Genomic DNA, 288,358 nt, shown 5'->3' on the forward strand with positions numbered 1-288,358 from the left:
GCGCATTGGTTTGACAGTAGCATAGTTGGGATGGACAGTAGCTAGCGCATTGGTTTGACAGTAGCATAGTTGGGATGGACAGTAGCTAGCGCATTGGTTTGATAGTGGCATAGTTGGGATAGACAGTAGCTAGCCCATTGGTTTGATAGTGGCATAGTTGGGATGGACAGTAGCTAGCGCATTGGTTTGATAGCATAGTTGGGATGGTAAGTAGCTAGCACATTGGTTTGATAGCAGCATAGTTGGGATGGACAGTAGATAGCACATTGGTTTGATAGCAGCATAGTTGGGATGGACAGTAGCTAGCACATTGGTTTGATAGTAGCATAGTTGGGATGGACAGTAGCTAGCACATTGGTTTGATAGAAGCATAGTTGGGATGGACAGTAGCTAGCGCATTGGTTTGATAGTAGCATAGTTGGGATGGACAGTAGCTAGCGCATTGGTTTGATAGTAGCATAGTTGGGATGGACTATAGCTAGCGCATTGGTTTGATAGTAGCATAGTTGGTATGGACAGTAGCTAGCGCATTGGTTTGACAGTAGCATAGTTGGGATGGACAGTATCTAGCGCATTGGTTTGACAGTAGCATAGTTGGGATGGACAGTATCTAGCGCATTGGTTTGACAGTGGCATAGTTGGGAAAGAGAGTAGCTAGCGCATTGGTTTGATAGTGGCATAGTTGGGATGGACAGTAGCTAGCACATTGGTTTGATAGCAGCATAGTTGGGATGGACAGTAGCTAGCACATTGGTTTGATAGTAGCATAGTTGGGATGGACAGTAGCTAGCGCATTGGTTTGATAGTAGCATAGTTGGGATGGACAGTAGCTAGCGCATTGGTTTGATAGTAGCATATTTGGGATGGACAGTAGCTAGTGCATTGGTTCGATAGTAGCATAGTTGGGATGGACAGTAGCTAGCGCATTGGTTTGATAGTAGCCTAGTTGGGATGGACAGTAGCTAGCGCATTGGTTTGATAGCAGCATAGTTGGGATGGACAGTATCTAGCACATTGGTTTGATAGCAGCATAGTTGGGATGGACAGTAGCTAGCACATTGGTTTGATAGTAGCATCGTTGGGATGGACAGTAGCTAGCGCATTGGTTTGATAGTAGCATAGTTGGGATGGACAGTAGCTAGGGCATTGGTTTGATAGTAGCATAGTTGGGATGGACTGTAGCTAGCGCATTGGTTTGATAGTGGCATAGTTGGGATGGACAGTAGCAAGCGCATTGGTTTGATAGTGGCATAGTTGGGATGGACAGTAGCTAGCGCATTGGTTTGATAGTAGCATATTTGGGATGGACAGTAGCTAGCGCATTGGTTCGATAGTAGCATAGTTGGGATGGACAGTAGCTAGCGCATTGGTTTGATAGTAGCCTAGTTGGGATGGACAGCAGCTAGCGCATTGGTTTGATAGCAGCATAGTTGGGATGGACAGTAGCTAGCACATTGGTTTGATAGCAGCATAGTTGGGATGGACAGTAGCTAGCACATTGGTTTGATAGTAGCATCGTTGGGATGGACAGTAGCTAGCTCATTGGTTTGATAGTAGCATAGTTGGGATGGACAGTAGCTAGGGCATTGGTTTGATAGTAGCATAGTTGGGATGGACTGTAGCTAGCGCATTGGTTTGATAGTGGCATAGTTGGGATGGACAGTAGCAAGCGCATTGGTTTGATAGTGGCATAGTTGGGATGGACAGTAGCTAGTGCATTGGTTTGATAGTGGCATAGTTGGGATGGACAGTAGCTAGCGCATTGGTTTGATAGTAGCATAGTTGGGATGGACAGTAGCTAGCACATTGGTTTGATAGCAGCATAGTTGGGATGGACAGTACCTAGCGCATTGGTTTGATAGTAGCATAGTTGGGATGGACAGTAGCTAGCGCATTGGTTTGATAGTAGCATATTTGGGATGGACAGTAGCTAGCGCATTGGTTTGATAGTAGCATAGTTGGGATGGACAGTAGCTAGCGCATTGGTTTTATAGTAGCATAGTTGGAATGGACAGTAGCTAGCGCATTGGTTTGATAGTAGCATAGTTGCAATGGACAGTAGCTAGCGCATTGGTTTGATAGTAGCATAGTTGCAATGGACAGTAGCTAGCGCATTGGTTTGACAGTAGCATAGTTGGGATGGACAGTAGCTAGCACATTGGTTTGATAGTAGCATAGTTGGGATGGACAGTAGCTAGTGCATTGGTTTGATAGTGGCATAGTTGGGATGGACAGTAGCTAGCACATTGGTTTGATAGCAGCATAGTTGGGATGGACAGTAGCTAGCGCATTGGTTTGATGGATGGACAGTAGCTAGCGCATTGGTTTGATAGTAGCATAGTTGGGATGGACAGTAGCTAGCGCATTGGTTTGATAGTAGCATAGTTGGGATGGACAGTAGCTAGCGCATTGGTTTGATAGTGGCATAGTTGGGATGGACAGTAGCTAGCGCATTGGTTTGATAGTGGCATAGTTGGGATGGACAGTAGCTAGTGCATTGGTTTGATAGTAGCATAGTTGGGATGGACAGTAGCTAGCGCATTGGTTTGATAGTAGCCTAGTTGGGATGGACAGTAGCTAGCGCATTGGTTTGATAGCAGCATAGTTGGGATGGACAGTAGCTAGCACATTGGTTTGATAGCAGCATAGTTGGGATGGACAGTAGCTAGCACATTGGTTTGATAGTAGCATAGTTGGGATGGACAGTAGCTAGCGCATTGGTTTGATAGTAGCATAGTTGGGATGGACAGTAGCTAGCGCATTGGTTTGATAGTAGCATAGTTGGGATGGACAGTAGCTAGCGCATTGGTTTGATAGTAGCATAGTTGGGATGGACTGTAGCTAGCGCATTGGTTTGATAGTGGCATAGTTGGGATGGACAGTAGCTAGCGCATTGGTTTGATAGTGGCATAGTTGGGATGGACAGTAGCTAGCACATTGGTTTGATAGCAGCATAGTTGGGATGGACAGTAGCTAGCGCATTGGTTTGATAGTAGCATAGTTGGGATGGACAGTAGCTAGCGCATTGGTTTGATAGTAGCATAGTTGGGATGGACAGTAGCTAGCGCATTGGTTTGATAGTAGCATAGTTGGGATGGACAGTAGCTAGCGCATTGGTTTGATAGTAGCATAGTTGGGATGGACAGTAGCTAGCGCATTGGTTTGACAGTAGCATAGTTGGGATGGACAGTAGCTAGCGCATTGGTTTGACAGTGGCATAGTTGGGATAGACAGTAGCTAGTGCATTGGTTTGATAGTGGCATAGTTGGGATGGACAGTAGCTAGCGCATTGGTTTGATAGTAGCATAGTTGGAATGGACAGTAGCTAGCGCATTGGTTTGACAGTAGCATAGTTGGGATGGACATTAGCTAGCGCATTGGTTTGAAAGTAGCATAGTTGGGATGGACAGTAGCTAGCGCATTGGTTTGACAGTGGCATAGTTGGGATAGACAGTAGCTAGCGCATTGGTTTGATAGTGGCATAGTTGGGATGGACAGTAGCTAGCACATTGGTTTGATAGCAGCATAGTTGGGATGGACAGTAGCTAGCACATTGGTTTGATGGATGGACAGTAGCTAGCGCATTGGTTTGATAGTAGCATAGTTGGGATGGACAGTAGCTAGCGCATTGGTTTGATAGCGGCATAGTTGGGATGGACAGTAGCTAGTGCATTGGTTTGATAGTAGCATAGTTGGGATGGACAGTAGCTAGCGCATTTGTTTGATAGTAGCATAGTTGGGATGGACAGTAGCTAGCACATTGGTTTGATAGCAGCATAGTTGGGATGGACAGTAGCTAGCGCATTGGTTTGATAGTAGCATAGTTGGGATGGACAGTAGCTAGCGCATTGGTTTGATAGTAGCATAGTTGGGATGGACAGTAGCTAGCGCATTGGTTTGATAGTAGCATAGTTGGGATGGACAGTAGCTAGCGCATTGGTTTGATAGTAGCATAGTTGGGATGGACAGTAGCTAGCGCATTGGTTTGATAGTAGCATAGTTGGGATGGACAGTAGCTAGCGCATTGGTTTGATAGTAGCATAGTTGGGATGGACAGTAGCTAGCGCATTGGTTTGACAGTAGCATAGTTGGGATGGACAGTAGCTAGCGCATTGGTTTGATAGTAGCATAGTTGGGATGGACTGTAGCTAGCGCATTGGTTTGACAGTAGCATAGTTGGGATGGACAGTAGCTAGCGCATTGGTTTGACAGTAGCATAGTTGGGATGGACAGTAGCTAGCGCATTGGTTTGATAGTGGCATAGTTGGGATAGACAGTAGCTAGCCCATTGGTTTGATAGTGGCATAGTTGGGATGGACAGTAGCTAGCGCATTGGTTTGATAGCATAGTTGGGATGGTAAGTAGCTAGCACATTGGTTTGATAGCAGCATAGTTGGGATGGACAGTAGATAGCACATTGGTTTGATAGTAGCATAGTTGGGATGGACAGTAGCTAGCGCATTGGTTTGATAGTAGCATAGTTGGGATGGACTATAGCTAGCGCATTGGTTTGATAGTAGCATAGTTGGTATGGACAGTAGCTAGCGCATTGGTTTGACAGTAGCATAGTTGGGATGGACAGTATCTAGCGCATTGGTTTGACAGTAGCATAGTTGGGATGGACAGTATCTAGCGCATTGGTTTGACAGTGGCATAGTTGGGAAAGAGAGTAGCTAGCGCATTGGTTTGATAGTGGCATAGTTGGGATGGACAGTAGCTAGCACATTGGTTTGATAGCAGCATAGTTGGGATGGACAGTAGCTAGCACATTGGTTTGATAGTAGCATAGTTGGGATGGACAGTAGCTAGCGCATTGGTTTGACAGTGGCATAGTTGGGATAGACAGTAGCTAGCGCATTGGTTTGATAGTAGCATAGTTGGGATGGACAGTAGCTAGCGCATTGGTTTGATAGTAGCATAGTTGGGATGGACAGTAGCTAGCGCATTGGTTTGATAGTGGCATAGTTGGGATGGACAGTAGCTAGCGCATTGGTTTGATAGTGGCATAGTTGGGATGGACAGTAGCTAGTGCATTGGTTTGATAGTAGCATAGTTGGGATGGACAGTAGCTAGCGCATTGGTTTGATAGTAGCCTAGTTGGGATGGACAGTAGCTAGCGCATTGGTTTGATAGCAGCATAGTTGGGATGGACAGTAGCTAGCACATTGGTTTGATAGCAGCATAGTTGGGATGGACAGTAGCTAGCACATTGGTTTGATAGTAGCATAGTTGGGATGGACAGTAGCTAGCGCATTGGTTTGATAGTAGCATAGTTGGGATGGACAGTAGCTAGCGCATTGGTTTGATAGTAGCATAGTTGGCATGGACAGTAGCTAGCGCATTGGTTTGATAGTGGCATATTTGGGATGGACAGTAGCTAGCGCATTGGTTTGATAGCGGCATAGTTGGGATGGACAGTAGCTAGCGCATTGGTTTGATAGTAGCATAGTTGGGATGGACAGTAGCTAGCGCATTGGTTTGATAGTAGCATAGTTGGGATGGACAGTAGCTAGCACATTGGTTTGATAGCAGCATAGTTGAGATGGACAGTAGGCAGCGCATTGGTTTGATAGTAGCATAGTGGGGATGGACAGTAGCTAGCGCATTGGTTTGATAGTAGCATAGTTGGGATGGACAGTAGCTAGCGCATTGGTTTGATAGTAGCATAGTTGGGATGGACAGTAGCTAGCGCATTGGTTTGATAGTAGCATAGTTGGGATGGACAGTAGCTAGCGCATTGGTTTGATAGTAGCATAGTTGGGATGGACAGTAGCTAGCGCATTGGTTTGATAGTAGCATAGTTGGGATGGACAGTAGCTAGCGCATTGGTTTGATAGTAGCATAGTTGGGATGGACAGTAGCTAGCGCATTGGTTTGACAGTAGCATAGTTGGGATGGACAGTAGCTAGCGCATTGGTTTGATAGTAGCATAGTTGGGATGGACTGTAGCTAGCGCATTGGTTTGATAGTAGCATAGTTGGAATGGACAGTAGCTAGTGCATTGGTTTGATAGTAGCATAGTTGGGATGGACGGTAGCTAGCGCATTGGTTTGATAGTAGCATAGTTGCAATGGACAGTAGCTAGCGCATTGGTTTGACAGTAGCATAGTTGGGATGGACTGTAGCTAGCGCATTGGTTTGATAGTGGCATAGTTGGGATGGACAGTAGCTAGCGCATTGGTTTGATAGTGGCATAGTTGGGATGGACAGTAGCTAGCACATTGGTTTGATAGCAGCATAGTTGGGATGGACAGTAGCTAGCGCATTGGTTTGATAGTAGCATAGTTGGGATGGACAGTAGCTAGCGCATTGGTTTGATAGTAGCATAGTTGAGATGGACAGTAGCTAGCACATTGGTTTGATAGCAGCATAGTTGGGATGGACAGTAGCTAGCGCATTGGTTTGATAGTAGCATAGTTGGAATGGACAGTAGCTAGCGCATTGGTTTGACAGTAGCATAGTTGGGATGGACATTAGCTAGCGCATTGGTTTGAAAGTAGCATAGTTGGGATGGACAGTAGCTAGCGCATTGGTTTGACAGTGGCATAGTTGGGATAGACAGTAGCTAGCGCATTGGTTTGATAGTGGCATAGTTGGGATGGACAGTAGCTAGCACATTGGTTTGATAGCAGCATAGTTGGGATGGACAGTAGCTAGCACATTGGTTTGATGGATGGACAGTAGCTAGCGCATTGGTTTGATAGTAGCATAGTTGGGATGGACAGTAGCTAGCGCATTGGTTTGATAGCGGCATAGTTGGGATGGACAGTAGCTAGCACATTGGTTTGATAGTAGCATAGTTGGGATGGACAGTAGCTAGCGCATTGGTTTGATAGTAGCATAGTTGGGATGGACAGTAGCTAGCGCATTGGTTTGATAGTAGCATAGTTGGGATGGACAGTAGCTAGCGCATTGGTTTGACAGTAGCATAGTTGGGATGGACAGTAGCTAGCGCATTGGTTTGATAGTAGCATAGTTGGGATGGACTGTAGCTAGCGCATTGGTTTGACAGTAGCATAGTTGGGATGGACAGAAGCTAGCGCATTGGTTTGACAGTAGCATAGTTGGGATGGACAGTAGCTAGCGCATTGGTTTGATAGTGGCATAGTTGGGATAGACAGTAGCTAGCCCTTTGGTTTGATAGTGGCATAGTTGGGATGGACAGTAGCTAGCGCATTGGTTTGATAGCATAGTTGGGATGGTAAGTAGCTAGCACATTGGTTTGATAGCAGCATAGTTGGGATGGACAGTAGATAGCACATTGGTTTGATAGTAGCATAGTTGGGATGGACAGTAGCTAGCGCATTGGTTTGATAGTAGCATAGTTGGGATGGACTATAGCTAGCGCATTGGTTTGATAGTAGCATAGTTGGTATGGACAGTAGCTAGCGCATTGGTTTGACAGTAGCATAGTTGGGATGGACAGTATCTAGCGCATTGGTTTGACAGTAGCATAGTTGGGATGGACAGTATCTAGCGCATTGGTTTGACAGTGGCATAGTTGGGAAAGAGAGTAGCTAGCGCATTGGTTTGATAGTGGCATAGTTGGGATGGACAGTAGCTAGCACATTGGTTTGATAGCAGCATAGTTGGGATGGACAGTAGCTAGCGCATTGGTTTGACAGTGGCATAGTTGGGATAGACAGTAGCTAGCGCATTGGTTTGATAGTAGCATAGTTGGGATGGACAGTAGCTAGCGCATTGGTTTGATAGTAGCATAGTTGGGATGGACAGTAGCTAGCGCATTGGTTTGATAGTGGCATAGTTGGGATGGACAGTAGCTAGCGCATTGGTTTGATAGTGGCATAGTTGGGATGGACAGTAGCTAGTGCATTGGTTTGATAGTAGCATAGTTGGGATGGACAGTAGCTAGCGCATTGGTTTGATAGTAGCCTAGTTGGGATGGACAGTAGCTAGCGCATTGGTTTGATAGCAGCATAGTTGGGATGGACAGTAGCTAGCACATTGGTTTGATAGCAGCATAGTTGGGATGGACAGTAGCTAGCACATTGGTTTGATAGTAGCATAGTTGGGATGGACAGTAGCTAGCGCATTGGTTTGATAGTAGCATAGTTGGGATGGACAGTAGCTAGCGCATTGGTTTGATAGTAGCATAGTTGGCATGGACAGTAGCTAGCGCATTGGTTTGATAGTGGCATATTTGGGATGGACAGTAGCTAGCGCATTGGTTTGATAGCGGCATAGTTGGGATGGACAGTAGCTAGCGCATTGGTTTGATAGTAGCATAGTTGGGATGGACAGTAGCTAGCGCATTGGTTTGATAGTAGCATAGTTGGGATGGACAGTAGCTAGCACATTGGTTTGATAGCAGCATAGTTGAGATTGACAGTAGGCAGCGCATTGGTTTGATAGTAGCATAGTGGGGATGGACAGTAGCTAGCGCATTGGTTTGATAGTAGCATAGTTGGGATGGACAGTAGCTAGCGCATTGGTTTGATAGTAGCATAGTTGGGATGGACAGTAGCTAGCGCATTGGTTTGATAGTAGCATAGTTGGGATGGACAGTAGCTAGCGCATTGGTTTGATAGTAGCATAGTTGGGATGGACAGTAGCTAGCGCATTGGTTTGATAGTAGCATAGTTGGGATGGACAGTAGCTAGCGCATTGGTTTGATAGTAGCATAGTTGGGATGGACAGTAGCTAGCGCATTGGTTTGACAGTAGCATAGTTGGGATGGACAGTAGCTAGCGCATTGGTTTGATAGTAGCATAGTTGGGATGGACTGTAGCTAGCGCATTGGTTTGATAGTAGCATAGTTGGAATGGACAGTAGCTAGTGCATTGGTTTGATAGTAGCATAGTTGGGATGGACGGTAGCTAGCGCATTGGTTTGATAGTAGCATAGTTGCAATGGACAGTAGCTAGCGCATTGGTTTGACAGTAGCATAGTTGGGATGGACAGTAGCTAGCGCATTGGTTTGACAGTAGCATAGTTGGGATGGACAGTAGCTAGCGCATTGGTTTGATAGTGGCATAGTTGGGATAGACAGTAGCTAGCCCATTGGTTTGATAGTGGCATAGTTGGGATGGACAGTAGCTAGCGCATTGGTTTGATAGCATAGTTGGGATGGTAAGTAGCTAGCACATTGGTTTGATAGCAGCATAGTTGGAATGGACAGTAGCTAGCGCATTGGTTTGATAGTAGCATAGTTGGGATGGACTGTAGCTAGCGCATTGGTTTGATAGTAGCATAGTTGCAATGGACAGTAGCTAGCGCATTGGTTTGACAGTAGCATAGTTGGGATGGACAGTAGCTAGCGCATTGGTTTGACAGTAGCATAGTTGGGATGGACAGTAGCTAGCGCATTGGTTTGATAGTGGCATAGTTGGGATAGACAGTAGCTAGCCCATTGGTTTGATAGTGGCATAGTTGGGATGGACAGTAGCTAGCGCATTGGTTTGATAGCAGCATAGTTGGGATGGACAGTAGCTAGCGCATTGGTTTGATAGTAGCATAGTTGGAATGGACAGTAGCTAGCGCATTGGTTTGACAGTAGCATAGTTGGGATGGACATTAGCTAGCGCATTGGTTTGAAAGTAGCATAGTTGGGATGGACAGTAGCTAGCGCATTGGTTTGAAAGTGGCATAGTTGGGATAGACAGTAGCTAGCGCATTGGTTTGATAGTGGCATAGTTGGGATGGACAGTAGCTAGCACATTGGTTTGATAGCAGCATAGTTGGGATGGACAGTAGCTAGCACATTGGTTTGATGGATGGACAGTAGCTAGCGCATTGGTTTGATAGTAGCATAGTTGGGATGGACAGTAGCTAGCGCATTGGTTTGATAGCGGCATAGTTGGGATGGACAGTAGCTAGTGCATTGGTTTGATAGTAGCATAGTTGGGATGGACAGTAGCTAGCGCATTTGTTTGATAGTAGCATAGTTGGGATGGACAGTAGCTAGCACATTGGTTTGATAGCAGCATAGTTGGGATGGACAGTAGCTAGCGCATTGGTTTGATAGTAGCATAGTTGGGATGGACAGTAGCTAGCGCATTGGTTTGATAGTAGCATAGTTGGGATGGACAGTAGCTAGCGCATTGGTTTGATAGTAGCATAGTTGGGATGGACAGTAGCTAGCGCATTGGTTTGACAGTAGCATAGTTGGGATGGACAGTAGCTAGCGCATTGGTTTGATAGTGGCATAGTTGGGATAGACAGTAGCTAGCCCATTGGTTTGATAGTGGCATAGTTGGGATGGACAGTAGCTAGCGCATTGGTTTGATAGCATAGTTGGGATGGTAAGTAGCTAGCACATTGGTTTGATAGCAGCATAGTTGGGATGGACAGTAGATAGCACATTGGTTTGATAGCAGCATAGTTGGGATGGACAGTAGCTAGCACATTGGTTTGATAGTAGCATAGTTGGGATGGACAGTAGCTAGCACATTGGTTTGATAGAAGCATAGTTGGGATGGACAGTAGCTAGCGCATTGGTTTGATAGTAGCATAGTTGGGATGGACAGTAGCTAGCACATTGGTTTGATAGAAGCATAGTTGGGATGGACAGTAGCTAGCGCATTGGTTTGATAGTAGCATAGTTGGGATGGACAGTAGCTAGCGCATTGGTTTGATAGTAGCATAGTTGGGATGGACAGTAGCTAGCGCATTGGTTTGATAGTAGCATAGTTGGGATGGACAGTAGCTAGCGCATTGGTTTGATAGTAGCATAGTTGGGATGGACAGTAGCTAGCGCATTGGTTTGATAGTAGCATAGTTGGGATGGACAGTAGCTAGCGCATTGGTTTGATAGTAGCATAGTTGGGATGGACAGTAGCTAGCGCATTGGTTTGACAGTAGCATAGTTGGGATGGACAGTAGCTAGCGCATTGGTTTGATAGTAGCATAGTTGGGATGGACTGTAGCTAGCGCATTGGTTTGATAGTAGCATAGTTGGAATGGACAGTAGCTAGCGCATTGGTTTGATAGCAGCATAGTTGGGATGGACAGTAGATAGCACATTGGTTTGATAGCAGCATAGTTGGGATGGACAGTAGCTAGCACATTGGTTTGATAGTAGCATAGTTGGGATGGACAGTAGCTAGCACATTGGTTTGATAGAAGCATAGTTGGGATGGACAGTAGCTAGCGCATTGGTTTGATAGTAGCATAGTTGGGATGGACAGTAGCTAGCGCATTGGTTTGATAGTAGCATAGTTGGGATGGACTATAGCTAGCGCATTGGTTTGATAGTAGCATAGTTGGTATGGACAGTAGCTAGCGCATTGGTTTGACAGTAGCATAGTTGGGATGGACAGTATCTAGCGCATTGGTTTGACAGTAGCATAGTTGGGATGGACAGTATCTAGCGCATTGGTTTGACAGTGGCATAGTTGGGAAAGAGAGTAGCTAGCGCATTGGTTTGATAGTGGCATAGTTGGGATGGACAGTAGCTAGCGCATTGGTTTGATAGTAGCATAGTTGGGATGGACAGTAGCTAGCGCATTGGTTTGATAGTAGCATAGTTGGCATGGACAGTAGCTAGCGCATTGGTTTGATAGTGGCATAGTTGGGATGGACAGTAGCTAGCGCATTGGTTTGATAGCGGCATAGTTGGGATGGACAATAGCTAGCGCATTGGTTTGATAGTAGCATAGTTGGGATGGACAGTAGCTAGCGCATTGGTTTGATAGTAGCATAGTGGGGATGGACAGTAGCTAGCGCATTGGTTTGATAGTAGCATAGTTGGGATGGACAGTAGCTAGCGCATTGGTTTGATAGTAGCATAGTTGGGATGGACAGTAGCTAGCGCATTGGTTTGATAGTAGCATAGTTGGGATGGACAGTAGCTAGCGCATTGGTTTGATAGTAGCATAGTTGGGATGGACAGTAGCTAGCGCATTGGTTTGATAGTAGCATAGTTGGGATGGACAGTAGCTAGCGCATTGGTTTGATAGTAGCATAGTTGGGATGGACAGTAGCTAGCGCATTGGTTTGACAGTAGCATAGTTGGGATGGACAGTAGCTAGCGCATTGGTTTGATAGTAGCATAGTTGGGATGGACTGTAGCTAGCGCATTGGTTTGATAGTAGCATAGTTGGAATGGACAGTAGCTAGCGCATTGGTTTGATAGTAGCATAGTTGGGATGGACTGTAGCTAGCGCATTGGTTTGATAGTAGCATAGTTGCAATGGACAGTAGCTAGCGCATTGGTTTGACAGTAGCATAGTTGGGATGGACAGTAGCTAGCGCATTGGTTTGACAGTAGCATAGTTGGGATGGACAGTAGCTAGCGCATTGGTTTGATAGTGGCATAGTTGGGATAGACAGTAGCTAGCCCATTGGTTTGATAGTGGCATAGTTGGGATGGACAGTAGCTAGCGCATTGGTTTGATAGCATAGTTGGGATGGTAAGTAGCTAGCACATTGGTTTGATAGCAGCATAGTTGGGATGGACAGTAGATAGCACATTGGTTTGATAGCAGCATAGTTGGGATGGACAGTAGCTAGCACATTGGTTTGATAGTAGCATAGTTGGGATGGACAGTAGCTAGCACATTGGTTTGATAGAAGCATAGTTGGGATGGACAGTAGCTAGCGCATTGGTTTGATAGTAGCATAGTTGGGATGGACAGTAGCTAGCGCATTGGTTTGATAGTAGCATAGTTGGGATGGACAGTAGCTAGCGCATTGGTTTGATAGTAGCATAGTTGGGATGGACAGTAGCTAGCGCATTGGTTTGATAGTAGCATAGTTGGGATGGACAGTAGCTAGCGCATTGGTTTGATAGTAGCATAGTTGGGATGGACAGTAGCTAGCGCATTGGTTTGATAGTAGCATAGTTGGGATGGACAGTAGCTAGCGCATTGGTTTGACAGTAGCATAGTTGGGATGGACAGTAGCTAGCGCATTGGTTTGATAGTAGCATAGTTGGGATGGACTGTAGCTAGCGCATTGGTTTGATAGTAGCATAGTTGGAATGGACAGTAGCTAGCGCATTGGTTTGATAGTAGCATAGTTGGGATGGACTGTAGCTAGCGCATTGGTTTGATAGTAGCATAGTTGCAATGGACAGTAGCTAGCGCATTGGTTTGACAGTAGCATAGTTGGGATGGACAGTAGCTAGCGCATTGGTTTGACAGTAGCATAGTTGGGATGGACAGTAGCTAGCGCATTGGTTTGATAGTGGCATAGTTGGGATAGACAGTAGCTAGCCCATTGGTTTGATAGTGGCATAGTTGGGATGGACAGTAGCTAGCGCATTGGTTTGATAGCATAGTTGGGATGGTAAGTAGCTAGCACATTGGTTTGATAGCAGCATAGTTGGGATGGACAGTAGATAGCACATTGGTTTGATAGCAGCATAGTTGGGATGGACAGTAGCTAGCACATTGGTTTGATAGTAGCATAGTTGGGATGGACAGTAGCTAGCACATTGGTTTGATAGAAGCATAGTTGGGATGGACAGTAGCTAGCGCATTGGTTTGATAGTAGCATAGTTGGGATGGACAGTAGCTAGCGCATTGGTTTGATAGTAGCATAGTTGGGATGGACTATAGCTAGCGCATTGGTTTGATAGTAGCATAGTTGGTATGGACAGTAGCTAGCGCATTGGTTTGACAGTAGCATAGTTGGGATGGACAGTATCTAGCGCATTGGTTTGACAGTAGCATAGTTGGGATGGACAGTATCTAGCGCATTGGTTTGACAGTGGCATAGTTGGGAAAGAGAGTAGCTAGCGCATTGGTTTGATAGTGGCATAGTTGGGATGGACAGTAGCTAGCACATTGGTTTGATAGCAGCATAGTTGGGATGGACAGTAGCTAGCACATTGGTTTGATAGTAGCATAGTTGGGATGGACAGTAGCTAGCGCATTGGTTTGATAGTAGCATAGTTGGGATGGACAGTAGCTAGCGCATTGGTTTGATAGTAGCATATTTGGGATGGACAGTAGCTAGTGCATTGGTTCGATAGTAGCATAGTTGGGATGGACAGTAGCTAGCGCATTGGTTTGATAGTAGCCTAGTTGGGATGGACAGTAGCTAGCGCATTGGTTTGATAGCAGCATAGTTGGGATGGACAGTATCTAGCACATTGGTTTGATAGCAGCATAGTTGGGATGGACAGTAGCTAGCACATTGGTTTGATAGTAGCATCGTTGGGATGGACAGTAGCTAGCGCATTGGTTTGATAGTAGCATAGTTGGGATGGACAGTAGCTAGGGCATTGGTTTGATAGTAGCATAGTTGGGATGGACTGTAGCTAGCGCATTGGTTTGATAGTGGCATAGTTGGGATGGACAGTAGCAAGCGCATTGGTTTGATAGTGGCATAGTTGGGATGGACAGTAGCTAGCGCATTGGTTTGATAGTAGCATATTTGGGATGGACAGTAGCTAGCGCATTGGTTCGATAGTAGCATAGTTGGGATGGACAGTAGCTAGCGCATTGGTTTGATAGTAGCCTAGTTGGGATGGACAGCAGCTAGCGCATTGGTTTGATAGCAGCATAGTTGGGATGGACAGTAGCTAGCACATTGGTTTGATAGCAGCATAGTTGGGATGGACAGTAGCTAGCACATTGGTTTGATAGTAGCATCGTTGGGATGGACAGTAGCTAGCTCATTGGTTTGATAGTAGCATAGTTGGGATGGACAGTAGCTAGGGCATTGGTTTGATAGTAGCATAGTTGGGATGGACTGTAGCTAGCGCATTGGTTTGATAGTGGCATAGTTGGGATGGACAGTAGCAAGCGCATTGGTTTGATAGCGGCATAGTTGGGATGGACAGTAGCTAGTGCATTGGTTTGATAGTGGCATAGTTGGGATGGACAGTAGCTAGCGCATTGGTTTGATAGTAGCATAGTTGGGATGGACAGTAGCTAGCACATTGGTTTGATAGCAGCATAGTTGGGATGGACAGTACCTAGCGCATTGGTTTGATAGTAGCATAGTTGGGATGGACAGTAGCTAGCGCATTGGTTTGATAGTAGCATATTTGGGATGGACAGTAGCTAGCGCATTGGTTTGATAGTAGCATAGTTGGGATGGACAGTAGCTAGCGCATTGGTTTGATAGTAGCATAGTTGGGATGGACAGTAGCTAGTGCATTGGTTTGATAGTAGCATAGTTGGGATGGACAGTAGCTAGCGCATTGGTTTGATAGTAGCATAGTTGGGATGGACAGTAGCTAGCGCATTGGTTTGACAGTAGCATAGTTGGGATGGACTGTAGCTAGCGCATTGGTTTTATAGTAGCATAGTTGGAATGGACAGTAGCTAGCGCATTGGTTTGATAGTAGCATAGTTGCAATGGACAGTAGCTAGCGCATTGGTTTGATAGTAGCATAGTTGCAATGGACAGTAGCTAGCGCATTGGTTTGACAGTAGCATAGTTGGGATGGACAGTAGCTAGCACATTGGTTTGATAGTAGCATAGTTGGGATGGACAGTAGCTAGTGCATTGGTTTGATAGTGGCATAGTTGGGATGGACAGTAGCTAGCACATTGGTTTGATAGCAGCATAGTTGGGATGGACAGTAGCTAGCGCATTGGTTTGATGGATGGACAGTAGCTAGCGCATTGGTTTGATAGTAGCATAGTTGGGATGGACAGTAGCTAGCGCATTGGTTTGATAGTAGCATAGTTGGGATGGACAGTAGCTAGCGCATTGGTTTGATAGTGGCATAGTTGGGATGGACAGTAGCTAGCGCATTGGTTTGATAGTGGCATAGTTGGGATGGACAGTAGCTAGTGCATTGGTTTGATAGTAGCATAGTTGGGATGGACAGTAGCTAGCGCATTGGTTTGATAGTAGCCTAGTTGGGATGGACAGTAGCTAGCGCATTGGTTTGATAGCAGCATAGTTGGGATGGACAGTAGCTAGCACATTGGTTTGATAGCAGCATAGTTGGGATGGACAGTAGCTAGCACATTGGTTTGATAGTAGCATAGTTGGGATGGACAGTAGCTAGCGCATTGGTTTGATAGTAGCATAGTTGGGATGGACAGTAGCTAGCGCATTGGTTTGATAGTAGCATAGTTGGGATGGACAGTAGCTAGCGCATTGGTTTGATAGTAGCATAGTTGGGATGGACTGTAGCTAGCGCATTGGTTTGATAGTGGCATAGTTGGGATGGACAGTAGCTAGCGCATTGGTTTGATAGTGGCATAGTTGGGATGGACAGTAGCTAGCACATTGGTTTGATAGCAGCATAGTTGGGATGGACAGTAGCTAGCGCATTGGTTTGATAGTAGCATAGTTGGGATGGACAGTAGCTAGCGCATTGGTTTGATAGTAGCATAGTTGGGATGGACAGTAGCTAGCGCATTGGTTTGATAGTAGCATAGTTGGGATGGACAGTAGCTAGCGCATTGGTTTGATAGTAGCATAGTTGGGATGGACAGTAGCTAGCGCATTGGTTTGACAGTAGCATAGTTGGGATGGACAGTAGCTAGCGCATTGGTTTGACAGTGGCATAGTTGGGATAGACAGTAGCTAGTGCATTGGTTTGATAGTGGCATAGTTGGGATGGACAGTAGCTAGCACATTGGTTTGATAGCAGCATAGTTGGGATGGACAGTAGCTAGCGCATTGGTTTGATAGTAGCATAGTTGGAATGGACAGTAGCTAGCGCATTGGTTTGACAGTAGCATAGTTGGGATGGACATTAGCTAGCGCATTGGTTTGAAAGTAGCATAGTTGGGATGGACAGTAGCTAGCGCATTGGTTTGACAGTGGCATAGTTGGGATAGACAGTAGCTAGCGCATTGGTTTGATAGTGGCATAGTTGGGATGGACAGTAGCTAGCACATTGGTTTGATAGCAGCATAGTTGGGATGGACAGTAGCTAGCACATTGGTTTGATGGATGGACAGTAGCTAGCGCATTGGTTTGATAGTAGCATAGTTGGGATGGACAGTAGCTAGCGCATTGGTTTGATAGCGGCATAGTTGGGATGGACAGTAGCTAGTGCATTGGTTTGATAGTAGCATAGTTGGGATGGACAGTAGCTAGCGCATTTGTTTGATAGTAGCATAGTTGGGATGGACAGTAGCTAGCACATTGGTTTGATAGCAGCATAGTTGGGATGGACAGTAGCTAGCGCATTGGTTTGATAGTAGCATAGTTGGGATGGACAGTAGCTAGCGCATTGGTTTGATAGTAGCATAGTTGGGATGGACAGTAGCTAGCGCATTGGTTTGATAGTAGCATAGTTGGGATGGACAGTAGCTAGCGCATTGGTTTGATAGTAGCATAGTTGGGATGGACAGTAGCTAGCGCATTGGTTTGATAGTAGCATAGTTGGGATGGACAGTAGCTAGCGCATTGGTTTGATAGTAGCATAGTTGGGATGGACAGTAGCTAGCGCATTGGTTTGACAGTAGCATAGTTGGGATGGACAGTAGCTAGCGCATTGGTTTGATAGTAGCATAGTTGGGATGGACTGTAGCTAGCGCATTGGTTTGACAGTAGCATAGTTGGGATGGACAGTAGCTAGCGCATTGGTTTGACAGTAGCATAGTTGGGATGGACAGTAGCTAGCGCATTGGTTTGATAGTGGCATAGTTGGGATAGACAGTAGCTAGCCCATTGGTTTGATAGTGGCATAGTTGGGATGGACAGTAGCTAGCGCATTGGTTTGATAGCATAGTTGGGATGGTAAGTAGCTAGCACATTGGTTTGATAGCAGCATAGTTGGGATGGACAGTAGATAGCACATTGGTTTGATAGTAGCATAGTTGGGATGGACAGTAGCTAGCGCATTGGTTTGATAGTAGCATAGTTGGGATGGACTATAGCTAGCGCATTGGTTTGATAGTAGCATAGTTGGTATGGACAGTAGCTAGCGCATTGGTTTGACAGTAGCATAGTTGGGATGGACAGTATCTAGCGCATTGGTTTGACAGTAGCATAGTTGGGATGGACAGTATCTAGCGCATTGGTTTGACAGTGGCATAGTTGGGAAAGAGAGTAGCTAGCGCATTGGTTTGATAGTGGCATAGTTGGGATGGACAGTAGCTAGCACATTGGTTTGATAGCAGCATAGTTGGGATGGACAGTAGCTAGCACATTGGTTTGATAGTAGCATAGTTGGGATGGACAGTAGCTAGCGCATTGGTTTGACAGTGGCATAGTTGGGATAGACAGTAGCTAGCGCATTGGTTTGATAGTAGCATAGTTGGGATGGACAGTAGCTAGCGCATTGGTTTGATAGTAGCATAGTTGGGATGGACAGTAGCTAGCGCATTGGTTTGATAGTGGCATAGTTGGGATGGACAGTAGCTAGCGCATTGGTTTGATAGTGGCATAGTTGGGATGGACAGTAGCTAGTGCATTGGTTTGATAGTAGCATAGTTGGGATGGACAGTAGCTAGCGCATTGGTTTGATAGTAGCCTAGTTGGGATGGACAGTAGCTAGCGCATTGGTTTGATAGCAGCATAGTTGGGATGGACAGTAGCTAGCACATTGGTTTGATAGCAGCATAGTTGGGATGGACAGTAGCTAGCACATTGGTTTGATAGTAGCATAGTTGGGATGGACAGTAGCTAGCGCATTGGTTTGATAGTAGCATAGTTGGGATGGACAGTAGCTAGCGCATTGGTTTGATAGTAGCATAGTTGGCATGGACAGTAGCTAGCGCATTGGTTTGATAGTGGCATATTTGGGATGGACAGTAGCTAGCGCATTGGTTTGATAGCGGCATAGTTGGGATGGACAGTAGCTAGCGCATTGGTTTGATAGTAGCATAGTTGGGATGGACAGTAGCTAGCGCATTGGTTTGATAGTAGCATAGTTGGGATGGACAGTAGCTAGCACATTGGTTTGATAGCAGCATAGTTGAGATGGACAGTAGGCAGCGCATTGGTTTGATAGTAGCATAGTGGGGATGGACAGTAGCTAGCGCATTGGTTTGATAGTAGCATAGTTGGGATGGACAGTAGCTAGCGCATTGGTTTGATAGTAGCATAGTTGGGATGGACAGTAGCTAGCGCATTGGTTTGATAGTAGCATAGTTGGGATGGACAGTAGCTAGCGCATTGGTTTGATAGTAGCATAGTTGGGATGGACAGTAGCTAGCGCATTGGTTTGACAGTAGCATAGTTGGGATGGACAGTAGCTAGCGCATTGGTTTGATAGTAGCATAGTTGGGATGGACTGTAGCTAGCGCATTGGTTTGATAGTAGCATAGTTGGAATGGACAGTAGCTAGCGCATTGGTTTGATAGCAGCATAGTTGGGATGGACAGTAGATAGCACATTGGTTTGATAGCAGCATAGTTGGGATGGACAGTAGCTAGCACATTGGTTTGATAGTAGCATAGTTGGGATGGACAGTAGCTAGCACATTGGTTTGATAGAAGCATAGTTGGGATGGACAGTAGCTAGCGCATTGGTTTGATAGTAGCATAGTTGGGATGGACAGTAGCTAGCGCATTGGTTTGATAGTAGCATAGTTGGGATGGACTATAGCTAGCGCATTGGTTTGATAGTAGCATAGTTGGTATGGACAGTAGCTAGCGCATTGGTTTGACAGTAGCATAGTTGGGATGGACAGTATCTAGCGCATTGGTTTGACAGTAGCATAGTTGGGATGGACAGTATCTAGCGCATTGGTTTGACAGTGGCATAGTTGGGAAAGAGAGTAGCTAGCGCATTGGTTTGATAGTGGCATAGTTGGGATGGACAGTAGCTAGCGCATTGGTTTGATAGTAGCATAGTTGGGATGGACAGTAGCTAGCGCATTGGTTTGATAGTAGCATAGTTGGCATGGACAGTAGCTAGCGCATTGGTTTGATAGTGGCATAGTTGGGATGGACAGTAGCTAGCGCATTGGTTTGATAGCGGCATAGTTGGGATGGACAATAGCTAGCGCATTGGTTTGATAGTAGCATAGTTGGGATGGACAGTAGCTAGCGCATTGGTTTGATAGTAGCATAGTGGGGATGGACAGTAGCTAGCGCATTGGTTTGATAGTAGCATAGTTGGGATGGACAGTAGCTAGCGCATTGGTTTGATAGTAGCATAGTTGGGATGGACAGTAGCTAGCGCATTGGTTTGATAGTAGCATAGTTGGGATGGACAGTAGCTAGCGCATTGGTTTGATAGTAGCATAGTTGGGATGGACAGTAGCTAGCGCATTGGTTTGATAGTAGCATAGTTGGGATGGACAGTAGCTAGCGCATTGGTTTGATAGTAGCATAGTTGGGATGGACAGTAGCTAGCGCATTGGTTTGACAGTAGCATAGTTGGGATGGACAGTAGCTAGCGCATTGGTTTGATAGTAGCATAGTTGGGATGGACTGTAGCTAGCGCATTGGTTTGATAGTAGCATAGTTGGAATGGACAGTAGCTAGCGCATTGGTTTGATAGTAGCATAGTTGGGATGGACTGTAGCTAGCGCATTGGTTTGATAGTAGCATAGTTGCAATGGACAGTAGCTAGCGCATTGGTTTGACAGTAGCATAGTTGGGATGGACAGTAGCTAGCGCATTGGTTTGACAGTAGCATAGTTGGGATGGACAGTAGCTAGCGCATTGGTTTGATAGTGGCATAGTTGGGATAGACAGTAGCTAGCCCATTGGTTTGATAGTGGCATAGTTGGGATGGACAGTAGCTAGCGCATTGGTTTGATAGCATAGTTGGGATGGTAAGTAGCTAGCACATTGGTTTGATAGCAGCATAGTTGGGATGGACAGTAGATAGCACATTGGTTTGATAGCAGCATAGTTGGGATGGACAGTAGCTAGCACATTGGTTTGATAGTAGCATAGTTGGGATGGACAGTAGCTAGCACATTGGTTTGATAGAAGCATAGTTGGGATGGACAGTAGCTAGCGCATTGGTTTGATAGTAGCATAGTTGGGATGGACAGTAGCTAGCGCATTGGTTTGATAGTAGCATAGTTGGGATGGACAGTAGCTAGCGCATTGGTTTGATAGTAGCATAGTTGGGATGGACAGTAGCTAGCGCATTGGTTTGATAGTAGCATAGTTGGGATGGACAGTAGCTAGCGCATTGGTTTGATAGTAGCATAGTTGGGATGGACAGTAGCTAGCGCATTGGTTTGATAGTAGCATAGTTGGGATGGACAGTAGCTAGCGCATTGGTTTGACAGTAGCATAGTTGGGATGGACAGTAGCTAGCGCATTGGTTTGATAGTAGCATAGTTGGGATGGACTGTAGCTAGCGCATTGGTTTGATAGTAGCATAGTTGGAATGGACAGTAGCTAGCGCATTGGTTTGATAGTAGCATAGTTGGGATGGACTGTAGCTAGCGCATTGGTTTGATAGTAGCATAGTTGCAATGGACAGTAGCTAGCGCATTGGTTTGACAGTAGCATAGTTGGGATGGACAGTAGCTAGCGCATTGGTTTGACAGTAGCATAGTTGGGATGGACAGTAGCTAGCGCATTGGTTTGATAGTGGCATAGTTGGGATAGACAGTAGCTAGCCCATTGGTTTGATAGTGGCATAGTTGGGATGGACAGTAGCTAGCGCATTGGTTTGATAGCATAGTTGGGATGGTAAGTAGCTAGCACATTGGTTTGATAGCAGCATAGTTGGGATGGACAGTAGATAGCACATTGGTTTGATAGCAGCATAGTTGGGATGGACAGTAGCTAGCACATTGGTTTGATAGTAGCATAGTTGGGATGGACAGTAGCTAGCACATTGGTTTGATAGAAGCATAGTTGGGATGGACAGTAGCTAGCGCATTGGTTTGATAGTAGCATAGTTGGGATGGACAGTAGCTAGCGCATTGGTTTGATAGTAGCATAGTTGGGATGGACTATAGCTAGCGCATTGGTTTGATAGTAGCATAGTTGGTATGGACAGTAGCTAGCGCATTGGTTTGACAGTAGCATAGTTGGGATGGACAGTATCTAGCGCATTGGTTTGACAGTAGCATAGTTGGGATGGACAGTATCTAGCGCATTGGTTTGACAGTGGCATAGTTGGGAAAGAGAGTAGCTAGCGCATTGGTTTGATAGTGGCATAGTTGGGATGGACAGTAGCTAGCACATTGGTTTGATAGCAGCATAGTTGGGATGGACAGTAGCTAGCACATTGGTTTGATAGTAGCATAGTTGGGATGGACAGTAGCTAGCGCATTGGTTTGATAGTAGCATAGTTGGGATGGACAGTAGCTAGCGCATTGGTTTGATAGTAGCATATTTGGGATGGACAGTAGCTAGTGCATTGGTTCGATAGTAGCATAGTTGGGATGGACAGTAGCTAGCGCATTGGTTTGATAGTAGCCTAGTTGGGATGGACAGTAGCTAGCGCATTGGTTTGATAGCAGCATAGTTGGGATGGACAGTATCTAGCACATTGGTTTGATAGCAGCATAGTTGGGATGGACAGTAGCTAGCACATTGGTTTGATAGTAGCATCGTTGGGATGGACAGTAGCTAGCGCATTGGTTTGATAGTAGCATAGTTGGGATGGACAGTAGCTAGGGCATTGGTTTGATAGTAGCATAGTTGGGATGGACTGTAGCTAGCGCATTGGTTTGATAGTGGCATAGTTGGGATGGACAGTAGCAAGCGCATTGGTTTGATAGTGGCATAGTTGGGATGGACAGTAGCTAGCGCATTGGTTTGATAGTAGCATATTTGGGATGGACAGTAGCTAGCGCATTGGTTCGATAGTAGCATAGTTGGGATGGACAGTAGCTAGCGCATTGGTTTGATAGTAGCCTAGTTGGGATGGACAGCAGCTAGCGCATTGGTTTGATAGCAGCATAGTTGGGATGGACAGTAGCTAGCACATTGGTTTGATAGCAGCATAGTTGGGATGGACAGTAGCTAGCACATTGGTTTGATAGTAGCATCGTTGGGATGGACAGTAGCTAGCTCATTGGTTTGATAGTAGCATAGTTGGGATGGACAGTAGCTAGGGCATTGGTTTGATAGTAGCATAGTTGGGATGGACTGTAGCTAGCGCATTGGTTTGATAGTGGCATAGTTGGGATGGACAGTAGCAAGCGCATTGGTTTGATAGCGGCATAGTTGGGATGGACAGTAGCTAGTGCATTGGTTTGATAGTGGCATAGTTGGGATGGACAGTAGCTAGCGCATTGGTTTGATAGTAGCATAGTTGGGATGGACAGTAGCTAGCACATTGGTTTGATAGCAGCATAGTTGGGATGGACAGTACCTAGCGCATTGGTTTGATAGTAGCATAGTTGGGATGGACAGTAGCTAGCGCATTGGTTTGATAGTAGCATATTTGGGATGGACAGTAGCTAGCGCATTGGTTTGATAGTAGCATAGTTGGGATGGACAGTAGCTAGCGCATTGGTTTGATAGTAGCATAGTTGGGATGGACAGTAGCTAGTGCATTGGTTTGATAGTAGCATAGTTGGGATGGACAGTAGCTAGCGCATTGGTTTGATAGTAGCATAGTTGGGATGGACAGTAGCTAGCGCATTGGTTTGACAGTAGCATAGTTGGGATGGACTGTAGCTAGCGCATTGGTTTTATAGTAGCATAGTTGGAATGGACAGTAGCTAGCGCATTGGTTTGATAGTAGCATAGTTGCAATGGACAGTAGCTAGCGCATTGGTTTGATAGTAGCATAGTTGCAATGGACAGTAGCTAGCGCATTGGTTTGACAGTAGCATAGTTGGGATGGACAGTAGCTAGCACATTGGTTTGATAGTAGCATAGTTGGGATGGACAGTAGCTAGTGCATTGGTTTGATAGTGGCATAGTTGGGATGGACAGTAGCTAGCACATTGGTTTGATAGCAGCATAGTTGGGATGGACAGTAGCTAGCGCATTGGTTTGATGGATGGACAGTAGCTAGCGCATTGGTTTGATAGTAGCATAGTTGGGATGGACAGTAGCTAGCGCATTGGTTTGATAGTAGCATAGTTGGGATGGACAGTAGCTAGCGCATTGGTTTGATAGTGGCATAGTTGGGATGGACAGTAGCTAGCGCATTGGTTTGATAGTGGCATAGTTGGGATGGACAGTAGCTAGTGCATTGGTTTGATAGTAGCATAGTTGGGATGGACAGTAGCTAGCGCATTGGTTTGATAGTAGCCTAGTTGGGATGGACAGTAGCTAGCGCATTGGTTTGATAGCAGCATAGTTGGGATGGACAGTAGCTAGCACATTGGTTTGATAGCAGCATAGTTGGGATGGACAGTAGCTAGCACATTGGTTTGATAGTAGCATAGTTGGGATGGACAGTAGCTAGCGCATTGGTTTGATAGTAGCATAGTTGGGATGGACAGTAGCTAGCGCATTGGTTTGATAGTAGCATAGTTGGGATGGACAGTAGCTAGCGCATTGGTTTGATAGTAGCATAGTTGGGATGGACTGTAGCTAGCGCATTGGTTTGATAGTGGCATAGTTGGGATGGACAGTAGCTAGCGCATTGGTTTGATAGTGGCATAGTTGGGATGGACAGTAGCTAGCACATTGGTTTGATAGCAGCATAGTTGGGATGGACAGTAGCTAGCGCATTGGTTTGATAGTAGCATAGTTGGGATGGACAGTAGCTAGCGCATTGGTTTGATAGTAGCATAGTTGGGATGGACAGTAGCTAGCGCATTGGTTTGATAGTAGCATAGTTGGGATGGACAGTAGCTAGCGCATTGGTTTGATAGTAGCATAGTTGGGATGGACAGTAGCTAGCGCATTGGTTTGACAGTAGCATAGTTGGGATGGACAGTAGCTAGCGCATTGGTTTGACAGTGGCATAGTTGGGATAGACAGTAGCTAGTGCATTGGTTTGATAGTGGCATAGTTGGGATGGACAGTAGCTAGCACATTGGTTTGATAGCAGCATAGTTGGGATGGACAGTAGCTAGCGCATTGGTTTGATAGTAGCATAGTTGGAATGGACAGTAGCTAGCGCATTGGTTTGACAGTAGCATAGTTGGGATGGACATTAGCTAGCGCATTGGTTTGAAAGTAGCATAGTTGGGATGGACAGTAGCTAGCGCATTGGTTTGACAGTGGCATAGTTGGGATAGACAGTAGCTAGCGCATTGGTTTGATAGTGGCATAGTTGGGATGGACAGTAGCTAGCACATTGGTTTGATAGCAGCATAGTTGGGATGGACAGTAGCTAGCACATTGGTTTGATGGATGGACAGTAGCTAGCGCATTGGTTTGATAGTAGCATAGTTGGGATGGACAGTAGCTAGCGCATTGGTTTGATAGCGGCATAGTTGGGATGGACAGTAGCTAGTGCATTGGTTTGATAGTAGCATAGTTGGGATGGACAGTAGCTAGCGCATTTGTTTGATAGTAGCATAGTTGGGATGGACAGTAGCTAGCACATTGGTTTGATAGCAGCATAGTTGGGATGGACAGTAGCTAGCGCATTGGTTTGATAGTAGCATAGTTGGGATGGACAGTAGCTAGCGCATTGGTTTGATAGTAGCATAGTTGGGATGGACAGTAGCTAGCGCATTGGTTTGATAGTAGCATAGTTGGGATGGACAGTAGCTAGCGCATTGGTTTGATAGTAGCATAGTTGGGATGGACAGTAGCTAGCGCATTGGTTTGATAGTAGCATAGTTGGGATGGACAGTAGCTAGCGCATTGGTTTGATAGTAGCATAGTTGGGATGGACAGTAGCTAGCGCATTGGTTTGACAGTAGCATAGTTGGGATGGACAGTAGCTAGCGCATTGGTTTGATAGTAGCATAGTTGGGATGGACTGTAGCTAGCGCATTGGTTTGACAGTAGCATAGTTGGGATGGACAGTAGCTAGCGCATTGGTTTGACAGTAGCATAGTTGGGATGGACAGTAGCTAGCGCATTGGTTTGATAGTGGCATAGTTGGGATAGACAGTAGCTAGCCCATTGGTTTGATAGTGGCATAGTTGGGATGGACAGTAGCTAGCGCATTGGTTTGATAGCATAGTTGGGATGGTAAGTAGCTAGCACATTGGTTTGATAGCAGCATAGTTGGGATGGACAGTAGATAGCACATTGGTTTGATAGTAGCATAGTTGGGATGGACAGTAGCTAGCGCATTGGTTTGATAGTAGCATAGTTGGGATGGACTATAGCTAGCGCATTGGTTTGATAGTAGCATAGTTGGTATGGACAGTAGCTAGCGCATTGGTTTGACAGTAGCATAGTTGGGATGGACAGTATCTAGCGCATTGGTTTGACAGTAGCATAGTTGGGATGGACAGTATCTAGCGCATTGGTTTGACAGTGGCATAGTTGGGAAAGAGAGTAGCTAGCGCATTGGTTTGATAGTGGCATAGTTGGGATGGACAGTAGCTAGCACATTGGTTTGATAGCAGCATAGTTGGGATGGACAGTAGCTAGCACATTGGTTTGATAGTAGCATAGTTGGGATGGACAGTAGCTAGCGCATTGGTTTGACAGTGGCATAGTTGGGATAGACAGTAGCTAGCGCATTGGTTTGATAGTAGCATAGTTGGGATGGACAGTAGCTAGCGCATTGGTTTGATAGTAGCATAGTTGGGATGGACAGTAGCTAGCGCATTGGTTTGATAGTGGCATAGTTGGGATGGACAGTAGCTAGCGCATTGGTTTGATAGTGGCATAGTTGGGATGGACAGTAGCTAGTGCATTGGTTTGATAGTAGCATAGTTGGGATGGACAGTAGCTAGCGCATTGGTTTGATAGTAGCCTAGTTGGGATGGACAGTAGCTAGCGCATTGGTTTGATAGCAGCATAGTTGGGATGGACAGTAGCTAGCACATTGGTTTGATAGCAGCATAGTTGGGATGGACAGTAGCTAGCACATTGGTTTGATAGTAGCATAGTTGGGATGGACAGTAGCTAGCGCATTGGTTTGATAGTAGCATAGTTGGGATGGACAGTAGCTAGCGCATTGGTTTGATAGTAGCATAGTTGGCATGGACAGTAGCTAGCGCATTGGTTTGATAGTGGCATATTTGGGATGGACAGTAGCTAGCGCATTGGTTTGATAGCGGCATAGTTGGGATGGACAGTAGCTAGCGCATTGGTTTGATAGTAGCATAGTTGGGATGGACAGTAGCTAGCGCATTGGTTTGATAGTAGCATAGTTGGGATGGACAGTAGCTAGCACATTGGTTTGATAGCAGCATAGTTGAGATGGACAGTAGGCAGCGCATTGGTTTGATAGTAGCATAGTGGGGATGGACAGTAGCTAGCGCATTGGTTTGATAGTAGCATAGTTGGGATGGACAGTAGCTAGCGCATTGGTTTGATAGTAGCATAGTTGGGATGGACAGTAGCTAGCGCATTGGTTTGATAGTAGCATAGTTGGGATGGACAGTAGCTAGCGCATTGGTTTGATAGTAGCATAGTTGGGATGGACAGTAGCTAGCGCATTGGTTTGATAGTAGCATAGTTGGGATGGACAGTAGCTAGCGCATTGGTTTGATAGTAGCATAGTTGGGATGGACAGTAGCTAGCGCATTGGTTTGACAGTAGCATAGTTGGGATGGACAGTAGCTAGCGCATTGGTTTGATAGTAGCATAGTTGGGATGGACTGTAGCTAGCGCATTGGTTTGATAGTAGCATAGTTGGAATGGACAGTAGCTAGTGCATTGGTTTGATAGTAGCATAGTTGGGATGGACGGTAGCTAGCGCATTGGTTTGATAGTAGCATAGTTGCAATGGACAGTAGCTAGCGCATTGGTTTGACAGTAGCATAGTTGGGATGGACTGTAGCTAGCGCATTGGTTTGATAGTGGCATAGTTGGGATGGACAGTAGCTAGCGCATTGGTTTGATAGTGGCATAGTTGGGATGGACAGTAGCTAGCACATTGGTTTGATAGCAGCATAGTTGGGATGGACAGTAGCTAGCGCATTGGTTTGATAGTAGCATAGTTGGGATGGACAGTAGCTAGCGCATTGGTTTGATAGTAGCATAGTTGGGATGGACAGTAGCTAGCACATTGGTTTGATAGCAGCATAGTTGGGATGGACAGTAGCTAGCGCATTGGTTTGATAGTAGCATAGTTGGAATGGACAGTAGCTAGCGCATTGGTTTGACAGTAGCATAGTTGGGATGGACATTAGCTAGCGCATTGGTTTGAAAGTAGCATAGTTGGGATGGACAGTAGCTAGCGCATTGGTTTGACAGTGGCATAGTTGGGATAGACAGTAGCTAGCGCATTGGTTTGATAGTGGCATAGTTGGGATGGACAGTAGCTAGCACATTGGTTTGATAGCAGCATAGTTGGGATGGACAGTAGCTAGCACATTGGTTTGATGGATGGACAGTAGCTAGCGCATTGGTTTGATAGTAGCATAGTTGGGATGGACAGTAGCTAGCGCATTGGTTTGATAGCGGCATAGTTGGGATGGACAGTAGCTAGTGCATTGGTTTGATAGTAGCATAGTTGGGATGGACAGTAGCTAGCGCATTTGTTTGATAGTAGCATAGTTGGGATGGACAGTAGCTAGCACATTGGTTTGATAGCAGCATAGTTGGGATGGACAGTAGCTAGCGCATTGGTTTGATAGTAGCATAGTTGGGATGGACAGTAGCTAGCGCATTGGTTTGATAGTAGCATAGTTGGGATGGACAGTAGCTAGCGCATTGGTTTGATAGTAGCATAGTTGGGATGGACAGTAGCTAGCGCATTGGTTTGATAGTAGCATAGTTGGGATGGACAGTAGCTAGCGCATTGGTTTGATAGTAGCATAGTTGGGATGGACAGTAGCTAGCGCATTGGTTTGATAGTAGCATAGTTGGGATGGACAGTAGCTAGCGCATTGGTTTGACAGTAGCATAGTTGGGATGGACAGTAGCTAGCGCATTGGTTTGATAGTAGCATAGTTGGGATGGACTGTAGCTAGCGCATTGGTTTGACAGTAGCATAGTTGGGATGGACAGAAGCTAGCGCATTGGTTTGACAGTAGCATAGTTGGGATGGACAGTAGCTAGCGCATTGGTTTGATAGTGGCATAGTTGGGATAGACAGTAGCTAGCCCTTTGGTTTGATAGTGGCATAGTTGGGATGGACAGTAGCTAGCGCATTGGTTTGATAGCATAGTTGGGATGGTAAGTAGCTAGCACATTGGTTTGATAGCAGCATAGTTGGGATGGACAGTAGATAGCACATTGGTTTGATAGTAGCATAGTTGGGATGGACAGTAGCTAGCGCATTGGTTTGATAGTAGCATAGTTGGGATGGACTATAGCTAGCGCATTGGTTTGATAGTAGCATAGTTGGTATGGACAGTAGCTAGCGCATTGGTTTGACAGTAGCATAGTTGGGATGGACAGTATCTAGCGCATTGGTTTGACAGTAGCATAGTTGGGATGGACAGTATCTAGCGCATTGGTTTGACAGTGGCATAGTTGGGAAAGAGAGTAGCTAGCGCATTGGTTTGATAGTGGCATAGTTGGGATGGACAGTAGCTAGCACATTGGTTTGATAGCAGCATAGTTGGGATGGACAGTAGCTAGCGCATTGGTTTGACAGTGGCATAGTTGGGATAGACAGTAGCTAGCGCATTGGTTTGATAGTAGCATAGTTGGGATGGACAGTAGCTAGCGCATTGGTTTGATAGTAGCATAGTTGGGATGGACAGTAGCTAGCGCATTGGTTTGATAGTGGCATAGTTGGGATGGACAGTAGCTAGCGCATTGGTTTGATAGTGGCATAGTTGGGATGGACAGTAGCTAGTGCATTGGTTTGATAGTAGCATAGTTGGGATGGACAGTAGCTAGCGCATTGGTTTGATAGTAGCCTAGTTGGGATGGACAGTAGCTAGCGCATTGGTTTGATAGCAGCATAGTTGGGATGGACAGTAGCTAGCACATTGGTTTGATAGCAGCATAGTTGGGATGGACAGTAGCTAGCACATTGGTTTGATAGTAGCATAGTTGGGATGGACAGTAGCTAGCGCATTGGTTTGATAGTAGCATAGTTGGGATGGACAGTAGCTAGCGCATTGGTTTGATAGTAGCATAGTTGGCATGGACAGTAGCTAGCGCATTGGTTTGATAGTGGCATATTTGGGATGGACAGTAGCTAGCGCATTGGTTTGATAGCGGCATAGTTGGGATGGACAGTAGCTAGCGCATTGGTTTGATAGTAGCATAGTTGGGATGGACAGTAGCTAGCGCATTGGTTTGATAGTAGCATAGTTGGGATGGACAGTAGCTAGCACATTGGTTTGATAGCAGCATAGTTGAGATGGACAGTAGGCAGCGCATTGGTTTGATAGTAGCATAGTGGGGATGGACAGTAGCTAGCGCATTGGTTTGATAGTAGCATAGTTGGGATGGACAGTAGCTAGCGCATTGGTTTGATAGTAGCATAGTTGGGATGGACAGTAGCTAGCGCATTGGTTTGATAGTAGCATAGTTGGGATGGACAGTAGCTAGCGCATTGGTTTGATAGTAGCATAGTTGGGATGGACAGTAGCTAGCGCATTGGTTTGATAGTAGCATAGTTGGGATGGACAGTAGCTAGCGCATTGGTTTGATAGTAGCATAGTTGGGATGGACAGTAGCTAGCGCATTGGTTTGACAGTAGCATAGTTGGGATGGACAGTAGCTAGCGCATTGGTTTGATAGTAGCATAGTTGGGATGGACTGTAGCTAGCGCATTGGTTTGATAGTAGCATAGTTGGAATGGACAGTAGCTAGTGCATTGGTTTGATAGTAGCATAGTTGGGATGGACGGTAGCTAGCGCATTGGTTTGATAGTAGCATAGTTGCAATGGACAGTAGCTAGCGCATTGGTTTGACAGTAGCATAGTTGGGATGGACAGTAGCTAGCGCATTGGTTTGACAGTAGCATAGTTGGGATGGACAGTAGCTAGCGCATTGGTTTGATAGTGGCATAGTTGGGATAGACAGTAGCTAGCCCATTGGTTTGATAGTGGCATAGTTGGGATGGACAGTAGCTAGCGCATTGGTTTGATAGCATAGTTGGGATGGTAAGTAGCTAGCACATTGGTTTGATAGCAGCATAGTTGGAATGGACAGTAGCTAGCGCATTGGTTTGATAGTAGCATAGTTGGGATGGACTGTAGCTAGCGCATTGGTTTGATAGTAGCATAGTTGCAATGGACAGTAGCTAGCGCATTGGTTTGACAGTAGCATAGTTGGGATGGACAGTAGCTAGCGCATTGGTTTGACAGTAGCATAGTTGGGATGGACAGTAGCTAGCGCATTGGTTTGATAGTGGCATAGTTGGGATAGACAGTAGCTAGCCCATTGGTTTGATAGTGGCATAGTTGGGATGGACAGTAGCTAGCGCATTGGTTTGATAGCAGCATAGTTGGGATGGACAGTAGCTAGCGCATTGGTTTGATAGTAGCATAGTTGGAATGGACAGTAGCTAGCGCATTGGTTTGACAGTAGCATAGTTGGGATGGACATTAGCTAGCGCATTGGTTTGAAAGTAGCATAGTTGGGATGGACAGTAGCTAGCGCATTGGTTTGAAAGTGGCATAGTTGGGATAGACAGTAGCTAGCGCATTGGTTTGATAGTGGCATAGTTGGGATGGACAGTAGCTAGCACATTGGTTTGATAGCAGCATAGTTGGGATGGACAGTAGCTAGCACATTGGTTTGATGGATGGACAGTAGCTAGCGCATTGGTTTGATAGTAGCATAGTTGGGATGGACAGTAGCTAGCGCATTGGTTTGATAGCGGCATAGTTGGGATGGACAGTAGCTAGTGCATTGGTTTGATAGTAGCATAGTTGGGATGGACAGTAGCTAGCGCATTTGTTTGATAGTAGCATAGTTGGGATGGACAGTAGCTAGCACATTGGTTTGATAGCAGCATAGTTGGGATGGACAGTAGCTAGCGCATTGGTTTGATAGTAGCATAGTTGGGATGGACAGTAGCTAGCGCATTGGTTTGATAGTAGCATAGTTGGGATGGACAGTAGCTAGCGCATTGGTTTGATAGTAGCATAGTTGGGATGGACAGTAGCTAGCGCATTGGTTTGATAGTAGCATAGTTGGGATGGACAGTAGCTAGCGCATTGGTTTGATAGTAGCATAGTTGGGATGGACAGTAGCTAGCGCATTGGTTTGATAGTAGCATAGTTGGGATGGACAGTAGCTAGCGCATTGGTTTGACAGTAGCATAGTTGGGATGGACAGTAGCTAGCGCATTGGTTTGATAGTAGCATAGTTGGGATGGACTGTAGCTAGCGCATTGGTTTGACAGTAGCATAGTTGGGATGGACAGTAGCTAGCGCATTGGTTTGACAGTAGCATAGTTGGGATGGACAGTAGCTAGCGCATTGGTTTGATAGTGGCATAGTTGGGATAGACAGTAGCTAGCCCATTGGTTTGATAGTGGCATAGTTGGGATGGACAGTAGCTAGCGCATTGGTTTGATAGCATAGATGGGATGGTAAGTAGCTAGCACATTGGTTTGATAGCAGCATAGTTGGGATGGACAGTAGATAGCACATTGGTTTGATAGTAGCATAGTTGGGATGGACAGTAGCTAGCGCATTGGTTTGATAGTAGCATAGTTGGGATGGACTATAGCTAGCGCATTGGTTTGATAGTAGCATAGTTGGTATGGACAGTAGCTAGCGCATTGGTTTGACAGTAGCATAGTTGGGATGGACAGTATCTAGCGCATTGGTTTGACAGTAGCATAGTTGGGATGGACAGTATCTAGCGCATTGGTTTGACAGTGGCATAGTTGGGAAAGAGAGTAGCTAGCGCATTGGTTTGATAGTGGCATAGTTGGGATGGACAGTAGCTAGCACATTGGTTTGATAGCAGCATAGTTGGGATGGACAGTAGCTAGCACATTGGTTTGATAGTAGCATAGTTGGGATGGACAGTAGCTAGCGCATTGGTTTGACAGTGGCATAGTTGGGATAGACAGTAGCTAGCGCATTGGTTTGATAGTAGCATAGTTGGGATGGACAGTAGCTAGCGCATTGGTTTGATAGTAGCATAGTTGGGATGGACAGTAGCTAGCGCATTGGTTTGATAGTGGCATAGTTGGGATGGACAGTAGCTAGCGCATTGGTTTGATAGTGGCATAGTTGGGATGGACAGTAGCTAGTGCATTGGTTTGATAGTAGCATAGTTGGGATGGACAGTAGCTAGCGCATTGGTTTGATAGTAGCCTAGTTGGGATGGACAGTAGCTAGCGCATTGGTTTGATAGCAGCATAGTTGGGATGGACAGTAGCTAGCACATTGGTTTGATAGCAGCATAGTTGGGATGGACAGTAGCTAGCACATTGGTTTGATAGTAGCATAGTTGGGATGGACAGTAGCTAGCGCATTGGTTTGATAGTAGCATAGTTGGGATGGACAGTAGCTAGCGCATTGGTTTGATAGTAGCATAGTTGGCATGGACAGTAGCTAGCGCATTGGTTTGATAGTGGCATATTTGGGATGGACAGTAGCTAGCGCATTGGTTTGATAGCGGCATAGTTGGGATGGACAGTAGCTAGCGCATTGGTTTGATAGTAGCATAGTTGGGATGGACAGTAGCTAGCGCATTGGTTTGATAGTAGCATAGTTGGGATGGACAGTAGCTAGCACATTGGTTTGATAGCAGCATAGTTGAGATGGACAGTAGGCAGCGCATTGGTTTGATAGTAGCATAGTGGGGATGGACAGTAGCTAGCGCATTGGTTTGATAGTAGCATAGTTGGGATGGACAGTAGCTAGCGCATTGGTTTGATAGTAGCATAGTTGGGATGGACAGTAGCTAGCGCATTGGTTTGATAGTAGCATAGTTGGGATGGACAGTAGCTAGCGCATTGGTTTGATAGTAGCATAGTTGGGATGGACAGTAGCTAGCGCATTGGTTTGATAGTAGCATAGTTGGGATGGACAGTAGCTAGCGCATTGGTTTGATAGTAGCATAGTTGGGATGGACAGTAGCTAGCGCATTGGTTTGACAGTAGCATAGTTGGGATGGACAGTAGCTAGCGCATTGGTTTGATAGTAGCATAGTTGGGATGGACTGTAGCTAGCGCATTGGTTTGATAGTAGCATAGTTGGAATGGACAGTAGCTAGTGCATTGGTTTGATAGTAGCATAGTTGGGATGGACGGTAGCTAGCGCATTGGTTTGATAGTAGCATAGTTGCAATGGACAGTAGCTAGCGCATTGGTTTGACAGTAGCATAGTTGGGATGGACAGTAGCTAGCGCATTGGTTTGACAGTAGCATAGTTGGGATGGACAGTAGCTAGCGCATTGGTTTGATAGTGGCATAGTTGGGATAGACAGTAGCTAGCCCATTGGTTTGATAGTGGCATAGTTGGGATGGACAGTAGCTAGCGCATTGGTTTGATAGCATAGTTGGGATGGTAAGTAGCTAGCACATTGGTTTGATAGCAGCATAGTTGGAATGGACAGTAGCTAGCGCATTGGTTTGATAGTAGCATAGTTGGGATGGACTGTAGCTAGCGCATTGGTTTGATAGTAGCATAGTTGCAATGGACAGTAGCTAGCGCATTGGTTTGACAGTAGCATAGTTGGGATGGACAGTAGCTAGCGCATTGGTTTGACAGTAGCATAGTTGGGATGGACAGTAGCTAGCGCATTGGTTTGATAGTGGCATAGTTGGGATAGACAGTAGCTAGCCCATTGGTTTGATAGTGGCATAGTTGGGATGGACAGTAGCTAGCGCATTGGTTTGATAGCATAGTTGGGATGGTAAGTAGCTAGCACATTGGTTTGATAGCAGCATAGTTGGGATGGACAGTAGATAGCACATTGGTTTGATAGCAGCATAGTTGGGATGGACAGTAGCTAGCACATTGGTTTGATAGTAGCATAGTTGGGATGGACAGTAGCTAGTACATTGGTTTGATAGAAGCATAGTTGGGATGGACAGTAGCTAGCGCATTGGTTTGATAGTAGCATAGTTGGGATGGACAGTAGCTAGCGCATTGGTTTGATAGTAGCATAGTTGGGATGGACTATAGCTAGCGCATTGGTTTGATAGTAGCATAGTTGGTATGGACAGTAGCTAGCGCATTGGTTTGACAGTAGCATAGTTGGGATGGACAGTATCTAGCGCATTGGTTTGACAGTAGCATAGTTGGGATGGACAGTATCTAGCGCATTGGTTTGACAGTGGCATAGTTGGGAAAGAGAGTAGCTAGCGCATTGGTTTGATAGTGGCATAGTTGGGATGGACAGTAGCTAGCGCATTGGTTTGATAGTAGCATAGTTGGGATGGACAGTAGCTAGCGCATTGGTTTGATAGTAGCATAGTTGGCATGGACAGTAGCTAGCGCATTGGTTTGATAGTGGCATAGTTGGGATGGACAGTAGCTAGCGCATTGGTTTGATAGCGGCATAGTTGGGATGGACAATAGCTAGCGCATTGGTTTGATAGTAGCATAGTTGGGATGGACAGTAGCTAGCGCATTGGTTTGATAGTAGCATAGTGGGGATGGACAGTAGCTAGCGCATTGGTTTGATAGTAGCATAGTTGGGATGGACAGTAGCTAGCGCATTGGTTTGATAGTAGCATAGTTGGGATGGACAGTAGCTAGCGCATTGGTTTGATAGTAGCATAGTTGGGATGGACAGTAGCTAGCGCATTGGTTTGATAGTAGCATAGTTGGGATGGATTGTAGCTAGCGCATTGGTTTGATAGTAGCATAGTTGGGATGGACAGTAGCTAGCGCATTGGTTTGATAGTAGCATAGTTGGGATGGACAGTAGCTAGCGCATTGGTTTGACAGTAGCATAGTTGGGATGGACAGTAGCTAGCGCATTGGTTTGATAGTAGCATAGTTGGGATGGACTGTAGCTAGCGCATTGGTTTGATAGTAGCATAGTTGGAATGGACAGTAGCTAGCGCATTGGTTTGATAGTAGCATAGTTGGGATGGACTGTAGCTAGCGCATTGGTTTGATAGTAGCATAGTTGCAATGGACAGTAGCTAGCGCATTGGTTTGACAGTAGCATAGTTGGGATGGACAGTAGCTAGCGCATTGGTTTGACAGTAGCATAGTTGGGATGGACAGTAGCTAGCGCATTGGTTTGATAGTGGCATAGTTGGGATAGACAGTAGCTAGCCCATTGGTTTGATAGTGGCATAGTTGGGATGGACAGTAGCTAGCGCATTGGTTTGATAGCATAGTTGGGATGGTAAGTAGCTAGCACATTGGTTTGATAGCAGCATAGTTGGGATGGACAGTAGATAGCACATTGGTTTGATAGCAGCATAGTTGGGATGGACAGTAGCTAGCACATTGGTTTGATAGTAGCATAGTTGGGATGGACAGTAGCTAGCACATTGGTTTGATAGAAGCATAGTTGGGATGGACAGTAGCTAGCGCATTGGTTTGATAGTAGCATAGTTGGGATGGACTATAGCTAGCGCATTGGTTTGATAGTAGCATAGTTGGTATGGACAGTAGCTAGCGCATTGGTTTGACAGTAGCATAGTTGGGATGGACAGTATCTAGCGCATTGGTTTGACAGTAGCATAGTTGGGATGGACAGTATCTAGCGCATTGGTTTGACAGTGGCATAGTTGGGAAAGAGAGTAGCTAGCGCATTGGTTTGATAGTGGCATAGTTGGGATGGACAGTAGCTAGCACATTGGTTTGATAGCAGCATAGTTGGGATGGACAGTAGCTAGCACATTGGTTTGATAGTAGCATAGTTGGGATGGACAGTAGCTAGCGCATTGGTTTGATAGTAGCATAGTTGGGATGGACAGTAGCTAGCGCATTGGTTTGATAGTAGCATATTTGGGATGGACAGTAGCTAGTGCATTGGTTCGATAGTAGCATAGTTGGGATGGACAGTAGCTAGCGCATTGGTTTGATAGTAGCCTAGTTGGGATGGACAGTAGCTAGCGCATTGGTTTGATAGCAGCATAGTTGGGATGGACAGTAGCTAGCACATTGGTTTGATAGCAGCATAGTTGGGATGGACAGTAGCTAGCACATTGGTTTGATAGTAGCATCGTTGGGATGGACAGTAGCTAGCGCATTGGTTTGATAGTAGCATAGTTGGGATGGACAGTAGCTAGGGCATTGGTTTGATAGTAGCATAGTTGGGATGGACTGTAGCTAGCGCATTGGTTTGATAGTGGCATAGTTGGGATGGACAGTAGCAAGCGCATTGGTTTGATAGTGGCATAGTTGGGATGGACAGTAGCTAGCGCATTGGTTTGATAGTAGCATATTTGGGATGGACAGTAGCTAGCGCATTGGTTCGATAGTAGCATAGTTGGGATGGACAGTAGCTAGCGCATTGGTTTGATAGTAGCCTAGTTGGGATGGACAGTAGCTAGCGCATTGGTTTGATAGCAGCATAGTTGGGATGGACAGTAGCTAGCACATTGGTTTGATAGCAGCATAGTTGGGATGGACAGTAGCTAGCACATTGGTTTGATAGTAGCATCGTTGGGATGGACAGTAGCTAGCTCATTGGTTTGATAGTAGCATAGTTGGGATGGACAGTAGCTAGGGCATTGGTTTGATAGTAGCATAGTTGGGATGGACTGTAGCTAGCGCATTGGTTTGATAGTGGCATAGTTGGGATGGACAGTAGCTAGTGCATTGGTTTGATAGTGGCATAGTTGGGATGGACAGTAGCTAGCGCATTGGTTTGATAGTAGCATAGTTGGGATGGACAGTAGCTAGCACATTGGTTTGATAGCAGCATAGTTGGGATGGACAGTACCTAGCGCATTGGTTTGATAGTAGCATAGTTGGGATGGACAGTAGCTAGCGCATTGGTTTGATAGTAGCATATTTGGGATGGACAGTAGCTAGCGCATTGGTTTGATAGTAGCATAGTTGGGATGGACAGTAGCTAGCGCATTGGTTTGATAGTAGCATAGTTGGGATGGACAGTAGCTAGCGCATTGGTTTGATAGTAGCATAGTTGGGATGGACAGTAGCTAGCGCATTGGTTTGATAGTAGCATAGTTGGGATGGACAGTAGCTAGCGCATTGGTTTGACAGTAGCATAGTTGGGATGGACTGTAGCTAGCGCATTGGTTTTATAGTAGCATAGTTGGAATGGACAGTAGCTAGCGCATTGGTTTGATAGTAGCATAGTTGCAATGGACAGTAGCTAGCGCATTGGTTTGATAGTAGCATAGTTGCAATGGACAGTAGCTAGCGCATTGGTTTGACAGTAGCATAGTTGGGATGGACAGTAGCTAGCACATTGGTTTGATAGTAGCATAGTTGGGATGGACAGTAGCTAGTGCATTGGTTTGATAGTGGCATAGTTGGGATGGACAGTAGCTAGCACATTGGTTTGATAGCAGCATAGTTGGGATGGACAGTAGCTAGCGCATTGGTTTGATGGATGGACAGTAGCTAGCGCATTGGTTTGATAGTAGCATAGTTGGGATGGACAGTAGCTAGCGCATTGGTTTGATAGTAGCATAGTTGGGATGGACAGTAGCTAGCGCATTGGTTTGATAGTGGCATAGTTGGGATGGACAGTAGCTAGCGCATTGGTTTGATAGTGGCATAGTTGGGATGGACAGTAGCTAGTGCATTGGTTTGATAGTAGCATAGTTGGGATGGACAGTAGCTAGCGCATTGGTTTGATAGTAGCCTAGTTGGGATGGACAGTAGCTAGCGCATTGGTTTGATAGCAGCATAGTTGGGATGGACAGTAGCTAGCACATTGGTTTGATAGCAGCATAGTTGGGATGGACAGTAGCTAGCACATTGGTTTGATAGTAGCATAGTTGGGATGGACAGTAGCTAGCGCATTGGTTTGATAGTAGCATAGTTGGGATGGACAGTAGCTAGCGCATTGGTTTGATAGTAGCATAGTTGGGATGGACAGTAGCTAGCGCATTGGTTTGATAGTAGCATAGTTGGGATGGACTGTAGCTAGCGCATTGGTTTGATAGTGGCATAGTTGGGATGGACAGTAGCTAGCGCATTGGTTTGATAGTGGCATAGTTGGGATGGACAGTAGCTAGCACATTGGTTTGATAGCAGCATAGTTGGGATGGACAGTAGCTAGCGCATTGGTTTGATAGTAGCATAGTTGGGATGGACAGTAGCTAGCGCATTGGTTTGATAGTAGCATAGTTGGGATGGACAGTAGCTAGCGCATTGGTTTGATAGTAGCATAGTTGGGATGGACAGTAGCTAGCGCATTGGTTTGATAGTAGCATAGTTGGGATGGACAGTAGCTAGCGCATTGGTTTGACAGTAGCATAGTTGGGATGGACAGTAGCTAGCGCATTGGTTTGACAGTGGCATAGTTGGGATAGACAGTAGCTAGTGCATTGGTTTGATAGTGGCATAGTTGGGATGGACAGTAGCTAGCACATTGGTTTGATAGCAGCATAGTTGGGATGGACAGTAGCTAGCGCATTGGTTTGATAGTAGCATAGTTGGAATGGACAGTAGCTAGCGCATTGGTTTGACAGTAGCATAGTTGGGATGGACATTAGCTAGCGCATTGGTTTGAAAGTAGCATAGTTGGGATGGACAGTAGCTAGCGCATTGGTTTGACAGTGGCATAGTTGGGATAGACAGTAGCTAGCGCATTGGTTTGATAGTGGCATAGTTGGGATGGACAGTAGCTAGCACATTGGTTTGATAGCAGCATAGTTGGGATGGACAGTAGCTAGCACATTGGTTTGATGGATGGACAGTAGCTAGCGCATTGGTTTGATAGTAGCATAGTTGGGATGGACAGTAGCTAGCGCATTGGTTTGATAGCGGCATAGTTGGGATGGACAGTAGCTAGTGCATTGGTTTGATAGTAGCATAGTTGGGATGGACAGTAGCTAGCGCATTTGTTTGATAGTAGCATAGTTGGGATGGACAGTAGCTAGCACATTGGTTTGATAGCAGCATAGTTGGGATGGACAGTAGCTAGCGCATTGGTTTGATAGTAGCATAGTTGGGATGGACAGTAGCTAGCGCATTGGTTTGATAGTAGCATAGTTGGGATGGACAGTAGCTAGCGCATTGGTTTGATAGTAGCATAGTTGGGATGGACAGTAGCTAGCGCATTGGTTTGATAGTAGCATAGTTGGGATGGACAGTAGCTAGCGCATTGGTTTGATAGTAGCATAGTTGGGATGGACAGTAGCTAGCGCATTGGTTTGATAGTAGCATAGTTGGGATGGACAGTAGCTAGCGCATTGGTTTGACAGTAGCATAGTTGGGATGGACAGTAGCTAGCGCATTGGTTTGACAGTAGCATAGTTGGGATGGACAGTAGCTAGCGCATTGGTTTGATAGTGGCATAGTTGGGATAGACAGTAGCTAGCCCATTGGTTTGATAGTGGCATAGTTGGGATGGACAGTAGCTAGCGCATTGGTTTGATAGCATAGTTGGGATGGTAAGTAGCTAGCACATTGGTTTGATAGCAGCATAGTTGGGATGGACAGTAGATAGCACATTGGTTTGATAGCAGCATAGTTGGGATGGACAGTAGCTAGCACATTGGTTTGATAGTAGCATAGTTGGGATGGACAGTAGCTAGCACATTGGTTTGATAGAAGCATAGTTGGGATGGACAGTAGCTAGCGCATTGGTTTGATAGTAGCATAGTTGGGATGGACAGTAGCTAGCGCATTGGTTTGATAGTAGCATAGTTGGGATGGACTATAGCTAGCGCATTGGTTTGATAGTAGCATAGTTGGTATGGACAGTAGCTAGCGCATTGGTTTGACAGTAGCATAGTTGGGATGGACAGTATCTAGCGCATTGGTTTGACAGTAGCATAGTTGGGATGGACAGTATCTAGCGCATTGGTTTGACAGTGGCATAGTTGGGAAAGAGAGTAGCTAGCGCATTGGTTTGATAGTGGCATAGTTGGGATGGACAGTAGCTAGCACATTGGTTTGATAGCAGCATAGTTGGGATGGACAGTAGCTAGCACATTGGTTTGATAGTAGCATAGTTGGGATGGACAGTAGCTAGCGCATTGGTTTGATAGTAGCATAGTTGGGATGGACAGTAGCTAGCGCATTGGTTTGATAGTAGCATATTTGGGATGGACAGTAGCTAGTGCATTGGTTCGATAGTAGCATAGTTGGGATGGACAGTAGCTAGCGCATTGGTTTGATAGTAGCCTAGTTGGGATGGACAGTAGCTAGCGCATTGGTTTGATAGCAGCATAGTTGGGATGGACAGTAGCTAGCACATTGGTTTGATAGCAGCATAGTTGGGATGGACAGTAGCTAGCACATTGGTTTGATAGTAGCATCGTTGGGATGGACAGTAGCTAGCGCATTGGTTTGATAGTAGCATAGTTGGGATGGACAGTAGCTAGGGCATTGGTTTGATAGTAGCATAGTTGGGATGGACTGTAGCTAGCGCATTGGTTTGATAGTGGCATAGTTGGGATGGACAGTAGCAAGCGCATTGGTTTGATAGTGGCATAGTTGGGATGGACAGTAGCTAGCGCATTGGTTTGATAGTAGCATATTTGGGATGGACAGTAGCTAGCGCATTGGTTCGATAGTAGCATAGTTGGGATGGACAGTAGCTAGCGCATTGGTTTGATAGTAGCCTAGTTGGGATGGACAGTAGCTAGCGCATTGGTTTGATAGCAGCATAGTTGGGATGGACAGTAGCTAGCACATTGGTTTGATAGCAGCATAGTTGGGATGGACAGTAGCTAGCGCATTGGTTTGATAGTAGCATAGTTGGGATGGACAGTAGCTAGCGCATTGGTTTGATAGTAGCATAGTTGGGATGGACAGTAGCTAGCGCATTGGTTTGACAGTAGCATAGTTGGGATGGACTGTAGCTAGCGCATTGGTTTTATAGTAGCATAGTTGGAATGGACAGTAGCTAGCGCATTGGTTTGATAGTAGCATAGTTGCAATGGACAGTAGCTAGCGCATTGGTTTGATAGTAGCATAGTTGCAATGGACAGTAGCTAGCGCATTGGTTTGATAGTAGCATAGTTGCAATGGACAGTAGCTAGCGCATTGGTTTGACAGTAGCATAGTTGGGATGGACAGTAGCTAGCACATTGGTTTGATAGTAGCATAGTTGGGATGGACAGTAGCTAGTGCATTGGTTTGATAGTGGCATAGTTGGGATGGACAGTAGCTAGCACATTGGTTTGATAGCAGCATAGTTGGGATGGACAGTAGCTAGCGCATTGGTTTGATGGATGGACAGTAGCTAGCGCATTGGTTTGATAGTAGCATAGTTGGGATGGACAGTAGCTAGCGCATTGGTTTGATAGTAGCATAGTTGGGATGGACAGTAGCTAGCGCATTGGTTTGATAGTGGCATAGTTGGGATGGACAGTAGCTAGCGCATTGGTTTGATAGTGGCATAGTTGGGATGGACAGTAGCTAGTGCATTGGTTTGATAGTAGCATAGTTGGGATGGACAGTAGCTAGCGCATTGGTTTGATAGTAGCCTAGTTGGGATGGACAGTAGCTAGCGCATTGGTTTGATAGCAGCATAGTTGGGATGGACAGTAGCTAGCACATTGGTTTGATAGCAGCATAGTTGGGATGGACAGTAGCTAGCACATTGGTTTGATAGTAGCATAGTTGGGATGGACAGTAGCTAGCGCATTGGTTTGATAGTAGCATAGTTGGGATGGACAGTAGCTAGCGCATTGGTTTGATAGTAGCATAGTTGGGATGGACAGTAGCTAGCGCATTGGTTTGATAGTAGCATAGTTGGGATGGACTGTAGCTAGCGCATTGGTTTGATAGTGGCATAGTTGGGATGGACAGTAGCTAGCGCATTGGTTTGATAGTGGCATAGTTGGGATGGACAGTAGCTAGCACATTGGTTTGATAGCAGCATAGTTGGGATGGACAGTAGCTAGCGCATTGGTTTGATAGTAGCATAGTTGGGATGGACAGTAGCTAGCGCATTGGTTTGATAGTAGCATAGTTGGGATGGACAGTAGCTAGCGCATTGGTTTGATAGTAGCATAGTTGGGATGGACAGTAGCTAGCGCATTGGTTTGATAGTAGCATAGTTGGGATGGACAGTAGCTAGCGCATTGGTTTGACAGTAGCATAGTTGGGATGGACAGTAGCTAGCGCATTGGTTTGACAGTGGCATAGTTGGGATAGACAGTAGCTAGTGCATTGGTTTGATAGTGGCATAGTTGGGATGGACAGTAGCTAGCACATTGGTTTGATAGCAGCATAGTTGGGATGGACAGTAGCTAGCGCATTGGTTTGATAGTAGCATAGTTGGAATGGACAGTAGCTAGCGCATTGGTTTGACAGTAGCATAGTTGGGATGGACATTAGCTAGCGCATTGGTTTGAAAGTAGCATAGTTGGGATGGACAGTAGCTAGCGCATTGGTTTGACAGTGGCATAGTTGGGATAGACAGTAGCTAGCGCATTGGTTTGATAGTGGCATAGTTGGGATGGACAGTAGCTAGCACATTGGTTTGATAGCAGCATAGTTGGGATGGACAGTAGCTAGCACATTGGTTTGATGGATGGACAGTAGCTAGCGCATTGGTTTGATAGTAGCATAGTTGGGATGGACAGTAGCTAGCGCATTGGTTTGATAGCGGCATAGTTGGGATGGACAGTAGCTAGTGCATTGGTTTGATAGTAGCATAGTTGGGATGGACAGTAGCTAGCGCATTTGTTTGATAGTAGCATAGTTGGGATGGACAGTAGCTAGCACATTGGTTTGATAGCAGCATAGTTGGGATGGACAGTAGCTAGCGCATTGGTTTGATAGTAGCATAGTTGGGATGGACAGTAGCTAGCGCATTGGTTTGATAGTAGCATAGTTGGGATGGACAGTAGCTAGCGCATTGGTTTGATAGTAGCATAGTTGGGATGGACAGTAGCTAGCGCATTGGTTTGATAGTAGCATAGTTGGGATGGACAGTAGCTAGCGCATTGGTTTGATAGTAGCATAGTTGGGATGGACAGTAGCTAGCGCATTGGTTTGATAGTAGCATAGTTGGGATGGACAGTAGCTAGCGCATTGGTTTGACAGTAGCATAGTTGGGATGGACAGTAGCTAGCGCATTGGTTTGACAGTAGCATAGTTGGGATGGACAGTAGCTAGCGCATTGGTTTGATAGTGGCATAGTTGGGATAGACAGTAGCTAGCCCATTGGTTTGATAGTGGCATAGTTGGGATGGACAGTAGCTAGCGCATTGGTTTGATAGCATAGTTGGGATGGTAAGTAGCTAGCACATTGGTTTGATAGCAGCATAGTTGGGATGGACAGTAGATAGCACATTGGTTTGATAGCAGCATAGTTGGGATGGACAGTAGCTAGCACATTGGTTTGATAGTAGCATAGTTGGGATGGACAGTAGCTAGCACATTGGTTTGATAGAAGCATAGTTGGGATGGACAGTAGCTAGCGCATTGGTTTGATAGTAGCATAGTTGGGATGGACAGTAGCTAGCGCATTGGTTTGATAGTAGCATAGTTGGGATGGACTATAGCTAGCGCATTGGTTTGATAGTAGCATAGTTGGTATGGACAGTAGCTAGCGCATTGGTTTGACAGTAGCATAGTTGGGATGGACAGTATCTAGCGCATTGGTTTGACAGTAGCATAGTTGGGATGGACAGTATCTAGCGCATTGGTTTGACAGTGGCATAGTTGGGAAAGAGAGTAGCTAGCGCATTGGTTTGATAGTGGCATAGTTGGGATGGACAGTAGCTAGCACATTGGTTTGATAGCAGCATAGTTGGGATGGACAGTAGCTAGCACATTGGTTTGATAGTAGCATAGTTGGGATGGACAGTAGCTAGCGCATTGGTTTGATAGTAGCATAGTTGGGATGGACAGTAGCTAGCGCATTGGTTTGATAGTAGCATATTTGGGATGGACAGTAGCTAGTGCATTGGTTCGATAGTAGCATAGTTGGGATGGACAGTAGCTAGCGCATTGGTTTGATAGTAGCCTAGTTGGGATGGACAGTAGCTAGCGCATTGGTTTGATAGCAGCATAGTTGGGATGGACAGTAGCTAGCACATTGGTTTGATAGCAGCATAGTTGGGATGGACAGTAGCTAGCACATTGGTTTGATAGTAGCATCGTTGGGATGGACAGTAGCTAGCGCATTGGTTTGATAGTAGCATAGTTGGGATGGACAGTAGCTAGGGCATTGGTTTGATAGTAGCATAGTTGGGATGGACTGTAGCTAGCGCATTGGTTTGATAGTGGCATAGTTGGGATGGACAGTAGCAAGCGCATTGGTTTGATAGTGGCATAGTTGGGATGGACAGTAGCTAGCGCATTGGTTTGATAGTAGCATATTTGGGATGGACAGTAGCTAGCGCATTGGTTCGATAGTAGCATAGTTGGGATGGACAGTAGCTAGCGCATTGGTTTGATAGTAGCCTAGTTGGGATGGACAGTAGCTAGCGCATTGGTTTGATAGCAGCATAGTTGGGATGGACAGTAGCTAGCACATTGGTTTGATAGCAGCATAGTTGGGATGGACAGTAGCTAGCGCATTGGTTTGATAGTAGCATAGTTGGGATGGACAGTAGCTAGCGCATTGGTTTGATAGTAGCATAGTTGGGATGGACAGTAGCTAGCGCATTGGTTTGACAGTAGCATAGTTGGGATGGACTGTAGCTAGCGCATTGGTTTTATAGTAGCATAGTTGGAATGGACAGTAGCTAGCGCATTGGTTTGATAGTAGCATAGTTGCAATGGACAGTAGCTAGCGCATTGGTTTGATAGTAGCATAGTTGCAATGGACAGTAGCTAAGGCATTGGTTTGATAGTAGCATAGTTGCAATGGACAGTAGCTAGCGCATTGGTTTGACAGTAGCATAGTTGGGATGGACAGTAGCTAGCACATTGGTTTGATAGTAGCATAGTTGGGATGGACAGTAGCTAGTGCATTGGTTTGATAGTGGCATAGTTGGGATGGACAGTAGCTAGCACATTGGTTTGATAGCAGCATAGTTGGGATGGACAGTAGCTAGCGCATTGGTTTGATGGATGGACAGTAGCTAGCGCATTGGTTTGATAGTAGCATAGTTGGGATGGACAGTAGCTAGCGCATTGGTTTGATAGTAGCATAGTTGGGATGGACAGTAGCTAGCGCATTGGTTTGATAGTGGCATAGTTGGGATGGACAGTAGCTAGCGCATTGGTTTGATAGTGGCATAGTTGGGATGGACAGTAGCTAGTGCATTGGTTTGATAGTAGCATAGTTGGGATGGACAGTAGCTAGCGCATTGGTTTGATAGTAGCCTAGTTGGGATGGACAGTAGCTAGCGCATTGGTTTGATAGCAGCATAGTTGGGATGGACAGTAGCTAGCACATTGGTTTGATAGCAGCATAGTTGGGATGGACAGTAGCTAGCACATTGGTTTGATAGTAGCATAGTTGGGATGGACAGTAGCTAGCGCATTGGTTTGATAGTAGCATAGTTGGGATGGACAGTAGCTAGCGCATTGGTTTGATAGTAGCATAGTTGGGATGGACAGTAGCTAGCGCATTGGTTTGATAGTAGCATAGTTGGGATGGACTGTAGCTAGCGCATTGGTTTGATAGTGGCATAGTTGGGATGGACAGTAGCTAGCGCATTGGTTTGATAGTGGCATAGTTGGGATGGACAGTAGCTAGCACATTGGTTTGATAGCAGCATAGTTGGGATGGACAGTAGCTAGCGCATTGGTTTGATAGTAGCATAGTTGGGATGGACAGTAGCTAGCGCATTGGTTTGATAGTAGCATAGTTGGGATGGACAGTAGCTAGCGCATTGGTTTGATAGTAGCATAGTTGGGATGGACAGTAGCTAGCGCATTGGTTTGATAGTAGCATAGTTGGGATGGACAGTAGCTAGCGCATTGGTTTGACAGTAGCATAGTTGGGATGGACAGTAGCTAGCGCATTGGTTTGACAGTGGCATAGTTGGGATAGACAGTAGCTAGTGCATTGGTTTGATAGTGGCATAGTTGGGATGGACAGTAGCTAGCACATTGGTTTGATAGCAGCATAGTTGGGATGGACAGTAGCTAGCGCATTGGTTTGATAGTAGCATAGTTGGAATGGACAGTAGCTAGCGCATTGGTTTGACAGTAGCATAGTTGGGATGGACATTAGCTAGCGCATTGGTTTGAAAGTAGCATAGTTGGGATGGACAGTAGCTAGCGCATTGGTTTGACAGTGGCATAGTTGGGATAGACAGTAGCTAGCGCATTGGTTTGATAGTGGCATAGTTGGGATGGACAGTAGCTAGCACATTGGTTTGATAGCAGCATAGTTGGGATGGACAGTAGCTAGCACATTGGTTTGATGGATGGACAGTAGCTAGCGCATTGGTTTGATAGTAGCATAGTTGGGATGGACAGTAGCTAGCGCATTGGTTTGATAGCGGCATAGTTGGGATGGACAGTAGCTAGTGCATTGGTTTGATAGTAGCATAGTTGGGATGGACAGTAGCTAGCGCATTTGTTTGATAGTAGCATAGTTGGGATGGACAGTAGCTAGCACATTGGTTTGATAGCAGCATAGTTGGGATGGACAGTAGCTAGCGCATTGGTTTGATAGTAGCATAGTTGGGATGGACAGTAGCTAGCGCATTGGTTTGATAGTAGCATAGTTGGGATGGACAGTAGCTAGCGCATTGGTTTGATAGTAGCATAGTTGGGATGGACAGTAGCTAGCGCATTGGTTTGATAGTAGCATAGTTGGGATGGACAGTAGCTAGCGCATTGGTTTGATAGTAGCATAGTTGGGATGGACAGTAGCTAGCGCATTGGTTTGATAGTAGCATAGTTGGGATGGACAGTAGCTAGCGCATTGGTTTGACAGTAGCATAGTTGGGATGGACAGTAGCTAGCGCATTGGTTTGACAGTAGCATAGTTGGGATGGACAGTAGCTAGCGCATTGGTTTGATAGTGGCATAGTTGGGATAGACAGTAGCTAGCCCATTGGTTTGATAGTGGCATAGTTGGGATGGACAGTAGCTAGCGCATTGGTTTGATAGCATAGTTGGGATGGTAAGTAGCTAGCACATTGGTTTGATAGCAGCATAGTTGGGATGGACAGTAGATAGCACATTGGTTTGATAGCAGCATAGTTGGGATGGACAGTAGCTAGCACATTGGTTTGATAGTAGCATAGTTGGGATGGACAGTAGCTAGCACATTGGTTTGATAGAAGCATAGTTGGGATGGACAGTAGCTAGCGCATTGGTTTGATAGTAGCATAGTTGGGATGGACAGTAGCTAGCGCATTGGTTTGATAGTAGCATAGTTGGGATGGACTATAGCTAGCGCATTGGTTTGATAGTAGCATAGTTGGTATGGACAGTAGCTAGCGCATTGGTTTGACAGTAGCATAGTTGGGATGGACAGTATCTAGCGCATTGGTTTGACAGTAGCATAGTTGGGATGGACAGTATCTAGCGCATTGGTTTGACAGTGGCATAGTTGGGAAAGAGAGTAGCTAGCGCATTGGTTTGATAGTGGCATAGTTGGGATGGACAGTAGCTAGCACATTGGTTTGATAGTAGCATAGTTGGTATGGACAGTAGCTAGCGCATTGGTTTGATAGTAGCATAGTTGGGATGGACAGTAGCTAGCGCATTGGTTTGATAGTAGCATATTTGGGATGGACAGTAGCTAGTGCATTGGTTCGATAGTAGCATAGTTGGGATGGACAGTAGCTAGCGCATTGGTTTGATAGTAGCCTAGTTGGGATGGACAGTAGCTAGCGCATTGGTTTGATAGCAGCATAGTTGGGATGGACAGTAGCTAGCACATTGGTTTGATAGCAGCATAGTTGGGATGGACAGTAGCTAGCACATTGGTTTGATAGTAGCATCGTTGGGATGGACAGTAGCTAGCGCATTGGTTTGATAGTAGCATAGTTGGGATGGACAGTAGCTAGGGCATTGGTTTGATAGTAGCATAGTTGGGATGGACTGTAGCTAGCGCATTGGTTTGATAGTGGCATAGTTGGGATGGACAGTAGCAAGCGCATTGGTTTGATAGTGGCATAGTTGGGATGGACAGTAGCTAGCGCATTGGTTTGATAGTAGCATATTTGGGATGGACAGTAGCTAGCGCATTGGTTCGATAGTAGCATAGTTGGGATGGACAGTAGCTAGCGCATTGGTTTGATAGTAGCCTAGTTGGGATGGACAGTAGCTAGCGCATTGGTTTGATAGCAGCATAGTTGGGATGGACAGTAGCTAGCACATTGGTTTGATAGCAGCATAGTTGGGATGGACAGTAGCTAGCACATTGGTTTGATAGTAGCATCGTTGGGATGGACAGTAGCTAGCTCATTGGTTTGATAGTAGCATAGTTGGGATGGACAGTAGCTAGGGCATTGGTTTGATAGTAGCATAGTTGGGATGGACTGTAGCTAGCGCATTGGTTTGATAGTGGCATAGTTGGGATGGACAGTAGCTAGTGCATTGGTTTGATAGTGGCATAGTTGGGATGGACAGTAGCTAGCGCATTGGTTTGATAGTAGCATAGTTGGGATGGACAGTAGCTAGCACATTGGTTTGATAGCAGCATAGTTGGGATGGACAGTACCTAGCGCATTGGTTTGATAGTAGCATAGTTGGGATGGACAGTAGCTAGCGCATTGGTTTGATAGTAGCATATTTGGGATGGACAGTAGCTAGCGCATTGGTTTGATAGTAGCATAGTTGGGATGGACAGTAGCTAGCGCATTGGTTTGATAGTAGCATAGTTGGGATGGACAGTAGCTAGCGCATTGGTTTGATAGTAGCATAGTTGGGATGGACAGTAGCTAGCGCATTGGTTTGATAGTAGCATAGTTGGGATGGACAGTAGCTAGCGCATTGGTTTGACAGTAGCATAGTTGGGATGGACTGTAGCTAGCGCATTGGTTTTATAGTAGCATAGTTGGAATGGACAGTAGCTAGCGCATTGGTTTGATAGTAGCATAGTTGCAATGGACAGTAGCTAGCGCATTGGTTTGATAGTAGCATAGTTGCAATGGACAGTAGCTAGCGCATTGGTTTGACAGTAGCATAGTTGGGATGGACAGTAGCTAGCACATTGGTTTGATAGTAGCATAGTTGGGATGGACAGTAGCTAGTGCATTGGTTTGATAGTGGCATAGTTGGGATGGACAGTAGCTAGCACATTGGTTTGATAGCAGCATAGTTGGGATGGACAGTAGCTAGCGCATTGGTTTGATGGATGGACAGTAGCTAGCGCATTGGTTTGATAGTAGCATAGTTGGGATGGACAGTAGCTAGCGCATTGGTTTGATAGTAGCATAGTTGGGATGGACAGTAGCTAGCGCATTGGTTTGATAGTGGCATAGTTGGGATGGACAGTAGCTAGCGCATTGGTTTGATAGTGGCATAGTTGGGATGGACAGTAGCTAGTGCATTGGTTTGATAGTAGCATAGTTGGGATGGACAGTAGCTAGCGCATTGGTTTGATAGTAGCCTAGTTGGGATGGACAGTAGCTAGCGCATTGGTTTGATAGCAGCATAGTTGGGATGGACAGTAGCTAGCACATTGGTTTGATAGCAGCATAGTTGGGATGGACAGTAGCTAGCACATTGGTTTGATAGTAGCATAGTTGGGATGGACAGTAGCTAGCGCATTGGTTTGATAGTAGCATAGTTGGGATGGACAGTAGCTAGCGCATTGGTTTGATAGTAGCATAGTTGGGATGGACAGTAGCTAGCGCATTGGTTTGATAGTAGCATAGTTGGGATGGACTGTAGCTAGCGCATTGGTTTGATAGTGGCATAGTTGGGATGGACAGTAGCTAGCGCATTGGTTTGATAGTGGCATAGTTGGGATGGACAGTAGCTAGCACATTGGTTTGATAGCAGCATAGTTGGGATGGACAGTAGCTAGCGCATTGGTTTGATAGTAGCATAGTTGGGATGGACAGTAGCTAGCGCATTGGTTTGATAGTAGCATAGTTGGGATGGACAGTAGCTAGCGCATTGGTTTGATAGTAGCATAGTTGGGATGGACAGTAGCTAGCGCATTGGTTTGATAGTAGCATAGTTGGGATGGACAGTAGCTAGCGCATTGGTTTGACAGTAGCATAGTTGGGATGGACAGTAGCTAGCGCATTGGTTTGACAGTGGCATAGTTGGGATAGACAGTAGCTAGTGCATTGGTTTGATAGTGGCATAGTTGGGATGGACAGTAGCTAGCACATTGGTTTGATAGCAGCATAGTTGGGATGGACAGTAGCTAGCGCATTGGTTTGATAGTAGCATAGTTGGAATGGACAGTAGCTAGCGCATTGGTTTGACAGTAGCATAGTTGGGATGGACATTAGCTAGCGCATTGGTTTGAAAGTAGCATAGTTGGGATGGACAGTAGCTAGCGCATTGGTTTGACAGTGGCATAGTTGGGATAGACAGTAGCTAGCGCATTGGTTTGATAGTGGCATAGTTGGGATGGACAGTAGCTAGCACATTGGTTTGATAGCAGCATAGTTGGGATGGACAGTAGCTAGCACATTGGTTTGATGGATGGACAGTAGCTAGCGCATTGGTTTGATAGTAGCATAGTTGGGATGGACAGTAGCTAGCGCATTGGTTTGATAGCGGCATAGTTGGGATGGACAGTAGCTAGTGCATTGGTTTGATAGTAGCATAGTTGGGATGGACAGTAGCTAGCGCATTTGTTTGATAGTAGCATAGTTGGGATGGACAGTAGCTAGCACATTGGTTTGATAGCAGCATAGTTGGGATGGACAGTAGCTAGCGCATTGGTTTGATAGTAGCATAGTTGGGATGGACAGTAGCTAGCGCATTGGTTTGATAGTAGCATAGTTGGGATGGACAGTAGCTAGCGCATTGGTTTGATAGTAGCATAGTTGGGATGGACAGTAGCTAGCGCATTGGTTTGATAGTAGCATAGTTGGGATGGACAGTAGCTAGCGCATTGGTTTGATAGTAGCATAGTTGGGATGGACAGTAGCTAGCGCATTGGTTTGATAGTAGCATAGTTGGGATGGACAGTAGCTAGCGCATTGGTTTGACAGTAGCATAGTTGGGATGGACAGTAGCTAGCGCATTGGTTTGATAGTAGCATAGTTGGGATGGACTGTAGCTAGCGCATTGGTTTGACAGTAGCATAGTTGGGATGGACAGTAGCTAGCGCATTGGTTTGACAGTAGCATAGTTGGGATGGACAGTAGCTAGCGCATTGGTTTGATAGTGGCATAGTTGGGATAGACAGTAGCTAGCCCATTGGTTTGATAGTGGCATAGTTGGGATGGACAGTAGCTAGCGCATTGGTTTGATAGCATAGTTGGGATGGTAAGTAGCTAGCACATTGGTTTGATAGCAGCATAGTTGGGATGGACAGTAGCTAGCACATTGGTTTGATAGTAGCATAGTTGGGATGGACAGTAGCTAGCGCATTGGTTTGATAGTAGCATAGTTGGGATGGACTATAGCTAGCGCATTGGTTTGATAGTAGCATAGTTGGTATGGACAGTAGCTAGCGCATTGGTTTGACAGTAGCATAGTTGGGATGGACAGTATCTAGCGCATTGGTTTGACAGTAGCATAGTTGGGATGGACAGTATCTAGCGCATTGGTTTGACAGTGGCATAGTTGGGAAAGAGAGTAGCTAGCGCATTGGTTTGATAGTGGCATAGTTGGGATGGACAGTAGCTAGCACATTGGTTTGATAGCAGCATAGTTGGGATGGACAGTAGCTAGCACATTGGTTTGATAGTAGCATAGTTGGGATGGACAGTAGCTAGCGCATTGGTTTGACAGTGGCATAGTTGGGATAGACAGTAGCTAGCGCATTGGTTTGATAGTAGCATAGTTGGGATGGAGAGTAGCTAGCGCATTGGTTTGATAGTAGCATAGTTGGGATGGACAGTAGCTAGCGCATTGGTTTGATAGTGGCATAGTTGGGATGGACAGTAGCTAGCGCATTGGTTTGATAGTGGCATAGTTGGGATGGACAGTAGCTAGTGCATTGGTTTGATAGTAGCATAGTTGGGATGGACAGTAGCTAGCGCATTGGTTTGATAGTAGCCTAGTTGGGATGGACAGTAGCTAGCGCATTGGTTTGATAGCAGCATAGTTGGGATGGACAGTAGCTAGCACATTGGTTTGATAGCAGCATAGTTGGGATGGACAGTAGCTATCACATTGGTTTGATAGTAGCATAGTTGGGATGGACAGTAGCTAGCGCATTGGTTTGATAGTAGCATAGTTGGGATGGACAGTAGCTAGCGCATTGGTTTGATAGTAGCATAGTTGGCATGGACAGTAGCTAGCGCATTGGTTTGATAGTGGCATAGTTGGGATGGACAGTAGCTAGCGCATTGGTTTGATAGCGGCATAGTTGGGATGGACAGTAGCTAGCGCATTGGTTTGATAGTAGCATAGTTGGGATGGACAGTAGCTAGCGCATTGGTTTGATAGTAGCATAGTTGGGATGGACAGTAGCTAGCACATTGGTTTGATAGCAGCATAGTTGAGATGGACAGTAGGCAGCGCATTGGTTTGATAGTAGCATAGTGGGGATGGACAGTAGCTAGCGCATTGGTTTGATAGTAGCATAGTTGGGATGGACAGTAGCTAGCGCATTGGTTTGATAGTAGCATAGTTGGGATGGACAGTAGCTAGCGCATTGGTTTGATAGTAGCATAGTTGGGATGGACAGTAGCTAGCGCATTGGTTTGATAGTAGCATAGTTGGGATGGACAGTAGCTAGCGCATTGGTTTGATAGTAGCATAGTTGGGATGGACAGTAGCTAGCGCATTGGTTTGATAGTAGCATAGTTGGGATGGACAGTAGCTAGCGCATTGGTTTGACAGTAGCATAGTTGGGATGGACAGTAGCTAGCGCATTGGTTTGATAGTAGCATAGTTGGGATGGACTGTAGCTAGCGCATTGGTTTGATAGTAGCATAGTTGGAATGGACAGTAGCTAGTGCATTGGTTTGATAGTAGCATAGTTGGGATGGACGGTAGCTAGCGCATTGGTTTGATAGTAGCATAGTTGCAATGGACAGTAGCTAGCGCATTGGTTTGACAGTAGCATAGTTGGGATGGACAGTAGCTAGCGCATTGGTTTGACAGTAGCATAGTTGGGATGGACAGTAGCTAGCGCATTGGTTTGATAGTGGCATAGTTGGGATAGACAGTAGCTAGCCCATTGGATTGATAGTGGCATAGTTGGGATGGACAGTAGCTAGCGCATTGGTTTGATAGCATAGTTGGGATGGTAAGTAGCTAGCACATTGGTTTGATAGCAGCATAGTTGGAATGGACAGTAGCTAGCGCATTGGTTTGATAGTAGCATAGTTGGGATGGACTGTAGCTAGCGCATTGGTTTGATAGTAGCATAGTTGCAATGGACAGTAGCTAGCGCATTGGTTTGACAGTAGCATAGTTGGGATGGACAGTAGCTAGCGCATTGGTTTGACAGTAGCATAGTTGGGATGGACAGTAGCTAGCGCATTGGTTTGATAGTGGCATAGTTGGGATAGACAGTAGCTAGCCCATTGGTTTGATAGTGGCATAGTTGGGATGGACAGTAGCTAGCGCATTGGTTTGATAGCATAGTTGGGATGGTAAGTAGCTAGCACATTGGTTTGATAGCAGCATAGTTGGGATGGACAGTAGATAGCACATTGGTTTGATAGCAGCATAGTTGGGATGGACAGTAGCTAGCACATTGGTTTGATAGTAGCATAGTTGGGATGGACAGTAGCTAGCACATTGGTTTGATAGAAGCATAGTTGGGATGGACAGTAGCTAGCGCATTGGTTTGATAGTAGCATAGTTGGGATGGACAGTAGCTAGCGCATTGGTTTGATAGTAGCATAGTTGGGATGGACTATAGCTAGCGCATTGGTTTGATAGTAGCATAGTTGGTATGGACAGTAGCTAGCGCATTGGTTTGACAGTAGCATAGTTGGGATGGACAGTATCTAGCGCATTGGTTTGACAGTAGCATAGTTGGGATGGACAGTATCTAGCGCATTGGTTTGACAGTGGCATAGTTGGGAAAGAGAGTAGCTAGCGCATTGGTTTGATAGTGGCATAGTTGGGATGGACAGTAGCTAGCGCATTGGTTTGATAGTAGCATAGTTGGGATGGACAGTAGCTAGCGCATTGGTTTGATAGTAGCATAGTTGGCATGGACAGTAGCTAGCGCATTGGTTTGATAGTGGCATAGTTGGGATGGACAGTAGCTAGCGCATTGGTTTGATAGCGGCATAGTTGGGATGGACAATAGCTAGCGCATTGGTTTGATAGTAGCATAGTTGGGATGGACAGTAGCTAGCGCATTGGTTTGATAGTAGCATAGTGGGGATGGACAGTAGCTAGCGCATTGGTTTGATAGTAGCATAGTTGGGATGGACAGTAGCTAGCGCATTGGTTTGATAGTAGCATAGTTGGGATGGACAGTAGCTAGCGCATTGGTTTGATAGTAGCATAGTTGGGATGGACAGTAGCTAGCGCATTGGTTTGATAGTAGCATAGTTGGGATGGACAGTAGCTAGCGCATTGGTTTGATAGTAGCATAGTTGGGATGGACAGTAGCTAGCGCATTGGTTTGATAGTAGCATAGTTGGGATGGACAGTAGCTAGCGCATTGGTTTGACAGTAGCATAGTTGGGATGGACAGTAGCTAGCGCATTGGTTTGATAGTAGCATAGTTGGGATGGACTGTAGCTAGCGCATTGGTTTGATAGTAGCATAGTTGGAATGGACAGTAGCTAGCGCATTGGTTTGATAGTAGCATAGTTGGGATGGACTGTAGCTAGCGCATTGGTTTGATAGTAGCATAGTTGCAATGGACAGTAGCTAGCGCATTGGTTTGACAGTAGCATAGTTGGGATGGACAGTAGCTAGCGCATTGGTTTGACAGTAGCATAGTTGGGATGGACAGTAGCTAGCGCATTGGTTTGATAGTGGCATAGTTGGGATAGACAGTAGCTAGCCCATTGGTTTGATAGTGGCATAGTTGGGATGGACAGTAGCTAGCGCATTGGTTTGATAGCATAGTTGGGATGGTAAGTAGCTAGCACATTGGTTTGATAGCAGCATAGTTGGGATGGACAGTAGATATCACATTGGTTTGATAGCAGCATAGTTGGGATGGACAGTAGCTAGCACATTGGTTTGATAGTAGCATAGTTGGGATGGACAGTAGCTAGCACATTGGTTTGATAGAAGCATAGTTGGGATGGACAGTAGCTAGCGCATTGGTTTGATAGTAGCATAGTTGGGATGGACAGTAGCTAGCGCATTGGTTTGATAGTAGCATAGTTGGGATGGACTATAGCTAGCGCATTGGTTTGATAGTAGCATAGTTGGTATGGACAGTAGCTAGCGCATTGGTTTGACAGTAGCATAGTTGGGATGGACAGTATCTAGCGCATTGGTTTGACAGTAGCATAGTTGGGATGGACAGTATCTAGCGCATTGGTTTGACAGTGGCATAGTTGGGAAAGAGAGTAGCTAGCGCATTGGTTTGATAGTGGCATAGTTGGGATGGACAGTAGCTAGCACATTGGTTTGATAGCAGCATAGTTGGGATGGACAGTAGCTAGCACATTGGTTTGATAGTAGCATAGTTGGGATGGACAGTAGCTAGCGCATTGGTTTGATAGTAGCATAGTTGGGATGGACAGTAGCTAGCGCATTGGTTTGATAGTAGCATATTTGGGATGGACAGTAGCTAGTGCATTGGTTTGATAGTAGCATAGTTGGGATGGACAGTAGCTAGCGCATTGGTTTGATAGTAGCCTAGTTGGGATGGACAGTAGCTAGCGCATTGGTTTGATAGCAGCATAGTTGGGATGGACAGTAGCTAGCACATTGGTTTGATAGCAGCATAGTTGGGATGGACAGTAGCTAGCACATTGGTTTGATAGTAGCATCGTTGGGATGGACAGTAGCTAGCGCATTGGTTTGATAGTAGCATAGTTGGGATGGACAGTAGCTAGGGCATTGGTTTGATAGTAGCATAGTTGGGATGGACTGTAGCTAGCGCATTGGTTTGATAGTGGCATAGTTGGGATGGACAGTAGCAAGCGCATTGGTTTGATAGTGGCATAGTTGGGATGGACAGTAGCTAGCGCATTGGTTTGATAGTAGCATATTTGGGATGGACAGTAGCTAGCGCATTGGTTCGATAGTAGCATAGTTGGGATGGACAGTAGCTAGCGCATTGGTTTGATAGTAGCCTAGTTGGGATGGACAGTAGCTAGCGCATTGGTTTGATAGCAGCATAGTTGGGATGGACAGTAGCTAGCACATTGGTTTGATAGCAGCATAGTTGGGATGGACAGTAGCTAGCACATTGGTTTGATAGTAGCATCGTTGGGATGGACAGTAGCTAGCTCATTGGTTTGATAGTAGCATAGTTGGGATGGACAGTAGCTAGGGCATTGGTTTGATAGTAGCATAGTTGGGATGGACTGTAGCTAGCGCATTGGTTTGATAGTGGCATAGTTGGGATGGACAGTAGCAAGCGCATTGGTTTGATAGTGGCATAGTTGGGATGGACAGTAGCTAGTGCATTGGTTTGATAGTGGCATAGTTGGGATGGACAGTAGCTAGCGCATTGGTTTGATAGTAGCATAGTTGGGATGGACAGTAGCTAGCACATTGGTTTGATAGCAGCATAGTTGGGATGGACAGTACCTAGCGCATTGGTTTGATAGTAGCATAGTTGGGATGGACAGTAGCTAGCGCATTGGTTTGATAGTAGCATATTTGGGATGGACAGTAGCTAGCGCATTGGTTTGATAGTAGCATAGTTGGGATGGACAGTAGCTAGCGCATTGGTTTGATAGTAGCATAGTTGGGATGGACAGTAGCTAGCGCATTGGTTTGATAGTAGCATAGTTGGGATGGACAGTAGCTAGCGCATTGGTTTGATAGTAGCATAGTTGGGATGGACAGTAGCTAGCGCATTGGTTTGACAGTAGCATAGTTGGGATGGACTGTAGCTAGCGCATTGGTTTGATAGTGGCATAGTTGGGATGGACAGTAGCAAGCGCATTGGTTTGATAGTAGCATATTTGGGATGGACAGTAGCTAGCGCATTGGTTTGATAGTAGCATAGTTGGGATGGACAGTAGCTAGCGCATTGGTTTGATAGTAGCATAGTTGGGATGGACAGTAGCTAGGGCATTGGTTTGATAGTATCATAGTTGGGATGGACTGTAGCTAGCGCATTGGTTTGATAGTGGCATAGTTGGGATGGACAGTAGCAAGCGCATTGGTTTGATAGTGGCATAGTTGGGATGGACAGTAGCTAGCGCATTGGTTTGATAGTAGCATATTTGGGATGGACAGTAGCTAGCGCATTGGTTCGATAGTAGCATAGTTGGGATGGACAGTAGCTAGCGCATTGGTTTGATAGTAGCCTAGTTGGGATGGACAGTAGCTAGCGCATTGGTTTGATAGCAGCATAGTTGGGATGGACAGTAGCTAGCACATTGGTTTGATAGCAGCATAGTTGGGATGGACAGTAGCTAGCACATTGGTTTGATAGTAGCATCGTTGGGATGGACAGTAGCTAGCTCATTGGTTTGATAGTAGCATAGTTGGGATGGACAGTAGCTAGGGCATTGGTTTGATAGTAGCATAGTTGGGATGGACTGTAGCTAGCGCATTGGTTTGATAGTGGCATAGTTGGGATGGACAGTAGCAAGCGCATTGGTTTGATAGTGGCATAGTTGGGATGGACAGTAGCTAGTGCATTGGTTTGATAGTGGCATAGTTGGGATGGACAGTAGCTAGCGCATTGGTTTGATAGTAGCATAGTTGGGATGGACAGTAGCTAGCACATTGGTTTGATAGCAGCATAGTTGGGATGGACAGTACCTAGCGCATTGGTTTGATAGTAGCATAGTTGGGATGGACAGTAGCTAGCGCATTGGTTTGATAGTAGCATATTTGGGATGGACAGTAGCTAGCGCATTGGTTTGATAGTAGCATAGTTGGGATGGACAGTAGCTAGCGCATTGGTTTGATAGTAGCATAGTTGGGATGGACAGTAGCTAGCGCATTGGTTTGATAGTAGCATAGTTGGGATGGACAGTAGCTAGCGCATTGGTTTGATAGTAGCATAGTTGGGATGGACAGTAGCTAGCGCATTGGTTTGACAGTAGCATAGTTGGGATGGACTGTAGCTAGCGCATTGGTTTTATAGTAGCATAGTTGGAATGGACAGTAGCTAGCGCATTGGTTTGATAGTAGCATAGTTGCAATGGACAGTAGCTAGCGCATTGGTTTGATAGTAGCATAGTTGCAATGGACAGTAGCTAGCGCATTGGTTTGACAGTAGCATAGTTGGGATGGACAGTAGCTAGCACATTGGTTTGATAGTAGCATAGTTGGGATGGACAGTAGCTAGTGCATTGGTTTGATAGTGGCATAGTTGGGATGGACAGTAGCTAGCACATTGGTTTGATAGCAGCATAGTTGGGATGGACAGTAGCTAGCGCATTGGTTTGATGGATGGACAGTAGCTAGCGCATTGGTTTGATAGTAGCATAGTTGGGATGGACAGTAGCTAGCGCATTGGTTTGATAGTAGCATAGTTGGGATGGACAGTAGCTAGCGCATTGGTTTGATAGTGGCATAGTTGGGATGGACAGTAGCTAGCGCATTGGTTTGATAGTAGCATAGTTGGGATGGACAGTAGCTAGCGCATTGGTTTGATAGTAGCATAGTTGGGATGGACAGTAGCTAGCGCATTGGTTTCATAGTAGCATAGTTGGGATGGACAGTAGCTAGCGCATTGGTTTGACAGTAGCATAGTTGGGATGGACAGTAGCTAGCGCATTGGTTTGATAGTAGCATAGTTGGGATGGACTGTAGCTAGCGCATTGGTTTGATAGTAGCATAGTTGGAATGGACAGTAGCTAGCGCATTGGTTTGATAGTAGCATAGTTGGGATGGACTGTAGCTAGCGCATTGGTTTGATAGTAGCATAGTTGCAATGGACAGTAGCTAGCGCATTAGTTTGACAGTAGCATAGTTGGGATGGACAGTATCTAGCGCATTGGTTTGACAGTAGCATAGTTGGGATGGACAGTAGCTAGCGCATTGGTTTGATAGTGGCATAGTTGGGATAGACAGTAGCTAGCCCATTGGTTTGATAGTAGCATAGTTGGGATGGACTGTAGCTAGGGCATTGGTTTGATAGTAGCATAGTTGGGATGGACTGTAGCTAGCGCATTGGTTTGATAGTGGCATAGTTGGGATGGACAGTAGCAAGCGCATTGGTTTGATAGTGGCATAGTTGGGATGGACAGTAGCTAGTGCATTGGTTTGATAGTGGCATAGTTGGGATGGACAGTAGCTAGCGCATTGGTTTGATAGTAGCATAGTTGGGATGGACAGTAGCTAGCACATTGGTTTGATAGCAGCATAGTTGGGATGGACAGTACCTAGCGCATTGGTTTGATAGTAGCATAGTTGGGATGGACAGTAGCTAGCGCATTGGTTTGATAGTAGCATATTTGGGATGGACAGTAGCTAGCGCATTGGTTTGATAGTAGCATAGTTGGGATGGACAGTAGCTAGCGCATTGGTTTGATAGTAGCATAGTTGGGATGGACAGTAGCTAGCGCATTGGTTTGATAGTAGCATAGTTGGGATGGACAGTAGCTAGCGCATTGGTTTGATAGTAGCATAGTTGGGATGGACAGTAGCTAGCGCATTGGTTTGACAGTAGCATAGTTGGGATGGACTGTAGCTAGCGCATTGGTTTGATAGTGGCATAGTTGGGATGGACAGTAGCAAGCGCATTGGTTTGATAGTAGCATATTTGGGATGGACAGTAGCTAGCGCATTGGTTTGATAGTAGCATAGTTGGGATGGACAGTAGCTAGCGCATTGGTTTGATAGTAGCATAGTTGGGATGGACAGTAGCTAGGGCATTGGTTTGATAGTATCATAGTTGGGATGGACTGTAGCTAGCGCATTGGTTTGATAGTGGCATAGTTGGGATGGACAGTAGCAAGCGCATTGGTTTGATAGTGGCATAGTTGGGATGGACAGTAGCTAGCGCATTGGTTTGATAGTAGCATATTTGGGATGGACAGTAGCTAGCGCATTGGTTCGATAGTAGCATAGTTGGGATGGACAGTAGCTAGCGCATTGGTTTGATAGTAGCCTAGTTGGGATGGACAGTAGCTAGCGCATTGGTTTGATAGCAGCATAGTTGGGATGGACAGTAGCTAGCACATTGGTTTGATAGCAGCATAGTTGGGATGGACAGTAGCTAGCACATTGGTTTGATAGTAGCATCGTTGGGATGGACAGTAGCTAGCTCATTGGTTTGATAGTAGCATAGTTGGGATGGACAGTAGCTAGGGCATTGGTTTGATAGTAGCATAGTTGGGATGGACTGTAGCTAGCGCATTGGTTTGATAGTGGCATAGTTGGGATGGACAGTAGCAAGCGCATTGGTTTGATAGTGGCATAGTTGGGATGGACAGTAGCTAGTGCATTGGTTTGATAGTGGCATAGTTGGGATGGACAGTAGCTAGCGCATTGGTTTGATAGTAGCATAGTTGGGATGGACAGTAGCTAGCACATTGGTTTGATAGCAGCATAGTTGGGATGGACAGTACCTAGCGCATTGGTTTGATAGTAGCATAGTTGGGATGGACAGTAGCTAGCGCATTGGTTTGATAGTAGCATATTTGGGATGGACAGTAGCTAGCGCATTGGTTTGATAGTAGCATAGTTGGGATGGACAGTAGCTAGCGCATTGGTTTGATAGTAGCATAGTTGGGATGGACAGTAGCTAGCGCATTGGTTTGATAGTAGCATAGTTGGGATGGACAGTAGCTAGCGCATTGGTTTGATAGTAGCATAGTTGGGATGGACAGTAGCTAGCGCATTGGTTTGACAGTAGCATAGTTGGGATGGACTGTAGCTAGCGCATTGGTTTTATAGTAGCATAGTTGGAATGGACAGTAGCTAGCGCATTGGTTTGATAGTAGCATAGTTGCAATGGACAGTAGCTAGCGCATTGGTTTGATAGTAGCATAGTTGCAATGGACAGTAGCTAGCGCATTGGTTTGACAGTAGCATAGTTGGGATGGACAGTAGCTAGCACATTGGTTTGATAGTAGCATAGTTGGGATGGACAGTAGCTAGTGCATTGGTTTGATAGTGGCATAGTTGGGATGGACAGTAGCTAGCACATTGGTTTGATAGCAGCATAGTTGGGATGGACAGTAGCTAGCGCATTGGTTTGATGGATGGACAGTAGCTAGCGCATTGGTTTGATAGTAGCATAGTTGGGATGGACAGTAGCTAGCGCATTGGTTTGATAGTAGCATAGTTGGGATGGACAGTAGCTAGCGCATTGGTTTGATAGTGGCATAGTTGGGATGGACAGTAGCTAGCGCATTGGTTTGATAGTAGCATAGTTGGGATGGACAGTAGCTAGCGCATTGGTTTGATAGTAGCATAGTTGGGATGGACAGTAGCTAGCGCATTGGTTTCATAGTAGCATAGTTGGGATGGACAGTAGCTAGCGCATTGGTTTGACAGTAGCATAGTTGGGATGGACAGTAGCTAGCGCATTGGTTTGATAGTAGCATAGTTGGGATGGACTGTAGCTAGCGCATTGGTTTGATAGTAGCATAGTTGGAATGGACAGTAGCTAGCGCATTGGTTTGATAGTAGCATAGTTGGGATGGACTGTAGCTAGCGCATTGGTTTGATAGTAGCATAGTTGCAATGGACAGTAGCTAGCGCATTAGTTTGACAGTAGCATAGTTGGGATGGACAGTATCTAGCGCATTGGTTTGACAGTAGCATAGTTGGGATGGACAGTAGCTAGCGCATTGGTTTGATAGTGGCAAAGTTGGGATGGACAGTAGCTAGCGCATTGGTTTGATAGTAGCATAGTTGGGATGGACTGTAGCTAGCGCATTGGTTTGATAGTAGCATAGTTGGAATGGACAGTAGCTAGCGCATTGGTTTGATAGTAGCATAGTTGGGATGGACTGTAGCTAGCGCATTGGTTTGATAGTAGCATAGTTGCAATGGACAGTAGCTAGCGCATTGGTTTGACAGTAGCATAGTTGGGATGGACAGTAGCTAGCGCATTGGTTTGACAGTAGCATAGTTGGGATGGACAGTAGCTAGCGCATTGGTTTGATAGTGGCATAGTTGGGATAGACAGTAGCTAGCCCATTGGTTTGATAGTGGCATAGTTGGGATGGACAGTAGCTAGCGCATTGGTTTGATAGCATAGTTGGGATGGTAAGTAGCTAGCACATTGGTTTGATAGCAGCATAGTTGGGATGGACAGTAGATAGCACATTGGTTTGATAGCAGCATAGTTGGGATGGACAGTAGCTAGCACATTGGTTTGATAGTAGCATAGTTGGGATGGACAGTAGCTAGCACATTGGTTTGATAGAAGCATAGTTGGGATGGACAGTAGCTAGCGCATTGGTTTGATAGTAGCATAGTTGGGATGGACAGTAGCTAGCGCATTGGTTTGATAGTAGCATAGTTGGGATGGACTATAGCTAGCGCATTGGTTTGATAGTAGCATAGTTGGTATGGACAGTAGCTAGCGCATTGGTTTGACAGTAGCATAGTTGGGATGGACAGTATCTAGCGCATTGGTTTGACAGTAGCATAGTTGGGATGGACAGTATCTAGCGCATTGGTTTGACAGTGGCATAGTTGGGAAAGAGAGTAGCTAGCGCATTGGTTTGATAGTGGCATAGTTGGGATGGACAGTAGCTAGCACATTGGTTTGATAGCAGCATAGTTGGGATGGACAGTAGCTAGCACATTGGTTTGATAGTAGCATAGTTGGGATGGACAGTAGATAGCGCATTGGTTTGACAGTGGCATAGTTGGGATAGACAGTAGCTAGCGCATTGGTTTGATAGTGGCATAGTTGGGATGGACAGTAGCTAGCACATTGGTTTGATAGCAGCATAGTTGGGATGGACAGTAGCTAGCACATTGGTTTGATGGATGGACAGTAGCTAGCGCATTGGTTTGATAGTAGCATAGTTGGGATGGACAGTAGCTAGCGCATTGGTTTGATAGTAGCATATTTGGGATGGACAGTAGCTAGTGCATTGGTTCGATAGTAGCATAGTTGGGATGGACAGTAGCTAGCGCATTGGTTTGATAGTAGCCTAGTTGGGATGGACAGTAGCTAGCGCATTGGTTTGATAGCAGCATAGTTGGGATGGACAGTAGCTAGCACATTGGTTTGATAGCAGCATAGTTGGGATGGACAGTAGCTAGCACATTGGTTTGATAGTAGCATCGTTGGGATGGACAGTAGCTAGCTCATTGGTTTGATAGTAGCATAGTTGGGATGGACAGTAGCTAGGGCATTGGTTTGATAGTAGCATAGTTGGGATGGACTGTAGCTAGCGCATTGGTTTGATAGTGGCATAGTTGGGATGGACAGTAGCAAGCGCATTGGTTTGATAGTGGCATAGTTGGGATGGACAGTAGCTAGCGCATTGGTTTGATAGTAGCATATTTGGGATGGACAGTAGCTAGCGCATTGGTTCGATAGTAGCATAGTTGGGATGGACAGTAGCTAGCGCATTGGTTTGATAGTAGCCTAGTTGGGATGGACAGTAGCTAGCGCATTGGTTTGATAGCAGCATAGTTGGGATGGACAGTAGCTAGCACATTGGTTTGATAGCAGCATAGTTGGGATGGACAGTAGCTAGCACATTGGTTTGATAGTAGCATCGTTGGGATGGACAGTAGCTAGCTCATTGGTTTGATAGTAGCATAGTTGGGATGGACAGTAGCTAGGGCATTGGTTTGATAGTAGCATAGTTGGGATGGACTGTAGCTAGCGCATTGGTTTGATAGTGGCATAGTTGGGATGGACAGTAGCAAGCGCATTGGTTTGATAGTGGCATAGTTGGGATGGACAGTAGCTAGTGCATTGGTTTGATAGTGGCATAGTTGGGATGGACAGTAGCTAGCGCATTGGTTTGATAGTAGCATAGTTGGGATGGACAGTAGCTAGCACATTGGTTTGATAGCAGCATAGTTGGGATGGACAGTACCTAGCGCATTGGTTTGATAGTAGCATAGTTGGGATGGACAGTAGCTAGCGCATTGGTTTGATAGTAGCATATTTGGGATGGACAGTAGCTAGCGCATTGGTTTGATAGTAGCATAGTTGGGATGGACAGTAGCTAGCGCATTGGTTTGATAGTAGCATAGTTGGGATGGACAGTAGCTAGCGCATTGGTTTGATAGTAGCATAGTTGGGATGGACAGTAGCTAGCGCATTGGTTTGATAGTAGCATAGTTGGGATGGACAGTAGCTAGCGCATTGGTTTGACAGTAGCATAGTTGGGATAGACTGTAGCTAGCGCATTGGTTTTATAGTAGCATAGTTGGAATGGACAGTAGCTAGCGCATTGGTTTGATAGTAGCATAGTTGCAATGGACAGTAGCTAGCGCATTGGTTTGATAGTAGCATAGTTGCAATGGACAGTAGCTAGCGCATTGGTTTGACAGTAGCATAGTTGGGATGGACAGTAGCTAGCACATTGGTTTGATAGTAGCATAGTTGGGATGGACAGTAGCTAGTGCATTGGTTTGATAGTGGCATAGTTGGGATGGACAGTAGCTAGCACATTGGTTTGATAGCAGCATAGTTGGGATGGACAGTAGCTAGCGCATTGGTTTGATGGATGGACAGTAGCTAGCGCATTGGTTTGATAGTAGCATAGTTGGGATGGACAGTAGCTAGCGCATTGGTTTGATAGTAGCATAGTTGGGATGGACAGTAGCTAGCGCATTGGTTTGATAGTGGCATAGTTGGGATGGACAGTAGCTAGCGCATTGGTTTGATAGTAGCATAGTTGGGATGGACAGTAGCTAGCGCATTGGTTTGATAGTAGCATAGTTGGGATGGACAGTAGCTAGCGCATTGGTTTGATAGTAGCATAGTTGGGATGGACAGTAGCTAGCGCATTGGTTTGACAGTAGCATAGTTGGGATGGACAGTAGCTAGCGCATTGGTTTGATAGTAGCATAGTTGGGATGGACTGTAGCTAGCGCATTGGTTTGATAGTAGCATAGTTGGAATGGACAGTAGCTAGCGCATTGGTTTGATAGTAGCATAGTTGGGATGGACTGTAGCTAGCGCATTGGTTTGATAGTAGCATAGTTGCAATGGACAGTAGCTAGCGCATTAGTTTGACAGTAGCATAGTTGGGATGGACAGTAGCTAGTGCATTGGTTTGACAGTAGCATAGTTGGGATGGACAGTAGCTAGCGCATTGGTTTGATAGTGGCATAGTTGGGATGGACAGTAGCTAGCGCATTGGTTTGATAGTAGCATAGTTGGGATGGACTGTAGCTAGCGCATTGGTTTGATAGTAGCATAGTTGGAATGGACAGTAGCTAGCGCATTGGTTTGATAGTAGCATAGTTGGGATGGACTGTAGCTAGCGCATTGGTTTGATAGTAGCATAGTTGCAATGGACAGTAGCTAGCGCATTGGTTTGACAGTAGCATAGTTGGGATGGACAGTAGCTAGCGCATTGGTTTGACAGTAGCATAGTTGGGATGGACAGTAGCTAGCGCATTGGTTTGATAGTGGCATAGTTGGGATAGACAGTAGCTAGCCCATTGGTTTGATAGTGGCATAGTTGGGATGGACAGTAGCTAGCGCATTGGTTTGATAGCATAGTTGGGATGGTAAGTAGCTAGCACATTGGTTTGATAGCAGCATAGTTGGGATGGACAGTAGATAGCACATTGGTTTGATAGCAGCATAGTTGGGATGGACAGTAGCTAGCACATTGGTTTGATAGTAGCATAGTTGGGATGGACAGTAGCTAGCACATTGGTTTGATAGAAGCATAGTTGGGATGGACAGTAGCTAGCGCATTGGTTTGATAGTAGCATAGTTGGGATGGACAGTAGCTAGCGCATTGGTTTGATAGTAGCATAGTTGGGATGGACTATAGCTAGCGCATTGGTTTGATAGTAGCATAGTTGGTATGGACAGTAGCTAGCGCATTGGTTTGACAGTAGCATAGTTGGGATGGACAGTATCTAGCGCATTGGTTTGACAGTAGCATAGTTGGGATGGACAGTATCTAGCGCATTGGTTTGACAGTGGCATAGTTGGGAAAGAGAGTAGCTAGCGCATTGGTTTGATAGTGGCATAGTTGGGATGGACAGTAGCTAGCACATTGGTTTGATAGCAGCATAGTTGGGATGGACAGTAGCTAGCACATTGGTTTGATAGTAGCATAGTTGGGATGGACAGTAGATAGCGCATTGGTTTGACAGTGGCATAGTTGGGATAGACAGTAGCTAGCGCATTGGTTTGATAGTGGCATAGTTGGGATGGACAGTAGCTAGCACATTGGTTTGATAGCAGCATAGTTGGGATGGACAGTAGCTAGCACATTGGTTTGATGGATGGACAGTAGCTAGCGCATTGGTTTGATAGTAGCATAGTTGGGATGGACAGTAGCTAGCGCATTGGTTTGATAGTAGCATAGTTGGGATGGACAGTAGCTAGCGCATTGGTTTGATAGTGGCATAGTTGGGATGGACAGTAGCTAGCGCATTGGTTTGATAGTGGCATAGTTGGGATGGACAGTAGCTAGTGCATTGGTTTGATAGTGGCATAGTTGGGATGGACAGTAGCTAGCACATTGGTTTGATAGCAGCATAGTTGGGATGGACAGTAGCTAGCGCATTGGTTTGATGGATGGACAGTAGCTAGCGCATTGGTTTGATAGTAGCATAGTTGGGATGGACAGTAGCTAGCGCATTGGTTTGATAGTAGCATAGTTGGGATGGACAGTAGCTAGCGCATTGGTTTGATAGTGGCATAGTTGGGATGGACAGTAGCTAGCGCATTGGTTTGATAGTAGCATAGTTGGGATGGACAGTAGCTAGCGCATTGGTTTGATAGTAGCATAGTTGGGATGGACAGTAGCTAGCGCATTGGTTTGATAGTAGCATAGTTGGGATGGACAGTAGCTAGCGCATTGGTTTGACAGTAGCATAGTTGGGATGGACAGTAGCTAGCGCATTGGTTTGATAGTAGCATAGTTGGGATGGACTGTAGCTAGCGCATTGGTTTGATAGTAGCATAGTTGGAATGGACAGTAGCTAGCGCATTGGTTTGATAGTAGCATAGTTGGGATGGACTGTAGCTAGCGCATTGGTTTGATAGTAGCATAGTTGCAATGGACAGTAGCTAGCGCATTAGTTTGACAGTAGCATAGTTGGGATGGACAGTAGCTAGCGCATTGGTTTGACAGTAGCATAGTTGGGATGGACAGTAGCTAGCGCATTGGTTTGATAGTGGCATAGTTGGGATGGACAGTAGCTAGCGCATTGGTTTGATAGTAGCATAGTTGGGATGGACTGTAGCTAGCGCATTGGTTTGATAGTAGCATAGTTGGAATGGACAGTAGCTAGCACATTGGTTTGATAGTAGCATAGTTGGGATGGACTGTAGCTAGCGCATTGGTTTGATAGTAGCATAGTTGCAATGGACAGTAGCTAGCGCATTGGTTTGACAGTAGCATAGTTGGGATGGACAGTAGCTAGCGCATTGGTTTGATAGTAGCATAGTTGGGATGGACAGTAGCTAGCGCATTGGTTTGATAGTAGCATAGTTGGGATGGACAGTAGCTAGCGCATTGGTTTGATAGTAGCCTAGTTGGGATGGACAGTAGCTAGCGCATTGGTTTGATAGCAGCATAGTTGGGATGGACAGTAGCTAGCACATTGGTTTGATAGCAGCATAGTTGGGATGGACAGTAGCTAGCACATTGGTTTGATAGTAGCATCGTTGGGATGGACAGTAGCTAGCTCATTGGTTTGATAGTAGCATCGTTGGGATGGACAGTAGCTAGGGCATTGGTTTGATAGTAGCATAGTTGGGATGGACTGTAGCTAGCGCATTGGTTTGATAGTGGCATAGTTGGGATGGACAGTAGCAAGCGCATTGGTTTGATAGTGGCATAGTTGGGATGGACAGTAGCTAGCGCATTGGTTTGATAGTAGCATATTTGGGATGGACAGTAGCTAGCGCATTGGTTCGATAGTAGCATAGTTGGGATGGACAGTAGCTAGCGCATTGGTTTGATAGTAGCCTAGTTGGGATGGACAGTAGCTAGCGCATTGGTTTGATAGCAGCATAGTTGGGATGGACAGTAGCTAGCACATTGGTTTGATAGCAGCATAGTTGGGATGGACAGTAGCTAGCACATTGGTTTGATAGTAGCATCGTTGGGATGGACAGTAGCTAGCTCATTGGTTTGATAGTAGCATAGTTGGGATGGACAGTAGCTAGGGCATTGGTTTGATAGTAGCATAGTTGGGATGGACTGTAGCTAGCGCATTGGTTTGATAGTGGCATAGTTGGGATGGACAGTAGCAAGCGCATTGGTTTGATAGTGGCATAGTTGGGATGGACAGTAGCTAGTGCATTGGTTTGATAGTGGCATAGTTGGGATGGACAGTAGCTAGCGCATTGGTTTGATAGTAGCATAGTTGGGATGGACAGTAGCTAGCACATTGGTTTGATAGCAGCATAGTTGGGATGGACAGTACCTAGCGCATTGGTTTGATAGTAGCATAGTTGGGATGGACAGTAGCTAGCGCATTGGTTTGATAGTAGCATAGTTGGGATGGACAGTAGCTAGCGCATTGGTTTGATAGTAGCATAGTTGGGATGGACAGTAGCTAGCGCATTGGTTTGATAGTAGCATAGTTGGGATGGACAGTAGCTAGCGCATTGGTTTGACAGTAGCATAGTTGGGATAGACTGTAGCTAGCGCATTGGTTTTATAGTAGCATAGTTGGAATGGACAGTAGCTAGCGCATTGGTTTGATAGTAGCATAGTTGCAATGGACAGTAGCTAGCGCATTGGTTTGATAGTAGCATAGTTGCAATGGACAGTAGCTAGCGCATTGGTTTGACAGTAGCATAGTTGGGATGGACAGTAGCTAGCACATTGGTTTGATAGTAGCATAGTTGGGATGGACAGTAGCTAGTGCATTGGTTTGATAGTGGCATAGTTGGGATGGACAGTAGCTAGCACATTGGTTTGATAGCAGCATAGTTGGGATGGACAGTAGCTAGCGCATTGGTTTGATGGATGGACAGTAGCTAGCGCATTGGTTTGATAGTAGCATAGTTGGGATGGACAGTAGCTAGCGCATTGGTTTGATAGTAGCATAGTTGGGATGGACAGTAGCTAGCGCATTGGTTTGATAGTGGCATAGTTGGGATGGACAGTAGCTAGCGCATTGGTTTGATAGTAGCATAGTTGGGATGGACAGTAGCTAGCGCATTGGTTTGATAGTAGCATAGTTGGGATGGACAGTAGCTAGCGCATTGGTTTGATAGTAGCATAGTTGGGATGGACAGTAGCTAGCGCATTGGTTTGACAGTAGCATAGTTGGGATGGACAGTAGCTAGCGCATTGGTTTGATAGTAGCATAGTTGGGATGGACTGTAGCTAGCGCATTGGTTTGATAGTAGCATAGTTGGAATGGACAGTAGCTAGCGCATTGGTTTGATAGTAGCATAGTTGGGATGGACTGTAGCTAGCGCATTGGTTTGATAGTAGCATAGTTGCAATGGACAGTAGCTAGCGCATTAGTTTGACAGTAGCATAGTTGGGATGGACAGTAGCTAGTGCATTGGTTTGACAGTAGCATAGTTGGGATGGACAGTAGCTAGCGCATTGGTTTGATAGTGGCATAGTTGGGATGGACAGTAGCTAGCGCATTGGTTTGATAGTAGCATAGTTGGGATGGACTGTAGCTAGCGCATTGGTTTGATAGTAGCATAGCTGGAATGGACAGTAGCTAGCGCATTGGTTTGATAGTAGCATAGTTGGGATGGACTGTAGCTAGCGCATTGGTTTGATAGTAGCATAGTTGCAATGGACAGTAGCTAGCGCATTGGTTTGACAGTAGCATAGTTGGGATGGACAGTAGCTAGCGCATTGGTTTGACAGTAGCATAGTTGGGATGGACAGTAGCTAGCGCATTGGTTTGATAGTGGCATAGTTGGGATAGACAGTAGCTAGCCCATTGGTTTGATAGTGGCATAGTTGGGATGGACAGTAGCTAGCGCATTGGTTTGATAGCATAGTTGGGATGGTAAGTAGCTAGCACATTGGTTTGATAGCAGCATAGTTGGGATGGACAGTAGATAGCACATTGGTTTGATAGCAGCATAGTTGGGATGGACAGTAGCTAGCACATTGGTTTGATAGTAGCATAGTTGGGATGGACAGTAGCTAGCACATTGGTTTGATAGAAGCATAGTTGGGATGGACAGTAGCTAGCGCATTGGTTTGATAGTAGCATAGTTGGGATGGACAGTAGCTAGCGCATTGGTTTGATAGTAGCATAGTTGGGATGGACTATAGCTAGCGCATTGGTTTGATAGTAGCATAGTTGGTATGGACAGTAGCTAGCGCATTGGTTTGACAGTAGCATAGTTGGGATGGACAGTATCTAGCGCATTGGTTTGACAGTAGCATAGTTGGGATGGACAGTATCTAGCGCATTGGTTTGACAGTGGCATAGTTGGGAAAGAGAGTAGCTAGCGCATTGGTTTGATAGTGGCATAGTTGGGATGGACAGTAGCTAGCACATTGGTTTGATAGCAGCATAGTTGGGATGGACAGTAGCTAGCACATTGGTTTGATAGTAGCATAGTTGGGATGGACAGTAGATAGCGCATTGGTTTGACAGTGGCATAGTTGGGATAGACAGTAGCTAGCGCATTGGTTTGATAGTGGCATAGTTGGGATGGACAGTAGCTAGCACATTGGTTTGATAGCAGCATAGTTGGGATGGACAGTAGCTAGCACATTGGTTTGATGGATGGACAGTAGCTAGCGCATTGGTTTGATAGTAGCATAGTTGGGATGGACAGTAGCTAGCGCATTGGTTTGATAGTAGCATAGTTGGGATGGACAGTAGCTAGCGCATTGGTTTGATAGTGGCATAGTTGGGATGGACAGTAGCTAGCGCATTGGTTTGATAGTGGCATAGTTGGGATGGACAGTAGCTAGTGCATTGGTTTGATAGTGGCATAGTTGGGATGGACAGTAGCTAGCACATTGGTTTGATAGCAGCATAGTTGGGATGGACAGTAGCTAGCGCATTGGTTTGATGGATGGACAGTAGCTAGCGCATTGGTTTGATAGTAGCATAGTTGGGATGGACAGTAGCTAGCGCATTGGTTTGATAGTAGCATAGTTGGGATGGACAGTAGCTAGCGCATTGGTTTGATAGTGGCATAGTTGGGATGGACAGTAGCTAGCGCATTGGTTTGATAGTAGCATAGTTGGGATGGACAGTAGCTAGCGCATTGGTTTGATAGTAGCATAGTTGGGATGGACAGTAGCTAGCGCATTGGTTTGATAGTAGCATAGTTGGGATGGACAGTAGCTAGCGCATTGGTTTGACAGTAGCATAGTTGGGATGGACAGTAGCTAGCGCATTGGTTTGATAGTAGCATAGTTGGGATGGACTGTAGCTAGCGCATTGGTTTGATAGTAGCATAGTTGGAATGGACAGTAGCTAGCGCATTGGTTTGATAGTAGCATAGTTGGGATGGACTGTAGCTAGCGCATTGGTTTGATAGTAGCATAGTTGCAATGGACAGTAGCTAGCGCATTAGTTTGACAGTAGCATAGTTGGGATGGACAGTAGCTAGCGCATTGGTTTGACAGTAGCATAGTTGGGATGGACAGTAGCTAGCGCATTGGTTTGATAGTGGCATAGTTGGGATGGACAGTAGCTAGCGCATTGGTTTGATAGTAGCATAGTTGGGATGGACTGTAGCTAGCGCATTGGTTTGATAGTAGCATAGTTGGAATGGACAGTAGCTAGCACATTGGTTTGATAGTAGCATAGTTGGGATGGACTGTAGCTAGCGCATTGGTTTGATAGTAGCATAGTTGCAATGGACAGTAGCTAGCGCATTGGTTTGACAGTAGCATAGTTGGGATGGACAGTAGCTAGCGCATTGGTTTGACAGTAGCATAGTTGGGATGGACAGTAGCTAGCGCATTGGTTTGATAGTGGCATAGTTGGGATAGACAGTAGCTAGCCCATTGGTTTGATAGTGGCATAGTTGGCATGGACAGTAGCTAGCGCATTGGTTTGATAGCATAGTTGGGATGGTAAGTAGCTAGCACATTGGTTTGATAGCAGCATAGTTGGGATGGACAGTAGATAGCACATTGGTTTGATAGCAGCATAGTTGGGATGGACAGTAGCTAGCACATTGGTTTGATAGTAGCATAGTTGGGATGGACAGTAGCTAGCACATTGGTTTGATAGAAGCATAGTTGGGATGGACAGTAGCTAGCGCATTGGTTTGATAGTAGCATAGTTGGGATGGACAGTAGCTAGCGCATTGGTTTGATAGTAGCATAGTTGGGATGGACTATAGCTAGCGCATTGGTTTGATAGTAGCATAGTTGGTATGGACAGTAGCTAGCGCATTGGTTTGACAGTAGCATAGTTGGGATGGACAGTATCTAGCGCATTGGTTTGACAGTAGCATAGTTGGGATGGACAGTATCTAGCGCATTGGTTTGACAGTGGCATAGTTGGGAAAGAGAGTAGCTAGCGCATTGGTTTGATAGTGGCATAGTTGGGATGGACAGTAGCTAGCACATTGGTTTGATAGCAGCATAGTTGGGATGGACAGTAGCTAGGGCATTGGTTTGATAGTAGCATAGTTGGGATGGACTGTAGCTAGCGCATTGGTTTGATAGTGGCATAGTTGGGATGGACAGTAGCAAGCGCATTGGTTTGATAGTGGCATAGTTGGGATGGACAGTAGCTAGTGCATTGGTTTGATAGTGGCATAGTTGGGATGGACAGTAGCTAGCGCATTGGTTTGATAGTAGCATAGTTGGGATGGACAGTAGCTAGCACATTGGTTTGATAGCAGCATAGTTGGGATGGACAGTACCTAGCGCATTGGTTTGATAGTAGCATAGTTGGGATGGACAGTAGCTAGCGCATTGGTTTGATAGTAGCATATTTGGGATGGACAGTAGCTAGCGCATTGGTTTGATAGTAGCATAGTTGGGATGGACAGTAGCTAGCGCATTGGTTTGATAGTAGCATAGTTGGGATGGACAGTAGCTAGCGCATTGGTTTGATAGTAGCATAGTTGGGATGGACAGTAGCTAGCGCATTGGTTTGATAGTAGCATAGTTGGGATGGACAGTAGCTAGCGCATTGGTTTGACAGTAGCATAGTTGGGATAGACTGTAGCTAGCGCATTGGTTTTATAGTAGCATAGTTGGAATGGACAGTAGCTAGCGCATTGGTTTGATAGTAGCATAGTTGCAATGGACAGTAGCTAGCGCATTGGTTTGATAGTAGCATAGTTGCAATGGACAGTAGCTAGCGCATTGGTTTGACAGTAGCATAGTTGGGATGGACAGTAGCTAGCACATTGGTTTGATAGTAGCATAGTTGGGATGGACAGTAGCTAGTGCATTGGTTTGATAGTGGCATAGTTGGGATGGACAGTAGCTAGCACATTGGTTTGATAGCAGCATAGTTGGGATGGACAGTAGCTAGCGCATTGGTTTGATGGATGGACAGTAGCTAGCGCATTGGTTTGATAGTAGCATAGTTGGGATGGACAGTAGCTAGCGCATTGGTTTGATAGTAGCATAGTTGGGATGGACAGTAGCTAGCGCATTGGTTTGATAGTGGCATAGTTGGGATGGACAGTAGCTAGCGCATTGGTTTGATAGTAGCATAGTTGGGATGGACAGTAGCTAGCGCATTGGTTTGATAGTAGCATAGTTGGGATGGACAGTAGCTAGCGCATTGGTTTGATAGTAGCATAGTTGGGATGGACAGTAGCTAGCGCATTGGTTTGACAGTAGCATAGTTGGGATGGACAGTAGCTAGCGCATTGGTTTGATAGTAGCATAGTTGGGATGGACTGTAGCTAGCGCATTGGTTTGATAGTAGCATAGTTGGAATGGACAGTAGCTAGCGCATTGGTTTGATAGTAGCATAGTTGGGATGGACTGTAGCTAGCGCATTGGTTTGATAGTAGCATAGTTGCAATGGACAGTAGCTAGCGCATTAGTTTGACAGTAGCATAGTTGGGATGGACAGTAGCTAGTGCATTGGTTTGACAGTAGCATAGTTGGGATGGACAGTAGCTAGCGCATTGGTTTGATAGTGGCATAGTTGGGATGGACAGTAGCTAGCGCATTGGTTTGATAGTAGCATAGTTGGGATGGACTGTAGCTAGCGCATTGGTTTGATAGTAGCATAGTTGGAATGGACAGTAGCTAGCGCATTGGTTTGATAGTAGCATAGTTGGGATGGACTGTAGCTAGCGCATTGGTTTGATAGTAGCATAGTTGCAATGGACAGTAGCTAGCGCATTGGTTTGACAGTAGCATAGTTGGGATGGACAGTAGCTAGCGCATTGGTTTGACAGTAGCATAGTTGGGATGGACAGTAGCTAGCGCATTGGTTTGATAGTGGCATAGTTGGGATAGACAGTAGCTAGCCCATTGGTTTGATAGTGGCATAGTTGGGATGGACAGTAGCTAGCGCATTGGTTTGATAGCATAGTTGGGATGGTAAGTAGCTAGCACATTGGTTTGATAGCAGCATAGTTGGGATGGACAGTAGATAGCACATTGGTTTGATAGCAGCATAGTTGGGATGGACAGTAGCTAGCACATTGGTTTGATAGTAGCATAGTTGGGATGGACAGTAGCTAGCACATTGGTTTGATAGAAGCATAGTTGGGATGGACAGTAGCTAGCGCATTGGTTTGATAGTAGCATAGTTGGGATGGACAGTAGCTAGCGCATTGGTTTGATAGTAGCATAGTTGGGATGGACTATAGCTAGCGCATTGGTTTGATAGTAGCATAGTTGGTATGGACAGTAGCTAGCGCATTGGTTTGACAGTAGCATAGTTGGGATGGACAGTATCTAGCGCATTGGTTTGACAGTAGCATAGTTGGGATGGACAGTATCTAGCGCATTGGTTTGACAGTGGCATAGTTGGGAAAGAGAGTAGCTAGCGCATTGGTTTGATAGTGGCATAGTTGGGATGGACAGTAGCTAGCACATTGGTTTGATAGCAGCATAGTTGGGATGGACAGTAGCTAGCACATTGGTTTGATAGTAGCATAGTTGGGATGGACAGTAGATAGCGCATTGGTTTGACAGTGGCATAGTTGGGATAGACAGTAGCTAGCGCATTGGTTTGATAGTGGCATAGTTGGGATGGACAGTAGCTAGCACATTGGTTTGATAGCAGCATAGTTGGGATGGACAGTAGCTAGCACATTGGTTTGATGGATGGACAGTAGCTAGCGCATTGGTTTGATAGTAGCATAGTTGGGATGGACAGTAGCTAGCGCATTGGTTTGATAGTAGCATAGTTGGGATGGACAGTAGCTAGCGCATTGGTTTGATAGTGGCATAGTTGGGATGGACAGTAGCTAGCGCATTGGTTTGATAGTGGCATAGTTGGGATGGACAGTAGCTAGTGCATTGGTTTGATAGTGGCATAGTTGGGATGGACAGTAGCTAGCACATTGGTTTGATAGCAGCATAGTTGGGATGGACAGTAGCTAGCGCATTGGTTTGATGGATGGACAGTAGCTAGCGCATTGGTTTGATAGTAGCATAGTTGGGATGGACAGTAGCTAGCGCATTGGTTTGATAGTAGCATAGTTGGGATGGACAGTAGCTAGCGCATTGGTTTGATAGTGGCATAGTTGGGATGGACAGTAGCTAGCGCATTGGTTTGATAGTAGCATAGTTGGGATGGACAGTAGCTAGCGCATTGGTTTGATAGTAGCATAGTTGGGATGGACAGTAGCTAGCGCATTGGTTTGATAGTAGCATAGTTGGGATGGACTATAGCTAGCGCATTGGTTTGATAGTAGCATAGTTGGTATGGACAGTAGCTAGCGCATTGGTTTGACAGTAGCATAGTTGGGATGGACAGTATCTAGCGCATTGGTTTGACAGTAGCATAGTTGGGATGGACAGTATCTAGCGCATTGGTTTGACAGTGGCATAGTTGGGAAAGAGAGTAGCTAGCGCATTGGTTTGATAGTGGCATAGTTGGGATGGACAGTAGCTAGCACATTGGTTTGATAGCAGCATAGTTGGGATGGACAGTAGCTAGCACATTGGTTTGATAGTAGCATAGTTGGGATGGACAGTAGATAGCGCATTGGTTTGACAGTGGCATAGTTGGGATAGACAGTAGCTAGCGCATTGGTTTGATAGTGGCATAGTTGGGATGGACAGTAGCTAGCACATTGGTTTGATAGCAGCATAGTTGGGATGGACAGTAGCTAGCACATTGGTTTGATGGATGGACAGTAGCTAGCGCATTGGTTTGATAGTAGCATAGTTGGGATGGACAGTAGCTAGCGCATTGGTTTGATAGTAGCATAGTTGGGATGGACAGTAGCTAGCGCATTGGTTTGATAGTGGCATAGTTGGGATGGACAGTAGCTAGCGCATTGGTTTGATAGTGGCATAGTTGGGATGGACAGTAGCTAGTGCATTGGTTTGATAGTGGCATAGTTGGGATGGACAGTAGCTAGCACATTGGTTTGATAGCAGCATAGTTGGGATGGACAGTAGCTAGCGCATTGGTTTGATGGATGGACAGTAGCTAGCGCATTGGTTTGATAGTAGCATAGTTGGGATGGACAGTAGCTAGCGCATTGGTTTGATAGTAGCATAGTTGGGATGGACAGTAGCTAGCGCATTGGTTTGATAGTGGCATAGTTGGGATGGACAGTAGCTAGCGCATTGGTTTGATAGTAGCATAGTTGGGATGGACAGTAGCTAGCGCATTGGTTTGATAGTAGCATAGTTGGGATGGACAGTAGCTAGCGCATTGGTTTGATAGTAGCATAGTTGGGATGGACAGTAGCTAGCGCATTGGTTTGACAGTAGCATAGTTGGGATGGACAGTAGCTAGCGCATTGGTTTGATAGTAGCATAGTTGGGATGGACTGTAGCTAGCGCATTGGTTTGATAGTAGCATAGTTGGAATGGACAGTAGCTAGCGCATTGGTTTGATAGTAGCATAGTTGGGATGGACTGTAGCTAGCGCATTGGTTTGATAGTAGCATAGTTGCAATGGACAGTAGCTAGCGCATTAGTTTGACAGTAGCATAGTTGGGATGGACAGTAGCTAGCGCATTGGTTTGACAGTAGCATAGTTGGGATGGACAGTAGCTAGCGCATTGGTTTGATAGTGGCATAGTTGGGATGGACAGTAGCTAGCGCATTGGTTTGATAGTAGCATAGTTGGGATGGACTGTAGCTAGCGCATTGGTTTGATAGTAGCATAGTTGGAATGGACAGTAGCTAGCACATTGGTTTGATAGTAGCATAGTTGGGATGGACTGTAGCTAGCGCATTGGTTTGATAGTAGCATAGTTGCAATGGACAGTAGCTAGCGCATTGGTTTGACAGTAGCATAGTTGGGATGGACAGTAGCTAGCGCATTGGTTTGACAGTAGCATAGTTGGGATGGACAGTAGCTAGCGCATTGGTTTGATAGTGGCATAGTTGGGATAGACAGTAGCTAGCCCATTGGTTTGATAGTGGCATAGTTGGCATGGACAGTAGCTAGCGCATTGGTTTGATAGCATAGTTGGGATGGTAAGTAGCTAGCACATTGGTTTGATAGCAGCATAGTTGGGATGGACAGTAGATAGCACATTGGTTTGATAGCAGCATAGTTGGGATGGACAGTAGCTAGCACATTGGTTTGATAGTAGCATAGTTGGGATGGACAGTAGCTAGCACATTGGTTTGATAGAAGCATAGTTGGGATGGACAGTAGCTAGCGCATTGGTTTGATAGTAGCATAGTTGGGATGGACAGTAGCTAGCGCATTGGTTTGATAGTAGCATAGTTGGGATGGACTATAGCTAGCGCATTGGTTTGATAGTAGCATAGTTGGTATGGACAGTAGCTAGCGCATTGGTTTGACAGTAGCATAGTTGGGATGGACAGTATCTAGCGCATTGGTTTGACAGTAGCATAGTTGGGATGGACAGTATCTAGCGCATTGGTTTGACAGTGGCATAGTTGGGAAAGAGAGTAGCTAGCGCATTGGTTTGATAGTGGCATAGTTGGGATGGACAGTAGCTAGCACATTGGTTTGATAGCAGCATAGTTGGGATGGACAGTAGCTAGCACATTGGTTTGATAGCAGCATAGTTGGGATGGACAGTAGCTAGCACATTGGTTTGATGGATGGACAGTAGCTAGCGCATTGGTTTGATAGTAGCATAGTTGGGATGGACAGTAGCTAGCGCATTGGTTTGATAGTAGCATAGTTGGGATGGACAGTAGCTAGCGCATTGGTTTGATAGTGGCATAGTTGGGATGGACAGTAGCTAGCGCATTGGTTTGATAGTGGCATAGTTGGGATGGACAGTAGCTAGTGCATTGGTTTGATAGTAGCATAGTTGGGATGGACAGTAGCTAGCGCATTGGTTTGATAGTAGCCTAGTTGGGATGGACAGTAGCTAGCGCATTGGTTTGATAGCAGCATAGTTGGGATGGACAGTAGCTAGCACATTGGTTTGATAGCAGCATAGTTGGGATGGACAGTAGCTAGCGCATTGGTTTGATAGTAGCATAGTTGGGATGGACAGTAGCTAGCACATTGGTTTGATAGCAGCATAGTTGGGATGGACAGTAGCTAGCGCATTGGTTTGATAGTAGCATAGTTGGGATGGACAGTAGCTAGCGCATTGGTTTGATAGTAGCATAGTTGGGATGGACAGTAGCTAGCGCATTGGTTTGATAGTAGCATAGTTGGGATGGACAGTAGCTAGCGCATTGGTTTGATAGTAGCATAGTTGGGATGGACAGTAGCTAGCGCATTGGTTTGACAGTAGCATAGTTGGGATGGACAGTAGCTAGCGCATTGGTTTGATAGTAGCATAGTTGGGATGGACTGTAGCTAGCGCATTGGTTTGATAGTAGCATAGTTGGAATGGACAGTAGCTAGCGCATTGGTTTGATAGTAGCATAGTTGGGATGGACAGTAGCTAGCGCATTGGTTTGACAGTAGCATAGTTGGGATGGACAGTAGCTAGCGCATTGGTTTGATAGTAGCATAGTTGGGATGGACAGTAGCTAGCACATTGGTTTGATGGATGGACAGTAGCTAGCACATTGGTTTGATAGCAGCATAGTTGGGATGGACAGTAGCTAGCACATTGGTTTGATAGTAGCATAGTTGGGATGGACAGTAGCTAGCACATTGGTTTGATAGTAGCATAGTTGGGATGGACAGTAGCTAGCGCATTGGTTTGATAGTGGCATAGTTGGGATGGACAGTAGCTAGTGCATTGGTTTGATAGTAGCATAGTTGGGATGGACAGTAGCTAGCGCATTGGTTTGATAGTAGCCTAGTTGGGATGGACAGTAGCTAGCGCATTGGTTTGATAGTAGCATAGTTGGGATGGACAGTAGCTAGCGCATTGGTTTGACAGTAGCATAGTTGGGATGGACAGTAGCAAGCGCATTGGTTTGATAGTGGCATAGTTGGGATGGACAGTAGCTAGTGCATTGGTTTGATAGTAGCATAGTTGGGATGGACAGTAGCTAGCGCATTGGTTTGATGGATGGACAGTAGCTAGCGCATTGGTTTGATAGTAGCCTAGTTGGGATGGACAGTAGCTAGCACATTGGTTTGATAGTAGCATAGTTGGGATGGACAGTAGCTAGCACATTGGTTTGATAGTAGCATAGTTGGGATGGACAGTAGCTAGCGCATTGGTTTGATAGTAGCATAGTTGGGATGGACAGTAGCTACCGCATTGGTTTGATAGTAGCATAGTTGGGATGGACAGTAGCTAGCGCATTGGTTTGATAGTAGCATAGTTGGGATGGACAGTAGCTAGCGCATTGGTTTGACAGTAGCATAGTTGGGATGGACAGTAGCTAGCACATTGGTTTGATAGTAGCATAGTTGGGATGGACAGTAGCTAGTGCATTGGTTTGATAGTGGCATAGTTGGGATGGACAGTAGCTAGCACATTGGTTTGATAGCAGCATAGTTGGGATGGACAGTAGCTAGCGCATTGGTTTGATGGAAGGACAGTAGCTAGCGCATTGGTTTGATAGTAGCATAGTTGGGATGGACAGTAGCTAGCGCATTGGTTTGATAGTAGCATAGTTGGGATGGACAGTAGCTAGCGCATTGGTTTGATAGTGGCATAGTTGGGATGGACAGTAGCTAGCGCATTGGTTTGATAGTAGCATAGTTGGGATGGACAGGAGCTAGCGCATTGGTTTGATAGTAGCATAGTTGGGATGGACAGTAGCTAGCGCATTGGTTTGATAGTAGCATAGTTGGGATGGACAGTAGCTAGCGCATTGGTTTGACAGTAGCATAGTTGGGATGGACAGTAGCTAGCGCATTGGTTTGATAGTAGCATAGTTGGGATGGACTGTAGCTAGCGCATTGGTTTGATAGTAGCATAGTTGGAATGGACAGTAGCTAGCGCATTGGTTTGATAGTAGCATAGTTGGGATGGACTGTAGCTAGCGCATTGGTTTGATAGTAGCATAGTTGCAATGGACAGTAGCTAGCGCATTAGTTTGACAGTAGCATAGTTGGGATGGACAGTAGCTAGCGCATTGGTTTGACAGTAGCATAGTTGGGATGGACAGTAGCTAGCGCATTGGTTTGATAGTGGCATAGTTGGGATGGACAGTAGCTAGCGCATTGGTTTGATAGTAGCATAGTTGGGATGGACTGTAGCTAGCGCATTGGTTTGATAGTAGCATAGTTGGAATGGACAGTAGCTAGCGCATTGGTTTGATAGTAGCATAGTTGGGATGGACTGTAGCTAGCACATTGGTTTGATAGTAGCATAGTTGGGATGGACAGTAGCTAGCACATTGGTTTGATAGAAGCATAGTTGGGATGGACAGTAGCTAGCGCATTGGTTTGATAGTAGCATAGTTGGGATGGACAGTAGCTAGCGCATTGGTTTGATAGTAGCATAGTTGGGATGGACAGTAGATAGCGCATTGGTTTGATAGTAGCATAGTTGGGATGGACAGTAGCTAGCGCATTGGTTTGATAGTAGCATAGTTGGGATGGACAGTAGCTAGCGCATTGGTTTGATAGTAGCATAGTTGGGATGGACAGTAGCTAGCGCATTGGTTTGATAGTAGCATAGTTGGGATGGACAGTAGCTAGCGCATTGGTTTGACAGTAGCATAGTTGGGATGGACTGTAGCTAGCGCATTGGTTTTATAGTAGCATAGTTGGAATGGACAGTAGCTAGCGCATTGGTTTGATAGTAGCATAGTTGCAATGGACAGTAGCTAGCGCATTGGTTTGATAGTAGCATAGTTGCAATGGACAGTAGCTAGCGCATTGGTTTGACAGTAGCATAGTTGGGATGGAGAGTAGCTAGCACATTGGTTTGATAGTAGCATAGTTGGGATGGACAGTAGCTAGTGCATTGGTTTGATAGTGGCATAGTTGGGATGGACAGTAGCTAGCACATTGGTTTGATAGCAGCATAGTTGGGATGGACAGTAGCTAGCGCATTGGTTTGATGGATGGACAGTAGCTAGCGCATTGGTTTGATAGTAGCATAGTTGGGATGGACAGTAGCTAGCGCATTGGTTTGATAGTAGCATAGTTGGGATGGACAGTAGCTAGCGCATTGGTTTGATAGTGGCATAGTTGGGATGGACAGTAGCTAGCGCATTGGTTTGATAGTGGCATAGTTGGGATGGACAGTAGCTAGTGCATTGGTTTGATAGTAGCATAGTTGGGATGGACAGTAGCTAGCGCATTGGTTTGATAGTAGCCTAGTTGGGATGGACAGTAGCTAGCGCATTGGTTTGATAGCAGCATAGTTGGGATGGACAGTAGCTAGCACATTGGTTTGATAGCAGCATAGTTGGGATGGACAGTAGCTAGCACATTGGTTTGATAGTAGCATAGTTGGGATGGACAGTAGCTAGCGCATTGGTTTGATAGTAGCATAGTTGGGATGGACAGTAGCTAGCGCATTGGTTTGATAGTAGCATAGTTGGGATGGACAGTAGCTAGCGCATTGGTTTGATAGTAGCATAGTTGGGATGGACTGTAGCTAGCGCATTGGTTTGATAGTGGCATAGTTGGGATGGACAGTAGCTAGCGCATTGGTTTGATAGTGGCATAGTTGGGATGGACAGTAGCTAGCACATTGGTTTGATAGCAGCATAGTTGGGATGGACAGTAGCTAGCGCATTGGTTTGATAGTAGCATAGTTGGGATGGACAGTAGCTAGCGCATTGGTTTGATAGTAGCATAGTTGGGATGGACAGTAGCTAGCGCATTGGTTTGATAGTAGCATAGTTGGGATGGACAGTAGCTAGCGCATTGGTTTGATAGTAGCATAGTTGGGATGGACAGTAGCTAGCGCATTGGTTTGACAGTAGCATAGTTGGGATGGACAGTAGCTAGCGCATTGGTTTGACAGTGGCATAGTTGGGATAGACAGTAGCTAGTGCATTGGTTTGATAGTGGCATAGTTGGGATGGACAGTAGCTAGCACATTGGTTTGATAGCAGCATAGTTGGGATGGACAGTAGCTAGCGCATTGGTTTGATAGTAGCATAGTTGGAATGGACAGTAGCTAGCGCATTGGTTTGACAGTAGCATAGTTGGGATGGACATTAGCTAGCGCATTGGTTTGAAAGTAGCATAGTTGGGATGGACAGTAGCTAGCGCATTGGTTTGACAGTGGCATAGTTGGGATAGACAGTAGCTAGCGCATTGGTTTGATAGTGGCATAGTTGGGATGGACAGTAGCTAGCACATTGGTTTGATAGCAGCATAGTTGGGATGGACAGTAGCTAGCACATTGGTTTGATGGATGGACAGTAGCTAGTGCATTGGTTTGATAGTAGCATAGTTGGGATGGACAGTAGCTAGCGCATTGGTTTGATAGTAGCATAGTTGGGATGGACAGTAGCTAGCACATTGGTTTGATGGATGGACAGTAGCTAGTGCATTGGTTTGATAGTAGCATAGTTGGGATGGACAGTAGCTAGCGCATTGGTTTGATAGTAGCATAGTTGGGATGGACAGTAGCTAGCGCATTGGTTTGATAGTGGCATAGTTGGGATGGACAGTAGCTAGCGCATTGGTTTGATAGTGGCATAGTTGGGATGGACAGTAGCTAGTGCATTGGTTTGATAGTAGCATAGTTGGGATGGACAGTAGCTAGCGCATTGGTTTGATAGTAGCCTAGTTGGGATGGACAGTAGCTAGCGCATTGGTTTGATAGCAGCATAGTTGGGATGGACATTAGCTAGCACATTGGTTTGATAGCAGCATAGTTGGGATGGACAGTAGCTAGCACATTGGTTTGATAGTAGCATAGTTGGGATGGACAGTAGCTAGCGCATTGGTTTGATAGTAGCATAGTTGGGATGGACAGTAGCTAGCGCATTGGTTTGATAGTAGCATAGTTGGCATGGACAGTAGCTAGCGCATTGGTTTGATAGTGGCATAGTTGGGATGGACAGTAGCTAGCGCATTGGTTTGATAGCGGCATAGTTGGGATGGACAGTAGCTAGTGCATTGGTTTGATAGTAGCATAGTTGTGATGGACAGTAGCTCGCGCATTGGTTTGATAGTAGCATAGTTGGGATGGACAGTAGCTAGCACATTGGTTTGATAGCAGCATAGTTGGGATGGACAGTAGCTAGCGCATTGGTTTGATAGTAGCATAGTTGGGATGGACAGTAGCTAGCGCATTGGTTTGATAGTAGCATAGTTGGGATGGACAGTAGCTAGCGCATTGGTTTGATAGTAGCATAGTTGGGATGGACAGTAGCTAGCGCATTGGTTTGATAGTAGCATAGTTGGGATGGACAGTAGCTAGCGCATTGGTTTGATAGTAGCATAGTTGGGATGGACAGTAGCTAGCGCATTGGTTTGACAGTAGCATAGTTGGGATGGACAGTAGCTAGCACATTGGTTTGATAGTAGCATAGTTGGGATGGACAGTAGCTAGTGCATTGGTTTGATAGTGGCATAGTTGGGATGGACAGTAGCTAGCACATTGGTTTGATAGCAGCATAGTTGGGATGGACAGTAGCTAGCGCATTGGTTTGATGGATGGACAGTAGCTAGCGCATTGGTTTGATAGTAGCATAGTTGGGATGGACAGTAGCTAGCGCATTGGTTTGATAGTAGCATAGTTGGGATGGACAGTAGCTAGCGCATTGGTTTGATAGTGGCATAGTTGGGATGGACAGTAGCTAGCGCATTGGTTTGATAGTGGCATAGTTGGGATGGACAGTAGCTAGTGCATTGGTTTGATAGTAGCATAGTTGGGATGGACAGTAGCTAGCGCATTGGTTTGATAGTAGCCTAGTTGGGATGGACAGTAGCTAGCGCATTGGTTTGATAGCAGCATAGTTGGGATGGACAGTAGCTAGCACATTGGTTTGATAGCAGCATAGTTGGGATGGACAGTAGCTAGCACATTGGTTTGATAGTAGCATAGTTGGGATGGACAGTAGCTAGCGCATTGGTTTGATAGCAGCATAGTTGGGATGGACAGTAGCTAGCACATTGGTTTGATAGCAGCATAGTTGGGATGGACAGTAGCTAGCACATTGGTTTGATAGTAGCATAGTTGGGATGGACAGTAGCTAGCGCATTGGTTTGATAGTAGCATAGTTGGGATGGACAGTAGCTAGCGCATTGGTTTGATAGTAGCATAGTTGGGATGGACAGTAGCTAGCGCATTGGTTTGATAGTAGCATAGTTGGGATGGACTGTAGCTAGCGCATTGGTTTGATAGTGGCATAGTTGGGATGGACAGTAGCTAGCGCATTGGTTTGATAGTGGCATAGTTGGGATGGACAGTAGCTAGCACATTGGTTTGATAGCAGCATAGTTGGGATGGACAGTAGCTAGCGCATTGGTTTGATAGTAGCATAGTTGGGATGGACAGTAGCTAGCGCATTGGTTTGATAGTAGCATAGTTGGGATGGACAGTAGCTAGCGCATTGGTTTGATAGTAGCATAGTTGGGATGGACAGTAGCTAGCGCATTGGTTTGATAGTAGCATAGTTGGGATGGACAGTAGCTAGCGCATTGGTTTGACAGTAGCATAGTTGGGATGGACAGTAGCTAGCGCATTGGTTTGACAGTGGCATAGTTGGGATAGACAGTAGCTAGTGCATTGGTTTGATAGTGGCATAGTTGGGATGGACAGTAGCTAGCACATTGGTTTGATAGCAGCATAGTTGGGATGGACAGTAGCTAGCGCATTGGTTTGATAGTAGCATAGTTGGAATGGACAGTAGCTAGCGCATTGGTTTGACAGTAGCATAGTTGGGATGGACAGTAGCTAGCGCATTGGTTTGATAGTAGCATAGTTGGGATGGACAGTAGCTAGCGCATTGGTTTGACAGTAGCATAGTTGGGATGGACTGTAGCTAGCGCATTGGTTTTATAGTAGCATAGTTGGAATGGACAGTAGCTAGCGCATTGGTTTGATAGTAGCATAGTTGCAATGGACAGTAGCTAGCGCATTGGTTTGATAGTAGCATAGTTGCAATGGACAGTAGCTAGCGCATTGGTTTGACAGTAGCATAGTTGGGATGGAGAGTAGCTAGCACATTGGTTTGATAGTAGCATAGTTGGGATGGACAGTAGCTAGTGCATTGGTTTGATAGTGGCATAGTTGGGATGGACAGTAGCTAGCACATTGGTTTGATAGCAGCATAGTTGGGATGGACAGTAGCTAGCGCATTGGTTTGATGGATGGACAGTAGCTAGCGCATTGGTTTGATAGTAGCATAGTTGGGATGGACAGTAGCTAGCGCATTGGTTTGATAGTAGCATAGTTGGGATGGACAGTAGCTAGCGCATTGGTTTGATAGTGGCATAGTTGGGATGGACAGTAGCTAGCGCATTGGTTTGATAGTGGCATAGTTGGGATGGACAGTAGCTAGTGCATTGGTTTGATAGTAGCATAGTTGGGATGGACAGTAGCTAGCGCATTGGTTTGATAGTAGCCTAGTTGGGATGGACAGTAGCTAGCGCATTGGTTTGATAGCAGCATAGTTGGGATGGACAGTAGCTAGCACATTGGTTTGATAGCAGCATAGTTGGGATGGACAGTAGCTAGCACATTGGTTTGATAGTAGCATAGTTGGGATGGACAGTAGCTAGCGCATTGGTTTGATAGTAGCATAGTTGGGATGGACAGTAGCTAGCGCATTGGTTTGATAGTAGCATAGTTGGGATGGACAGTAGCTAGCGCATTGGTTTGATAGTAGCATAGTTGGGATGGACTGTAGCTAGCGCATTGGTTTGATAGTGGCATAGTTGGGATGGACAGTAGCTAGCGCATTGGTTTGATAGTGGCATAGTTGGGATGGACAGTAGCTAGCACATTGGTTTGATAGCAGCATAGTTGGGATGGACAGTAGCTAGCGCATTGGTTTGATAGTAGCATAGTTGGGATGGACAGTAGCTAGCGCATTGGTTTGATAGTAGCATAGTTGGGATGGACAGTAGCTAGCGCATTGGTTTGATAGTAGCATAGTTGGGATGGACAGTAGCTAGCGCATTGGTTTGATAGTAGCATAGTTGGGATGGACAGTAGCTAGCGCATTGGTTTGACAGTAGCATAGTTGGGATGGACAGTAGCTAGCGCATTGGTTTGACAGTGGCATAGTTGGGATAGACAGTAGCTAGTGCATTGGTTTGATAGTGGCATAGTTGGGATGGACAGTAGCTAGCACATTGGTTTGATAGCAGCATAGTTGGGATGGACAGTAGCTAGCGCATTGGTTTGATAGTAGCATAGTTGGAATGGACAGTAGCTAGCGCATTGGTTTGACAGTAGCATAGTTGGGATGGACATTAGCTAGCGCATTGGTTTGAAAGTAGCATAGTTGGGATGGACAGTAGCTAGCGCATTGGTTTGACAGTGGCATAGTTGGGATAGACAGTAGCTAGCGCATTGGTTTGATAGTGGCATAGTTGGGATGGACAGTAGCTAGCACATTGGTTTGATAGCAGCATAGTTGGGATGGACAGTAGCTAGCACATTGGTTTGATGGATGGACAGTAGCTAGTGCATTGGTTTGATAGTAGCATAGTTGGGATGGACAGTAGCTAGCGCATTGGTTTGATAGTAGCATAGTTGGGATGGACAGTAGCTAGCACATTGGTTTGATGGATGGACAGTAGCTAGTGCATTGGTTTGATAGTAGCATAGTTGGGATGGACAGTAGCTAGCGCATTGGTTTGATAGTAGCATAGTTGGGATGGACAGTAGCTAGCGCATTGGTTTGATAGTGGCATAGTTGGGATGGACAGTAGCTAGCGCATTGGTTTGATAGTGGCATAGTTGGGATGGACAGTAGCTAGTGCATTGGTTTGATAGTAGCATAGTTGGGATGGACAGTAGCTAGCGCATTGGTTTGATAGTAGCCTAGTTGGGATGGACAGTAGCTAGCGCATTGGTTTGATAGCAGCATAGTTGGGATGGACATTAGCTAGCACATTGGTTTGATAGCAGCATAGTTGGGATGGACAGTAGCTAGCACATTGGTTTGATAGTAGCATAGTTGGGATGGACAGTAGCTAGCGCATTGGTTTGATAGTAGCATAGTTGGGATGGACAGTAGCTAGCGCATTGGTTTGATAGTAGCATAGTTGGCATGGACAGTAGCTAGCGCATTGGTTTGATAGTGGCATAGTTGGGATGGACAGTAGCTAGCGCATTGGTTTGATAGCGGCATAGTTGGGATGGACAGTAGCTAGTGCATTGGTTTGATAGTAGCATAGTTGTGATGGACAGTAGCTCGCGCATTGGTTTGATAGTAGCATAGTTGGGATGGACAGTAGCTAGCACATTGGTTTGATAGCAGCATAGTTGGGATGGACAGTAGCTAGCGCATTGGTTTGATAGTAGCATAGTTGGGATGGACAGTAGCTAGCGCATTGGTTTGATAGTAGCATAGTTGGGATGGACAGTAGCTAGCGCATTGGTTTGATAGTAGCATAGTTGGGATGGACAGTAGCTAGCGCATTGGTTTGATAGTAGCATAGTTGGGATGGACAGTAGCTAGCGCATTGGTTTGATAGTAGCATAGTTGGGATGGACAGTAGCTAGCGCATTGGTTTGACAGTAGCATAGTTGGGATGGACAGTAGCTAGCACATTGGTTTGATAGTAGCATAGTTGGGATGGACAGTAGCTAGTGCATTGGTTTGATAGTGGCATAGTTGGGATGGACAGTAGCTAGCACATTGGTTTGATAGCAGCATAGTTGGGATGGACAGTAGCTAGCGCATTGGTTTGATGGATGGACAGTAGCTAGCGCATTGGTTTGATAGTAGCATAGTTGGGATGGACAGTAGCTAGCGCATTGGTTTGATAGTAGCATAGTTGGGATGGACAGTAGCTAGCGCATTGGTTTGATAGTGGCATAGTTGGGATGGACAGTAGCTAGCGCATTGGTTTGATAGTGGCATAGTTGGGATGGACAGTAGCTAGTGCATTGGTTTGATAGTAGCATAGTTGGGATGGACAGTAGCTAGCGCATTGGTTTGATAGTAGCCTAGTTGGGATGGACAGTAGCTAGCGCATTGGTTTGATAGCAGCATAGTTGGGATGGACAGTAGCTAGCACATTGGTTTGATAGCAGCATAGTTGGGATGGACAGTAGCTAGCACATTGGTTTGATAGTAGCATAGTTGGGATGGACAGTAGCTAGCGCATTGGTTTGATAGCAGCATAGTTGGGATGGACAGTAGCTAGCACATTGGTTTGATAGCAGCATAGTTGGGATGGACAGTAGCTAGCACATTGGTTTGATAGTAGCATAGTTGGGATGGACAGTAGCTAGCGCATTGGTTTGATAGTAGCATAGTTGGGATGGACAGTAGCTAGCGCATTGGTTTGATAGTAGCATAGTTGGGATGGACAGTAGCTAGCGCATTGGTTTGATAGTAGCATAGTTGGGATGGACTGTAGCTAGCGCATTGGTTTGATAGTGGCATAGTTGGGATGGACAGTAGCTAGCGCATTGGTTTGATAGTGGCATAGTTGGGATGGACAGTAGCTAGCACATTGGTTTGATAGCAGCATAGTTGGGATGGACAGTAGCTAGCGCATTGGTTTGATAGTAGCATAGTTGGGATGGACAGTAGCTAGCGCATTGGTTTGATAGTAGCATAGTTGGGATGGACAGTAGCTAGCGCATTGGTTTGATAGTAGCATAGTTGGGATGGACAGTAGCTAGCGCATTGGTTTGATAGTAGCATAGTTGGGATGGACAGTAGCTAGCGCATTGGTTTGACAGTAGCATAGTTGGGATGGACAGTAGCTAGCGCATTGGTTTGACAGTGGCATAGTTGGGATAGACAGTAGCTAGTGCATTGGTTTGATAGTGGCATAGTTGGGATGGACAGTAGCTAGCACATTGGTTTGATAGCAGCATAGTTGGGATGGACAGTAGCTAGCGCATTGGTTTGATAGTAGCATAGTTGGAATGGACAGTAGCTAGCGCATTGGTTTGACAGTAGCATAGTTGGGATGGACATTAGCTAGCGCATTGGTTTGAAAGTAGCATAGTTGGGATGGACAGTAGCTAGCGCATTGGTTTGACAGTGGCATAGTTGGGATAGACAGTAGCTAGCGCATTGGTTTGATAGTGGCATAGTTGGGATGGACAGTAGCTAGCACATTGGTTTGATAGCAGCATAGTTGGGATGGACAGTAGCTAGCACATTGGTTTGATGGATGGACAGTAGCTAGTGCATTGGTTTGATAGTAGCATAGTTGGGATGGACAGTAGCTAGCGCATTGGTTTGATAGTAGCATAGTTGGGATGGACAGTAGCTAGCGCATTGGTTTGATAGTGGCATAGTTGGGATGGACAGTAGCTAGCGCATTGGTTTGATAGTGGCATAGTTGGGATGGACAGTAGCTAGTGCATTGGTTTGATAGTAGCATAGTTGGGATGGACAGTAGCTAGCGCATTGGTTTGATAGTAGCCTAGTTGGGATGGACAGTAGCTAGCGCATTGGTTTGATAGCAGCATAGTTGGGATGGACATTAGCTAGCACATTGGTTTGATAGCAGCATAGTTGGGATGGACAGTAGCTAGCACATTGGTTTGATAGTAGCATAGTTGGGATGGACAGTAGCTAGCGCATTGGTTTGATAGTAGCATAGTTGGGATGGACAGTAGCTAGCGCATTGGTTTGATAGTAGCATAGTTGGCATGGACAGTAGCTAGCGCATTGGTTTGATAGTGGCATAGTTGGGATGGACAGTAGCTAGCGCATTGGTTTGATAGCGGCATAGTTGGGATGGACAGTAGCTAGTGCATTGGTTTGATAGTAGCATAGTTGTGATGGACAGTAGCTCGCGCATTGGTTTGATAGTAGCATAGTTGGGATGGACAGTAGCTAGCACATTGGTTTGATAGCAGCATAGTTGGGATGGACAGTAGCTAGCGCATTGGTTTGATAGTAGCATAGTTGGGATGGACAGTAGCTAGCGCATTGGTTTGATAGTAGCATAGTTGGGATGGACAGTAGCTAGCGCATTGGTTTGATAGTAGCATAGTTGGGATGGACAGTAGCTAGCGCATTGGTTTGATAGTAGCATAGTTGGGATGGACAGTAGCTAGCGCATTGGTTTGATAGTAGCATAGTTGGGATGGACAGTAGCTAGCGCATTGGTTTGACAGTAGCATAGTTGGGATGGACAGTAGCTAGCGCATTGGTTTGAGAGTAGCATAGTTGGGATGGACTGTAGCTAGCGCATTGGTTTGATAGTAGCATAGTTGGAATGGACAGTAGCTAGCGCATTGGTTTGACAGTAGCATACAGATGTGGGAACATAAGAATGTAACTTGACCCGCGGTATTCTAACAGGCGCTTTACGTCATTCCGCACCACCGCTCGCCTGCCCATAGGGGCGCAGTAATACCACTCATTGACCCATTGCTGGCTCGCACATTAGATTAGCCTACCGTTCTCAAACTCCTTGTTGTCTGTCTGGTTGTAATTTAATTATTACGAACAAAGCCTATCTATTTATAGTTTCTATCTCTGTAACTGTCGCCGGGTCTATATCTGTTAACTGTCGGGACAAGTAGAAGTTTAATACATTAGGTTAACTGAGTGTTCTCATATGGAACATGGCATCAGGACGAGTAAGATGGCTAACGGAGATGACCAGAGATGTGTTTGAAATGGTTCACTCACTCCCTCCCTATTACCATGGATGTATTGAGTGCGACTCATAGTGAACTACATGGGGAATGATTTAACAGTTTTGGGACACTACATGGAATATAACTGCGTAAGATATTCATGACTCAAACAAGCAGACGCGCCGATCACAGATGGCAGCAGGTTGAAATATCAGGTAGTATTCAGTTTCCATGTTTAGTTGAATGATAAATCCCATATAAATGGTTGGAATTCTAATGATGTGCAAGTGTGATTTTGTCAACTTTGCTGTCTGCTAATAGCAGGCTGTGAAGCTGCACGATGAGACCGTGATAGCACGTTAGCTCACGACAGCAGCTTCCATAATATTAACGGTAGCTGTCGGTGGCTAAAAAGCAGATAGCTAACTTTACAACGATGATTCCTGTAGCTATTTTGATGCTATAAGTTCAACTTCTGTTTCTCGGGCAGGAACGGAGACGAACTCGCATTAGCAGCAAAGCAGCTAGAGGAATGATCGCGCGGTCTCTTTAGCCCTGAGACCATCAGGCAGGCAGCAGGAGGTCGTTGAAGGCTTTATATATTATTATGATATTATGTCTAATAATACATTCGTTGAAAGTACACAGGCTGATCTACTATACGGAATTGGACCGAGGAGTGTTCTCATATGGAACTAGGCTGCGCGCCCGCCCGCGACAAGAGCTGAATTGTAGTCAGCTTGCCCCGCTGCGCGCAGGACGCGTGCGTCCCCCGCTCCGAGCAGAACGCAGGCGGAATGTCGCTCCCCGTCTGAAACGGCCTTGACTCCTGGAATCCCAAGGTCTTTCATATTGAAATTCTCTTGATGGTCTGGGAAGAGACGTGTTAAGGGAGTGCATCAGTCGTGATCCTTGACAGTAGATACCAGCCTGCGCTGCGCTCAGAACAAAGTTGGATGAATGGATGGACTTTTTGGAATCCTGGAAAATGTTTATTGCGCTCTAAAATCATGAAAGCATAAATGTAAAAATGCAGCAACAGAAGTAGTCTAGATGAATCCGTGTATCGTTCATTCTTTGGTTTTTCTGTTTCAAAACGAAATTGGAAAAAACAAAAAACGAGTGAATTTTCGTTTTTCCGTTTTGGTTTTAAAACGAAAAAAGAGAAAAACCAAACCGAGAAAAACCGAGATGATTTGGTTTGGTTTTTCAAAACGGAAAAACCAAAAATCAGAAAAACTAACTCTGTGTGGTTTGTTTTGGTTTGCGTTCGGTGTACGCTCGGCGCATATACCGGCTGCTGCCGGGTGGGCGTCATCTGCCTGTCATCCATGGACTGACTATGAAACGTGCCTAACCCCCGAGTCGCTCTGGCTCCTTCAGACCGTAACACATCTAGAAATCACCAGGGGGGTGGTTATTCTACCTACGGCTCTGGGAACAAAGGGTGCTGTTCCTAAATAAACTAGGTTGATGCAAACTTTTGGCTTCTTCGATCAGTCCATTTTGAGGCAGCATTCCAGGGTGCTGAACAGATCGACACATGCGTAGCCTACAGCATTCATAATTGGCTACATTGTTGATGGAAAATACTCTTTTACATTCTAAGTGCCTTATATATATTTCATATATTTTCATTTATGAATCACCAGTGACAGGCCTACTTGTGTTCCCCACAAAAGTGCCGTTGCGCACGCAGTAGAATGTCTGACTCTGAAAACATCAACTGACGCAAATAATGTCCAATAAATAATGTCCTTAAATAATTAAGCTGTCGGACGGCGGTACACCTGGACCAAGGTAGACCTTGTAGTGCATATTTTTCGGTGTTGTCCCCACTGGACCCGCCCGCGAGATGGAACAGGTTTGACCATGATTATTCTGCAACCATCCCTTATTTGAATGGACATACAGTATAAGATACAGTAGTTCATCCCCATCAAATGTGTGTAACTACCCCCGGATCATTATATACAATAGTCTGCATTAACCAATAGCCCTAGCTGTGCGTAATTGGATGTGATTGCCATTTGGATAGCTGTTGGATAGTCTGTCATCACACACACGAGCAACGGGGAGTTGGTGCATTGGGTATCAGGCCACCACGGTTGGCCATGTATTCATACTCTATCATATGGGCCATTTTTGTTGCCTATACATGTTGTTTGTTGTGCCATCTTGAATGTGTCCTTTGCTATTATTTCTAGCCTACCTGTCACATTGTCCCGTGCATCTGTGAGCTGTTGATATTTGGTGGGCATGGCTTCGACTCCTGCTCTCCATGCATATCTCAGCGTTTTCCCCATTATGTTTGTTGGGGTCACGGCATCATGTAATGTTATTTCTTTTTTTTTCCATTTAATTTATTTTCCGATTTTTTATCAGGGTTATTGTAGGCCTACATTATTTGCGTCAGTTGATGTTTTCAGAGTCAGACATTCTACTGCGTGCGCAATGGCACTTTTGTGGGGAACACAAGTAGGCCTGTCACTGGTGATTCATAAATGAAAATATATGAAATATATATAAGGCACTTAGAATGTAAAAGAGTATTTTCCATCAACAACGTAGCCAATTATGAATGCTGTAGGCTACGCATGTGTCGATCGGTTCAGCACCCTGGAATGCTGCCTCAAAATGGACTGATCGAAGAAGCCAAAAGTTTGCATCAACCTAGTTTATTTAGGAACAGCACCCTTTGTTCCCAGAGCCGTAGGTAGAATAACCACCCCCCTGGTGATTTCTAGATGTGTTACGGTCTGAAGGAGCCAGAGCGACTCGGGGGTTAGGCACGTTTCATAGTCAGTCCATGGATGACAGGCAGATGACGCCCACCCGGCAGCAGCCGGTATATGCGCCGAGCGTACACCGAACGCAAACCAAAACAAACCACACAGAGTTAGTTTTTCTGATTTTTGGTTTTTCCGTTTTGAAAAACCAAACCAAATCATCTCGGTTTTTCTCGGTTTGGTTTTTCTCTTTTTTCGTTTTAAAACCAAAACGGAAAAACGAAAATTCACTCGTTTTTTGTTTTTTCCAATTTCGTTTTGAAACAGAAAAACCAAAGAACGAACCATACACGGATTTAGATGAGATGGTGGTTTAAATGAATGGCAACACATAAATTCAATGGCCGGTCATGGCAAAGCACCCGCTAACGCAGGCTACCCCCCTCCCACGATCCAGGGCTAGGAACCGGTTCATCCAGTTTATTTGAATATAAAAGAATTTGGGGGGGGGGGGGGGGGGGTTACAATAGTCTAGTCCAGGTTCGCTGGAGGACCTGTATTTTCAGTGTTTGCTGGTAGCGGACTGCATCGATCAATGCAATGACTCTTCAGTTTTACCCTTTTCATCAATAAAACATCATTTTTACAACCATGTCTCATTGATTGGGAAGGCATTTAGAGCTGCCGGTCTATTAGCCTACATTCGGACTCAGAGGATGACTTAGGCTAACTGTTTATTGAGAAACAATTGGCTATATAAAGAAATACCACAATGCATGTAGTCTAGATATATTACATTATGGTTATACACTTTATGGTAGACTGCCCTCTCGCTCGCTAAGCAGGCTACATTGTGGCTTTTTTGTTCATCGCCTATAGGCTACACATTAGAAAAATGTTTTTTTTTATATAGACCTAGAAGGAATCATTTCCTATTTTAATACAATTCAAATTCTGCTTAGAGGGAATTATTTTCAACGGACATTATGACCTGAGCATAATTAATAATTATCTAAGTTAATATAGGCCTATGAGAACGCAACGCTTTTTACGATAGGCTAGGCCTATGCGTCTTGTGATTGTACTGTAGCCTAGGCTACAACTTAAGGCTTGCCCTATTGAATTCATTTTATAGCCTACTAGGCTACTCATTATTATCGAATTATCTAGTTGATATATGAATAAAACAATAAGCCGTTTTAATGGCTATGGGCTACTAGTTGTAGCTATATGATGCGCTCTGCTCTTATACGCACGGTTGAGACGGCAGCTCAAATACACAGCCAACTGGAGATGTCGCGTCTGGGGAGGCTCTGCGTCTCTCCACCATTCCCCAGCGAGTCCAAGCTCCCTCAATGAATAATACTTAGGCCTATTTATAATAGCCTACATAGCGCGAAACTGTGCATATAATAGGCTGTAGCCAGCGCGAAACTGCGCATTCCCTATAGCCCTATAGCCGTTCATTGAACAGCTGGCGGCCGGTATACATAAATAAAAACATACACGATATTTTGTTATTTGAATGATCTTGAATATATATATTCAAGATCATTCAAATAACAACATATTGTGTATGTTTTTTTCATTTATAATTTAACAATAGGGGGTGCAACAGAACACAATTTTAGGGAAAGTCATTGACAGGCGGACTTCAATGTTTTATTAAAATATAGTTATGTGCAAATGAAAACCCACAATCGTCCTATGGACCTTACCCCGATTTTGGAAATCAGATAAAGGCGTTCACAAGACCATTTCAATAATCGCATTATTACAATTATCGGTTGATGTCTCACTGTCAAACCTGCCGCTATGCACAAGATAGTTAATGTCCGGATATGATTGGCAATGAGTGATCTTTACTCATGGCGACTATTTCAATTTTGTATGGATCCACACCTCCGATCAAGCTTATTTTGTCTTTGTATCGTGCTGAAGCCATATAGCCTACTGCGCTCAGACTTGGCTACATTAGCTGGTGCCCTGGCTTCAAATTTACTTCCGGGGTTTACGAGTAGCCTAACAGTTGAATGCGTTCCAGAAACAAAACGCAAAACCCTCACGTTCACCACATCTTTACTAACAAATATATTTACAATACTGTTATTTTGCGCATTTGACTTAACAGACACCACGTCTTGACCCGACGTCAGTTGCCGAGATAGATAGGCTACTGTAGGCCTAGATATATTATAGGTGTTCGTAATAATTAAATTACATCGAGGTGGATAAAACATGTGTTTGAGAACAAGGTAATAATAACAATTAAACGTTATTTGTATAGCCCCTTTCATACAGATACCTTCAGCTCAAAGTGCTTTACAACAGAGCATTTAAATTAAAGAATGTGAAATTTAATGATGCTTCATTCGTAGACTATAGGAGAAAAACACAGAGCCCAGCCTGCTAAATCTACTCAAAGACGCCACCTGGCGGTGGTGCATCACTAAAACGAAATAACACCCGTCTGAAATCCCACGAGATTTCCAACGGGATTTCCCTGCCAAATACCGCGACGTGAAATGCTGCAGCAAGTTACATTCTTATGTTCCCACATCTGTAGTTGGGATGGACAGTAGCTAGCGCATTGGTTTGATAGCAGCATAGTTGGGATGGACAGTAGCTAGCACATTGGTTTGATAGCAGCATAGTTGGGATGGACAGTAGCTAGCACATTGGTTTGATAGTAGCATAGTTGGGATGGACAGTAGCTAGCGCATTGGTTTGATAGCAGCATAGTTGGGATGGACAGTAGCTAGCACATTGGTTTGATAGCAGCATAGTTGGGATGGACAGTAGCTAGCACATTGGTTTGATAGTAGCATAGTTGGGATGGACAGTAGCTAGCGCATTGGTTTGATAGTAGCATAGTTGGGATGGACAGTAGCTAGCGCATTGGTTTGATAGTAGCATAGTTGGGATGGACAGTAGCTAGCGCATTGGTTTGATAGTAGCATAGTTGGGATGGACTGTAGCTAGCGCATTGGTTTGATAGTGGCATAGTTGGGATGGACAGTAGCTAGCGCATTGGTTTGATAGTGGCATAGTTGGGATGGACAGTAGCTAGCACATTGGTTTGATAGCAGCATAGTTGGGATGGACAGTAGCTAGCGCATTGGTTTGATAGTAGCATAGTTGGGATGGACAGTAGCTAGCGCATTGGTTTGATAGTAGCATAGTTGGGATGGACAGTAGCTAGCGCATTGGTTTGATAGTAGCATAGTTGGGATGGACAGTAGCTAGCGCATTGGTTTGATAGTAGCATAGTTGGGATGGACAGTAGCTAGCGCATTGGTTTGACAGTAGCATAGTTGGGATGGACAGTAGCTAGCGCATTGGTTTGACAGTGGCATAGTTGGGATAGACAGTAGCTAGTGCATTGGTTTGATAGTGGCATAGTTGGGATGGACAGTAGCTAGCACATTGGTTTGATAGCAGCATAGTTGGGATGGACAGTAGCTAGCGCATTGGTTTGATAGTAGCATAGTTGGAATGGACAGTAGCTAGCGCATTGGTTTGACAGTAGCATAGTTGGGATGGACATTAGCTAGCGCATTGGTTTGAAAGTAGCATAGTTGGGATGGACAGTAGCTAGCGCATTGGTTTGACAGTGGCATAGTTGGGATAGACAGTAGCTAGCGCATTGGTTTGATAGTGGCATAGTTGGGATGGACAGTAGCTAGCACATTGGTTTGATAGCAGCATAGTTGGGATGGACAGTAGCTAGCACATTGGTTTGATGGATGGACAGTAGCTAGTGCATTGGTTTGATAGTAGCATAGTTGGGATGGACAGTAGCTAGCGCATTGGTTTGATAGTAGCATAGTTGGGATGGACAGTAGCTAGCGCATTGGTTTGATAGTGGCATAGTTGGGATGGACAGTAGCTAGCGCATTGGTTTGATAGTGGCATAGTTGGGATGGACAGTAGCTAGTGCATTGGTTTGATAGTAGCATAGTTGGGATGGACAGTAGCTAGCGCATTGGTTTGATAGTAGCCTAGTTGGGATGGACAGTAGCTAGCGCATTGGTTTGATAGCAGCATAGTTGGGATGGACATTAGCTAGCACATTGGTTTGATAGCAGCATAGTTGGGATGGACAGTAGCTAGCACATTGGTTTGATAGTAGCATAGTTGGGATGGACAGTAGCTAGCGCATTGGTTTGATAGTAGCATAGTTGGGATGGACAGTAGCTAGCGCATTGGTTTGATAGTAGCATAGTTGGCATGGACAGTAGCTAGCGCATTGGTTTGATAGTGGCATAGTTGGGATGGACAGTAGCTAGCGCATTGGTTTGATAGCGGCATAGTTGGGATGGACAGTAGCTAGTGCATTGGTTTGATAGTAGCATAGTTGTGATGGACAGTAGCTCGCGCATTGGTTTGATAGTAGCATAGTTGGGATGGACAGTAGCTAGCACATTGGTTTGATAGCAGCATAGTTGGGATGGACAGTAGCTAGCGCATTGGTTTGATAGTAGCATAGTTGGGATGGACAGTAGCTAGCGCATTGGTTTGATAGTAGCATAGTTGGGATGGACAGTAGCTAGCGCATTGGTTTGATAGTAGCATAGTTGGGATGGACAGTAGCTAGCGCATTGGTTTGATAGTAGCATAGTTGGGATGGACAGTAGCTAGCGCATTGGTTTGATAGTAGCATAGTTGGGATGGACAGTAGCTAGCGCATTGGTTTGACAGTAGCATAGTTGGGATGGACAGTAGCTAGCGCATTGGTTTGAGAGTAGCATAGTTGGGATGGACTGTAGCTAGCGCATTGGTTTGATAGTAGCATAGTTGGAATGGACAGTAGCTAGCGCATTGGTTTGACAGTAGCATAGTTGGGATGGACAGTAGCTAGCGCATTGGTTTGACAGTAGCATAGTTGGGATGGACAGTAGCTAGCGCATTGGTTTGATAGTAGCATAGTTGGAATGGACAGTAGCTAGCGCATTGGTTTGACAGTAGCATAGTTGGGATGGACATTAGCTAGCGCATTGGTTTGAAAGTAGCATAGTTGGGATGGACAGTAGCTAGCGCATTGGTTTGACAGTGGCATAGTTGGGATAGACAGTAGCTAGCGCATTGGTTTGATAGTGGCATAGTTGGGATGGACAGTAGCTAGCACATTGGTTTGATAGCAGCATAGTTGGGATGGACAGTAGCTAGCACATTGGTTTGATGGATGGACAGTAGCTAGTGCATTGGTTTGATAGTAGCATAGTTGGGATGGACAGTAGCTAGCGCATTGGTTTGATAGTAGCATAGTTGGGATGGACAGTAGCTAGCGCATTGGTTTGATAGTGGCATAGTTGGGATGGACAGTAGCTAGCGCATTGGTTTGATAGTGGCATAGTTGGGATGGACAGTAGCTAGTGCATTGGTTTGATAGTAGCATAGTTGGGATGGACAGTAGCTAGCGCATTGGTTTGATAGTAGCCTAGTTGGGATGGACAGTAGCTAGCGCATTGGTTTGATAGCAGCATAGTTGGGATGGACATTAGCTAGCACATTGGTTTGATAGCAGCATAGTTGGGATGGACAGTAGCTAGCACATTGGTTTGATAGTAGCATAGTTGGGATGGACAGTAGCTAGCGCATTGGTTTGATAGTAGCATAGTTGGGATGGACAGTAGCTAGCGCATTGGTTTGATAGTAGCATAGTTGGCATGGACAGTAGCTAGCGCATTGGTTTGATAGTGGCATAGTTGGGATGGACAGTAGCTAGCGCATTGGTTTGATAGCGGCATAGTTGGGATGGACAGTAGCTAGTGCATTGGTTTGATAGTAGCATAGTTGTGATGGACAGTAGCTCGCGCATTGGTTTGATAGTAGCATAGTTGGGATGGACAGTAGCTAGCACATTGGTTTGATAGCAGCATAGTTGGGATGGACAGTAGCTAGCGCATTGGTTTGATAGTAGCATAGTTGGGATGGACAGTAGCTAGCGCATTGGTTTGATAGTAGCATAGTTGGGATGGACAGTAGCTAGCGCATTGGTTTGATAGTAGCATAGTTGGGATGGACAGTAGCTAGCGCATTGGTTTGATAGTAGCATAGTTGGGATGGACAGTAGCTAGCGCATTGGTTTGATAGTAGCATAGTTGGGATGGACAGTAGCTAGCGCATTGGTTTGACAGTAGCATAGTTGGGATGGACAGTAGCTAGCGCATTGGTTTGAGAGTAGCATAGTTGGGATGGACTGTAGCTAGCGCATTGGTTTGATAGTAGCATAGTTGGAATGGACAGTAGCTAGCGCATTGGTTTGACAGTAGCATAGTTGGGATGGACAGTAGCTAGCGCATTGGTTTGACAGTAGCATAGTTGGGATGGACAGTAGCTAGCGCATTGGTTTGATAGTGGCATAGTTGGGATAGACAGTAGCTAGCCCATTGGTTTGATAGTGGCATAGTTGGGATGGACAGTAGCTAGCGCATTGGTTTGATAGCATAGTTGGAATGGTAAGTAGCTAGCACATTGGTTTGATAGCAGCATAGTTGGGATGGACAGTAGATAGCACAATGGTTTGATAGCAGCATAGTTGGGATGGACAGTAGCTAGCACATTGGTTTGATAGTAGCATAGTTGGGATGGACAGTAGCTAGCACATTGGTTTGATAGAAGCATAGTTGGGATGGACAGTAGCTAGCGCATTGGTTTGATAGTAGCATAGTTGGGATGGACAGTAGCTAGCGCATTGGTTTGATAGTAGCATAGTTGGGATGGACTATAGCTAGCGCATTGGTTTGATAGTAGCATAGTTGGTATGGACAGTAGCTAGCGCATTGGTTTGACAGTAGCATAGTTGGGATGGACAGTATCTAGCGCATTGGTTTGACAGTAGCATAGTTGGGATGGACAGTATCTAGCGCATTGGTTTGACAGTGGCATAGTTGGGAAAGAGAGTAGCTAGCGCATTGGTTTGATAGTGGCATAGTTGGGATGGACAGTAGCTAGCACATTGGTTTGATAGCAGCATAGTTGGGATGGACAGTAGCTAGCACATTGGTTTGATAGTAGCATAGTTGGGATGGACAGTAGCTAGCGCATTGGTTTGATAGTAGCATAGTTGGGATGGACAGTAGCTAGCGCATTGGTTTGATAGTAGCATAGTTGGGATGGACAGTAGCTAGCGCATTGGTTTGATAGTAGCATAGTTGGGATGGACTGTAGCTAGCGCATTGGTTTGATAGTGGCATAGTTGGGATGGACAGTAGCTAGCGCATTGGTTTGATAGTGGCATAGTTGGGATGGACAGTAGCTAGTGCATTGGTTTGATAGTAGCATAGTTGGGATGGACAGTAGCTAGCGCATTGGTTTGATAGTAGCATAGTTGGGATGGACAGTAGCTAGCACATTGGTTTGATAGCAGCATAGTTGGGATGGACAGTAGCTAGCGCATTGGTTTGATAGTAGCATAGTTGGGATGGACAGTAGCTAGCGCATTGGTTTGATAGTAGCATAGTTGGGATGGACAGTAGCTAGCGCATTGGTTTGATAGTAGCATAGTTGGGATGGACAGTATCTAGCGCATTGGTTTGACAGTAGCATAGTTGGGATGGACAGTATCTAGCGCATTGGTTTGACAGTGGCATAGTTGGGAAAGAGAGTAGCTAGCGCATTGGTTTGATAGTGGCATAGTTGGGATGGACAGTAGCTAGCACATTGGTTTGATAGCAGCATAGTTGGGATGGACAGTAGCTAGCACATTGGTTTGATAGTAGCATAGTTGGGATGGACAGTAGCTAGCGCATTGGTTTGACAGTGGCATAGTTGGGATAGACAGTAGCTAGCGCATTGGTTTGATAGTGGCATAGTTGGGATGGACAGTAGCTAGCACATTGGTTTGATAGCAGCATAGTTGGGATGGACAGTAGCTAGCACATTGGTTTGATGGATGGACAGTAGCTAGCGCATTGGTTTGATAGTAGCATAGTTGGGATGGACAGTAGCTAGCGCATTGGTTTGATAGTAGCATAGTTGGGATGGACAGTAGCTAGCGCATTGGTTTGATAGTGGCATAGTTGGGATGGACAGTAGCTAGCGCATTGGTTTGATAGTGGCATAGTTGGGATGGACAGTAGCTAGTGCATTGGTTTGATAGTAGCATAGTTGGGATGGACAGTAGCTAGCGCATTGGTTTGATAGTAGCATAGTTGGGATGGACAGTAGCTAGCGCATTGGTTTGATAGTAGCATAGTTGGGATGGACAGTAGCTAGCGCATTGGTTTGATAGTAGCATAGTTGGGATGGACTGTAGCTAGCGCATTGGTTTGATAGTGGCATAGTTGGGATGGACAGTAGCTAGCGCATTGGTTTGATAGTGGCATAGTTGGGATGGACAGTAGCTAGTGCATTGGTTTGATAGTAGCATAGTTGGGATGGACAGTAGCTAGCGCATTGGTTTGATAGTAGCATAGTTGGGATGGACAGTAGCTAGCGCATTGGTTTGATAGCAGCATAGTTGGGATGGACAGTAGCTAGCGCATTGGTTTGATAGTAGCATAGTTGGGATGGACAGTAGCTAGTGCATTGGTTTGATAGTGGCATAGTTGGGATGGACAGTAGCTAGCGCATTGGTTTGATAGCAGCATAGTTGGGATGGACAGTAGCTAGCACATTGGTTTGATGGATGGACAGTAGCTAGCGCATTGGTTTGATAGTAGCATAGTTGGGATGGACAGTAGCTAGCGCATTGGTTTGATAGTAGCATAGTTGGGATGGACAGTAGCTAGCGCATTGGTTTGATAGTGGCATAGTTGGGATGGACAGTAGCTAGCGCATTGGTTTGATAGTGGCATAGTTGGGATGGACAGTAGCTAGTGCATTGGTTTGATAGTAGCATAGTTGGGATGGACAGTAGCTAGCGCATTGGTTTGATAGTAGCCTAGTTGGGATGGACAGTAGCTAGCGCATTGGTTTGATAGCAGCATAGTTGGGATGGACAGTAGCTAGCACATTGGTTTGATAGCAGCATAGTTGGGATGGACAGTAGCTAGCACATTGGTTTGATAGTAGCATAGTTGGGATGGACAGTAGCTAGCGCATTGGTTTGATAGTAGCATAGTTGGGATGGACAGTAGCTAGCGCATTGGTTTGATAGTAGCATAGTTGGGATGGACAGTAGCTAGCGCATTGGTTTGATAGTAGCATAGTTGGGATGGACTGTAGCTAGCGCATTGGTTTGATAGTGGCATAGTTGGGATGGACAGTAGCTAGCGCATTGGTTTGATAGTGGCATAGTTGGGATGGACAGTAGCTAGTGCATTGGTTTGATAGTAGTATAGTTGGGATGGACAGTAGCTAGCGCATTGGTTTGATAGTAGCATAGTTGGGATGGACAGTAGCTAGCACATTGGTTTGATAGCAGCATAGTTGGGATGGACAGTAGCTAGCGCATTGGTTTGATAGTAGCATAGTTGGGATGGACAGTAGCTAGCGCATTGGTTTGATAGTAGCATAGTTGGGATGGACAGTAGCTAGCGCATTGGTTTGATAGTAGCATAGTTGGGATGGACAGTAGCTAGCGCATTGGTTTGATAGTAGCATAGTTGGGATGGACAGTAGCTAGCGCATTGGTTTGACAGTAGCATAGTTGGGATGGACAGTAGCTAGCGCATTGGTTTGACAGTGGCATAGTTGGGTTAGACAGTAGCTAGTGCATTGGTTTGATAGTGGCATAGTTGGGATGGACAGTAGCTAGCACATTGGTTTGATAGCAGCATAGTTGGGATGGACAGTAGCTAGCGCATTGGTTTGATAGTAGCATAGTTGGAATGGACAGTAGCTAGCGCATTGGTTTGACAGTAGCATAGTTGGGATGGACATTAGCTAGCGCATTGGTTTGGAAGTAGCATAGTTGGGATGGACAGTAGCTAGCGCATTGGTTTGACAGTGGCATAGTTGGGATAGACAGTAGCTAGCGCATTGGTTTGATAGTGGCATAGTTGGGATGGACAGTAGCTAGCACATTGGTTTGATAGCAGCATAGTGGGGATGGACAGTAGCTAGCACATTGGTTTGATGGATGGACAGTAGCTAGCGCATTGGTTTGATAGTAGCATAGTTGGGATGGACAGTAGCTAGCGCATTGGTTTGATAGTAGCATAGTTGGGATGGACAGTAGCTAGCGCATTGGTTTGATAGTGGCATAGTTGGGATGGACAGTAGCTAGCGCATTGGTTTGATAGTGGCATAGTTGGGATGGACATTAGCTAGTGCATTGGTTTGATAGTAGCATAGTTGGGATGGACAGTAGCTAGCGCATTGGTTTGATAGTAGCCTAGTTGGGATGGACAGTAGCTAGCGCATTGGTTTGATAGCAGCATAGTTGGGATGGACAGTAGCTAGCACATTGGTTTGATAGCAGCATAGTTGGGATGGACAGTAGCTAGCACATTGGTTTGATAGTAACATAGTTGGGATGGACAGTAGCTAGCGCATTGGTTTGATAGTAGCATAGTTGGGATGGACAGTAGCTAGCGCATTGGTTTGATAGTAGCATAGTTGGCATGGACAGTAGCTAGCGCATTGGTTTGATAGTGGCATAGTTGGGATGGACAGTAGCTAGCGCATTGGTTTGATAGTGGCATAGTTGGGATGGACAGTAGCTAGTGCATTGGTTTGATAGTAGCATAGTTGGGATGGACAGTAGCTAGCGCATTGGTTTGATAGTAGCATAGTTGGGATGGACAGTAGCTAGCACATTGGTTTGATAGCAGCATAGTTGGGATGGACAGTAGCTAGCGCATTGGTTTGATAGTAGCATAGTTGGGATGGACAGTAGCTAGCGCATTGGTTTGATAGTAGCATAGTTGGGATGGACAGTAGCTAGCGCATTGGTTTGATAGTAGCATAGTTGGGATGGACAGTAGCTAGCGCATTGGTTTGATAGTAGCATAGTTGGGATGGACAGTATCTAGCGCATTGGTTTGACAGTAGCATAGTTGGGATGGACAGTATCTAGCGCATTGGTTTGACAGTGGCATAGTTGGGAAAGAGAGTAGCTAGCGCATTGGTTTGATAGTGGCATAGTTGGGATGGACAGTAGCTAGCACATTGGTTTGATAGCAGCATAGTTGGGATGGACAGTAGCTAGCACATTGGTTTGATAGTAGCATAGTTGGGATGGACAGTAGCTAGCGCATTGGTTTGACAGTGGCATAGTTGGGATAGACAGTAGCTAGCGCATTGGTTTGATAGTGGCATAGTTGGGATGGACAGTAGCTAGCACATTGGTTTGATAGCAGCATAGTTGGGATGGACAGTAGCTAGCACATTGGTTTGATGGATGGACAGTAGCTAGCGCATTGGTTTGATAGTAGCATAGTTGGGATGGACAGTAGCTAGCGCATTGGTTTGATAGTAGCATAGTTGGGATGGACAGTAGCTAGCGCATTGGTTTGATAGTGGCATAGTTGGGATGGACAGTAGCTAGCGCATTGGTTTGATAGTGGCATAGTTGGGATGGACAGTAGCTAGTGCATTGGTTTGATAGTAGCATAGTTGGGATGGACAGTAGCTAGCGCATTGGTTTGACAGTAGCATAGTTGGGATGGACATTAGCTAGCGCATTGGTTTGGAAGTAGCATAGTTGGGATGGACAGTAGCTAGCGCATTGGTTTGACAGTGGCATAGTTGGGATAGACAGTAGCTAGCGCATTGGTTTGATAGTGGCATAGTTGGGATGGACAGTAGCTAGCACATTGGTTTGATAGCAGCATAGTGGGGATGGACAGTAGCTAGCACATTGGTTTGATGGATGGACAGTAGCTAGCGCATTGGTTTGATAGTAGCATAGTTGGGATGGACAGTAGCTAGCGCATTGGTTTGATAGTAGCATAGTTGGGATGGACAGTAGCTAGCGCATTGGTTTGATAGTGGCATAGTTGGGATGGACAGTAGCTAGCGCATTGGTTTGATAGTGGCATAGTTGGGATGGACATTAGCTAGTGCATTGGTTTGATAGTAGCATAGTTGGGATGGACAGTAGCTAGCGCATTGGTTTGATAGTAGCCTAGTTGGGATGGACAGTAGCTAGCGCATTGGTTTGATAGCAGCATAGTTGGGATGGACAGTAGCTAGCACATTGGTTTGATAGCAGCATAGTTGGGATGGACAGTAGCTAGCACATTGGTTTGATAGTAACATAGTTGGGATGGACAGTAGCTAGCGCATTGGTTTGATAGTAGCATAGTTGGGATGGACAGTAGCTAGCGCATTGGTTTGATAGTAGCATAGTTGGCATGGACAGTAGCTAGCGCATTGGTTTGATAGTGGCATAGTTGGGATGGACAGTAGCTAGCGCATTGGTTTGATAGTGGCATAGTTGGGATGGACAGTAGCTAGTGCATTGGTTTGATAGTAGCATAGTTGGGATGGACAGTAGCTAGCGCATTGGTTTGATAGTAGCATAGTTGGGATGGACAGTAGCTAGCACATTGGTTTGATAGCAGCATAGTTGGGATGGACAGTAGCTAGCGCATTGGTTTGATAGTAGCATAGTTGGGATGGACAGTAGCTAGCGCATTGGTTTGATAGTAGCATAGTTGGGATGGACAGTAGCTAGCGCATTGGTTTGATAGTAGCATAGTTGGGATGGACAGTAGCTAGCGCATTGGTTTGATAGTAGCATAGTTGGGATGGACAGTATCTAGCGCATTGGTTTGACAGTAGCATAGTTGGGATGGACAGTATCTAGCGCATTGGTTTGACAGTGGCATAGTTGGGAAAGAGAGTAGCTAGCGCATTGGTTTGATAGTGGCATAGTTGGGATGGACAGTAGCTAGCACATTGGTTTGATAGCAGCATAGTTGGGATGGACAGTAGCTAGCACATTGGTTTGATAGTAGCATAGTTGGGATGGACAGTAGCTAGCGCATTGGTTTGACAGTGGCATAGTTGGGATAGACAGTAGCTAGCGCATTGGTTTGATAGTGGCATAGTTGGGATGGACAGTAGCTAGCACATTGGTTTGATAGCAGCATAGTTGGGATGGACAGTAGCTAGCACATTGGTTTGATGGATGGACAGTAGCTAGCGCATTGGTTTGATAGTAGCATAGTTGGGATGGACAGTAGCTAGCGCATTGGTTTGATAGTAGCATAGTTGGGATGGACAGTAGCTAGCGCATTGGTTTGATAGTGGCATAGTTGGGATGGACAGTAGCTAGCGCATTGGTTTGATAGTGGCATAGTTGGGATGGACAGTAGCTAGTGCATTGGTTTGATAGTAGCATAGTTGGGATGGACAGTAGCTAGCGCATTGGTTTGATAGTAGCATAGTTGGGATGGACAGTAGCTAGCGCATTGGTTTGATAGTAGCATAGTTGGGATGGACAGTAGCTAGCGCATTGGTTTGATAGTAGCATAGTTGGGATGGACTGTAGCTAGCGCATTGGTTTGATAGTGGCATAGTTGGGATGGACAGTAGCTAGCGCATTGGTTTGATAGTGGCATAGTTGGGATGGACAGTAGCTAGTGCATTGGTTTGATAGTAGCATAGTTGGGATGGACAGTAGCTAGCGCATTGGTTTGATAGTAGCATAGTTGGGATGGACAGTAGCTAGCGCATTGGTTTGATAGCAGCATAGTTGGGATGGACAGTAGCTAGCGCATTGGTTTGATAGTAGCATAGTTGGGATGGACAGTAGCTAGTGCATTGGTTTGATAGTGGCATAGTTGGGATGGACAGTAGCTAGCGCATTGGTTTGATAGCAGCATAGTTGGGATGGACAGTAGCTAGCACATTGGTTTGATGGATGGACAGTAGCTAGCGCATTGGTTTGATAGTAGCATAGTTGGGATGGACAGTAGCTAGCGCATTGGTTTGATAGTAGCATAGTTGGGATGGACAGTAGCTAGCGCATTGGTTTGATAGTGGCATAGTTGGGATGGACAGTAGCTAGCGCATTGGTTTGATAGTGGCATAGTTGGGATGGACAGTAGCTAGTGCATTGGTTTGATAGTAGCATAGTTGGGATGGACAGTAGCTAGCGCATTGGTTTGATAGTAGCCTAGTTGGGATGGACAGTAGCTAGCGCATTGGTTTGATAGCAGCATAGTTGGGATGGACAGTAGCTAGCACATTGGTTTGATAGCAGCATAGTTGGGATGGACAGTAGCTAGCACATTGGTTTGATAGTAGCATAGTTGGGATGGACAGTAGCTAGCGCATTGGTTTGATAGTAGCATAGTTGGGATGGACAGTAGCTAGCGCATTGGTTTGATAGTAGCATAGTTGGGATGGACAGTAGCTAGCGCATTGGTTTGATAGTAGCATAGTTGGGATGGACTGTAGCTAGCGCATTGGTTTGATAGTGGCATAGTTGGGATGGACAGTAGCTAGCGCATTGGTTTGATAGTGGCATAGTTGGGATGGACAGTAGCTAGTGCATTGGTTTGATAGTAGTATAGTTGGGATGGACAGTAGCTAGCGCATTGGTTTGATAGTAGCATAGTTGGGATGGACAGTAGCTAGCACATTGGTTTGATAGCAGCATAGTTGGGATGGACAGTAGCTAGCGCATTGGTTTGATAGTAGCATAGTTGGGATGGACAGTAGCTAGCGCATTGGTTTGATAGTAGCATAGTTGGGATGGACAGTAGCTAGCGCATTGGTTTGATAGTAGCATAGTTGGGATGGACAGTAGCTAGCGCATTGGTTTGATAGTAGCATAGTTGGGATGGACAGTAGCTAGCGCATTGGTTTGACAGTAGCATAGTTGGGATGGACAGTAGCTAGCGCATTGGTTTGACAGTGGCATAGTTGGGTTAGACAGTAGCTAGTGCATTGGTTTGATAGTGGCATAGTTGGGATGGACAGTAGCTAGCGCATTGGTTTGATAGTAGCATAGTTGGAATGGACAGTAGCTAGCACATTGGTTTGACAGTAGCATAGTTGGGATGGACATTAGCTAGCGCATTGGTTTGGAAGTAGCATAGTTGGGATGGACAGTAGCTAGCGCATTGGTTTGACAGTGGCATAGTTGGGATAGACAGTAGCTAGCGCATTGGTTTGATAGTGGCATAGTTGGGATGGACAGTAGCTAGCACATTGGTTTGATAGCAGCATAGTGGGGATGGACAGTAGCTAGCACATTGGTTTGATGGATGGACAGTAGCTAGCGCATTGGTTTGATAGTAGCATAGTTGGGATGGACAGTAGCTAGCGCATTGGTTTGATAGTAGCATAGTTGGGATGGACAGTAGCTAGCGCATTGGTTTGATAGTGGCATAGTTGGGATGGACAGTAGCTAGCGCATTGGTTTGATAGTGGCATAGTTGGGATGGACATTAGCTAGTGCATTGGTTTGATAGTAGCATAGTTGGGATGGACAGTAGCTAGCGCATTGGTTTGATAGTAGCCTAGTTGGGATGGACAGTAGCTAGCGCATTGGTTTGATAGCAGCATAGTTGGGATGGACAGTAGCTAGCACATTGGTTTGATAGCAGCATAGTTGGGATGGACAGTAGCTAGCACATTGGTTTGATAGTAGCATAGTTGGGATGGACAGTAGCTAGCGCATTGGTTTGATAGTAGCATAGTTGGGATGGACAGTAGCTAGCGCATTGGTTTGATAGTAGCATAGTTGGCATGGACAGTAGCTAGCGCATTGGTTTGATAGTGGCATAGTTGGGATGGACAGTAGCTAGCGCATTGGTTTGATAGCGGCATAGTTGGGATGGACAGTAGCTAGTGCATTGGTTTGATAGTAGCATAGTTGGGATGGACAGTAGCTAGCGCATTTGTTTGATAGTAGCATAGTTGGGATGGACAGTAGCTAGCACATTGGTTTGATAGCAGCATAGTTGGGATGGACAGTAGCTAGCGCATTGGTTTGATAGTAGCATAGTTGGGATGGACAGTAGCTAGCGCATTGGTTTGATAGTAGCATAGTTGGGATGGACAGTAGCTAGCGCATTGGTTTGATAGTAGCATAGTTGGGATGGACAGTAGCTAGCGCATTGGTTTGATAGAAGCATAGTTGGGATGGACAGTAGCTAGCGCATTGGTTTGATAGTAGCATAGTTGGGATGGACAGTAGCTAGCGCATTGGTTTGATAGTAGCATAGTTGGGATGGACAGTAGCTAGCGCATTGGTTTGACAGTAGCATAGTTGGGATGGACAGTAGCTAGCGCATTGGTTTGATAGTAGCATAGTTGGGATGGACTGTAGCTAGCGCATTGGTTTGATAGTAGCATAGTTGGAATGGACAGTAGCTAGCGCATTGGTTTGATAGTAGCATAGTTGGGATGGACTGTAGCTAGCGCATTGGTTTGATAGTAGCATAGTTGCAATGGACAGTAGCTAGCGCATTGGTTTGACAGTAGCATAGTTGGGATGGACAGTAGCTAGCGCATTGGTTTGACAGTAGCATAGTTGGGATGGACAGTAGCTAGCGCATTGGTTTGATAGTGGCATAGTTGGGATAGACAGTAGCTAGCCCATTGGTTTGATAGTGGCATAGTTGGGATGGACAGTAGCTAGCGCATTGGTTTGATAGCATAGTTGGGATGGTAAGTAGCTAGCACATTGGTTTGATAGCAGCATAGTTGGGATGGACAGTAGATAGCACATTGGTTTGATAGTAGCATAGTTGGGATGGACAGTAGCTAGCGCATTGGTTTGATAGTAGCATAGTTGGGATGGACTATAGCTAGCGCATTGGTTGATAGTAGCATAGTTGGTATGGACAGTAGCTAGCGCATTGGTTTGACAGTAGCATAGTTGGGATGGACAGTATCTAGCGCATTGGTTTGACAGTAGCATAGTTGGGATGGACAGTATCTAGCGCATTGGTTTGACAGTGGCATAGTTGGGAAAGAGAGTAGCTAGCGCATTGGTTTGATAGTGGCATAGTTGGGATGGACAGTAGCTAGCGCATTGGTTTGATAGCGGCATAGTTGGGATGGACAGTAGCTAGCACATTGGTTTGATAGTAGCATAGTTGGGATGGACAGTAGCTAGCGCATTGGTTTGACAGTGGCATAGTTGGGATAGACAGTAGCTAGCGCATTGGTTTGATAGTAGCATAGTTGGGATGGACAGTAGCTAGCGCATTGGTTTGATAGTAGCATAGTTGGGATGGACAGTAGCTAGCGCATTGGTTTGATAGTGGCATAGTTGGGATGGACAGTAGCTAGCGCATTGGTTTGATAGTGGCATAGTTGGGATGGACAGTAGCTAGTGCATTGGTTTGATAGTAGCATAGTTGGGATGGACAGTAGCTAGCGCATTGGTTTGATAGTAGCCTAGTTGGGATGGACAGTAGCTAGCGCATTGGTTTGATAGCAGCATAGTTGGGATGGACATTAGCTAGCACATTGGTTTGATAGCAGCATAGTTGGGATGGACAGTAGCTAGCACATTGGTTTGATAGTAGCATAGTTGGGATGGACAGTAGCTAGCGCATTGGTTTGATAGTAGCATAGTTGGGATGGACAGTAGCTAGCGCATTGGTTTGATAGTAGCATAGTTGGCATGGACAGTAGCTAGCGCATTGGTTTGATAGTGGCATAGTTGGGATGGACAGTAGCTAGCGCATTGGTTTGATAGCGGCATAGTTGGGATGGACAGTAGCTAGTGCATTGGTTTGATAGTAGCATAGTTGTGATGGACAGTAGCTCGCGCATTGGTTTGATAGTAGCATAGTTGGGATGGACAGTAGCTAGCACATTGGTTTGATAGCAGCATAGTTGGGATGGACAGTAGCTAGCGCATTGGTTTGATAGTAGCATAGTTGGGATGGACAGTAGCTAGCGCATTGGTTTGATAGTAGCATAGTTGGGATGGACAGTAGCTAGCGCATTGGTTTGATAGTAGCATAGTTGGGATGGACAGTAGCTAGCGCATTGGTTTGATAGTAGCATAGTTGGGATGGACAGTAGCTAGCGCATTGGTTTGATAGTAGCATAGTTGGGATGGACAGTAGCTAGCGCATTGGTTTGACAGTAGCATAGTTGGGATGGACAGTAGCTAGCGCATTGGTTTGAGAGTAGCATAGTTGGGATGGACTGTAGCTAGCGCATTGGTTTGATAGTAGCATAGTTGGAATGGACAGTAGCTAGCGCATTGGTTTGACAGTAGCATAGTTGGGATGGACAGTAGCTAGCGCATTGGTTTGACAGTAGCATAGTTGGGATGGACAGTAGCTAGCGCATTGGTTTGATAGTGGCATAGTTGGGATAGACAGTAGCTAGCCCATTGGTTTGATAGTGGCATAGTTGGGATGGACAGTAGCTAGCGCATTGGTTTGATAGCATAGTTGGAATGGTAAGTAGCTAGCACATTGGTTTGATAGCAGCATAGTTGGGATGGACAGTAGATAGCACAATGGTTTGATAGCAGCATAGTTGGGATGGACAGTAGCTAGCACATTGGTTTGATAGTAGCATAGTTGGGATGGACAGTAGCTAGCACATTGGTTTGATAGAAGCATAGTTGGGATGGACAGTAGCTAGCGCATTGGTTTGATAGTAGCATAGTTGGGATGGACAGTAGCTAGCGCATTGGTTTGATAGTAGCATAGTTGGGATGGACTATAGCTAGCGCATTGGTTTGATAGTAGCATAGTTGGTATGGACAGTAGCTAGCGCATTGGTTTGACAGTAGCATAGTTGGGATGGACAGTATCTAGCGCATTGGTTTGACAGTAGCATAGTTGGGATGGACAGTATCTAGCGCATTGGTTTGACAGTGGCATAGTTGGGAAAGAGAGTAGCTAGCGCATTGGTTTGATAGTGGCATAGTTGGGATGGACAGTAGCTAGCACATTGGTTTGATAGCAGCATAGTTGGGATGGACAGTAGCTAGCACATTGGTTTGATAGTAGCATAGTTGGGATGGACAGTAGCTAGCGCATTGGTTTGATAGTAGCATAGTTGGGATGGACAGTAGCTAGCGCATTGGTTTGATAGCAGCATAGTTGGGATGGACAGTAGCTAGCGCATTGGTTTGATAGTAGCATAGTTGGGATGGACAGTAGCTAGTGCATTGGTTTGATAGTGGCATAGTTGGGATGGACAGTAGCTAGCGCATTGGTTTGATAGCAGCATAGTTGGGATGGACAGTAGCTAGCACATTGGTTTGATGGATGGACAGTAGCTAGCGCATTGGTTTGATAGTAGCATAGTTGGGATGGACAGTAGCTAGCGCATTGGTTTGATAGTAGCATAGTTGGGATGGACAGTAGCTAGCGCATTGGTTTGATAGTGGCATAGTTGGGATGGACAGTAGCTAGCGCATTGGTTTGATAGTGGCATAGTTGGGATGGACAGTAGCTAGTGCATTGGTTTGATAGTAGCATAGTTGGGATGGACAGTAGCTAGCGCATTGGTTTGATAGTAGCCTAGTTGGGATGGACAGTAGCTAGCGCATTGGTTTGATAGCAGCATAGTTGGGATGGACAGTAGCTAGCACATTGGTTTGATAGCAGCATAGTTGGGATGGACAGTAGCTAGCACATTGGTTTGATAGTAGCATAGTTGGGATGGACAGTAGCTAGCGCATTGGTTTGATAGTAGCATAGTTGGGATGGACAGTAGCTAGCGCATTGGTTTGATAGTAGCATAGTTGGGATGGACAGTAGCTAGCGCATTGGTTTGATAGTAGCATAGTTGGGATGGACTGTAGCTAGCGCATTGGTTTGATAGTGGCATAGTTGGGATGGACAGTAGCTAGCGCATTGGTTTGATAGTGGCATAGTTGGGATGGACAGTAGCTAGTGCATTGGTTTGATAGTAGTATAGTTGGGATGGACAGTAGCTAGCGCATTGGTTTGATAGTAGCATAGTTGGGATGGACAGTAGCTAGCACATTGGTTTGATAGCAGCATAGTTGGGATGGACAGTAGCTAGCGCATTGGTTTGATAGTAGCATAGTTGGGATGGACAGTAGCTAGCGCATTGGTTTGATAGTAGCATAGTTGGGATGGACAGTAGCTAGCGCATTGGTTTGATAGTAGCATAGTTGGGATGGACAGTAGCTAGCGCATTGGTTTGATAGTAGCATAGTTGGGATGGACAGTAGCTAGCGCATTGGTTTGACAGTAGCATAGTTGGGATGGACAGTAGCTAGCGCATTGGTTTGACAGTGGCATAGTTGGGTTAGACAGTAGCTAGTGCATTGGTTTGATAGTGGCATAGTTGGGATGGACAGTAGCTAGCACATTGGTTTGATAGCAGCATAGTTGGGATGGACAGTAGCTAGCGCATTGGTTTGATAGTAGCATAGTTGGAATGGACAGTAGCTAGCGCATTGGTTTGACAGTAGCATAGTTGGGATGGACATTAGCTAGCGCATTGGTTTGGAAGTAGCATAGTTGGGATGGACAGTAGCTAGCGCATTGGTTTGACAGTGGCATAGTTGGGATAGACAGTAGCTAGCGCATTGGTTTGATAGTGGCATAGTTGGGATGGACAGTAGCTAGCACATTGGTTTGATAGCAGCATAGTGGGGATGGACAGTAGCTAGCACATTGGTTTGATGGATGGACAGTAGCTAGCGCATTGGTTTGATAGTAGCATAGTTGGGATGGACAGTAGCTAGCGCATTGGTTTGATAGTAGCATAGTTGGGATGGACAGTAGCTAGCGCATTGGTTTGATAGTGGCATAGTTGGGATGGACAGTAGCTAGCGCATTGGTTTGATAGTGGCATAGTTGGGATGGACATTAGCTAGTGCATTGGTTTGATAGTAGCATAGTTGGGATGGACAGTAGCTAGCGCATTGGTTTGATAGTAGCCTAGTTGGGATGGACAGTAGCTAGCACATTGGTTTGATAGCAGCATAGTTGGGATGGACAGTAGCTAGCACATTGGTTTGATAGCAGCATAGTTGGGATGGACAGTAGCTAGCACATTGGTTTGATAGTAACATAGTTGGGATGGACAGTAGCTAGCGCATTGGTTTGATAGTAGCATAGTTGGGATGGACAGTAGCTAGCGCATTGGTTTGATAGTAGCATAGTTGGCATGGACAGTAGCTAGCGCATTGGTTTGATAGTGGCATAGTTGGGATGGACAGTAGCTAGCGCATTGGTTTGATAGTGGCATAGTTGGGATGGACAGTAGCTAGTGCATTGGTTTGATAGTAGCATAGTTGGGATGGACAGTAGCTAGCGCATTGGTTTGATAGTAGCATAGTTGGGATGGACAGTAGCTAGCACATTGGTTTGATAGCAGCATAGTTGGGATGGACAGTAGCTAGCGCATTGGTTTGATAGTAGCATAGTTGGGATGGACAGTAGCTAGCGCATTGGTTTGATAGTAGCATAGTTGGGATGGACAGTAGCTAGCGCATTGGTTTGATAGTAGCATAGTTGGGATGGACAGTAGCTAGCGCATTGGTTTGATAGTAGCATAGTTGGGATGGACAGTATCTAGCGCATTGGTTTGACAGTAGCATAGTTGGGATGGACAGTATCTAGCGCATTGGTTTGACAGTGGCATAGTTGGGAAAGAGAGTAGCTAGCGCATTGGTTTGATAGTGGCATAGTTGGGATGGACAGTAGCTAGCACATTGGTTTGATAGCAGCATAGTTGGGATGGACAGTAGCTAGCACATTGGTTTGATAGTAGCATAGTTGGGATGGACAGTAGCTAGCGCATTGGTTTGACAGTGGCATAGTTGGGATAGACAGTAGCTAGCGCATTGGTTTGATAGTGGCATAGTTGGGATGGACAGTAGCTAGCACATTGGTTTGATAGCAGCATAGTTGGGATGGACAGTAGCTAGCACATTGGTTTGATGGATGGACAGTAGCTAGCGCATTGGTTTGATAGTAGCATAGTTGGGATGGACAGTAGCTAGCGCATTGGTTTGATAGTAGCATAGTTGGGATGGACAGTAGCTAGCGCATTGGTTTGATAGTGGCATAGTTGGGATGGACAGTAGCTAGCGCATTGGTTTGATAGTGGCATAGTTGGGATGGACAGTAGCTAGTGCATTGGTTTGATAGTAGCATAGTTGGGATGGACAGTAGCTAGCGCATTGGTTTGATAGTAGCATAGTTGGGATGGACAGTAGCTAGCGCATTGGTTTGATAGTAGCATAGTTGGGATGGACAGTAGCTAGCGCATTGGTTTGATAGTAGCATAGTTGGGATGGACTGTAGCTAGCGCATTGGTTTGATAGTGGCATAGTTGGGATGGACAGTAGCTAGCGCATTGGTTTGATAGTGGCATAGTTGGGATGGACAGTAGCTAGTGCATTGGTTTGATAGTAGCATAGTTGGGATGGACAGTAGCTAGCGCATTGGTTTGATAGTAGCATAGTTGGGATGGACAGTAGCTAGCGCATTGGTTTGATAGCAGCATAGTTGGGATGGACAGTAGCTAGCGCATTGGTTTGATAGTAGCATAGTTGGGATGGACAGTAGCTAGTGCATTGGTTTGATAGTGGCATAGTTGGGATGGACAGTAGCTAGCGCATTGGTTTGATAGCAGCATAGTTGGGATGGACAGTAGCTAGCACATTGGTTTGATGGATGGACAGTAGCTAGCGCATTGGTTTGATAGTAGCATAGTTGGGATGGACAGTAGCTAGCGCATTGGTTTGATAGTAGCATAGTTGGGATGGACAGTAGCTAGCGCATTGGTTTGATAGTGGCATAGTTGGGATGGACAGTAGCTAGCGCATTGGTTTGATAGTGGCATAGTTGGGATGGACAGTAGCTAGTGCATTGGTTTGATAGTAGCATAGTTGGGATGGACAGTAGCTAGCGCATTGGTTTGATAGTAGCCTAGTTGGGATGGACAGTAGCTAGCGCATTGGTTTGATAGCAGCATAGTTGGGATGGACAGTAGCTAGCACATTGGTTTGATAGCAGCATAGTTGGGATGGACAGTAGCTAGCACATTGGTTTGATAGTAGCATAGTTGGGATGGACAGTAGCTAGCGCATTGGTTTGATAGTAGCATAGTTGGGATGGACAGTAGCTAGCGCATTGGTTTGATAGTAGCATAGTTGGGATGGACAGTAGCTAGCGCATTGGTTTGATAGTAGCATAGTTGGGATGGACTGTAGCTAGCGCATTGGTTTGATAGTGGCATAGTTGGGATGGACAGTAGCTAGCGCATTGGTTTGATAGTGGCATAGTTGGGATGGACAGTAGCTAGTGCATTGGTTTGATAGTAGTATAGTTGGGATGGACAGTAGCTAGCGCATTGGTTTGATAGTAGCATAGTTGGGATGGACAGTAGCTAGCACATTGGTTTGATAGCAGCATAGTTGGGATGGACAGTAGCTAGCGCATTGGTTTGATAGTAGCATAGTTGGGATGGACAGTAGCTAGCGCATTGGTTTGATAGTAGCATAGTTGGGATGGACAGTAGCTAGCGCATTGGTTTGATAGTAGCATAGTTGGGATGGACAGTAGCTAGCGCATTGGTTTGATAGTAGCATAGTTGGGATGGACAGTAGCTAGCGCATTGGTTTGACAGTAGCATAGTTGGGATGGACAGTAGCTAGCGCATTGGTTTGACAGTGGCATAGTTGGGTTAGACAGTAGCTAGTGCATTGGTTTGATAGTGGCATAGTTGGGATGGACAGTAGCTAGCGCATTGGTTTGATAGTAGCATAGTTGGAATGGACAGTAGCTAGCACATTGGTTTGACAGTAGCATAGTTGGGATGGACATTAGCTAGCGCATTGGTTTGGAAGTAGCATAGTTGGGATGGACAGTAGCTAGCGCATTGGTTTGACAGTGGCATAGTTGGGATAGACAGTAGCTAGCGCATTGGTTTGATAGTGGCATAGTTGGGATGGACAGTAGCTAGCACATTGGTTTGATAGCAGCATAGTGGGGATGGACAGTAGCTAGCACATTGGTTTGATGGATGGACAGTAGCTAGCGCATTGGTTTGATAGTAGCATAGTTGGGATGGACAGTAGCTAGCGCATTGGTTTGATAGTAGCATAGTTGGGATGGACAGTAGCTAGCGCATTGGTTTGATAGTGGCATAGTTGGGATGGACAGTAGCTAGCGCATTGGTTTGATAGTGGCATAGTTGGGATGGACATTAGCTAGTGCATTGGTTTGATAGTAGCATAGTTGGGATGGACAGTAGCTAGCGCATTGGTTTGATAGTAGCCTAGTTGGGATGGACAGTAGCTAGCGCATTGGTTTGATAGCAGCATAGTTGGGATGGACAGTAGCTAGCACATTGGTTTGATAGCAGCATAGTTGGGATGGACAGTAGCTAGCACATTGGTTTGATAGTAGCATAGTTGGGATGGACAGTAGCTAGCGCATTGGTTTGATAGTAGCATAGTTGGGATGGACAGTAGCTAGCGCATTGGTTTGATAGTAGCATAGTTGGCATGGACAGTAGCTAGCGCATTGGTTTGATAGTGGCATAGTTGGGATGGACAGTAGCTAGCGCATTGGTTTGATAGCGGCATAGTTGGGATGGACAGTAGCTAGTGCATTGGTTTGATAGTAGCATAGTTGGGATGGACAGTAGCTAGCGCATTTGTTTGATAGTAGCATAGTTGGGATGGACAGTAGCTAGCACATTGGTTTGATAGCAGCATAGTTGGGATGGACAGTAGCTAGCGCATTGGTTTGATAGTAGCATAGTTGGGATGGACAGTAGCTAGCGCATTGGTTTGATAGTAGCATAGTTGGGATGGACAGTAGCTAGCGCATTGGTTTGATAGTAGCATAGTTGGGATGGACAGTAGCTAGCGCATTGGTTTGATAGAAGCATAGTTGGGATGGACAGTAGCTAGCGCATTGGTTTGATAGTAGCATAGTTGGGATGGACAGTAGCTAGCGCATTGGTTTGATAGTAGCATAGTTGGGATGGACAGTAGCTAGCGCATTGGTTTGACAGTAGCATAGTTGGGATGGACAGTAGCTAGCGCATTGGTTTGATAGTAGCATAGTTGGGATGGACTGTAGCTAGCGCATTGGTTTGATAGTAGCATAGTTGGAATGGACAGTAGCTAGCGCATTGGTTTGATAGTAGCATAGTTGGGATGGACTGTAGCTAGCGCATTGGTTTGATAGTAGCATAGTTGCAATGGACAGTAGCTAGCGCATTGGTTTGACAGTAGCATAGTTGGGATGGACAGTAGCTAGCGCATTGGTTTGACAGTAGCATAGTTGGGATGGACAGTAGCTAGCGCATTGGTTTGATAGTGGCATAGTTGGGATAGACAGTAGCTAGCCCATTGGTTTGATAGTGGCATAGTTGGGATGGTAAGTAGCTAGCACATTGGTTTGATAGCAGCATAGTTGGGATGGACAGTAGATAGCACATTGGTTTGATAGTAGCATAGTTGGGATGGACAGTAGCTAGCGCATTGGTTTGATAGTAGCATAGTTGGGATGGACTATAGCTAGCGCATTGGTTGATAGTAGCATAGTTGGTATGGACAGTAGCTAGCGCATTGGTTTGACAGTAGCATAGTTGGGATGGACAGTATCTAGCGCATTGGTTTGACAGTAGCATAGTTGGGATGGACAGTATCTAGCGCATTGGTTTGACAGTGGCATAGTTGGGAAAGAGAGTAGCTAGCGCATTGGTTTGATAGTGGCATAGTTGGGATGGACAGTAGCTAGCGCATTGGTTTGATAGCGGCATAGTTGGGATGGACAGTAGCTAGCACATTGGTTTGATAGTAGCATAGTTGGGATGGACAGTAGCTAGCGCATTGGTTTGACAGTGGCATAGTTGGGATAGACAGTAGCTAGCGCATTGGTTTGATAGTAGCATAGTTGGGATGGACAGTAGCTAGCGCATTGGTTTGATAGTAGCATAGTTGGGATGGACAGTAGCTAGCGCATTGGTTTGATAGTGGCATAGTTGGGATGGACAGTAGCTAGCGCATTGGTTTGATAGTGGCATAGTTGGGATGGACAGTAGCTAGTGCATTGGTTTGATAGTAGCATAGTTGGGATGGACAGTAGCTAGCGCATTGGTTTGATAGTAGCCTAGTTGGGATGGACAGTAGCTAGCGCATTGGTTTGATAGCAGCATAGTTGGGATGGACATTAGCTAGCACATTGGTTTGATAGCAGCATAGTTGGGATGGACAGTAGCTAGCACATTGGTTTGATAGTAGCATAGTTGGGATGGACAGTAGCTAGCGCATTGGTTTGATAGTAGCATAGTTGGGATGGACAGTAGCTAGCGCATTGGTTTGATAGTAGCATAGTTGGCATGGACAGTAGCTAGCGCATTGGTTTGATAGTGGCATAGTTGGGATGGACAGTAGCTAGCGCATTGGTTTGATAGCGGCATAGTTGGGATGGACAGTAGCTAGTGCATTGGTTTGATAGTAGCATAGTTGTGATGGACAGTAGCTCGCGCATTGGTTTGATAGTAGCATAGTTGGGATGGACAGTAGCTAGCACATTGGTTTGATAGCAGCATAGTTGGGATGGACAGTAGCTAGCGCATTGGTTTGATAGTAGCATAGTTGGGATGGACAGTAGCTAGCGCATTGGTTTGATAGTAGCATAGTTGGGATGGACAGTAGCTAGCGCATTGGTTTGATAGTAGCATAGTTGGGATGGACAGTAGCTAGCGCATTGGTTTGATAGTAGCATAGTTGGGATGGACAGTAGCTAGCGCATTGGTTTGATAGTAGCATAGTTGGGATGGACAGTAGCTAGCGCATTGGTTTGACAGTAGCATAGTTGGGATGGACAGTAGCTAGCGCATTGGTTTGAGAGTAGCATAGTTGGGATGGACTGTAGCTAGCGCATTGGTTTGATAGTAGCATAGTTGGAATGGACAGTAGCTAGCGCATTGGTTTGACAGTAGCATAGTTGGGATGGACAGTAGCTAGCGCATTGGTTTGACAGTAGCATAGTTGGGATGGACAGTAGCTAGCGCATTGGTTTGATAGTGGCATAGTTGGGATAGACAGTAGCTAGCCCATTGGTTTGATAGTGGCATAGTTGGGATGGACAGTAGCTAGCGCATTGGTTTGATAGCATAGTTGGAATGGTAAGTAGCTAGCACATTGGTTTGATAGCAGCATAGTTGGGATGGACAGTAGATAGCACAATGGTTTGATAGCAGCATAGTTGGGATGGACAGTAGCTAGCACATTGGTTTGATAGTAGCATAGTTGGGATGGACAGTAGCTAGCACATTGGTTTGATAGAAGCATAGTTGGGATGGACAGTAGCTAGCGCATTGGTTTGATAGTAGCATAGTTGGGATGGACAGTAGCTAGCGCATTGGTTTGATAGTAGCATAGTTGGGATGGACTATAGCTAGCGCATTGGTTTGATAGTAGCATAGTTGGTATGGACAGTAGCTAGCGCATTGGTTTGACAGTAGCATAGTTGGGATGGACAGTATCTAGCGCATTGGTTTGACAGTAGCATAGTTGGGATGGACAGTATCTAGCGCATTGGTTTGACAGTGGCATAGTTGGGAAAGAGAGTAGCTAGCGCATTGGTTTGATAGTGGCATAGTTGGGATGGACAGTAGCTAGCACATTGGTTTGATAGCAGCATAGTTGGGATGGACAGTAGCTAGCACATTGGTTTGATAGTAGCATAGTTGGGATGGACAGTAGCTAGCGCATTGGTTTGATAGTAGCATAGTTGGGATGGACAGTAGCTAGCGCATTGGTTTGATAGTAGCATAGTTGGGATGGACAGTAGCTAGCGCATTGGTTTGATAGTAGCATAGTTGGGATGGACTGTAGCTAGCGCATTGGTTTGATAGTGGCATAGTTGGGATGGACAGTAGCTAGCGCATTGGTTTGATAGTGGCATAGTTGGGATGGACAGTAGCTAGTGCATTGGTTTGATAGTAGCATAGTTGGGATGGACAGTAGCTAGCGCATTGGTTTGATAGTAGCATAGTTGGGATGGACAGTAGCTAGCACATTGGTTTGATAGCAGCATAGTTGGGATGGACAGTAGCTAGCGCATTGGTTTGATAGTAGCATAGTTGGGATGGACAGTAGCTAGCGCATTGGTTTGATAGTAGCATAGTTGGGATGGACAGTAGCTAGCGCATTGGTTTGATAGTAGCATAGTTGGGATGGACAGTAGCTAGCGCATTGGTTTGATAGTAGCATAGTTGGGATGGACAGTATCTAGCGCATTGGTTTGACAGTAGCATAGTTGGGATGGACAGTATCTAGCGCATTGGTTTGACAGTGGCATAGTTGGGAAAGAGAGTAGCTAGCGCATTGGTTTGATAGTGGCATAGTTGGGATGGACAGTAGCTAGCACATTGGTTTGATAGCAGCATAGTTGGGATGGACAGTAGCTAGCACATTGGTTTGATAGTAGCATAGTTGGGATGGACAGTAGCTAGCGCATTGGTTTGACAGTGGCATAGTTGGGATAGACAGTAGCTAGCGCATTGGTTTGATAGTGGCATAGTTGGGATGGACAGTAGCTAGCACATTGGTTTGATAGCAGCATAGTTGGGATGGACAGTAGCTAGCACATTGGTTTGATGGATGGACAGTAGCTAGCGCATTGGTTTGATAGTAGCATAGTTGGGATGAACAGTAGCTAGCGCATTGGTTTGATAGTAGCATAGTTGGGATGGACAGTAGCTAGCGCATTGGTTTGATAGTGGCATAGTTGGGATGGACAGTAGCTAGCGCATTGGTTTGATAGTGGCATAGTTGGGATGGACAGTAGCTAGTGCATTGGTTTGATAGTAGCATAGTTGGGATGGACAGTAGCTAGCGCATTGGTTTGATAGTAGCATAGTTGGGATGGACAGTAGCTAGCGCATTGGTTTGATAGTAGCATAGTTGGGATGGACAGTAGCTAGCGCATTGGTTTGATAGTAGCATAGTTGGGATGGACTGTAGCTAGCGCATTGGTTTGATAGTGGCATAGTTGGGATGGACAGTAGCTAGCGCATTGGTTTGATAGTGGCATAGTTGGGATGGACAGTAGCTAGTGCATTGGTTTGATAGTAGCATAGTTGGGATGGACAGTAGCTAGCGCATTGGTTTGATAGTAGCATAGTTGGGATGGACAGTAGCTAGCGCATTGGTTTGATAGCAGCATAGTTGGGATGGACAGTAGCTAGCGCATTGGTTTGATAGTAGCATAGTTGGGATGGACAGTAGCTAGTGCATTGGTTTGATAGTGGCATAGTTGGGATGGACAGTAGCTAGCGCATTGGTTTGATAGCAGCATAGTTGGGATGGACAGTAGCTAGCACATTGGTTTGATGGATGGACAGTAGCTAGCGCATTGGTTTGATAGTAGCATAGTTGGGATGGACAGTAGCTAGCGCATTGGTTTGATAGTAGCATAGTTGGGATGGACAGTAGCTAGCGCATTGGTTTGATAGTGGCATAGTTGGGATGGACAGTAGCTAGCGCATTGGTTTGATAGTGGCATAGTTGGGATGGACAGTAGCTAGTGCATTGGTTTGATAGTAGCATAGTTGGGATGGACAGTAGCTAGCGCATTGGTTTGATAGTAGCCTAGTTGGGATGGACAGTAGCTAGCGCATTGGTTTGATAGCAGCATAGTTGGGATGGACAGTAGCTAGCACATTGGTTTGATAGCAGCATAGTTGGGATGGACAGTAGCTAGCACATTGGTTTGATAGTAGCATAGTTGGGATGGACAGTAGCTAGCGCATTGGTTTGATAGTAGCATAGTTGGGATGGACAGTAGCTAGCGCATTGGTTTGATAGTAGCATAGTTGGGATGGACAGTAGCTAGCGCATTGGTTTGATAGTAGCATAGTTGGGATGGACTGTAGCTAGCGCATTGGTTTGATAGTGGCATAGTTGGGATGGACAGTAGCTAGCGCATTGGTTTGATAGTGGCATAGTTGGGATGGACAGTAGCTAGTGCATTGGTTTGATAGTAGTATAGTTGGGATGGACAGTAGCTAGCGCATTGGTTTGATAGTAGCATAGTTGGGATGGACAGTAGCTAGCACATTGGTTTGATAGCAGCATAGTTGGGATGGACAGTAGCTAGCGCATTGGTTTGATAGTAGCATAGTTGGGATGGACAGTAGGTGGCGCATTGGTTTGATAGTAGCATAGTTGGGATGGACAGTAGCTAGCGCATTGGTTTGATAGTAGCATAGTTGGGATGGACAGTAGCTAGCGCATTGGTTTGATAGTAGCATAGTTGGGATGGACAGTAGCTAGCGCATTGGTTTGACAGTAGCATAGTTGGGATGGACAGTAGCTAGCGCATTGGTTTGACAGTGGCATAGTTGGGTTAGACAGTAGCTAGTGCATTGGTTTGATAGTGGCATAGTTGGGATGGACAGTAGCTAGCACATTGGTTTGATAGCAGCATAGTTGGGATGGACAGTAGCTAGCGCATTGGTTTGATAGTAGCATAGTTGGAATGGACAGTAGCTAGCGCATTGGTTTGACAGTAGCATAGTTGGGATGGACATTAGCTAGCGCATTGGTTTGGAAGTAGCATAGTTGGGATGGACAGTAGCTAGCGCATTGGTTTGACAGTGGCATAGTTGGGATAGACAGTAGCTAGCGCATTGGTTTGATAGTGGCATAGTTGGGATGGACAGTAGCTAGCACTTTGGTTTGATAGCAGCATAGTGGGGATGGACAGTAGCTAGCACATTGGTTTGATGGATGGACAGTAGCTAGCGCATTGGTTTGATAGTAGCATAGTTGGGATGGACAGTAGCTAGCGCATTGGTTTGATAGTAGCATAGTTGGGATGGACAGTAGCTAGCGCATTGGTTTGATAGTGGCATAGTTGGGATGGACAGTAGCTAGCGCATTGGTTTGATAGTGGCATAGTTGGGATGGACATTAGCTAGTGCATTGGTTTGATAGTAGCATAGTTGGGATGGACAGTAGCTAGCGCATTGGTTTGATAGTAGCCTAGTTGGGATGGACAGTAGCTAGCGCATTGGTTTGATAGCAGCATAGTTGGGATGGACAGTAGCTAGCACATTGGTTTGATAGCAGCATAGTTGGGATGGACAGTAGCTAGCACATTGGTTTGATAGTAACATAGTTGGGATGGACAGTAGCTAGCGCATTGGTTTGATAGTAGCATAGTTGGGATGGACAGTAGCTAGCGCATTGGTTTGATAGTAGCATAGTTGGCATGGACAGTAGCTAGCGCATTGGTTTGATAGTGGCATAGTTGGGATGGACAGTAGCTAGCGCATTGGTTTGATAGTGGCATAGTTGGGATGGACAGTAGCTAGTGCATTGGTTTGATAGTAGCATAGTTGGGATGGACAGTAGCTAGCGCATTGGTTTGATAGTAGCATAGTTGGGATGGACAGTAGCTAGCACATTGGTTTGATAGCAGCATAGTTGGGATGGACAGTAGCTAGCGCATTGGTTTGATAGTAGCATAGTTGGGATGGACAGTAGCTAGCGCATTGGTTTGATAGTAGCATAGTTGGGATGGACAGTAGCTAGCGCATTGGTTTGATAGTAGCATAGTTGGGATGGACAGTAGCTAGCGCATTGGTTTGATAGTAGCATAGTTGGGATGGACAGTATCTAGCGCATTGGTTTGACAGTAGCATAGTTGGGATGGACAGTATCTAGCGCATTGGTTTGACAGTGGCATAGTTGGGAAAGAGAGTAGCTAGCGCATTGGTTTGATAGTGGCATAGTTGGGATGGACAGTAGCTAGCACATTGGTTTGATAGCAGCATAGTTGGGATGGACAGTAGCTAGCACATTGGTTTGATAGTAGCATAGTTGGGATGGACAGTAGCTAGCGCATTGGTTTGACAGTGGCATAGTTGGGATAGACAGTAGCTAGCGCATTGGTTTGATAGTGGCATAGTTGGGATGGACAGTAGCTAGCACATTGGTTTGATAGCAGCATAGTTGGGATGGACAGTAGCTAGCACATTGGTTTGATGGATGGACAGTAGCTAGCGCATTGGTTTGATAGTAGCATAGTTGGGATGGACAGTAGCTAGCGCATTGGTTTGATAGTAGCATAGTTGGGATGGACAGTAGCTAGCGCATTGGTTTGATAGTGGCATAGTTGGGATGGACAGTAGCTAGCGCATTGGTTTGATAGTGGCATAGTTGGGATGGACAGTAGCTAGTGCATTGGTTTGATAGTAGCATAGTTGGGATGGACAGTAGCTAGCGCATTGGTTTGATAGTAGCATAGTTGGGATGGACAGTAGCTAGCGCATTGGTTTGATAGTAGCATAGTTGGGATGGACAGTAGCTAGCGCATTGGTTTGATAGTAGCATAGTTGGGATGGACTGTAGCTAGCGCATTGGTTTGATAGTGGCATAGTTGGGATGGACAGTAGCTAGCGCATTGGTTTGATAGTGGCATAGTTGGGATGGACAGTAGCTAGTGCATTGGTTTGATAGTAGCATAGTTGGGATGGACAGTAGCTAGCGCATTGGTTTGATAGTAGCATAGTTGGGATGGACAGTAGCTAGCGCATTGGTTTGATAGCAGCATAGTTGGGATGGACAGTAGCTAGCGCATTGGTTTGATAGTAGCATAGTTGGGATGGACAGTAGCTAGTGCATTGGTTTGATAGTGGCATAGTTGGGATGGACAGTAGCTAGCGCATTGGTTTGATAGCAGCATAGTTGGGATGGACAGTAGCTAGCACATTGGTTTGATGGATGGACAGTAGCTAGCGCATTGGTTTGATAGTAGCATAGTTGGGATGGACAGTAGCTAGCGCATTGGTTTGATAGTAGCATAGTTGGGATGGACAGTAGCTAGCGCATTGGTTTGATAGTGGCATAGTTGGGATGGACAGTAGCTAGCGCATTGGTTTGATAGTGGCATAGTTGGGATGGACAGTAGCTAGTGCATTGGTTTGATAGTAGCATAGTTGGGATGGACAGTAGCTAGCGCATTGGTTTGATAGTAGCCTAGTTGGGATGGACAGTAGCTAGCGCATTGGTTTGATAGCAGCATAGTTGGGATGGACAGTAGCTAGCACATTGGTTTGATAGCAGCATAGTTGGGATGGACAGTAGCTAGCACATTGGTTTGATAGTAGCATAGTTGGGATGGACAGTAGCTAGCGCATTGGTTTGATAGTAGCATAGTTGGGATGGACAGTAGCTAGCGCATTGGTTTGATAGTAGCATAGTTGGGATGGACAGTAGCTAGCGCATTGGTTTGATAGTAGCATAGTTGGGATGGACAGTAGCTAGCGCATTGGTTTGATAGTAGCATAGTTGGGATGGACAGTAGCTAGCGCATTGGTTTGATAGTAGCATAGTTGGGATGGAACTTAGCTAGCACATTGGTTTGATAGTAGCATAGTTGGGATGGACAGTAGCTAGCGCATTGGTTTGATAGTAGCATAGTTGGGATGGACAGTAGCTAGCGCATTGGTTTGACAGTAGCATAGTTGGGATGGACAGTAGCTAGCGCATTGGTTTGATAGTAGCATAGTTGGGATGGACTGTAGCTAGCGCATTGGTTTGATAGTAGCATAGTTGGAATGGACAGTAGCTAGCGCATTGGTTTGATAGTAGCATAGTTGGGATGGACTGTAGCTAGCGCATTGGTTTGATAGTAGCATAGTTGCAATGGACAGTAGCTAGCGCATTGGTTTGACAGTAGCATAGTTGGGATGGACAGTAGCTAGCGCATTGGTTTGACAGTAGCATAGTTGGGATGGACAGTAGCTAGCGCATTGGTTGGATAGTGGCATAGTTGGGATAGACAGTAGCTAGCCCATTGGTTTGATAGTGGCATAGTTGGGATGGACAGTAGCTAGCGCATTGGTTTGATAGCATAGTTGGGATGGTAAGTAGCTAGCACATTGGTTTGATAGCAGCATAGTTGGGATGGACAGTAGATAGCACATTGGTTTGATAGCAGCATAGTTGGGATGGACAGTAGCTAGCACATTGGTTTGATAGTAGCATAGTTGGGATGGACAGTAGCTAGCACATTGGTTTGATAGAAGCATAGTTGGGATGGACAGTAGCTAGCGCATTGGTTTGATAGTAGCATAGTTGGGATGGACAGTAGCTAGCGCATTGGTTTGATAGTAGCATAGTTGGGATGGACTATAGCTAGCGCATTGGTTTGATAGTAGCATAGTTGGTATGGACAGTAGCTAGCGCATTGGTTTGACAGTAGCATAGTTGGGATGGACAGTATCTAGCGCATTGGTTTGACAGTAGCATAGTTGGGATGGACAGTATCTAGCGCATTGGTTTGACAGTGGCATAGTTGGGAAAGAGAGTAGCTAGCGCATTGGTTTGATAGTGGCATAGTTGGGATGGACAGTAGCTAGCACATTGGTTTGATAGCAGCATAGTTGGGATGGACAGTAGCTAGCGCATTGGTTTGATAGTAGCATATTTGGGATGGACAGTAGCTAGTGCATTGGTTCGATAGTAGCATAGTTGGGATGGACAGTAGCTAGCGCATTGGTTTGATAGTAGCCTAGTTGGGATGGACAGTAGCTAGCGCATTGGTTTGATAGCAGCATAGTTGGGATGGACAGTAGCTAGCACATTGGTTTGATAGCAGCATAGTTGGGATGGACAGTAGCTAGCACATTGGTTTGATAGTAGCATCGTTGGGATGGACAGTAGCTAGCGCATTGGTTTGATAGTAGCATAGTTGGGATGGACAGTAGCTAGGGCATTGGTTTGATAGTAGCATAGTTGGGATGGACTGTAGCTAGCGCATTGGTTTGATAGTGGCATAGTTGGGATGGACAGTAGCTAGCGCATTGGTTTGATAGTAGCATATTTGGGATGGACAGTAGCTAGCGCATTGGTTCGATAGTAGCATAGTTGGGATGGACAGTAGCTAGCGCATTGGTTTGATAGTAGCCTAGTTGGGATGGACAGTAGCTAGCGCATTGGTTTGATAGCAGCATAGTTGGGATGGACAGTAGCTAGCACATTGGTTTGATAGCAGCATAGTTGGGATGGACAGTAGCTAGCACATTGGTTTGATAGTAGCATCGTTGGGATGGACAGTAGCTAGCGCATTGGTTTGATAGTAGCATAGTTGGGATGGACAGTAGCTAGGGCATTGGTTTGATAGTAGCATAGTTGGGATGGACTGTAGCTAGCGCATTGGTTTGATAGTGGCATAGTTGGGATGGACAGTAGCTAGCGCATTGGTTTGATAGTGGCATAGTTGGGATGGACAGTAGCTAGCGCATTGGTTTGATAGTAGCATAGTTGGGATGGACAGTAGCTAGCACATTGGTTTGATAGCAGCATAGTTGGGATGGACAGTACCTAGCGCATTGGTTTGATAGTAGCATAGTTGGGATGGACAGTAGCTAGCGCATTGGTTTGATAGTTATATATTTGGGATGGACAGTAGCTAGCGCATTGGTTTGATAGTAGCATAGTTGGGATGGACAGTAGCTAGCGCATTGGTTTGATAGTAGCATAGTTGGGATGGACAGTAGCTAGCGCATTGGTTTGATAGTAGCATAGTTGGGATGGACAGTAGCTAGCGCATTGGTTTGATAGTAGCATAGTTGGGATGGACAGTAGCTAGCGCATTGGTTTGACAGTAGCATAGTTGGGATGGACTGTAGCTAGCGCATTGGTTTTATAGTAGCATAGTTGGAATGGACAGTAGCTAGCGCATTGGTTTGATAGTAGCATAGTTGCAATGGACAGTAGCTAGCGCATTGGTTTGATAGTAGCATAGTTGCAATGGACAGTAGCTAGCGCATTGGTTTGACAGTAGCATAGTTGGGATGGACAGTAGCTAGCACATTGGTTTGATAGTAGCATAGTTGGGATGGACAGTAGCTAGTGCATTGGTTTGATAGTGGCATAGTTGGGATGGACAGTAGCTAGCACATTGGTTTGATAGCAGCATAGTTGGGATGGACAGTAGCTAGCGCATTGGTTTGATGGATGGACAGTAGCTAGCGCATTGGTTTGATAGTAGCATAGTTGGGATGGACAGTAGCTAGCGCATTGGTTTGATAGTAGCATAGTTGGGATGGACAGTAGCTAGCGCATTGGTTTGATAGTGGCATAGTTGGGATGGACAGTAGCTGGCGCATTGGTTTGATAGTGGCATAGTTGGGATGGACAGTAGCTAGTGCATTGGTTTGATAGTAGCATAGTTGGGATGGACAGTAGCTAGCGCATTGGTTTGATAGTAGCCTAGTTGGGATGGACAGTAGCTAGCGCATTGGTTTGATAGCAGCATAGTTGGGATGGACAGTAGCTAGCACATTGGTTTGATAGCAGCATAGTTGGGATGGACAGTAGCTAGCACATTGGTTTGATAGTAGCATAGTTGGGATGGACAGTAGCTAGCGCATTGGTTTGATAGTAGCATAGTTGGGATGGACAGTAGCTAGCGCATTGGTTTGATAGTAGCATAGTTGGGATGGACAGTAGCTAGCGCATTGGTTTGATAGTAGCATAGTTGGGATGGACTGTAGCTAGCGCATTGGTTTGATAGTGGCATAGTTGGGATGGACAGTAGCTAGCGCATTGGTTTGATAGTGGCATAGTTGGGATGGACAGTAGCTAGCACATTGGTTTGATAGCAGCATAGTTGGGATGGACAGTAGCTAGCGCATTGGTTTGATAGTAGCATAGTTGGGATGGACAGTAGCTAGCGCATTGGTTTGATAGTAGCATAGTTGGGATGGACAGTAGCTAGCGCATTGGTTTGATAGTAGCATAGTTGGGATGGACAGTAGCTAGCGCATTGGTTTGATAGTAGCATAGTTGGGATGGACAGTAGCTAGCGCATTGGTTTGACAGTAGCATAGTTGGGATGGACAGTAGCTAGCGCATTGGTTTGACAGTGGCATAGTTGGGATAGACAGTAGCTAGTGCATTGGTTTGATAGTGGCATAGTTGGGATGGACAGTAGCTAGCACATTGGTTTGATAGCAGCATAGTTGGGATGGACAGTAGCTAGCGCATTGGTTTGATAGTAGCATAGTTGGAATGGACAGTAGCTAGCGCATTGGTTTGACAGTAGCATAGTTGGGATGGACATTAGCTAGCGCATTGGTTTGAAAGTAGCATAGTTGGGATGGACAGTAGCTAGCGCATTGGTTTGACAGTGGCATAGTTGGGATAGACAGTAGCTAGCGCATTGGTTTGATAGTGGCATAGTTGGGATGGACAGTAGCTAGCACATTGGTTTGATAGCAGCATAGTTGGGATGGACAGTAGCTAGCGCATTGGTTTGATAGTAGCATAGTTGGGATGGACAGTAGCTAGCGCATTGGTTTGACAGTAGCATAGTTGGGATGGACTGTAGCTAGCGCATTGGTTTTATAGTAGCATAGTTGGAATGGACAGTAGCTAGCGCATTGGTTTGATAGTAGCATAGTTGCAATGGACAGTAGCTAGCGCATTGGTTTGATAGTAGCATAGTTGCAATGGACAGTAGCTAGCGCATTGGTTTGACAGTAGCATAGTTGGGATGGACAGTAGCTAGCACATTGGTTTGATAGTAGCATAGTTGGGATGGACAGTAGCTAGTGCATTGGTTTGATAGTGGCATAGTTGGGATGGACAGTAGCTAGCACATTGGTTTGATAGCAGCATAGTTGGGATGGACAGTAGCTAGCGCATTGGTTTGATGGATGGACAGTAGCTAGCGCATTGGTTTGATAGTAGCATAGTTGGGATGGACAGTAGCTAGCGCATTGGTTTGATAGTAGCATAGTTGGGATGGACAGTAGCTAGCGCATTGGTTTGATAGTGGCATAGTTGGGATGGACAGTAGCTGGCGCATTGGTTTGATAGTGGCATAGTTGGGATGGACAGTAGCTAGTGCATTGGTTTGATAGTAGCATAGTTGGGATGGACAGTAGCTAGCGCATTGGTTTGATAGTAGCCTAGTTGGGATGGACAGTAGCTAGCGCATTGGTTTGATAGCAGCATAGTTGGGATGGACAGTAGCTAGCACATTGGTTTGATAGCAGCATAGTTGGGATGGACAGTAGCTAGCACATTGGTTTGATAGTAGCATAGTTGGGATGGACAGTAGCTAGCACATTGGTTTGATAGTAGCATAGTTGGGATGGACAGTAGCTAGCGCATTGGTTTGATAGTAGCATAGTTGGGATGGACAGTAGCTAGCGCATTGGTTTGATAGTAGCATTGTTGGGATGGACTGTAGCTAGCGCATTGGTTTGATAGTGGCATAGTTGGGATGGACAGTAGCTAGCGCATTGGTTTGATAGTGGCATAGTTGGGATGGACAGTAGCTAGCACATTGGTTTGATAGCAGCATAGTTGGGATGGACAGTAGCTAGCGCATTGGTTTGATAGTAGCATAGTTGGGATGGACAGTAGCTAGCGCATTGGTTTGATAGTAGCATAGTTGGGATGGACAGTAGCTAGCGCATTGGTTTGATAGTAGCATAGTTGGGATGGACAGTAGCTAGCGCATTGGTTTGATAGTAGCATAGTTGGGATGGACAGTAGCTAGCGCATTGGTTTGACAGTAGCATAGTTGGGATGGACAGTAGCTAGCGCATTGGTTTGACAGTGGCATAGTTGGGATAGACAGTAGCTAGTGCATTGGTTTGATAGTGGCATAGTTGGGATGGACAGTAGCTAGCACATTGGTTTGATAGCAGCATAGTTGGGATGGACAGTAGCTAGCGCATTGGTTTGATAGTAGCATAGTTGGAATGGACAGTAGCTAGCGCATTGGTTTGACAGTAGCATAGTTGGGATGGACATTAGCTAGCGCATTGGTTTGAAAGTAGCATAGTTGGGATGGACAGTAGCTAGCGCATTGGTTTGACAGTGGCATAGTTGGGATAGACAGTAGCTAGCGCATTGGTTTGATAGTGGCATAGTTGGGATGGACAGTAGCTAGCACATTGGTTTGATAGCAGCATAGTTGGGATGGACAGTAGCTAGCACATTGGTTTGATGGATGGACAGTAGCTAGCGCATTGGTTTGATAGTAGCATAGTTGGGATGGACAGTAGCTAGCGCATTGGTTTGATAGTAGCATAGTTGGGATGGACAGTAGCTAGCGCATTGGTTTGATAGTGGCATAGTTGGGATGGACAGTAGCTAGCGCATTGGTTTGATAGTGGCATAGTTGGGATGGACAGTAGCTAGTGCATTGGTTTGATAGTAGCATAGTTGGGATGGACAGTAGCTAGCGCATTGGTTTGATAGTAGCCTAGTTGGGATGGACAGTAGCTAGCGCATTGGTTTGATAGCAGCATAGTTGGGATGGACATTAGCTAGCACATTGGTTTGATAGCAGCATAGTTGGGATGGACAGTAGCTAGCACATTGGTTTGATAGTAGCATAGTTGGGATGGACAGTAGCTAGCGCATTGGTTTGATAGTAGCATAGTTGGGATGGACAGTAGCTAGCGCATTGGTTTGATAGTAGCATAGTTGGCATGGACAGTAGCTAGCGCATTGGTTTGATAGTGGCATAGTTGGGATGGACAGTAGCTAGCGCATTGGTTTGATAGCGGCATAGTTGGGATGGACAGTAGCTAGTGCATTGGTTTGATAGTAGCATAGTTGTGATGGACAGTAGCTCGCGCATTGGTTTGATAGTAGCATAGTTGGGATGGACAGTAGCTAGCACATTGGTTTGATAGCAGCATAGTTGGGATGGACAGTAGCTAGCGCATTGGTTTGATAGTAGCATAGTTGGGATGGACAGTAGCTAGCGCATTGGTTTGATAGTAGCATAGTTGGGATGGACAGTAGCTAGCGCATTGGTTTGATAGTAGCATAGTTGGGATGGACAGTAGCTAGCGCATTGGTTTGATAGTAGCATAGTTGGGATGGACAGTAGCTAGCGCATTGGTTTGATAGTAGCATAGTTGGGATGGACAGTAGCTAGCGCATTGGTTTGACAGTAGCATAGTTGGGATGGACAGTAGCTAGCGCATTGGTTTGAGAGTAGCATAGTTGGGATGGACTGTAGCTAGCGCATAGGTTTGATAGTAGCATAGTTGGAATGGACAGTAGCTAGCGCATTGGTTTGACAGTAGCATAGTTGGGATGGACAGTAGCTAGCGCATTGGTTTGACAGTAGCATAGTTGGGATGGACAGTAGCTAGCGCATTGGTTTGATAGTGGCATAGTTGGGATAGACAGTAGCTAGCCCATTGGTTTGATAGTGGCATAGTTGGGATGGACAGTAGCTAGCGCATTGGTTTGATAGCATAGTTGGAATGGTAAGTAGCTAGCACATTGGTTTGATAGCAGCATAGTTGGGATGGACAGTAGATAGCACAATGGTTTGATAGCAGCATAGTTGGGATGGACAGTAGCTAGCACATTGGTTTGATAGTAGCATAGTTGGGATGGACAGTAGCTAGCACATTGGTTTGATAGAAGCATAGTTGGGATGGACAGTAGCTAGCGCATTGGTTTGATAGCATAGTTGGGATGGTAAGTAGCTAGCACATTGGTTTGATAGCAGCATAGTTGGGATGGACAGTAGATAGCACATTGGTTTGATAGCAGCATAGTTGGGATGGACAGTAGCTAGCACATTGGTTTGATAGTGGCATAGTTGGGATGGACAGTAGCTAGTGCATTGGTTTGATAGTAGCATAGTTGGGATGGACAGTAGCTAGCGCATTGGTTTGATAGTAGCCTAGTTGGGATGGACAGTAGCTAGCGCATTGGTTTGATAGCAGCATAGTTGGGATGGACAGTAGCTAGCACATTGGTTTGATAGCAGCATAGTTGGGATGGACAGTAGCTAGCACATTGGTTTGATAGTAGCATAGTTGGGATGGACAGTAGCTAGCGCATTGGTTTGATAGTAGCATAGTTGGGATGGACAGTAGCTAGCGCATTGGTTTGATAGTAGCATAGTTGGGATGGACAGTAGCTAGCGCATTAGTTTTGCAGTAGCATAGTTGGGATGGACAGTAGCTAGCGCATTGGTTTGATAGTAGCATAGTTGGGATGGACTGTAGCTAGCGCATTGGTTTGATAGTAGCATAGTTGGGATGGACAGTAGCTAGCGCATTGGTTTGATAGTAGCATAGTTGGGATGGACAGTAGCTAGCGCATTGGTTTGACAGTAGCATAGTTGGGATGGACAGTAGCTAGCGCATTGGTTTGATAGTAGCATAGTTGGGATGGACTGTAGCTAGCGCATTGGTTTGATAGTAGCATAGTTGGAATGGACAGTAGCTAGCGCATTGGTTTGATAGTAGCATAGTTGGGATGGACTGTAGCTAGCGCATTGGTTTGACAGTAGCATAGTTGCAATGGACAGTAGCTAGCGCATTGGTTTGACAGTAGCATAGTTGGGATGGACAGTAGCTAGCGCATTGGTTTGACAGTAGCATAGTTGGGATGGACAGTAGCTAGCGCATTGGTTTGATAGTGGCATAGTTGGGATAGACAGTAGCTAGCCCATTGGTTTGATAGTGGCATAGTTGGGATGGACAGTAGCTAGCACATTGGTTTGATAGCATAGTTGGGATGGTAAGTAGCTAGCACATTGGTTTGATAGCAGCATAGTTGGGATGGACAGTAGATAGCACATTGGTTTGATAGCAGCATAGTTGGGATGGACAGTAGCTAGCACATTGGTTTGATAGAAGCATAGTTGGGATGGACAGTAGCTAGCACATTGGTTTGATAGAAGCATAGTTGGGATGGTAAGTAGCTAGCACATTGGTTTGATAGCAGCATAGTTGGGATGGACAGTAGATAGCACATTGGTTTGATAGCAGCATAGTTGGGATGGACAGTAGCTAGCACATTGGTTTGATAGCAGCATAGTTGGGATGGACAGTAGATAGCACATTGGTTTGATAGCAGCATAGTTGGGATGGACAGTAGCTAGCACATTGGTTTGATAGTAGCATAGTTGGGATGGACAGTAGCTAGCACATTGGTTTGATAGAAGCATAGTTGGGATGGACAGTAGCTAGCGCATTGGTTTGATAGTAGCATAGTTGGGATGGACAGTAGCTAGCGCATTGGTTTGATAGTAGCATAGTTGGGATGGACTGTAGCTAGCGCATTGGTTTGACAGCATCATAGTTGGGATGGACAGTAGCTAGCGCATTGGTTTGATAGTAGCATAGTAGGGATGGACAGTAGCTAGCGCATTGGTTTGATAGTAGCATAATTGGGATGGACAGTAGCTAGCGCATTGGTTTGATAGTAGCATAGTTGGGATGGACAGTAGCTAGCGCATTGGTTTGATAGTGGCATAGTTGGGATGGACAGTAGCTAGCGCATTGGTTTGATAGTGGCATAGTTGGGATGGACAGTAGCTAGCGCATTGGTTTGATAGTAGCATAGTTGGGATGGACAGTAGCTAGCGCATTGGTTTGATAGTAGCATATTTGGGATGGACAGTAGCTAGCGCATTGGTTCGATAGTAGCATAGTTGGGATGGACAGTAGCTAGCGCATTGGTTTGATAGTAGCCTAGTTGGGATGGACAGTAGCTAGCGCATTGGTTTGATAGCAGCATAGTTGGGATGGACAGTAGCTAGCACATTGGTTTGATAGCAGCATAGTTGGGATGGACAGTAGCTAGCACATTGGTTTGATAGTAGCATAGTTGGGATGGACTGTAGCTAGCGCATTGGTTTGACAGTAGCATAGTTGCAATGGACAGTAGTTAGCGCATTGGTTTGACAGTAGCATAGTTGGGATGGACAGTAGCTAGCGCATTGGTTTGACAGTAGCATAGTTGGGATGGACTGTAGCTAGCGCATTGGTTTGACAGTAGCATAGTTGCAATGGACAGTAGCTAGCGCATTGGTTTGACAGTAGCATAGTTGGGATGGACAGTAGCTAGCGCATTGGTTTGACAGTAGCATAGTTGGGATGGACAGTAGCTAGCGCATTGGTTTGATAGTGGCATAGTTGGGATAGACAGTAGCTAGCCCATTGGTTTGATAGTGGCATAGTTGGGATGGACAGTAGCTAGCACATTGGTTTGATAGCATAGTTGGGATGGTAAGTAGCTAGCACATTGGTTTGATAGCAGCATAGTTGGGATGGACAGTAGATAGCACATTGGTTTGATAGCAGCATAGTTGGGATGGACAGTAGCTAGCACATTGGTTTGATAGTAGCATAGTTGGGATGGACAGTAGCTAGCACATTGGTTTGATAGAAGCATAGTTGGGATGGTAAGTAGCTAGCACATTGGTTTGATAGCAGCATAGTTGGGATGGACAGTAGATAGCACATTGGTTTGATAGCAGCATAGTTGGGATGGACAGTAGCTAGCACATTGGTTTGATAGCAGCATAGTTGGGATGGACAGTAGATAGCACATTGGTTTGATAGCAGCATAGTTGGGATGGACAGTAGCTAGCACATTGGTTTGATAGTAGCATAGTTGGGATGGACAGTAGCTAGCACATCGGTTTGATAGAAGCATAGTTGGGATGGACAGTAGCTAGCGCATTGGTTTGATAGTAGCATAGTTGGGATGGACAGTAGCAAGCGCATTGGTTTGATAGTAGCATAGTTGGGATGGACTGTAGCTAGCGCATTGGTTTGACAGCATCATAGTTGGGATGGACAGTAGCTAGCGCATTGGTTTGATAGTAGCATAGTAGGGATGGACAGTAGCTAGCGCATTGGTTTGATAGTAGCATAATTGGGATGGACAGTAGCTAGCGCATTGGTTTGATAGTAGCATAGTTGGGATGGACAGTAGCTAGCGCATTGGTTTGATAGTGGCATAGTTGGGATGGACAGTAGCTAGCGCATTGGTTTGATAGTGGCATAGTTGGGATGGACAGTAGCTAGCGCATTGGTTTGATAGTAGCATAGTTGGGATGGACAGTAGCTAGCGCATTGGTTTGATAGTAGCATATTTGGGATGGACAGTAGCTAGCGCATTGGTTCGATAGTAGCATAGTTGGGATGGACAGTAGCTAGCGCATTGGTTTGATAGTAGCCTAGTTGGGATGGACAGTAGCTAGCGCATTGGTTTGATAGCAGCATAGTTGGGATGGACAGTAGCTAGCACATTGGTTTGATAGCAGCATAGTTGGGATGGACAGTAGCTAGCACATTGGTTTGATAGTAGCATAGTTGGGATGGACTGTAGCTAGCGCATTGGTTTGACAGTAGCATAGTTGCAATGGACAGTAGCTAGCGCATTGGTTTGACAGTAGCATAGTTGGGATGGACAGTAGCTAGCGCATTGGTTTGACAGTAGCATAGTTGGGATGGACAGTATCTAGCGCATTGGTTTGACAGTAGCATAGTTGGGATGGACAGTATCTAGCGCATTGGTTTGACAGTGGCATAGTTGGGAAAGAGAGTAGCTAGCGCATTGGTTTGATAGTGGCATAGTTGGGATGGACAGTAGCTAGCGCATTGGTTTGATAGTAGCATAGTTGGGATGGACAGTAGCTAGCGCATTGGTTTGATAGTAGCATAGTTGGCATGGACAGTAGCTAGCGCATTGGTTTGATAGTGGCATAGTTGGGATGGACAGTAGCTAGCGCATTGGTTTGATAGCGGCATAGTTGGGATGGACAATAGCTAGCGCATTGGTTTGATAGTAGCATAGTTGGGATGGACAGTAGCTAGCGCATTGGTTTGATAGTAGCATAGTGGGGATGGACAGTAGCTAGCGCATTGGTTTGATAGTAGCATAGTTGGGATGGACAGTAGCTAGCGCATTGGTTTGATAGTAGCATAGTTGGGATGGACAGTAGCTAGCGCATTGGTTTGATAGTAGCATAGTTGGGATGGACAGTAGCTAGCGCATTGGTTTGATAGTAGCATAGTTGGGATGGACAGTAGCTAGCACATTGGTTTGATAGTAGCATAGTTGGGATGGACAGTAGCTAGCGCATTGGTTTGATAGTAGCATAGTTGGGATGGACAGTAGCTAGCGCATTGGTTTGACAGTAGCATAGTTGGGATGGACAGTAGCTAGCGCATTGGTTTGATAGTAGCATAGTTGGGATGGACTGTAGCTAGCGCATTGGTTTGATAGTAGCATAGTTGGAATGGACAGTAGCTAGCGCATTGGTTTGATAGTAGCATAGTTGGGATGGACTGTAGCTAGCGCATTGGTTTGATAGTAGCATAGTTGCAATGGACAGTAGCTAGCGCATTGGTTTGACAGTAGCATAGTTGGGATGGACAGTAGCTAGCGCATTGGTTTGACAGTAGCATAGTTGGGATGGACAGTAGCTAGCGCATTGGTTTGATAGTGGCATAGTTGGGATAGACAGTAGCTAGCCCATTGGTTTGATAGTGGCATAGTTGGGATGGACAGTAGCTAGCGCATTGGTTTGATAGCATAGTTGGGATGGTAAGTAGCTAGCACATTGGTTTGATAGCAGCATAGTTGGGATGGACAGTAGATAGCACATTGGTTTGATAGCAGCATAGTTGGGATGGACAGTAGCTAGCACATTGGTTTGATAGTAGCATAGTTGGGATGGACAGTAGCTAGCACATTGGTTTGATAGAAGCATAGTTGGGATGGACAGTAGCTAGCGCATTGGTTTGATAGTAGCATAGTTGGGATGGACAGTAGCTAGCGCATTGGTTTGATAGTAGCATAGTTGGGATGGACTATAGCTAGCGCATTGGTTTGATAGTAGCATAGTTGGTATGGACAGTAGCTAGCGCATTGGTTTGACAGTAGCATAGTTGGGATGGACAGTATCTAGCGCATTGGTTTGACAGTAGCATAGTTGGGATGGACAGTATCTAGCGCATTGGTTTGACAGTGGCATAGTTGGGAAAGAGAGTAGCTAGCGCATTGGTTTGATAGTGGCATAGTTGGGATGGACAGTAGCTAGCACATTGGTTTGATAGCAGCATAGTTGGGATGGACAGTAGCTAGCGCATTGGTTTGATAGTAGCATATTTGGGATGGACAGTAGCTAGTGCATTGGTTCGATAGTAGCATAGTTGGGATGGACAGTAGCTAGCGCATTGGTTTGATAGTAGCCTAGTTGGGATGGACAGTAGCTAGCGCATTGGTTTGATAGCAGCATAGTTGGGATGGACAGTAGCTAGCACATTGGTTTGATAGCAGCATAGTTGGGATGGACAGTAGCTAGCACATTGGTTTGATAGTAGCATCGTTGGGATGGACAGTAGCTAGCGCATTGGTTTGATAGTAGCATAGTTGGGATGGACAGTAGCTAGGGCATTGGTTTGATAGTAGCATAGTTGGGATGGACTGTAGCTAGCGCATTGGTTTGATAGTGGCATAGTTGGGATGGACAGTAGCTAGCGCATTGGTTTGATAGTAGCATATTTGGGATGGACAGTAGCTAGCGCATTGGTTCGATAGTAGCATAGTTGGGATGGACAGTAGCTAGCGCATTGGTTTGATAGTAGCCTAGTTGGGATGGACAGTAGCTAGCGCATTGGTTTGATAGCAGCATAGTTGGGATGGACAGTAGCTAGCACATTGGTTTGATAGCAGCATAGTTGGGATGGACAGTAGCTAGCACATTGGTTTGATAGTAGCATCGTTGGGATGGACAGTAGCTAGCGCATTGGTTTGATAGTAGCATAGTTGGGATGGACAGTAGCTAGGGCATTGGTTTGATAGTAGCATAGTTGGGATGGACTGTAGCTAGCGCATTGGTTTGATAGTGGCATAGTTGGGATGGACAGTAGCTAGCGCATTGGTTTGATAGTGGCATAGTTGGGATGGACAGTAGCTAGCGCATTGGTTTGATAGTAGCATAGTTGGGATGGACAGTAGCTAGCACATTGGTTTGATAGCAGCATAGTTGGGATGGACAGTACCTAGCGCATTGGTTTGATAGTAGCATAGTTGGGATGGACAGTAGCTAGCGCATTGGTTTGATAGTTATATATTTGGGATGGACAGTAGCTAGCGCATTGGTTTGATAGTAGCATAGTTGGGATGGACAGTAGCTAGCGCATTGGTTTGATAGTAGCATAGTTGGGATGGACAGTAGCTAGCGCATTGGTTTGATAGTAGCATAGTTGGGATGGACAGTAGCTAGCGCATTGGTTTGATAGTAGCATAGTTGGGATGGACAGTAGCTAGCGCATTGGTTTGACAGTAGCATAGTTGGGATGGACAGTATCTAGCGCATTGGTTTGACAGTAGCATAGTTGGGATGGACAGTATCTAGCGCATTGGTTTGACAGTAGCATAGTTGGATTGGACAGTAGCTAGCGCATTGGTTTGACAGTAGCATAGTTGGGATGGACAGTAGCTAGCGCATTGGTTTGACAGTAGCATAGTTGGGATGGACAGTATCTAGCGCATTGGTTTGACAGTGGCATAGTTGGGAAAGAGAGTAGCTAGCGCATTGGTTTGATAGTGGCATAGTTGGGATGGACAGTAGCTAGCACATTGGTTTGATAGCAGCATAGTTGGGATGGACAGTAGCTAGCGCATTGGTTTGATAGTAGCATATTTGGGATGGACAGTAGCTAGTGCATTGGTTCGATAGTAGCATAGTTGGGATGGACAGTAGCTAGCGCATTGGTTTGATAGTAGCCTAGTTGGGATGGACAGTAGCTAGCGCATTGGTTTGATAGCAGCATAGTTGGGATGGACAGTAGCTAGCACATTGGTTTGATAGCAGCATAGTTGGGATGGACAGTAGCTAGCACATTGGTTTGATAGTAGCATCGTTGGGATGGACAGTAGCTAGCGCATTGGTTTGATAGTAGCATAGTTGGGATGGACAGTAGCTAGGGCATTGGTTTGATAGTAGCATAGTTGGGATGGACTGTAGCTAGCGCATTGGTTTGATAGTGGCATAGTTGGGATGGACAGTAGCTAGCGCATTGGTTTGATAGTAGCATATTTGGGATGGACAGTAGCTAGCGCATTGGTTCGATAGTAGCATAGTTGGGATGGACAGTAGCTAGCGCATTGGTTTGATAGTAGCCTAGTTGGGATGGACAGTAGCTAGCGCATTGGTTTGATAGCAGCATAGTTGGGATGGACAGTAGCTAGCACATTGGTTTGATAGCAGCATAGTTGGGATGGACAGTAGCTAGCACATTGGTTTGATAGTAGCATCGTTGGGATGGACAGTAGCTAGCGCATTGGTTTGATAGTAGCATAGTTGGGATGGACAGTAGCTAGGGCATTGGTTTGATAGTAGCATAGTTGGGATGGACTGTAGCTAGCGCATTGGTTTGATAGTGGCATAGTTGGGATGGACAGTAGCTAGCGCATTGGTTTGATAGTGGCATAGTTGGGATGGACAGTAGCTAGCGCATTGGTTTGATAGTAGCATAGTTGGGATGGACAGTAGCTAGCACATTGGTTTGATAGCAGCATAGTTGGGATGGACAGTACCTAGCGCATTGGTTTGATAGTAGCATAGTTGGGATGGACAGTAGCTAGCGCATTGGTTTGATAGTTATATATTTGGGATGGACAGTAGCTAGCGCATTGGTTTGATAGTAGCATAGTTGGGATGGACAGTAGCTAGCGCATTGGTTTGATAGTAGCATAGTTGGGATGGACAGTAGCTAGCGCATTGGTTTGATAGTAGCATAGTTGGGATGGACAGTAGCTAGCGCATTGGTTTGATAGTAGCATAGTTGGGATGGACAGTAGCTAGCGCATTGGTTTGACAGTAGCATAGTTGGGATGGACAGTATCTAGCGCATTGGTTTGACAGTAGCATAGTTGGGATGGACAGTATCTAGCGCATTGGTTTGACAGTAGCATAGTTGGATTGGACAGTAGCTAGCGCATTGGTTTGACAGTAGCATAGTTGGGATGGACAGTAGCTAGCGCATTGGTTTGACAGTAGCATAGTTGGGATGGACAGTATCTAGCGCATTGGTTTGACAGTGGCATAGTTGGGAAAGAGAGTAGCTAGCGCATTGGTTTGATAGTGGCATAGTTGGGATGGACAGTAGCTAGCGCATTGGTTTGATAGTAGCATAGTTGGGATGGACAGTAGCTAGCGCATTGGTTTGATAGTAGCATAGTTGGCATGGACAGTAGCTAGCGCATTGGTTTGATAGTGGCATAGTTGGGATGGACAGTAGCTAGCGCATTGGTTTGATAGCGGCATAGTTGGGATGGACAATAGCTAGCGCATTGGTTTGATAGTAGCATAGTTGGGATGGACAGTAGCTAGCGCATTGGTTTGATAGTAGCATAGTGGGGATGGACAGTAGCTAGCGCATTGGTTTGATAGTAGCATAGTTGGGATGGACAGTAGCTAGCACATTGGTTTGATAGTAGCATAGTTGGGATGGACAGTAGCTAGCGCATTGGTTTGATAGTAGCATAGTTGGGATGGACAGTAGCTAGCGCATTGGTTTGACAGTAGCATAGTTGGGATGGACAGTAGCTAGCGCATTGGTTTGATAGTAGCATAGTTGGGATGGACTGTAGCTAGCGCATTGGTTTGATAGTAGCATAGTTGGAATGGACAGTAGCTAGCGCATTGGTTTGATAGTAGCATAGTTGGGATGGACTGTAGCTAGCGCATTGGTTTGATAGTAGCATAGTTGCAATGGACAGTAGCTAGCGCATTGGTTTGACAGTAGCATAGTTGGGATGGACAGTAGCTAGCGCATTGGTTTGACAGTAGCATAGTTGGGATGGACAGTAGCTAGCGCATTGGTTTGATAGTGGCATAGTTGGGATAGACAGTAGCTAGCCCATTGGTTTGATAGTGGCATAGTTGGGATGGACAGTAGCTAGCGCATTGGTTTGATAGCATAGTTGGGATGGTAAGTAGCTAGCACATTGGTTTGATAGCAGCATAGTTGGGATGGACAGTAGATAGCACATTGGTTTGATAGCAGCATAGTTGGGATGGACAGTAGCTAGCACATTGGTTTGATAGTAGCATAGTTGGGATGGACAGTAGCTAGCACATTGGTTTGATAGAAGCATAGTTGGGATGGACAGTAGCTAGCGCATTGGTTTGATAGTAGCATAGTTGGGATGGACAGTAGCTAGCGCATTGGTTTGATAGTAGCATAGTTGGGATGGACTATAGCTAGCGCATTGGTTTGATAGTAGCATAGTTGGTATGGACAGTAGCTAGCGCATTGGTTTGACAGTAGCATAGTTGGGATGGACAGTATCTAGCGCATTGGTTTGACAGTAGCATAGTTGGGATGGACAGTATCTAGCGCATTGGTTTGACAGTGGCATAGTTGGGAAAGAGAGTAGCTAGCGCATTGGTTTGATAGTGGCATAGTTGGGATGGACAGTAGCTAGCACATTGGTTTGATAGCAGCATAGTTGGGATGGACAGTAGCTAGCGCATTGGTTTGATAGTAGCATATTTGGGATGGACAGTAGCTAGTGCATTGGTTCGATAGTAGCATAGTTGGGATGGACAGTAGCTAGCGCATTGGTTTGATAGTAGCCTAGTTGGGATGGACAGTAGCTAGCGCATTGGTTTGATAGCAGCATAGTTGGGATGGACAGTAGCTAGCACATTGGTTTGATAGCAGCATAGTTGGGATGGACAGTAGCTAGCACATTGGTTTGATAGTAGCATCGTTGGGATGGACAGTAGCTAGCGCATTGGTTTGATAGTAGCATAGTTGGGATGGACAGTAGCTAGGGCATTGGTTTGATAGTAGCATAGTTGGGATGGACTGTAGCTAGCGCATTGGTTTGATAGTGGCATAGTTGGGATGGACAGTAGCTAGCGCATTGGTTTGATAGTAGCATATTTGGGATGGACAGTAGCTAGCGCATTGGTTCGATAGTAGCATAGTTGGGATGGACAGTAGCTAGCGCATTGGTTTGATAGTAGCCTAGTTGGGATGGACAGTAGCTAGCGCATTGGTTTGATAGCAGCATAGTTGGGATGGACAGTAGCTAGCACATTGGTTTGATAGCAGCATAGTTGGGATGGACAGTAGCTAGCACATTGGTTTGATAGTAGCATCGTTGGGATGGACAGTAGCTAGCGCATTGGTTTGATAGTAGCATAGTTGGGATGGACAGTAGCTAGGGCATTGGTTTGATAGTAGCATAGTTGGGATGGACTGTAGCTAGCGCATTGGTTTGATAGTGGCATAGTTGGGATGGACAGTAGCTAGCGCATTGGTTTGATAGTGGCATAGTTGGGATGGACAGTAGCTAGCGCATTGGTTTGATAGTAGCATAGTTGGGATGGACAGTAGCTAGCACATTGGTTTGATAGCAGCATAGTTGGGATGGACAGTACCTAGCGCATTGGTTTGATAGTAGCATAGTTGGGATGGACAGTAGCTAGCGCATTGGTTTGATAGTTATATATTTGGGATGGACAGTAGCTAGCGCATTGGTTTGATAGTAGCATAGTTGGGATGGACAGTAGCTAGCGCATTGGTTTGATAGTAGCATAGTTGGGATGGACAGTAGCTAGCGCATTGGTTTGATAGTAGCATAGTTGGGATGGACAGTAGCTAGCGCATTGGTTTGATAGTAGCATAGTTGGGATGGACAGTAGCTAGCGCATTGGTTTGATAGCAGCATAGTTGGGATGGACAGTAGATAGCACATTGGTTTGATAGCAGCATAGTTGGGATGGACAGTAGCTAGCACATTGGTTTGATAGTAGCATAGTTGGGATGGACAGTAGCTAGCACATTGGTTTGATAGAAGCATAGTTGGGATGGACAGTAGCTAGCGCATTGGTTTGATAGTAGCATAGTTGGGATGGACAGTAGCTAGCGCATTGGTTTGATAGTAGCATAGTTGGGATGGACTGTAGCTAGCGCATTGGTTTGACAGCATCATAGTTGGGATGGACAGTAGCTAGCGCATTGGTTTGATAGTAGCATAGTAGGGATGGACAGTAGCTAGCGCATTGGTTTGATAGTAGCATAATTGGGATGGACAGTAGCTAGCGCATTGGTTTGATAGTAGCATAGTTGGGATGGACAGTAGCTAGCGCATTGGTTTGATAGTGGCATAGTTGGGATGGACAGTAGCTAGCGCATTGGTTTGATAGTGGCATAGTTGGGATGGACAGTAGCTAGCGCATTGGTTTGATAGTAGCATAGTTGGGATGGACAGTAGCTAGCGCATTGGTTTGATAGTAGCATATTTGGGATGGACAGTAGCTAGCGCATTGGTTCGATAGTAGCATAGTTGGGATGGACAGTAGCTAGCGCATTGGTTTGATAGTAGCCTAGTTGGGATGGACAGTAGCTAGCGCATTGGTTTGATAGCAGCATAGTTGGGATGGACAGTAGCTAGCACATTGGTTTGATAGCAGCATAGTTGGGATGGACAGTAGCTAGCACATTGGTTTGATAGTAGCATAGTTGGGATGGACTGTAGCTAGCGCATTGGTTTGACAGTAGCATAGTTGCAATGGACAGTAGTTAGCGCATTGGTTTGACAGTAGCATAGTTGGGATGGACAGTAGCTAGCGCATTGGTTTGACAGTAGCATAGTTGGGATGGACTGTAGCTAGCGCATTGGTTTGACAGTAGCATAGTTGCAATGGACAGTAGCTAGCGCATTGGTTTGACAGTAGCATAGTTGGGATGGACAGTAGCTAGCGCATTGGTTTGACAGTAGCATAGTTGGGATGGACAGTAGCTAGCGCATTGGTTTGATAGTGGCATAGTTGGGATAGACAGTAGCTAGCCCATTGGTTTGATAGTGGCATAGTTGGGATGGACAGTAGCTAGCACATTGGTTTGATAGCATAGTTGGGATGGTAAGTAGCTAGCACATTGGTTTGATAGCAGCATAGTTGGGATGGACAGTAGATAGCACATTGGTTTGATAGCAGCATAGTTGGGATGGACAGTAGCTAGCACATTGGTTTGATAGTAGCATAGTTGGGATGGACAGTAGCTAGCACATTGGTTTGATAGAAGCATAGTTGGGATGGTAAGTAGCTAGCACATTGGTTTGATAGCAGCATAGTTGGGATGGACAGTAGATAGCACATTGGTTTGATAGCAGCATAGTTGGGATGGACAGTAGCTAGCACATTGGTTTGATAGCAGCATAGTTGGGATGGACAGTAGATAGCACATTGGTTTGATAGCAGCATAGTTGGGATGGACAGTAGCTAGCACATTGGTTTGATAGTAGCATAGTTGGGATGGACAGTAGCTAGCACATCGGTTTGATAGAAGCATAGTTGGGATGGACAGTAGCTAGCGCATTGGTTTGATAGTAGCATAGTTGGGATGGACAGTAGCAAGCGCATTGGTTTGATAGTAGCATAGTTGGGATGGACTGTAGCTAGCGCATTGGTTTGACAGCATCATAGTTGGGATGGACAGTAGCTAGCGCATTGGTTTGATAGTAGCATAGTAGGGATGGACAGTAGCTAGCGCATTGGTTTGATAGTAGCATAATTGGGATGGACAGTAGCTAGCGCATTGGTTTGATAGTAGCATAGTTGGGATGGACAGTAGCTAGCGCATTGGTTTGATAGTGGCATAGTTGGGATGGACAGTAGCTAGCGCATTGGTTTGATAGTGGCATAGTTGGGATGGACAGTAGCTAGCGCATTGGTTTGATAGTAGCATAGTTGGGATGGACAGTAGCTAGCGCATTGGTTTGATAGTAGCATATTTGGGATGGACAGTAGCTAGCGCATTGGTTCGATAGTAGCATAGTTGGGATGGACAGTAGCTAGCGCATTGGTTTGATAGTAGCCTAGTTGGGATGGACAGTAGCTAGCGCATTGGTTTGATAGCAGCATAGTTGGGATGGACAGTAGCTAGCACATTGGTTTGATAGCAGCATAGTTGGGATGGACAGTAGCTAGCACATTGGTTTGATAGTAGCATAGTTGGGATGGACTGTAGCTAGCGCATTGGTTTGACAGTAGCATAGTTGCAATGGACAGTAGCTAGCGCATTGGTTTGACAGTAGCATAGTTGGGATGGACAGTAGCTAGCGCATTGGTTTGACAGTAGCATAGTTGGGATGGACAGTATCTAGCGCATTGGTTTGACAGTAGCATAGTTGGGATGGACAGTATCTAGCGCATTGGTTTGACAGTGGCATAGTTGGGAAAGAGAGTAGCTAGCGCATTGGTTTGATAGTGGCATAGTTGGGATGGACAGTAGCTAGCGCATTGGTTTGATAGTAGCATAGTTGGGATGGACAGTAGCTAGCGCATTGGTTTGATAGTAGCATAGTTGGCATGGACAGTAGCTAGCGCATTGGTTTGATAGTGGCATAGTTGGGATGGACAGTAGCTAGCGCATTGGTTTGATAGCGGCATAGTTGGGATGGACAATAGCTAGCGCATTGGTTTGATAGTAGCATAGTTGGGATGGACAGTAGCTAGCGCATTGGTTTGATAGTAGCATAGTGGGGATGGACAGTAGCTAGCGCATTGGTTTGATAGTAGCATAGTTGGGATGGACAGTAGCTAGCGCATTGGTTTGATAGTAGCATAGTTGGGATGGACAGTAGCTAGCGCATTGGTTTGATAGTAGCATAGTTGGGATGGACAGTAGCTAGCGCATTGGTTTGATAGTAGCATAGTTGGGATGGACAGTAGCTAGCACATTGGTTTGATAGTAGCATAGTTGGGATGGACAGTAGCTAGCGCATTGGTTTGATAGTAGCATAGTTGGGATGGACAGTAGCTAGCGCATTGGTTTGACAGTAGCATAGTTGGGATGGACAGTAGCTAGCGCATTGGTTTGATAGTAGCATAGTTGGGATGGACTGTAGCTAGCGCATTGGTTTGATAGTAGCATAGTTGGAATGGACAGTAGCTAGCGCATTGGTTTGATAGTAGCATAGTTGGGATGGACTGTAGCTAGCGCATTGGTTTGATAGTAGCATAGTTGCAATGGACAGTAGCTAGCGCATTGGTTTGACAGTAGCATAGTTGGGATGGACAGTAGCTAGCGCATTGGTTTGACAGTAGCATAGTTGGGATGGACAGTAGCTAGCGCATTGGTTTGATAGTGGCATAGTTGGGATAGACAGTAGCTAGCCCATTGGTTTGATAGTGGCATAGTTGGGATGGACAGTAGCTAGCGCATTGGTTTGATAGCATAGTTGGGATGGTAAGTAGCTAGCACATTGGTTTGATAGCAGCATAGTTGGGATGGACAGTAGATAGCACATTGGTTTGATAGCAGCATAGTTGGGATGGACAGTAGCTAGCACATTGGTTTGATAGTAGCATAGTTGGGATGGACAGTAGCTAGCACATTGGTTTGATAGAAGCATAGTTGGGATGGACAGTAGCTAGCGCATTGGTTTGATAGTAGCATAGTTGGGATGGACAGTAGCTAGCGCATTGGTTTGATAGTAGCATAGTTGGGATGGACTATAGCTAGCGCATTGGTTTGATAGTAGCATAGTTGGTATGGACAGTAGCTAGCGCATTGGTTTGACAGTAGCATAGTTGGGATGGACAGTATCTAGCGCATTGGTTTGACAGTAGCATAGTTGGGATGGACAGTATCTAGCGCATTGGTTTGACAGTGGCATAGTTGGGAAAGAGAGTAGCTAGCGCATTGGTTTGATAGTGTTATAGTTGGGATGGACAGTAGCTAGCACATTGGTTTGATAGCAGCATAGTTGGGATGGACAGTAGCTAGCGCATTGGTTTGATAGTAGCATATTTGGGATGGACAGTAGCTAGTGCATTGGTTCGATAGTAGCATAGTTGGGATGGACAGTAGCTAGCGCATTGGTTTGATAGTAGCCTAGTTGGGATGGACAGTAGCTAGCGCATTGGTTTGATAGCAGCATAGTTGGGATGGACAGTAGCTAGCACATTGGTTTGATAGCAGCATAGTTGGGATGGACAGTAGCTAGCACATTGGTTTGATAGTAGCATCGTTGGGATGGACAGTAGCTAGCGCATTGGTTTGATAGTAGCATAGTTGGGATGGACAGTAGCTAGGGCATTGGTTTGATAGTAGCATAGTTGGGATGGACTGTAGCTAGCGCATTGGTTTGATAGTGGCATAGTTGGGATGGACAGTAGCTAGCGCATTGGTTTGATAGTAGCATATTTGGGATGGACAGTAGCTAGCGCATTGGTTCGATAGTAGCATAGTTGGGATGGACAGTAGCTAGCGCATTGGTTTGATAGTAGCCTAGTTGGGATGGACAGTAGCTAGCGCATTGGTTTGATAGCAGCATAGTTGGGATGGACAGTAGCTAGCACATTGGTTTGATAGCAGCATAGTTGGGATGGACAGTAGCTAGCACATTGGTTTGATAGTAGCATCGTTGGGATGGACAGTAGCTAGCGCATTGGTTTGATAGTAGCATAGTTGGGATGGACAGTAGCTAGGGCATTGGTTTGATAGTAGCATAGTTGGGATGGACTGTAGCTAGCGCATTGGTTTGATAGTGGCATAGTTGGGATGGACAGTAGCTAGCGCATTGGTTTGATAGTGGCATAGTTGGGATGGACAGTAGCTAGCGCATTGGTTTGATAGTAGCATAGTTGGGATGGACAGTAGCTAGCACATTGGTTTGATAGCAGCATAGTTGGGATGGACAGTACCTAGCGCATTGGTTTGATAGTAGCATAGTTGGGATGGACAGTAGCTAGCGCATTGGTTTGATAGTTATATATTTGGGATGGACAGTAGCTAGCGCATTGGTTTGATAGTAGCATAGTTGGGATGGACAGTAGCTAGCGCATTGGTTTGATAGTAGCATAGTTGGGATGGACAGTAGCTAGCGCATTGGTTTGATAGTAGCATAGTTGGGATGGACAGTAGCTAGCGCATTGGTTTGATAGTAGCATAGTTGGGATGGACAGTAGCTAGCGCATTGGTTTGACAGTAGCATAGTTGGGATGGACAGTATCTAGCGCATTGGTTTGACAGTAGCATAGTTGGGATGGACAGTATCTAGCGCATTGGTTTGACAGTAGCATAGTTGGATTGGACAGTAGCTAGCGCATTGGTTTGACAGTAGCATAGTTGGGATGGACAGTAGCTAGCGCATTGGTTTGACAGTAGCATAGTTGGGATGGACAGTATCTAGCGCATTGGTTTGACAGTGGCATAGTTGGGAAAGAGAGTAGCTAGCGCATTGGTTTGATAGTGGCATAGTTGGGATGGACAGTAGCTAGCGCATTGGTTTGATAGTAGCATAGTTGGGATGGACAGTAGCTAGCGCATTGGTTTGATAGTAGCATAGTTGGCATGGACAGTAGCTAGCGCATTGGTTTGATAGTGGCATAGTTGGGATGGACAGTAGCTAGCGCATTGGTTTGATAGCGGCATAGTTGGGATGGACAATAGCTAGCGCATTGGTTTGATAGTAGCATAGTTGGGATGGACAGTAGCTAGCGCATTGGTTTGATAGTAGCATAGTGGGGATGGACAGTAGCTAGCGCATTGGTTTGATAGTAGCATAGTTGGGATGGACAGTAGCTAGCACATTGGTTTGATAGTAGCATAGTTGGGATGGACAGTAGCTAGCGCATTGGTTTGATAGTAGCATAGTTGGGATGGACAGTAGCTAGCGCATTGGTTTGACAGTAGCATAGTTGGGATGGACAGTAGCTAGCGCATTGGTTTGATAGTAGCATAGTTGGGATGGACTGTAGCTAGCGCATTGGTTTGATAGTAGCATAGTTGGAATGGACAGTAGCTAGCGCATTGGTTTGATAGTAGCATAGTTGGGATGGACTGTAGCTAGCGCATTGGTTTGATAGTAGCATAGTTGCAATGGACAGTAGCTAGCGCATTGGTTTGACAGTAGCATAGTTGGGATGGACAGTAGCTAGCGCATTGGTTTGACAGTAGCATAGTTGGGATGGACAGTAGCTAGCGCATTGGTTTGATAGTGGCATAGTTGGGATAGACAGTAGCTAGCCCATTGGTTTGATAGTGGCATAGTTGGGATGGACAGTAGCTAGCGCATTGGTTTGATAGCATAGTTGGGATGGTAAGTAGCTAGCACATTGGTTTGATAGCAGCATAGTTGGGATGGACAGTAGATAGCACATTGGTTTGATAGCAGCATAGTTGGGATGGACAGTAGCTAGCACATTGGTTTGATAGTAGCATAGTTGGGATGGACAGTAGCTAGCACATTGGTTTGATAGAAGCATAGTTGGGATGGACAGTAGCTAGCGCATTGGTTTGATAGTAGCATAGTTGGGATGGACAGTAGCTAGCGCATTGGTTTGATAGTAGCATAGTTGGGATGGACTATAGCTAGCGCATTGGTTTGATAGTAGCATAGTTGGTATGGACAGTAGCTAGCGCATTGGTTTGACAGTAGCATAGTTGGGATGGACAGTATCTAGCGCATTGGTTTGACAGTAGCATAGTTGGGATGGACAGTATCTAGCGCATTGGTTTGACAGTGGCATAGTTGGGAAAGAGAGTAGCTAGCGCATTGGTTTGATAGTGGCATAGTTGGGATGGACAGTAGCTAGCACATTGGTTTGATAGCAGCATAGTTGGGATGGACAGTAGCTAGCGCATTGGTTTGATAGTAGCATATTTGGGATGGACAGTAGCTAGTGCATTGGTTCGATAGTAGCATAGTTGGGATGGACAGTAGCTAGCGCATTGGTTTGATAGTAGCCTAGTTGGGATGGACAGTAGCTAGCGCATTGGTTTGATAGCAGCATAGTTGGGATGGACAGTAGCTAGCACATTGGTTTGATAGCAGCATAGTTGGGATGGACAGTAGCTAGCACATTGGTTTGATAGTAGCATCGTTGGGATGGACAGTAGCTAGCGCATTGGTTTGATAGTAGCATAGTTGGGATGGACAGTAGCTAGGGCATTGGTTTGATAGTAGCATAGTTGGGATGGACTGTAGCTAGCGCATTGGTTTGATAGTGGCATAGTTGGGATGGACAGTAGCTAGCGCATTGGTTTGATAGTAGCATATTTGGGATGGACAGTAGCTAGCGCATTGGTTCGATAGTAGCATAGTTGGGATGGACAGTAGCTAGCGCATTGGTTTGATAGTAGCCTAGTTGGGATGGACAGTAGCTAGCGCATTGGTTTGATAGCAGCATAGTTGGGATGGACAGTAGCTAGCACATTGGTTTGATAGCAGCATAGTTGGGATGGACAGTAGCTAGCACATTGGTTTGATAGTAGCATCGTTGGGATGGACAGTAGCTAGCGCATTGGTTTGATAGTAGCATAGTTGGGATGGACAGTAGCTAGGGCATTGGTTTGATAGTAGCATAGTTGGGATGGACTGTAGCTAGCGCATTGGTTTGATAGTGGCATAGTTGGGATGGACAGTAGCTAGCGCATTGGTTTGATAGTGGCATAGTTGGGATGGACAGTAGCTAGCGCATTGGTTTGATAGTAGCATAGTTGGGATGGACAGTAGCTAGCACATTGGTTTGATAGCAGCATAGTTGGGATGGACAGTACCTAGCGCATTGGTTTGATAGTAGCATAGTTGGGATGGACAGTAGCTAGCGCATTGGTTTGATAGTTATATATTTGGGATGGACAGTAGCTAGCGCATTGGTTTGATAGTAGCATAGTTGGGATGGACAGTAGCTAGCGCATTGGTTTGATAGTAGCATAGTTGGGATGGACAGTAGCTAGCGCATTGGTTTGATAGTAGCATAGTTGGGATGGACAGTAGCTAGCGCATTGGTTTGATAGTAGCATAGTTGGGATGGACAGTAGCTAGCGCATTGGTTTGACAGTAGCATAGTTGGGATGGACTGTAGCTAGCGCATTGGTTTTATAGTAGCATAGTTGGAATGGACAGTAGCTAGCGCATTGGTTTGATAGTAGCATAGTTGCAATGGACAGTAGCTAGCGCATTGGTTTGATAGTAGCATAGTTGCAATGGACAGTAGCTAGCGCATTGGTTTGACAGTAGCATAGTTGGGATGGACAGTAGCTAGCACATTGGTTTGATAGTAGCATAGTTGGGATGGACAGTAGCTAGTGCATTGGTTTGATAGTGGCATAGTTGGGATGGACAGTAGCTAGCACATTGGTTTGATAGCAGCATAGTTGGGATGGACAGTAGCTAGCGCATTGGTTTGATGGATGGACAGTAGCTAGCGCATTGGTTTGATAGTAGCATAGTTGGGATGGACAGTAGCTAGCGCATTGGTTTGATAGTAGCATAGTTGGGATGGACAGTAGCTAGCGCATTGGTTTGATAGTGGCATAGTTGGGATGGACAGTAGCTGGCGCATTGGTTTGATAGTGGCATAGTTGGGATGGACAGTAGCTAGTGCATTGGTTTGATAGTAGCATAGTTGGGATGGACAGTAGCTAGCGCATTGGTTTGATAGTAGCCTAGTTGGGATGGACAGTAGCTAGCGCATTGGTTTGATAGCAGCATAGTTGGGATGGACAGTAGCTAGCACATTGGTTTGATAGCAGCATAGTTGGGATGGACAGTAGCTAGCACATTGGTTTGATAGTAGCATAGTTGGGATGGACAGTAGCTAGCGCATTGGTTTGATAGTAGCATAGTTGGGATGGACAGTAGCTAGCGCATTGGTTTGATAGTAGCATAGTTGGGATGGACAGTAGCTAGCGCATTGGTTTGATAGTAGCATAGTTGGGATGGACTGTAGCTAGCGCATTGGTTTGATAGTGGCATAGTTGGGATGGACAGTAGCTAGCGCATTGGTTTGATAGTGGCATAGTTGGGATGGACAGTAGCTAGCACATTGGTTTGATAGCAGCATAGTTGGGATGGACAGTAGCTAGCGCATTGGTTTGATAGTAGCATAGTTGGGATGGACAGTAGCTAGCGCATTGGTTTGATAGTAGCATAGTTGGGATGGACAGTAGCTAGCGCATTGGTTTGATAGTAGCATAGTTGGGATGGACAGTAGCTAGCGCATTGGTTTGATAGTAGCATAGTTGGGATGGACAGTAGCTAGCGCATTGGTTTGACAGTAGCATAGTTGGGATGGACAGTAGCTAGCGCATTGGTTTGACAGTGGCATAGTTGGGATAGACAGTAGCTAGTGCATTGGTTTGATAGTGGCATAGTTGGGATGGACAGTAGCTAGCACATTGGTTTGATAGCAGCATAGTTGGGATGGACAGTAGCTAGCGCATTGGTTTGATAGTAGCATAGTTGGAATGGACAGTAGCTAGCGCATTGGTTTGACAGTAGCATAGTTGGGATGGACATTAGCTAGCGCATTGGTTTGAAAGTAGCATAGTTGGGATGGACAGTAGCTAGCGCATTGGTTTGACAGTGGCATAGTTGGGATAGACAGTAGCTAGCGCATTGGTTTGATAGTGGCATAGTTGGGATGGACAGTAGCTAGCACATTGGTTTGATAGCAGCATAGTTGGGATGGACAGTAGCTAGCGCATTGGTTTGATAGTAGCATAGTTGGGATGGACAGTAGCTAGCGCATTGGTTTGACAGTAGCATAGTTGGGATGGACTGTAGCTAGCGCATTGGTTTTATAGTAGCATAGTTGGAATGGACAGTAGCTAGCGCATTGGTTTGATAGTAGCATAGTTGCAATGGACAGTAGCTAGCGCATTGGTTTGATAGTAGCATAGTTGCAATGGACAGTAGCTAGCGCATTGGTTTGACAGTAGCATAGTTGGGATGGACAGTAGCTAGCACATTGGTTTGATAGTAGCATAGTTGGGATGGACAGTAGCTAGTGCATTGGTTTGATAGTGGCATAGTTGGGATGGACAGTAGCTAGCACATTGGTTTGATAGCAGCATAGTTGGGATGGACAGTAGCTAGCGCATTGGTTTGATGGATGGACAGTAGCTAGCGCATTGGTTTGATAGTAGCATAGTTGGGATGGACAGTAGCTAGCGCATTGGTTTGATAGTAGCATAGTTGGGATGGACAGTAGCTAGCGCATTGGTTTCATAGTGGCATAGTTGGGATGGACAGTAGCTGGCGCATTGGTTTGATAGTGGCATAGTTGGGATGGACAGTAGCTAGTGCATTGGTTTGATAGTAGCATAGTTGGGATGGACAGTAGCTAGCGCATTGGTTTGATAGTAGCCTAGTTGGGATGGACAGTAGCTAGCGCATTGGTTTGATAGCAGCATAGTTGGGATGGACAGTAGCTAGCACATTGGTTTGATAGCAGCATAGTTGGGATGGACAGTAGCTAGCACATTGGTTTGATAGTAGCATAGTTGGGATGGACAGTAGCTAGCGCATTGGTTTGATAGTAGCATAGTTGGGATGGACAGTAGCTAGCGCATTGGTTTGATAGTAGCATAGTTGGGATGGACAGTAGCTAGCGCATTGGTTTGATAGTAGCATAGTTGGGATGGACTGTAGCTAGCGCATTGGTTTGATAGTGGCATAGTTGGGATGGACAGTAGCTAGCGCATTGGTTTGATAGTGGCATAGTTGGGATGGACAGTAGCTAGCACATTGGTTTGATAGCAGCATAGTTGGGATGGACAGTAGCTAGCGCATTGGTTTGATAGTAGCATAGTTGGGATGGACAGTAGCTAGCGCATTGGTTTGATAGTAGCATAGTTGGGATGGACAGTAGCTAGCGCATTGGTTTGATAGTAGCATAGTTGGGATGGACAGTAGCTAGCGCATTGGTTTGATAGTAGCATAGTTGGGATGGACAGTAGCTAGCGCATTGGTTTGACAGTAGCATAGTTGGGATGGACAGTAGCTAGCGCATTGGTTTGACAGTGGCATAGTTGGGATAGACAGTAGCTAGTGCATTGGTTTGATAGTGGCATAGTTGGGATGGACAGTAGCTAGCACATTGGTTTGATAGCAGCATAGTTGGGATGGACAGTAGCTAGCGCATTGGTTTGATAGTAGCATAGTTGGAATGGACAGTAGCTAGCGCATTGGTTTGACAGTAGCATAGTTGGGATGGACATTAGCTAGCGCATTGGTTTGAAAGTAGCATAGTTGGGATGGACAGTAGCTAGCGCATTGGTTTGACAGTGGCATAGTTGGGATAGACAGTAGCTAGCGCATTGGTTTGATAGTGGCATAGTTGGGATGGACAGTAGCTAGCACATTGGTTTGATAGCAGCATAGTTGGGATGGACAGTAGCTAGCACATTGGTTTGATGGATGGACAGTAGCTAGCGCATTGGTTTGATAGTAGCATAGTTGGGATGGACAGTAGCTAGCGCATTGGTTTGATAGTAGCATAGTTGGGATGGACAGTAGCTAGCGCATTGGTTTGATAGTGGCATAGTTGGGATGGACAGTAGCTAGCGCATTGGTTTGATAGTGGCATAGTTGGGATGGACAGTAGCTAGTGCATTGGTTTGATAGTAGCATAGTTGGGATGGACAGTAGCTAGCGCATTGGTTTGATAGTAGCCTAGTTGGGATGGACAGTAGCTAGCGCATTGGTTTGATAGCAGCATAGTTGGGATGGACATTAGCTAGCACATTGGTTTGATAGCAGCATAGTTGGGATGGACAGTAGCTAGCACATTGGTTTGATAGTAGCATAGTTGGGATGGACAGTAGCTAGCGCATTGGTTTGATAGTAGCATAGTTGGGATGGACAGTAGCTAGCGCATTGGTTTGATAGTAGCATAGTTGGCATGGACAGTAGCTAGCGCATTGGTTTGATAGTGGCATAGTTGGGATGGACAGTAGCTAGCGCATTGGTTTGATAGCGGCATAGTTGGGATGGACAGTAGCTAGTGCATTGGTTTGATAGTAGCATAGTTGTGATGGACAGTAGCTCGCGCATTGGTTTGATAGTAGCATAGTTGGGATGGACAGTAGCTAGCACATTGGTTTGATAGCAGCATAGTTGGGATGGACAGTAGCTAGCGCATTGGTTTGATAGTAGCATAGTTGGGATGGACAGTAGCTAGCGCATTGGTTTGATAGTAGCATAGTTGGGATGGACAGTAGCTAGCGCATTGGTTTGATAGTAGCATAGTTGGGATGGACAGTAGCTAGCGCATTGGTTTGATAGTAGCATAGTTGGGATGGACAGTAGCTAGCGCATTGGTTTGATAGTAGCATAGTTGGGATGGACAGTAGCTAGCGCATTGGTTTGACAGTAGCATAGTTGGGATGGACAGTAGCTAGCGCATTGGTTTGAGAGTAGCATAGTTGGGATGGACTGTAGCTAGCGCATAGGTTTGATAGTAGCATAGTTGGAATGGACAGTAGCTAGCGCATTGGTTTGACAGTAGCATAGTTGGGATGGACAGTAGCTAGCGCATTGGTTTGACAGTAGCATAGTTGGGATGGACAGTAGCTAGCGCATTGGTTTGATAGTGGCATAGTTGGGATAGACAGTAGCTAGCCCATTGGTTTGATAGTGGCATAGTTGGGATGGACAGTAGCTAGCGCATTGGTTTGATAGCATAGTTGGAATGGTAAGTAGCTAGCACATTGGTTTGATAGCAGCATAGTTGGGATGGACAGTAGATAGCACAATGGTTTGATAGCAGCATAGTTGGGATGGACAGTAGCTAGCACATTGGTTTGATAGTAGCATAGTTGGGATGGACAGTAGCTAGCACATTGGTTTGATAGAAGCATAGTTGGGATGGACAGTAGCTAGCGCATTGGTTTGATAGTAGCATAGTTGGGATGGACAGTAGCTAGCGCATTGGTTTGATAGTAGCATAGTTGGGATGGACTATAGCTAGCGCATTGGTTTGATAGTAGCATAGTTGGTATGGACAGTAGCTAGCGCATTGGTTTGACAGTAGCATAGTTAGGATGGACAGTATCTAGCGCATTGGTTTGACAGTAGCATAGTTGGGATGGACAGTATCTAGCGCATTGGTTTGACAGTGGCATAGTTGGGAAAGAGAGTAGCTAGCGCATTGGTTTGATAGTGGCATAGTTGGGATGGACAGTAGCTAGCACATTGGTTTGATAGCAGCATAGTTGGGATGGACAGTAGCTAGCACATTGGTTTGATAGTAGCATAGTTGGGATGGACAGTAGCTAGCGCATTGGTTTGATAGTAGCATAGTTGGGATGGACAGTAGCTAGCGCATTGGTTTGATAGTAGCATAGTTGGGATGGACTGTAGCTAGCGCATTGGTTTGACAGTAGCATAGTTTGGATGGACAGTAGCTAGCGCATTGGTTTGACAGTAGCATAGTTGGGATGGACAGTAGCTAGCGCATTGGTTTGATAGTGGCATAGTTGGGATAGACAGTAGCTAGCCCATTGGTTTGATAGTGGCATAGTTGGGATGGACAGTAGCTAGCGCATTGGTTTGATAGCATAGTTGGAATGGTAAGTAGGTAGCACATTGGTTTGATAGCAGCATAGTTGGGATGGACAGTAGATAGCACAATGGTTTGATAGCAGCATAGTTGGGATGGACAGTAGCTAGCACATTGGTTTGATAGTAGCATAGTTGGGATGGACAGTAGCTAGCACATTGGTTTGATAGAAGCATAGTTGGGATGGACAGTAGCTAGCGCATTGGTTTGATAGTAGCATAGTTGGGATGGACAGTAGCTAGCGCATTGGTTTGATAGTAGCATAGTTGGGATGGACTATAGCTAGCGCATTGGTTTGATAGTAGCATAGTTGGTATGGACAGTAGCTAGCGCATTGGTTTGACAGTAGCATAGTTGGGATGGACAGTATCTAGCGCATTGGTTTGACAGTAGCATAGTTGGGATGGACAGTATCTAGCGCATTGGTTTGACAGTGGCATAGTTGGGAAAGAGAGTAGCTAGCGCATTGGTTTGATAGTGGCATAGTTGGGATGGACAGTAGCTAGCACATTGGTTTGATAGCAGCATAGTTGGGATGGACAGTAGCTAGCACATTGGTTTGATAGTAGCATAGTTGGGATGGACAGTAGCTAGCGCATTGGTTTGATAGTAGCATAGTTGGGATGGACAGTAGCTAGCGCATTGGTTTGATAGTAGCATAGTTGGGATGGACTGTAGCTAGCGCATTGGTTTGATAGTGGCATAGTTGGGATGGACAGTAGCTAGCGCATTGGTTTGATAGTGGCATAGTTGGGATGGACAGTAGCTAGTGCATTGGTTTGATAGTAGCATAGTTGGGATGGACAGTAGCTAGCGCATTGGTTTGATAGTAGCATAGTTGGGATGGACAGTAGCTAGCACATTGGTTTGATAGCAGCATAGTTGGGATGGACAGTAGCTAGCGCATTGGTTTGATAGTAGCATAGTTGGGATGGACAGTAGCTAGCGCATTGGTTTGATAGTAGCATAGTTGGGATGGACAGTAGCTAGCGCATTGGTTTGATAGTAGCATAGTTGGGATGGACAGTAGCTAGCGCATTGGTTTGATAGTAGCATAGTTGGGATGGACAGTAGCTAGCGCATTGGTTTGACAGTAGCATAGTTGGGATGGACAGTAGCTAGCGCATTGGTTTGACAGTGGCATAGTTGGGATAGACAGTAGCTAGTGCATTGGTTTGATAGTGGCATAGTTGGGATGGACAGTAGCTAGCACATTGGTTTGATAGCAGCATAGTTGGGATGGACAGTAGCTAGCGCATTGGTTTGATAGTAGCATAGTTGGAATGGACAGTAGCTAGCGCATTGGTTTGACAGTAGCATAGTTGGGATGGACATTAGCTAGCGCATTGGTTTGAAAGTAGCATAGTTGGGATGGACAGTAGCTAGCGCATTGGTTTGACAGTGGCATAGTTGGGATAGACAGTAGCTAGCGCATTGGTTTGATAGTGGCATAGTTGGGATGGACAGTAGCTAGCACATTGGTTTGATAGCAGCATAGTTGGGATGGACAGTAGCTAGCACATTGGTTTGATGGATGGACAGTAGCTAGCGCATTGGTTTGATAGTAGCATAGTTGGGATGGACAGTAGCTAGCGCATTGGTTTGATAGTAGCATAGTTGGGATGGACAGTAGCTAGCGCATTGGTTTGATAGTGGCATAGTTGGGATGGACAGTAGCTAGCGCATTGGTTTGATAGTGGCATAGTTGGGATGGACAGTAGCTAGTGCATTGGTTTGATAGTAGCATAGTTGGGATGGACAGTAGCTAGCGCATTGGTTTGATAGTAGCCTAGTTGGGATGGACAGTAGCTAGCGCATTGGTTTGATAGCAGCATAGTTGGGATGGACATTAGCTAGCACATTGGTTTGATAGCAGCATAGTTGGGATGGACAGTAGCTAGCACATTGGTTTGATAGTAGCATAGTTGGGATGGACAGTAGCTAGCGCATTGGTTTGATAGTAGCATAGTTGGGATGGACAGTAGCTAGCGCATTGGTTTGATAGTAGCATAGTTGGCATGGACAGTAGCTAGCGCATTGGTTTGATAGTGGCATAGTTGGGATGGACAGTAGCTAGCGCATTGGTTTGATAGCGGCATAGTTGGGATGGACAGTAGCTAGTGCATTGGTTTGATAGTAGCATAGTTGTGATGGACAGTAGCTCGCGCATTGGTTTGATAGTAGCATAGTTGGGATGGACAGTAGCTAGCACATTGGTTTGATAGCAGCATAGTTGGGATGGACAGTAGCTAGCGCATTGGTTTGATAGTAGCATAGTTGGGATGGACAGTAGCTAGCGCATTGGTTTGATAGTAGCATAGTTGGGATGGACAGTAGCTAGCGCATTGGTTTGATAGTAGCATAGTTGGGATGGACAGTAGCTAGCGCATTGGTTTGACAGTAGCATAGTTGGGATGGACAGTAGCTAGCGCATTGGTTTGATAGTAGCATAGTTGGGATGGACTGTAGCTAGCGCATTGGTTTGATAGTAGCATAGTTGGAATGGACAGTAGCTAGCGCATTGGTTTGATAGTAGCATAGTTGGGATGGACTGTAGCTAGCGCATTGGTTTGATAGTAGCATAGTTGCAATGGACAGTAGCTAGCGCATTGGTTTGACAGTAGCATAGTTGGGATGGACAGTAGCTAGCGCATTGGTTTGACAGTAGCATAGTTGGGATGGACAGTAGCTAGCGCATTGGTTTGATAGTGGCATAGTTTGGATAGACAGTAGCTAGCCCATTGGTTTGATAGTGGCATAGTTGGGATGGACAGTAGCTAGCGCATTGGTTTGATAGCATAGTTGGAATGGTAAGTAGCTAGCACATTGGTTTGATAGCAGCATAGTTGGGATGGACAGTAGATAGCACAATGGTTTGATAGCAGCATAGTTGGGATGGACAGTAGCTAGCACATTGGTTTGATAGTAGCATAGTTGGGATGGACAGTAGCTAGCACATTGGTTTGATAGAAGCATAGTTGGGATGGACAGTAGCTAGCGCATTGGTTTGATAGTAGCATAGTTGGGATGGACAGTAGCTAGCGCATTGGTTTGATAGTAGCATAGTTGGGATGGACTATAGCTAGCGCATTGGTTTGATAGTAGCATAGTTGGTATGGACAGTAGCTAGCGCATTGGTTTGACAGTAGCATAGTTGGGATGGACAGTATCTAGCGCATTGGTTTGACAGTAGCATAGTTGGGATGGACAGTATCTAGCGCATTGGTTTGACAGTGGCATAGTTGGGAAAGAGAGTAGCTAGCGCATTGGTTTGATAGTGGCATAGTTGGGATGGACAGTAGCTAGCACATTGGTTTGATAGCAGCATAGTTGGGATGGACAGTAGCTAGCACATTGGTTTGATAGTAGCATAGTTGGGATGGACAGTAGCTAGCGCATTGGTTTGATAGTAGCATAGTTGGGATGGACAGTAGCTAGCGCATTGGTTTGATAGTAGCATATTTGGGATGGACAGTAGCTAGCGCATTGGTTCGATAGTAGCATAGTTGGGATGGACAGTAGCTAGCGCATTGGTTTGATAGTAGCATAGTTGGGATGGACAGTAGCTAGCACATTGGTTTGATAGCAGCATAGTTGGGATGGACAGTAGCTAGCGCATTGGTTTGATAGTAGCATAGTTGGGATGGACAGTAGCTAGCGCATTGGTTTGATAGTAGCATAGTTGGGATGGACAGTAGCTAGCGCATTGGTTTGATAGTAGCATAGTTGGGATGGACAGTAGCTAGCGCATTGGTTTGATAGTAGCATAGTTGGGATGGACAGTAGCTAGCGCATTGGTTTGACAGTAGCATAGTTGGGATGGACAGTAGCTAGCGCATTGGTTTGATAGTAGCATAGTTGGGATGGACTGTAGCTAGCGCATTGGTTTGATAGTAGCATAGTTGGAATGGACAGTAGCTAGCGCATTGGTTTGATAGTAGCATAGTTGCAATGGACAGTAGCTAGCGCATTGGTTTGACAGTAGCATAGTTGGGATGGACACTGGATTAGTTGGGATGGACAGTAGCTAGCGCATTGGTTTGATAGTAGCATAGTTGGGATGGACAGTAGCTAGGGCATTGGTTTGATAGTAGCATAGTTGGGATGGACTGTAGCTAGCGCATTGGTTTGATAGTGGCATAGTTGGGATGGACAGTAGCAAGCGCATTGGTTTGATAGTGGCATAGTTGGGATGGACAGTAGCTAGCGCATTGGTTTGATAGTAGCATAGTTGGGATGGACAGTAGCTAGCACATTGGTTTGATAGCAGCATAGTTGGGATGGACAGTAGCTAGCGCATTGGTTTGATAGTAGCATAGTTGGGATGGACAGTAGCTAGCGCATTGGTTTGATAGTAGCATATTTGGGATGGACAGTAGCTAGCGCATTGGTTTGATAGTAGCATAGTTGGGATGGACAGTAGCTAGCGCATTGGTTTGATAGTAGCATAGTTGGGATGGACAGTAGCTAGCGCATTGGTTTGATAGTAGCATAGTTGGGATGGACAGTAGCTAGCGCATTGGTTTGATAGTAGCATAGTTGGGATGGACAGTAGCTAGCGCATTGGTTTGATAGTAGCATAGTTGGGATGGACAGTAGCTAGCGCATTGGTTTGACAGTAGCATAGTTGGGATGGACAGTAGCTAGCGCATTGGTTTGATAGTAGCATAGTTGGGATGGACTGTAGCTAGCGCATTGGTTTGATAGTAGCATAGTTGGAATGGACAGTAGCTAGCGCATTGGTTTGATAGTAGCATAGTTGCAATGGACAGTAGCTAGCGCATTGGTTTGACAGTAGCATAGTTGGGATGGACAGTAGCTAGCGCATTGGTTTGACAGTAGCATAGTTGGGATGGACAGTAGCTAGCGCATTGGTTTGATAGTGGCATAGTTGGGATAGACAGTAGCTAGCCCATTGGTTTGATAGTGGCATAGTTGGGATGGACAGTAGTGGTGTTGGATAACCTTGATTAACCTTACTGATCAATGAATGCTGAGAAGAGAATAATCTTTCTGTTGTTTATTCATCATAATAAGCATGTATCAATATACATACAGTATCCAAGCTTTGGGCATTGGTTCAATTATAGATTTCAGACATAGCTTAGTTCAACATAGTTACGTAACAGGATTAGACAATGTAACATACCGTGAACAGATGAGCAGATGTACTGTAGACAACAGGTGGAGCTAGCATGCTAACATGCTAGCTTGCTAAGCTAAGCTAAAGCCAGCGTAAGATAGTTTAAGCCTTCATGAGTTACGAGGTTAAGCGCACTGTTCCATTCCCGTGGGTCAACCTTTATACTGTTCAGTGCGGGCCTTAATATAGGTGGTCACCTGACCATTCTTTATTTATGGTGAGGAGCAGTGATGGAACATTACCTAGTTCAAGATTAGATCTGACCTATATCCAATGTCTGGATTAAGCAATGTTCCCCCTGTTGACGGCTCTTCTGCTGACTGCATGGTCAATTGAGAGACCCCTCTGACCTTCTATGACCCTTAGACTGACCTTTCATCCAACGGTATCACCGTTAGCCGTAGCTAAATATACACTGGTACAGAGTCACTAGCAGTCTAATATAGCTTTTATATGACAGCGAATGAGATCACTGAAATGTGGCATTCTGTGTCAGAAAACTACATCAGAAACCCCCGTATGAGGGATTATTTCCCTCAAAACCAGTAACTTCACAGTTGGCTTCTAGCTTAACTCAAAAATGTCAATAAAACAACAATTAACATTAAACAATAACTTCAGACAATAGATGCTAACTCAAAAACCCACAGTCAATTTTTCAAAAGAATTGTGTTTGTTATTCAGAAAACATTAGCTTTGTCTGTAGGTAGGAGTAGGGAGCGGAGTCCTGCGTCTCTGTCCTCAATTTTCATGGGACAGTTGGCGCCAGTCTCCACTGCCTCGTCCAGAACCCCACAGCCAAGCCATCTCGCGAGAGAGAGTTTCTCGAACACATGTGGAGAGGAAACCCACATGTTAGTCACACAGTACTTAACCATTTTTTCTTTTTCTTGAAACATAAGACAGTTAAACACTTTTAAGACTGTTAAACAAAACAAACAAAAATTCGTACATTGACAGATAAATAAACTGCTTTGTCCTGTTACAGATAACTAATGACAATATGTATATATTAGTGATTATGCATTAAGAAAAGTCATCCTCACGGACATGTTTTTCTGCCTCCTCGCGATGTCCGTTGAGGTCCTTCTGTTTTCCTCCTCCCCCGTCTGATCCATTGGCACACGTTCAGTCTTTTGCCACCCGTCTGATGGTCACCGTCTAATCCTCTGCCACTCGTCTGATGGCATCCATAGGAATGTCCTTTACCACCCGTCTGATCCTTAACACTCACACTCCCTAGCATAGGAGTGTCCTTTGTCCGATCAGTCCAGTAGAGTGTAGAGGAGACTGGGTAGACTGGCACTCCATAGACGCCTTTCCTTGATGGTCTTTGGCTCAAGAGTCACTTTGTTCCTTTGTTAGTGGAACTTCAGCACAATGCAGAGGTTACAGATGTCCACATTTACTTTTGGGTAGAGGGGAGACTGGAACTCAGCATAGCGTAGGAGTTAGGGTACAATTCCATCAGCAAAAACATTTGCAATTCTCTTGTTCCAATTAAAAATTAAAGTTATTATACATTTCTGATAAACTTGTTGTGCAGATAAATTTCGGACCAGCGCCTTGTCTGTACATTAACTTAAACTTGCTGCTTGGTTGGTATTGAAATAGAACTTATTTAAAACTTTAACTTGAGTTAAATAAACCTTGCCAAAATCAAACCACACCTAAAGTTGTTTCGCACAGTGAGGCGTGGCCAGGCAATTTCAGGCAAGTTTTGGAGCAATGAGCAAGAGAATATGAAGACAACAAGAAAGTTGACATCCCAATGTTCATTTTGCATCAGTTGAGGATTGAACTTGTAACTTCTGACACCAAGCAACATCCTCTATCTCACTGAGCTAATTAACAACAACTGACGTTTGGTTTTACAAATAGACCAAGCCGTCTGTATTATCATAAAACACTGGTGGTATCTGCAATAGCCCATGAAATATCGTTGTTGATTAAAGTATACACTGAAACAAAGGATACAACAATAGAAGTTGCATCATATACTGATGGTCTGCTCTTTAAAGTGTGGATGAGTGGCCTAAGTGATCAGAGTCTCATAATATATTCAACAAATTAAAGAGAGAGCTGTTGACAGTACTTTGTATTGTAAAACATGTTGATGCATTGTCGCTCAATCTTAATGACACTCTGGTCACTGAGTTTGTGAATGACAGTCTGAAGATCTAATGCATGGGTGTCAAACTCTGGCCCGCGGGCCAAATTTGGCCCGCAGTGTAATTATATTTGGCCCGCGAGGCAATACCAAATGACTACTAATACTGGCCCGCCAGTATTATACAGCGCATTCACCGCTAATACTACAAATCCCATAATGCTCTGCTGTGGTTTTGGCGCGTCAATCAAGACAGGACCCAGAAACGCCCTCTCTTCTGTGACAGTAGTCATAGCAATCTCATACTACAACTGTAACCGTGTTACCCCTTCTTTAAAATGGCGAAAAGAAGGCAGAAAACAGAAGCTTTCTGGACAGGTGGGAGGCAGAATATCTGTTTACATATGTAAAAGATAGACCTGTTTGCCTTGTTTGTGGAGCCAACGTGGCTATAACTAAGGAGTACAACATTAGACGACACTATGAAACGAAACACCACGACAAGTACAAGGACCTGGACATGATTCATTTATTATAATTTTATTTTTAAATTTAATAGCCCGTGAAAAAAGTTTATTTTGATATTTAAATCAGAAGGCTGCAAATAGAAAAGAGGCATACGATTTTTATTTACATTTTATTTTATAAATGAATAACATTGATGTGTTTTTTATTTGAAATTCGATTTTGCATGTCTGCACTATTAAGTTATATATTGTATGGTAATAAGCGTTGCTTGTTCCATATTCAATGTTAAAGCAAAACTTGTTTGGGTCCATATTAAAATATTCATTTGTTCAATGTTGGCCCGCGACTTTGTTCAAGTTTTAAATTTTGGCCCACTGTGTATTTGAGTTTGACACCCCTGATCTAATGTATCCAGTTTGTTTGCTTTTCTTCATAATTTAACATTAACTTCAGCAACAGTCGCTCAGTTTGGCCAATTAATGAATTCAGTCATTGTAATCCTCGGCAGGGGCTAGGTATGTTTGCCAACAGCGATGTCTCCGATTGGTGGAGCTTGCGTTGGATTGTGGGTAATGTAGTGTTGGTTTCAGAGGACAGAATTAAACATTTTCCAAAAATCCAATTTCTGAAATAAAATTCTGAAAGAAATCACACTACATCTATCCTTTATGACAATCTTCGCTGATGTTTTGTCCACGAGAAGTTAGACTTCAGTGGAAGAAGAATAATAATAACATAGGCAAATACAATAGGGTCCCTGCAGCTACACTGCCTGGCTCCTAAATAAACCAATCCCCCCCTCGGACACGAAATTATCAAAATAATGCAGTGGACAATTAATGACATGTTTTAACTAAATCTCACCTGTAGGGGACTGTAATTAATAATTTAATTCCTTAGTGGAGCACAAAGCATTGACCACTCATAGCAGAATTAATGTCCATTCTCCTGGCGTTCTAGAGCTATCTTTCTTCACTGTTTCTATTATTTCATTTTTATTTTATTTTATTGTATTTTATCTTATTTTTATTTATTGTTCAAAACCCCATTCCCTGGCCTTCCCTTTGTGTCCCTCCCAGAGGTCTGGCTGGGGGTAAGGTGCCATTCTCCTTTCTCCTTGCCCCGTGCGGCATCACATTCCATGTTCCACGCACCTGAACCATAGGCCTCCTTTCGGAACCCTATCGTCCAGCCGCCGGAACCCCACAGTCCAACCGCCGGGCTCACACGTCAATCACCTCCCCCGTCTGGCGCCAGCCTCGTTGGGGTACACATTCTTTTGGGCGATGACCTCAGCATGTCTCATGGTCACACCTGGCCTTTGGGGTATGATGAGATTTCACAAACAATGAACAGTTGATAATCTCTGACGCTCTCTACTCTACCTGCTTCCTGTAGCTGTGGCCTGTCACCATTCACTACTGCCTTGACCCCGCCCCCTCTGTAATGGAGAGAGAGACAACATTGGTCAACAATCACACTTGGCTTTCACACAGTGGTAAATGCAGGCTAGAAAGAGATCTAGTTTAGTTTCTGCCAGGACAATTTCCGCATGTGTGCTCAACACTTGTCTTGACATTGGTGTACTGCTCTGTTTTGGTTCTGCCATGTTGCTCAAACTTCCTTTGGATTGAATTAAAAACACACAAATTAAACCCACAGTATAGTACTTTGTTAGTACAGCTCTAAGATGAAAGTAAAATTAAACAATCTCAATGAAGACTGATGATAATTGATTGCGCTTAAATCTTAATTACCATACCGACGGTTCATGATGGTCTCCTGACCTCCATTGCTGCGCGACTGGTCTGGTTCCAATTGTATTTCTGCTGCACACAGAGACTTTAACAACAGATTAACAAATTCCTTATTCAATAGTACAATTGTATAACAACAGTGTAATATAACAATTTGTTCAATTTATCATATAGTCATTGATTTTCTCTCCACATTCCTTTCTCTCATTATTTCCTGGTGATAATAGTGAGTAAAAATCGACTGATTATGATTTGGACAGTTCAATTAAAAATTTCAAAAATATAAATTATTCTAGCAACAATTCAGCTTATAAAAACTAACACTATTATTCTAAAAAACATTCTATACCTATTTCTAATATTTTTCATCTATTTCCTAATAAAAAATATAAATTATACTAAACAATGTCTTGCCCTGCTTTTTAACACTACCCTGGCTAAGAGCAAACACTAATTGGGACAATGTTTTTATTAAAAGAATGATTTTATAATTCTCTTTGCTAAATGACTTTGCAGAAGATAAAATATTACTAATTTCTTCCCCTGCAGGGCACTAGATTTCCAATGAATCTTTCGCTTGGGATGGTTAGTCTAGAATATAATTTAGCAAATAGTATTTACTCTCTCTTCCTTGCCCTCATGTACACACTAGTCTTTTCTTTGTCCCGCCTATGCCACTGAGTTTAAATAGTTCACTTAATTACTGCTTCTTGCTTTCCCTATAACTCAAATAAGTCATTGCCTACCTTCCCATCAGGGATAGGTGATAGTCACTAAAGTCGTCACTCTAGTCACTACGCTTCCCCTTTTACTTTTTTTAACAGTAATTTCCAGTCAGGTTAAGCATGTTACTTGGTTAATTGGCTACTCACTCACAGCTCACCTGATCCTCTCTTCAGTGTACTCTTGATGGTTAGTTTCCAGCTCTCGGACGTCAGGCCACGATGGACAATACAATCCCATCGTAGAACGGACCTTAGCTCCAGAGCACCTCACAAGTTAGTTCAGTCAGTTATTAGATTGTATGTCAATAGAAATATTTATCTCCAGTGGAGATAACATTTCTTGTGTACTCATGTTGTATTTGTTTGACCCAATGGCTGGTTCACCACGGCCGCTCTGTCCATCCTGCAGGTAAAAATACACTTCACAGATGTTAAACAGCTACGTCGTATTATTAAAGGTTTGATCAGAAACCTTAATCACGTGCCTTCCTACGAGCCTGCAAGATGGAAGACGTGGAGCGGTGGCACCCAGGCGATTAACCAATTAATCACTGGGTCAGTTATTTGTCTTAAATCTGCGCGCCATTCACCACCGGTGACGGTGTTGGCCCAATCAAACCACGTTGATAGACGCACAGGAATCGATTCTCCTTCACGACTTCATCTCTCCTTACTCTTCACGACTTAATCTCTCCTTACTCTGGAACAATACTCTCAGGAAGTCATATTATTGTTATGTTGTACATTCATTACAGCAATATTTCCTTAAGTAGTCTATTGTTCTGTAGATTCTGATAACGTTGGTATTGTTACGTTACTTTATACACGTTACAGTGCCAATTCTTAAACCAGTACTATATATACCTGTTGTGGCCACTGAGTGTCTTCCAGCTGTGCTGGGGGGGGGTATACTTTTTCCTCTTGGTTCATGATGACCGAGTCATCTACACAATGTACTGCAGACCACCAGGTAAGCTGATGACCTGTCCTCCCCATTCTTTCTCAGGACAATAGGTGTCCCGAGCGTCTGGGGAGACAAGCACCATTATTGCAGACAGTACTCAGTCCTATTAGCAAGTTCCCTATTACTTTAAATAATATATATATATATATGTTACGGTCAATGTGAGAAAACGGGGAATGTGAGCTTTTCCCGGTTATTGCGCACATTCCCCGACCTCGCGGGGAATGTAGGAGAAACTTGTGCGTTTCTCACATCTCCCGGGTAATGTGCACATTCCCCGACCTTGCGGGAGATGTGAGAAATTGGTTAGTATTTCTCACATCTCCCGCAAGGTAGGGGATTGTGCACATTAACCGGGAAATGCTAGCAATTCCCGACCTTGCGGTAAATCTAGGAAAGCGCAACCGTATGCAAAACCTCTGCGCAGCCGGGTGGTGGGAGAGGGCTCGTGCGCTTAGAACGAGAGGCGCTTGACATTTTGCCCATGGTTTTCGAATACATAGCATCAATTGCATTAATGGAAACATTAAATTGGGTCTAATTATACATGTGTTGAAAGTTAAGATAATTAGCCTACAAGCCGCGAGGCTACGCAACACAATAAGCAAAACAATCTCACTGTTTCACTCGTCCCACTCCTGTTTACTCACCCCGCACGGCAGGGACAAGAGAAACATGCACATCTTCTGTTCTCGGCCGTCTTGAATTGAACTGTTACACCACAGAACGAAACTTACAACTAATAGGTTAGTAAAGGACATGTACAAGTTGTTTGTCATCATCAAAAAATGTAATCTCCATCTTTATTAATTTTCTGTGTAAATCTGATCAAACCAAAAAGTGTTTCATTCGTCCCGGTCCTCCCCTACAGTTAATAACAGTCTGTGGTCTACCTTGAACAGTAATATAGCCCATGCTGCACACAGTGTAAGTAGTATTAGGAGGATAGGCCTACACTGGTGATCAAGTTAACAAACGCAAAAAGAACATTGCAACAACAGGAAGGTGGGAACCTCCAAAGGAACCCTACAAGTTAGCTAGCCGAAAGACAGACGAAAAGACGATAAATCTCTCACAGGTGTGCGTCAGTAGCCTAACGTTAGCCCAACTACCGTGGGGGCCTCTTATGGTGCACGCCCTCTGAGGCGTCACATAAGCCCTCTCCCACCACCCGGCTGCGCAGAGGTTTTGCATACGGTTGCGCTTTCCTAGATTTACCGCAAGGTCGGGAATTGCTAGCATTTCCCGGTTAATGTGCACAATCCCCTACCTTGCGGGAGATGTGAGAAATACTAACCAATTTCTCACATCTCCCGCAAGGTCGGGGAATGTGCACATTACCCGGGAGATGTGAGAAACGCACAAGTTTCTCCTACATTCCCCGCGAGGTCGGGGAATGTGCGCAATAACCGGGAAAAGCTCACATTCCCCATTTTCTCACATTGACCGTAACATATATATATATATTCAGGGTATTTCAAAATGCAGTTTCAATAGTTTAATATCATAATTTACTAACAACTAATCATAGTTTTGGCTCAATTCAATATTATTATCCAGCCTTTGGGATACTGTAGTTTTGTAAGAGAGAGGGAGAGACAGAGACAGTGAGAGAGAGGGGTGGGGGCTAGCCCGCCCGCCTGAGCCGGTGCCGTTGCTATTAATAGATTCTTGGTGCCTTAAGAATTGTGTGTAACTCCCAACCGACGCACACACCGCCCCGGCAGATTCCTGCTCTCCAGCCTCTCCTCATGAGACACCCTCACTCTCATGAGTACACTCTCAAAAGCGTTATAATAGCACTTCACTCAGATCAGCTGGCTTTTTTAGTGAGTAAGTTTCAGCACATTAGCATAGCTGTAGCGCTTAGCATTTTAAGCATCGTCACAGTTATTTTTATGACAGACATTATTGCATCATTCTTTAGTCGTCACTCGCTTTTTCTGTATATTTTTCCTGACACTTTTCAACTACAACCATTTACTGGAATCTGGCGTAACCACAAATGTCACTGTTGTTCTCGAAATCCGTGTTCTGGTGTTTGTCTCCGTTAGTTTGTGGTTAAATTGTCAAATTAGGTCGCTTGAGTCTTTCAGACCTCCCACCCAGGGCGCAGTCCTGGGCTAGACCCCTTTCCCTTTTGAGGCCTCAGCCCGGGCTCCCCCAGATTGAGCACTCAACCTTCTGCTTCCCGGTGTCTTCTTTTCAAAGCCCACCGATCACAGAAGCACTACTTACCTACTAACACATTCGCTTTTGGCTTGTAGTGGCCTGACTGTACATTGAGCCGAGCGCGGCGGCCATCTCGTGGTCTTACTGCCATCTGCGACCCGACCGGCCGGTGACCCAGTCGATAGCGATCCCGGACACTGTAATGATTGTTAGTCACCCAGCTCAGAACCGACGGTCTGATCCTAATTCCACTTGGCTATGGATATTAGAACTTTGACCGTTTTCACCAGCCTTGCCTATTCACAGAGGTCGTCTATCACGCCCCTCTGCTAGGTGTGGACTGTCATCCACGTACCACACCGTGCCAACCACCCTTAACAGCGACACAGTGCTGACTAGACGGTACCAGAGCAGTATGTTAATTCATACTTCACCAGACACGGGGGCCTTCAGTCTTCTCCCCAGCACTATATACCGATTTAGCGTGTCCTCGGGACCTTACGGTTCCGCTCCCGTCTGTTTACCGTTAGGTCCAGGGGTGCCCAATCCCCCTCCCTAACGGTACCGGTACAATTACGACCGAATGACTTCTCGATTGTTTTACCATGAAATCAGGTCCTTACTTTTACACATTCCATTTATTGTACCCTTGGAATCGTGTATTTTCCCCTTTAAGCTGCCAAGGTGATACGTCTAAATTCTGCAGTATTATTATCAACACATCCAATCGAGATAGTCACTTCTGCTTTCTGGGACCCCTTGTTTTTTTACTTTTTTTAGTTACAGCGCAGGGAAACGACTATGCCAGTCTTGGCCAGCTGCCAGCGGTCGGTCCTTTCCCTTAGATCTTAAAAACGCGTCTGTATATCATTCACTTCTGAGGAATATCTATAACTAGCCTACTTCACTCATTTCCAAATCTATCGAATTTCTGGGAAATAGCACTGACTGGCGGTTGATGCTCAAACATACAACTTTTAAGCATCGTTATTTTCCTGTTAGTTACAGTGACAAATTTTACACATTAAACTCATGCAAATTTTCACACAGCTTAAATCTGGCATTATTCCCGTTCAACATTCATTGACCATTTTTTAACCAGTTCCATACATTAGGTTCTTTTACTGAATAAGCATTCTTATACTTTACTCTTGATTTAGCTCATTAAAGCAGATCTCCTATACATTGTTATTTTGCGCGCTGTTTGCATAGGTAAAATACTTCTTCTGCGCCTCTATCAGAGTTCTTAGTTGTAGTAATAGCTTATAATATTAACAATCCTTGCCTGACAACGCCATTTTGGTGTTGGATAACCTTGATTAACCTTACTGATCAATGAATGCTGAGAAGAGAATAATCTTTCTGTTGTTTATTCATCATAATAAGCATGTATCAATATACATACAGTATCCAAGCTTTGGGCATTGGTTCAATTATAGATTTCAGACATAGCTTAGTTCAACATAGTTACGTAACAGGATTAGACAATGTAACATACCGTGAACAGATGAGCAGATGTACTGTAGACAACAGGTGGAGCTAGCATGCTAACATGCTAGCTTGCTAAGCTAAGCTAAAGCCAGCGTAAGATAGTTTAAGCCTTCATGAGTTACGAGGTTAAGCGCACTGTTCCATTCCCGTGGGTCAACCTTTATACTGTTCAGTGCGGGCCTTAATATAGGTGGTCACCTGACCATTCTTTATTTATGGTGAGGAGCAGTGATGGAACATTACCTAGTTCAAGATTAGATCTGACCTATATCCAATGTCTGGATTAAGCAATGTTCCCCCTGTTGACGGCTCTTCTGCTGACTGCATGGTCAATTGAGAGACCCCTCTGACCTTCTATGACCCTTAGACTGACCTTTCATCCAACGGTATCACCGTTAGCCGTAGCTAAATATACACTGGTACAGAGTCACTAGCAGTCTAATATAGCTTTTATATGACAGCGAATGAGATCACTGAAATGTGGCATTCTGTGTCAGAAAACTACATCAGTAGCTAGCGCATCGGTTTGATAGCATAGTTGGGATGGTAAGTAGCTAGCACATTGGTTTGATAGCAGCATAGTTGGGATGGACAGTAGATAGCACATTGGTTTGATAGCAGCATAGTTGGGATGGACAGTAGCTAGCACATTGGTTTGATAGTAGCATAGTTGGGATGGACAGTAGCTAGCGCATTGGTTTGATAGTAGCATAGTTGGGATGGACAGTAGCTAGCGCATTGGTTTGATAGTAGCATAGTTGGGATGGACTGTAGCTAGAGCATTGGTTTGATAGTAGCATAGGTGGAATGGACAGTAGCTAGCACATTGGTTTGACAGTAGCATAGTTGGGATGGACAGTAGCTAGCGCATTGGTTTGACAGTAGCATAGTTGGGATGGACAGTAGCTAGCGCATTGGTTTGACAGTGGCGTAGTTGGGATAGACAGTAGCTAGCGCATTGGTTTGATAGTAGCATAGTTGGGATGGACAGTAGCTAGCGCATTGGTTTGATAGCAGCATAGTTGGGATGGACAGTAGCTAGCACATTGGTTTGATAGCAGCATAGTTGGGATGGACAGTAGCTAGCACATTGGTTTGATAGTAGCATAGTTGGGATGGACAGTAGCTAGCGCATTGGTTTGATAGTAGCATAGTTGGGATGGACTGTAGCTAGAGCATTGGTTTGATAGTAGCATAGTTGGGATGGACAGTAGCTAGCGCATTGGTTTGATAGTAGCATAGTTGGGATGGACAGTAGCTAGCGCATTGGTTTGACAGTAGCATAGTTGGGATGGACAGTAGCTAGCGCATTGGTTTGACAGTGGCATAGTTGGGATGGACAGTAGCTAGCGCATTGGTTTGATAGTAGCATAGTTGGGATGGACAGTAGCTAGCGCATTGGTTTGATAGTAGCATAGTTGGGATGGACAGTAGCTAGCGCATTGGTTTGATAGTGGCATAGTTGGGATGGACAGTAGCTAGCGCATTGGTTTGATAGTGGCATAGTTGGGATGGACAGTAGCTAGTGCATTGGTTTGATAGTAGCATAGTTGGGATGGACAGTAGCTAGCGCATTGGTTTGATAGTAGCCTAGTTGGGATGGACAGTAGCTAGCGCATTGGTTTGATAGCAGCATAGTTGGGATGGACAGTAGCTAGCACATTGGTTTGATAGCAGCATAGTTGGGATGGACAGTAGCTAGCACATTGGTTTGATAGTAGCATAGTTGGGATGGACAGTAGCTAGCGCATTGGTTTGATAGTAGCATAGTTGGGATGGACAGTAGCTAGCGCATTGGTTTGATAGTAGCATAGTTGGCATGGACAGTAGCTAGCGCATTGGTTTGATAGTGGCATAGTTGGGATGGACAGTAGCTAGCGCATTGGTTTGATAGCGGCATAGTTGGGATGGACAGTAGCTAGTGCATTGGTTTGATAGTAGCATAGTTGGGATGGACAGTAGCTAGCGCATTGGTTTGATAGTAGCATAGTTGGGATGCACAGTAGCTAGCACATTGGTTTGATAGCAGCATAGTTGGGATGGACAGTAGCTAGCGCATTGGTTTGATAGTAGCATAGTTGGGATGGACAGTAGCTAGCGCATTGGTTTGATAGTTGCATAGTTGGGATGGACAGTAGCTAGCGCATTGGTTTGATAGTAGCATAGTTGGGATGGACAGTAGCTAGCGCATTGGTTTGATAGTAGCCTAGTTGGGATGGACAGTAGCTAGCGCATTGGTTTGATAGCAGCATAGTTGGGATGGACAGTAGCTAGCACATTGGTTTGATAGCAGCATAGTTGGGATGGACAGTAGCTAGCACATTGGTTTGATAGTAGCATAGTTGGGATGGACAGTAGCTAGCGCATTGGTTTGATAGTAGCATAGTTGGGATGGACAGTAGCTAGCGCATTGGTTTGATAGTAGCATAGTTGGCATGGACAGTAGCTAGCACATTGGTTTGATAGTGGCATAGTTGGGATGGACAGTAGCTAGCGCATTGGTTTGATAGCGGCATAGTTGGGATGGACAGTAGCTAGTGCATTGGTTTGATAGTAGCATAGTTGGGATGGACAGTAGCTAGCGCATTGGTTTGATAGTAGCATAGTTGGGATGCACAGTAGCTAGCACATTGGTTTGATAGCAGCATAGTTGGGATGGACAGTAGCTAGCGCATTGGTTTGATAGTAGCATAGTTGGGATGGACAGTAGCTAGCGCATTGGTTTGATAGTTGCATAGTTGGGATGGACAGTAGCTAGCGCATTGGTTTGATAGTAGCATAGTTGGGATGGACAGTAGCTAGCGCATTGGTTTGATAGTAGCATAGTTGGGATGGACAGTAGCTAGCGCATTGGTTTGATAGTAGCATAGTTGGGATGGACAGTAGCTAGCGCATTGGTTTGACAGAAGCATAGTTGGGATGGACAGTAGCTAGCGCATTGGTTTGATAGTAGCATAGTTGGGATGGACTGTAGCTAGCGCATTGGTTTGATAGTAGCATAGTTGGAATGGACAGTAGCTAGTGCATTGGTTTGATAGTAGCATAGTTGGGATGGACTGCAGCTAGCGCATTGGTTTGATAGTAGCATAGTTGCAATGGACAGTAGCTAGCGCATTGGTTTGACAGTAGCATAGTTGGGATGGACAGTAGCTAGCGCATTGGTTTGACAGTAGCATAGTTGGGATGGACAGTAGCTAGCGCATTGGTTTGATAGTGGCATAGTTGGGATAGACAGTAGCTAGCCCATTGGTTTGATAGTGGCATAGTTGGGATGGACAGTAGCTAGCGCATTGGTTTGATAGCATAGTTGGAATGGTAAGTAGCTAGCACATTGGTTTGATAGCAGCATAGTTGGGATGGACAGTAGATAGCACAATGGTTTGATGGCAGCATAGTTGGGATGGACAGTAGCTAGCACATTGGTTTGATAGTAGCATAGTTGGGATGGACAGTAGCTAGCACATTGGTTTGATAGAAGCATAGTTGGGATGGACAGTAGCTAGCGCATTGGTTTGATAGTAGCATAGTTGGGATGGACAGTAGCTAGCGCATTGGTTTGATAGTGGCATAGTTGGGATGGACAGTAGCTAGTGCATTGGTTTGATAGTGGCATAGTTGGGATGGACAGTAGCTAGCGCATTGGTTTGATAGTAGCATAGTTGGGATGGACAGTAGCTAGCACATTGGTTTGATAGAAGCATAGTTGGGATGGACAGTAGCTAGCGCATTGGTTTGATAGTAGCATAGTTGGGATGGACAGTAGCAAGCGCATTGGTTTGATAGTGGCATAGTTGGTATGGACAGTAGCTAGTGCATTGGTTTGATAGCGGCATAGTTGGGATGGACAGTAGCTAGCGCATTGGTTTGATAGTAGCATAGTTGGGATGGACAGTAGCTAGCACATTGGTTTGATAGCAGCATAGTTGGGATGGACAGTAGCTAGCGCATTGGTTTGATAGTAGCATAGTTGGGATGGACAGTAGCTAGCGCATTGGTTTGATAGTAGCATATTTGGGATGGACAGTAGCTAGCGCATTGGTTTGATAGTAGCATAGTTGGGATGGACAGTAGCTAGCGCATTGGTTTGATAGTAGCATAGTTGGGATGGACAGTAGGTAGCGCATTGGTTTGATAGTAGCATAGTTGGGATGGACAGTAGCTAGCGCATTGGTTTGATAGTAGCATAGTTGGGATGGACAGTAGCTAGCGAATTGGTTTGACAGTAGCATAGTTGGGATGGACAGTAGCTAGCGCATTGGTTTGATAGTAGCATAGTTGGGATGGACTGTAGCTAGCGCATTGGTTTGATAGTAGCATAGTTGGGATGGACAGTAGCTAGCGCATTGGTTTGACAGTAGCATAGTTGGGATGGACAGTAGCTAGCGCATTGGTTTGATAGTAGCATAGTTGGGATGGACTGTAGCTAGCGCATTGGTTTGATAGTAGCATAGTTGGAATGGACAGTAGCTAGTGCATTGGTTTGATAGTAGCATAGTTGGGATGGACTGCAGCTAGCGCATTGGTTTGATAGTAGCATAGTTGCAATGGACAGTAGCTAGCGCATTGGTTTGACAGTAGCATAGTTGGGATGGACAGTAGCTAGCGCATTGGTTTGACAGTAGCATAGTTGGGATGGACAGTAGCTAGCGCATTGGTTTGATAGTGGCATAGTTGGGATAGACAGTAGCTAGCCCATTGGTTTGATAGTGGCATAGTTGGGATGGACAGTAGCTAGTGCATTGGTTTGATAGTGGCATAGTTGGGATGGACAGTAGCTAGCGCATTGGTTTGATAGTAGCATAGTTGGGATGGACAGTAGCTAGCACATTGGTTTGATAGAAGCATAGTTGGGATGGACAGTAGCTAGCGCATTGGTTTGATAGAAGCATAGTTGGGATGGACAGTAGCAAGCGCATTGGTTTGATAGTGGCATAGTTGGTATGGACAGTAGCTAGTGCATTGGTTTGATAGCGGCATAGTTGGGATGGACAGTAGCTAGCGCATTGGTTTGATAGTAGCATAGTTGGGATGGACAGTAGCTAGCGCATTGGTTTGATAGTAGCATAGTTGGGATGGACAGTAGGTAGCGCATTGGTTTGATAGTAGCATAGTTGGGATGGACAGTAGCTTGCGCATTGGTTTGATAGTAGCATAGTTGGGATGGACAGTAGCTAGCGAATTGGTTTGACAGTAGCATAGTTGGGATGGACAGTAGCTAGCGCATTGGTTTGATAGTAGCATAGTTGGGATGGACTGTAGCTAGCGCATTGGTTTGATAATAGCATAGTTGGGATGGACAGTAGCTAGCGCATTGGTTTGACAGTAGCATAGTTGGGATGGACAGTAGCTAGCGCATTGGTTTGATAGTAGCATAGTTGGGATGGACTGTAGCTAGCGCATTGGTTTGATAGTAGCATAGTTGGAATGGACAGTAGCTAGTGCATTGGTTTGATAGTAGCATAGTTGGGATGGACTGCAGCTAGCGCATTGGTTTGATAGTAGCATAGTTGCAATGGACAGTAGCTAGCGCATTGGTTTGACAGTAGCATAGTTGGGATGGACAGTAGCTAGCGCATTGGTTTGACAGTAGCATAGTTGGGATGGACAGTAGCTAGCGCATTGGTTTGATAGTGGCATAGTTGGGATAGACAGTAGCTAGCCCATTGGTTTGATAGTGGCATAGTTGGGATGGACAGTAGCTAGCGCATTGGTTTGATAGCATAGTTGGAATGGTAAGTAGCTAGCACATTGGTTTGATAGCAGCATAGTTGGGATGGACAGTAGATAGCACAATGGTTTGATAGCAGCATAGTTGGGATGGACAGTAGCTAGCACATTGGTTTGATAGTAGCATAGTTGGGATGGACAGTAGCTAGCACATTGGTTTGATAGAAGCATAGTTGGGATGGACAGTAGCTAGCGCATTGGTTTGATAGTAGCATAGTTGGGATGGACAGTAGCTAGCGCATTGGTTTGATAGTGGCATAGTTGGGATGGACAGTAGCTAGTGCATTGGTTTGATAGTGGCATAGTTGGGATGGACAGTAGCTAGCGCATTGGTTTGATAGTAGCATAGTTGGGATGGACAGTAGCTAGCACATTGGTTTGATAGAAGCATAGTTGGGATGGACAGTAGCTAGCGCATTGGTTTGATAGTAGCATAGTTGGGATGGACAGTAGCAAGCGCATTGGTTTGATAGTGGCATAGTTGGTATGGACAGTAGCTAGTGCATTGGTTTGATAGCGGCATAGTTGGGATGGACAGTAGCTAGCGCATTGGTTTGATAGTAGCATAGTTGGGATGGACAGTAGCTAGCACATTGGTTTGATAGCAGCATAGTTGGGATGGACAGTAGCTAGCGCATTGGTTTGATAGTAGCATAGTTGGGATGGACAGTAGCTAGCGCATTGGTTTGATAGTAGCATATTTGGGATGGACAGTAGCTAGCGCATTGGTTTGATAGTAGCATAGTTGGGATGGACATTAGCTAGCGCATTGGTTTGATAGTAGCATAGTTGGGATGGACAGTAGCTAGCGCATTGGTTTGATAGTAGCATAGTTGGGATGGACAGTAGCTAGCGCATTGGTTTGATAGTAGCATAGTTGGGATGGACAGTAGCTAGCGAATTGGTTTGACAGTAGCATAGTTGGGATGGACAGTAGCTAGCGCATTGGTTTGATAGTAGCATAGTTGGGATGGACTGTAGCTAGCGCATTGGTTTGATAGTAGCATAGTTGGAATGGACAGTAGCTAGCGCATTGGTTTGATAGTAGCATAGTTGCAATGGACAGTAGCTAGCGCATTGGTTTGACAGTAGCATAGTTGGGATGGACAGTAGCTAGCACATTGGTTTGACAGTAGCATAGTTGGGATGGACAGTAGCTAGCGCATTGGTTTGATAGTGGCATAGTTGGGATAGACAGTAGCTAGCCCATTGGTTTGATAGTGGCATAGTTGGGATGGACAGTAGCTAGCGCATCGGTTTGATAGCATAGTTGGGATGGTAAGTAGCTAGCACATTGGTTTGATAGCAGCATAGTTGGGATGGACAGTAGATAGCACATTGGTTTGATAGCAGCATAGTTGGGATGGACAGTAGCTAGCACATTGGTTTGATAGTAGCATAGTTGGGATGGACAGTAGCTAGCGCATTGGTTTGATAGTAGCATAGTTGGGATGGACAGTAGCTAGCGCATTGGTTTGATAGTAGCATAGTTGGGATGGACAGTAGCTAGCGCATTGGTTTGATAGTAGCATAGTTGGGATGGACTGTAGCTAGATCATTGGTTTGATAGTAGCATAGGTGGAATGGACAGTAGCTAGCGCATTGGTTTGACAGTAGCATAGTTGGGATGGACAGTAGCTAGCGCATTGGTTTGACAGTAGCATAGTTGGGATGGACAGTAGCTAGCGCATTGGTTTGACAGTGGCATAGTTGGGATAGACAGTAGCTAGCGCATTGGTTTGATAGTAGCATAGTTGGGATGGACAGTAGCTAGCGCATTGGTTTGATAGCAGCATAGTTGGGATGGACAGTAGCTAGCACATTGGTTTGATAGCAGCATAGTTGGGATGGACAGTAGCTAGCACATTGGTTTGATAGTAGCATAGTTGGGATGGACAGTAGCTAGCGCATTGGTTTGATAGTAGCATAGTTGGGATGGACTGTAGCTAGAGCATTGGTTTGATAGTAGCATAGTTGGGAAGGACAGTAGCTAGCGCATTGGTTTGATAGTAGCATAGTTGGGATGGACAGTAGCTAGCGCATTGGTTTGACAGTAGCATAGTTGGGATGGACAGTAGCTAGCGCATTGGTTTGACAGTGGCATAGTTGGGATGGACAGTAGCTAGCACATTGGTTTGATAGCAGCATAGTTGGGATGGACAGTAGCTAGCGCATTGGTTTGATAGTAGCATAGTTGGGATGGACAGTAGCTAGCGCATTGGTTTGATAGTAGCATATTTGGGATGGACAGTAGCTAGCGCATTGGTTTGATAGTAGCATAGTTGGGATGGACATTAGCTAGCGCATTGGTTTGATAGTAGCATAGTTGGGATGGACAGTAGCTAGCGCATTGGTTTGATAGTAGCATAGTTGGGATGGACAGTAGCTAGCGCATTGGTTTGATAGTAGCATAGTTGGGATGGACAGTAGCTAGCGAATTGGTTTGACAGTAGCATAGTTGGGATGGACAGTAGCTAGCGCATTGGTTTGATAGTAGCATAGTTGGGATGGACTGTAGCTAGCGCATTGGTTTGATAGTAGCATAGTTGGAATGGACAGTAGCTAGCGCATTGGTTTGATAGTAGCATAGTTGCAATGGACAGTAGCTAGCGCATTGGTTTGACAGTAGCATAGTTGGGATGGACAGTAGCTAGCACATTGGTTTGACAGTAGCATAGTTGGGATGGACAGTAGCTAGCGCATTGGTTTGATAGTGGCATAGTTGGGATAGACAGTAGCTCGCCCATTGGTTTGATAGTGGCATAGTTGGGATGGACAGTAGCTAGCGCATCGGTTTGATAGCATAGTTGGGATGGTAAGTAGCTAGCACATTGGTTTGATAGCAGCATAGTTGGGATGGACAGTAGATAGCACATTGGTTTGATAGCAGCATAGTTGGGATGGACAGTAGCTAGCACATTGGTTTGATAGTAGCATAGTTGGGATGGACAGTAGCTAGCGCATTGGTTTGATAGTAGCATAGTTGGGATGGACAGTAGCTAGCGCATTGGTTTGATAGTAGCATAGTTGGGATGGACAGTAGCTAGCGCATTGGTTTGATAGTAGCATAGTTGGGATGGACTGTAGCTAGAGCATTGGTTTGATAGTAGCATAGGTGGAATGGACAGTAGCTAGCGCATTGGTTTGACAGTAGCATAGTTGGGATGGACAGTAGCTAGCGCATTGGTTTGACAGTAGCATAGTTGGGATGGACAGTAGCTAGCGCATTGGTTTGACAGTGGCATAGTTGGGATAGACAGTAGCTAGCGCATTGGTTTGATAGTAGCATAGTTGGGATGGACAGTAGCTAGCGCATTGGTTTGATAGCAGCATAGTTGGGATGGACAGTAGCTAGCACATTGGTTTGATAGCAGCATAGTTGGGATGGACAGTAGCTAGCACATTGGTTTGATAGTAGCATAGTTGGGATGGACAGTAGCTAGCGCATTGGTTTGATAGTAGCATAGTTGGGATGGACTGTAGCTAGAGCATTGGTTTGATAGTAGCATAGTTGGGAAGGACAGTAGCTAGCGCATTGGTTTGATAGTAGCATAGTTGGGATGGACAGTAGCTAGCGCATTGGTTTGACAGTAGCATAGTTGGGATGGACAGTAGCTAGCGCATTGGTTTGACAGTGGCATAGTTGGGATGGACAGTAGCTAGCGCATTGGTTTGATAGTAGCATAGTTGGGATGGACAGTAGCTAGCGCATTGGTTTGATAGTAGCATAGTTGGGATGGACAGTAGCTAGCGCATTGGTTTGATAGTGGCATAGATGGGATGGACAGTAGCTAGCGCATTGGTTTGATAGTGGCATAGTTGGGATGGACAGTAGCTAGTGCATTGGTTTGATAGTAGCATAGTTGGGATGGACAGTAGCTAGCGCATTGGTTTGATAGTAGCCTAGTTGGGATGGACAGTAGCTAGCGCATTGGTTTGATAGCAGCATAGTTGGGATGGACAGTAGCTAGCACATTGGTTTGATAGCAGCATAGTTGGGATGGACAGTAGCTAGCACATTGGTTTGATAGTAGCATAGTTGGGATGGACAGTAGCTAGCGCATTGGTTTGATAGTAGTATAGTTGGGATGGACAGTAGCTAGCGCATTGGTTTGATAGTAGCATAGTTGGCATGGACAGTAGCTAGCGCATTGGTTTGATAGTGGCATAGTTGGGATGGACAGTAGCTAGCGCATTGGTTTGATAGTAGCATAGTTGGGATGGACAGTAGCTAGCGCATTGGTTTGATAGTTGCATAGTTGGGATGGACTGTAGCTAGCGCATTGGTTTGATAGTAGCATAGTTGGAATGGACAGTAGCTAGCGCATTGGTTTGATAGTAGCATAGTTGCAATGGACAGTAGCTAGCGCATTGGTTTGACAGTAGCATAGTTGGGATGGACAGTAGCTAGCGCATTGGTTTGACAGTAGCATAGTTGGGATGGACAGTAGCTAGCGCATTGGTTTGATAGTGGCATAGTTGGGATAGACAGTAGCTAGCCCATTGGTTTGATAGTGGCATAGTTGGGATGGACAGTAGCTAGCGCATCGGTTTGATAGCATAGTTGGGATGGTAAGTAGCTAGCACATTGGTTTGATAGCAGCATAGTTGGGATGGACAGTAGATAGCACATTGGTTTGATAGCAGCATAGTTGGGATGGACAGTAGCTAGCACATTGGTTTGATAGTAGCATAGTTGGGATGGACAGTAGCTAGCGCATTGGTTTGATAGTAGCATAGTTGGGATGGACAGTAGCTAGCGCATTGGTTTGATAGTAGCATAGTTGGGATGGACAGTAGCTAGCGCATTGGTTTGATAGTAGCATAGTTGGGATGGACAGTAGCTAGCGCATTGGTTTGATAGTAGCATAGGTGGAATGGACAGTAGCTAGCGCATTGGTTTGACAGTAGCATAGTTGGGATGGACAGTAGCTAGCGCATTGGTTTGACAGTAGCATAGTTGGGATGGACAGTAGCTAGCGCATTGGTTTGACAGTGGCATAGTTGGGATAGACAGTAGCTAGCGCATTGGTTTGATAGTAGCATAGTTGGGATGGACAGTAGCTAGCGCATTGGTTTGACAGTGGCATAGTTGGGATGGACAGTAGCTAGCACATTGGTTTGATAGCAGCATAGTTGGGATGGACAGTAGCTAGCACATTGGTTTGATAGTAGCATAGTTGGGATGGACAGTAGCTAGCGCATTGGTTTGATAGTAGCATAGTTGGGATGGACTGTAGCTAGAGCATTGGTTTGATAGTAGCATAGTTGGGATGGACAGTAGCTAGCGCATTGGTTTGATAGTAGCATAGTTGGGATGGACAGTAGCTAGCGCATTGGTTTGACAGTAGCATAGTTGGGATGGACAGTAGCTAGCGCATTGGTTTGACAGTGGCATAGTTGGGATGGACAGTAGCTAGCGCATTGGTTTGACAGTAGCATAGTTGGGATGGACAGTAGCTAGCGCATTGGTTTGATAGTAGCATAGTTGGGATGGACAGTAGCTAGCGCATTGTTTTGATAGTGGCATAGTTGGGATGGACAGTAGCTAGCGCATTGGTTTGATAGTGGCATAGTTGGGATGGACAGTAGCTAGTGCATTGGTTTGATAGTAGCATAGTTGGGATGGACAGTAGCTAGCGCATTGGTTTGATAGTAGCCTAGTTGGGATGGACAGTAGCTAGTGCATTGGTTTGATAGCAGCATAGTTGGGATGGACAGTAGCTAGCACATTGGTTTGATAGCAGCATAGTTGGGATGGACAGTAGCTAGCACATTGGTTTGATAGTAGCATAGTTGGGATGGACAGTAGCTAGCGCATTGGTTTGATAGTAGCATAGTTGGGATGGACAGTAGCTAGCGCATTGGTTTGATAGTAGCATAGTTGGCATGGACAGTAGCTAGCGCATTGGTTTGATAGTGGCATAGTTGGGATGGACAGTAGCTAGCGCATTGGTTTGATAGTAGCATAGTTGGGATGGACAGTAGCTAGCGCATTGGTTTGATAGTTGCATAGTTGGGATGGACAGTAGCTAGCGCATTGGTTTGATAGTAGCATAGTTGGGATGGACAGTAGCTAGCGCATTGGTTTGATAGTAGCATAGTTGGGATGGACAGTAGCTAGCGCATTGGTTTGATAGTAGCATAGTTGGGATGGACAGTAGCTAGCGCATTGGTTTGACAGTAGCATAGTTGGGATGGACAGTAGCTAGCGCATTGGTTTGATAGTAGCATAGTTGGGATGGACTGTAGCTAGCGCATTGGTTTGATAGTAGCATAGTTGGAATGGACAGTAGCTAGCGCATTGGTTTGATAGTAGCATAGTTGGGATGGACTGTAGCTAGCGCATTGGTTTGATAGTAGCATAGTTGCAATGGACAGTAGCTAGCGCATTGGTTTGACAGTAGCATAGTTGGGATGGACAGTAGCTAGCGCATTGGTTTGACAGTAGCATAGTTGGGATGGACAGTAGCTAGCGCATTGGTTTGATAGTGGCATAGTTGGGATAGACAGTAGCTAGCCCATTGGTTTGAAAGTGGCATAGTTGGGATGGACAGTAGCTAGCGCATTGGTTTGATAGCATAGTTGGAATGGTAAGTAGCTAGCACATTGGTTTGATAGCAGCATAGTTGGGATGGACAGTAGATAGCACAATGGTTTGATAGCAGCATAGTTGGGATGGACAGTAGCTAGCACATTGGTTTGATAGTAGCATAGTTGGGATGGACAGTAGCTAGCACATTGGTTTGATAGAAGCATAGTTGGGATGGACAGTAGCTAGCGCATTGGTTTGATAGTAGCATAGTTGGGATGGACAGTAGCTAGCGCATTGGTTTGATAGTAGCATAGTTGGGATGGACTATAGCTAGCGCATTGGTTTGATAGTAGCATAGTTGGTATGGACAGTAGCTAGCGCATTGGTTTGACAGTAGCATAGTTGGGATGGACAGTATCTAGCGCATTGGTTTGACAGTAGCATAGTTGGGATGGACAGTATCTAGCGCATTGGTTTGACAGTGGCATAGTTGGGAAAGAGAGTAGCTAGCGCATTGGTTTGATAGTGGCATAGTTGGGATGGACAGTAGCTAGCACATTGGTTTGATAGCAGCATAGTTGGGATGGACAGTAGCTAGCACATTGGTTTGATAGTAGCATAGTTGGGATGGACAGTAGCTAGCGCATTGGTTTGATAGTAGCATAGTTGGGATGGACAGTAGCTAGCGCATTGGTTTGATAGTAGCATATTTGGGATGGACAGTAGCTAGCGCATTGGTTCGATAGTAGCATAGTTGGGATGGACAGTAGCTAGCGCATTGGTTTGATAGTAGCCTAGTTGGGATGGACAGTAGCTAGCGCATTGGTTTGATAGCAGCATAGTTGGGATGGACAGTAGCTAGCACATTGGTTTGATAGCAGCATAGTTGGGATGGACAGTAGCTAGCACATTGGTTTGATAGTAGCATCGTTGGGATGGACAGTAGCTAGCGCATTGGTTTGATAGTAGCATAGTTGGGATGGACAGTAGCTAGGGCATTGGTTTGATAGTAGCATAGTTGGGATGGACTGTAGCTAGCGCATTGGTTTGATAGTGGCATAGTTGGGATGGACAGTAGCTAGTGCATTGGTTTGATAGTGGCATAGTTGGGATGGACAGTAGCTAGCGCATTGGTTTGATAGTAGCATAGTTGGGATGGACAGTAGCTAGCACATTGGTTTGATAGCAGCATAGTTGGGATGGACAGTAGCTAGCGCATTGGTTTGATAGTAGCATAGTTGGGATGGACAGTAGCTAGCGCATTGGTTTGATAGTAGCATATTTGGGATGGACAGTAGCTAGCGCATTGGTTTGATAGTAGCATAGTTGGGATGGACAGTAGCTAGCGCATTGGTTTGATAGTAGCATAGTTGGGATGGACAGTAGCTAGCGCATTGGTTTGATAGTAGCATAGTTGGGATGGACAGTAGCTAGCGCATTGGTTTGATAGTAGCATAGTTGGGATGGACAGTAGCTAGCGCATTGGTTTGATAGTAGCATAGTTGGGATGGACAGTAGCTAGCGCATTGGTTTGACAGTAGCATAGTTGGGATGGACAGTAGCTAGCGCATTGGTTTGATAGTAGCATAGTTGGAATGGACAGTAGCTAGCGCATTGGTTTGATAGTAGCATAGTTGCGATGGACAGTAGCTAGCGCATTGGTTTGACAGTAGCATAGTTGGGATGGACACTGGATTAGTTGGGATGGACAGTAGCTAGCGCATTGGTTTGATAGTAGCATAGTTGGGATGGACAGTAGCTAGCGCATTGGTTTGATAGTAGCATAGTTGGGATGGACTGTAGCTAGCGCATTGGTTTGATAGTAGCATAGTTGGAATGGACAGTAGCTAGCGCATTGGTTTGATAGTAGCATAGTTGGGATGGACTGTAGCTAGCGCATTGGTTTGATAGTAGCATAGTTGCAATGGACAGTAGCTAGCGCATTGGTTTGACAGTAGCATAGTTGGGATGGACAGTAGCTAGCGCATTGGTTTGACAGTAGCATAGTTGGGATGGACAGTAGCTAGCGCATTGGTTTGATAGTGGCATAGTTGGGATAGACAGTAGCTAGCCCATTGGTTTGATAGTGGCATATTTGGGTTGGACAGTAGCTAGCGCATCGGTTTGATAGCATAGTTGGGATGGTAAGTAGCTAGCACATTGGTTTGATAGCAGCATAGTTGGGATGGACAGTAGATAGCACATTGGTTTGATAGCAGCATAGTTGGGATGGACAGTAGCTAGCACATTGGTTTGATAGTAGCATAGTTGGGATGGACAGTAGCTAGCGCATTGGTTTGATAGTAGCATAGTTGGGATGGACAGTAGCTAGCGCATTGGTTTGATAGTAGCATAGTTGGGATGGACAGTAGCTAGCGCATTGGTTTGATAGTAGCATAGTTGGGATGGACTGTAGCTAGAGCATTGGTTTGATAGTAGCATAGGTGGAATGGACAGTAGCTAGCGCATTGGTTTGACAGTAGCATAGTTGGGATGGACAGTAGCTAGCGCATTGGTTTGACAGTAGCATAGTTGGGATGGACAGTAGCTAGCGCATTGGTTTGACAGTGGCATAGTTGGGATAGACAGTAGCTAGCGCATTGGTTTGATAGTAGCATAGTTGGGATGGACAGCAGCTATTACATTGGTTTGATAGCATAGTTGGGATGGACAGTAGCTAGCACATTGGTTTGATAGCATCATAGTTGGGATGGACAGTAGCTAGCGCATTGGTTTGATAGTAGCATAGTTGGCATGGACAGTAGCTAGCGCATTGGTTTGATAGTGGCATAGTTGGGATGGACAGTAGCTAGCGCATTGGTTTGATAGCGGCATAGTTGGGATGGACAGTAGCTAGTGCATTGGTTTGATAGTAGCATAGTTGGGATGGACAGTAGCTAGCGCATTGGTTTGATAGTAGCATAGTTGGGATGGACAGTAGCTAGCACATTGGTTTGATAGCAGCATAGTTGGGATGGACAGTAGCTAGCGCATTGGTTTGATAGTAGCATAGTTGGGATGGACAGTAGCTAGCGCATTGGTTTGATAGTAGCATAGTTGGGATGGACAGTAGCTAGCGCATTGGTTTGATAGTAGCATAGTTGGGATGGACAGTAGCTAGCGCATTGGTTTGATAGTAGCATAGTTGGGATGGACAGTAGCTAGCGCATTGGTTTGATAGTAGCATAGTTGGGATGGACAGTAGCTAGCGCATTGGTTTGATAGTAGCATAGTTGGGATGGACAGTAGCTAGCGCATTGGTTTGATAGTAGCATAGTTGGGATGGACAGTAGCTAGCGCATTGGTTTGAAAGTAGCATAGTTGGGATGGACAGTAGCTAGCGCATTGGTTTGATAGTAGCATAGTTGGGATGGACTGTAGCTAGCGCATTGGTTTGATAGTAGCATAGTTGGAATGGACAGTAGCTAGCGCATTGGTTTGATAGTAGCATAGTTGGGATGGACTGTAGCTAGCGCATTGGTTTGATAGTAGCATAGTTGCAATGGACAGTAGCTAGCGCATTGGTTTGACAGTAGCATAGTTGGGATGGACAGTAGCTAGCGCATTGGTTTGACAGTAGCATAGTTGGGATGGACAGTAGCTAGCGCATTGGTTTGATAGTGGCATAGTTGGGATAGACAGTAGCTAGCCCATTGGTTTGATAGTGGCATAGTTGGGATGGACAGTAGCTAGCGCATTGGTTTGATAGCATAGTTGGGATGGTAAGTAGCTAGCACATTGGTTTGATAGCAGCATAGTTGGGATGGACAGTAGATAGCACAATGGTTTGATAGCAGCATAGTTGGGATGGACAGTAGCTAGCACATTGGTTTGATAGTAGCATAGTTGGGATGGACAGTAGCTAGCACATTGGTTTGATAGAAGCATAGTTGGGATGGACAGTAGCTAGCGCATTGGTTTGATAGTAGCATAGTTGGGATGGACAGTAGCTAGCACATTGGTTTGATAGTAGCATAGTTGGGATGGACAGTAGCTAGCACATTGGTTTGATAGAAGCATAGTTGGGATGGACAGTAGCTAGCGCATTGGTTTGATAGTAGCATAGTTGGGATGGACAGTAGCTAGCGCATTGGTTTGATAGTAGCATAGTTGGTATGGACAGTAGCTAGCGCATTGGTTTGACAGTAGCATAGTTGGGATGGACAGTATCTAGCGCATTGGTTTGACAGTAGCATAGTTGGGGTGGACAGTATCTAGCGCATTGGTTTGACAGTGGCATAGTTGGGAAAGAGAGTAGCTAGCGCATTGGTTTGATAGTGGCATAGTTGGGATGGACAGTAGCTAGCACATTGGTTTGATAGCAGCATAGTTGGGATGGACAGTAGCTAGCACATTGGTTTGATAGTAGCATAGTTGGGATGGACAGTAGCTAGCGCATTGGTTTGATAGTAGCATAGTTGGGATGGACAGTAGCTAGCGCATTGGTTTGACAGTAGCATAGTTGGGATGGACAGTAGCTAGCGCATTGGTTTGATAGTAGCATAGTTGGGATGGACTGTAGCTAGCGCATTGGTTTGATAGTAGCATAGTTGGAATGGACAGTAGCTAGCGCATTGGTTTGATAGTAGCATAGTTGCAATGGACAGTAGCTAGCGCATTGGTTTGACAGTAGCATAGTTGGAATGGACAGTAGCTAGCGCATTGGTTTGATAGTAGCATAGTTGCAATGGACAGTAGCTAGCGCATTGGTTTGACAGTAGCATAGTTGGGATGGACAGTAGCTAGCGCATTGGTTTGATAGTGGCATAGTTGGGATAGACAGTAGCTAGCCCATTGGTTTGATAGTGGCATAGTTGGGATGGACAGTAGCTAGCGCATCGGTTTGATAGCATAGTTGGGATGGTAAGTAGCTAGCACATTGGTTTGATAGCAGCATAGTTGGGATGGACAGTAGATAGCACATTGGTTTGATAGCAGCATAGTTGGGATGGACAGTAGCTAGCACATTGGTTTGATAGTAGCATAGTTGGGATGGACAGTAGCTAGCGCATTGGTTTGATAGTAGCATAGTTGGGATGGACAGTAGCTAGCGCATTGGTTTGATAGTAGCATAGTTGGGATGGACAGTAGCTAGCGCATTGGTTTGATAGTAGCATAGTTGGGATGGACTGTAGCTAGCGCATTGGTTTGATAGTAGCATAGGTGGAATGGACAGTAGCTAGCGCATTGGTTTGACAGTAGCATAGTTGGGATGGACAGTAGCTAGCGCATTGGTTTGACAGTTGCATAGTTGGGATGGACAGTAGCTAGCGCATTGGTTTGACAGTGGCATAGTTGGGATAGACAGTAGCTAGCGCATTGGTTTGATAGTAGCATAGTTGGGATGGACAGTAGCTAGCGCATTGGTTTGATAGTAGCATAGTTGGTATGGACAGTAGCTAGCACATTGGTTTGATAGCATCATAGTTGGGATGGACAGTAGCTAGCGCATTGGTTTGATAGTAGCATAGTTGGGATGGACAGTATCTAGCGCATTGGTTTGACAGTGGCATAGTTGGGAAAGAGAGTAGCTAGCGCATTGGTTTGATAGTGGCATAGTTGGGATGGACAGTAGCTAGTGCATTGGTTTGATAGTGGCATAGTTGGGATGGACAGTAGCTAGTGCATTGGTTTGATAGTAGCATAGTTGGGATGGACAGTAGCTAGCGCATTGGTTTGATAGCAGCATAGTTGGGATGGACAGTAGCTAGCACATTGGTTTGATAGCAGCATAGTTGGGATGGACAGTAGCTAGCACATTGGTTTGATAGTAGCATAGTTGGGATGGACAGTAGCTAGCGCATTGGTTTGATAGTAGCATAGTTGGGATGGACTGTAGCTAGCGAATTGGTTTGATAGTGGCATAGTTGGGATGGACAGTAGCTAGCGCATTGGTTTGATAGTGGCATAGTTGGGATGGACAGTAGCTAGCGCATTGGTTTGATAGTAGCATAGTTGGGATGGACAGTAGCTAGCGCATTGGTTTGATAGTAGCATAGTTGGGATGGACAGTAGCTAGCACATTGGTTTGATAGCAGCATAGTTGGGATGGACAGTAGCTAGCGCATTGGTTTGATAGTAGCATAGTTGGGATGGACAGTAGCTAGCGCATTGGTTTGATAGTAGCATAGTTGGGATGGACAGTAGCTAGCGCATTGGTTTGATAGTTGCATAGTTGGGATGGACAGTAGCTAGCGCATTGGTTTGATAGTAGCATAGTTGGGATGGACAGTAGCTAGCGCATTGGTTTGATAGTAGCATAGTTGGGATGGACAGTAGCTAGCGCATTGGTTTGATAGTAGCATAGTTGGGATGGACAGTAGCTAGCGCATTGGTTTGATAGTAGCATAGTTGGGATGGACAGTAGCTAGCGCATTGGTTTGACAGTAGCATAGTTGGGATGGACAGTAGCTAGCACATTGGTTTGACAGTGGCATAGTTGGGATAGACAGTAGCTAGTGCATTGGTTTGATAGTGGCATAGTTGGGATGGACAGTAGCTAGCACATTGGTTTGATAGCAGCATAGTTGGGATGGACAGTAGCTAGAGCATTGGTTTGATAGTAGCATAGTTGGAATGGACAGTAGCTAGCGCATTGGTTTGGCAGTAGCATAGTTGGGATGGACATTAGCTAGCGCATTGGTTTGAAAGTAGCATAGTTGGGATGGACAGTAGCTAGCGCATTGGTTTGACAGTGGCATAGTTGGGATAGACAGTAGCTAGCGCATTGGTTTGATAGTGGCATAGTTGGGATGGACAGTAGCTAGCACATTGGTTTGATAGCAGCATAGTTGGGATGGACAGTAGCTAGCACATTGGTTTGATAGTAGCATAGTTGGGATGGACAGTAGCTAGCGCATTGGTTTGATAGTAGCATAGTTGGGATGGACAGTAGCTAGCGCATTGGTTTGATAGTAGCATAGTTGGGATGGACAGTAGCTAGCGCATTGGTTTGATAGTAGCATAGTTGGGATGGACAGTAGCTAGCGCATTGGTTTGATAGTAGCATAGTTGGGATGGACAGTAGCTAGCGCATTGGTTTGATAGTAGCATAGTTGGGATGGACAGTAGCTAGCGCATTGGTTTGATAGTAGCATAGTTGGGATGGACTGTAGCTAGCGAATTGGTTTGATAGTGGCATAGTTGGGATGGACAGTAGCTAGCGCATTGGTTTGATAGTGGCATAGTTGGGATGGACAGTAGCTAGCGCATTGGTTTGATAGTAGCATAGTTGGGATGGACAGTAGCTAGCGCATTGGTTTGATAGTAGCATAGTTGGGATGGACAGTAGCTAGCACATTGGTTTGATAGCAGCATAGTTGGGATGGACAGTAGCTAGCGCATTGGTTTGATAGTAGCATAGTTGGGATGGACAGTAGCTAGCGCATTGGTTTGATAGTAGCATAGTTGGGATGGACAGTAGCTAGCGCATTGGTTTGATAGTAGCATAGTTGGGATGGACAGTAGCTAGCGCATTGGTTTGATAGTAGCATAGTTGGGATGGACAGTAGCTAGCGCATTGGTTTGATAGTAGCATAGTTGGGATGGACAGTAGCTAGCGCATTGGTTTGATAGTAGCATAGTTGGGATGGACAGTAGCTAGCGCATTGGTTTGATAGTAGCATAGTTGGGATGGACAGTAGCTAGCGCATTGGTTTGACAGTAGCATAGTTGGGATGGACAGTAGCTAGCGCATTGGTTTGACAGTAGCATAGTTGGGATGGACAGTAGCTAGCACATTGGTTTGACAGTGGCATAGTTGGGATAGACAGTAGCTAGTGCATTGGTTTGATAGCGGCATAGTTGGGATGGACAGTAGCTAGCACATTGGTTTGATAGCAGCATAGTTGGGATGGACAGTAGCTAGCGCATTGGTTTGATAGTAGCATAGTTGGAATGGACAGTAGCTAGCGCATTGGTTTGATAGTAGCATAGTTGGTATGGACAGTAGCTAGCGCATTGGTTTGACAGTAGCATAGTTGGGATGGACAGTATCTAGCGCATTGGTTTGACAGTAGCATAGTTGGGGTGGACAGTATCTAGCGCATTGGTTTGACAGTGGCATAGTTGGGAAAGAGAGTAGCTAGCGCATTGGTTTGATAGTGGCATAGTTGGGATGGACAGTAGCTAGCACATTGGTTTGATAGCAGCATAGTTGGGATGGACAGTAGCTAGCACATTGGTTTGATAGTAGCATAGTTGGGATGGACAGTAGCTAGCGCATTGGTTTGATAGTAGCATAGTTGGGATGGACAGTAGCTAGCGCATTGGTTTGACAGTAGCATAGTTGGGATGGACAGTAGCTAGCGCATTGGTTTGATAGTAGCATAGTTGGGATGGACTGTAGCTAGCGCATTGGTTTGATAGTAGCATAGTTGGAATGGACAGTAGCTAGCGCATTGGTTTGATAGTAGCATAGTTGCAATGGACAGTAGCTAGCGCATTGGTTTGACAGTAGCATAGTTGGAATGGACAGTAGCTAGCGCATTGGTTTGATAGTAGCATAGTTGCAATGGACAGTAGCTAGCGCATTGGTTTGACAGTAGCATAGTTGGGATGGACAGTAGCTAGCGCATTGGTTTGATAGTGGCATAGTTGGGATAGACAGTAGCTAGCCCATTGGTTTGATAGTGGCATAGTTGGGATGGACAGTAGCTAGCGCATCGGTTTGATAGCATAGTTGGGATGGTAAGTAGCTAGCACATTGGTTTGATAGCAGCATAGTTGGGATGGACAGTAGATAGCACATTGGTTTGATAGCAGCATAGTTGGGATGGACAGTAGCTAGCACATTGGTTTGATAGTAGCATAGTTGGGATGGACAGTAGCTAGCGCATTGGTTTGATAGTAGCATAGTTGGGATGGACAGTAGCTAGCGCATTGGTTTGATAGTAGCATAGTTGGGATGGACAGTAGCTAGCGCATTGGTTTGATAGTAGCATAGTTGGGATGGACTGTAGCTAGCGCATTGGTTTGATAGTAGCATAGGTGGAATGGACAGTAGCTAGCGCATTGGTTTGACAGTAGCATAGTTGGGATGGACAGTAGCTAGCGCATTGGTTTGACAGTAGCATAGTTGGGATGGACAGTAGCTAGCGCATTGGTTTGACAGTGGCATAGTTGGGATAGACAGTAGCTAGCGCATTGGTTTGATAGTAGCATAGTTGGGATGGACAGTAGCTAGCGCATTGGTTTGATAGCATAGTTGGGATGGTAAGTAGCTAGCACATTGGTTTGATAGCAGCATAGTTGGGATGGACAGTAGATAGCACATTGGTTTGATAGCAGCATAGTTGGGATGGACAGTAGCTAGCACATTGGTTTGATAGTAGCATAGTTGGGATGGACAGTAGCTAGCGCATTGGTTTGATAGTAGCATAGTTGGGATGGACAGTAGCTAGCGCATTGGTTTGATAGTAGCATAGTTGGGATGGACAGTAGCTAGCACATTGGTTTGATAGTAGCATAGTTGGGATGGACTGTAGCTAGCGCATTGGTTTGATAGCAGCATAGTTGGGATGGACAGTAGCTAGCACATTGGTTTGATAGCAGCATAGTTGGGATGGACAGTAGCTAGCACATTGGTTTGATAGTAGCATAGTTGGGATGGACAGTAGCTAGCGCATTGGTTTGATAGTAGCATAGTTGGGATGGACAGTAGCTAGCGCATTGGTTTGATAGTAGCATAGTTGGGATGGACAGTAGCTAGCGCATTGGTTTGATAGTAGCATAGTTGGGATGGACAGTAGCTAGCGCATTGGTTTGATAGTAGCATAGTTGGGATGGACAGTAGCTAGCGCATTGGTTTGATAGTAGCATAGTTGGGATGGACTGTAGCTAGCGAATTGGTTTGATAGTGGCATAGTTGGGATGGACAGTAGCTAGCGCATTGGTTTGATAGTGGCATAGTTGGGATGGACAGTAGCTAGCGCATTGGTTTGATAGTAGCATAGTTGGGATGGACAGTAGCTAGCGCATTGGTTTGATAGTAGCATAGTTGGGATGGACAGTAGCTAGCACATTGGTTTGATAGCAGCATAGTTGGGATGGACAGTAGCTAGCGCATTGGTTTGATAGTAGCATAGTTGGGATGGACAGTAGCTAGCGCATTGGTTTGATAGTAGCATAGTTGGGATGGACAGTAGCTAGCGCATTGGTTTGATAGTTGCATAGTTGGGATGGACAGTAGCTAGCGCATTGGTTTGATAGTAGCATAGTTGGGATGGACAGTAGCTAGCGCATTGGTTTGATAGTAGCATAGTTGGGATGGACAGTAGCTAGCGCATTGGTTTGATAGTAGCATAGTTGGGATGGACAGTAGCTAGCGCATTGGTTTGATAGTAGCATAGTTGGGATGGACAGTAGCTAGCGCATTGGTTTGACAGTAGCATAGTTGGGATGGACAGTGGCTAGCACATTGGTTTGACAGTGGCATAGTTGGGATAGACAGTAGCTAGTGCATTGGTTTGATAGTGGCATAGTTGGGATGGACAGTAGCTAGCACATTGGTTTGATAGCAGCATAGTTGGGATGGACAGTAGCTAGAGCATTGGTTTGATAGTAGCATAGTTGGAATGGACAGTAGCTAGCGCATTGGTTTGACAGTAGCATAGTTGGGATGGACATTAGCTAGCGCATTGGTTTGAAAGTAGCATAGTTGGGATGGACAGTAGCTAGCGCATTGGTTTGACAGTGGCATAGTTGGGATAGACAGTAGCTAGCGCATTGGTTTGATAGTGGCATAGTTGGGATGGACAGTAGCTAGCACATTGGTTTGATAGCAGCATAGTTGGGATGGACAGTAGCTAGCACATTGGTTTGATAGTAGCATAGTTGGGATGGACAGTAGCTAGCGCATTGGTTTGATAGTAGCATAGTTGGGATGGACAGTAGCTAGCGCATTGGTTTGATAGTAGCATAGTTGGGATGGACAGTAGCTAGCGCATTGGTTTGATAGTAGCATAGTTGGGATGGACAGTAGCTAGCGCATTGGTTTGATAGTAGCATAGTTGGGATGGACAGTAGCTAGCGCATTGGTTTGATAGTAGCATAGTTGGGATGGACTGTAGCTAGCGAATTGGTTTGATAGTGGCATAGTTGGGATGGACAGTAGCTAGCGCATTGGTTTGATAGTGGCATAGTTGGGATGGACAGTAGCTAGCGCATTGGTTTGATAGTAGCATAGTTGGGATGGACAGTAGCTAGCGCATTGGTTTGATAGTAGCATAGTTGGGATGGACAGTAGCTAGCGCATTGGTTTGATAGCAGCATAGTTGGGATGGACAGTAGCTAGCGCATTGGTTTGATAGTAGCATAGTTGGGATGGACAGTAGCTAGCGCATTGGTTTGATAGTAGCATAGTTGGGATGGACAGTAGCTAGCGCATTGGTTTGATAGTAGCATAGTTGGGATGGACAGTAGCTAGCGCATTGGTTTGATAGTAGCATAGTTGGGATGGACAGTAGCTAGCGCATTGGTTTGATAGTAGCATAGTTGGGATGGACAGTAGCTAGCGCATTGGTTTGATAGTAGCATAGTTGGGATGGACAGTAGCTAGCGCATTGGTTTGATAGTAGCATAGTTGGAATGGACAGTAGCTAGCGCATTGGTTTGATATTAGCATAGTTGGTATGGACAGTAGCTAGCGCATTGGTTTGACAGTAGCATAGTTGGGATGGACAGTATCTAGCGCATTGGTTTGACAGTAGCATAGTTGGGGTGGACAGTATCTAGCGCATTGGTTTGACAGTGGCATAGTTGGGAAAGAGAGTAGCTAGCGCATTGGTTTGATAGTGGCATAGTTGGGATGGACAGTAGCTAGCACATTGGTTTGATAGCAGCATAGTTGGGATGGACAGTAGCTAGCACATTGGTTTGATAGTAGCATAGTTGGGATGGACAGTAGCTAGCGCATTGGTTTGATAGTAGCATAGTTGGGATGGACAGTAGCTAGCGCATTGGTTTGACAGTAGCATAGTTGGGATGGACAGTAGCTAGCGCATTGGTTTGATAGTAGCATAGTTGGGATGGACTGTAGCTAGCGCATTGGTTTGATAGTAGCATAGTTGGAATGGACAGTAGCTAGCGCATTGGTTTGATAGTAGCATAGTTGCAATGGACAGTAGCTAGCGCATTGGTTTGACAGTAGCATAGTTGGAATGGACAGTAGCTAGCGCATTGGTTTGATAGTAGCATAGTTGCAATGGACAGTAGCTAGCGCATTGGTTTGACAGTAGCATAGTTGGGATGGACAGTAGCTAGCGCATTGGTTTGATAGTGGCATAGTTGGGATAGACAGTAGCTAGCCCATTGGTTTGATAGTGGCATAGTTGGGATGGACAGTAGCTAGCGCATCGGTTTGATAGCATAGTTGGGATGGTAAGTAGCTAGCACATTGGTTTGATAGCAGCATAGTTGGGATGGACAGTAGATAGCACATTGGTTTGATAGCAGCATAGTTGGGATGGACAGTAGCTAGCGCATTGGTTTGATAGTAGCATAGTTGGGATGGACTGTAGCTAGCGCATTGGTTTGATAGTAGCATAGGTGGAATGGACAGTAGCTAGCGCATTGGTTTGACAGTAGCATAGTTGGGATGGACAGTAGCTAGCGCATTGGTTTGACAGTAGCATAGTTGGGATGGACAGTAGCTAGCGCATTGGTTTGACAGTGGCATAGTTGGGATAGACAGTAGCTAGCGCATTGGTTTGATAGTAGCATAGTTGGGATGGACAGCAGCTATTACATTGGTTTGATAGCATAGTTGGGATGGACAGTAGCTAGCACATTGGTTTGATAGCATCATAGTTGGGATGGACAGTAGCTAGCGCATTGGTTTGATAGTAGCATAGTTGGGATGGACAGTAGCTAGCGCATTGGTTTGATAGTAGCATAGTTGGGATGGACAGTAGCTAGCGCATTGGTTTGATAGTGGCATAGTTGGGATGGACAGTAGCTAGCGCATTGGTTTGATAGTGGCATAGTTGGGATGGACAGTAGCTAGTGCATTGGTTTGATAGTAGCATAGTTGGGATGGACAGTAGCTAGCGCATTGGTTTGATAGCAGCATAGTTGGGATGGACAGTAGCTAGCACATTGGTTTGATAGCAGCATAGTTGGGATGGACAGTAGCTAGCACATTGGTTTGATAGTAGCATAGTTGGGATGGACAGTAGCTAGCGCATTGGTTTGATAGTAGCATAGTTGGGATGGACAGTAGCTAGCGCATTGGTTTGATAGTAGCATAGTTGGGATGGACAGTAGCTAGCGCATTGGTTTGATAGTAGCATAGTTGGGATGGACAGTAGCTAGCGCATTGGTTTGATAGTAGCATAGTTGGGATGGACAGTAGCTAGCGCATTGGTTTGATAGTAGCATAGTTGGGATGGACTGTAGCTAGCGAATTGGTTTGATAGTGGCATAGTTGGGATGGACAGTAGCTAGCGCATTGGTTTGATATTAGCATAGTTGGTATGGACAGTAGCTAGCGCATTGGTTTGACAGTAGCATAGTTGGGATGGACAGTATCTAGCGCATTGGTTTGACAGTAGCATAGTTGGGGTGGACAGTATCTAGCGCATTGGTTTGACAGTGGCATAGTTGGGAAAGAGAGTAGCTAGCGCATTGGTTTGATAGTGGCATAGTTGGGATGGACAGTAGCTAGCACATTGGTTTGATAGCAGCATAGTTGGGATGGACAGTAGCTAGCACATTGGTTTGATAGTAGCATAGTTGGGATGGACAGTAGCTAGCGCATTGGTTTGATAGTAGCATAGTTGGGATGGACAGTAGCTAGCGCATTGGTTTGACAGTAGCATAGTTGGGATGGACAGTAGCTAGCGCATTGGTTTGATAGTAGCATAGTTGGGATGGACTGTAGCTAGCGCATTGGTTTGATAGTAGCATAGTTGGAATGGACAGTAGCTAGCGCATTGGTTTGATAGTAGCATAGTTGCAATGGACAGTAGCTAGCGCATTGGTTTGACAGTAGCATAGTTGGAATGGACAGTAGCTAGCGCATTGGTTTGATAGTAGCATAGTGGCAATGGACAGTAGCTAGCGCATTGGTTTGACAGTAGCATAGTTGGGATAGACAGTAGCTAGCGCATTGGTTTGATAGTGGCATAGTTGGGATAGACAGTAGCTAGCCCATTGGTTTGATAGTGGCATAGTTGGGATGGACAGTAGCTAGCGCATCGGTTTGATAGCATAGTTGGGATGGTAAGTAGCTAGCACATTGGTTTGATAGCAGCATAGTTGGGATGGACAGTAGATAGCACATTGGTTTGATAGCAGCATAGTTGGGATGGACAGTAGCTAGCGCATTGGTTTGATAGTAGCATAGTTGGGATGGACTGTAGCTAGCGCATTGGTTTGATAGTAGCATAGGTGGAATGGACAGTAGCTAGCGCATTGGTTTGACAGTAGCATAGTTGGGATGGACAGTAGCTAGCGCATTGGTTTGACAGTAGCATAGTTGGGATGGACAGTAGCTAGCGCATTGGTTTGACAGTGGCATAGTTGGGATAGACAGTAGCTAGCGCATTGGTTTGATAGTAGCATAGTTGGGATGGACAGCAGCTATTACATTGGTTTGATAGCATAGTTGGGATGGACAGTAGCTAGCACATTGGTTTGATAGCATCATAGTTGGGATGGACAGTAGCTAGCGCATTGGTTTGATAGTAGCATAGTTGGGATGGACAGTAGCTAGCGCATTGGTTTGATAGTAGCATAGTTGGGATGGACAGTAGCTAGCGCATTGGTTTGATAGTGGCATAGTTGGGATGGACAGTAGCTAGCGCATTGGTTTGATAGTGGCATAGTTGGGATGGACAGTAGCTAGTGCATTGGTTTGATAGTAGCATAGTTGGGATGGACAGTAGCTAGCGCATTGGTTTGATAGCAGCATAGTTGGGATGGACAGTAGCTAGCACATTGGTTTGATAGCAGCATAGTTGGGATGGACAGTAGCTAGCACATTGGTTTGATAGTAGCATAGTTGGGATGGACAGTAGCTAGCGCATTGGTTTGATAGTAGCATAGTTGGGATGGACAGTAGCTAGCGCATTGGTTTGATAGTAGCATAGTTGGGATGGACAGTAGCTAGCGCATTGGTTTGATAGTAGCATAGTTGGGATGGACAGTAGCTAGCGCATTGGTTTGATAGTAGCATAGTTGGGATGGACAGTAGCTAGCGCATTGGTTTGATAGTAGCATAGTTGGGATGGACTGTAGCTAGCGAATTGGTTTGATAGTGGCATAGTTGGGATGGACAGTAGCTAGCGCATTGGTTTGATAGTGGCATAGTTGGGATGGACAGTAGCTAGCGCATTGGTTTGATAGTAGCATAGTTGGGATGGACAGTAGCTAGTGCATTGGTTTGATAGTAGCATAGTTGTGATGGACAGTAGCTAGCACATTGGTTTGATAGCAGCATAGTTGGGATGGACAGTAGCTAGCGCATTGGTTTGATAGTAGCATAGTTGGGATGGACAGTAGCTAGCGCATTGGTTTGATAGTAGCATAGTTGGGATGGACAGTAGCTAGCGCATTGGTTTGATAGTTGCATAGTTGGGATGGACAGTAGCTAGCGCATTGGTTTGATAGTAGCATAGTTGGGATGGACAGTAGCTAGCGCATTGGTTTGATAGTAGCATAGTTGGGATGGACAGTAGCTAGCGCATTGGTTTGATAGTAGCATAGTTGGGATGGACAGTAGCTAGCGCATTGGTTTGATAGTAGCATAGTTGGGATGGACAGTAGCTAGCGCATTGGTTTGACAGTAGCATAGTTGGGATGGACAGTAGCTAGCACATTGGTTTGACAGTGGCATAGTTGGGATGGACAGTAGCTAGCACATTGGTTTGATAGTAGCATAGTTGGGATGGACAGTAGCTAGCGCATTGGTTTGATAGTAGCATAGTTGGGATGGACAGTAGCTAGCGCATTGGTTTGACAGTAGCATAGTTGGGATGGACAGTAGCTAGCGCATTGGTTTGATAGTAGCATAGTTGGGATGGACTGTAGCTAGCGCATTGGTTTGATAGTAGCATAGTTGGAATGGACAGTAGCTAGCGCATTGGTTTGATAGTAGCATAGTTGCAATGGACAGTAGCTAGCGCATTGGTTTGACAGTAGCATAGTTGGAATGGACAGTAGCTAGCGCATTGGTTTGATAGTAGCATAGTTGCAATGGACAGTAGCTAGCGCATTGGTTTGACAGTAGCATAGTTGGGATGGACAGTAGCTAGCGCATTGGTTTGATAGTGGCATAGTTGGGATAGACAGTAGCTAGCCCATTGGTTTGATAGTGGCATAGTTGGGATGGACAGTAGCTAGCGCATCGGTTTGATAGCATAGTTGGGATGGTAAGTAGCTAGCACATTGGTTTGATAGCAGCATAGTTGGGATGGACAGTAGATAGCACATTGGTTTGATAGCAGCATAGTTGGGATGGACAGTAGCTAGCACATTGGTTTGATAGTAGCATAGTTGGGATGGACAGTAGCTAGCGCATTGGTTTGATAGTAGCATAGTTGGGATGGACAGTAGCTAGCGCATTGGTTTGATAGTAGCATAGTTGGGATGGACAGTAGCTAGCGCATTGGTTTGATAGTAGCATAGTTGGGATGGACTGTAGCTAGCGCATTGGTTTGATAGTAGCATAGGTGGAATGGACAGTAGCTAGCGCATTGGTTTGACAGTAGCATAGTTGGGATGGACAGTAGCTAGCGCATTGGTTTGATAGTAGCATAGTTGGGATGGACAGTAGCTAGCGCATTGGTTTGATAGTGGCATAGTTGGGATGGACAGTAGCTAGCGCATTGGTTTGATAGTGGCATAGTTGGGATGGACAGTAGCTAGTGCATTGGTTTGATAGTAGCATAGTTGGGATGGACAGTAGCTAGCGCATTGGTTTGATAGCAGCATAGTTGGGATGGACAGTAGCTAGCACATTGGTTTGATAGCAGCATAGTTGGGATGGACAGTAGCTAGCACATTGGTTTGATAGTAGCATAGTTGGGATGGACAGTAGCTAGCGCATTGGTTTGATAGTAGCATAGTTGGGATGGACAGTAGCTAGCGCATTGGTTTGATAGTAGCATAGTTGGGATGGACAGTAGCTAGCGCATTGGTTTGATAGTAGCATAGTTGGGATGGACAGTAGCTAGCGCATTGGTTTGATAGTAGCATAGTTGGGATGGACAGTAGCTAGCGCATTGGTTTGATAGTAGCATAGTTGGGATGGACTGTAGCTAGCGAATTGGTTTGATAGTGGCATAGTTGGGATGGACAGTAGCTAGCGCATTGGTTTGATATTAGCATAGTTGGTATGGACAGTAGCTAGCGCATTGGTTTGACAGTAGCATAGTTGGGATGGACAGTATCTAGCGCATTGGTTTGACAGTAGCATAGTTGGGGTGGACAGTATCTAGCGCATTGGTTTGACAGTGGCATAGTTGGGAAAGAGAGTAGCTAGCGCATTGGTTTGATAGTGGCATAGTTGGGATGGACAGTAGCTAGCACATTGGTTTGATAGCAGCATAGTTGGGATGGACAGTAGCTAGCACATTGGTTTGATAGTAGCATAGTTGGGATGGACAGTAGCTAGCGCATTGGTTTGATAGTAGCATAGTTGGGATGGACAGTAGCTAGCGCATTGGTTTGACAGTAGCATAGTTGGGATGGACAGTAGCTAGCGCATTGGTTTGATAGTAGCATAGTTGGGATGGACTGTAGCTAGCGCATTGGTTTGATAGTAGCATAGTTGGAATGGACAGTAGCTAGCGCATTGGTTTGATAGTAGCATAGTTGCAATGGACAGTAGCTAGCGCATTGGTTTGACAGTAGCATAGTTGGAATGGACAGTAGCTAGCGCATTGGTTTGATAGTAGCATAGTGGCAATGGACAGTAGCTAGCGCATTGGTTTGACAGTAGCATAGTTGGGATGGACAGTAGCTAGCGCATTGGTTTGATAGTGGCATAGTTGGGATAGACAGTAGCTAGCCCATTGGTTTGATAGTGGCATAGTTGGGATGGACAGTAGCTAGCGCATCGGTTTGATAGCATAGTTGGGATGGTAAGTAGCTAGCACATTGGTTTGATAGCAGCATAGTTGGGATGGACAGTAGATAGCACATTGGTTTGATAGCAGCATAGTTGGGATGGACAGTAGCTAGCGCATTGGTTTGATAGTAGCATAGTTGGGATGGACTGTAGCTAGCGCATTGGTTTGATAGTAGCATAGGTGGAATGGACAGTAGCTAGCGCATTGGTTTGACAGTAGCATAGTTGGGATGGACAGTAGCTAGCGCATTGGTTTGACAGTAGCATAGTTGGGATGGACAGTAGCTAGCGCATTGGTTTGACAGTGGCATAGTTGGGATAGACAGTAGCTAGCGCATTGGTTTGATAGTAGCATAGTTGGGATGGACAGCAGCTATTACATTGGTTTGATAGCATAGTTGGGATGGACAGTAGCTAGCACATTGGTTTGATAGCATCATAGTTGGGATGGACAGTAGCTAGCGCATTGGTTTGATAGTAGCATAGTTGGGATGGACAGTAGCTAGCGCATTGGTTTGATAGTAGCATAGTTGGGATGGACAGTAGCTAGCGCATTGGTTTGATAGTGGCATAGTTGGGATGGACAGTAGCTAGCGCATTGGTTTGATAGTGGCATAGTTGGGATGGACAGTAGCTAGTGCATTGGTTTGATAGTAGCATAGTTGGGATGGACAGTAGCTAGCGCATTGGTTTGATAGCAGCATAGTTGGGATGGACAGTAGCTAGCACATTGGTTTGATAGCAGCATAGTTGGGATGGACAGTAGCTAGCACATTGGTTTGATAGTAGCATAGTTGGGATGGACAGTAGCTAGCGCATTGGTTTGATAGTAGCATAGTTGGGATGGACAGTAGCTAGCGCATTGGTTTGATAGTAGCATAGTTGGGATGGACAGTAGCTAGCGCATTGGTTTGATAGTAGCATAGTTGGGATGGACAGTAGCTAGCGCATTGGTTTGATAGTAGCATAGTTGGGATGGACAGTAGCTAGCGCATTGGTTTGATAGTAGCATAGTTGGGATGGACTGTAGCTAGCGAATTGGTTTGATAGTGGCATAGTTGGGATGGACAGTAGCTAGCGCATTGGTTTGATAGTGGCATAGTTGGGATGGACAGTAGCTAGCGCATTGGTTTGATAGTAGCATAGTTGGGATGGACAGTAGCTAGTGCATTGGTTTGATAGTAGCATAGTTGTGATGGACAGTAGCTAGCACATTGGTTTGATAGCAGCATAGTTGGGATGGACAGTAGCTAGCGCATTGGTTTGATAGTAGCATAGTTGGGATGGACAGTAGCTAGCGCATTGGTTTGATAGTAGCATAGTTGGGATGGACAGTAGCTAGCGCATTGGTTTGATAGTTGCATAGTTGGGATGGACAGTAGCTAGCGCATTGGTTTGATAGTAGCATAGTTGGGATGGACAGTAGCTAGCGCATTGGTTTGATAGTAGCATAGTTGGGATGGACAGTAGCTAGCGCATTGGTTTGATAGTAGCATAGTTGGGATGGACAGTAGCTAGCGCATTGGTTTGATAGTAGCATAGTTGGGATGGACAGTAGCTAGCGCATTGGTTTGACAGTAGCATAGTTGGGATGGACAGTAGCTAGCACATTGGTTTGACAGTGGCATAGTTGGGATGGACAGTAGCTAGCACATTGGTTTGATAGTAGCATAGTTGGGATGGACAGTAGCTAGCGCATTGGTTTGATAGTAGCATAGTTGGGATGGACAGTAGCTAGCGCATTGGTTTGACAGTAGCATAGTTGGGATGGACAGTAGCTAGCGCATTGGTTTGATAGTAGCATAGTTGGGATGGACTGTAGCTAGCGCATTGGTTTGATAGTAGCATAGTTGGAATGGACAGTAGCTAGCGCATTGGTTTGATAGTAGCATAGTTGCAATGGACAGTAGCTAGCGCATTGGTTTGACAGTAGCATAGTTGGAATGGACAGTAGCTAGCGCATTGGTTTGATAGTAGCATAGTTGCAATGGACAGTAGCTAGCGCATTGGTTTGACAGTAGCATAGTTGGGATGGACAGTAGCTAGCGCATTGGTTTGATAGTGGCATAGTTGGGATAGACAGTAGCTAGCCCATTGGTTTGATAGTGGCATAGTTGGGATGGACAGTAGCTAGCGCATCGGTTTGATAGCATAGTTGGGATGGTAAGTAGCTAGCACATTGGTTTGATAGCAGCATAGTTGGGATGGACAGTAGATAGCACATTGGTTTGATAGCAGCATAGTTGGGATGGACAGTAGCTAGCACATTGGTTTGATAGTAGCATAGTTGGGATGGACAGTAGCTAGCGCATTGGTTTGATAGTAGCATAGTTGGGATGGACAGTAGCTAGCGCATTGGTTTGATAGTAGCATAGTTGGGATGGACAGTAGCTAGCGCATTGGTTTGATAGTAGCATAGTTGGGATGGACTGTAGCTAGCGCATTGGTTTGATAGTAGCATAGGTGGAATGGACAGTAGCTAGCGCATTGGTTTGACAGTAGCATAGTTGGGATGGACAGTAGCTAGCGCATTGGTTTGACAGTAGCATAGTTGGGATGGACAGTAGCTAGCGCATTGGTTTGACAGTGGCATAGTTGGGATAGACAGTAGCTAGCGCATTGGTTTGATAGTAGCATAGTTGGGATGGACAGCAGCTATTACATTGGTTTGATAGCATAGTTGGGATGGACAGTAGCTAGCACATTGGTTTGATAGCATCATAGTTGGGATGGACAGTAGCTAGCGCATTGGTTTGATAGTAGCATAGTTGGGATGGACAGTAGCTAGCGCATTGGTTTGATAGTAGCATAGTTGGGATGGACAGTAGCTAGCGCATTGGTTTGATAGTGGCATAGTTGGGATGGACAGTAGCTAGCGCATTGGTTTGATAGTGGCATAGTTGGGATGGACAGTAGCTAGTGCATTGGTTTGATAGTAGCATAGTTGGGATGGACAGTAGCTAGCGCATTGGTTTGATAGCAGCATAGTTGGGATGGACAGTAGCTAGCACATTGGTTTGATAGCAGCATAGTTGGGATGGACAGTAGCTAGCACATTGGTTTGATAGTAGCATAGTTGGGATGGACAGTAGCTAGCGCATTGGTTTGATAGTAGCATAGTTGGGATGGACAGTAGCTAGCGCATTGGTTTGATAGTAGCATAGTTGGGATGGACAGTAGCTAGCGCATTGGTTTGATAGTAGCATAGTTGGGATGGACAGTAGCTAGCGCATTGGTTTGATAGTAGCATAGTTGGGATGGACAGTAGCTAGCGCATTGGTTTGATAGTAGCATAGTTGGGATGGACTGTAGCTAGCGAATTGGTTTGATAGTGGCATAGTTGGGATGGACAGTAGCTAGCGCATTGGTTTGATAGTGGCATAGTTGGGATGGACAGTAGCTAGCGCATTGGTTTGATAGTAGCATAGTTGGGATGGACAGTAGCTAGCACATTGGTTTGATAGCAGCATAGTTGGGATGGACAGTAGCTAGCACATTGGTTTGATAGTAGCATAGTTGGGATGGACAGTAGCTAGCACATTGGTTTGATAGTAGCATAGTTGGGATGGACAGTAGCTAGCGCATTGGTTTGATAGTAGCATAGTTGGGATGGACAGTAGCTAGCGCATTGGTTTGATAGTAGCATAGTTGGGATGGACAGTAGCTAGCGCATTGGTTTGATAGTAGCATAGTTGGGATGGACTGTAGCTAGCGAATTGGTTTGATAGTGGCATAGTTGGGATGGACAGTAGCTAGCGCATTGGTTTGATAGTGGCATAGTTGGGATGGACAGTAGCTAGCGCATTGGTTTGATAGTAGCATAGTTGGGATGGACAGTAGCTAGCGCATTGGTTTGATAGTAGCATAGTTGGGATGGACAGTAGCTAGCACATTGGTTTGATAGCAGCATAGTTGGGATGGACAGTAGCTAGCGCATTGGTTTGATAGTAGCATAGTTGGGATGGACAGTAGCTAGCGCATTGGTTTGATAGTAGCATAGTTGGGATGGACAGTAGCTAGCGCATTGGTTTGATAGTAGCATAGTTGGGATGGACAGTAGCTAGCGCATTGGTTTGATAGTAGCATAGTTGGGATGGACAGTAGCTAGCGCATTGGTTTGATAGTAGCATAGTTGGGATGGACAGTAGCTAGCGCATTGGTTTGATAGTAGCATAGTTGGGATGGACAGTAGCTAGCGCATTGGTTTGATAGTAGCATAGTTGGGATGGACAGTAGCTAGCGCATTGGTTTGACAGTAGCATAGTTGGGATGGACAGTAGCTAGCGCATTGGTTTGACAGTAGCATAGTTGGGATGGACAGTAGCTAGCACATTGGTTTGACAGTGGCATAGTTGGGATAGACAGTAGCTAGTGCATTGGTTTGATAGCGGCATAGTTGGGATGGACAGTAGCTAGCACATTGGTTTGATAGCAGCATAGTTGGGATGGACAGTAGCTAGCGCATTGGTTTGATAGTAGCATAGTTGGAATGGACAGTAGCTAGCGCATTGGTTTGACAGTAGCATAGTTGGGATGGACATTAGCTAGCGCATTGGTTTGAAAGTAGCATAGTTGGGATGGACAGTAGCTAGCGCATTGGTTTGACAGTGGCATAGTTGGGATAGACAGTAGCTAGCGCATTGGTTTGATAGTGGCATAGTTGGGATGGACAGTAGCTAGCACATTGGTTTGATAGCGGCATAGTTGGGATGGACAGTAGCTAGCACATTGGTTTGATAGTAGCATAGTTGGGATGGACAGTAGCTAGCGCATTGGTTTGATAGTAGCATAGTTGGGATGGACAGTAGCTAGCGCATTGGTTTGATAGTAGCATAGTTGGGATGGACAGTAGCTAGCGCATTGGTTTGATAGTGGCATAGTTGGGATGGACAGTAGCTAGTGCATTGGTTTGATAGTGGCATAGTTGGGATGGACAGTAGCTAGTGCATTGGTTTGATAGCATAGTTGGGATGGTAAGTAGCTAGCACATTGGTTTGATAGCAGCATAGTTGGGATGGACAGTAGATAGCACATTGGTTTGATAGCAGCATAGTTGGGATGGACAGTAGCTAGCACATTGGTTTGATAGTAGCATAGTTGGGATGGACAGTAGCTAGCGCATTGGTTTGATAGTAGCATAGTTGGGATGGACAGTAGCTAGCGCATTGGTTTGATAGTAGCATAGTTGGGATGGACAGTAGCTAGCGCATTGGTTTGATAGTAGCATAGTTGGGATGGACTGTAGCTAGAGCATTGGTTTGATAGTAGCATAGGTGGAATGGACAGTAGCTAGCGCATTTGTTTGACAGTAGCATAGTTGGGATGGACAGTAGCTAGCGCATTGGTTTGACAGTAGCATAGTTGGGATGGACAGTAGCTAGCGCATTGGTTTGACAGTGGCATAGTTGGGATAGACAGTAGCTAGCGCATTGGTTTGATAGTAGCATAGTTGGGATGGACAGTAGCTAGCGCATTGGTTTGATAGCAGCATAGTTGGGATGGACAGTAGCTAGCACATTGGTTTGATAGCAGCATAGTTGGGATGGACAGTAGCTAGCACATTGGTTTGATAGTAGCATAGTTGGGATGGACAGTAGCTAGCGCATTGGTTTGATAGTAGCATAGTTGGGATGGACTGTAGCTAGAGCATTGGTTTGATAGTAGCATAGTTGGGATGGACAGTAGCTAGCGCATTGGTTTGATAGTAGCATAGTTGGGATGGACAGTAGCTAGCGCATTGGTTTGACAGTAGCATAGTTGGGATGGACAGTAGCTAGCGCATTGGTTTGAACAGTGGCATAGTTGGGATGGACAGTAGCTAGCGCATTGGTTTGATAGTAGCATAGTTGGGATGGACAGTAGCTAGCGCATTGGTTTGATAGTAGCATAGTTGGGATGGACAGTAGCTAGCGCATTGGTTTGATAGTGGCATAGTTGGGATGGACAGTAGCTAGCGCATTGGTTTGATAGTGGCATAGTTGGGATGGACAGTAGCTAGTGCATTGGTTTGATAGTAGCATAGTTGGGATGGACAGTAGCTAGCGCATTGGTTTGATAGTAGCCTAGTTGGGATGGACAGTAGCTAGCGCATTGGTTTGATAGCAGCATAGTTGGGATGGACAGTAGCTAGCACATTGGTTTGATAGCAGCATAGTTGGGATGGACAGTAGCTAGCACATTGGTTTGATAGTAGCATAGTTGGGATGGACAGTAGCTAGCACATTGGTTTGATAGTAGCATAGTTGGGATGGACAGTAGCTAGCGCATTGGTTTGATAGTAGCATAGTTGGCATGGACAGTAGCTAGCGCATTGGTTTGATAGTGGCATAGTTGGGATGGACAGTAGCTAGCGCATTGGTTTGATAGTTGCATAGTTGGGATGGACAGTAGCTAGCGCATTGGTTTGATAGTTGCATAGTTGGGATGGACAGTAGCTAGCGCATTGGTTTGATAGTAGCATAGTTGGGATGGACAGTAGCTAGCGCATTGGTTTGATAGTAGCATAGTTGGGATGGACAGTAGCTAGCGCATTGGTTTGATAGTAGCATAGTTGGGATGGACAGTAGCTAGCGCATTGGTTTGACAGTAGCATAGTTGGGATGGACAGTAGCTAGCGCATTGGTTTGATAGTAGCATAGTTGGGATGGACTGTAGCTAGCGCATTGGTTTGATAGTAGCATAGTTGGAATGGACAGTAGCTAGCGCATTGGTTTGATAGTAGCATAGTTGGGATGGACTGTAGCTAGCGCATTGGTTTGATAGTAGCATAGTTGCAATGGACAGTAGCTAGCGCATTGGTTTGACAGTAGCATAGTTGGGATGGACAGTAGCTAGCGCATTGGTTTGACAGTAGCATAGTTGGGATGGACAGTAGCTAGCGCATTGGTTTGATAGTGGCATAGTTGGGATGGACAGTAGCTAGCGCATTGGTTTGATAGCATAGTTGGAATGGTAAGTAGCTAACACATTGGTTTGATAGCAGCATAGTTGGGATGGACAGTAGATAGCACAATGGTTTGATAGCAGCATAGTTGGGATGGACAGTAGCTAGCACATTGGTTTGATAGTAGCATAGTTGGGATGGACAGTAGCTAGCACATTGGTTTGATAGAAGCATAGTTGGGATGGACAGTAGCTAGCGCATTGGTTTGACAGTAGCATAGTTGGGATGGACAGTATCTAGCGCATTGGTTTGACAGTAGCATAGTTGGGATGGACAGTATCTAGCGCATTGGTTTGACAGTGGCATAGTTGGGAAAGAGAGTAGCTAGCGCATTGGTTTGATAGTGGCATAGTTGGGATGGACAGTAGCTAGCACATTGGTTTGATAGCAGCATAGTTGGGATGGACAGTAGCTAGCACATTGGTTTGATAGTAGCATAGTTGGGATGGACAGTAGCTAGCGCATTGGTTTGATAGTAGCATAGTTGGGATGGACAGTAGCTAGCGCATTGGTTTGATAGTAGCATATTTGGGATGGACAGTAGCTAGCGCATTGGTTCGATAGTAGCATAGTTGGGATGGAGAGTAGCTAGCGCATTGGTTTGATAGTAGCCTAGTTGGGATGGACAGTAGCTAGCGCATTGGTTTGATAGCAGCATAGTTGAGATGGACAGTAGCTAGCACATTGGTTTGATAGCAGCATAGTTGGGATGGACAGTAGCTAGCACATTGGTTTGATAGTAGCATCGTTGGGATGGACAGTAGCTAGCGCATTGGTTTGATAGTAGCATAGTTGGGATGGACAGTAGCTAGGGCATTGGTTTGATAGTAGCATAGTTGGGATGGACTGTAGCTAGCGCATTGGTTTGATAGTGGCATAGTTGGGATGGACAGTAGCAAGCGCATTGGTTTGATAGTGGCATAGTTGGGATGGACAGTAGCTAGTGCATTGGTTTGATAGTGGCATAGTTGGGATGGACAGTAGCTAGCGCATTGGTTTGATAGTAGCATAGTTGGGATGGACAGTAGCTAGCACATTGGTTTGATAGCAGCATAGTTGGGATGGACAGTAGCTAGCGCATTGGTTTTATAGTAGCATAGTTGGGATGGACAGTAGCTAGCGCATTGGTTTGATAGTAGCATATTTGGGATGGACAGTAGCTAGCGCATTGGTTTGATAGTAGCATAGTTGGGATGGACAGTAGCTAGCGCATTGGTTTGATAGTAGCATAGTTGGGATGGACAGTAGCTAGCGCATTGGTTTGATAGTAGCATAGTTGGGATGGACAGTAGCTAGCGCATTGGTTTGATAGTAGCATAGTTGGGATGGACAGTAGCTAGCGCATTGGTTTGATAGTAGCATAGTTGGGATGGACAGTAGCTAGCGCATTGGTTTGACAGTAGCATAGTTGGGATGGACAGTAGCTAGCGCATTGGTTTGATAGTAGCATAGTTGGAATGGACAGTAGCTAGCGCATTGGTTTGATAGTAGCATAGTTGCAATGGACAGTAGCTAGCGCATTGGTTTGACAGTAGCATAGTTGGGATGGACACTGGATTAGTTGGGATGGACAGTAGCTAGCGCATTGGTTTGATAGTAGCATAGTTGGGATGGGCAGTAGCTAGGGCATTGGTTTGATAGTAGCATAGTTGGGATGGACTGTAGCTAGCGCATTGGTTTGATAGTGGCATAGTTGGGATGGACAGTAGCAAGCGCATTGGTTTGATAGTGGCATAGTTGGGATGGACAGTAGCTTGTGCATTGGTTTGATAGTGGCATAGTTGGGATGGACAGTAGCTAGCGCATTGGTTTGATAGTAGCATAGTTGGGATGGACAGTAGCTAGCACATTGGTTTGATAGCAGCATAGTTGGGATGGACAGTAGCTAGCGCATTGGTTTGATAGTAGCATAGTTGGGATGGACAGTAGCTAGCGCATTGGTTTGATAGTAGCATATTTGGGATGGACAGTAGCTAGCGCATTGGTTTGATAGTAGCATAGTTGGGATGGACAGTAGCTAGCGCATTGGTTTGATAGTAGCATAGTTGGGATGGACAGTAGCTAGCGCATTGGTTTGATAGTAGCATAGTTGGGATGGACAGTAGCTAGCGCATTGGTTTGATAGTAGCATAGTTGGGATGGACAGTAGCTAGCGCATTGGTTTGATAGTAGCATAGTTGGGATGGACAGTAGCTAGCGCATTGGTTTGACAGTAGCATAGTTGGGATGGACAGTAGCTAGCGCATTGGTTTGATAGTAGCATAGTTGGGATGGACTGTAGCTAGCGCATTGGTTTGATAGTAGCATAGTTGGAATGGACAGTAGCTAGCGCATTGGTTTGATAGTAGCATAGTTGCAATGGACAGTAGCTAGCGCATTGGTTTGACAGTAGCATAGTTGGGATGGACAGTAGCTAGCGCATTGGTTTGATAGTGGCATAGTTGGGATAGACAGTAGCTAGCCCATTGGTTTGATAGTGGCATAGTTGGGATGGACAGTAGCTAGCGCATCGGTTTGATAGCATAGTTGGGATGGTAAGTAGCTAGCACATTGGTTTGATAGCAGCATAGTTGGGATGGACAGTAGATAGCACATTGGTTTGATAGCAGCATAGTTGGGATGGACAGTAGCTTGCACATTGGTTTGATAGTAGCATAGTTGGGATGGACAGTAGCTAGCGCATTGGTTTGATAGTAGCATAGTTGGGATGGACTGTAGCTAGAGCATTGGTTTGATAGTAGCATAGGTGGAATGGACAGTAGCTAGCGCATTGGTTTGACAGTAGCATAGTTGGGATGGACAGTAGCTAGCGCATTGGTTTGACAGTAGCATAGTTGGGATGGACAGTAGCTAGCGCATTGGTTTGACAGTGGCATAGTTGGGATAGACAGTAGCTAGCGCATTGGTTTGATAGTAGCATAGTTGGGATGGACAGCAGCTATTACATTGGTTTGATAGCATAGTTGGGATGGACAGTAGCTAGCACATTGGTTTGATAGCATCATAGTTGGGATGGACAGTAGCTAGCGCATTGGTTTGATAGTAGCATAGTTGGCATGGACAGTAGCTAGCGCATTGGTTTGATAGTGGCATAGTTGGGATGGACAGTAGCTGGCGCATTGGTTTGATAGCGGCATAGTTGGGATGGACAGTAGCTAGTGCATTGGTTTGATAGTAGCATAGTTGGGATGGACAGTAGCTAGCGCATTGGTTTGACAGTAGCATAGTTGGGATGGACAGTAGCTAGCGCATTGGTTTGATAGTAGCATAGTTGGGATGGACTGTAGCTAGCGCATTGGTTTGATAGTAGCATAGTTGGAATGGACAGTAGCTAGCGCATTGGTTTGATAGTAGCATAGTTGGGATGGACTGTAGCTAGCGCATTGGTTTGATAGTAGCATAGTTGCAATGGACAGTAGCTAGCGCATTGGTTTGACAGTAGCATAGTTGGGATGGACAGTAGCTAGCGCATTGGTTTGACAGTAGCATAGTTGGGATGGACAGTAGCTAGCGCATTGGTTTGATAGTGGCATAGTTGGGATAGACAGTAGCTAGCCCATTGGTTTGATAGTGGCATAGTTGGGATGGACAGTAGCTAGCGCATTGGTTTGATAGCATAGTTGGAATGGTAAGTAGCTAGCACATTGGTTTGATAGCAGCATAGTTGGGATGGACAGTAGATAGCACAATGGTTTGATAGCAGCATAGTTGGGATGGACAGTAGCTAGCACATTGGTTTGATAGTAGCATAGTTGGGATGGACAGTAGCTAGCACATTGGTTTGATAGAAGCATAGTTGGGATGGACAGTAGCTAGCGCATTGGTTTGATAGTAGCATAGTTGGGATGGACAGTAGCTAGCGCATTGGTTTGATAGTAGCATAGTTGGGATGGACTATAGCTAGCGCATTGGTTTGATAGTAGCATAGTTGGTATGGACAGTAGCTAGCGCATTGGTTTGACAGTAGCATAGTTGGGATGGACAGTATCTAGCGCATTGGTTTGACAGTAGCATAGTTGGGATGGACAGTATCTAGCGCATTGGTTTGACAGTGGCATAGTTGGGAAAGAGAGTAGCTAGCGCATTGGTTTGATAGTGGCATAGTTGGGATGGACAGTAGCTAGCACATTGGTTTGATAGCAGCATAGTTGGGATGGACAGTAGCTAGCACATTGGTTTGATAGTAGCATAGTTGGGATGGACAGTAGCTAGCGCATTGGTTTGATAGTAGCATAGTTGGGATGGACAGTAGCTAGCGCATTGGTTTGATAGTAGCATATTTGGGATGGACAGTAGCTAGCGCATTGGTTCGATAGTAGCATAGTTGGGATGGACAGTAGCTAGCGCATTGGTTTGATAGTAGCCTAGTTGGGATGGACAGTAGCTAGCGCATTGGTTTGATAGCAGCATAGTTGGGATGGACAGTAGCTAGCACATTGGTTTGATAGCAGCATAGTTGGGATGGACAGTAGCTAGCACATTGGTTTGATAGTAGCATCGTTGGGATGGACAGTAGCTAGCGCATTGGTTTGATAGTAGCATAGTTGGGATGGACAGTAGCTAGGGCATTGGTTTGATAGTAGCATAGTTGGGATGGACTGTAGCTAGCGCATTGGTTTGATAGTGGCATAGTTGGGATGGACAGTAGCAAGCGCATTGGTTTGATAGTGGCATAGTTGGGATGGACAGTAGCTAGTGCATTGGTTTGATAGTGGCATAGTTGGGATGGACAGTAGCTAGCGCATTGGTTTGATAGTAGCATAGTTGGGATGGACAGTAGCTAGCACATTGGTTTGATAGCAGCATAGTTGGGATGGACAGTAGCTAGCGCATTGGTTTGATAGTAGCATAGTTGGGATGGACAGTAGCTAGCGCATTGGTTTGATAGTAGCATATTTGGGATGGACAGTAGCTAGCGCATTGGTTTGATAGTAGCATAGTTGGGATGGACAGTAGCTAGCGCATTGGTTTGATAGTAGCATAGTTGGGATGGACAGTAGCTAGCGCATTGGTTTGATAGTAGCATAGTTGGGATGGACAGTAGCTAGCGCATTGGTTTGATAGTAGCATAGTTGGGATGGACAGTAGCTAGCGCATTGGTTTGATAGTAGCATAGTTGGGATGGACAGTAGCTAGCGCATTGGTTTGACAGTAGCATAGTTGGGATGGACAGTAGCTAGCGCATTGGTTTGATAGTAGCATAGTTGGAATGGACAGTAGCTAGCGCATTGGTTTGATAGTAGCATAGTTGCAATGGACAGTAGCTAGCGCATTGGTTTGACAGTAGCATAGTTGGGATGGACACTGGATTAGTTGGGATGGACAGTAGCTAGCGCATTGGTTTGATAGTAGCATAGTTGGGATGGGCAGTAGCTAGGGCATTGGTTTGATAGTAGCATAGTTGGGATGGACTGTAGCTAGCGCATTGGTTTGATAGTGGCATAGTTGGGATGGACAGTAGCAAGCGCATTGGTTTGATAGTGGCATAGTTGGGATGGACAGTAGCTTGTGCATTGGTTTGATAGTGGCATAGTTGGGATGGACAGTAGCTAGCGCATTGGTTTGATAGTAGCATAGTTGGGATGGACAGTAGCTAGCACATTGGTTTGATAGCAGCATAGTTGGGATGGACAGTAGCTAGCGCATTGGTTTGATAGTAGCATAGTTGGGATGGACAGTAGCTAGCGCATTGGTTTGAGAGTAGCATATTTGGGATGGACAGTAGCTAGCGCATTGGTTTGATAGTAGCATAGTTGGGATGGACAGTAGCTAGCGCATTGGTTTGATAGTAGCATAGTTGGGATGGACAGTAGCTAGCGCATTGGTTTGATAGTAGCATAGTTGGGATGGACAGTAGCTAGCGCATTGGTTTGATAGTAGCATAGTTGGGATGGACAGTAGCTAGCGCATTGGTTTGATAGTAGCATAGTTGGGATGGACAGTAGCTAGCGCATTGGTTTGACAGTAGCATAGTTGGGATGGACAGTAGCTAGCGCATTGGTTTGACAGTAGCATAGTTGGGATGGACAGTAGCTAGCGCATTGGTTTGATAGTGGCATAGTTGGGATAGACAGTAGCTAGCCCATTGGTTTGATAGTGGCATAGTTGGGATGGACAGTAGCTAGCGCATCGGTTTGATAGCATAGTTGGGATGGTAAGTAGCTAGCACATTGGTTTGATAGCAGCATAGTTGGGATGGACAGTAGATAGCACATTGGTTTGATAGCAGCATAGTTGGGATGGACAGTAGCTTGCACATTGGTTTGATAGTAGCATAGTTGGGATGGACAGTAGCTAGCGCATTGGTTTGATAGTAGCATAGTTGGGATGGACAGTAGCTAGCGCATTGGTTTGATACTAGCATAGTTGGGATGGACAGTAGCTAGCGCATTGGTTTGATAGTAGCATAGTTGGGATGGACTGTAGCTAGAGCATTGGTTTGATAGTAGCATAGGTGGAATGGACAGTAGCTAGCGCATTGGTTTGACAGTAGCATAGTTGGGATGGACAGTAGCTAGCGCATTGGTTTGACAGTAGCATAGTTGGGATGGACAGTAGCTAGCGCATTGGTTTGACAGTGGCATAGTTGGGATAGACAGTAGCTAGCGCATTGGTTTGATAGTAGCATAGTTGGGATGGACAGCAGCTATTACATTGGTTTGATAGCATAGTTGGGATGGACAGTAGCTAGCACATTGGTTTGATAGCATCATAGTTGGGATGGACAGTAGCTAGCGCATTGGTTTGATAGTAGCATAGTTGGCATGGACAGTAGCTAGCGCATTGGTTTGATAGTGGCATAGTTGGGATGGACAGTAGCTGGCGCATTGGTTTGATAGCGGCATAGTTGGGATGGACAGTAGCTAGTGCATTGGTTTGATAGTAGCATAGTTGGGATGGACAGTAGCTAGCGCATTGGTTTGATAGTAGCATAGTTGGGATGGACAGTAGCTAGCACATTGGTTTGATAGCAGCATAGTTGGGATGGACAGTAGCTAGCGCATTGGTTTGATAGTAGCATAGTTGGGATGGACAGTAGCTAGCGCATTGGTTTGATAGTAGCATAGTTGGGATGGACAGTAGCTAGCGCATTGGTTTGATAGTAGCATAGTTGGGATGGACAGTAGCTAGCGCATTGGTTTGATAGTAGCATAGTTGGGATGGACAGTAGCTAGCGCATTGGTTTGATAGTAGCATAGTTGGGATGGACAGTAGCTAGTGCATTGGTTTGACAGTAGCATAGTTGGGATGGACAGTAGCTAGCGCATTGGTTTGATAGTAGCATAGTTGGGATGGACTGTAGCTAGCGCATTGGTTTGATAGTAGCATAGTTGGAATGGACAGTAGCTAGCGCATTGGTTTGATAGTAGCATAGTTGGGATGGACTGTAGCTAGCGCATTGGTTTGATAGTAGCATAGTTGCAATGGACAGTAGCTAGCGCATTGGTTTGACAGTAGCATAGTTGGGATGGACAGTAGCTAGCGCATTGGTTTGACAGTAGCATAGTTGGGATGGACAGTAGCTAGCGCATTGGTTTGATAGTGGCATAGTTGGGATAGACAGTAGCTAGCCCATTGGTTTGATAGTGGCATATTTGGGATGGACAGTAGCTAGCGCATCGGTTTGATAGCATAGTTGGGATGGTAAGTAGCTAGCACATTGGTTTGATAGCAGCATAGTTGGGATGGACAGTAGATAGCACATTGGTTTGAAAGCAGCATAGTTGGGATGGACAGTAGCTAGCACATTGGTTTGATAGTAGCATAGTTGGGATGGACAGTAGCTAGCGCATTGGTTTGATAGTAGCATAGTTGGGATGGACAGTAGCTAGCGCATTGGTTTGATAGTAGCATAGTTGGGATGGACAGTAGCTAGCGCATTGGTTTGATAGTAGCATAGTTGGGATGGACTGTAGCTAGAGCATTGGTTTGATAGTAGCATAGGTGGAATGGACAGTAGCTAGCGCATTGGTTTGACAGTAGCATAGTTGGGATGGACAGTAGCTAGCGCCTTGGTTTGACAGTAGCATAGTTGGGATGGACAGTAGCTAGCGCATTGGTTTGACAGTGGCATAGTTGGGATAGACAGTAGCTAGCGCATTGGTTTGATAGTAGCATAGTTGGCATGGACAGTAGCTAGCGCATTGGTTTGATAGTGGCATAGTTGGGATGGACAGTAGCTAGCGCATTGGTTTGATAGCGGCATAGTTGGGATGGACAGTAGCTAGCGCATTGGTTTGATAGTAGCATAGTTGGCATGGACAGTAGCTAGCGCATTGGTTTGATAGTGGCATAGTTGGGATGGACAGTAGCTAGCGCATTGGTTTGATAGCGGCATAGTTGGGATGGACAGTAGCTAGTGCATTGGTTTGATAGTAGCATAGTTGGGATGGACAGTAGCTAGCGCATTGGTTTGATAGTAGCATAGTTGGGATGGACAGTAGCTAGCACATTGGTTTGATAGCAGCATAGTTGGGATGGACAGTAGCTAGCGCATTGGTTTGATAGTAGCATAGTTGGGATGGACAGTAGCTAGCGCATTGGTTTGATAGTAGCATAGTTGGGATGGACAGTAGCTAGCGCATTGGTTTGATAGTAGCATAGTTGGGATGGACAGTAGCTAGCGCATTGGTTTGATAGTAGCATAGTTGGGACGGACAGTAGCTAGCGCATTGGTTTGATAGTAGCATAGTTGGGATGGACAGTAGCTAGCGCATTGGTTTGATAGTAGCATAGTTGGGATGGACAGTAGCTAGCGCATTGGTTTGATAGTAGCATAGTTGGGATGGACAGTAGCTAGCGCATTGGTTTGACAGTAGCATAGTTGGGATGGACAGTAGCTAGCGCATTGGTTTGATAGTAGCATAGTTGGGATGGACTGTAGCTAGCGCATTGGTTTGATAGTAGCATAGTTGGAATGGACAGTAGCTAGCGCATTGGTTTGATAGTAGCATAGTTGGGATGGACTGTAGCTAGCACATTGGTTTGATAGTAGCATAGTTGCAATGGACAGTAGCTAGCGCATTGGTTTGACAGTAGCATAGTTGGGATGGACAGTAGCTAGCGCATTGGTTTGATAGTAGCATAGTTGGAATGGACAGTAGCTAGCGCATTGGTTTGATAGTAGCATAGTTGGGATGGACTGTAGCTAGCACATTGGTTTGATAGTAGCATAGTTGCAATGGACAGTAGCTAGCGCATTGGTTTGACAGTAGCATAGTTGGGATGGACAGTAGCTAGCGCATTGGTTTGATAGTGGCATAGTTGGGATAGACAGTAGCTAGCCCATTGGTTTGATAGTGGCATAGTTGGGATGGACAGTAGCTAGCGCATTGGTTTGATAGCATAGTTGGGATGGTAAGTAGCTAGCACATTGGTTTGATAGCAGCATAGTTGGGATGGACAGTAGATAGCACAATGGTTTGATAGCAGCATAGTTGGGATGGACAGTAGCTAGCACATTGGTTTGATAGTAGCATAGTTGGGATGGACAGTAGCTAGCACATTGGTTTGATAGAAGCATAGTTGGGATGGACAGTAGCTAGCGCATTGGTTTGATAGTAGCATAGTTGGGATGGACAGTAGCTAGCGCATTGGTTTGATAGTAGCATAGTTGGTATGGACAGTAGCTAGCGCATTGGTTTGACAGTAGGATAGTTGGGATGGACAGTATCTAGCGCATTGGTTTGACAGTAGCATAGTTGGGATGGACAGTATCTAGCGCATTGGTTTGACAGTGGCATAGTTGGGAAAGAGAGTAGCTAGCGCATTGGTTTGATAGTGGCATAGTTGGGATGGACAGTAGCTAGCACATTGGTTTGATAGCAGCATAGTTGGGATGGACAGTAGCTAGCACATTGGTTTGATAGTAGCATAGTTGGGATGGACAGTAGCTAGCGCATTGGTTTGATAGTAGCATAGTTGGGATGGACAGTAGCTAGCGCATTGGTTTGACAGTAGCATAGTTGGGATGGACAGTAGCTAGCGCATTGGTTTGATAGTAGCATAGTTGGGATGGACTGTAGCTAGCGCATTGGTTTGATAGTAGCATAGTTGGAATGGACAGTAGCTAGCGCATTGGTTTGATAGTAGCATAGTTGCAATGGACAGTAGCTAGCGCATTGGTTTGACAGTAGCATAGTTGGAATGGACAGTAGCTAGCGCATTGGTTTGATAGTAGCATAGTTGCAATGGACAGTAGCTAGCGCATTGGTTTGACAGTAGCATAGTTGGGATGGACAGTAGCTAGCGCATTGGTTTGATAGTGGCATAGTTGGGATAGACAGTAGCTAGCCCATTGGTTTGATAGTGGCATAGTTGGGATGGACAGTAGCTAGCGCTTCGGTTTGATAGCATAGTTGGGATGGTAAGTAGCTAGCACATTGGTTTGATAGCAGCATAGTTGGGATGGACAGTAGATAGCACATTGGTTTGATAGCAGCATAGTTGGGATGGACAGTAGCTAGCACATTGGTTTGATAGTAGCATAGTTGGGATGGACAGTAGCTAGCGCATTGGTTTGATAGTAGCATAGTTGGGATGGACAGTAGCTAGCGCATTGGTTTGATAGTAGCATAGTTGGGATGGACAGTAGCTAGCGCATTGGTTTGATAGTAGCATAGTTGGGATGGACTGTAGCTAGCGCATTGGTTTGATAGTAGCATAGGTGGAATGGACAGTAGCTAGCGCATTGGTTTGACAGTAGCATAGTTGGGATGGACAGTAGCTAGCGCATTGGTTTGACAGTAGCATAGTTGGGATGGACAGTAGCTAGCGCATTGGTTTGACAGTGGCATAGTTGGGATAGACAGTAGCTAGCGCATTGGTTTGATAGTAGCATAGTTGGGATGGACAGCAGCTATTACATTGGTTTGATAGCATAGTTGGGATGGACAGTAGCTAGCACATTGGTTTGATAGCATCATAGTTGGGATGGACAGTAGCTAGCGCATTGGTTTGATAGTAGCATAGTTGGCATGGACAGTAGCTAGCGCATTGGTTTGATAGTGGCATAGTTGGGATGGACAGTAGCTAGCGCATTGGTTTGATAGCGGCATAGTTGGGATGGACAGTAGCTAGTGCATTGGTTTGATAGTAGCATAGTTGGGATGGACAGTAGCTAGCGCATTGGTTTGATAGTAGCATAGTTGGGATGGACAGTAGCTAGCACATTGGTTTGATAGCAGCATAGTTGGGATGGACAGTAGCTAGCGCATTGGTTTGATAGTAGCATAGTTGGGATGGACAGTAGCTAGCGCATTGGTTTGATAGTAGCATAGTTGGGATGGACAGTAGCTAGCGCATTGGTTTGATAGTAGCATAGTTGGGATGGACAGTAGCTAGCGCATTGGTTTGATAGTAGCATAGTTGGGATGGACAGTAGCTAGCGCATTGGTTTGATAGTAGCATAGTTGGGATGGACAGTAGCTAGCGCATTGGTTTGATAGTAGCATAGTTGGGATGGACAGTAGCTAGCGCATTGGTTTGATAGTAGCATAGTTGGGATGGACAGTAGCTAGTGCATTGGTTTGACAGTAGCATAGTTGGGATGGACAGTAGCTAGCGCATTGGTTTGATAGTAGCATAGTTGGGATGGACTGTAGCTAGCGCATTGGTTTGATAGTAGCATAGTTGGAATGGACAGTAGCTAGCGCATTGGTTTGATAGTAGCATAGTTGGGATGGACTGTAGCTAGCGCATTGGTTTGATAGTAGCATAGTTGCAATGGACAGTAGCTAGCGCATTGGTTTGACAGTAGCATAGTTGGGATGGACAGTAGCTAGTGCATTGGTTTGACAGTAGCATAGTTGGGATGGACAGTAGCTAGCGCATTGGTTTGATAGTGGCATAGTTGGGATAGACAGTAGCTAGCCCATTGGTTTGATAGTGGCATATTTGGGATGGACAGTAGCTAGCGCATCGGTTTGATAGCATAGTTGGGATGGTAAGTAGCTAGCACATTGGTTTGATAGCAGCATAGTTGGGATGGACAGTAGATAGCACATTGGTTTGATAGCAGCATAGTTGGGATGGACAGTAGCTAGCACATTGGTTTGATAGTAGCATAGTTGGGATGGACAGTAGCTAGCGCATTGGTTTGATAGTAGCATAGTTGGGATGGACAGTAGCTAGCGCATTGGTTTGATAGTAGCATAGTTGGGATGGACAGTAGCTAGCGCATTGGTTTGATAGTAGCATAGTTGGGATGGACTGTAGCTAGAGCATTGGTTTGATAGTAGCATAGGTGGAATGGACAGTAGCTAGCGCATTGGTTTGACAGTAGCATAGTTGGGATGGACAGTAGCTAGCGCATTGGTTTGACAGTAGCATAGTTGGGATGGACAGTAGCTAGCGCATTGGTTTGACAGTAGCATAGTTGGGATGGACTGTAGCTAGCGCATTGGTTTGATAGTAGCATAGTTGGAATGGACAGTAGCTAGCGCATTGGTTTGATAGTAGCATAGTTGGGATGGACTGTAGCTAGCGCATTGGTTTGATAGTAGCATAGTTGCAATGGACAGTAGCTAGCGCATTGGTTTGACAGTAGCATAGTTGGGATGGACAGTAGCTAGTGCATTGGTTTGACAGTAGCATAGTTGGGATGGACAGTAGCTAGCGCATTGGTTTGATAGTGGCATAGTTGGGATAGACAGTAGCTAGCCCATTGGTTTGATAGTGGCATATTTGGGATGGACAGTAGCTAGCGCATCGGTTTGATAGCATAGTTGGGATGGTAAGTAGCTAGCACATTGGTTTGATAGCAGCATAGTTGGGATGGACAGTAGATAGCACATTGGTTTGATAGCAGCATAGTTGGGATGGACAGTAGCTAGCACATTGGTTTGATAGTAGCATAGTTGGGATGGACAGTAGCTAGCGCATTGGTTTGATAGTAGCATAGTTGGGATGGACAGTAGCTAGCGCATTGGTTTGATAGTAGCATAGTTGGGATGGACAGTAGCTAGCGCATTGGTTTGATAGTAGCATAGTTGGGATGGACTGTAGCTAGAGCATTGGTTTGATAGTAGCATAGGTGGAATGGACAGTAGCTAGCGCATTGGTTTGACAGTAGCATAGTTGGGATGGACAGTAGCTAGCGCATTGGTTTGACAGTAGCATAGTTGGGATGGACAGTAGCTAGCGCATTGGTTTGACAGTGGCATAGTTGGGATAGACAGTAGCTAGCGCATTGGTTTGATAGTAGCATAGTTGGGATGGACAGCAGCTATTACATTGGTTTGATAGCATAGTTGGGATGGACAGTAGCTAGCACATTGGTTTGATAGCATCATAGTTGGGATGGACAGTAGCTAGCGCATTGGTTTGATAGTAGCATAGTTGGCATGGACAGTAGCTAGCGCATTGGTTTGATAGTGGCATAGTTGGGATGGACAGTAGCTAGCGCATTGGTTTGATAGCGGCATAGTTGGGATGGACAGTAGCTAGTGCATTGGTTTGATAGTAGCATAGTTGGGATGGACAGTAGCTAGCGCATTGGTTTGATAGTAGCATAGTTGGGATGGACAGTAGCTAGCACATTGGTTTGATAGCAGCATAGTTGGGATGGACAGTAGCTAGCGCATTGGTTTGATAGTAGCATAGTTGGGATGGACAGTAGCTAGCGCATTGGTTTGATAGTAGCATAGTTGGGATGGACAGTAGCTAGCGCATTGGTTTGATAGTAGCATAGTTGGGATGGACAGTAGCTAGCGCATTGGTTTGATAGTAGCATAGTTGGGACGGACAGTAGCTAGCGCATTGGTTTGATAGTAGCATAGTTGGGATGGACAGTAGCTAGCGCATTGGTTTGATAGTAGCATAGTTGGGATGGACAGTAGCTAGCGCATTGGTTTGATAGTAGCATAGTTGGGATGGACAGTAGCTAGCGCATTGGTTTGATAGTAGCATAGTTGGGATGGACTGTAGCTAGCGCATTGGTTTGATAGTAGCATAGTTGGAATGGACAGTAGCTAGCGCATTGGTTTGATAGTAGCATAGTTGGGATGGACTGTAGCTAGCACATTGGTTTGATAGTAGCATAGTTGCAATGGACAGTAGCTAGCGCATTGGTTTGACAGTAGCATAGTTGGGATGGACAGTAGCTAGCGCATTGGTTTGACAGTAGCATAGTTGGGATGGACAGTAGCTAGCGCATTGGTTTGATAGTAGCATAGTTGGGACGGACAGTAGCTAGCGCATTGGTTTGATAGTAGCATAGTTGGGATGGACAGTAGCTAGCGCATTGGTTTGATAGTAGCATAGTTGGGATGGACAGTAGCTAGCGCATTGGTTTGATAGTAGCATAGTTGGGACGGACAGTAGCTAGCGCATTGGTTTGATAGTAGCATAGTTGGGATGGACAGTAGCTAGCGCATCGGTTTGATAGCATAGTTGGGATGGTAAGTAGCTAGCACATTGGTTTGATAGCAGCATAGTTGGGATGGACAGTAGATAGCACATTGGTTTGATAGCAGCATAGTTGGGATGGACAGTAGCTAGCACATTGGTTTGATAGTAGCATAGTTGGGATGGACAGTAGCTAGCGCATTGGTTTGATAGTAGCATAGTTGGGATGGACAGTAGCTAGCGCATTGGTTTGATAGTAGCATAGTTGGGATGGACAGTAGCTAGCGCATTGGTTTGATAGTAGCATAGTTGGGATGGACTGTAGCTAGAGCATTGGTTTGATAGTAGCATAGGTGGAATGGACAGTAGCTAGCGCATTGGTTTGACAGTAGCATAGTTGGGATGGACAGTAGCTAGCGCATTGGTTTGACAGTAGCATAGTTGGGATGGACAGTAGCTAGCGCATTGGTTTGACAGTGGCATAGTTGGGATAGACAGTAGCTAGCGCATTGGTTTGATAGTAGCATAGTTGGGATGGACAGCAGCTATTACATTGGTTTGATAGCATAGTTGGGATGGACAGTAGCTAGCACATTGGTTTGATAGCATCATAGTTGGGATGGACAGTAGCTAGCGCATTGGTTTGATAGTAGCATAGTTGGCATGGACAGTAGCTAGCGCATTGGTTTGATAGTGGCATAGTTGGGATGGACAGTAGCTAGCGCATTGGTTTGATAGCGGCATAGTTGGGATGGACAGTAGCTAGTGCATTGGTTTGATAGTAGCATAGTTGGGATGGACAGTAGCTAGCGCATTGGTTTGATAGTAGCATAGTTGGGATGGACAGTAGCTAGCACATTGGTTTGATAGCAGCATAGTTGGGATGGACAGTAGCTAGCGCATTGGTTTGATAGTAGCATAGTTGGGATGGACAGTAGCTAGCGCATTGGTTTGATAGTAGCATAGTTGGGATGGACAGTAGCTAGCGCATTGGTTTGATAGTAGCATAGTTGGGATGGACAGTAGCTAGCGCATTGGTTTGATAGTAGCATAGTTGGGACGGACAGTAGCTAGCGCATTGGTTTGATAGTAGCATAGTTGGGATGGACAGTAGCTAGCGCATTGGTTTGATAGTAGCATAGTTGGGATGGACAGTAGCTAGCGCATTGGTTTGATAGTAGCATAGTTGGGATGGACAGTAGCTAGCGCATTGGTTTGACAGTAGCATAGTTGGGATGGACAGTAGCTAGCGCATTGGTTTGATAGTAGCATAGTTGGGATGGACTGTAGCTAGCGCATTGGTTTGATAGTAGCATAGTTGGAATGGACAGTAGCTAGCGCATTGGTTTGATAGTAGCATAGTTGGGATGGACTGTAGCTAGCACATTGGTTTGATAGTAGCATAGTTGCAATGGACAGTAGCTAGCGCATTGGTTTGACAGTAGCATAGTTGGGATGGACAGTAGCTAGCGCATTGGTTTGACAGTAGCATAGTTGGGATGGACAGTAGCTAGCGCATTGGTTTGATAGTAGCATAGTTGGGATGGACAGTAGCTAGCGCATTGGTTTGATAGTAGCATAGTTGGGATGGACAGTAGCTAGCGCATTGGTTTGATAGTAGCATAGTTGGGATGGACAGTAGCTAGCGCATTGGTTTGATAGTAGCATAGTTGGGACGGACAGTAGCTAGCGCATTGGTTTGATAGTAGCATAGTTGGGATGGACAGTAGCTAGCGCATTGGTTTGATAGTAGCATAGTTGGGATGGACAGTAGCTAGCGCATTGGTTTGATAGTAGCATAGTTGGGATGGACAGTAGCTAGCGCATTGGTTTGACAGTAGCATAGTTGGGATGGACAGTAGCTAGCGCATTGGTTTGATAGTAGCATAGTTGGGATGGACTGTAGCTAGCGCATTGGTTTGATAGTAGCATAGTTGGAATGGACAGTAGCTAGCGCATTGGTTTGATAGTAGCATAGTTGGGATGGACTGTAGCTAGCACATTGGTTTGATAGTAGCATAGTTGCAATGGACAGTAGCTAGCGCATTGGTTTGACAGTAGCATAGTTGGGATGGACAGTAGCTAGCGCATTGGTTTGACAGTAGCATAGTTGGGATGGACAGTAGCTAGCGCATTGGTTTGATAGTGGCATAGTTGGGATAGACAGTAGCTAGCCCATTGGTTTGATAGTGGCATAGTTGGGATGGACAGTAGCTAGCGCATTGGTTTGATAGCATAGTTGGGATGGTAAGTAGCTAGCACATTGGTTTGATAGCAGCATAGTTGGGATGGACAGTAGATAGCACAATGGTTTGATAGCAGCATAGTTGGGATGGACAGTAGCTAGCACATTGGTTTGATAGTAGCATAGTTGGGATGGACAGTAGCTAGCACATTGGTTTGATAGAAGCATAGTTGGGATGGACAGTAGCTAGCGCATTGGTTTGATAGTAGCATAGTTGGGATGGACAGTAGCTAGCGCATTGGTTTGATAGTAGCATAGTTGGTATGGACAGTAGCTAGCGCATTGGTTTGACAGTAGCATAGTTGGGATGGACAGTATCTAGCGCATTGGTTTGACAGTAGCATAGTTGGGATGGACAGTATCTAGCGCATTGGTTTGACAGTGGCATAGTTGGGAAAGAGAGTAGCTAGCGCATTGGTTTGATAGTGGCATAGTTGGGATGGACAGTAGCTAGCACATTGGTTTGATAGCAGCATAGTTGGGATGGACAGTAGCTAGCACATTGGTTTGATAGTAGCATAGTTGGGATGGACAGTAGCTAGCGCATTGGTTTGATAGTAGCATAGTTGGGATGGACAGTAGCTAGCGCATTGGTTTGATAGTAGCATAGTTGGGATGGACTGTAGCTAGCGCATTGGTTTGATAGTAGCATAGTTGGAATGGACAGTAGCTAGCGCATTGGTTTGATAGTAGCATAGTTGCAATGGACAGTAGCTAGCGCATTGGTTTGACAGTAGCATAGTTGGAATGGACAGTAGCTAGCGCATTGGTTTGATAGTAGCATAGTTGCAATGGACAGTAGCTAGCGCATTGGTTTGACAGTAGCATAGTTGGGATGGACAGTAGCTAGCGCATTGGTTTGATAGTGGCATAGTTGGGATAGACAGTAGCTAGCCCATTGGTTTGATAGTGGCATAGTTGGGATGGACAGTAGCTAGCGCATCGGTTTGAAAGCATAGTTGGGATGGTAAGTAGCTAGCACATTGGTTTGATAGCAGCATAGTTGGGATGGACAGTAGATAGCACATTGGTTTGATAGCAGCATAGTTGGGATGGACAGTAGCTAGCACATTGGTTTGATAGTAGCATAGTTGGGATGGACAGTAGCTAGCGCATTGGTTTGATAGTAGCATAGTTGGGATGGACAGTAGCTTGCGCATTGGTTTGATAGTAGCATAGTTGGGATGGACAGTAGCTAGCGCATTGGTTTGATAGTAGCATAGTTGGGATGGACTGTAGCTAGCGCATTGGTTTGATAGTAGCATAGGTGGAATGGACAGTAGCTAGCGCATTGGTTTGACAGTAGCATAGTTGGGATGGACAGTAGCTAGCGCATTGGTTTGACAGTAGCATAGTTGGGATGGACAGTAGCTAGCGCATTGGTTTGACAGTGGCATAGTTGGGATAGACAGTAGCTAGCGCATTGGTTTGATAGTAGCATAGTTGGGATGGACAGCAGCTATTACATTGGTTTGATAGCATAGTTGGGATGGACAGTAGCTAGCACATTGGTTTGATAGCATCATAGTTGGGATGGACAGTAGCTAGCGCATTGGTTTGATAGTAGCATAGTTGGGATGGACAGTAGCTAGCGCATTGGTTTGACAGTAGCATAGTTGGGATGGACAGTAGCTAGCGCATTGGTTTGACAGTAGCATAGTTGGGATGGACAGTAGCTAGCGCATTGGTTTGACAGTGGCATAGTTGGGATAGACAGTAGCTAGCGCATTGGTTTGATAGTAGCATAGTTGGGATGGACAGCAGCTATTACATTGGTTTGATAGCATAGTTGGGATGGACAGTAGCTAGCACATTGGTTTGATAGCATCATAGTTGGGATGGACAGTAGCTAGCGCATTGGTTTGATAGTAGCATAGTTGGGATGGACAGTAGCTAGCGCATTGGTTTAATAGTAGCATAGTTGGGATGGACAGTAGCTAGCGCATTGGTTTGATAGTGGCATAGTTGGGATGGACAGTAGCTAGCGCATTGGTTTGATAGTGGCATAGTTGGGATGGACAGTAGCTAGTGCATTGGTTTGATAGTAGCATAGTTGGGATGGACAGTAGCTAGCGCATTGGTTTGATAGCAGCATAGTTGGGATGGACAGTAGCTAGCACATTGGTTTGATAGCAGCATAGTTGGGATGGACAGTAGCTAGCACATTGGTTTGATAGTAGCATAGTTGGGATGGACAGTAGCTAGCGCATTGGTTTGATAGTAGCATAGTTGGGATGGACAGTAGCTAGCGCATTGGTTTGATAGTAGCATAGTTGGGATGGACAGTAGCTAGCGCATTGGTTTGATAGTAGCATAGTTGGGATGGACAGTAGCTAGCGCATTGGTTTGATAGTAGCATAGTTGGGATGGACTGTAGCTAGCGAATTGGTTTGATAGTGGCATAGTTGGGATGGACAGTAGCTAGCGCATTGGTTTGATAGTGGCATAGTTGGGATGGACAGTAGCTAGCGCATTGGTTTGATAGTAGCATAGTTGGGATGGACAGTAGCTAGCGCATTGGTTTGATAGCAGCATAGTTGGGATGGACAGTAGCTAGCACATTGGTTTGATAGCAGCATAGTTGGGATGGACAGTAGCTAGCGCATTGGTTTGATAGTAGCATAGTTGGGATGGACAGTAGCTAGCACATTGGTTTGATAGCAGCATAGTTGGGATGGACAGTAGCTAGCGCATTGGTTTGATAGTAGCATAGTTGGGATGGACAGTAGCTAGCGCATTGGTTTGATAGTAGCATAGTTGGGATGGACAGTAGCTAGCGCATTGGTTTGATAGTAGCATAGTTGGGATGGACAGTAGCTAGCGCATTGGTTTGATAGTAGCATAGTTGGGATGGACAGTAGCTAGCGCATTGGTTTGATAGTAGCATAGTTGGGATGGACAGTAGCTAGCGCATTGGTTTGATAGTAGCATAGTTGGGATGGACAGTAGCTAGCGCATTGGTTTGACAGTAGCATAGTTGGGATGGACAGTAGCTAGCGCATTGGTTTGATAGTAGCATAGTTGGGATGGACTGTAGCTAGCGCATTGGTTTGATAGTAGCATAGTTGGAATGGACAGTAGCTAGCGCATTGGTTTGATAGTAGCATAGTTGGGATGGACTGTAGCTAGCGCATTGGTTTGACAGTAGCATAGTTGCAATGGACAGTAGCTAGCGCATTGGTTTGACAGTAGCATAGTTGGAATGGACAGTAGCTAGCGCATTGGTTTGATAGTAGCATAGTTGCAATGGACAGTAGCTAGCGCATTGGTTTGACAGTAGCATAGTTGGGATGGACAGTAGCTAGCGCATTGGTTTGATAGTGGCATAGTTGGGATAGACAGTAGCTAGCCCATTGGTTTGATAGTGGCATAGTTGGGATGGACAGTAGCTAGCGCATCGGTTTGAAAGCATAGTTGGGATGGTAAGTAGCTAGCACATTGGTTTGATAGCAGCATAGTTGGGATGGACAGTAGATAGCACATTGGTTTGATAGCAGCATAGTTGGGATGGACAGTAGCTAGCACATTGGTTTGATAGTAGCATAGTTGGGATGGACAGTAGCTAGCGCATTGGTTTGATAGTAGCATAGTTGGGATGGACAGTAGCTAGCGCATTGGTTTGATAGTAGCATAGTTGGGATGGACAGTAGCTAGCGCATTGGTTTGATAGTAGCATAGTTGGGATGGACTGTAGCTAGCGCATTGGTTTGATAGTAGCATAGGTGGAATGGACAGTAGCTAGCGCATTGGTTTGACAGTAGCATAGTTGGGATGGACAGTAGCTAGCGCATTGGTTTGACAGTAGCATAGTTGGGATGGACAGTAGCTAGCGCATTGGTTTGACAGTGGCATAGTTGGGATAGACAGTAGCTAGCGCATTGGTTTGATAGTAGCATAGTTGGGATGGACAGCAGCTATTACATTGGTTTGATAGCATAGTTGGGATGGACAGTAGCTAGCACATTGGTTTGATAGCATCATAGTTGGGATGGACAGTAGCTAGCGCATTGGTTTGATAGTAGCATAGTTGGGATGGACAGTAGCTAGCGCATTGGTTTGACAGTAGCATAGTTGGGATGGACAGTAGCTAGCGCATTGGTTTGACAGTAGCATAGTTGGGATGGACAGTAGCTAGCGCATTGGTTTGACAGTGGCATAGTTGGGATAGACAGTAGCTAGCGCATTGGTTTGATAGTAGCATAGTTGGGATGGACAGCAGCTATTACATTGGTTTGATAGCATAGTTGGGATGGACAGTAGCTAGCACATTGGTTTGATAGCATCATAGTTGGGATGGACAGTAGCTAGCGCATTGGTTTGATAGTAGCATAGTTGGGATGGACAGTAGCTAGCGCATTGGTTTGATAGTAGCATAGTTGGGATGGACAGTAGCTAGCGCATTGGTTTGATAGTGGCATAGTTGGGATGGACAGTAGCTAGCGCATTGGTTTGATAGTGGCATAGTTGGGATGGACAGTAGCTAGTGCATTGGTTTGATAGTAGCATAGTTGGGATGGACAGTAGCTAGCGCATTGGTTTGATAGCAGCATAGTTGGGATGGACAGTAGCTAGCACATTGGTTTGATAGCAGCATAGTTGGGATGGACAGTAGCTAGCACATTGGTTTGATAGTAGCATAGTTGGGATGGACAGTAGCTAGCGCATTGGTTTGATAGTAGCATAGTTGGGATGGACAGTAGCTAGCGCATTGGTTTGATAGTAGCATAGTTGGGATGGACAGTAGCTAGCGCATTGGTTTGATAGTAGCATAGTTGGGATGGACAGTAGCTAGCGCATTGGTTTGATAGTAGCATAGTTGGGATGGACTGTAGCTAGCGAATTGGTTTGATAGTGGCATAGTTGGGATGGACAGTAGCTAGCGCATTGGTTTGATAGTGGCATAGTTGGGATGGACAGTAGCTAGCGCATTGGTTTGATAGTAGCATAGTTGGGATGGACAGTAGCTAGCGCATTGGTTTGATAGCAGCATAGTTGGGATGGACAGTAGCTAGCACATTGGTTTGATAGCAGCATAGTTGGGATGGACAGTAGCTAGCGCATTGGTTTGATAGTAGCATAGTTGGGATGGACAGTAGCTAGCACATTGGTTTGATAGCAGCATAGTTGGGATGGACAGTAGCTAGCGCATTGGTTTGATAGTAGCATAGTTGGGATGGACAGTAGCTAGCGCATTGGTTTGATAGTAGCATAGTTGGGATGGACAGTAGCTAGCGCATTGGTTTGATAGTAGCATAGTTGGGATGGACAGTAGCTAGCGCATTGGTTTGATAGTAGCATAGTTGGGATGGACAGTAGCTAGCGCATTGGTTTGATAGTAGCATAGTTGGGATGGACAGTAGCTAGCGCATTGGTTTGATAGTAGCATAGTTGGGATGGACAGTAGCTAGCGCATTGGTTTGACAGTAGCATAGTTGGGATGGACAGTAGCTAGCGCATTGGTTTGATAGTAGCATAGTTGGGATGGACTGTAGCTAGCGCATTGGTTTGATAGTAGCATAGTTGGAATGGACAGTAGCTAGCGCATTGGTTTGATAGTAGCATAGTTGGGATGGACTGTAGCTAGCGCATTGGTTTGACAGTAGCATAGTTGCAATGGACAGTAGCTAGCGCATTGGTTTGACAGTAGCATAGTTGGGATGGACAGTAGCTAGCGCATTGGTTTGACAGTAGCATAGTTGGGATGGACAGTAGCTAGCGCATTGGTTTGATAGTGGCATAGTTGGGATAGACAGTAGCTAGCCCATTGGTTTGATAGTGGCATAGTTGGGATGGACAGTAGCTAGCGCATTGGTTTGATAGCATAGTTGGGATGGTAAGTAGCTAGCACATTGGTTTGATAGCAGCATAGTTGGGATGGACAGTAGATAGCACATTGGTTTGATAGCAGCATAGTTGGGATGGACAGTAGCTAGCACATTGGTTTGATAGTAGCATAGTTGGGATGGACAGTAGCTAGCACATTGGTTTGATAGAAGCATAGTTGGGATGGACAGTAGCTAGCGCATTGGTTTGATAGTAGCATAGTTGGGATGGACAGTAGCTAGCGCATTGGTTTGATATTAGCATAGTTGGGATGGACTGTAGCTAGCGCATTGGTTTGATAGTAGCATAGTTGGTATGGACAGTAGCTAGCGCATTGGTTTGACAGTAGCATAGTTGGGATGGACAGTATCTAGCGCATTGGTTTGACAGTAGCATAGTTGGGATGGACAGTATCTAGCGCATTGGTTTGACAGTGGCATAGTTGGGAAAGAGAGTAGCTAGCGCATTGGTTTGATAGTGGCATAGTTGGGATGGACAGTAGCTAGCACATTGGTTTGATAGCAGCATAGTTGGGATGGACAGTAGCTAGCACATTGGTTTGATAGTAGCATAGTTGGGATGGACAGTAGCTAGCGCATTGGTTTGATAGTAGCATAGTTGGGATGGACAGTAGCTAGCGCATTGGTTTGATAGTAGCATATTTGGGATGGACAGTAGCTAGCGCATTGGTTCGATAGTAGCATAGTTGGGATGGACAGTAGCTAGCGCATTGGTTTGATAGTAGCCTAGTTGGGATGGACAGTAGCTAGCGCATTGGTTTGATAGCAGCATAGTTGGGATGGACAGTAGCTAGCGCATTGGTTTGATAGTAGCATAGTTGGGATGGTAAGTAGCTAGCACATTGGTTTGATAGCAGCATAGTTGGGATGGACAGTAGATAGCACATTGGTTTGATAGTAGCATAGTTGGGATGGACTGTAGCTAGCGCATTGGTTTGATAGTGGCATAGTTGGGATGGACAGTAGCTAGCGCATTGGTTTGATAGTGGCATAGTTGGGATGGACAGTAGCTAGTGCATTGGTTTGATAGTAGCATAGTTGGGATGGACAGTAGCTAGCGCATTGGTTTGATAGTAGCATAGTTGGGATGGACAGTAGCTAGCACATTGGTTTGATAGCAGCATAGTTGGGATGGACTGTAGCTAGCGCATTGGTTTGATAGTAGCATAGTTGGTATGGACAGTAGCTAGCGCATTGGTTTGACAGTAGCATAGTTGGGATGGACAGTATCTAGCGCATTGGTTTGACAGTAGCATAGTTGGGATGGACAGTATCTAGCGCATTGGTTTGACAGTGGCATAGTTGGGAAAGAGAGTAGCTAGCGCATTGGTTTGATAGTGGCATAGTTGGGATGGACAGTAGCTAGCACATTGGTTTGATAGCAGCATAGTTGGGATGGACAGTAGCTAGCACATTGGTTTGATAGTAGCATAGTTGGGATGGACAGTAGCTAGCGCATTGGTTTGATAGTAGCATAGTTGGGATGGACAGTAGCTAGCGCATTGGTTTGATAGTAGCATATTTGGGATGGACAGTAGCTAGCGCATTGGTTCGATAGTAGCATAGTTGGGATGGACAGTAGCTAGCGCATTGGTTTGATAGTAGCCTAGTTGGGATGGACAGTAGCTAGCGCATTGGTTTGATAGCAGCATAGTTGGGATGGACAGTAGCTAGCGCATTGGTTTGACAGTGGCATAGTTGGGAAAGAGAGTAGCTAGCGCATTGGTTTGATAGTGGCATAGTTGGGATGGACAGTAGCTAGCACATTGGTTTGATAGCAGCATAGTTGGGATGGACAGTAGCTAGCACATTGGTTTGATAGTAGCATAGTTGGGATGGACAGTAGCTAGCGCATTGGTTTGATAGTAGCATATTTGGGATGGACAGTAGCTAGCGCATTGGTTCGATAGTAGCATAGTTGGGATGGACAGTAGCTAGCGCATTGGTTTGATAGTAGCCTAGTTGGGATGGACAGTAGCTAGCGCATTGGTTTGATAGCAGCATAGTTGGGATGGACAGTAGCTAGCACATTGGTTTGATAGCAGCAGAGTTGGGATGGACAGTAGCTAGCACATTGGTTTGATAGTAGCATAGTTGGGATGGACTGTAGCTAGCGCATTGGTTTGACAGTAGCATAGTTGCAATGGACAGTAGCTAGCGCATTGGTTTGACAGTAGCATAGTTGGGATGGACAGTAGCTAGCGCATTGGTTTGACAGTAGCATAGTTGGGATGGACAGTAGCTAGCGCATTGGTTTGATAGTGGCATAGTTGGGATAGACAGTAGCTAGCCCATTGGTTTGATAGTGGCATAGTTGGGATGGACAGTAGCTAGCGCATTGGTTTGATAGCATAGTTGGGATGGTAAGTAGCTAGCACATTGGTTTGATAGCAGCATAGTTGGGATGGACAGTAGATAGCACATTGGTTTGATAGCAGCATAGTTGGGATGGACAGTAGCTAGCACATTGGTTTGATAGTAGCATAGTTGGGATTGACAGTAGCTAGCACATTGGTTTGATAGAAGCATAGTTGGGATGGACAGTAGCTAGCGCATTGGTTTGATAGTAGCATAGTTGGGATGGACAGTAGCTAGCGCATTGGTTTGATAGTAGCATAGTTGGGATGGACTGTAGCTAGCGCATTGGTTTGATAGTAGCATAGTTGGTATGGACAGTAGCTAGCGCATTGGTTTGACAGTAGCATAGTTGGGATGGACAGTATCTAGCGCATTGGTTTGACAGTAGCATAGTTGGGATGGACAGTATCTAGCGCATTGGTTTGACAGTGGCATAGTTGGGAAAGAGAGTAGCTAGCGCATTGGTTTGATAGTGGCATAGTTGGGATGGACAGTAGCTAGCACATTGGTTTGATAGCAGCATAGTTGGGATGGACAGTAGCTAGCACATTGGTTTGATAGTAGCATAGTTGGGATGGACAGTAGCTAGCGCATTGGTTTGATAGTAGCATAGTTGGGATGGACAGTAGCTAGCGCATTGGTTTGATAGTAGCATAGTTGGGATGGACAGTAGCTAGCGCATTGGTTTGATAGTAGCATAGTTGGGATGGACTGTAGCTAGCGCATTGGTTTGATAGTAGCATAGGTGGAATGGACAGTAGCTAGCGCATTGGTTTGACAGTAGCATAGTTGGGATGGACAGTAGCTAGCGCATTGGTTTGACAGTAGCATAGTTGGGATGGACAGTAGCTAGCGCATTGGTTTGACAGTGGCATAGTTGGGATAGACAGTAGCTAGCGCATTGGTTTGATAGTAGCATAGTTGGGATGGACAGCAGCTATTACATTGGTTTGATAGCATAGTTGGGATGGACAGTAGCTAGCACATTGGTTTGATAGCATCATAGTTGGGATGGACAGTAGCTAGCGCATTGGTTTGATAGTAGCATAGTTGGGATGGACAGTAGCTAGCGCATTGGTTTGACAGTAGCATAGTTGGGATGGACAGTAGCTAGCGCATTGGTTTGACAGTAGCATAGTTGGGATGGACAGTAGCTAGCGCATTGGTTTGACAGTGGCATAGTTGGGATAGACAGTAGCTAGCGCATTGGTTTGATAGTAGCATAGTTGGGATGGACAGCAGCTATTACATTGGTTTGATAGCATAGTTGGGATGGACAGTAGCTAGCACATTGGTTTGATAGCATCATAGTTGGGATGGACAGTAGCTAGCGCATTGGTTTGATAGTAGCATAGTTGGGATGGACAGTAGCTAGCGCATTGGTTTGATAGTAGCATAGTTGGGATGGACAGTAGCTAGCGCATTGGTTTGATAGTGGCATAGTTGGGATGGACAGTAGCTAGCGCATTGGTTTGATAGTGGCATAGTTGGGATGGACAGTAGCTAGTGCATTGGTTTGATAGTAGCATAGTTGGGATGGACAGTAGCTAGCGCATTGGTTTGATAGCAGCATAGTTGGGATGGACAGTAGCTAGCACATTGGTTTGATAGCAGCATAGTTGGGATGGACAGTAGCTAGCACATTGGTTTGATAGTAGCATAGTTGGGATGGACAGTAGCTAGCGCATTGGTTTGATAGTAGCATAGTTGGGATGGACAGTAGCTAGCGCATTGGTTTGATAGTAGCATAGTTGGGATGGACAGTAGCTAGCGCATTGGTTTGATAGTAGCATAGTTGGGATGGACAGTAGCTAGCGCATTGGTTTGATAGTAGCATAGTTGGGATGGACAGTAGCTAGCGCATTGGTTTGATAGTAGCATAGTTGGGATGGACAGTAGCTAGCGCATTGGTTTGATAGTAGCATAGTTGGGATGGTCTGTAGCTAGCGAATTGGTTTGATAGTGGCATAGCTGGGATGGACAGTAGCTAGCGCATTGGTTTGATAGTGGCATAGTTGGGATGGACAGTAGCTAGCGCATTGGTTTGATAGTAGCATAGTTGGGATGGACAGTAGCTAGCGCATTGGTTTGATAGCAGCATAGTTGGGATGGACAGTAGCTAGCACATTGGTTTGATAGCAGCATAGTTGGGATGGACAGTAGCTAGCGCATTGGTTTGATAGTAGCATAGTTGGGATGGACAGTAGCTAGCACATTGGTTTGATAGCAGCATAGTTGGGATGGACAGTAGCTAGCGCATTGGTTTGATAGTAGCATAGTTGGGATGGACAGTAGCTAGCGCATTGGTTTGATAGTAGCATAGTTGGGATGGACAGTAGCTAGCGCATTGGTTTGATAGTAGCATAGTTGGGATGGACAGTAGCTAGCGCATTGGTTTGATAGTAGCATAGTTGGGATGGACAGTAGCTAGCGCATTGGTTTGATAGTAGCATAGTTGGGATGGACAGTAGCTAGCGCATTGGTTTGATAGTAGCATAGTTGGGATGGACAGTAGCTAGCGCATTGGTTTGATAGTAGCATAGTTGGGATGGACAGTAGCTAGCGCATTGGTTTGACAGTAGCATAGTTGGGATGGACAGTAGCTAGCGCATTGGTTTGATAGTAGCATAGTTGGGATGGACTGTAGCTAGCACATTGGTTTGATAGTAGCATAGTTGGAATGGACAGTAGCTAGCGCATTGGTTTGATAGTAGCATAGTTGGGATGGACTGTAGCTAGCGCATTGGTTTGACAGTAGCATAGTTGCAATGGACAGTAGCTAGCGCATTGGTTTGACAGTAGCATAGTTGGGATGGACAGTAGCTAGCGCATTGGTTTGACAGTAGCATAGTTGGGATGGACAGTAGCTAGCGCATTGGTTTGATAGTGGCATAGTTGGGATAGACAGTAGCTAGCCCATTGGTTTGATAGTGGCATAGTTGGGATGGACAGTAGCTAGCGCATTGGTTTGATAGCATAGTTGGGATGGTAAGTAGCTAGCACATTGGTTTGATAGCAGCATAGTTGGGATGGACAGTAGATAGCACATTGGTTTGATAGCAGCATAGTTGGGATGGACAGTAGCTAGCACATTGGTTTGATAGTAGCATAGTTGGGATGGACAGTAGCTAGCACATTGGTTTGATAGAAGCATAGTTGGGATGGACAGTAGCTAGCGCATTGGTTTGATAGTAGCATAGTTGGGATGGACAGTAGCTAGCGCATTGGTTTGATAGTAGCATAGTTGGGATGGACTGTAGCTAGCGCATTGGTTTGATAGTAGCATAGTTGGTATGGACAGTAGCTAGCGCATTGGTTTGACAGTAGCATAGTTGGGATGGACAGTATCTAGCGCATTGGTTTGACAGTAGCATAGTTGGGATGGACAGTATCTAGCGCATTGGTTTGACAGTGGCATAGTTGGGAAAGAGAGTAGCTAGCGCATTGGTTTGATAGTGGCATAGTTGGGATGGACAGTAGCTAGCACATTGGTTTGATAGCAGCATAGTTGGGATGGACAGTAGCTAGCACATTGGTTTGATAGTAGCATAGTTGGGATGGACAGTAGCTAGCGCATTGGTTTGATAGTAGCATAGTTGGGATGGACAGTAGCTAGCGCATTGGTTTGATAGTAGCATATTTGGGATGGACAGTAGCTAGCGCATTGGTTCGATAGTAGCATAGTTGGGATGGACAGTAGCTAGCGCATTGGTTTGATAGTAGCCTAGTTGGGATGGACAGTAGCTAGCGCATTGGTTTGATAGCAGCATAGTTGGGATGGACAGTAGCTAGCGCATTGGTTTGATAGTAGCATAGTTGGGATGGTAAGTAGCTAGCACATTGGTTTGATAGCAGCATAGTTGGGATGGACAGTAGATAGCACATTGGTTTGATAGTAGCATAGTTGGGATGGACTGTAGCTAGCGCATTGGTTTGATAGTGGCATAGTTGGGATGGACAGTAGCTAGCGCATTGGTTTGATAGTGGCATAGTTGGGATGGACAGTAGCTAGTGCATTGGTTTGATAGTAGCATAGTTGGGATGGACAGTAGCTAGCGCATTGGTTTGATAGTAGCATAGTTGGGATGGACAGTAGCTAGCACATTGGTTTGATAGCAGCATAGTTGGGATGGACTGTAGCTAGCGCATTGGTTTGATAGTAGCATAGTTGGTATGGACAGTAGCTAGCGCATTGGTTTGACAGTAGCATAGTTGGGATGGACAGTATCTAGCGCATTGGTTTGACAGTAGCATAGTTGGGATGGACAGTATCTAGCGCATTGGTTTGACAGTGGCATAGTTGGGAAAGAGAGTAGCTAGCGCATTGGTTTGATAGTGGCATAGTTGGGATGGACAGTAGCTAGCACATTGGTTTGATAGCAGCATAGTTGGGATGGACAGTAGCTAGCACATTGGTTTGATAGTAGCATAGTTGGGATGGACAGTAGCTAGCGCATTGGTTTGATAGTAGCATAGTTGGGATGGACAGTAGCTAGCGCATTGGTTTGATAGTAGCATATTTGGGATGGACAGTAGCTAGCGCATTGGTTCGATAGTAGCATAGTTGGGATGGACAGTAGCTAGCGCATTGGTTTGATAGTAGCCTAGTTGGGATGGACAGTAGCTAGCGCATTGGTTTGATAGCAGCATAGTTGGGATGGACAGTAGCTAGCGCATTGGTTTGACAGTGGCATAGTTGGGAAAGAGAGTAGCTAGCGCATTGGTTTGATAGTGGCATAGTTGGGATGGACAGTAGCTAGCACATTGGTTTGATAGCAGCATAGTTGGGATGGACAGTAGCTAGCACATTGGTTTGATAGTAGCATAGTTGGGATGGACAGTAGCTAGCGCATTGGTTTGATAGTAGCATAGTTGGGATGGACAGTAGCTAGCGCATTGGTTTGATAGTAGCATATTTGGGATGGACAGTAGCTAGCGCATTGGTTCGATAGTAGCATAGTTGGGATGGACAGTAGCTAGCGCATTGGTTTGATAGTAGCCTAGTTGGGATGGACAGTAGCTAGCGCATTGGTTTGATAGCAGCATAGTTGGGATGGACAGTAGCTAGCACATTGGTTTGATAGCAGCAGAGTTGGGATGGACAGTAGCTAGCACATTGGTTTGATAGTAGCATAGTTGGGATGGACTGTAGCTAGCGCATTGGTTTGACAGTAGCATAGTTGCAATGGACAGTAGCTAGCGCATTGGTTTGACAGTAGCATAGTTGGGATGGACAGTAGCTAGCGCATTGGTTTGACAGTAGCATAGTTGGGATGGACAGTAGCTAGCGCATTGGTTTGATAGTGGCATAGTTGGGATAGACAGTAGCTAGCCCATTGGTTTGATAGTGGCATAGTTGGGATGGACAGTAGCTAGCGCATTGGTTTGATAGCATAGTTGGGATGGTAAGTAGCTAGCACATTGGTTTGATAGCAGCATAGTTGGGATGGACAGTAGATAGCACATTGGTTTGATAGCAGCATAGTTGGGATGGACAGTAGCTAGCACATTGGTTTGATAGTAGCATAGTTGGGATTGACAGTAGCTAGCACATTGGTTTGATAGAAGCATAGTTGGGATGGACAGTAGCTAGCGCATTGGTTTGATAGTAGCATAGTTGGGATGGACAGTAGCTAGCGCATTGGTTTGATAGTAGCATAGTTGGGATGGACTGTAGCTAGCGCATTGGTTTGATAGTAGCATAGTTGGTATGGACAGTAGCTAGCGCATTGGTTTGACAGTAGCATAGTTGGGATGGACAGTATCTAGCGCATTGGTTTGACAGTGGCATAGTTGGGAAAGAGAGTAGCTAGCGCATTGGTTTGATAGTGGCATAGTTGGGATGGACAGTAGCTAGCACATTGGTTTGATAGCAGCATAGTTGGGATGGACAGTAGCTAGCACATTGGTTTGATAGTAGCATAGTTGGGATGGACAGTAGCTAGCGCATTGGTTTGATAGTAGCATAGTTGGGATGGACAGTAGCTAGCGCATTGGTTTGATAGTAGCATATTTGGGATGGACAGTAGCTAGCGCATTGGTTCGATAGTAGCATAGTTGGGATGGACAGTAGCTAGCGCATTGGTTTGATAGTAGCCTAGTTGGGATGGACAGTAGCTAGCGCATTGGTTTGATAGCAGCATAGTTGGGATGGACAGTAGCTAGCACATTGGTTTGATAGCAGCATAGTTGGGATGGACAGTAGCTAGCACATTGGTTTGATAGTAGCATCGTTGGGATGGACAGTAGCTAGCGCATTGGTTTGATAGTAGCATAGTTGGGATGGACAGTAGCTAGGGCATTGGTTTGATAGTAGCATAGTTGGGATGGACTGTAGCTAGCGCATTGGTTTGATAGTGGCATAGTTGGGATGGACAGTAGCAAGCGCATTGGTTTGATAGTGGCATAGTTGGGATGGACAGTAGCTAGTGCATTGGTTTGATAGTGGCATAGTTGGGATGGACAGTAGCTAGCACATTGGTTTGATAGCAGCATAGTTGGGATGGACAGTAGCTAGCGCATTGGTTTGATAGTAGCATAGTTGGAATGGACAGTAGCTAGCGCATTGGTTTGACAGTAGCATAGTTGGGATGGACATTAGCTTGCGCATTGGTTTGAAAGTAGCATAGTTGGGATGGACAGTAGCTAGCGCATTGGTTTGACAGTGGCATAGTTGGGATAGACAGTAGCTAGCGCATTGGTTTGATAGTGGCATAGTTGGGATGGACAGTAGCTAGCACATTGGTTTGATAGCAGCATAGTTGGGATGGACAGTAGCTAGCACATTGGTTTGATAGTAGCATAGTTGGGATGGACAGTAGCTAGCGCATTGGTTTGATAGTAGCATAGTTGGGATGGACAGTAGCTAGCGCATTGGTTTGATAGTAGCATAGTTGGGATGGACAGTAGCTAGCGCATTGGTTTGATAGTGGCATAGTTGGGATGGACAGTAGCTAGCGCATTGGTTTGATAGTGGCATAGTTTGGATGGACAGTAGCTAGTGCATTGGTTTGATAGTAGCATAGTTGGGATGGACAGTAGCTAGCGCATTGGTTTGATAGTAGCCTAGTTGGGATGGACAGTAGCTAGCGCATTGGTTTGATAGCAGCATAGTTGGGATGGACAGTAGCTAGCACATTGGTTTGATAGCAGCATAGTTGGGATGGACAGTAGCTAGCACATTGGTTTGATAGTAGCATCGTTGGGATGGACAGTAGCTAGCGCATTGGTTTGATAGTAGCATAGTTGGGATGGACAGTAGCTAGGGCATTGGTTTGATAGTAGCATAGTTGGGATGGACTGTAGCTAGCGCATTGGTTTGATAGTGGCATAGTTGGGATGGACAGTAGCAAGCGCATTGGTTTGATAGTGGCATAGTTGGGATGGACAGTAGCTAGTGCATTGGTTTGATAGTGGCATAGTTGGGATGGACAGTAGCTAGCACATTGGTTTGATAGCAGCATAGTTGGGATGGACAGTAGCTAGCGCATTGGTTTGATAGTAGCATAGTTGGAATGGACAGTAGCTAGCGCATTGGTTTGACAGTAGCATAGTTGGGATGGACATTAGCTAGCGCATTGGTTTGAAAGTAGCATAGTTGGGATGGACAGTAGCTAGCGCATTGGTTTGACAGTGGCATAGTTGGGATAGACAGTAGCTAGCGCATTGGTTTGATAGTGGCATAGTTGGGATGGACAGTAGCTAGCACATTGGTTTGATAGCAGCATAGTTGGGATGGACAGTAGCTAGCACATTGGTTTGATAGTAGCATAGTTGGGATGGACAGTAGCTAGCACATTGGTTTGACAGTAGCATAGTTGGGATGGACAGTAGCTAGCGCATTGGTTTGATAGTAGAATAGTTGGGATGGACAGTAGCTAGCGCATTGGTTTGATAGTAGCATAGTTGGGATGGACAGTAGCTAGCGCATTGGTTTGATAGTAGCATAGTTGGGATGGACAGTAGCTAGCGCATTGGTTTGACAGTAGCATAGTTGGGATGGACAGTAGCTAGCGCATTGGTTTGACAGTAGCATAGTTGGGATGGACAGTAGCTAGCACATTGGTTTGACAGTGGCATAGTTGGGATAGACAGTAGCTAGTGCATTGGTTTGATAGTGGCATAGTTGGGATGGACAGTAGCTAGCACATTGGTTTGACAGTGGCATAGTTGGGATGGACAGTAGCTAGCGCATTGGTTTGATAGTAGCATAGTTGGAATGGACAGTAGCTAGCGCATTGGTTTGACAGTAGCATAGTTGGGATGGACATTAGCTAGCGCATTGGTTTGAAAGTAGCATAGTTGGGATGGACAGTAGCTAGCGCATTGGTTTGACAGTGGCATAGTTGGGATAGACAGTAGCTAGCGCATTGGTTTGATAGTGGCATAGTTGGGATGGACAGTAGCTAGCACATTGGTTTGATAGCAGCATAGTTGGGATGGACAGTAGCTAGCACATTGGTTTGATAGTAGCATAGTTGGGATGGACAGTAGCTAGCGCATTGGTTTGATAGTAGCATAGTTGGGATGGACAGTAGCTAGCGCATTGGTTTGATAGTAGCATAGTTGGGATGGACAGTAGCTAGCGCATTGGTTTGATAGTGGCATAGTTGGGATGGACAGTAGCTAGCGCATTGGTTTGATAGTGGCATAGGTGGGATGGACAGTAGCTAGTGCATTGGTTTGATAGTAGCATAGTTGGGATGGACAGTAGCTAGCGCATTGGTTTGATAGTAGCCTAGTTGGGATGGACAGTAGCTAGCGCATTGGTTTGATAGCAGCATAGTTGGGATGGACAGTAGCTAGCACATTGGTTTGATAGTAGCATAGTTGGGATGGACAGTAGCTAGCGCATTGGTTTGATAGTAGCATAGTTGGGATGGACAGTAGCTAGCGCATTGGTTTGATAGTAGCATAGTTGGGATGGACAGTAGCTAGCGCATTGGTTTGATAGTAGCATAGTTGGGATGGACAGTAGCTAGCGCATTGGTTTGATAGTAGCATAGTTGGGATGGACAGTAGCTAGCGCATTGGTTTGATAGTGGCATAGTTGGGATGGACAATAGCTAGTGCATTGGTTTGATAGTAGCATAGTTGGGATGGACAGTAGCTAGTGCATTGGTTTGATAGTAGCATAGTTTGGATGGACAGTAGCTAGCGCATTGGTTTGATAGTAGCCTAGTTTGGATGGACAGTAGCTAGCGCATTGGTTTGATAGCAGCATAGTTGGGATGGACAGTAGCTAGCACATTGGTTTGATAGCAGCATAGTTGGGATGGACAGTAGCTAGCACATTGGTTTGATAGTAGCATAGTTGGGATGGACAGTAGCTAGCGCATTGGTTTGATAGTAGCATAGTTGGGATGGACAGTAGCTAGCGCATTGGTTTGATAGTAGCATAGTTGGGATGGACAGTAGCTAGCGCATTGGTTTGATAGTAGCATAGTTGGGATGGACTGTAGCTAGCGCATTGGTTTGATAGTGGCATAGTTGGGATGGACAGTAGCTAGCGCATTGGTTTGATAGTGGCATAGTTGGGATGGACAGTAGCTAGTGCATTGGTTTGATAGTAGCATAGTTGGGATGGACAGTAGCTAGCGCATTGGTTTGATAGTAGCATAGTTGGGATGGACAGTAGCTAGCACATTGGTTTGATAGCAGCATAGTTGGGATGGACAGTAGCTAGCGCATTGGTTTGATAGTAGCATAGTTGGGATGGACAGTAGCTAGCGCATTGGTTTGATAGTAGCATAGTTGGGATGGACAGTAGCTAGCGCATTGGTTTGATAGTAGCATAGTTGGGATGGACAGTAGCTAGCGCATTGGTTTGATAGTAGCATAGTTGGGATGGACAGTAGCTAGCGCATTGGTTTGATAGTAGCATAGTTGGGATGGACAGTAGCTAGCGCATTGGTTTGATAGTAGCATAGTTGGGATGGACAGTAGCTAGCGCATTGGTTTGATAGTTGCATAGTTGGGATGGACAGTAGCTAGCGCATTGGTTTGACAGTAGCATAGTTGGGATGGACAGTAGCTAGCGCATTGGTTTGATAGTAGCATAGTTGGGATGGACTGTAGCTAGCGCATTGGTTTGATAGAAGCATAGTTGGAATGGACAGTAGCTAGCGCATTGGTTTGATAGCATAGTTGGGATGGTAAGTAGCTAGCACATTGGTTTGATAGCAGCATAGTTGGGATGGACAGTAGATAGCACATTGGTTTGATAGCAGCATAGTTGGGATGGACAGTCGCTAGCACATTGGTTTGATAGTAGCATAGTTGGGATGGACAGTAGCTAGCACATTGGTTTGATAGAAGCATAGTTGGGATGGACAGTAGCTAGCGCATTGGTTTGATAGTAGCATAGTTGGGATGGACAGTAGCTAGCGCATTGGTTTGATAGTAGCATAGTTGGGATGGACTGTAGCTAGCGCATTGGTTTGATAGTAGCATAGTTGGTATGGACAGTAGCTAGCGCATTGGTTTGACAGTAGCATAGTTGGGATGGACAGTATCTAGCGCATTGGTTTGACAGTAGCATAGTTGGGATGGACAGTATCTAGCGCATTGGTTTGACAGTGGCATAGTTGGGAAAGAGAGTAGCTAGCGCATTGGTTTGATAGTGGCATAGTTGGGATGGACAGTAGCTAGCACATTGGTTTGATAGCAGCATAGTTGGGATGGACAGTAGCTAGCACATTGGTTTGATAGTAGCATAGTTGGGATGGACAGTAGCTAGCGCATTGGTTTGATAGTAGCATAGTTGGGATGGACAGTAGCTAGCGCATTGGTTTGATAGTAGCATATTTGGGATGGACAGTAGCTAGCGCATTGGTTCGATAGTAGCATAGTTGGGATGGACAGTAGCTAGCGCATTGGTTTGATAGTAGCCTAGTTGGGATGGACAGTAGCTAGCGCATTGGTTTGATAGCAGCATAGTTGGGATGGACAGTAGCTAGCACATTGGTTTGATAGCAGCATAGTTGGGATGGACAGTAGCTAGCACATTGGTTTGATAGTAGCATAGTTGGGATGGACAGTAGCTAGCGCATTGGTTTGATAGTAGCATAGTTGGGATGGACTGTAGCTAGCGCATTGGTTTGATAGTGGCATAGTTGGGATGGACAGTAGCTAGCGCATTGGTTTGATAGTGGCATAGTTGGGATGGACAGTAGCTAGTGCATTGGTTTGATAGTAGCATAGTTGGGATGGACAGTAGCTAGCGCATTGGTTTGATAGTAGCCTAGTTGGGATGGACAGTAGCTAGCGCATTGGTTTGATAGCAGCATAGTTGGGATGGACAGTAGCTAGCACATTGGTTTGATAGTAGCATAGTTGGGATGGACAGTAGCTAGCGCATTGGTTTGATAGTAGCATAGTTGGGATGGACAGTTGCTAGCGCATTGGTTTGATAGTAGCATAGTTGGGATGGACAGTAGCTAGCGCATTGGTTTGATAGTAGCATAGTTGGGATGGACAGTAGCTAGCGCATTGGTTTGATAGTAGCATAGTTGGGATGGACAGTAGCTAGCGCATTGGTTTGATAGTGGCATAGTTGGGATGGACAGTAGCTAGCGCATTGGTTTGATAGTGGCATAGGTGGGATGGACAGTAGCTAGTGCATTGGTTTGATAGTAGCATAGTTGGGATAGACAGTAGCTAGCCCATTGGTTTGATAGTGGCATAGTTGGGATGGACAGTAGCTAGCGCATTGGTTTGATAGCATAGTTGGGATGGTAAGTAGCTAGCACATTGGTTTGATAGCAGCATAGTTGGGATGGACAGTAGATAGCACATTGGTTTGATAGCAGCATAGTTGGGATGGACAGTAGCTAGCACATTGGTTTGATAGTAGCATAGTTGGGATTGACAGTAGCTAGCACATTGGTTTGATAGAAGCATAGTTGGGATGGACAGTAGCTAGCGCATTGGTTTGATAGTAGCATAGTTGGGATGGACAGTAGCTAGCGCATTGGTTTGATAGTAGCATAGTTGGGATGGACTGTAGCTAGCGCATTGGTTTGATAGTAGCATAGTTGGTATGGACAGTAGCTAGCGCATTGGTTTGACAGTAGCATAGTTGGGATGGACAGTATCTAGCGCGTTGGTTTGACAGTGGCATAGTTGGGAAAGAGAGTAGCTAGCGCATTGGTTTGATAGTGGCATAGTTGGGATGGACAGTAGCTAGCACATTGGTTTGATAGCAGCATAGTTGGGATGGACAGTAGCTAGCACATTGGTTTGATAGTAGCATAGTTGGGATGGACAGTAGCTAGCGCATTGGTTTGATAGTAGCATAGTTGGGATGGACAGTAGCTAGCGCATTGGTTTGATAGTAGCATATTTGGGATGGACAGTAGCTAGCGCATTGGTTCGATAGTAGCATAGTTGGGATGGACAGTAGCTAGCGCATTGGTTTGATAGTAGCCTAGTTGGGATGGACAGTAGCTAGCGCATTGGTTTGATAGCAGCATAGTTGGGATGGACAGTAGCTAGCACATTGGTTTGATAGCAGCATAGTTGGGATGGACAGTAGCTAGCACATTGGTTTGATAGTAGCATCGTTGGGATGGACAGTAGCTAGCGCATTGGTTTGATAGTAGCATAGTTGGGATGGACAGTAGCTAGGGCATTGGTTTGATAGTAGCATAGTTGGGATGGACTGTAGCTAGCGCATTGGTTTGATAGTGGCATAGTTGGGATGGACAGTAGCAAGCGCATTGGTTTGATAGTGGCATAGTTGGGATGGACAGTAGCTAGTGCATTGGTTTGATAGTGGCATAGTTGGGATGGACAGTAGCTAGCACATTGGTTTGATAGCAGCATAGTTGGGATGGACAGTAGCTAGCGCATTGGTTTGATAGTAGCATAGTTGGAATGGACAGTAGCTAGCGCATTGGTTTGACAGTAGCATAGTTGGGATGGACATTAGCTTGCGCATTGGTTTGAAAGTAGCATAGTTGGGATGGACAGTAGCTAGCGCATTGGTTTGACAGTGGCATAGTTGGGATAGACAGTAGCTAGCGCATTGGTTTGATAGTGGCATAGTTGGGATGGACAGTAGCTAGCACATTGGTTTGATAGCAGCATAGTTGGGATGGACAGTAGCTAGCACATTGGTTTGATAGTAGCATAGTTGGGATGGACAGTAGCTAGCGCATTGGTTTGATAGTAGCATAGTTGGGATGGACAGTAGCTAGCGCATTGGTTTGATAGTAGCATAGTTGGGATGGACAGTAGCTAGCGCATTGGTTTGATAGTGGCATAGTTGGGATGGACAGTAGCTAGCGCATTGGTTTGATAGTGGCATAGTTTGGATGGACAGTAGCTAGTGCATTGGTTTGATAGTAGCATAGTTGGGATGGACAGTAGCTAGCGCATTGGTTTGATAGTAGCCTAGTTGGGATGGACAGTAGCTAGCGCATTGGTTTGATAGCAGCATAGTTGGGATGGACAGTAGCTAGCACATTGGTTTGATAGCAGCATAGTTGGGATGGACAGTAGCTAGCACATTGGTTTGATAGTAGCATCGTTGGGATGGACAGTAGCTAGCGCATTGGTTTGATAGTAGCATAGTTGGGATGGACAGTAGCTAGGGCATTGGTTTGATAGTAGCATAGTTGGGATGGACTGTAGCTAGCGCATTGGTTTGATAGTGGCATAGTTGGGATGGACAGTAGCAAGCGCATTGGTTTGATAGTGGCATAGTTGGGATGGACAGTAGCTAGTGCATTGGTTTGATAGTGGCATAGTTGGGATGGACAGTAGCTAGCACATTGGTTTGATAGCAGCATAGTTGGGATGGACAGTAGCTAGCGCATTGGTTTGATAGTAGCATAGTTGGAATGGACAGTAGCTAGCGCATTGGTTTGACAGTAGCATAGTTGGGATGGACATTAGCTAGCGCATTGGTTTGAAAGTAGCATAGTTGGGATGGACAGTAGCTAGCGCATTGGTTTGACAGTGGCATAGTTGGGATAGACAGTAGCTAGCGCATTGGTTTGATAGTGGCATAGTTGGGATGGACAGTAGCTAGCACATTGGTTTGATAGCAGCATAGTTGGGATGGACAGTAGCTAGCACATTGGTTTGATAGTAGCATAGTTGGGATGGACAGTAGCTAGCACATTGGTTTGACAGTAGCATAGTTGGGATGGACAGTAGCTAGCGCATTGGTTTGATAGTAGAATAGTTGGGATGGACAGTAGCTAGCGCATTGGTTTGATAGTAGCATAGTTGGGATGGACAGTAGCTAGCGCATTGGTTTGATAGTAGCATAGTTGGGATGGACAGTAGCTAGCGCATTGGTTTGACAGTAGCATAGTTGGGATGGACAGTAGCTAGCGCATTGGTTTGACAGTAGCATAGTTGGGATGGACAGTAGCTAGCACATTGGTTTGACAGTGGCATAGTTGGGATAGACAGTAGCTAGTGCATTGGTTTGATAGTGGCATAGTTGGGATGGACAGTAGCTAGCACATTGGTTTGATAGCAGCATAGTTGGGATGGACAGTAGCTAGCGCATTGGTTTGATAGTAGCATAGTTGGAATGGACAGTAGCTAGCGCATTGGTTTGACAGTAGCATAGTTGGGATGGACATTAGCTAGCGCATTGGTTTGAAAGTAGCATAGTTGGGATGGACAGTAGCTAGCGCATTGGTTTGACAGTGGCATAGTTGGGATAGACAGTAGCTAGCGCATTGGTTTGATAGTGGCATAGTTGGGATGGACAGTAGCTAGCACATTGGTTTGATAGCAGCATAGTTGGGATGGACAGTAGCTAGCACATTGGTTTGATAGTAGCATAGTTGGGATGGACAGTAGCTAGCGCATTGGTTTGATAGTAGCATAGTTGGGATGGACAGTAGCTAGCGCATTGGTTTGATAGTAGCATAGTTGGGATGGACAGTAGCTAGCGCATTGGTTTGATAGTGGCATAGTTGGGATGGACAGTAGCTAGCGCATTGGTTTGATAGTGGCATAGGTGGGATGGACAGTAGCTAGTGCATTGGTTTGATAGTAGCATAGTTGGGATGGACAGTAGCTAGCGCATTGGTTTGATAGTAGCCTAGTTGGGATGGACAGTAGCTAGCGCATTGGTTTGATAGCAGCATAGTTGGGATGGACAGTAGCTAGCACATTGGTTTGATAGTAGCATAGTTGGGATGGACAGTAGCTAGCGCATTGGTTTGATAGTAGCATAGTTGGGATGGACAGTAGCTAGCGCATTGGTTTGATAGTAGCATAGTTGGGATGGACAGTAGCTAGCGCATTGGTTTGATAGTAGCATAGTTGGGATGGACAGTAGCTAGCGCATTGGTTTGATAGTAGCATAGTTGGGATGGACAGTAGCTAGCGCATTGGTTTGATAGTGGCATAGTTGGGATGGACAATAGCTAGTGCATTGGTTTGATAGTAGCATAGTTGGGATGGACAGTAGCTAGTGCATTGGTTTGATAGTAGCATAGTTTGGATGGACAGTAGCTAGCGCATTGGTTTGATAGTAGCCTAGTTTGGATGGACAGTAGCTAGCGCATTGGTTTGATAGCAGCATAGTTGGGATGGACAGTAGCTAGCACATTGGTTTGATAGCAGCATAGTTGGGATGGACAGTAGCTAGCACATTGGTTTGATAGTAGCATAGTTGGGATGGACAGTAGCTAGCGCATTGGTTTGATAGTAGCATAGTTGGGATGGACAGTAGCTAGCGCATTGGTTTGATAGTAGCATAGTTGGGATGGACAGTAGCTAGCGCATTGGTTTGATAGTAGCATAGTTGGGATGGACTGTAGCTAGCGCATTGGTTTGATAGTGGCATAGTTGGGATGGACAGTAGCTAGCGCATTGGTTTGATAGTGGCATAGTTGGGATGGACAGTAGCTAGTGCATTGGTTTGATAGTAGCATAGTTGGGATGGACAGTAGCTAGCGCATTGGTTTGATAGTAGCATAGTTGGGATGGACAGTAGCTAGCACATTGGTTTGATAGCAGCATAGTTGGGATGGACAGTAGCTAGCGCATTGGTTTGATAGTAGCATAGTTGGGATGGACAGTAGCTAGCGCATTGGTTTGATAGTAGCATAGTTGGGATGGACAGTAGCTAGCGCATTGGTTTGATAGTAGCATAGTTGGGATGGACAGTAGCTAGCGCATTGGTTTGATAGTAGCATAGTTGGGATGGACAGTAGCTAGCGCATTGGTTTGATAGTAGCATAGTTGGGATGGACAGTAGCTAGCGCATTGGTTTGATAGTAGCATAGTTGGGATGGACAGTAGCTAGCGCTATGGTTTGATAGTAGCATAGTTGGGATGGACAGTAGCTAGCGCATTGGTTTGACAGTAGCATAGTTGGGATGGACAGTAGCTAGCGCATTGGTTTGATAGTAGCATAGTTGGGATGGACTGTAGCTAGCGCATTGGTTTGATAGAAGCATAGTTGGAATGGACAGTAGCTAGCGCATTGGTTTGATAGCATAGTTGGGATGGTAAGTAGCTAGCACATTGGTTTGATAGCAGCATAGTTGGGATGGACAGTAGATACCACATTGGTTTGATAGCAGCATAGTTGGGATGGACAGTCGCTAGCACATTGGTTTGATAGTAGCATAGTTGGGATGGACAGTAGCTAGCACATTGGTTTGATAGAAGCATAGTTGGGATGGACAGTAGCTAGCGCATTGGTTTGATAGTAGCATAGTTGGGATGGACAGTAGCTAGCGCATTGGTTTGATAGTAGCATAGTTGGGATGGACTGTAGCTAGCGCATTGGTTTGATAGTAGCATAGTTGGTATGGACAGTAGCTAGCGCATTGGTTTGACAGTAGCATAGTTGGGATGGACAGTATCTAGCGCATTGGTTTGACAGTAGCATAGTTGGGATGGACAGTATCTAGCGCATTGGTTTGACAGTGGCATAGTTGGGAAAGAGAGTAGCTAGCGCATTGGTTTGATAGTGGCATAGTTGGGATGGACAGTAGCTAGCACATTGGTTTGATAGCAGCATAGTTGGGATGGACAGTAGCTAGCACATTGGTTTGATAGTAGCATAGTTGGGATGGACAGTAGCTAGCGCATTGGTTTGATAGTAGCATAGTTGGGATGGACAGTAGCTAGCGCATTGGTTTGATAGTAGCATATTTGGGATGGACAGTAGCTAGCGCATTGGTTCGATAGTAGCATAGTTGGGATGGACAGTAGCTAGCGCATTGGTTTGATAGTAGCCTAGTTGGGATGGACAGTAGCTAGCGCATTGGTTTGATAGCAGCATAGTTGGGATGGACAGTAGCTAGCACATTGGTTTGATAGCAGCATAGTTGGGATGGACAGTAGCTAGCACATTGGTTTGATAGTAGCATAGTTGGGATGGACAGTAGCTAGCGCATTGGTTTGATAGTAGCATAGTTGGGATGGACTGTAGCTAGCGCATTGGTTTGATAGTGGCATAGTTGGGATGGACAGTAGCTAGCGCATTGGTTTGATAGTGGCATAGTTGGGATGGACAGTAGCTAGTGCATTGGTTTGATAGTAGCATAGTTGGGATGGACAGTAGCTAGCGCATTGGTTTGATAGTAGCCTAGTTGGGATGGACAGTAGCTAGCGCATTGGTTTGATAGCAGCATAGTTGGGATGGACAGTAGCTAGCACATTGGTTTGATAGTAGCATAGTTGGGATGGACAGTAGCTAGCGCATTGGTTTGATAGTAGCATAGTTGGGATGGACAGTAGCTAGCGCATTGGTTTGATAGTAGCATAGTTGGGATGGACAGTAGCTAGCGCATTGGTTTGATAGTAGCATAGTTGGGATGGACAGTAGCTAGCGCATTGGTTTGATAGTAGCATAGTTGGGATGGACAATAGCTAGCGCATTGGTTTGATAGTGGCATAGTTGGGATGGACAGTAGCTAGTGCATTGGTTTGATAGTAGCATAGTTGGGATGGACAGTAGCTAGTGCATTGGTTTGATAGTAGCATAGTTTGGATGGACAGTAGCTAGCGCATTGGTTTGATAGTAGCCTAGTTGGGATGGACAGTAGCTAGCGCATTGGTTTGATAGCAGCATAGTTGGGATGGACAGTAGCTAGCACATTGGTTTGATAGCAGCATAGTTGGGATGGACAGTAGCTAGCACATTGGTTTGATAGTAGCATAGTTGGGATGGACAGTAGCTAGCGCATTGGTTTGATAGTAGCATAGTTGGGATGGACAGTAGCTAGCGCATTGGTTTGATAGTAGCATAGTTGGGATGGACAGTAGCTAGCGCATTGGTTTGATAGTAGCATAGTTGGGATGGACTGTAGCTAGCGCATTGGTTTGATAGTGGCATAGTTGGGATGGACAGTAGCTAGCGCATTGGTTTGATAGTGGCATAGTTGGGATGGACAGTAGCTAGTGCATTGGTTTGATAGTAGCATAGTTGGGATGGACAGTAGCTAGCGCATTGGTTTGATAGTAGCATAGTTGGGATGGACAGTAGCTAGCACATTGGTTTGATAGCAGCATAGTTGGGATGGACAGTAGCTAGCGCATTGGTTTGATAGTAGCATAGTTGGGATGGACAGTAGCTAGCGCATTGGTTTGATAGTAGCATAGTTGGGATGGACAGTAGCTAGCGCATTGGTTTGATAGTAGCATAGTTGGGATGGACAGTAGCTAGCGCATTGGTTTGATAGTAGCATAGTTGGGATGGACAGTAGCTAGCGCATTGGTTTGATAGTAGCATAGTTGGGATGGACAGTAGCTAGCGCATTGGTTTGATAGTAGCATAGTTGGGATGGACAGTAGCTAGCGCATTGGTTTGACAGTAGCATAGTTGGGATGGACAGTAGCTAGCGCATTGGTTTGATAGTAGCATAGTTGGGATGGACTGTAGCTAGCGCATTGGTTTGATAGTAGCATAGTTGGAATGGACAGTAGCTAGCGCATTGGTTTGATAGTAGCATAGTTGGGATGGACTGTAGCTAGCGCATTGGTTTGACAGTAGCATAGTTGCAATGGACAGTAGCTAGCGCATTGGTTTGACAGTAGCATAGTTGGGATGGACAGTAGCTAGCGCATTGGTTTGACAGTAGCATAGTTGGGATGGACAGTAGCTAGCGCATTGGTTTGACAGTAGCATAGTTGCAATGGACAGTAGCTAGCGCATTGGTTTGACAGTAGCATAGTTGGGATGGACAGTAGCTAGCGCATTGGTTTGACAGTAGCATAGTTGGGATGGACAGTAGCTAGCGCATTGGTTTGATAGTGGCATAGTTGGGATAGACAGTAGCTAGCGCATTGGTTTTGCAGTAGCATAGTTGGGATGGACAGTATCTAGCGCATTGGTTTGACAGTGGCATAGTTGGGAAAGAGAGTAGCTAGCGCATTGGTTTGATAGTGGCATAGTTGGGATGGACAGTAGCTAGCACATTGGTTTGATAGCAGCACAGTTGGGATGGACAGTAGCTAGCACATTGGTTTGATAGTAGCATAGTTGGGATGGACAGTAGCTAGCGCATTGGTTTGATAGTAGCATAGTTGGGATGGACAGTAGCTAGCGCATTGGTTTGATAGTAGCATATTTGGGATGGACAGTAGCTAGCGCATTGGTTCGATAGTAGCATAGTTGGGATGGACAGTAGCTAGCGCATTGGTTTGATAGTAGCCTAGTTGGGATGGACAGTAGCTAGCGCATTGGTTTGATAGCAGCATAGTTGGGATGGACAGTAGCTAGCACATTGGTTTGATAGCAGCATAGTTGGGATGGACAGTAGCTAGCACATTGGTTTGATAGTAGCATCGTTGGGATGGACAGTAGCTAGCGCATTGGTTTGATAGTAGCATAGTTGGGATGGACAGTAGCTAGGGCATTGGTTTGATAGTAGCATAGTTGGGATGGACTGTAGCTAGCGCATTGGTTTGATAGTGGCATAGTTGGGATGGACAGTAGCAAGCGCATTGGTTTGATAGTGGCATAGTTGGGATGGACAGTAGCTAGTGCATTGGTTTGATAGTGGCATAGTTGGGATGGACAGTAGCTAGCGCATTGGTTTGATAGTAGCATAGTTGGAATGGACAGTAGCTAGCGCATTGGTTTGACAGTAGCATAGTTGGGATGGACATTAGCTAGCGCATTGGTTTGAAAGTAGCATAGTTGGGATGGACAGTAGCTAGCGCATTGGTTTGACAGTGGCATAGTTGGGATAGACAGTAGCTAGCGCATTGGTTTGATAGTGGCATAGTTGGGATGGACAGTAGCTAGCACATTGGTTTGATAGCAGCATAGTTGGGATGGACAGTAGCTAGCACATTGGTTTGATAGTAGCATAGTTGGGATGGACAGTAGCTAGCACATTGGTTTGATAGTAGCATAGTTGGGATGGACAGTAGCTAGCGCATTGGTTTGATAGTAGCATAGTTGGGATGGACAGTAGCTAGCGCATTGGTTTGATAGTAGCATAGTTGGGATGGACAGTAGCTAGCGCATTGGTTTGATAGTAGCATAGTTGGGATGGACAGTAGCTAGCGCATTGGTTTGATAGTAGCATAGTTGGGATGGACAGTAGCTAGCGCATTGGTTTGATAGTAGCATAGTTGGGATGGACAGTAGCTAGCGCATTGGTTTGACAGTAGCATAGTTGGGATGGACAGTAGCTAGCGCATTGGTTTGACAGTAGCATAGTTGGGATGGACAGTAGCTAGCACATTGGTTTGACAGTGGCATAGTTGGGATAGACAGTAGCTAGTGCATTGGTTTGATAGTGGCATAGTTGGGATGGACAGTAGCTAGCACATTGGTTTGATAGCAGCATAGTTGGGATGGACAGTAGCTAGCGCATTGGTTTGATAGTAGCATAGTTGGAATGGACAGTAGCTAGCGCATTGGTTTGACAGTAGCATAGTTGGGATGGACATTAGCTAGCGCATTGGTTTGAAAGTAGCATAGTTGGGATGGACAGTAGCTAGCGCATTGGTTTGACAGTGGCATAGTTGGGATAGACAGTAGCTAGCGCATTGGTTTGATAGTGGCATAGTTGGGATGGACAGTAGCTAGCACATTGGTTTGATAGCGGCATAGTTGGGATGGACAGTAGCTAGCACATTGGTTTGATAGTAGCATAGTTGGGATGGACAGTAGCTAGCGCATTGGTTTGATAGTAGCATAGTTGGGATGGACAGTAGCTAGCGCATTGGTTTGATAGTAGCATAGTTGGGATGGACAGTAGCTAGCGCATTGGTTTGATAGTGGCATAGTTGGGATGGACAGTAGCTAGCGCATTGGTTTGATAGTGGCATAGGTGGGATGGACAGTAGCTAGTGCATTGGTTTGATAGTAGCATAGTTGGGATGGACAGTAGCTAGCGCATTGGTTTGATAGTAGCCTAGTTGGGATGGACAGTAGCTAGCGCATTGGTTTGATAGCAGCATAGTTGGGATGGACAGTAGCTAGCGCATTGGTTTGATAGTAGCATAGTTGGGATGGACAGTAGCTAGCGCATTGGTTTGATAGTAGCATAGTTGGGATGGACAGTAGCTAGCGCATTGGTTTGATAGTAGCATAGTTGGGATGGACAGTAGCTAGCGCATTGGTTTGATAGTAGCATAGTTGGGATGGACAGTAGCTAGCGCATTGGTTTGATAGTAGCATAGTTGGGATGGACAGTAGCTAGCGCATTGGTTTGATAGTGGCATAGTTGGGATGGACAATAGCTAGTGCATTGGTTTGATAGTAGCATAGTTGGGATGGACAGTAGCTAGTGCATTGGTTTGATAGTAGCATAGTTTGGATGGACAGTAGCTAGCGCATTGGTTTGATAGTAGCCTAGTTGGGATGGACAGTAGCTAGCGCATTGGTTTGATAGCAGCATAGTTGGGATGGACAGTAGCTAGCACATTGGTTTGATAGCAGCATAGTTGGGATGGACAGTAGCTAGCACATTGGTTTGATAGTAGCATAGTTGGGATGGACAGTAGCTAGCGCATTGGTTTGATAGTAGCATAGTTGGGATGGACAGTAGCTAGCGCATTGGTTTGATAGTAGCATAGTTGGGATGGACAGTAGCTAGCGCATTGGTTTGATAGTAGCATAGTTGGGATGGACTGTAGCTAGCGCATTGGTTTGATAGTGGCATAGTTGGGATGGACAGTAGCTAGCGCATTGGTTTGATAGTGGCATAGTTGGGATGGACAGTAGCTAGTGCATTGGTTTGATAGTAGCATAGTTGGGATGGACAGTAGCTAGCGCATTGGTTTGATAGTAGCATAGTTGGGATGGACAGTAGCTAGCACATTGGTTTGATAGCAGCATAGTTGGGATGGACAGTAGCTAGCGCATTGGTTTGATAGTAGCATAGTTGGGATGGACAGTAGCTAGCGCATTGGTTTGATAGTAGCATAGTTGGGATGGACAGTAGCTAGCGCATTGGTTTGATAGTAGCATAGTTGGGATGGACAGTAGCTAGCGCATTGGTTTGATAGTAGCATAGTTGGGATGGACAGTAGCTAGCGCATTGGTTTGATAGTAGCATAGTTGGGATGGACAGTAGCTAGCGCATTGGTTTGATAGTAGCATAGTTGGGATGGACAGTAGCTAGCGCATTGGTTTGATAGTAGCATAGTTGGGATGGACAGTAGCTAGCGCATTGGTTTGATAGTAGCATAGTTGGGATGGACAGTAGCTAGCGCATTGGTTTGACAGTAGCATAGTTGGGATGGACAGTAGCTAGCGCATTGGTTTGATAGTAGCATAGTTGGGATGGACTGTAGCTAGCGCATTGGTTTGATAGTAGCATAGTTGGAATGGACAGTAGCTAGCGCATTGGTTTGATAGTAGCATAGTTGGGATGGACTGTAGCTAGCGCATTGGTTTGACAGTAGCATAGTTGCAATGGACAGTAGCTAGCGCATTGGTTTGACAGTAGCATAGTTGGGATGGACAGTAGCTAGCGCATTGGTTTGACAGTAGCATAGTTGGGATGGACAGTAGCTAGCGCATTGGTTTGATAGTGGCATAGTTGGGATAGACAGTAGCTAGCCCATTGGTTTGATAGTGTCATAGTTGGGATGGACAGTAGCTAGCGCATTGGTTTGATAGCATAGTTGGGATGGTAAGTAGCTAGCACATTGGTTTGATAGCAGCATAGTTGGGATGGACGGTTTGACAGTAGCATAGTTGGGATGGACAGTAGCTAGCGCATTGGTTTGACAGTAGCATAGTTGGGATGGACAGTAGCTAGCGCATTGGTTTGATAGTAGCATAGTTGGGATGGACTGTAGCTAGCGCATTGGTTTGATAGTAGCATAGTTGGAATGGACAGTAGCTAGCGCATTGGTTTGATAGTAGCATAGTTGGGATGGACTGTAGCTAGCGCATTGGTTTGACAGTAGCATAGTTGCAATGGACAGTAGCTAGCGCATTGGTTTGACAGTAGCATAGTTGGGATGGACAGTAGCTAGCGCATTGGTTTGACAGTAGCATAGTTGGGATGGACAGTAGCTAGCGCATTGGTTTGATAGTGGCATAGTTGGGATAGACAGTAGCTAGCCCATTGGTTTGATAGTGGCATAGTTGGGATGGACAGTAGCTAGCGCATTGGTTTGATAGCATAGTTGGGATGGTAAGTAGCTAGCACATTGGTTTGATAGCAGCATAGTTGGGATGGACAGTAGATAGCACATTGGTTTGATAGCAGCATAGTTGGGATGGACAGTAGCTAGCACATTGGTTTGATAGTAGCATAGTTGGGATGGACAGTAGCTAGCACATTGGTTTGATAGAAGCATAGTTGGGATGGACAGTAGCTAGCGCATTGGTTTGATAGTAGCATAGTTGGGATGGACAGTAGCTAGCGCATTGGTTTGATAGTAGCATAGTTGGGATGGACTGTAGCTAGCGCATTGGTTTGATAGTAGCATAGTTGGTATGGACAGTAGCTAGCGCATTGGTTTGACAGTAGCATAGTTGGGATGGACAGTATCTAGCGCATTGGTTTGACAGTAGCATAGTTGGGATGGACAGTATCTAGCGCATTGGTTTGACAGTGGCATAGTTGGGAAAGAGAGTAGCTAGCGCATTGGTTTGATAGCGGCATAGTTGGGATGGACAGTAGCTAGCACATTGGTTTGATAGCAGCATAGTTGGGATGGACAGTAGCTAGCACATTGGTTTGATAGTAGCATAGTTGGGATGGACAGTAGCTAGCGCATTGGTTTGATAGTAGCATAGTTGGGATGGACAGTAGCTAGCGCATTGGTTTGATAGTAGCATATTTGGGATGGACAGTAGCTAGCGCATTGGTTCGATAGTAGCATAGTTGGGATGGACAGTAGCTAGCGCATTGGTTTGATAGTAGCCTAGTTGGGATGGACAGTAGCTAGCGCATTGGTTTGATAGCAGCATAGTTGGGATGGACAGTAGCTAGCACATTGGTTTGATAGCAGCATAGTTGGGATGGACAGTAGCTAGCACATTGGTTTGATAGTAGCATAGTTGGGATGGACAGTAGCTAGCGCATTGGTTTGATAGTAGCATAGTTGGGATGGACTGTAGCTAGCGCATTGGTTTGATAGTGGCATAGTTGGGATGGACAGTAGCTAGCGCATTGGTTTGATAGTGGCATAGTTGGGATGGACAGTAGCTAGTGCATTGGTTTGATAGTAGCATAGTTGGGATGGACAGTAGCTAGCGCATTGGTTTGATAGTAGCCTAGTTGGGATGGACAGTAGCTAGCGCATTGGTTTGATAGCAGCATAGTTGGGATGGACAGTAGCTAGCACATTGGTTTGATAGTAGCATAGTTGGGATGGACAGTAGCTAGCGCATTGGTTTGATAGTAGCATAGTTGGGATGGACAGTAGCTAGCGCATTGGTTTGATAGTAGCATAGTTGGGATGGACAGTAGCTAGCGCATTGGTTTGATAGTAGCATAGTTGGGATGGACAGTAGCTAGCGCATTGGTTTGATAGTAGCATAGTTGGGATGGACAATAGCTAGCGCATTGGTTTGATAGTGGCATAGTTGGGATGGACAGTAGCTAGTGCATTGGTTTGATAGTAGCATAGTTGGGATGGACAGTAGCTAGTGCATTGGTTTGATAGTAGCATAGTTTGGATGGACAGTAGCTAGCGCATTGGTTTGATAGTAGCCTAGTTGGGATGGACAGTAGCTAGCGCATTGGTTTGATAGCAGCATAGTTGGGATGGACAGTAGCTAGCGCATTGGTTTGATAGCAGCATAGTTGGGATGGACAGTAGCTAGCACATTGGTTTGATAGTAGCATAGTTGGGATGGACAGTAGCTAGCGCATTGGTTTGATAGTAGCATAGTTGGGATGGACAGTAGCTAGCGCATTGGTTTGATAGTAGCATAGTTGGGATGGACAGTAGCTAGCGCATTGGTTTGATAGTAGCATAGTTGGGATGGACTGTAGCTAGCGCATTGGTTTGATAGTGGCATAGTTGGGATGGACAGTAGCTAGCGCATTGGTTTGATAGTGGCATAGTTGGGATGGACAGTAGCTAGTGCATTGGTTTGATAGTAGCATAGTTGGGATGGACAGTAGCTAGCGCATTGGTTTGATAGTAGCATAGTTGGGATGGACAGTAGCTAGCACATTGGTTTGATAGCAGCATAGTTGGGATGGACAGTAGCTAGCGCATTGGTTTGATAGTAGCATAGTTGGGATGGACAGTAGCTAGCGCATTGGTTTGATAGTAGCATAGTTGGGATGGACAGTAGCTAGCGCATTGGTTTGATAGTAGCATAGTTGGGATGGACAGTAGCTAGCGCATTGGTTTGATAGTAGCATAGTTGGGATGGACAGTAGCTAGCGCATTGGTTTGATAGTAGCATAGTTGGGATGGACAGTAGCTAGCGCATTGGTTTGATAGTAGCATAGTTGGGATGGACAGTAGTTAGCGCATTGGTTTGATAGTAGCATAGTTGGGATGGACAGTAGCTAGCGCATTGGTTTGATAGTAGCATAGTTGGGATGGACAGTAGCTAGCGCATTGGTTTGATAGTAGCATAGTTGGGATGGACAGTAGCTAGCGCATTGGTTTGATAGTAGCATAGTTGGGATGGACAGTAGCTAGCGCATTGGTTTGATAGTAGCATAGTTGGGATGGACAATAGCTAGCGCATTGGTTTGATAGTGGCATAGTTGGGATGGACAGTAGCTAGTGCATTGGTTTGATAGTAGCATAGTTGGGATGGACAGTAGCTAGTGCATTGGTTTGATAGTAGCATAGTTTGGATGGACAGTAGCTAGCGCATTGGTTTGATAGTAGCCTAGTTGGGATGGACAGTAGCTAGCGCATTGGTTTGATAGCAGCATAGTTGGGATGGACAGTAGCTAGCACATTGGTTTGATAGCAGCATAGTTGGGATGGACAGTAGCTAGCACATTGGTTTGATAGTAGCATAGTTGGGATGGACAGTAGCTAGCGCATTGGTTTGATAGTAGCATAGTTGGGATGGACAGTAGCTAGCACATTGGTTTGATAGCAGCATAGTTGGGATGGACAGTAGCTAGCACATTGGTTTGATAGTAGCATAGTTGGGATGGACAGTAGCTAGCGCATTGGTTTGATAGTAGCATAGTTGGGATGGACAGTAGCTAGCGCATTGGTTTGATAGTAGCATAGTTGGGATGGACAGTAGCTAGCGCATTGGTTTGATAGTAGCATAGTTGGGATGGACAGTAGCTAGCGCATTGGTTTGATAGTAGCATAGTTGGGATGGACAGTAGCTAGCACATTGGTTTGATAGCAGCATAGTTGGGATGGACAGTAGCTAGCGCATTGGTTTGATAGTAGCATAGTTGGGATGGACAGTAGCTAGCGCATTGGTTTGATAGTAGCATAGTTGGGATGGACAGTAGCTAGCGCATTGGTTTGATAGTAGCATAGTTGGGATGGACAGTAGCTAGCGCATTGGTTTGATAGTAGCATAGTTGGGATGGACAGTAGCTAGCGCATTGGTTTGATAGTAGCATAGTTGGGATGGACAGTAGCTAGCGCATTGGTTTGATAGTAGCATAGTTGGGATGGACAGTAGCTAGCGCATTGGTTTGACAGTAGCATAGTTGGGATGGACAGTAGCTAGCGCATTGGTTTGATAGTAGCATAGTTGGGATGGACTGTAGCTAGCGCATTGGTTTGATAGTAGCATAGTTGGAATGGACAGTAGCTAGCGCATTGGTTTGATAGTAGCATAGTTGGGATGGACTGTAGCTAGCGCATTGGTTTGACAGTAGCATAGTTGCAATGGACAGTAGCTAGCGCATTGGTTTGACAGTAGCATAGTTGGGATGGACAGTAGCTAGCGCATTGGTTTGACAGTAGCATAGTTGGGATGGACAGTAGCTAGCGCATTGGTTTGATAGTGGCATAGTTGGGATAGACAGTAGCTAGCCCATTGGTTTGATAGTGGCATAGTTGGGATGGACAGTAGCTAGCGCATTGGTTTGATAGCATAGTTGGGATGGTAAGTAGCTAGCACATTGGTTTGATAGCAGCATAGTTGGGATGGACAGTAGATAGCACATTGGTTTGATAGCAGCATAGTTTGGATGGACAGTAGCTAGCGCATTGGTTTGATAGTAGCATAGTTGGGATGGACAGTAGCTAGCGCATTGGTTTGATAGTAGCATAGTTGGGATGGACTGTAGCTAGCGCATTGGTTTGATAGTAGCATAGTTGGGATGGACAGTAGCTAGTGCATTGGTTTGATAGTAGCATAGTTGGGATGGACAGTAGCTAGCGCATTGGTTTGATAGTAGCATATTTGGGATGGACAGTAGCTAGCGCATTGGTTCGATAGTAGCATAGTTGGGATGGACAGTAGCTAGCGCATTGGTTTGATAGTAGCCTAGTTGGGATGGACAGTAGCTAGCGCATTGGTTTGATAGCAGCATAGTTGGGATGGACAGTAGCTAGCACATTGGTTTGATAGCAGCATAGTTGGGATGGACAGTAGCTAGCACATTGGTTTGATAGTAGCATAGTTGGGATGGACTGTAGCTAGCGCATTGGTTTGACAGTAGCATAGTTGGGATAGACAGTAGCTAGCCCATTGGTTTGATAGTGGCATAGTTGGGATGGACAGTAGCTAGCGCATTGGTTTGATAGCATAGTTGGGATGGACAGTAGCTAGCGCATTGGTTTGACAGTAGCATAGTTGGGATGGACAGTAGATAGCACATTGGTTTGATAGCAGCATTGGTTTGATAGCATAGTTGGGATGGACAGTAGCTAGCGCATTGGTTTGACAGTAGCATATTTGGGATGGACAGTAGCTAGCGCATTGGTTCGATAGTAGCATAGTTGGGATGGACAGTAGCTAGCGCATTGGTTTGATAGTAGCCTAGTTGGGATGGACAGTAGCTAGCGCATTGGTTTGATAGCAGCATAGTTGGGATGGACAGTAGCTAGCACATTGGTTTGATAGCAGCATAGTTGGGATGGACAGTAGCTAGCACATTGGTTTGATAGCAGCATAGTTGGGATGGACAGTAGCTAGCGCATTGGTTTGATAGTAGCATAGTTGGGATGGACAGTAGCTAGCGCATTGGTTTGATAGTAGCATAGTTGGGATGGACAGTAGCTAGCGCATTGGTTTGACAGTAGCATAGTTGGGATGGACAGTAGCTAGCGCATTGGTTTGACAGTAGCATAGTTGGGATGGACAGTAGCTAGCGCATTGGTTTGATAGTAGCATAGTTGGAATGGACAGTAGCTAGCGCATTGGTTTGATAGTAGCATAGTTGGGATGGACTGTAGCTAGCGCATTGGTTTGACAGTAGCATAGTTGGGATGGACAGTAGCTAGCGCATTGGTTTGACAGTAGCATAGTTGGGATGGACAGTAGCTAGCGCATTGGTTTGATAGTGGCATAGTTGGGATGGACAGTAGCTAGCGCATTGGTTTGATAGTAGCATAGTTGGGATGGACAGTAGCTAGCGCATTGGTTTGACAGTAGCATAGTTGGGATGGACAGTAGCTAGCGCATTGGTTTGATAGTAGCATAGTTGGAATGGACAGTAGCTAGCGCATTGGTTTGATAGTAGCATAGTTGGGATGGACTGTAGCTAGCGCATTGGTTTGACAGTAGCATAGTTGGGATGGACAGTAGCTAGCGCATTGGTTTGACAGTAGCATAGTTGGGATGGACAGTAGCTAGCGCATTGGTTTGATAGTAGCATAGTTGGGATGGACAGTAGCTAGCGCATTGGTTTGATAGTAGCATAGTTGGGATGGACAGTAGCTAGCGCATTGGTTTGATAGTAGCATAGTTGGGATGGACAGTAGCTAGCGCATTGGTTTGATAGTGGCATAGTTGGGATGGACAATAGCTAGTGCATTGGTTTGATAGTAGCATAGTTGGGATGGACAGTAGCTAGTGCATTGGTTTGATAGTAGCATAGTTTGGATGGACAGTAGCTAGCGCATTGGTTTGATAGTAGCCTAGTTGGGATGGACAGTAGCTAGCGCATTGGTTTGATAGCAGCATAGTTGGGATGGACAGTAGCTAGCACATTGGTTTGATAGCAGCATAGTTGGGATGGACAGTAGCTAGCACATTGGTTTGATAGTAGCATAGTTGGGATGGACAGTAGCTAGCGCATTGGTTTGATAGTAGCATAGTTGGGATGGACAGTAGCTAGCGCATTGGTTTGATAGTAGCATAGTTGGGATGGACAGTAGCTAGCGCATTGGTTTGATAGTAGCATAGTTGGGATGGACTGTAGCTAGCGCATTGGTTTGATAGTGGCATAGTTGGGATGGACAGTAGCTAGCGCATTGGTTTGATAGTGGCATAGTTGGGATGGACAGTAGCTAGTGCATTGGTTTGATAGTAGCATAGTTGGGATGGACAGTAGCTAGCGCATTGGTTTGATAGTAGCATAGTTGGGATGGACAGTAGCTAGCATATTGGTTTGATAGCAGCATAGTTGGGATGGACAGTAGCTAGCGCATTGGTTTGATAGTAGCATAGTTGGGATGGACAGTAGCTAGCGCATTGGTTTGATAGTAGCATAGTTGGGATGGACAGTAGCTAGCGCATTGGTTTGATAGTAGCATAGTTGGGATGGACAGTAGCTAGCGCATTGGTTTGATAGTAGCATAGTTGGGATGGACAGTAGCTAGCGCATTGGTTTGATAGTAGCATAGTTGGGATGGACAGTAGCTAGCGCATTGGTTTGATAGTAGCATAGTTGGGATGGACAGTAGCTAGCGCATTGGTTTGATAGTAGCATAGTTGGGATGGACAGTAGCTAGCGCATTGGTTTGACAGTAGCATAGTTGGGATGGACAGTAGCTAGCGCATTGGTTTGATAGTAGCATAGTTGGGATGGACTGTAGCTAGCGCATTGGTTTGATAGTAGCATAGTTGGAATGGACAGTAGCTAGCGCATTGGTTTGATAGTAGCATAGTTGGGATGGACTGTAGCTAGCGCATTGGTTTGACAGTAGCATAGTTGCAATGGACAGTAGCTAGCGCATTGGTTTGACAGTAGCATAGTTGGGATGGACAGTAGCTAGCGCATTGGTTTGACAGTAGCATAGTTGGGATGGACAGTAGCTAGCGCATTGGTTTGATAGTGGCATAGTTGGGATAGACAGTAGCTAGCCCATTGGTTTGATAGTGGCATAGTTGGGATGGACAGTAGCTAGCGCATTGGTTTGATAGCATAGTTGGGATGGTAAGTAGCTAGCACATTGGTTTGATAGCAGCATAGTTGGGATGGACGGTTTGACAGTAGCATAGTTGGGATGGACAGTAGCTAGCGCATTGGTTTGACAGTAGCATAGTTGGGATGGACAGTAGCTAGCGCATTGGTTTGATAGTAGCATAGTTGGGATGGACTGTAGCTAGCGCATTGGTTTGATAGTAGCATAGTTGGAATGGACAGTAGCTAGCGCATTGGTTTGATAGTAGCATAGTTGGGATGGACTGTAGCTAGCGCATTGGTTTGACAGTAGCATAGTTGCAATGGACAGTAGCTAGCGCATTGGTTTGACAGTAGCATAGTTGGGATGGACAGTAGCTAGCGCATTGGTTTGACAGTAGCATAGTTGGGATGGACAGTAGCTAGCGCATTGGTTTGATAGTGGCATAGTTGGGATAGACAGTAGCTAGCCCATTGGTTTGATAGTGGCATAGTTGGGATGGACAGTAGCTAGCGCATTGGTTTGATAGCATAGTTGGGATGGTAAGTAGCTAGCACATTGGTTTGATAGCAGCATAGTTGGGATGGACAGTAGATAGCACATTGGTTTGATAGCAGCATAGTTGGGATGGACAGTAGCTAGCACATTGGTTTGATAGTAGCATAGTTGGGATGGACAGTAGCTAGCACATTGGTTTGATAGAAGCATAGTTGGGATGGACAGTAGCTAGCGCATTGGTTTGATAGTAGCATAGTTGGGATGGACAGTAGCTAGCGCATTGGTTTGATAGTAGCATAGTTGGGATGGACTGTAGCTAGCGCATTGGTTTGATAGTAGCATAGTTGGTATGGACAGTAGCTAGCGCATTGGTTTGACAGTAGCATAGTTGGGATGGACAGTATCTAGCGCATTGGTTTGACAGTAGCATAGTTGGGATGGACAGTATCTAGCGCATTGGTTTGACAGTGGCATAGTTGGGAAAGAGAGTAGCTAGCGCATTGGTTTGATAGCGGCATAGTTGGGATGGACAGTAGCTAGCACATTGGTTTGATAGCAGCATAGTTGGGATGGACAGTAGCTAGCACATTGGTTTGATAGTAGCATAGTTGGGATGGACAGTAGCTAGCGCATTGGTTTGATAGTAGCATAGTTGGGATGGACAGTAGCTAGCGCATTGGTTTGATAGTAGCATATTTGGGATGGACAGTAGCTAGCGCATTGGTTCGATAGTAGCATAGTTGGGATGGACAGTAGCTAGCGCATTGGTTTGATAGTAGCCTAGTTGGGATGGACAGTAGCTAGCGCATTGGTTTGATAGCAGCATAGTTGGGATGGACAGTAGCTAGCACATTGGTTTGATAGCAGCATAGTTGGGATGGACAGTAGCTAGCACATTGGTTTGATAGTAGCATAGTTGGGATGGACAGTAGCTAGCGCATTGGTTTGATAGTAGCATAGTTGGGATGGACTGTAGCTAGCGCATTGGTTTGATAGTGGCATAGTTGGGATGGACAGTAGCTAGCGCATTGGTTTGATAGTGGCATAGTTGGGATGGACAGTAGCTAGTGCATTGGTTTGATAGTAGCATAGTTGGGATGGACAGTAGCTAGCGCATTGGTTTGATAGTAGCCTAGTTGGGATGGACAGTAGCTAGCGCATTGGTTTGATAGCAGCATAGTTGGGATGGACAGTAGCTAGCACATTGGTTTGATAGTAGCATAGTTGGGATGGACAGTAGCTAGCGCATTGGTTTGATAGTAGCATAGTTGGGATGGACAGTAGCTAGCGCATTGGTTTGATAGTAGCATAGTTGGGATGGACAGTAGCTAGCGCATTGGTTTGATAGTAGCATAGTTGGGATGGACAGTAGCTAGCGCATTGGTTTGATAGTAGCATAGTTGGGATGGACAATAGCTAGCGCATTGGTTTGATAGTGGCATAGTTGGGATGGACAGTAGCTAGTGCATTGGTTTGATAGTAGCATAGTTGGGATGGACAGTAGCTAGTGCATTGGTTTGATAGTAGCATAGTTTGGATGGACAGTAGCTAGCGCATTGGTTTGATAGTAGCCTAGTTGGGATGGACAGTAGCTAGCGCATTGGTTTGATAGCAGCATAGTTGGGATGGACAGTAGCTAGCGCATTGGTTTGATAGCAGCATAGTTGGGATGGACAGTAGCTAGCACATTGGTTTGATAGTAGCATAGTTGGGATGGACAGTAGCTAGCGCATTGGTTTGATAGTAGCATAGTTGGGATGGACAGTAGCTAGCGCATTGGTTTGATAGTAGCATAGTTGGGATGGACAGTAGCTAGCGCATTGGTTTGATAGTAGCATAGTTGGGATGGACTGTAGCTAGCGCATTGGTTTGATAGTGGCATAGTTGGGATGGACAGTAGCTAGCGCATTGGTTTGATAGTGGCATAGTTGGGATGGACAGTAGCTAGTGCATTGGTTTGATAGTAGCATAGTTGGGATGGACAGTAGCTAGCGCATTGGTTTGATAGTAGCATAGTTGGGATGGACAGTAGCTAGCACATTGGTTTGATAGCAGCATAGTTGGGATGGACAGTAGCTAGCGCATTGGTTTGATAGTAGCATAGTTGGGATGGACAGTAGCTAGCGCATTGGTTTGATAGTAGCATAGTTGGGATGGACAGTAGCTAGCGCATTGGTTTGATAGTAGCATAGTTGGGATGGACAGTAGCTAGCGCATTGGTTTGATAGTAGCATAGTTGGGATGGACAGTAGCTAGCGCATTGGTTTGATAGTAGCATAGTTGGGATGGACAGTAGCTAGCGCATTGGTTTGATAGTAGCATAGTTGGGATGGACAGTAGTTAGCGCATTGGTTTGATAGTAGCATAGTTGGGATGGACAGTAGCTAGCGCATTGGTTTGATAGTAGCATAGTTGGGATGGACAGTAGCTAGCGCATTGGTTTGATAGTAGCATAGTTGGGATGGACAGTAGCTAGCGCATTGGTTTGATAGTAGCATAGTTGGGATGGACAGTAGCTAGCGCATTGGTTTGATAGTAGCATAGTTGGGATGGACAATAGCTAGCGCATTGGTTTGATAGTGGCATAGTTGGGATGGACAGTAGCTAGTGCATTGGTTTGATAGTAGCATAGTTGGGATGGACAGTAGCTAGTGCATTGGTTTGATAGTAGCATAGTTTGGATGGACAGTAGCTAGCGCATTGGTTTGATAGTAGCCTAGTTGGGATGGACAGTAGCTAGCGCATTGGTTTGATAGCAGCATAGTTGGGATGGACAGTAGCTAGCACATTGGTTTGATAGCAGCATAGTTGGGATGGACAGTAGCTAGCACATTGGTTTGATAGTAGCATAGTTGGGATGGACAGTAGCTAGCGCATTGGTTTGATAGTAGCATAGTTGGGATGGACAGTAGCTAGCACATTGGTTTGATAGCAGCATAGTTGGGATGGACAGTAGCTAGCACATTGGTTTGATAGTAGCATAGTTGGGATGGACAGTAGCTAGCGCATTGGTTTGATAGTAGCATAGTTGGGATGGACAGTAGCTAGCGCATTGGTTTGATAGTAGCATAGTTGGGATGGACAGTAGCTAGCGCATTGGTTTGATAGTAGCATAGTTGGGATGGACAGTAGCTAGCGCATTGGTTTGATAGTAGCATAGTTGGGATGGACAGTAGCTAGCACATTGGTTTGATAGCAGCATAGTTGGGATGGACAGTAGCTAGCGCATTGGTTTGATAGTAGCATAGTTGGGATGGACAGTAGCTAGCGCATTGGTTTGATAGTAGCATAGTTGGGATGGACAGTAGCTAGCGCATTGGTTTGATAGTAGCATAGTTGGGATGGACAGTAGCTAGCGCATTGGTTTGATAGTAGCATAGTTGGGATGGACAGTAGCTAGCGCATTGGTTTGATAGTAGCATAGTTGGGATGGACAGTAGCTAGCGCATTGGTTTGATAGTAGCATAGTTGGGATGGACAGTAGCTAGCGCATTGGTTTGATAGTAGCATAGTTGGGATGGACAGTAGCTAGCGCATTGGTTTGATAGTAGCATAGTTGGGATGGACAGTAGCTAGCGCATTGGTTTGATAGTAGCATAGTTGGGATGGACAGTAGCTAGCGCATTGGTTTGATAGTAGCATAGTTGGGATGGACAGTAGTTAGCGCATTGGTTTGATAGTAGCATAGTTGGGATGGACAGTAGCTAGCGCATTGGTTTGATAGTAGCATAGTTGGGATGGACAGTAGCTAGCGCATTGGTTTGATAGTAGCATAGTTGGGATGGACAGTAGCTAGCGCATTGGTTTGATAGTAGCATAGTTGGGATGGACAGTAGCTAGCGCATTGGTTTGATAGTAGCATAGTTGGGATGGACAATAGCTAGCGCATTGGTTTGATAGTGGCATAGTTGGGATGGACAGTAGCTAGTGCATTGGTTTGATAGTAGCATAGTTGGGATGGACAGTAGCTAGTGCATTGGTTTGATAGTAGCATAGTTTGGATGGACAGTAGCTAGCGCATTGGTTTGATAGTAGCCTAGTTGGGATGGACAGTAGCTAGCGCATTGGTTTGATAGCAGCATAGTTGGGATGGACAGTAGCTAGCACATTGGTTTGATAGCAGCATAGTTGGGATGGACAGTAGCTAGCACATTGGTTTGATAGTAGCATAGTTGGGATGGACAGTAGCTAGCGCATTGGTTTGATAGTAGCATAGTTGGGATGGACAGTAGCTAGCACATTGGTTTGATAGCAGCATAGTTGGGATGGACAGTAGCTAGCACATTGGTTTGATAGTAGCATAGTTGGGATGGACAGTAGCTAGCGCATTGGTTTGATAGTAGCATAGTTGGGATGGACAGTAGCTAGCGCATTGGTTTGATAGTAGCATAGTTGGGATGGACAGTAGCTAGCGCATTGGTTTGATAGTAGCATAGTTGGGATGGACAGTAGCTAGCACATTGGTTTGATAGCAGCATAGTTGGGATGGACAGTAGCTAGCGCATTGGTTTGATAGTAGCATAGTTGGGATGGACAGTAGCTAGCGCATTGGTTTGATAGTAGCATAGTTGGGATGGACAGTAGCTAGCGCATTGGTTTGATAGTAGCATAGTTGGGATGGACAGTAGCTAGCGCATTGGTTTGATAGTAGCATAGTTGGGATGGACAGTAGCTAGCGCATTGGTTTGATAGTAGCATAGTTGGGATGGACAGTAGCTAGCGCATTGGTTTGATAGTAGCATAGTTGGGATGGACAGTAGCTAGCGCATTGGTTTGACAGTAGCATAGTTGGGATGGACAGTAGCTAGCGCATTGGTTTGATAGTAGCATAGTTGGGATGGACTGTAGCTAGCGCATTGGTTTGATAGTAGCATAGTTGGAATGGACAGTAGCTAGCGCATTGGTTTGATAGTAGCATAGTTGGGATGGACTGTAGCTAGCGCATTGGTTTGACAGTAGCATAGTTGCAATGGACAGTAGCTAGCGCATTGGTTTGACAGTAGCATAGTTGGGATGGACAGTAGCTAGCGCATTGGTTTGACAGTAGCATAGTTGGGATGGACAGTAGCTAGCGCATTGGTTTGATAGTGGCATAGTTGGGATAGACAGTAGCTAGCCCATTGGTTTGATAGTGGCATAGTTGGGATGGACAGTAGCTAGCGCATTGGTTTGATAGCATAGTTGGGATGGTAAGTAGCTAGCACATTGGTTTGATAGCAGCATAGTTGGGATGGACAGTAGATAGCACATTGGTTTGATAGCAGCATAGTTTGGATGGACAGTAGCTAGCGCATTGGTTTGATAGTAGCATAGTTGGGATGGACAGTAGCTAGCGCATTGGTTTGATAGTAGCATAGTTGGGATGGACTGTAGCTAGCGCATTGGTTTGATAGTAGCATAGTTGGGATGGACAGTAGCTAGTGCATTGGTTTGATAGTAGCATAGTTGGGATGGACAGTAGCTAGCGCATTGGTTTGATAGTAGCATATTTGGGATGGACAGTAGCTAGCGCATTGGTTCGATAGTAGCATAGTTGGGATGGACAGTAGCTAGCGCATTGGTTTGATAGTAGCCTAGTTGGGATGGACAGTAGCTAGCGCATTGGTTTGATAGCAGCATAGTTGGGATGGACAGTAGCTAGCACATTGGTTTGATAGCAGCATAGTTGGGATGGACAGTAGCTAGCACATTGGTTTGATAGTAGCATAGTTGGGATGGACTGTAGCTAGCGCATTGGTTTGACAGTAGCATAGTTGGGATAGACAGTAGCTAGCCCATTGGTTTGATAGTGGCATAGTTGGGATGGACAGTAGCTAGCGCATTGGTTTGATAGCATAGTTGGGATGGACAGTAGCTAGCGCATTGGTTTGACAGTAGCATAGTTGGGATGGACAGTAGATAGCACATTGGTTTGATAGCAGCATTGGTTTGATAGCATAGTTGGGATGGACAGTAGCTAGCGCATTGGTTTGACAGTAGCATATTTGGGATGGACAGTAGCTAGCGCATTGGTTCGATAGTAGCATAGTTGGGATGGACAGTAGCTAGCGCATTGGTTTGATAGTAGCCTAGTTGGGATGGACAGTAGCTAGCGCATTGGTTTGATAGCAGCATAGTTGGGATGGACAGTAGCTAGCACATTGGTTTGATAGCAGCATAGTTGGGATGGACAGTAGCTAGCACATTGGTTTGATAGCAGCATAGTTGGGATGGACAGTAGCTAGCGCATTGGTTTGATAGTAGCATAGTTGGGATGGACAGTAGCTAGCGCATTGGTTTGATAGTAGCATAGTTGGGATGGACAGTAGCTAGCGCATTGGTTTGATAGTAGCATAGTTGGGATGGACAGTAGCTAGCACATTGGTTTGATAGAAGCATAGTTGGGATGGACAGTAGCTAGCGCATTGGTTTGATAGTAGCATAGTTGGGATGGACAGTAGCTAGCACATTGGTTTGATAGTAGCATAGTTGGGATGGACTGTAGCTAGCGCATTGGTTTGATAGTAGCATAGTTGGTATGGACAGTAGCTAGCGCATTGGTTTGACAGTGGCATAGTTGGGAAAGAGAGTAGCTAGCGCATTGGTTTGATAGTGGCATAGTTGGGATGGACAGTAGCTAGCACATTGGTTTGATAGCAGCATAGTTGGGATGGACAGTAGCTAGCACATTGGTTTGATAGTAGCATAGTTGGGATGGACAGTAGCTAGCGCATTGGTTTGATAGTAGCATAGTTGGGATGGACAGTAGCTAGCGCATTGGTTTGATAGTAGCATATTTGGGATGGACAGTAGCTAGCGCATTGGTTCGATAGTAGCATAGTTGGGATGGACAGTAGCTAGCGCATTGGTTTGATAGTAGCCTAGTTGGGATGGACAGTAGCTAGCGCATTGGTTTGATAGCAGCATAGTTGGGATGGACAGTAGCTAGCACATTGGTTTGATAGCAGCATAGTTGGGATGGACAGTAGCTAGCACATTGGTTTGATAGTAGCATAGTTGGGATGGACTGTAGCTAGCGCATTGGTTTGACAGTAGCATAGTTGCAATGGACAGTAGCTAGCGCATTGGTTTGACAGTAGCATAGTTGGGATGGACAGTAGCTAGCGCATTGGTTTGACAGTAGCATAGTTGGGATGGACAGTAGCTAGCGCATTGGTTTGATAGTGGCATAGTTGGGATAGACAGTAGCTAGCCCATTGGTTTGATAGTGGCATAGTTGGGATGGACAGTAGCTAGCGCATTGGTTTGATAGCATAGTTGGGATGGTAAGTAGCTAGCACATTGGTTTGATAGCAGCATAGTTTGGATGGACAGTAGATAGCACATTGGTTTGATAGCAGCATAGTTGGGATGGACAGTAGCTAGCACATTGGTTTGATAGTAGCATAGTTGGGATGGACAGTAGCTAGCACATTGGTTTGATAGAAGCATAGTTGGGATGGACAGTAGCTAGCGCATTGGTTTGATAGTAGCATAGTTGGGATGGACAGTAGCTAGCGCATTGGTTTGATAGTAGCATAGTTGGGATGGACTGTAGCTAGCGCATTGGTTTGATAGTAGCATAGTTGGTATGGACAGTAGCTAGCGCATTGGTTTGACAGTAGCATAGTTGGGATGGACAGTATCTAGCGCATTGGTTTGACAGTAGCATAGTTGGGATGGACAGTATCTAGCGCATTGGTTTGACAGTGGCATAGTTGGGAAAGAGAGTAGCTACCGCATTGGTTTGATAGTGGCATAGTTGGGATGGACAGTAGCTAGCACATTGGTTTGATAGCAGCATAGTTGGGATGGACAGTAGCTAGCACATTGGTTTGATAGTAGCATAGTTGGGATGGACAGTAGCTAGCGCATTGGTTTGATAGTAGCATAGTTGGGATGGACAGTAGCTAGCGCATTGGTTTGATAGTAGCATATTTGGGATGGACAGTAGCTAGCGCATTGGTTCGATAGTAGCATAGTTGGGATGGACAGTAGCTAGCGCATTGGTTTGATAGTAGCCTAGTTGGGATGGACAGTAGCTAGCGCATTGGTTTGATAGCAGCATAGTTGGGATGGACAGTAGCTAGCACATTGGTTTGATAGCAGCATAGTTGGGATGGACAGTAGCTAGCACATTGGTTTGATAGTAGCATCGTTGGGATGGACAGTAGCTAGCGCATTGGTTTGATAGTAGCATAGTTGGGATGGACAGTAGCTAGGGCATTGGTTTGATAGTAGCATAGTTGGGATGGACTGTAGCTAGCGCATTGGTTTGATAGTGGCATAGTTGGGATGGACAGTAGCAAGCGCATTGGTTTGATAGTGGCATAGTTGGGATGGACAGTAGCTAGTGCATTGGTTTGATAGTGGCATAGTTGGGATGGACAGTAGCTAGCACATTGGTTTGATAGCAGCATAGTTGGGATGGACAGTAGCTAGCGCATTGGTTTGATAGTAGCATAGTTGGAATGGACAGTAGCTAGCGCATTGGTTTGACAGTAGCAAAGTTGGGATGGACATTAGCTTGCGCATTGGTTTGAAAGTAGCATAGTTGGGATGGACAGTAGCTAGCGCATTGGTTTGACAGTGGCATAGTTGGGATAGACAGTAGCTAGCCCATTGGTTTGATAGTGGCATAGTTGGGATGGACAGTAGCTAGCGCATTGGTTTGATAGCATAGTTGGGATGGTAAGTAGCTAGCACATTGGTTTGATAGCAGCATAGTTGGGATGGACAGTAGATAGCACATTGGTTTGATAGCAGCATAGTTGGGATGGACAGTAGCTAGCACATTGGTTTGATAGTAGCATAGTTGGGATGGACAGTAGCTAGCACATTGGTTTGATAGAAGCATAGTTGGGATGGACAGTAGCTAGCGCATTGGTTTGATAGTAGCATAGTTGGGATGGACAGTAGCTAGCGCATTGGTTTGATAGTAGCATAGTTGGGATGGACTGTAGCTAGCGCATTGGTTTGATAGTAGCATAGTTGGTATGGACAGTAGCTAGCGCATTGGTTTGACAGTAGCATAGTTGGGATGGACAGTATCTAGCGCATTGGTTTGACAGTAGCATAGTTGGGATGGACAGTATCTAGCGCATTGGTTTGACAGTGGCATAGTTGGGAAAGAGAGTAGCTACCGCATTGGTTTGATAGTGGCATAGTTGGGATGGACAGTAGCTAGCACATTGGTTTGATAGCAGCATAGTTGGGATGGACAGTAGCTAGCACATTGGTTTGATAGTAGCATAGTTGGGATGGACAGTAGCTAGCGCATTGGTTTGATAGTAGCATAGTTGGGATGGACAGTAGCTAGCGCATTGGTTTGATAGTAGCATATTTGGGATGGACAGTAGCTAGCGCATTGGTTCGATAGTAGCATAGTTGGGATGGACAGTAGCTAGCGCATTGGTTTGATAGTAGCCTAGTTGGGATGGACAGTAGCTAGCGCATTGGTTTGATAGCAGCATAGTTGGGATGGACAGTAGCTAGCACATTGGTTTGATAGCAGCATAGTTGGGATGGACAGTAGCCAGCACATTGGTTTGATAGTAGCATCGTTGGGATGGACAGTAGCTAGCGCATTGGTTTGATAGTAGCATAGTTGGGATGGACAGTAGCTAGGGCATTGGTTTGATAGTAGCATAGTTGGGATGGACTGTAGCTAGCGCATTGGTTTGATAGTGGCATAGTTGGGATGGACAGTAGCAAGCGCATTGGTTTGATAGTGGCATAGTTGGGATGGACAGTAGCTAGTGCATTGGTTTGATAGTGGCATAGTTGGGATGGACAGTAGCTAGCACATTGGTTTGATAGCAGCATAGTTGGGATGGACAGTAGCTAGCGCATTGGTTTGATAGTAGCATAGTTGGAATGGACAGTAGCTAGCGCATTGGTTTGACAGTAGCATAGTTGGGATGGACATTAGCTTGCGCATTGGTTTGAAAGTAGCATAGTTGGGATGGACAGTAGCTAGCGCATTGGTTTGACAGTGGCATAGTTGGGATAGACAGTAGCTAGCGCATTGGTTTGATAGTGGCATAGTTGGGATGGACAGTAGCTAGCACATTGGTTTGATAGCAGCATAGTTGGGATGGACAGTAGCTAGCACATTGGTTTGATAGTAGCATAGTTGGGATGGACAGTAGCTAGCGCATTGGTTTGATAGTAGCATAGTTGGGATGGACAGTAGCTAGCGCATTGGTTTGATAGTAGCATAGTTGGGATGGACAGTAGCTAGCGCATTGGTTTGATAGTGGCATAGTTGGGATGGACAGTAGCTAGCGCATTGGTTTGATAGTGGCATAGTTGGGATGGACAGTAGCTAGTGCATTGGTTTGATAGTAGCATAGTTGGGATGGACAGTAGCTAGCGCATTGGTTTGATAGTAGCCTAGTTGGGATGGACAGTAGCTAGTGCATTGGTTTGATAGCAGCATAGTTGGGATGGACAGTAGCTAGCACATTGGTTTGATAGCAGCATAGTTGGGATGGACAGTAGCTAGCACATTGGTTTGATAGTAGCATAGTTGGGATGGACAGTAGCTAGTGCATTGGTTTGATAGTGGCATAGTTGGGATGGACAGTAGCTAGCACATTGGTTTGATAGCAGCATAGTTGGGATGGACAGTAGCTAGCGCATTGGTTTGATAGTAGCATAGTTGGAATGGACAGTAGCTAGCGCATTGGTTTGACAGTAGCATAGTTGGGATGGACATTAGCTTGCGCATTGGTTTGAAAGTAGCATAGTTGGGATGGACAGTAGCTAGCGCATTGGTTTGACAGTGGCATAGTTGGGATAGACAGTAGCTAGCGCATTGGTTTGATAGTGGCATAGTTGGGATGGACAGTAGCTAGCACATTGGTTTGATAGCAGCATAGTTGGGATGGACAGTAGCTAGCACATTGGTTTGATAGTAGCATAGTTGGGATGGACAGTAGCTAGCGCATTGGTTTGATAGTAGCATAGTTGGGATGGACAGTAGCTAGCGCATTGGTTTGATAGTAGCATAGTTGGGATGGACAGTAGCTAGCGCATTGGTTTGATAGTGGCATAGTTGGGATGGACAGTAGCTAGCGCATTGGTTTGATAGTGGCATAGTTGGGATGGACAGTAGCTAGTGCATTGGTTTGATAGTAGCATAGTTGGGATGGACAGTAGCTAGCGCATTGGTTTGATAGTAGCATAGTTGGGATGGACAGTAGCTAGCGCATTGGTTTGATAGTAGCATAGTTGGGATGGACAGTAGCTAGCGCATTGGTTTGATAGTAGCATAGTTGGGATGGACTGTAGCTAGCGCATTGGTTTGATAGTGGCATAGTTGGGATGGACAGTAGCTAGCGCATTGGTTTGATAGTGGCATAGTTGGGATGGACAGTAGCTAGTGCATTGGTTTGATAGTAGCATAGTTGGGATGGACAGTAGCTAGCGCATTGGTTTGATAGTAGCATAGTTGGGATGGACAGTAGCTAGCACATTGGTTTGATAGCAGCATAGTTGGGATGGACAGTAGCTAGCGCATTGGTTTGATAGTAGCATAGTTGGGATGGACAGTAGCTAGCGCATTGGTTTGATAGTAGCATAGTTGGGATGGACAGTAGCTAGCGCATTGGTTTGATAGTAGCATAGTTGGGATGGACAGTAGCTAGCGCATTGGTTTGATAGTAGCATAGTTGGGATGGACAGTAGCTAGCGCATTGGTTTGATAGTAGCATAGTTGGGATGGACAGTAGCTAGCGCATTGGTTTGATAGTAGCATAGTTGGGATGGACAGTAGCTAGCGCATTGGTTTGATAGTAGCATAGTTGGGATGGACAGTAGCTAGCGCATTGGTTTGACAGTAGCATAGTTGGGATGGACAGTAGCTAGCGCATTGGTTTGATAGTAGCATAGTTGGGATGGACTGTAGCTAGCGCATTGGTTTGATAGTAGCATAGTTGGAATGGACAGTAGCTAGCGCATTGGTTTGATAGTAGCATAGTTGGGATGGACTGTAGCTAGCGCATTGGTTTGACAGTAGCATAGTTGCAATGGACAGTAGCTAGCGCATTGGTTTGACAGTAGCATAGTTGGGATGGACAGTAGCTAGCGCATTGGTTTGACAGTAGCATAGTTGGGATGGACAGTAGCTAGCGCATTGGTTTGATAGTGGCATAGTTGGGATAGACAGTAGCTAGCCCATTGGTTTGATAGTGGCATAGTTGGGATGGACAGTAGCTAGCGCATTGGTTTGATAGCATAGTTGGGATGGTAAGTAGCTAGCACATTGGTTTGATAGCAGCATAGTTGGGATGGACAGTAGATAGCACATTGGTTTGATAGCAGCATAGTTGGGATGGCCAGTAGCTAGCACATTGGTTTGATAGTAGCATAGTTGGGATGGACAGTAGCTAGCACATTGGTTTGATAGAAGCATAGTTGGGATGGACAGTAGCTAGCGCATTGGTTTGATAGTAGCATAGTTGGGATGGACAGTAGCTAGCGCATTGGTTTGATAGTAGCATAGTTGGGATGGACTGTAGCTAGCGCATTGGTTTGATAGTAGCATAGTTGGTATGGACAGTAGCTAGCGCATTGGTTTGACAGTGGCATAGTTGGGAAAGAGAGTAGCTAGCGCATTGGTTTGATAGTGGCATAGTTGGGATGGACAGTAGCTAGCACATTGGTTTGATAGCAGCATAGTTGGGATGGACAGTAGCTAGCACATTGGTTTGATAGTAGCATAGTTGGGATGGACAGTAGCTAGCGCATTGGTTTGATAGTAGCATAGTTGGGATGGACAGTAGCTAGCGCATTGGTTTGATAGTAGCATATTTGGGATGGACAGTAGCTAGCGCATTGGTTTGATAGCAGCATAGTTGGGATGGACAGTAGCTAGCACATTGGTTTGATAGCAGCATAGTTGGGATGGACAGTAGCTAGCACATTGGTTTGATAGTAGCATAGTTGGGATGGACTGTAGCTAGCGCATTGGTTTGACAGTAGCATAGTTGCAATGGACAGTAGCTAGCGCATTGGTTTGACAGTAGCATAGTTGGGATGGACAGTAGCTAGCGCATTGGTTTGACAGTAGCATAGTTGGGATGGACAGTAGCTAGCGCATTGGTTTGATAGTGGCATAGTTGGGATAGACAGTAGCTAGCCCATTGGTTTGATAGTGGCATACAGATGTGGGAACATAAGAATGTAACTTGCTGCAGCATTTCACGTCGCGGTATTTGGCAGGGAAATCCCGTTGGAAATCTCGTGGGATTTCAGACGGGTGTTATTTCGTTTTAGTGATGCACCACCGCCAGGTGGCGTCTTTGAGTAGATTTAGCAGGCTGGGCTCTGTGTTTTTCTCCTATAGTCTACGAATGAAGCATCATTAAATTTCACATTCTTTAATTTAAATGCTCTGTTGTAAAGCACTTTGAGCTGAAGGTATCTGTATGAAAGGGGCTATACAAATAACGTTTAATTGTTATTATTACCTTGTTCTCAAACACATGTTTTATCCACCTCGATGTAATTTAATTATTACGAACACCTATAATATATCTAGGCCTACAGTAGCCTATCTATCTCGGCAACTGACGTCGGGTCAAGACGTGGTGTCTGTTAAGTCAAATGCGCAAAATAACAGTATTGTAAATATATTTGTTAGTAAAGATATGGTGAACGTGAGGGTTTTGCGTTTTGTTTCTGGAACGCATTCAACTGTTAGGCTACTCGTAAACCCCGGAAGTAAATTTGAAGCCAGGGCACCAGCTAATGTAGCCAAGTCTGAGCGCAGTAGGCTGTATGGCTTCAGCACGATACAAAGACAAAATAAGCTTGATCGGAGGTGTGGATCCATACAAAATTGAAATAGTCGCCATGAGTAAAGATCACTCATTGCCAATCATATCCGGACATTAACTATCTTGTGCATAGCGGCAGGTTTGACAGTGAGACATCAACCGATAATTGTAATAATGCGATTATTGAAATGGTCTTGTGAACGCCTTTATCTGATTTCCAAAATCGGGGTAAGGTCCATAGGACGATTGTGGGTTTTCATTTGCACATAACTATATTTTAATAAAACATTGAAGTCCGCCTGTCAATGACTTTCCCTAAAATTGTGTTCTGTTGCACCCCCTATTGTTAAATTATAAATGAAAAAAACATACACAATATGTTGTTATTTGAATGATCTTGAATATATATATTCAAGATCATTCAAATAACAAAATATCGTGTATGTTTTTATTTATGTATACCGGCCGCCAGCTGTTCAATGAACGGCTATAGGGCTATAGGGAATGCGCAGTTTCGCGCTGGCTACAGCCTATTATATGCACAGTTTCGCGCTATGTAGGCTATTATAAATAGGCCTAAGTATTATTCATTGAGGGAGCTTGGACTCGCTGGGGACTGGTGGAGAGACGCAGAGCCTCCCCAGACGCGACATCTCCAGTTGGCTGTGTATTTGAGCTGCCGTCTCAACCGTGCGTATAAGAGCAGAGCGCATCATATAGCTACAACTAGTAGCCCATAGCCATTAAAACGGCTTATTGTTTTATTCATATATCAACTAGATAATTCGATAATAATGAGTAGCCTAGTAGGCTATAAAATGAATTCAATAGGGCAAGCCTTAAGTTGTAGCCTAGGCTACAGTACAATCACAAGACGCATAGGCCTAGCCTATCGTAAAAAGCGTTGCGTTCTCATAGGCCTATATTAACTTAGATAATTATTAATTATGCTCAGGTCATAATGTCCGTTGAAAATAATTCCCTCTAAGCAGAATTTGAATTGTATTAAAATAGGAAATGATTCCTTCTAGGTCTATATAAAAAAAAACATTTTTCTAATGTGTAGCCTATAGGCGATGAACAAAAAAGCCACAATGTAGCCTGCTTAGCGAGCGAGAGGGCAGTCTACCATAAAGTGTATAACCATAATGTAATATATCTAGACTACATGCATTGTGGTATTTCTTTATATAGCCAATTGTTTCTCAATAAACAGTTAGCCTAAGTCATCCTCTGAGTCCGAATGTAGGCTAATAGACCGGTAGCTCTAAATGCCTTCCCAATCAATGAGACATGGTTGTAAAAATGATGTTTTATTGATGAAAAGGGTAAAACTGAAGAGTCATTGCATTGATCGATGCAGTCCGCTACCAGCAAACACTGAAAATACAGGTCCTCCAGCGAACCTGGACTAGACTATTGTAACCCCCCCCCCCCCCCCCCCCAAATTCTTTTATATTCAAATAAACTGGATGAACCGGTTCCTAGCCCTGGATCGTGGGAGGGGGGTAGCCTGCGTTAGCGGGTGCTTTGCCATGACCGGCCATTGAATTTATGTGTTGCCATTCATTTAAACCACCATCTCATCTAAATCCGTGTATGGTTCGTTCTTTGGTTTTTCTGTTTCAAAACGAAATTGGAAAAAACAAAAAACGAGTGAATTTTCGTTTTTCCGTTTTGGTTTTAAAACGAAAAAAGAGAAAAACCAAACCGAGAAAAACCGAGATGATTTGGTTTGGTTTTTCAAAACGGAAAAACCAAAAATCAGAAAAACTAACTCTGTGTGGTTTGTTTTGGTTTGCGTTCGGTGTACGCTCGGCGCATATACCGGCTGCTGCCGGGTGGGCGTCATCTGCCTGTCATCCATGGACTGACTATGAAACGTGCCTAACCCCCGAGTCGCTCTGGCTCCTTCAGACCGTAACACATCTAGAAATCACCAGGGGGGTGGTTATTCTACCTACGGCTCTGGGAACAAAGGGTGCTGTTCCTAAATAAACTAGGTTGATGCAAACTTTTGGCTTCTTCGATCAGTCCATTTTGAGGCAGCATTCCAGGGTGCTGAACCGATCGACACATGCGTAGCCTACAGCATTCATAATTGGCTACGTTGTTGATGGAAAATACTCTTTTACATTCTAAGTGCCTTATATATATTTCATATATTTTCATTTATGAATCACCAGTGACAGGCCTACTTGTGTTCCCCACAAAAGTGCCATTGCGCACGCAGTAGAATGTCTGACTCTGAAAACATCAACTGACGCAAATAATGTAGGCCTACAATAACCCTGATAAAAAATCGGAAAATAAATTAAATGGAAAAAAAAAGAAATAACATTACATGATGCCGTGACCCCAACAAACATAATGGGGAAAACGCTGAGATATGCATGGAGAGCAGGAGTCGAAGCCATGCCCACCAAATATCAACAGCTCACAGATGCACGGGACAATGTGACAGGTAGGCTAGAAATAATAGCAAAGGACACATTCAAGATGGCACAACAAACAACATGTATAGGCAACAAAAATGGCCCATATGATAGAGTATGAATACATGGCCAACCGTGGTGGCCTGATACCCAATGCACCAACTCCCCGTTGCTCGTGTGTGTGATGACAGACTATCCAACAGCTATCCAAATGGCAATCACATCCAATTACGCACAGCTAGGGCTATTGGTTAATGCAGACTATTGTATATAATGATCCGGGGGTAGTTACACACATTTGATGGGGATGAACTACTGTATCTTATACTGTATGTCCATTCAAATAAGGGATGGTTGCAGAATAATCATGGTCAAACCTGTTCCATCTCGCGGGCGGGTCCAGTGGGGACAACACCGAAAAATATGCACTACAAGGTCTACCTTGGTCCAGGTGTACCGCCGTCCGACAGCTTAATTATTTAAGGACATTATTTATTGGACATTATTTGCGTCAGTTGATGTTTTCAGAGTCAGACATTCTACTGCGTGCGCAACGGCACTTTTGTGGGGAACACAAGTAGGCCTGTCACTGGTGATTCATAAATGAAAATATATGAAATATATATAAGGCACTTAGAATGTAAAAGAGTGTTTTCCATCAACAATGTAGCCAATTATGAATGCTGTAGGCTACGCATGTGTCGATCTGTTCAGCACCCTGGAATGCTGCCTCAAAATGGACTGATCGAAGAAGCCAAAAGTTTGCATCAACCTAGTTTATTTAGGAACAGCACCCTTTGTTCCCAGAGCCGTAGGTAGAATAACCACCCCCCTGGTGATTTCTAGATGTGTTACGGTCTGAAGGAGCCAGAGCGACTCGGGGGTTAGGCACGTTTCATAGTCAGTCCATGGATGACAGGCAGATGACGCCCACCCGGCAGCAGCCGGTATATGCGCCGAGCGTACACCGAACGCAAACCAAAACAAACCACACAGAGTTAGTTTTTCTGATTTTTGGTTTTTCCGTTTTGAAAAACCAAACCAAATCATCTCGGTTTTTCTCGGTTTGGTTTTTCTCTTTTTTCGTTTTAAAACCAAAACGGAAAAACGAAAATTCACTCGTTTTTTGGTTTTTCCAATTTCGTTTTGAAACAGAAAAACCAAAGAACGAACGATACACGGATTCATCTAGACTACTTCTGTTGCTGCATTTTTACATTTATGCTTTCATGATTTTAGAGCGCAATAAACATTTTCCAGGATTCCAAAAAGTCCATCCATTCATCCAACTTTGTTCTGAGCGCAGCGCAGGCTGGTATCTACTGTCAAGGATCACGACTGATGCACTCCCTTAACACGTCTCTTCCCAGACCATCAAGAGAATTTCAATATGAAAGACCTTGGGATTCCAGGAGTCAAGGCCGTTTCAGACGGGGAGCGACATTCCGCCTGCGTTCTGCTCGGAGCGGGGGACGCACGCGTCCTGCGCGCAACGGGGCAAGCTGACTACAATTCAGCTCTTGTCGCGGGCGGGCGCGCAGCCTAGTTCCATATGAGAACACTCCTCGGTCCAATTCCGTATAGTAGATCAGCCTGTGTACTTTCAACGAATGTATTATTAGACATAATATCATAATAATATATAAAGCCTTCAACGACCTCCTGCTGCCTGCCTGATGGTCTCAGGGCTAAAGAGACCGCGCGATCATTCCTCTAGCTGCTTTGCTGCTAATGCGAGTTCGTCTCCGTTCCTGCCCGAGAAACAGAAGTTGAACTTATAGCATCAAAATAGCTACAGGAATCATCGTTGTAAAGTTAGCTATCTGCTTTTTAGCCACCGACAGCTACCGTTAATATTATGGAAGCTGCTGTCGTGAGCTAACGTGCTATCACGGTCTCATCGTGCAGCTTCACAGCCTGCTATTAGCAGACAGCAAAGTTGACAAAATCACACTTGCACATCATTAGAATTCCAACCATTTATATGGGATTTATCATTCAACTAAACATGGAACCTGAATACTACCTGATATTTCAACCTGCTGCCATCTGTGATCGGCGCGTCTGCTTGTTTGAGTCATGAATATCTTACGCAGTTATATTCCATGTAGTGTCCCAAAACTGTTAAATCATTCCCCATGTAGTTCACTATGAGTCGCACTCAATACATCCATGGTAATAGGGAGGGAGTGAGTGAACCATTTCAAACACATCTCTGGTCATCTCCGTTAGCCATCTTACTCGTCCTGATGCCATGTTCCATATGAGAACACTCAGTTAACCTAATGTATTAAACTTCTACTTGTCCCGACAGTTAACAGATATAGACCCGGCGACAGTTACAGAGATAGAAACTATAAATAGATAGGCTTTGTTCGTAATAATTAAATTACAACCAGACAGACAACAAGGAGTTTGAGAACGGTAGGCTAATCTAATGTGCGAGCCAGCAATGGGTCAATGAGTGGTATTACTGCGCCCCTATGGGCAGGCGAGCGGTGGTGCGGAATGACGTAAAGCGCCTGTTAGAATACCGCGGGTCAAGTTACATTCTTATGTTCCCACATCTGTAGTTGGGATGGACAGTAGCTAGCGCATTGGTTTGATAGCATAGTTGGGATGGTAAGTAGCTAGCACATTGGTTTGATAGCAGCATAGTTGGGATGGACAGTAGATAGCACATTGGTTTGATAGCAGCATAGTTGGGATGGACAGTAGCTAGCACATTGGTTTGATAGTAGCATAGTTGGGATGGACAGTAGCTAGCACATTGGTTTGATAGAAGCATAGTTGGGATGGACAGTAGCTAGCGCATTGGTTTGATAGTAGCATAGTTGGGATGGACAGTAGCTAGCGCATTGGTTTGATAGTAGCATAGTTGGGATGGACTGTAGCTAGCGCATTGGTTTGATAGTAGCATAGTTGGTATGGACAGTAGCTAGCGCATTGGTTTGACAGTAGCATAGTTGGGATGGACAGTATCTAGCGCATTGGTTTGACAGTAGCATAGTTGGGATGGACAGTATCTAGCGCATTGGTTTGACAGTGGCATAGTTGGGAAAGAGAGTAGCTACCGCATTGGTTTGATAGTGGCATAGTTGGGATGGACAGTAGCTAGCACATTGGTTTGATAGCAGCATAGTTGGGATGGACAGTAGCTAGCACATTGGTTTGATAGTAGCATAGTTGGGATGGACAGTAGCTAGCGCATTGGTTTGATAGTAGCATAGTTGGGATGGACAGTAGCTAGCGCATTGGTTTGATAGTAGCATATTTGGGATGGACAGTAGCTAGCGCATTGGTTCGATAGTAGCATAGTTGGGATGGACAGTAGCTAGCGCATTGGTTTGATAGTAGCCTAGTTGGGATGGACAGTAGCTAGCGCATTGGCTGATAGCAGCATAGTTGGGATGGACAGTAGCTAGCACATTGGTTTGATAGCAGCATAGTTGGGATGGACAGTAGCTAGCACATTGGTTTGATAGTAGCATCGTTGGGATGGACAGTAGCTAGCGCATTGGTTTGATAGTAGCATAGTTGGGATGGACAGTAGCTAGGGCATTGGTTTGATAGTAGCATAGTTGGGATGGACTGTAGCTAGCGCATTGGTTTGATAGTGGCATAGTTGGGATGGACAGTAGCAAGCGCATTGGTTTGATAGTGGCATAGTTGGGATGGACAGTAGCTAGTGCATTGGTTTGATAGTGGCATAGTTGGGATGGACAGTAGCTAGCACATTGGTTTGATAGCAGCATAGTTGGGATGGACAGTAGCTAGCGCATTGGTTTGATAGTAGCATAGTTGGAATGGACAGTAGCTAGCGCATTGGTTTGACAGTAGCATAGTTGGGATGGACATTAGCTTGCGCATTGGTTTGAAAGTAGCATAGTTGGGATGGACAGTAGCTAGCGCATTGGTTTGACAGTGGCATAGTTGGGATAGACAGTAGCTAGCGCATTGGTTTGATAGTGGCATAGTTGGGATGGACAGTAGCTAGCACATTGGTTTGATAGCAGCATAGTTGGGATGGACAGTAGCTAGCACATTGGTTTGATAGTAGCATAGTTGGGATGGACAGTAGCTAGCGCATTGATGATAGCAGCATAGTTGGGATGGACAGTAGCTAGCACATTGGTTTGATAGCAGCATAGTTGGGATGGACAGTAGCTAGCACATTGGTTTGATAGTAGCATAGTTGGGATGGACAGTAGCTAGCGCATTGGTTTGATAGTAGCATATTTGGGATGGACAGTAGCTAGCGCATTGGTTTGATAGCAGCATAGTTGGGATGGACAGTAGCTAGCACATTGGTTTGATAGCAGCATAGTTGGGATGGACAGTAGCTA

This window comes from Borostomias antarcticus, assembly GCF_949987555.1.
Source record: "Borostomias antarcticus genome assembly, contig: scaffold_43, whole genome shotgun sequence".
NCBI classification, from domain to species: domain Eukaryota; kingdom Metazoa; phylum Chordata; class Actinopteri; order Stomiiformes; family Stomiidae; genus Borostomias; species Borostomias antarcticus.